The sequence below is a fragment of the Delphinus delphis genome, chromosome 17, assembly GCF_949987515.2.
Source record: "Delphinus delphis chromosome 17, mDelDel1.2, whole genome shotgun sequence".
In the NCBI taxonomy this organism is placed as follows: domain Eukaryota; kingdom Metazoa; phylum Chordata; class Mammalia; order Artiodactyla; family Delphinidae; genus Delphinus; species Delphinus delphis.
This window is the reverse complement of record NC_082699.1, coordinates 35713785-36002142: the sequence shown is the minus strand read 5'-3', so window position 1 is coordinate 36002142 and position 288358 is coordinate 35713785. Positions and strand designations below refer to the sequence as shown.

General features: G+C 36.5%; 1 protein-coding gene and 1 pseudogene across 1 annotated transcript; both read right to left on the bottom strand.

Moving 5' to 3' along the window:
• Positions 1 to 88115: 88115 nt before the first annotated feature.
• Positions 88116 to 267916, bottom strand: SLC26A7 (solute carrier family 26 member 7). Its single transcript, XM_060035211.1, has 18 exons — positions 267724 to 267916; positions 227715 to 227825; positions 221781 to 221953; positions 183782 to 183946; positions 158233 to 158385; positions 154944 to 155026; positions 152185 to 152332; positions 150052 to 150165; positions 142039 to 142116; positions 140760 to 140855; positions 132867 to 132973; positions 131819 to 131885; positions 126281 to 126418; positions 121249 to 121297; positions 94877 to 94977; positions 89464 to 89518; positions 89278 to 89381; positions 88116 to 88203 (listed from the first exon to the last, which is right to left on the bottom strand). The coding sequence occupies exons 1-18, from the start codon at positions 267914 to 267916 to the stop codon at positions 88168 to 88170; spliced, it is 1971 nt and encodes a 656-aa protein (XP_059891194.1). The 3' UTR covers positions 88116 to 88167.
• Positions 127538 to 131654, bottom strand: LOC132413379 (serine/threonine-protein phosphatase PP1-gamma catalytic subunit B-like; annotated as a pseudogene).
• Positions 267917 to 288358: the final 20442 nt, after the last annotated feature.

The following is a 288358-nucleotide window of genomic DNA, read 5'->3' as shown; positions in this document are numbered from 1 at the left end:
GGTGTGGCCATACCAGAAAATATTTTTAAAGTTGGAAAAATTAGTGTGAGATTTCTTCTGTGGACAGTAGGTGAACATTAAGATTTTTGAAAAAAAGTAGAAATATTGAATCATAAAACAAGTAAGAATTTGTGAAACTTCAGAGTTAGGAACATATAGAGATCATTTTATCAAAATTTTTTTTCTCTATATTTAAATTCTGATTCAGAACTGAAAATTGGGTAATTAGAAGATAAATCAGCATCTTTGTGGGAAAATAAAAAATGGAATCATGCAGGGTGTTATCAGAGTGGGCTTGGGCTAGGAAACTGGCCCTGTATAAGAATTATAGTAATTAAAAGCATTCCATATAGAGTTCCAAAGTAAGGAAAAGTCATATGCACTTAGATTTCAAGTGAAAAAATGGAGATATGGTACCACTGACTAAAACAGAAAAGTTAAATAAGAATGCCAGTTTTGGAGAAATACCATCAGTTCTGTTTTAAAAGTATACACCCAGAGAATGTTGAGTTTCTGAGTATAGCAAATCACACAGGAAAATTTTCCAGTAGAACTAGTTATAGGGGACTTCCCTGGTGGTCCAGTGGTTAAGACTCTGCACTTCTACTGCAGGAGGTGTGGGGCAACTAAGATCCCACACGCTGTGTGGCATGGCCAGAAAATAAAAATGAACTAGTTATAGAGCATATAGTAAGGGCTAAGAACTACGATAAGTGATTTATTTACAGATACTATCAAATTTGATTCTCACAACACTGGTTTGGGTTCTCAATGAGAAGGTTTAATGGCTTTGCCTAAAGTCCCAGAACTACCAAGGGTCAGGGCTGGTAGTGAAGTCAAGACTCAGCTGTCTTCCAGGCTCATCCTCTCAATAATGACATCTCCCATTGTCCTGTCTTCCTGAAGATACTTTGGAGGAGTAACCAACATGACTCAGTGACCAACATGACTCAGTGACATATAGGCCCTGAAGGAGGTGAAACAGTCATTACTTCCAAAGTAAGGGTGTACATATGTATTTTTAAATCATTGGTACAGAGATGATTGTGTATCCTTTGAGAAGGGCATGGGGCAGTTCTCACGCTGTGGTAATGAAGTGAGGAATATAGAACAAAGACAAGATCTTAAGTATCTATACCCACAATAAGGTCCTGCACAGAAAAAAAGAACTAATAACAGGGTAGAAAAAGGAAACTCAGAGAAATTGGAAGACTTAGAAATGGCATGTTTTAAAGTATATAGTATCTTAGAAAGCCAGGAAGAAGAGGTTTAAAGAAGATGGATTTAATTACTCAGGTCTAAGGCAACAAAAAATCAAGGTACAATTGTGAAAAAATAGATTTGGCCATTATGATACCATGGGCACCTTAGTGAGTGCAGTTACTTAGTAATGTGGAGCAAGCCTGTGGTGGTGAAATAGAAAGATAAAGGTACAGAAATAGAAACAGTGGGTCTAATTCTGCCTTCACATGGATTTTTTTTCTTCATCTGCTTCTGTATCATATAATCATAACTGCATATAATTTATATTTCTACATTTGAAACTCTAATCAGAATATTCACTTCATTTAGACTTTGATCCTTTGCTCACTGGTTCTCTCAACTATTCTCAGGTCATCTGTCAGCTCATAAGCATCTCCATGCTCCAAAAAGAAGAGACGTTGCTGTCTATGTTCTAAATCCCAGTGACTTAGAACATGCAGAAATCCCTTAATGGGGAAACAGTGGGAAAGATCTGTGTAGTGATAAAGGAAAGAGGACAGACTTGGTAGAGCTTTTTAAAGGAATTTTGTCCTTTCCCTACTGTTACCTGTCTGATCACAAATCACTCACAGCCAGATGGAACTAGATTTGCATGATCTGATTTTCTGGCAAAGGCCAGACTTCTCTCACTTCTCAAAGAAAAGTATCCAGTCCTGCTGCAGAAGCAGCCGTCCTTTTAGATTTCAACATGGAATTTTTATGCTGTTTTGCTTGCTCCTCTTTGGTATTATAAAACAGTCAAGCAAGATGAATATGGCTGGTAATTTATACTAGTAACTTGCATTGAATTGTACTTGGATGACTTATTAAATGAAGGATATGATCAATATTACATCTGTCATAAATGAAAAACTCCACTTTTGAATGGATTTAATCCATTCATTGTTTTATAAGCAGAGTGGCCTCCATAGAGAGTCACAAATCCAAATAATGTCACTGAGTGATGGATTTTATGTTCTCTTCTCAGACATGGCTAAAAAATGTGTGAGATCCTTATGCAGAATGAGGGTTCCCCTTTGGCAAATCATTGAAGCACTGAAAGAATCTTTCATAGAAAAGTTTCATGAGACTATCAGGAAATGTCTTTGTTCAGCTGCAAAGATTATAAAAAGCAAGGAAATAAATGGCAGATGGGTAAATATGGCCTCAGATAAAGAGAACCTCTTGTTTCCTTACTAGTCCCTATGAAATCATTTAATGAAAGAGGCTAGATTTGGAAGTCTAAGGTTCTTTCACTTGGTTGATGTTGTTTAGCTCAATCACTGTGTTTTGCAACAATGACAAGGAAATTAAAAACCACAAAAGTTTCCTCATTTCCTTAACAATATTTCCTATTATACATAATATTTTGCATTAATTTGTAATTTGTAATGCTTAATCTCTTTTTGATGAACTATAATATCTTCCATATAAGACACAATCCATTTTGTGTAAACTCAACTCTAAGATAAAAATGGATGACAACCATTGTAGAGTTCTCTAGAACAATAGTAGTCATCCATTTTAAATTAATTTTAAATAAAATTAAAATTATTTAATTCTATAAGACATCGATGAGATAGGTTATATTATTGTCCCATTTTTAGACAAGAAAACTGAGAAATAAATATTATATTTTTTGTTTTGTTTACATATTGTCTGTGGCTGCTTTTTTAAAACTGAAGTATAGTTGATTTACAATATTGTGTTAGTTTCAGGTGTACTACAAAATGATTTGGTTTTATATACATATATATATATTATATATATATATATATATATATATAAAATTCTTTTCCATCATAGTCTATTTACAAGAGAGTGAATGTAGTTCCCTGTGCTATACAGTAAATCCTTGTTGTTTATCTATTTTATATATGGTAGAATGCATCTGTTAATCCTATACTCCCAATTTATCCCTTACTCTCTTCCTCTTTGGTAACCATCAGTTTGTTTTCTATGTCTGTGAATCTGTTTCAGTTCTGTAAATAAGTTCATTTGTACTATTTTTTAGATTCCACATATAAGTGATATAATATTTGTCTTTTTCTGTCAGACTTACTTAATTTAGTATGATAATGTCTAAGTCCATTCATATTGTTACAAATGGCATTATTCCATTTTTTTATGGCTGGATAGAAAATATTTTTAAATTGCTTAATATCAAATAGCATGCATCAGAACTCCAGAACTCTCACTCTTAACCATTAAATATAATTCCTCATAAACCTCATAAATCACTTGTAGAAGAAAATTTCCCAGGGTGAATATACATTATTCTACTGATTAAAAGAGTTCATCAAGTGCCCAGTACAACAGATGAAAAAAATATCTCACCAAAGCTCATCTTTTTGAAATCTCACAATAGGAGTGAGGAATAGTAACTAGAGATTTTAGAAAGAATAAATATCACCTACAAAGGGATGAAGAATTATCTGACATAAGGTATTTTAACAGGAAGCTTCAATGCTAAAAAATTTATACCCAGCCAAACTTTTAACCAATAGACAGTAGAATGAAGACATTTACAGACAACTATGGCCTCTGAAACTTTATCTGATATGTCACCTTTCTTAGGGAGTTCCTTGAGAGTGTACTACAGCAAAAACAAATGAGTAAGTAGAGAGGAAGAAACAGGTTTCAGGAAACCACAAATGAAACCCAAGAGAGCAGTAATAGGCCATCCCAGGAAGATGTCTGTGCCCCAGGCTCTGAGAACCTTGAGGCAGAACAACTGCATAAAATTCACTAAGGAAAAAGCTTACTCATTAAAATGTAAGAAATGATGACATGTTTGTAAAGAAAAAAAAGAAAGAAAGAGGATTACTTTAAGTCATTTTCTTGGGGAATGGGAGAGAATGGATACTTCAGAAAGGGAAATTAATGGTTTGCTTAGAGTATATTGGGGAGGAGATTGGTTCAAGATGGTGGAGTAGAAGGACATGCACTCACTCCCTCTTGCAAGAGCACTGTAATCACAACTAACTGCTGAACAATCAACAACAGGAAGACACTGGAACTCCCCAAAAAAGATACCCCACATCCAAAGACAAAGGACAAGCCACAATGAGATAGTAGGAGGGGCACAATCACAAAAAATCAAATCCTATAACTGCTGGGCAAGGGTGGTGACTCAAAAACTGGAGAACACATACCACAAGAGTCCACCCACTGGAGTAAAGGTACTAAGCCCCACGTAAGGCTTCCCAACATGGGGGTCTGGCAATGGGAGGAAGAATTCTTAGAGAATCAGACTTAGAAGTCTAGCAGGATTTGACTGCAGGACTTCAACAGGATTGGGGAAAACAGAGACTCCACTCTTAGAGGGCACACACAAAGTAGTGTGCACATCAGGACCCAGGGAAAGGAGCAGTGACCAGACCTACCTGCTAGTGTTGGGGGGTCTCCTGCAGGTAGGGGGTGGCTGTGGCTCACCATGGGCACAAGGACACTGGCAGCAGAAGTTCTGGAAAGTGCTCCTTGGCATGAGCCCTCCCAGAGTCCATCATTAGCCCAACCAAAGAGCCAGGTAAGCTCCAGTGCTGGGTCACCTCAGGCCAAAAAAACAATAGGGAGGGAACTCAGCCCCACCCATCAGCAGAGAAGCAGATTAAAGTTTTACTGAGCTCTGCCCACCAGAGCAGCACCCAGCTCTACCCACCAGCAGTCCCTCTTATTAGGAAGCTTTCAAAAGCCTCTTAGACAGCCTCATCCACAAGAGGGCAGGCAGCAGAAGCAAGAAGACTTTTTATTCTGCAGTGTGTGGAATGAAAACCACATTCACAGAAAGATAGACAAAATGAAAAGGCAGAGGGCTATGTACCAGATGAAAGAACAAAATAAAGCCCCAGAAAAACAACTAAATGAAGTAGAGATAAGAAAAGTTCCAGAAAAAGAATTCAGAATAATGATGGTGAAGATGATCCAGACCTCAGAAAAAGAATGGAGACAAAGATTGAGAAGGTGCAAGAAATGTTTAACAAAGACCTAGAAGAATTAAAGAACAACAAAAAAAGAGATGAACAATACAATAACTGAAATAAAAAATACACTAGGAGGAATCAATAGCAGAATAACTGAGGCAGAAGAACAGATAAGTGACCTGGAAGACAGAATTATGTAAATCACTGCCATGGAACAGAATAAAAAAAAAAAAGAATGAAAAGAAAAGAAGACAGCCTAGGACACCTCTGGGACAGCATTAAATGCAACAACATTTGCATTATAGGGTTCCCAGAAGAAGAAGAGAGAGAAAAGGGGTCCAAGAAAATATTTAAAGAGATTATAGTCGAAAAATTCCTTAACATGGGAAGGGAAATAGCCACTGAAGTCCAGGAAGGACAGAGAGTTCTAGGCAGGATAAACCCAAGGAGAAACATGCCAAGATACATAGTATTAAATTGACAAGATTAAAGACAAAGAAAAATTATTAAAAGCAAGAAGGGAAAAATGACAAATAACATACGAGTAAACTCCCATAAGATTAACAGCTGATTTCTCAACAAAAACTCTACAAGCTAGAAAGGAGGGGCATGATATATTTAAAGTGATGACAGGGAAGAGCCTACAACCAAGATTACTCTACCTGGCAAGGATGTCATTCAGATTTGATGGAGAAATCAAAACCTTTACAGAAAAGCATAAGCTAAAAGAATTCAGCACCACCAAACCAGCTTTACAGCAAATGCTAAAGGAACTTCTCTAAGTGGGAAACACAAGACAGGAAAAGGAACTACAAAAACAAACCCATAACAACTAAGAAAATGGTAATAGGAGCATACATATTGATAATTACCCTAAATGTGAATGGATTAAATGCTCCAACCAAAAGAAAAAGACTCACTGAATGGATACAAAAAAGAGACCCATAGGGCTTCCCTGGTGGTGCAGTGGTTGAGAGTCCGCCTGCCAATACAGGGGACACGGGTTCATGCCCCGGTCTGAGAAGACACCACATGCCGTGGAGAGGCTGGGCCTGTGAGCCATGGCTGCTGAGCCTGCATGTCCAGAGTCTGTGCTCTGCAACAGGAGAGGCCACAACAGTGAGAGGCCCACGTACCGCAAAAAAAAAAAAAAAAAAAAAGAGACCCATATATATGCTGTCTACAAGAGACCCACTTCAGACTTAGGGACACATACAGACTGAAAGTGAGGGGATGGAAAAAGATATTCCATGCAAATGGAAATCAAAAGAAAGCTGGAGTAGCAATACTCATATGGGACAAAATGGACTTTAAAATAAAGAATGTTATAAGACACAAGGAAGGACTCTACACAATGATCAAGGGATTAACCCAAAAAGAAGATATAACAATTATAAATACATATGTACCCAACCTAGGAGCACCCTAATACATAAGGCAACTGCTAACCACTATAAAAGAGGAAATCGACAGTAACACAATAATCATGGGGGACTTTAACACCTCACTTACACCAATCGACAGATCATCCAGACAGAAAATTAATATGGAAATGTAAGCTTTAAATGACACAATAGGCCAGATAGATTTAATTGATATTTATAAGACATTCCATCCAAAAACAGCTGATTACACTTTCTTCTCAACTGCACATGGAACATTCTCCAGGATAGATCACATCTTGGGTCACAAATCAAGCCTCAGTAAATTTAAGAAAATTGAAATCATATCAAGCATCTTTTCCAACCACAACACTATGAGAGTAGAAATCAATTACAGGGGTAAAAATGTAAAAAACACAAACACATGGAAGCTAAACACTACGTTACTAAATAACCAAGAGACCACTGAAGAAATCAAAGAGGAAATCAAAAAATACCTAGAGAAAAATGACAAAACATGATGATCCTAAACCTATGGGATGCAGCAAAAGCAGTTCTAAGAGGGAAGTTTATAGCGATACAATCCTACCTCAAGAAACAAGAAAAATATCAAACAATCTACATTTATACTTAAAGGAACTGAAGAAAGAAATAAAAACAAAACCCAAAGTTAGTAGAAGGAAAGAAATCATAAAGATCAGAGAAGAAATAAAAACAAAGGAAACAATAGCAAAGATCAATAAAACTAAAAGCTGGTGTTTTGAGAAGATAAACAAAATTGATAAGCCTTTAGCCAGACTCATCAAGAGAAAAAGGGAGAGGAATCAAATCAATAAAATTAGAAATGAAAAAGGAGAAGTTACAATTGACACCACAGAAGTACAAAGCATCATAAGAGACTACTACAAGCAACTCTATGCCAGGAAAATAGAAGAAGTGGACAAATTCTTAGAAAGGTATAACTTTCCAAGACTGAACCAGGAAGAAATGGAAAATATGAACAGACCAATCACAAGTAATGAAATTGAAACTGTGATTAACAATCTTCCAACAAACAGAAATCCAAAACCAGATGGCTTCACAGGTGAATTTCATCAAACATTTAGAGAAGAGCTAACACCCATTTTTCTCAAACTCTTCTAAAAAACTGCAGAGGAAGGAACACTCCCAAACTCATTCCACGAGGCCACCATCACTTTGATAACAAAACCAGACAGAGATACTACAAAAAAAAGAAAATTACAGACAAATATCACTGATGAATATAGATGCAAAAAATCCTCAAAAAATACTAGAAAACAACACATTAAAAGGATCATAAACCATGATCAATTGAGAGTTATCCCAGGGATGCATGTTTCTTCACTATATGAAAATCAATCAACGTGAAAAACCATATTCACAAACTGAAGAATAAAAACCATATAAATATCTCATTAGATGTAGAAAATGCCTTTGACAAAATTCAACACTGATTTATGATAAAATCACTCCAGAAGGTGGGCATAGAGGGAAACTACCTCAGCATAGTAAAGGCCATATACAACAAACCCACAGCAAACATTATTCTCAATGGAGAAAAACTGTAATCATTTCCTCTAAGATCAGGAAAAGGACAAAGATGTCCACTCTCACCACTATTATTCAACATATTTTTGGAAGTCTAGCCATGGCAATCAGAGAAGAAAAAGAAATAAATGGAATACAAATTGGAAAAGAAGAAGTAAAAGTGTCACTGTCTGCAGGTGACATAATACTACACGTAGATAATCCTAAAGATGCCACCAGAAAACTACTAGAGCTAATCAATGAAATGGCTAAATTTGCAGGATACAAATATAATGCACAGAAATCTCTTGCAATCCTATACACTAACAACGAAAGATCAGAAAGAGAATTTAGGGAAACAATTCCATTCACCATTGCAACAAAAAGAATAAAATACCTAGGAATAAACCTACCTAAGGAGGTTAAATACCTGTACTCAGAAAACTATAAGACTTTGATGAAAGAAATCAAAGATGACACAAACAGATCAAGAGATATACCATGTTCTAGGATTAGAAGAATCAATATTGTGCAAATGATTATACTACACAAAGCAATCTAGAGATCCTATGCAATACCTATCAAATTACCAGTGACATTTTCCACAGAACCTGAACAAAAAATCTTAAAATTTGTATGGAGACACAAAAGACCCTGAATTGCCAAAGCAGTCTTGAGGGAAAAAAACAGAGCTGGAGGAATCAGACTCCCTGACTTCAGACTATAGTACAAAGCTACAGTAATAAAGACAATATAATACTGGCACAAAAACAGAAATATAAATCAATGAAACAGGATAGAAAGTCCAAATATAAACCCACACACCTATGGTCAACTAATTTATGACAAAAGAGGTAAGGATATACAATGGAAGCAGACAGTCTCTTCAATAAGTGGTGCTGGGAAAACTAGACAACTACATGTAAAAGAATGAAATTAGAACACTCTCTAGCACCATACACAAAAATAAACTCAAAATGGATTAAAGACCTAAATGTAAGACCAGACACTATAAAACTGCTAGAGGAAAACTTAGGAATAACACTCTTTGACATAAATTACAGCAAGATCTTTTTTGATCCACCTCCTAGAGTAATGGAAATAAAAACACAAATAAACAAATGGGACCTCATGAAACTTAAAAGATTTTGCACAGCAAAGGAAACTATAAACAAAACGAAAAGACAAACCTCAGAATGGGAGAAAATATTTGCAAACTAATCAACGAACAAAGGATTAATCCCCAAAATATATAAACAGCTCATGCAACTCAATATTAAGAAAAACAAACAACCCAATCAAAAAATGGGCAGAAGATCTAAACAAACATCTTTCCAAAGAAGATGTACAGATGGCCAAGAGGCACATGAAAAGCTAACGTCACTAATAGAGAAATGCAAATCAAAACTACAATGAGGTATCACCTCGCACCAGTTAGAATGGTCATCATCAGAAAATCTATAAATGACAAATGCTGGAGAGGGTGTGGAGAAAAGGGAACCCTCTTGCACTGTTGGTGAGAATGTAAATTGGTACAGCCACTATGGAGAACAGTATGGAGGTTCCTTAAAAAATTAAAAATAGAATTACCATGTGACCCAACAATCCCACTACTGGGCATATACCCAGAGAAAACCATAATTCAAAAAGACACATGCTCCCCAATGTTCATGCAACACTATTTACAATAGCCAGGTCATGGAAACAACCTAAATGTCCATTGACAGATGAATGGATAAAGAAGATGTGGTACATATGTACAATGGAATATTACTCAGCCATAAAAAGGAATGAAATTTGGTCATTTGTAGAGACGTGAATGGACAGACTGTCATACAGAGTGAGGTTAAGTCAGAAAGAGAAAAACAAATATCGTATATTAATGCATATATGTGGAATCTAGAAAAATGGTACAGATGAACCGATTTGCAAGGCAGAAATAGAGACACAGATGTACAGAACAAATGTATGGACACCAAGGGGGGATTTGGGGGGCATGAATTGGGAAATTGGGATTGACCTATATACACTAATATGTATAAAATAGGTAATAAGAACTAATAAGAACCTGCTGTATAAAAAATAAATAAAATAAAATTTAAGGTTAAAAAAAAGAAAGAATCAAGAATGGGCAGAAGTAAGAAAAAGTTATTTTGTTTTTTTTTGTTTTTTTTTTTTTTATTAACATCTTTATTGGGGTATAATTACTTTACAATGGTGTGTTAGTTTCTGCTTTATAACAAAGTGAATCAGTTATACATATACATATGTTCCCATATCTCTTCCCTCTTGCGTCTCCCTCCCTCCCACCCTCCCTATCCCACCCCTCCAGGCTGTCACAGAGCACCGAGCCAATATCCCCGTGCCATGCGGCTGCTTCCCTCTAGCTATCTACCTTACTACGTTTGTTAGTGTGTATATGTCCATGACTCTCTCTCGCCCCGTCACAGCTCACCCTTCCCCCTCCCCATAACCTCAAGTCCGTTCTCTAGGAGGTCTGCGTCTTTATTCCTGCCTTACCCCTAGGTTCTTCATGACATTTTTTTTTTCTTAAATTCCATATATATGTGTTAGCATACTGTATTTGTCTTTTTCGTTCTGACTTACTTCACTGTGTATGACAGACTCTAGGTCTATCCACCTCATTACAAATAGCTCAATTTCGTTTCTTTTTATGGCTGAGTAATATTCCATTGTATATATGTGCCACATCTTCTTTATCCATTCATCCGATGATGGGCACTTAGGTTGTTTCCATCTCCGGGCTATTGTAAATAGAGCTGCGATGAACATTTTGGTACATGACTCTTTTTGAATTTCGGTTTTCTCAGGGTATATGCCCAGTAGTGGGATTGCTGGGTCATATGGTAGTTCTATTTGTAGTTTTTTAAGGAACCTCCATACTGTTCTCCATAGTGGCTGAACCAATTCACATTCCCACCAGCAGTGCAAGAGGGTTCCCTTTTCTCCACACCCTCTCCAGCATTTATTGTTTCTAGATTTATTGATGATGGCCATTCTGACTGGTGTGAGATGATATCTCATTGTAGTTTTGATTTGCATTTCTCTAATGATTAATGATGTTGAGCATTCTTTCATGTGTTTGTTGGCAGTCTGTATATCTTCTTTGGAGAAATGTCTATTTAGGTCTTCTGCCCATTTTTGGATTGGGTTGTTTGGTTTTTCGTTGTTGTTGAGCTGCATGAGCTGCTTGTAAATTTTGGAGATTAATCCTTTGTCAGTTGCTTCATTTGCAAATATTTTCTCCCATTCTGAGGGTTGTCTTTTGGTCTTGTTTATGGTTTCCTTTGCTGTGCAAAAGCTTTGAAGTTTCATTAGGTCCCATTTGTTTATTTTTGTTTTTATTTCCATTACTCTAGGGGGTGGGTCAGAAAGAATCTTGCTGTGATTTATGTCATAGAGTGTTCTGCCTATGTTTTCCTCTAATAGTTTGATAGTTTCTGGCCTTATATTTAGGTCTTTAATCCATTTTGAGCTTATTTTTGTGTATGGTGTTAGGGAGTGTTCTAATTTCATTCTTTTACATGTACCTGTCCAGTTTTCCCAGCACCATTTATTGAAGAGGCTGTCCTTTTTCCACTGTACATTCCTGCCACCTTTATCAAAGATAAGGTGTCCATATGTGCATGGGTTTATCTCTGGGCTTTCTATCCTGTTCCATTGATCTATCTTTCTGTTTTTGTGCCAGTACCATACTGTCTTGATAACTGTAGCTTTGTAGTATAGTCTGAAGTCAGGGAGCCTGATTCCTCCAGTTCCTTTTTTTGTTCTCAAGATTGCTTTGGCTATTCGGGGTCTTTTGTGTTTCCATACAAATTGCGAAATTTTTTGTTCTAGTTCTGTGAAAAATGCCAGTGGTAGTTTGATAGGGATTGCATTGAATCTATAGATTGCTTTGGGTAGTAGAGTCATTTTCACAATGTTGATTCTTCCAATCCAAGAACATGGTATATGTCTCCATCTATTTGTATCATCTTTAATTTCTTTCATCAGTGTCTTATAGTTTTCTGCATACAGGTCTTTTGTCTCCTTAGGTAGGTTTATTCCTAGATATTTTATTCTTTTTGTTGCAATGGTAAATGGGAGTGTTTTCTTGATTTCACTTTCAGATTTTTCATCATTAGTATATAGGAATGCCAGAGATTTCTGTGCATTAATTTTGTATCCTGCTACTTTACCAAATTCATTGATTAGCTCTAGTAGTTTTCTGGTAGCATCTTTAGGCTTCTCTATGTATAGGATCATGTCATCTGCAAACAGTGACAGCTTTACTTCTTCTTTTCCGATTTGGATTCCTTTTATTTCCTTCTCTTCTCTGATTGCTGTGGCTAAAACTTCCAAAACTATGTTGAATAAGAGTGGTGAGAGTGGGCACCCTTGTCTTGTTCCTGATCTTAGTGGAAATGCTTTCAGTTTTTCACCATTGAGGATGATGTTTGCTGTGGGCTTGTCGTATATGGCCTTTATTATGTTGAGGAAAGTTCCCTCTATGCCTACTTTCTGCAGGGTTTTTATCATAAATGGGTGTTGAATTTTGTCAAAAGCTTTCTCTGCATCTATTGAGATGATCATATGGTTTTTCTCCTTCAGTTTGTTAATATGGTTTATCACATTGATAGATTTGCGTATATTGAAGAATCCTTGCATTCCTGGAACAAACCCCACCTGATCATGGTGTATGATCCTTTTAATGTGCTGTTGGATTCTGTTTGCTAGTATTTTGTTGAGGATTTTTGCATCTATGTTCATCAGTGATATTGGTCTGTAGTTTTCTTTCTTTGTGACATCCTTGCCTGGTTTTGGTATCAAGGTGATGGTGGCCTCGTAGAATGAGTTTGGGAGTGTTCCTCCCTCTGCTATATTTTGGAAGAGTTTGAGAAGGATAGGTGTTAGCTCTTCTCTAAATGTTTGATAGAATTCACCTGTGAAGCCATCTGGTCCTGGGCTTTTCTTTGTTGGAAGATTTTTAATCACAGTTTCAATTTCAGTGCTTGTGATTGGTCTGTTCATATTTTCTATTTCTTCCTGATTCAGTCTTGGCAGGTTGTGCATTTCTAAGAATTTGTCCATTTCTTCCAGATTGTCCATTTTATTGGCATAGAGTTGCTTGTAGTAATCTCTCATGATCTCTTTTATTTCTGCAGTGTCAGTTGTTACCTCTCCTTTTTCATTTCTAATTCTATTGATTTGAGTCTTCTCCCTTTTTTTCTTGATAAGTCTGGCTAGTGGTTTATCTATTTTGTTTATCTTCTCAAAGAACCAGCTTTTAGTTTCATTGATCTTTGCTATTGTTTCCTTCATTTCTTTTTCATTTATTTCTGATCTGATTTTTATGATTTCTTTCCTTCTGCTAGCTTTGGGGTTTTTTTGTTCTTCTTTCTCTAATTGCTTGAGGTGCAAGGTTAGGTTGTTTATTCTAGATGTCTCCTGCTTCTTAAGGTGGGCTTGTATTGCTATAAACTTCCCCCTTAGAACTGCTTTTGCTGCATCCCACAGGTTTTGGGTCGTTGTGTCTCCATTGTCATTTGTTTCTAGGTATTTTTTGATTTCCTCTTTGATTTCTTCAGTGATCACTTCATTATTAAGTAGTGTATTGTTTAGCTTCCATGTGTTTGTATTTTTTACAGATCTTTTCCTGTAATTGATATCTAGTCTCATGGCGTTGTGGTCAGAAAAGATACTTGATACAATTTCAATTTTCTTAAATTTGCCAAGGCTTGATTTGTGACCCAAGATATGATCTATCCTGGAGAATGTTCCGTGAGCACTTGAGAAAAATGTGTATTCTGTTGTTTTTGGATGGAGTGTCCTATAAATATCAATTAAGTCCATCTTGTTTAATGTATCATTTAAAGCTTGTGTTTCCTTATTTATTTTCATTTTGGATGATCTGTCCATGGGTGAAAGTGGGGTGTTTAAGTCCCCTACTATGAATGTGTTACTGTCAATTTCCCCTTTTATGGCTGTTAGTATTTGCCTTATGTATTGAGGTGCTCCTATGTTGGGTGCATAAATATTTACAATTGTTATATCTTCTTCTTGGATCGATCCCTTGATCATTATGTAGTGTCCTTCTTTGTCTCTTTTAATAGTCCTTATTTTAAAGTCTATTTTGTCTGATATGAGAATTGCTACTCCAGCTTTCTTTTGGTTTCCATTTGCATGGAATATCTTTTTCCATCCCCTTACTTTTAGTCTGTATGTGTCTCTAGGTCTGAAGTGGGTCTCTTGTAGACAGCATATGTAAGGGTCTTGTTTTTGTATCCATTCAGCTAATCTGTGTCTTTTGGTGGGAGCATTTAGTCCATTTACATTTAAGGTAATGATCGATATGTATGTTCCTATTCCCATTTTCTATATTGTTTTGGGTTCGTTATTATAGGTCTTTTCCTTCTCTTGTGTTTCTTGCCTAGAGAAGATCCTTTAGCATTTGTTGTAAAGCTGGTTTGGTGGTGCTGAACTCTCTCAGCTTTTGCTTGTCTGTAAAGGTTTTTATTTCTCCATCAAATCTGAATGAGATCCTTGCTGGGTAGAGTAGTCTTGGTTGCAGGTTTTTCTCCTTCATCACTTTCAGTATGTCCTGCCACTCCCTTCTGGCTTGTAGGGTTTCTGCTGAAAGATCAGCTGTTAACCTTATGGGGATTCCCTTATGTGTTATTTGTTGTTTTTCCCTTGCTGCTTTTAATATGCTTTCTTTGTATTTAATTTTTGACAGTTTGATTAATATGTGTCTTGGCGTATTTCTCCTTGTATTTATCCTGTATGGGACTCTCTGTGCTTCCTGGACTTGATTAACTATTTCCTTTCCCATATTAGGGAAGTTTTCAACTATAATCTCTTCAAATATTTTCTCAGTCCCTTTCTTTTTCTCTTCTTCTTCTGGAACCCCTATAATTCGAATGTTGGTGCGTTTAATGTTGTCCCAGAGGTCTCTGAGACTGTCCTCAGTTCTTTTCATTCTTTTTTCTTTATTCTGCTCTGCAGTAGTTATTTCCACTATTTTATCTTCCAGGTCACTTATCCGTTCTTCTGCCTCAGTTATTCTGCTATTGATCCCATCTAGAGTATTTTTAATTTCATTTATTGTGTTGTTCATCATTGCTTGTTTCATCTTTAGTTCTTCTAGGTCCTTGTTAACTGATTCTTGCATTTTGTCCATTCTATTGTCCATTCTATCTCCAAGATTTCGGATCAACCTTACTATCATTATTCTGAATTCTTTTTCAGGTAGACTGCCTATTTCCTCTTCATTTGTTAGGTCTGGTGCATTTTTATCTTGCTCCTTTATCTGCTGTGTGTTTTTCTGTTTTCTCATTTTGCTTATCTTACTGTGTTTGGGGTCTCCTTTTTGCAGGCTGCAGGTTCGTAGTTCCTCCTGTTTTTGATGTCTGTCTCCAGTGGCTAAGGTTGGTTCAGTGGGTTGTGTAGGCTTCCTGGTGGAGGGGACTAGTGCCTGTGTTGTGGTGGAAGAGGCTGGATCTTGTCTCTCTAGTGGGCAGGTTCACGTCTGGTGGTGTGTTTTGGGGTGTCTGTGGCCTTATTATGATTTTAGGCAGCCTCTCTGCTAATGGGTGGTGTTGTGTTCCTGTTTTGCTAGTTGTTTGGCACAGGTTGTCCAGCACTGTGGCTTGCTGGTCGTTGAGTGAAGCTGGGTGCTGGTGTTAAGATGGAGGTCTCTGGGAGATTTTCGCCGTTTGATATTATCTGGAGCTGGGAGGTCTCTTGTGAACCAGTGTCTTGAAGTTGGCTCTCCTACCTCAGAGGGAGAGCCCTGCCTCCTGGCTGGAGCACCAAGAGCCTTTCATCCACACGGCTCAGAATAAAAGGGAGAAAAAGTAGAGGGAATTAGTAGACGTATGAGGAAAGAAAGAAGGAAAGGAGGGAAGGAAGGAGGGAAGGAAGGAAGGAAGGAAGGAAGGAAGGAAGAAAGAAAGAAGCAAAGAAGGAAAGAAGGCAAGAAGGAATGAAAGGAGGGAGGGAGGGAGGGAGGAAGGAAGGAGGGAAAGAAGTAAAAACAAAAAGAAAGAAGATACAGTAAAAATAAAATAAAGTATAATAAAGTTATTGAATTAAAAAATTCTTAATTAGAACAAAAAAAAAAAAGGACGGATAGAACCTTAGGACAAATGTTGGAAGCAAAGCTGTACAGACAAAGTCTTACACAGAAGCGTACACATACACCCTCACAAAAAGAGGTAAAGGGGGAAAAATCATAAATCTTGCTGTCAGAGACCACCTCCTCAATTTGGGATAATTCGTTGTCTAAAGGAGGGAAGGAAGGAGGGAAGGAAGGAAGGAAGGAAGGAAGAAAGAAAGAAGCAAGGAAGGAAAGAAGGCAAGAAGGAACGAAAGGAGGGAGGGAGGAAGGAAGGAAGGAGGGAAAGAAGGGAAAACAGAAAGAAGATACAGTAAAAATAAAATAGAGTATAATAAAGTTATTGAATTAAAAAATTCTTAATTAGAGAAAAAAAAAAAAAAAAAAAGGACGGATAGAACCTTAGGACAAATGTTGGAAGCAAAGCTGTACAGACAAAGTCTTACACAGAAGCGTACACATACACCCTCACAAAAAGAGGTAAAGGGGGAAAAATCATAAATCTTGCTGTCAGAGACCACCTCCTCAATTTGGGATAATTCGTTGTCTAAAGGAGGGAAGGAAGGAGGGAAGGAAGGAAGGAAGGAAGGAAGAAAGAAAGAAGCAAGGAAGGAAAGAAGGCAAGAAGGAACGAAAGGAGGGAGGGAGGAAGGAAGGAAGGAGGGAAAGAAGGGAAAACAGAAAGAAGATACAGTAAAAATAAAATAGAGTATAATAAAGTTATTGAATTAAAAAATTCTTAATTAGAAAAAAAAAAAAAGGGACGGATAGAACCTTAGGACAAATGTTGGAAGCAAAGCTATACAGACAAAGTCTTACACAGAAGCGTACACATACACCCTCACAAAAAGAGGTAAAGGGGGAAAAATCATAAATCTTGCTGTCAGAGACCACCTCCTCAATTTGGGATGATTCGTTGTCTAAAGGAGGGAAGGAAGGAAGGAAAGAAAGAAAGAAAGGACGAAGGTAAAGTATAATAACGTTCTTAAAATTAAAATTGATTATTAAGAAAAAAAATTTTAAGAAAAAACCATGGACGGATAGAACCTAGGACAAATGGTGGAAGCAAGACTATACAGACAAGATCTCACACAGAAGCATACACATACACATTCACAAAAAGAGGAATAGGGAGAAAAATCATAGATCTTGCTCCCAAAGTCCACCTCCTTAATTTGGGATGATTGGCTGTCTATTCATGTATTCCACAGATGCAGGGTACATCAAGTTGATTGTGGAGCTTTAATCCGCTGCTTCTGAGGCTGCTGGGAGAGATTTCCCTTTCTCTTCTTTGTTCTCACAGCTCCCAGGGGCTCAGCTTTGGATTTGGCCCTGCCTCTGCGTGTAGGTCGCTGGAGGGCGTCTGTTTTTTGCTCAGACAGGACGGGGTTAAAGGAGCCGCTGATTCGGGGTTTCTGGCGTACGGAGGCCGGCGGCGGGGAGGGAGGGGCACGGAATGCGGGGCGGGCCTGCGGCGGCAAAGTCCGGCGTGACTCTGCACCAGCCCGAGGCCCGCCGTGCGCTCTCCCGGGGAAGTCGTCTCCGGATCCCGGGAACCCGGCAGTGGCGGGCTGCACAGGCTCCGCGGAGGAGGGGAGTGGAGAGCGACCTGCGCTCGCGCACAGGCCCCTTGGTGGCGGCAGCAGCAGCCCCAACGTCTCCCGCCCGCCTTGGGGTCCGCGCCTCCAGCCGCGGCTTGCGCCCGTCTCTGGAGTCAGCGCCCTCAGCCGCGGCTCGCGCCCGTCTCTGGGGTCCGCGCCCTCAGCCGCGGCTCGCGCCCGTCTCTGGGGTCCGCGCCCTCAGCCGCGGCTCGCGCCCGTCTCTGGGGTCCGCGCCCTCAGCCGCGGCTCGCGCCCGTCTCTGGGGTCCGTGCTTTCAGCCGCGGCTCGCGCCCGTCTCTGGGGTCCGCGCTTTCAGCCGCGGCTCGCGCCCGTCTCTGGGGTCCGCGCTTTCAGCCGCGGCTCGCGCCCGTCACTGGGGTTCGCGCTTTTAGCCGCGGCTCGCGCCCGTCTCTGGAGTTCCTTTAAGCAGCGTTCTTAAACCCCTCTCCTCACGCACCAGGAAACAAAGAGGGAAGAAAAAGTCTCTTGCCTCTTCGGCAGGTGCCGGCTTTTCCCCGGACTCCCTCCCGGCTAGCTGTGGTGCACTAACCCCTTCAGGCTATGTTCAAGCCGCCAACCCCAGTCCTCTCCCTGCGCTCCGTCCGAAACCGAAACCCTAGCCTCAGAGCCTCAGCTCGCAGCCCCGCCCGTCCCGGCGGGTGAGCAGACAAGCCTCTCGGGCTGGTGAGTGCCGGTCGGCACCGATCCTCTGTGCGGGAATCTCCCCGCTTTGCCCTCCGCACCCGTTGCTGTGCACTCCTCCGCGGCTTCGAAGCTCCCCCCTCCGCCTCCCGCAGTCTCCGCCCGCGAAGGGGCTTCCTAGTGTGTGGAAACTTTTCCTCCTTCACAGCTCCCTCCCACTGGTGCAGGTGCCGTCCCTATTCTTTTGTCTCTGTTTATTCTTTTTTCCTTTTGCCCTACCCAGGTACGTGGGGAGTTTCTTGCCTTTTGGGAGGTCTGAGGTCTTCTGCCAGCCTTCAGTAGGTGTTCTGCAGGAGTTGTTCCACGTGTAGATGTATTTCTGGTGTATCTGTGGAGAGGAAGATGATCTCCGCGTCTTACTCTTCCGCCATCTTCCCGGGCAAAGAAAAAGTTATTTTGAAACAGAAGTTATTACCAGTTGAGAGAATTTTATCTTGTGCTTCTAAGATGACCGTGGTAGAAATTTATTTTATATTTCCGATTAGGCCACTCCCAAGGTACTTTTTTTCTAATCACTTTTGCTGGTTGGAAAGGAACTTTCTTGTGGGTGATTCAGAATGAAGGAGGAGGGATGCTAAAGAGCTTTCCTTCTCTACCCCTGCCATCTTTACCCTTCACCCTTCCCCCTGGCCCTATCGCCTAGAGGAGAAAGAGACTAGATTCTGAAACAGAATCGGCCAAAATGGCCTGGATCTAGAGTAACATTTTCTGCAAATTTCCAAGTCTATGCTCGCATTGTGGGAGGGAATTCATCAAGGAGGGATGAGGAGAGACACTTTTAATAAAGGAATCAACATTTCAATTTGGAGTAGGAGTTAGTCAAGTCAAAGTGAGCAGTAGGGAAAATTTTCCAGGCTGAGGGAATAGCTTTGTCAAGAAGTGAGGAGACCATTTCATGTTCTGATAAAGTGTTCTGTGTGACTACATTGTGAAAGATCTCAATTCACGTGAGAAAAATACACCAAAAAGAAAGAGAGCAGTTCAGAAAATCCTTGCTGAAGGAATGGACTCCTCAAACCTGAGCTATTCAACATGAAACAGCTCTGAATCCATGTCCAAACATAGGGAATTTGGATGTTCCAATATTTTTTTAAAAAAATGAGAAAAGAGAACAAAAAAATGTGAATGGAGAAATAAAAGTTTACATAAAAAATCCACAAAGCAAGAAAAATGTTGGAAAGCAAATGGGATCACACTGAGTAAAGATAGTTCCTATAGTGTTCAAACATGTTGAAGAATTAGCTATAGATTTGCAAGACCGAAGTCACATTAAGAGCATTATGAACTATTTTCTCACTATGAAAGTCATGGATGTTGGATGTTCACATTTAACAAGGTAGGATTAGTGACCCACAGGGTGCATGTGCTGTGGCTTCAGGTGATACTTAATGGGAAGAATGTGTCCTAGGACCAAGTAAGGAAATATATGGCCTTTTCACAATCACAGTACATATCAAGGTAGCCAGGCCAATAGAGAGAGACCTGAAGTGAGGCTCGCTAAAATAGAGTAGATCGCTTAAATTCTGGTCAAAATAACACTCATTTGAAGACAATAACTGCCTTTGAAATCTGAACAATGAGAGTTAAGAAACAAAACAGGATTGATTCAGGACATTTTCTGATCCATACCAGGATTGCATCAAAAGAACTGTGTTTCTTACTCTAGTGGTGTACAAGCTGTGTGTTTTCACATAGAGGTTTTATTGCTGCTTATGCTTTTCTTATTAATCATATTCCATATATTTTGGCGGCCTGTGTACTGTGCTTTTGTTTTATATCCATGAGATGAGAGAAAATTATTCAGGAAGCAAGTCAGCCATCATTTTTGACAAAATATTCTCCGCCCTCCAGAAGGAAACACAATTGACTTTAATATCAAAGTCACAGTTGTAGGGAGTACAGCTTTTACTAAGATGAAAAGATTGAGGCCTAAAGTAAAGAAGGTCAGGAGGAAGCAAGTTAGGGTTTAAGGAGAACTGGAAGCCTTTGAGAAGCACATATGCGCAATGGATTTTACTGGGCTAGAAGTTTGGGGACAAACATTAGTATGAAAAAAAATGGGCATTTATCTATAATTTAATTTAATTTTATGCAGAGGCATATATTCCCTGAAAATCCAAGTGGTTGAGGATTCTGTGACTTGAGGCTTCAGTCATTCCTCTTTCCCTCAAGGACATAATTAACATTATTATTACTGAAATATAACTAACAAATATTTTTAAAGTATTCACTAGTTATCTATATATAATGGCTCTAGGATAGAATGTTTCTCTTTGAAATAACAGAATTTTTAAAAAGCAGAATAAAGAGCAGTTATTTCTTTTTTTTTTTTTTTTTTTTTTTTTTTTTTTGCTGTACGCGGGCCTCTCACTGTTGCGGCCTCTCCCGTTGCGGAGCACAGGCTCCGGACGCGCAGGCTCAGTGGCCATGGCTCACGGGCCCAGCCACTCCACGGCATGTGGGATCTTCCCAGACCGGGGCACGAACCCGTGTCCCCTGCATCGGCAGGAGGACTCTCAACCACTGTGCCACCAGGGAAGCCCAAGAGCAGTTATTTCTTAAAAATAAAAAAGGGAAGATACACAAACTCTATTACATTTTTTTATTACAAATAGATTATAAATTCCTCTTACAAAATTAAGGAAGTACAGGTTAGAAAAACTGTACAGTTTAAAAAAAAACTTTGAATCACATCATACCTAGCTTTTTAATCTGCTTTTTCATTTATACTTATATATCATCAAGAGTAAAGAGTCAGATACTTGGCTTCCTTTTACTCCCCCCTTTCATTTATTTCTTTCATAGTCAATAGAGCTGGTTTCAGATATTTTCTCTCAATTTTTAAATTTATCAAAGCTTCAAAGGTTAGCAAGGGAAAACACTAATCTGTATACATAGACAATGCAAAACTAAAATAAAGACTGTCCTCATTTTGGCAAAGAATTAAAACACTTAATACTGCTATGGGAAGAAAAATAGTCATTTCTTTTGATTGAAATACTAAACAATCTATGCAATTATCTAGTAAGAATAAAAATCCAGTAAGATGACCAATAATGCTCTCTCTACTTTATATTAATACCCATTAGGCATTACAGAGGAAAAGAAGACTCAACATCCTCTTTTTTTTCCACATTCAGGTTTATGTTATTAAAATAAACAGATTACTTACAGTGGAGAATTTGTCTTGTGTTTCCAAATTCAATCTGATTGGGTAGTATTAAGCCTAGGAGCTTATTAGGAAACCTTTAAAAATAAGCTTATTCTCATTTCTGCTTGAATAAAACATTATTGTGAAATAAATCTCTTAGATGTGCAATTATATTATGTACATGTCTTAAACTTTATTTTACCTATTTATTTATTTACTTACTTCAAGTGTATCCTGAACAGGTGTTACCTTCGTGGTCTAAATGTTAGTGAATTGTCATAAGTAAAAGTCAGTGGGCAACCAGGACTTCTGGAATATGAACTCAATCCCTCTCACTTTAATATGTCAGCCTACAGTGCTAACATATGTGAGTATATCTGCCATTGCCCTAAGAGCATATCACACCCCCTATGCCTATCCTTCTTCCTCATTAGATTGGAAGCTCCCTGAGGATTGGGATCTTATCTTTCATGCCTTCATGTCATCTTCACTTCCTATCAAAACAATGGAAGTGTAGCAAAGTTGAACAAATATTTGCTAAATGAATTAATATATGTCATTCATTCACACCAGGTCATCAAACTACTTTTTTTGTTGACTTAGTGAGTATATGTCTTCAAACATGTCTGTTAGAAAGAATACCAACCCCTGAAAAAATGTAACACTATTTGAAATGTTCTATTTTATCACCACTCTGTTTATCTGTTCTCAAGGACTCATGGCTAAGGCGTTTTAGACAGGAAAATAGAACATACCATGAAAATGAAGATAGTTTGAGATAAAACTGACCCTCACACTTATCCCATGCAAAATCAAATTAAGCCCTCCACACATATATACACTAACAAACGTAAGGTAGATAGCTAGTGGGAAGCAGCCGCATGGCACAGCGATATCAGCTCGGTGCTTTGTGACCGCCTGGAGGGGTGGGATAGGGAGGGTGGGAGGGAGGGAGACTCAAGAGGGAAGAGCTATGGGAACATATGTATATGTATAACTGATTCACTTTGTTATAAAGCAGAAACTAACACACCATTGTAAAGCAATTATACCCCAATAAAGATGTTAAAAAAACAAACAAACAAACAAATTAAGCCCTCCATATCTGATCCGGTTATTGAAATGGATGGCAGATAATCCCACAGAAGGATGATACTAATAAATAAATTTTGGGCTCCCAACGACAAGGTAGGGAGAATTTGTATATTTCTCTCAATCTTTTTTCTGGTATTTTTAGAACTTAATCTTCTACATTTGGGTCAACAAAGTTGGGAAGGGTCAACAACTCCCAAGAATAAAGGAGAAAGTAATAAGGTGGTTGTGGGGCTTTGTGGACTATAATTGAAATCCTTACTTTTTAACAGGAAAATTACTTTTACCCACATTTTTCTTTAGAGCTAAACAGACCCTTGAACTATACTTGAATCCCTCTCTTTAATATGTAGCAATACCATGCTTTTTTTGCTAAGAAAGCTGCACTGTGTTAGTGCAGCTAACACAGTTAGTGCAAAGTTGAGATGCAAGACTGGGTTGAATATCAAAATGTGTTTCTTTGTAGACATGTTGTGCCGGTTGAATCACCTATACACAAGGGAATTATTTACTTCATTTTAATTTATTTAAAATATCTTAGAAACCATTTGATGGCAAACCATTTTCACTGAAAAGGAAATAGTGACATCTGGTGGAATATTTTTATCTAAAAGCCTAGCCATTAACATTTCTACTCCCTCAAAATAAATGTTTAAAATATACATTCTTTCCCTGGAGAACAAATGTGCCTTTGTAATGGAACTGGCATTTGCTATATATCATGATGTTACATTATGGTTCCAATACCAGTAACTAATTCCCTTCTTAAAGTAAAAAACATGGAGATTCTTCAGTTAATGTCCATAGCAATAAATCTTAAAAAAAAAAAACCAAAAACTGATTACAAGGATTTGAGTCTTCTATCATTCTAGCCATTTGAGCAATACAATCTGAAAGTCACAAGCAATATGGTATGTACAGAGATATGTAAACATACTTGTATATGTATATGTGCATATATGTGTATGTATATATTAATTATATATTATATGCTTATGTATATATTAATTATATGTTATATTATTATATTATATTAATTATATAGTATATGTGTATCTAATATGTGCATACACATATATAACTATATATAATTATATGTACATACACATATATTAATTATATATTAATATTAATTATGTATTTACACTTTATATATTTAATATAATCATATATATATACAATATAAAAACATAATTTGTGAGGTCAGGTAACCTGGAGAAAAGTGAAACATGCTTTTATAATGCTCAAGAGGGCTTAACCCAGACCATAATGAAATTGCAAATATTCAAATGCCTGTGTAGCATATAATTTTAAAATTAATTTATAATTGAGTATGAATAGTGAACCATGAAGTAGTCATAAATTACAGTACTGAATGATGGTCTAGCCTGGTGCCCACATAGCAGCCACAAAGGGTAAATGTTTCCATGATTACTAATTGTACTACATGTCCTGGAATGTGAGTCATTTGTAGCTACTGTGTATTGCAAATTCTAAGTCAAATAAAGCCAAAGATCTCGTCTAGGTTACATGGTTCTTAAGAGGTAGTTTAGATCTTAGACTTGGATTCCCACAGACCTGGATTAGAATCCTGGTTTCAAATTGGTTAAGTCATTTAATTTCTCTGTATCCCCATTAGTAAAATGGGGACAAAGGTGCAACTGAGTTGTTGTAAGTATGAATAGAAAAATATATGTAAAACACTTTAGCAGAGTGACTGGAAAATAATGCTTATTTTGCAACAGTTATGATTACTCTTATTACTCCCTTTCTGTGTCACACGTTGTATAATACATTGTGTAACACAGTATGTTGTATCACATATTTATTTTTGTGTAAAAATTTCTGACCTTAAGTACAAAGGTCAAAGCTACACAGCACTTGAGAGCTTGGAGTCTAGAGCAAAATCAGAATGTGGTTCAAATCTTGGCTCTGTCATTTACTGTGTGGTCTTGGGAAAGTTACTTAATTTTTCAGTGACCCAGTTTCATCAGTTATAAAATGAGGATAAAACTTTATCTTACCTCATACAGTTTTATTATGAGAACTTATTGTGAGGTTTTATTGTGAGGATTAAATGGTTTATGCATGTGAAGCTTTAGAGCACTGCCTGGCAGAAGGTAAGAGCTTTATAAATATTACCTCTTAGTATTGCATTATCTAAAATGTAATAACACAGAAAACAAAGAGAACACTTGGTCTACTATTCCAAATAATTTCAGTGGATGTGAGTGGAGAAGTTGATCTAAATTTGACTCCTAAAGTACAAATAGCCCAGAAGAGAATTCCGTGGCTTCTGTCACTGATCACTTCAGCTTGCTTATCCATTGATGAGTATATGTACTCAACTGAAATGTGTAATTGATTTTTCCTTCTTATGTATATATGATCTCACCTTGGGCCTAAATTATGCTCACTGTTGGGATTCAGACATCACTGGATATCTCTGGTTGACAGGAAGAAATTGCGTTGGGGTAGTATTGTGAGTTGGACCTAGATGGTAAATAGAAGCCAAATCAAAAAGGGCCTTGAGTATTAAGCTTATCTATCAAATGGGAAAGTTGTAATGCATAGACTCTTGTTCTGTGTCTTTCATGTAGCGTTTGCTGTAATGGACATAAAGCCCTTTCTCCTATATCACGTGGAAAAGTAGAAGCTCAGGATTGGGTGAAACGAACTCCTAATTCCAATCTGAGGCAGGAATCCTGTCAAAGTTCCTCTTGAGTGATTGTCTGTTCTCTGCTTGAACACCTCCTGTGACTGAGAACCATCACCTCTTGAGATATCACATTACGCCTTTTAGAAAGTAATTACTGTAACTAAAGTCAAACATGAAATATTGAGCAACCCATTTATCTCCCCTCTTCATCTTCAAAATCCAAGTAAAACAAGTAAAGAATTGCTTTTTTTAAAATTCCACAAGAGCAAAGAGCCAGGGATGTTAATTAAACTTTGGAAGCTGATTTGACAGAATAGAGAAATGAGAAACTCAAGTCTGCAAGGCAGAAGACAAACCATGGAAAGGCTCATGTACATCTGAAGTGTGATGTGGGGCTGAAAATGAGAACTTATTGAAAGGCTGTTTAAAAAGAGTCAGACACCCAGATTCTCTCCCTCACCTCATAAAGCCAGAGAACTGTCCTCCCTCTCACCCAGGCATATTGAATTCCTTTCTGAAGATGTTGAACAATAAAGATTGTCAACACTTGGACACCAGGCAGAGGGGATGGTGGAGGTGAAGCACCTTCTGAAAACAAGGGGATTAAGTGTGGTTCTGTATATTGAACACTGAGCCTCTCAAAAGACCTTCCAGCACAGTAGTCACCACCCAACTCCTTCCCCAATTTCATCTGTGGAAATTTACCAGCCCAAGAGAAATATCTCTGATACTGATACTTAAGGATCTCCCTAAGTGATCACTCTCCCAAAATAATCACCTTGTGGTGAGGTCTACCATTTGCCTAACCTCACGCACATCACAGAATTTAATTGCCTTGCTGTTGTGGATTCTGTAGTGTATTATCTAGATTCTCTCTTTAGGACTGAGGTGATGCTCCTAGTTGCTGGATGTATCAGTGGCTTATGGATCATAGCTGATTTCCTCTTAGGAAATCACCCCAAATGAAGAGAGTTGCCGTGCCCAGAGGACTAGCCCAAATCCATTGATTTGTAGATGATTACAGTCTTTCCTGGAGCACATCCCAAATTCAACAATTTGTAGATGTGAAGCAAAGAGGTCTGGCCCTCTTGCCTCAATTTAGTCCATCTCTCATGTGTTATCCTAATACCAGAGCTTTCCTTGTGTTTGCCTGATAACTGATTGAAACCATATTCTCACCCAATTTCTCTCTCTCCCCTTCAGGTGTTGATCCCAAGAAAATCCTGAGTAAACCTGCTGCACAATCTATTTTCCAGGGAACCTAATCTAACAGACTCACTCTAGAATATGAGAGGATGTTCCAGCCTTTAGTTTTTAGGAAAGACTCTAACATGAAACGCTGAGTACAAATCAATGCACAGTGAGGAGGAAAAAAAGGAACTTGAAGGAGAAAGGCAATACAGAGAATATTAATACTAAATTATTCTCAAAGATAATACTTCATTCATAAAATGAAAAACAGGTTGCTCTAAGAACAGAACTTTCAGAGAACAAAGACAAGCTCTTGAGAATTAAAAATACAGTAACAGAAATAAAAATTTTGATAGCCTGAAAGATAGAATTGTGGAACTCTTCAGAATATAGAACAAAATACAGAGAGATGGAGAATAAGAAAGATAGCATGAGAAACTTCGATCTGGGAGGCACAACATTTTACTAGAAAAGTAATTTTAAAAATAGAAAAGTTCTTTAAAAAACTAATAGAGAACATGAGAAAATTTCTCTGAACTGAAGGCCAAGAGTTTCTAAAGTATCCACACAATCAATAAAAAATTCCACATTAATGCAAATCGCTGAGAAATTTCAGACTAGAAAGTATAAAGAGAATTTACTGAAAACTTTCCAGAAGGAGAATAAGCAAATAAATGCAACATATATGCAAAGGATAGTCTCAGGCTTCTTACCAACAATCCTGAAAGTTAGAAAACAATGATGAAAGCCATGCCTTTAAAATTTGAGGGAGTGTAATTTCCAATCCAGAATTCTAAGCCCAGGAATACTCTGAATCAACTTTAGGAAAGAATAGGGACATTTTCAGCTGGTCAAGTTTCAAAAATTTTATTTATTATACGTGAGGAAGCTTACTGGAAAAAATGTTCCATTAAAATAGGGAAATAGAACAAGAAAGAGGAAACTGTAAAATTCAGGAAATAGGTAAAGGGTATTGAAAGGACCACAGGTGCATCAAGATAGGAGCCAGTGAGCTGAAGACCCCAAAGAGAATTTTGCTAAGAGAAAAGGGCACTGAAAGATTGACCAACATGTTTTACTGCATTGATTGAAGCCTTGCATCTCTGATGGAGAGTTTGAGGATGAATTAATAAAAGCACCCAGGGGAAATAGCAAAAATAGGATAATCATTAATTCTAAGGAAAACAAGACATTGTATAAGACAGAAAATATCATCTTAATACTTTATGTGACTCAATCATGAGCTATTTATATAAAGTACATTCTGAATATTGATTTAACCAGAAACAGTTATTTAACTATGCTGAGAGAAGGGGAGAAGAGGGACAAGGTGATAGAGAAATAAATTCCCATTTTCTATAGTAGAAGTCATTAGATTTAATGTTTTTAAAGCAGAATATGCATGATATTTAGAAAACAGAAGGAAATACTGGAAACATAAGTGAAAATAGTCCCTAGAGGTTGCTCTGGGGAGCAAGGATTATGGTGGGCAGAGAGAAGATAACTGTTGTTTTAAATTACATGCTTTGCAGTGTTATTTGTCTCTGTAAACTCTGTGTGTGTGAATTACTTTGATAAACATTTTTTAAAAAATAAACATTTACAATAAAATTTCTTTCTTGTTCTGACCTAATATCTGTCTCTCTACCTTCTGGTCCTAATTACACTCTCTGTGACTCAACATATAAAAAAATTAAGACTTTCTCTTCACCATGACTATCCTTCAAGTACTTTAAACCAGAGCTCTTATTCTTCCTTCAGTTTGCATTTATAAGGGCTAAAATCTCCTGTTTCATTCAACCGCACTTTACGTGAAACCATTTGCTTCCCTGACTTGATTGCTTTTCTCTGTACTCAATGGAGAGGTATCTGGAGCTGAGGAAGATACTCTGGAGATAAGTCTGGCTAATTTACAGCAACATTATCACTTCTTTCATTCTGTACATTATAATCCATTAAAGGCAACAAAGATCACATTAACTATCTTAGAATCCAAAACACATTAATGCTTCATAGTGAAATCTTAAAGTCTCTTCTGCGCATATTATTTTTAAGTCACCTATCCTACGGGTAGAATTTGCTGTGTAGATCTTTTTTTTTTTTTTTTTTGTCTTGGTAGAGAGCCTTATATTTACCTCTGTTAATGTGTAACTTATTAAAGTCACCTTATCATCAAACTGAAAAGAAAATATATTTGGCTCTTGATCTATTCATAGACGGTATTAGCTATCTCTTCCAAATTTGTGTCACATAAAAGTGATAGCTGTACTTTCAATTCAGGTCTTGAGTAAAAATGGCAAACACCACCAAACCTAGCAAGACAGAGCCCTTCAGCCACTGGAACACGTGTTTCAGGTTACCAACCATCTGTTAGTCAGCTTTAAGTTACAACTTGTTCAACTGTTACAATATCATCGAATCTGGCCCAGAGCCAGATACACCAAGTAGGTAACAGTCCTATATTTTAGTCATTTTATTAGTCCAGTCATTAAAAAGATAAATTAATATAATTAAATGTATTACTCTTTATTCTGATACAAATTATTATGAAACAAATACAAGCAGCTACTATCATTCCTACTTCATTAGCTATTCAGACACAGAGCCGTCATTTGGCTTGTCTGTTATAGTGACAGACCTGGATACAAGGTGTTTTTTTTTGCGGTACGCGGTTCTCTCACTGTTGTGGCCTCTCCCATTGTGGAGCACAGGCTCCGGACGCGCAGGCTCAGCAGTCATGGCTCACGGACCCAGCTGCTCCGCAGCATGTGGGATCTTCCCAGACCGGGGCACAAACCCATGTCCCCTGCATCGGCAGGCGGACTCTCAACCACTGCGCCACCAGGGAAGCCCTGGATACAAGTTTTGATTTTGGCTCCTGACTTCAAGCCCTATTCTTTAGAAGTGCCTTTGAATATATTATTATTGCTGTTGTTGCTGTTGTTATCTTAATGTGAGTTTGTAAGCCAAAGATTTTTATCTTCATTTTCATACCCTGAAATCCCACGTGGATATAGCATAGCTCAGTCCTGGAGGTCACGCCATAGATATTTACATTTTAACGCGGAAACCCTGGCCTCCCCAGGCCCAGCTATTCCCATTGCTTTCTGACAACTGACTGAAGATACAGCTTTAAGCCTTTAGATGTTCCTAGGCAAAGAGTCTGTACTTTGACATTTGCATTTATCTCATTATGTTTGACTGGCATATTGAGATCCATAAGCTTGTGGTTAATACACTGTCAAGGATTCTTAATTAAGCTGGTTGTACAAAAAAGGCATCAGAGTCTCTTGAGAAATGTATAATCTTTGCCAGTCATTCACTATGAATTTGCCTTGTTGCCCTGGTGGTATAACAGTAGCACTACAGGGAAGATTGGAGGCTTGACATAACAACCAAAGGCTTGTAACCTGGTTCTGCCATTTGAGTTGGGAGGCAAGGAAAACTGTCATGATAGAGAGGAGAGACATGCAGAATACCTAAGTTCATATTCCCTATGGACAAATGAAACAGAAAAACAAAATATATCACAGGCAAAGCTGCCAGTTGTCATACTCCAGGGAATTAGTGAACATTAACATGTTTACTTTTTACTTACTTTTTCCTACTAGCCTTTTCATGAAATCAGGGAAGCTGAGGCAAAAAACATATCTCTACTGAATCAAAGTCACATATATGTGACTGTGTACTGTAAGGCAGTGGGTCTCAAAGTTTGCTGCAGGGACAAGCAGGACCAGTATCAGCTGGCAATTTAGAAATGCAAATTCTCGGGCTTCCCTGGTGGCGCAGTGGTTGAGAGTCCGCCTGCCAATGCAGGGGACACGGGTTCGTGCCCCGGTCTGGGAAGATCCCACATATCGCGGGCGGCTGGGCCTGTAAGCCATGGCCGCTGAGCCTGCACGTCCGGAGCCTGTGCTCCGCAATGGGAGAGGACATAACAGTGAGAGGCCCGCGTACCGCAAAAAAAAAAAAAAAAAAAAAGCAAATTCTCAAGTCCCACTCCAGAGCTATTAAATCAAAAACTTTAAGGGGAGGGCCCAGAAATGGGCGTTTTAACAAGTCACCCAGGTCACTCTGAAGCACTTCAGTTTGAGAACCACTGGTATAAAGGAACCACTCGATGTTTCCAAGGTGGGAACCTCTCAAAAGAGATGATAGAGTGATTCTGAGCAAGACAAGGACAGCTCGTGGAAAACTTTAGGCTGAGTTTACTCACTTTTTCCCCTGCCTGCTTGGCTGTCATTGAATTAGCACCCCTGTGTGGCAAAAGCCACAGGGACCACAGTGTCCATCAGATGTCCTTAGGGGTTTCCTTTAGGAAGCAGCATTCCTATAGAAGAGGCATGATGCTTTTCTCCCCATGATCCATTACCTGCCAAAGTAACTTCCACCTTTGCCTTCTGTCTTCTTTGCCCTACCTCATGATTATGAGTCTTGTGAGAAAATTAATTTTGTTGACTTTGGGCATTTGCATTCATGTCATTCACACCTTCCCTCCCCTTCCTGTTCAGGATTCCTCCAGGCATCCCCTTTATGGCCTGACCAGCAGGACGCTGTGGTTTAAATATAAGTCATGCAACGCATAGTGCGCCACTGGGATCTAGGCTGCTCTGCTTTCCTTATACCCTGTTTATTTCTAATGATCCCATTCTCAGTTTTGTTCCAAACCCCTAGATAATGCTTCCCTGGCACACGATGGTTGAGACGTCTCAGCTCTGCTATGCCCACTGAGAATCTGTTAAATACAGAGAATGAGTATTGGGCTTTAGTCCAAGAAGGGTTTGGTGACATTTCCCTTAATTGTCATATATACCAAATAACCCTATGGCATGCACCCTTGAACAGCAACTGTTCTACTAGGAGGCACATGAGGGTACATGCTGAAACAAATGCGTTTAAATCTTTTCGATTGTGGATTCCTAAGTTGTTTTCCTTTTGCTGTTCACTCGCTGTGCCTAACCTTTGCCAAACAACTGCAGAACTATGATCTGGCCACAGGTTTTATTTGTTGCCTTTAGTCATTTTCAATTTCTTAGCAGAAGCAAATATGAAAGTAAAAGTCAATGGAAAGCAGGTTTAGGTAAGTTCCATTCTGTCCATACATATTGCCAAGAATCCCTGCATGTACTTGAGGCAAGGAGGTAGTTTCCGCTTGGATTTGGAACACCATAAATCAAATAACTATGGTTCAACCACCCCCAAGACCACTGACATGTCTCCTTCCCAATATTTATTGCCACATGTAAGAACTTACAAATGCCAGCATAAATATGCTGCCTGCATCTGGCAAATTATTTCTGGTTTGTCAGAAAATCCAGGGGCTGCTTTTGTTTGATGTTAGCATGGTTCAGTTATTGTTCCAGTGCTGTTTGAATGACAATCATTTCACAGCAACAGAAAAGGTGGGAATCACCAGGAGAACCTCCAGACCTCATATTGTATAATCCTTTTCTCCATAAATGCTCACTGACAAGCCTCTCTTCATATGTGCCAGCATTTAAAGATTTCAAAGACAGAGGTGACCAGTGAGTTGTTTTCATAGCTAGCAGGTATAGTTAGTTGAGTTGTCATTTTACATGGGTGAGAAAATGATGTGTTTGATGAGCATTTCGTGAGCATCTAGTATGTGTCAGCCACTGTGCTGGGGACAGTGGACACTGACCCTGCCCTCAGGAAGCTGACATCCTTTGGCACCATTTAGGAGTCCAAGTGGCTTTCTCCCTGCTTGTTTACCAACACACGTGTACCCCTTGATGTCTGAGTGGTTCTTAGCTGTTCTCTGTCGCACTGAGCTCTGTGGGATGGAGTTAGTTATATTGTCATTGTAGCATAGCTAGTGACAAGGTCATAGAGGATATGACCCAAGGCTGGCCATTCCAATATGGTCACATGATTCTACTAGAGCCAGTCATAGTATTTCCTAAGGCTTTTTACTTGAACTAACAAGGAGTCTAGGAAGATGTACAGGAAGCCATTCTGACGGCCACAAGGAGAGCCCCTGCCTGAAGAATGAAATCAAGTAGAGAGACAAGCAAAACAGTAAAAGAAAACCCTAATGATAATCTCTGATTTCCAGGTTGTAGCTATATCTGAAGTTGGCTTTGTTCCTAGAATTCTAAGTTTCATGAGACAGTAATTACTATTTAGCTCAAACTAGCTGTAGATTTTTTTGATACTTTCAAACCAAAAACACTGAAAAAACAAAACCTATTCTAACATACAACTCCAAACTATCCCACAGAGCTATAGGAAATATAAAATCTAAGGCCAAGTCTGAGCCACATTGACTAGAATGAGGTTCGGAGGAAGAATTTATCAGTTTGATCAGAGCTACATATCTAAAGAATGGAACCAATTCTCAGGTTAAATAAACTGAAAGGGCATTTAGAAATGTACTCATGGGGCTTCCCTGGTGGCACAGTGGTTGAGAGCCCGCCTGCCAATGCGGGGGACATGGGTTCGTGACCCACATGCCGTGGAGCGGCTGGGCCTGTGAGCCATGGCTGCTGAGCCTGCGCGTCCGGAGCCTGTGCTCCGCAATGGGAGAGGCCACAACAGTGAGAGGCCCGCTTACAGCAAAAGAAAGAAAGAAAGAAATGTATTCATTAGTTCTTTTCTTAAAAAAGATTTATTTATTATTTATTTATTTAATTAATTAATTTTGGCTGCCTCACGTCTTAGTTGCATCACGCAGGATCTTCACTGAGGCATGCGGGATCTTTCCTTGCGGCGTACGGGCTTCTCTCTAGTTGTGGTGTACGGGTTTTCTCTTCTCTAGTTGTGGCGTGCAGGCTCCAGGGCATGTGGGCTCTGTAGTTGTGGCACACGGATTCCACAGTGTGTTGGCTCTGTAGTTTGCGGCACACAGCCTCTCTAGTTGAGGCATGAGAGCTCAGCAGTTGTGGCACGTGGGCTTATTTGCCCTGCAGCATGTGGTATCTTAATTCCCCGACCAGGGATCGAATCCGCGTCCCTGCATTGTAGGGTGGATTCTTTATCACTGGACGAAGCCCCTATTCATTAATTCTTACACACTATGTGCTTTTTTTTTTATAAATAAGAAATAAGAAAGCTCCAACTCATATCCCATGTCATGATAGTCACTGAAGAGGGAAGAATACAATAAGTAGAAAACATGGCCCTCGTTTCAGAGAGTTACTAACCTAGTTTGACAAAATTGATACATGCATATTTCCTGTTGCTTAACTAAAACCTAAAAGAAAAGTGATCAAAGTAGCTCACTTCTATAGCCTGCTCTACTAGGACTTTTTGGAATATATGTTATGTATAGGACTACATAGGATCAACACATTTTCCCCAGTTAGGCTCCAGCTGATGCTAGGATGCATTCTATGAAGGTATGTAATATGTAATATATCAGGTAATAGAAATAACACTGAACTGAGAGCCAGGAGACCTCCTGTAGATAAGTCGCTAGCCCCAAGTTGTCAGGTGACTTAGGCTTATCATTTAACTGAGTTCTAGTTTATTCATCTATTCAACAAGCAATTTAAACTTCAAAGGCTCTAGCACTAAAAGTCAGAGATTCATTATTTAAAATATAACACCTCAGAATAAGGAATTAGAGTTGTCCCTTAAGACTATTGTTTCTTCAGTTACTCAGCCCATGTCACCACTTTGGTGAATCCCCTGAGCTCTCTAGACAGAGATATAACACATCTAAATATTCAAGATGGTTGAAAATAAAGAATGGAAAGATATGTTAGTCAAACAATGACAATAAGCTTGTATAGGTACATTAAGAACATTATTAAACATATCATAATTTAACAAATTGTTATAAAGTGCACACCTTGTACCCACCACACAGATCAAGAAAGGGAGGATTACTGGCAGGACTGGCCCCCACCTGAAACCACTGTGCGTGTCTTACTAAGCACAATGCTTTCCTTCCCTCCTTGAGATACAACAGTAACTTTATGGCAAGAATGTTCTTGCTATACATTATATTTTTACCATCATTGTTTTTCAACTGTATGTGAAACAGAATCATAGTACATACATTTCTTTGTGATTTGCTTCTTTAAAGTAACACTATATTTGTTGCAGCCAGCTGCAATTTGTTCACTTTCATTATCATATAACATTCCATGTGTGCCAATTATTGATTTATTTTTTTCTCTTACCCTTCCTTGCCTTAGCTTTGTGATACTGGAGCTAGATCTTGCACATATTTCTTTTCTGCCAACTCACACAATATTGAGCTTTGTTAGTAGAGCACGCTGGAGAGGATCTATAGGAAGAAGAGGCTTTATCTTCCTGGTCCTAGTGTGTTTTCTTCTTGTTTTTGTGGTTCATAGTTGTCAGCTTCATCAGGGACACCTGGTGACACTCATGTCATGCATTTCAGTGACACCTCAGTGGATGACTGTTCAGGGAGTTTCACAGCACCCCTGCAGGCAGGTTCCTAGTGAGTTGCACTGGCATCCTAGTTCATGGTTTCCTGTATACCAACCCTGGCCTGTCGCACCTCAGCAAATTTCTCTGACATGCAGTGGGCCACAGCCTCACCCTCCCCTTGAGGTGTGAACCTCATCCTTGTAGGGACCCTTCTTCAAGCTTCTTCCTTCCTTGGGTACTTTCTCTCAGCTCTAGGCTATCCCTGTATCTGTTCTTTCTATATTGGTTAGAATTCTCTTTCCCTCTCTTAGTAGTTTATCCTCTGCTATTAATTATCTCTTTTATTAAATTTTGAAATTAGTGATACGGTTTCTGTCTCCTGCCTGGACTCTGACTGATATATTTCATACATGCAAATATTTCTTAATTGTATTAGTTTTTTTTCAAAGAACCAACTCTTGGTTTTGGTGATCTTCATCTTTGTATATTCCTGTTCTATATCACTAATTTCTGATCTTTATTTCACCCTTTCTTCTACTTTACTTTCCTTTACTAACGTCTGCGATGGATGCTCATTTTATTTGTTTTAATCTTCTTATTTTCTAGTATAGGTATTTAAAGCTATAAACTGCTAAGTACTACTATAGATTCCAACATGCATGTTTCTAAGATTTTGCTATCATTCAGTCTAAAATATGTTATTTCCATTTTAATTTACTTTTAACTCATGGAAGATTTAATTTTCAAACATTTGGGAATATTCTAGTTCTCTTTTTGGTATTAACTTTTAGATTTCATTTCCCTTTTTATCAGTTAACAGTCCCTATATGATGTCAGTTCTTTGAAATTGTTGACACTTTTATGTCTCAATACATAGGAAATTCTTATTTTCTATTTCTTGAGGTGATATTATTAGGTTCATACAAATTTTAAATTAATATATTTTTCTGATGAATTTAATCCTTTTATGAAGTGGATCTCTTTACCTCCCTTAATGTTTTGTCTAAAATCTAATTTGTCTATTATTAGTGCAGCTATAAAAGCTTTCTCAGTATTTGCCTAGTGTATCTTTTCCTATCCTCAGATTTTCAACCTTTCCATATTCTTAGGTTTGGGGTGTTTCTCTTTTAAATAGTGTAATTGTATTTTTTAAAATTCATTCAGAAAATCTTTACCTTCCTTTTATTCTACTTGCATATGTATAAATACTGGTATATTTGGGTTTAAATCTATTATCTATTTGTCCTGCTTAATAAATATTCTTTTTTCTCTTCTATATTGCTTACTTTTATATTGCTGAATATTTGTAGCATTTTCCTTTCTGGTTTCAATATTTTAATGTTTATCCTAGGAATTAAAATATGTATACTAAAAACATCAACATTAAAACATGTATAATCAACATTTACCTTCCTCTCAGGTAACACAAGGGCCTGAGAATATTTCACCTGCAATTCACTCTTACTCTTGACTGATATTTCACAGTTTTCCACGTATTTTGACTCAATAATTTTTAACTCTCTTAGAGATTATTCTAACTGTTTTGTATATCATTGTTCATTTACATTTGCCCACATATTTATACTTTTTTCCTCTTAATTTGCTTTTGCATCTCACACCTTCCATCTGGGATCACTTTAATTCTTCCTTAAACATCTTTTGAATATCCTATTGAAATAACGCTATTAATAAATTCTTTTAGCTTCATTTCTTTGAAAATATCTTTATTTTGAAAAATATTTTTGATGGTTTTGGAATTCTAAGTGGTCAATTCTTTTCCACAGCAAATAGAAAATATCATTACACTTACTTCCACCTTCCATTTTTATGGTTCAGTCAGATGTCAGTAGCTTAAACAGAATTTGGGTTAGGTTTGGTCTCTTCAAATTTTTAAAGATTTTTTTCTCTTTTTAGTTTTATGTAATTTTCTTATGGTATGACTAGGTGTGGAGTTTTTATTTTTATTGTAGTTGGAATCCTCTGGGACACTTCACCCTGTAAATGGAAGAATTTCTTATTTCTCATTATTATATCTGCTCCTCCTTCTGTGACTCATCAAATGTTTGTTGATCTCCTTAAAGTTCCCCCCACATTTCTTGCCCCTTATTTCCATCTTTTTTCCTCTTGGTGTGTATATTGAGTAAATTCCTCTGATCATTTTTTCAGTTTACACATTCCCTATTTCTTTATTCTATCTGCTGCTAAACACTTCCATTAAGTTTTCTTTGTTTAACTATTTATTCAGAAGTAGATACAGTAATACAACAAACATAATACTCACACAGCTTCAACAATTATTAGCTCGCAGCCAATCTTGCTTCATTTATATCTTTTCTCACTTCTCTCATACCCATAACATTTTTTTATACCCATAACATTTTGAAGCTATTCCCAGGTAGCATTTCACTTCATCTGTAAATGTTTCAATGTGTTTTCCAACAGAAATAATTGTTTTCAAAATAATCACAGTAATATTATCACAAATTAAATTTGAAAAGTCTTTACTGTCACCAAGTATCCAGAGTTAAATTTCCTACTGTTTTATAATATCTTTTACTCTGGTGCTTTTTTTGTTTTTTCCATTAAATCATTGAGCATATTTATAAGAGGTCTTTTAAAATCTTTATTAGCTACTTTAATCATTTCTGTAATTTCTGGGCCTGTTTTCATTGACCGCTTTTTCTACCAGTTATGGGTCTTTTTTTTTTCCTGCTTCTTCACATTTCTAGTAACTTATATTAGATACCAGACACCATAAATCTTATTTTTGAATATTGGATTTTGTTTTATCTCTTTAGATATATGAGCTTTGTTCTGGCAGGGACTTAGGGCACTTGTGAATCAGCTTGATCTTTTCTAGGGCTCTTTTTAAGCTTTTGTAGGGCCAGGTCAGAGAAGCTTTGCTCTGGCCTTTCTTTAGTCCCACTGCTAATATGTGCCCCTTTTATATCTCTACTTAGAGGCTGTATATTCAACAAGGTCTCTCCACTCTGGCTAGTGCAAACACAAATGATTCCAAATCTTTGTGTTCAGTTTACTGTTCCTTGATAATTATTATTTTTAAGCTTTTTTTTTTGCATATTCTTTGGAGTTTCACCTTACGTATACACAGATGGGTATTAAAACAAAGACTCAGGGAAATCCCTATGCAGATTTCTGTAGCTCTTTCTCTGCATAGCTCCTTCCTCTAGGATACTCTACCTGTAAATTCTGTCTCCTCAACTCCATAAAATTGCTGCACTCTGTTTGGGTTCCCTACCTCTGTATCAATTCAGAAATTGCCACCGGACCTACAGTTGTTGTAACTGTAGGGCTCATTATTTTTGTTTCCCTTCTCTCAGATCACACAGTTCTGAACTCACCATTGTTCAGTGTCTGAAAACAGTTGTTTCATATATTTTTTCCAGTTTTATAGTGATATATAATGATAAGGTTTAAGTCCTGTAGAAATTAATCTCTCATAATCGAAAGAAGTCTGATAATTATTTTCTTTTAACATAGAAACTATAGATGTTTTATAATCTTTGGATAATTCTAATATCTGAAATCTGTTTCTCCTCTCTATTTTCTTCTTTGGTTCTCACTTTTACTACCTTGTAGCCTTGATGTCTATTTATCTTTGGCAGAATGATCGTCACTGCATTTTTTTTTTTAATTACATGGAGATTCCCTAAGGCCTAGGATGTATGTGTCTTCTACCAGAGGCACTTTGATGGGAATCTCCTCAAACCTGGGACAAAAAGAAAATAAACGGAAATATTAATCTACTGTCATAAATTTTTAGATATTTTTTTCCCCATTTCTCCTAGTTCATTGCTTAAGTCATATTTTTCAAAGTTTGGAGAGAAAGACAAAGATAGTTTTAATTATGGGTTGCCCTTATTTCCTCAGTGAGACCAGTCCTAGCTTAATGTGGGAGAGGATCTCTTATAAACTGTGGATAGGATCTTTTATGAAAAACAAAAACTTGAGTTTAAGCTTCTGTTTTCCTTGCCCCAAGAGGGCCAATAGTGTCACCTTCACATATCCTCAGCATAAAACAAACAACAAATGACAAATAAATGGCTTTAGTGTTCTGATATTCTGTTTACTTTGCCTGATTTTCTAGATTTAGACTTTTTCAAATATTTAATCTTTGATATGCAGTTTCCTACTAGTATATATTAAAACTACATAAATAATATATAACTAACTTGTAAAAAATAAATCATAATATAACATATTATTCCATATATATTAATATAATTATATATTAATATATAGTATATACTAATATATATATTATATATTAATATAATATATAATATAATATATATTAAATATGTACTATAATATATGTGATATAGATGATATATATTTGGAAAGAGCATATAATTCCACTATATCTTACTGTTTTCAGCAAGAGAAAGTAATCTAAATAATCTAATTCAACATTCCCAGAAATAGAATTCTTTCGAACCAATTACTTAAAAGCTGAAATCGTGAAGAGTGAAGAAATTGTTCTCTTCTTCCTTCTCAGCCTCAGTGCAAGGTGAAGTAGTTTTTTTGGGTAAGTGTGACTGCTCTGAAGACCCCTCTTCCCATGTGGGCTGTTCTAAAGTGCAGGCTTAGAGGGATAGATAGTATTATCAGCTCCATTTGATTGTAGGTCTATAACCATATTCTTTTTTCATCTTATAACTGGAAGTCTATATCTTTTGACCACCTCTAGCCATATTCTTCAATCAGGTTTATCTATATAATAAGGCTTATATTTGATCTCCAGTTCTCTGTTTCCTATGTCTTATTTCTCAATTGCTTCCCAAACTTGGAAAAGAAGAATAGTTACCCATTCTATCCAAACCCTTCCCCCCAAAAAGAAAAACACAACAGCATATATTAAAAGATATTTTTCCTTTTAATTCCTAGCTAAATTTGTATGTGGAATTATGAAAAGGTAGATGAAAAAGAATGGTGCAAGAAAAGAGAAACAAATCCTTTGTGCTAGTCATGGTCACTGAGATGGGAAAGAGGACTAGTTATTTCCTGTTTCTCCTCTGCTACCCAGAGAATAGCTTGATGATCCCTACTACTAAGTCAAATGGTGCCCCAAAGATACCTAGCTTCAGTATGTGGTTTTACAGTTTGAGGATCCTCAAGATAAGTATGTTACATTGTTTTATTTCTCAGGACAACTAAAGTAATTACACACAGCAGTGTTACCTTCTAGCACTTTTACTCAATGACTGCTCTAAACCTCACCTGTTAAATATTCATTTGGGGGACCTCTGCGTTCCTTTAACTTCTTTGGCCAGAAAATAAGAAAACATGTATGAAATAATTAAAGACATCTCAATGAGGTTAAGGTAAGAATTAAAGAAAATTGCTTAGTTCTTAAATACACCTAAAATAATGAGCCACAAAATCTCTGCTTTCTATGCACTCTCCAAATCATTCTGGTTTCTGGTGCCTGGGACAGGCTAAGAAGATCAGCCTACACTGTAACTCAATTACCAGTCCACTAGTATCAGTTATGCACAATGAGACAACAATAATATTGGATGACAAGAGAGTCTGTTGGAGTGTAAAAAAGTTAAAAGGTCAGAAAGGTAAACAGAATCAGGTCCATTGAGAACTTTATAGGTCATTAAAAGAATTTTGAAAGCCATATGCTCTCTAGGAGGCAGCCAAGATAGAGATTGTAAGATGGGAGAAATATGATCTGTAGATCAAGTCCTAGTAACAACGCTGGCAGCAGCAGCATTCAAAACCATCTGCAGCCAGTTTAGCAAACAATCTGGAGTGCCACCAGGAACAAATTAAAATAGTCAGTCCTGAAAGAAATGAAAGCCTAGCATGGATGAGTGAAATGTTGCTTGCTGGAGAATGCAGAGCCTGTAGTCTTACAATATTCTAGAAACCATAAAAAGAATTTTTCACCACCAATGTAATATGGAGATTGAAAGTTAAATTGAGGGCCATAAAAAGAAACATGCGTGGAAAAACTGCCTTTTGAGGCAGTTTGAACATGAATCCCAATCCCATTGGTTCTGCTAGCATAACGTGCAGCTCAGTTGGGAAGGAACAAGGTTAACTCTGCCACAGTCTGTAAGGGACACTGCTCACCTGGCCAGCCTTAGAAGGACAATAAGGTTGAGTTTTGGAGCCAGCAATTTGAATAATGCCCCTTGATAATACCTAAAGTGGACTTTTAGATCAGAACTATATTAAGACTGCAACTCGATTTGTTAACACTTGTTGAGAATGAACTCACGTCATTCAGTAAACATATTGATTCTTAAATAACAAGCAAAAGCATAAGCAAACATACATGATCACTAACATTTACTAAATGCTTACTCTATAAGCCAACACAGTTCTATGTGCTTTATATAAAGTCTAAGGTCATTCTGACATCATGAAATACTGTTATGATTTACCTGTTTCCTTTAGGCTAAGTGCCTGGTTGTCTTATAACTCCTCTTCCTAACCCTTCAATGACATTGCTCAGAGAGAAAAATCCATGCCCTGTCCTTTGCAATCATTGGAGCAGAGGATTCTTTAGAATAAGTATGGGTTTCTAGCATTGCAAATTTACATGTAGAAACTGATGAGACTAAATGTGCCTGATGTTGTAACATTACCAGTGAAGTGATCATCCCCATTTTACAGATAAGAAAGCCAAGGAACCATGAAATTTAGTAGCTTGCACTTTAGTGCAGTGGTCCCCTTAGTATTCAGGACCTGTCTTCCCCAACCCCACGGATACCAAAATCTGTGAATGTAAGTCCCTTACATAAAACTGCCTAGTATTTGCACATAACCTATGCAAATCCTTCCATATACTTTAAATCATCTGTAGATTATTTATAATCACTAATGCCATGTAAACTCTGTGTAAATAGTTGTAAATACAATGTAAATGCTATGTAAATAGGTGTCAGCACAGGGCAAACTCAAGGTTTTTTTTGGAACTTTCTAGAAATTTTTTTTTTTCCAAATATTTTTGATCCATGGTTGGTTGAATAAGGGCCATCTATGTGTTGCTGGGCCAGAATTTGAACTCTGCTGCTTTAAAATCTTATACAAATCTAACCTCATAGTGGTTCTGCATTGTCCGTTGAGTTCCTCTTGAGCCAGCCTCTCAACCTCTCTCCCTCTTTCTCTGTTTTCCCATGTGAATGAAAAATATTGCTTACCATATCAATAAACAAATCATGTTGCAGCCATCAAGCCATAACATTACAGCTGCCCGAGGAAGTTAGCCCTAAGGAGACTCAGGAAGAAAAAGAACAGGATACTGGCCCCAGATAGCTGAGGTGCATATCAAAGAAATGATTTCAGTGAGTCCAGACTCTTGCATCTTCCCACACATAGAAAAAGAAATAAATTCCTTAACCTGAGATATCTGGTTTTCTTTAATTAACAGGGACTCTTTTGATGTTCTGGCTACCTGGTCTTTGTTGCAAAAACTCTTATATATCCTGGCTTCTCCCTTGCCTCTACAGAGCAGTCTCTAAGAGCTATCTGAGATGCTGTGTCCAGGGCTTAACTCCTCAGTTTTGTCCACCGAATAAAACATAATTCTCAACTTTTAGGTTGTGCATTTTTTTTTCAGTCAACACCCATTACTCATTGTATAAATTTAGAAACTAATGATATGCTTCAGTATCTGTCTGAAACTGTTCACAATTCAGAACTTTTTTTTTTTTTTTTTTTTTTGCGGTACGCGGGCCTCTCACTTTTGTGGCCTCTCCCGTTGCGGAGCACAGGCTCCGGACGCGCAGGCTCAGCGGCCATGGCTCACAGGCCCAGGCGCTCCGCGACATGTGGGGTCTTCCCGGACCGGAGCACGAACCTGCGTCCCCTGCATCAGCAAGCGGACTCTCAACCACGGCGCCACCAGGGAAGCCCGCACAATTCAGAACTTTTAAAGACAAAGCGCCCCGCAGGGAGATTTAAACACCTCCAGCTCTCCGTCTCATTTCTGCAATGTTAGAACTCCTATGCTCATTCTAAGAAGTTGTCAGCTCTAGTTGCTTGCAAAGAGCCTTGTATAGCCTTTTTTCTCTCTTGGTAATGTCACTGAGGAGTTAGGGAGAGAAGTAACAGGATAAATTTGGCAATACAAGCATACCTCATTTTATTGCACTTCGCTTCATTGTATTTCACAGATACTGCATTTTTTTACAAATTAAAGGTTTGTGCCAACCTTGCTTCAGCAAGTCTATTGGCACCATTTTTTCCAGCAGCATTTGTTCACTTATGTCTTTGGGTCTCATTTTGATAATTCTCACAATATTTCACATTTATTATTTATTTCATACTTTATTATTTCACACTTTATTATTATTATATTTGTTATGGTGATGTGTAATCAGTGATCTTTGACGTTATTACTACTACTCACTGAAGGCTCAGATGATGGTTAGCATTCTTTAGCAATAAAGTATTTTTTAATTAAGGTATGCACATTGTTTTGTTTAGGCATAATGCTATTGTGCATACAGTAGACTACAGTATAGTGTAAACATAACTTTTATATGCACTAGGAAGTCCCAAAATTCATCTGACTCACTTTATTGCAGTAGTCTGGAACAGAACCTGCAATATTTCTGAAGTATGCCTATAATAACTTTCTATTTGAGCTCTGTCTAAAAAAGTTTTATCCCATTGTATTGACTTCTTAAAAGTGTTAAGGATAATTTCTGTGTTATACTCATAAAGTCTATCCTCCTTTACTTCAGGAGTTACAAGTGTTGACCAGCAGCACCATCCTGGTATTTAACATTTCAAACTCACTGTGTTGGCTTCACTTGCAGGCTCCAAAAGATCAACTATGAATCACGGGAGATTTGCAAGTGGGCTTAAACTTCCTCAGAAATAACCCTCACCCAAGCACGAATGGACAAGGATACATTAACTACAAAATGGTAATATTTGGTTAAACCACAGCACAACCAGTGAAAAATTAGATGAATATTTGAAGGTTTCTGTTTGTTTTACCATGATTCTCAGAAGAGGAACAGTAACAGGAAAAATCCATCTGCGAGGAAGCCAGATTTTATATGTAAATTCTGAGAAAGATTCAAAAGTCGGTTAAGATTTGCATATGACTTTGATATTTTAAGTAGGATGGGTGCCTTGTAAATTTGCTCTAAAATATGGTTAAGAGATTATTCTAACTTTGAAGATTACTGTTAAAACTGCATCTTGAGCCTAATTTATGATTGAGGAAGGACATTCTGATATTCTAAAAAAATGTAAAGTATCAAATTTACATACAGAGATGTATTACTGACATTGATAGCAATTGATCCTGTGAATAAAGTTTACAATAGTCATGAAGCTATTTTTGTCTTTATCACTTCTTTACACATCAGACATAATATGGACTAGAATTCAGTGTTTTAATAGCTAATTCAATAGAATACCACTGATGATTATTCCATTAAACTAAATACTAACTGCGGGTTCCCTAGTTTATACAAAATTTCACAGCCAAGGAAGAAACTAAGAAGTGGGATGGAAATAAACTGAAAGAAAAAGAGTAGAAGTCATGTATTCAAAGCTTAAATTTGCTAGGCACATCCTAAATATTTTTACATTCAGTATTCATTTGATTGACACTGCATATTAATGGCCCTTTAGAGAAGAGGACTCCAACTATAGTAGCCAATGGGCAACAGGAAATTACAACTTAAAAGCATAAAAGTAGACTAGTACTATAAATGTTCAAGTCAGTGCTTTAGGATTCAGGATTTTGACATATTCTGTAGATGGCATTATTGTGTCCTGAAGGAATATCTAAATGTTTATTTCAGTAATTTTTTTCAAGAAATATTTTCACATTCTCGTAAATGTCAGAGATTTCATGTATAAATACACAATCATATATATGTAAATATACATATACATCTACTCTGAAAATAACTGATATTTATATTAACCATCCAAAAAGTTGGGCAAATTTGAAAACTTGTGCATATATGTTCATAGCAGCATTATTCATGTAGCAAAAATGGAAACAACTCAAATGTTTATCAACTGATAATGGATAAATGAAATATAGTATGCTCATACAATAGAATATTATTCAGCAATAAAATATAATGAAGTATTGATACATGCTACATGAACCTTAGAAACGTTAAGATAAGTGAAAGAATCATAGTCATATAAAAGCATGATGTATATTTCCATTTATATGAAATGTCTAGAATAAACAAATCTATGGAGACAGAAAGTAGCTTAGTGATTCCATGTAGTAAGGAACAGGAAGTGACTACTAATGGGTATGGGGTGATAAAATATTATAAAAATAGATAGTGGTAATGGTTGCATAAGTCTGTGAATATACTAAAAAAATACCTCTGAATTAAATACTGTAAGAAGGCAAGTTTTATAAGTGAATTATATCTCAATTAATTTATAAAAATATAACTATGATCACATTTAGAATAATAAAAATTTGTCAATTCATGAAAGCAACATACATCAAGAGAAAATCATTGACTAGAGTCATGTGACATATAAAATTAGGACAATTTTGATGCAGTTCCAGTCTAGATGTTATTAATTTTAAGGGTAGATAACTGATTATCAAAAAAGAGAATATGTGGGGCTTCCCTGGTGGTGCAGTGGTTGAGAATCCACCTGTCAATGCAGGGGACGCGGGTTCGAGCCCTGGTCCGGGAGGATCCCACATGCCGCGGAGCAACTGGGCTGGTGCGCCACGGCTGCTGAGCCTGCGCTCTAGAGCCCCCGAGCCACACCTACCAAAGCCCGCGCACCTGGGGCCCCTGCTCCGCAACGGGAGAGGTCACTGCAATGAGAAGCCTGTGCACCGCAGTGGGAAGTGGTCCCTGCTCACTGCAACTAGAGAAAGCCCGCTTGTAGCAGCGAAGGCCCAATGCAGCCAAAAATTAAATAAATGAATAAATAAATTTATTTAAAAAAAAAGAAAATATGTGACCAAGTCAGCTTTCATAGGAAAATAATTGCCAATCTAGCTTAAAATTTGAGAGTCACTTTAGTAAGCAATTTAAAAACTATTTATTATCTTTAGTAAACAAGACCATTCTTTCATGGTAAATGAAGAGAAATCCACTCAATCCAAAAGTTAAGCTAATATAAATATATTCTGTCTTTTATAAGACGATGTTGTTATTTTTACTCTCACAGGTAAATCTATTTTAAAAATACCCAAATAATACTATCTGTGACTCTTTAGAACAGGACATGGTGCACAAGAAGAGGACTGATATTCAGCTGGTACAACTGGTATGACCATACTAGTGGTTAAAATAGTGAAATAGTCTGTACTTTCTTGTAAATAGCATCTACCTCTACTAACCTCTTAGTGCCTCCCTCCCTTCCAGTTGACCTGAACCATACCCTAGATTCCAGCCTCAGATCTCTGTATAAAGCAAGTATAGGATTGAAAATCTGGTGTCCATACAATGCAGTTGTAAATAGTCAGAATATAACACCTGATTAGAAATAATAATCTGGCAAAAGCAACAGCTAATCAAAGCATAGCATTTATAGCTTATAAATTGCTTCCACACATTTTTTTTTAAATTAAAGCATAGTCGATTTACAATATTATATTAGTTTCAGGTGTACAACATAGTGATTCATGTAATGCAAAGTTGTTTCAACAAATGAAAATCAATGTCATACATCACATTAACACAATTAAAAACAAGATGATCTCAATTCAACACTTGACAAAATTCAACACTGTTTCAGTCATGACATTCAGCACACTAGGAAGAAAATTACCTCATAATACGTAATAAAGGCCATCTATGAAAAACCCACAGTTAACGTCAAATTCTATGAGGCAACTAAATCATTTATTTTAAAAACAGGAACAAGATAAGGATGCCCATGTTTGCTACCTCTATTCAACACAGTACTGAAAGCCCTAATCAGAGCAATTAGGTAAGAAAAATAAATAAATAAAAGTAATCCAAATTGGAGAAATAAATAAAAGTAATCCAAATTGGAAAGGAAAATATTTATAAAATTATCTCTGTTTGTAGATGGAATGATCTCATATGCACCAATACTAACGATTCCACATTTTTATAAAAAGCTGTTAGAACTAATTTAAAAATTCATCATTCTCTTATGAACATACAAAAATCAACATCAACACAATTTCATATTTTTACATGTAGTTGTCCAGTTTTCCCAGCACCATTTATTGAAGAGACTGTCTTTCCTCCATTTAACACCACACACAAAAATAAATTCAAAATGGATTAAAGACCTAAATGCAAGACCAGACATTATAAAACTCTTAGAGGAAAACATAGGCAGAACACTCTCTGACATAAATTACAGCAATATCTTTTTCAATCCATCTCCCAGAGTAATGGAAATAAAAACAAAAATTAAAAAATGGGACCTAATTAAACTCAAAAGCTTTGGCACAACAAGGGAAACCATAAATGAAACAAAAATACAACCCACGGAATGGGAGAAAATATTTGCAAATTAAGCAACTGATAAGGGATTAATCTCCAAAATATACAAACAGCTTATGCAGCTCAATGTCAAAAAAACAAGGAACCCAATCAAAAACTGGGCAGAAATCTAAATAGATATTTCTCCAAAGAAGACATACAGATTGCCAAGATGCACATCAAACTGTGCTCAGCATCACTAATTATTAGAGAAAATCAAAACTACAATGAGGTGCCACCTCACACCAATTAGAATGGCTATCATCAAAAAATCTACAAACAATAAATGCTGGAGAAGGTGTGGAGAAAAGGTAACCCTCCTACACTGTTGGTAGGAATGTAAATTGGGACAGTCACTATGGAGAACAGTATGGAGATTCCTTATAAAAGTAAAAGTAGAGCTACCATATGATCCAGCAATCCTACTCCTGGGCATATATCCAGAGAAAATGATAATTTGAAAGGATACATGTGCCCCAATGTTCATTGCAGCACTATTTACAATAGCCAGGACATGGAAGCAACCTAAATGTCCATCAACAGAAGAATGGATAAATAAGATATGTTACATATACACAATGGAATATTACCCAGCCATAAAAGAATGAAATAATGCCACTTGCAGCAACATGGGTGGACCTAGAGATTGTCATACTGAGTGAAGTAAGTCAGACACAGAAAGAAAAATATCATATGATACCACTTACATGTGGAATCTAAAAAAAACGGGTACAAATGAACTTATTTACAAAACAGAGTTAGAGTCATGGCTATAGAAAACAAACTTATGGTTACCAGGGAATAAGGGGTGGAGGGATAAATTGGGAGATTGGGATTGACATATACCCACTACTAAATATAAAATAGATAACTAATAAGAACCTACGGTATAGCACAGGTAACTCCATTCAATACTCTGTAATGGCCTATATGGGAATAGAATCTAAAAAAAAGAGTGGATATATTTATATGTATAACTGACTCACTTTGCTGTACAGCAGAAACATTGTAAATTAACTATACTCCAATAAAAATATTAGATAATAAAAAAATCAACACAAAAAATCAGTTGTGCTTCTGTACACTAACAATGAATAATCTGAAAAGGAAATTAAGAAAACAATGATATTGAAAATAATAAGATACTTAAGAATTAACCACAATGATGAAGACTTGTACATTGAAAACTATAAAGCATTACTGAAGGAAATTAAAGAAGATAAATAAAAAGAAAAGCATCCTGGGTTTATGGATTGGAAGACAATATTGTTAAGAAACCAATGCTACACAAAATGATCTATAGATCCACCGAAACCCTTATCAAAACCCAATGACTTTTTTTTTGCAGAATTGAAAAATCCATCCTAAAATTCATATGGAATATTAAGGGATCTTCAATTGCCAAACCAACTAGAAATAGAGCAAAGCTGGATTTCAAAACTTACTACAAAGCTACAGTAATCAAAAGAGTGTGTTACAGGCATAAAGACAGACATATAGACCAATGGAATAGAATGGAGAGCTCAGAAATAAACCCTCATATTTATCTGCTTATGTCAAAACTTCTTAGAAGCTTCTTAGAAAATATCCCTGGGTTAAAATTGTCCATAACATTTATTTATACTTTTGGTTTACAAGATTAATACATAAAAATACATTCATGTTTTATTGGTCCAATAACTGTGTTGTGGCTATATTGCCAATAATAACCTTTTTTGTCTCAGTAGCCTAGCTGGTAATGGTATACAGGGTCAGGTAGATGGGTCAGGGTTCAAATCTTGCAGAAGAGTGGGATTTATATTAACTATGTGTACCAAGGAAGAGTTCTATAGTTAGAGAAGAACACAGAGGACAAGTTGAGAAGGGGATCTCATGATGCATGTTGTGTTAATACAGGCATACCGTGGAGATATTGTAGGTTTGGTTCCAGACCACTGCAATAAAGTGAATATTGCAATAAAGTAAGTCAGGTTTTTTCAGTTTCCTAGTGCATATGAAAGTAATATTTTATATTATGGTGTAGTTTATTAAGAGTGCAATAACATTATTTCTAGAAAACAATGTGATACCTTAATTTAAAAACATTTTATCACTAAAAAAAATGCTAACCGGGACTTCCCTGGTGGCACAGTGGTTAAGGATCTGCCTGCCAATGCAGGGGACACAGATTCAAGGCCTGGTCCGGGAAGATCCCACAGGCCGCAGAGCAACTAAGCCTGTGCACCACAACTACTGAGCCTGTGCTATAGAGACACAACTACTGAAGCCTGTGAGCCACAACTACTGAAGCCTGCACACCTAGAGCCCGTGCTCCGCAACAAAAGAAGCCACCACAATGAAAGCCTGCGCACTGTAACGAAGAGTAGCCCATGCTCGCTGCAACTAGAGAAAGCCCACTCACAGCAATGAAGACCAAACGTAGCCAAAAATAAATAAATGTATATTTTAAAATGCTAACCATCATCTGAGTCATTAGCAAGTCACAGTGGTTTTGCTGGTGGAGGTCTTGCCTCCATGCTGATGGCTATGACTCATCAGGGTTGTGGTTGCTGAAGGTTGAGGTAGCTGTAGCAATTCCTTAAAATGAGACTACAAGGAAGTTTGTCACATCAATTGATTCTTCCTTTCACAAACAAGAACTCTGTAGCATGCAATGACACTTGATAGCATTTTACCCACAGTAAAGTTTCTTTCAAAATTGGAGTCAATCATCTCAAACCCTGCTGCTGCTTTATCAACTAAGTTCAAGTAATATTTTAAATCTTTTGTTGTCATTCCAACAATCTTCACAGCATCTTCACCAGGAGAAAATAACATCTCAAGAAACCACTTTTGAGCTTACCTGGTGGCGCAGTGGTTGAGAGTCCACCTGCCGATGCAGGGGACACGGGTTTGTGTCCCGGTCTGGGAAGATCCCACATGCCGTGGAGCGGCTGGGCCCGTGAGCCATGGCTGCTGAGCCTGCGCGTCCGGAGCCTGTGCTCTGCAACGGGAGAGGACACAGCAATGAGAGGCCTGCGTACCGCAAAAAAAAAAAAAAAAAGAAACCACTTTCTTTGCTCATCCATAAGATGCAACTCTTCGTCCATTAAAGTTTTACCATGAGATTGCAACAGTTCAGTCACATCTTCAGGCTCCATTTCTAATACTAGTTCTCTTGCCATCTCCACCACATCTGCAGTTACTTCATCCACTGAAGTGTTGAACCCCTCAAAGTTATCCATGAGAGTTGGAATCAACCTCTTTCAAACTCCTGTTAATGTTGATATTTTGATCCCTTCCTATGAATTGTAAATGTTCTTAATGGCATCTAGAATGGTGAATCCTTTCCAGATGTTTTCAACTTACTTTGTACATATCCATCAGAGGAATCACTATCTATGGGAGCTATAACTTTACAAAATATTTACCTTAAGTAATAAGACTTTAAAGTCAAAATGACTCCTTAATCCATGGGCTTCAGAATGGATATTGTATTATCATGTATGAAAACAACATGAATCACATTGTCCATCTCCACAAGAGCTCTTGGGTGACCCGGTGTACTGTCAATAAGCAGTAATATTTTGAAAGGAATCTTTGTTTCTGAGCAGTAGCTCTCAACAGTAGGCTTAAAATATTCAGTAAACCATGTTGTAAACAAATGTGCTTTGTTTGTTCTAGTTTTAGAGCAGAGTGGATTCAGCAGAATTCTTAAGGGCTCTAGGATTTTCAGAATGGTAAATGAGCCTTGGCTTCAACTTAAAAGTCACCAGCTGCATTATGCACTACCAAGAGAGTCAACCTATCTTTGATCCTCTGAAGCCAAGAATTGACTTCTCTCCCCTACCTATGAAAGTCCTAGATGGTATCTTCTTCCAGTATAGAGCTGTTTTGTCTACATTGAAAATCTATTAATTAGTGTAGCCACATTCATTAATTATCTTAACTAGGTCTTCTGTATAACTTGGTAGAGATTCTACATCAGCATTTGCTGCTTCTCCTTGCACTTTTTTTTTTTTTTTTCTGTATGCGGGCCTCTCACTGTTGTGGCCTCTCCCGTTGTGGAGCACAGGCTCTGGACACGCAGGCCCAGCGGCCATGGCTCACGGGCCCAGTCGCTCCGCGGCATGTGGGATCTTCCCGGACCGGGGCACGAACCTGTGTCCCCTGCATCGGCAGGCGGACTCTCAACCACTGTGCCACTAGGGAAGCCACCCTTGCACTTTTATGTTATGGAGATGGCCTCTTTCCTTAAATTACGTGAACCAACTTCTGCTAGCTTCAAACTTTTCTGCTACAGGTTCCTCACCTCTCTCAGCCTTCGAAAAATTGAAGAGTTAGGGCCTTTCTCTGGATTAGGTTTTGGCCTAAGAGAATGTTGTGGTTGGTTTGATTCTCCTATCTAGACTATTAAACTCTCTCCAAATCAACAACAAGACTGTTTCGCTTTCATATCATTCATGTGTTCACTGGAGTAGCACTTTTAATTTACTTCAAGAACTTTTCCTTGGCTATTTGGTGCAAGAGGCTTAGCTTTCAGCCTATCTCAGCTTTCAATATGACTTCCTAAGGCATGATTTCTAGCTTTTGATTTAAAGTTAGTGATGTGTGCCTTTTCCTTTCACTTGAACACTTAGAGGCCATTGTAGGCTTATTAACTGACCTAATTTCAATGTTGTTGTGTCTCAGAAAGTAGGGAGGCCCAAGGAGAGGGAAAGAGATGGGGAAGGGCTGGTCAGTGGAGCAGTCAGAACAAACGCATCTATTAAGTGTGTCATTTTATGTGGCACAGTTCAAGGCACCCCAGAACAATTACAAAATAACATCAAAGATCACTGATCACAGATTACCATAACAAATATAATGAAAAAGTTTGAAATACTGTGAGAATTACCAAAATAAGACACAGGGACACGAAGTGAGCAAATGCTTTTGGAAAAATGGTGCCAATAGACTTTGCTCAAAGCAGGTTTGCCACAAAATTTCAATTTGTAAAAAACACAATTATCTGGGAAGTGCAGTAAAACAAGTTATGCCTATATGTCACTGGGCATTTGGTTGGATGTGGCTGGGTTGTTCCATGAGGGAGGAGTTTGAAAAGAGAAGCTTGGTGAAACACTATAAAAAACAGGTGGCGAACATGTTAATGTAGGCTCTTTACAAAGCGTCTTGCTTGTTTGGAAGCAATGAGATCAAGTGTTGTAACCAAGCAGGACACATCATCCCCACCCTGCCATGTCCTCCACATTGTCTGTAGAAAAACGTTAGCCTCCTAGGCCTTACCCAAGTTCCAACGAGTAAATTTATTCAGAGAAGTGAGAAAATGCATAAGGAAAGGAAAACAGTCAAGCAAGACAAAATAATAATTGTTTTGCCAATAAACAAAGTCAAGGACCTGTAGTTCCTCCTCAAGGACTATAGATAATATTCTGAGCCATATCCTTTGAGCTGTTTTACAGATAGTGAAACCCCCACCATGTGGAAGAAGTTAACTGTATGCTGCCCACAAGCATATAGACCCCAGACCAGTTGGAACCAGAAAGTTGATGGTGTTGATTCACAATTATCTCACCACCAACCAGACAGAAGATTGTACACAATCTGATCTTGCACCCCACAACCCCTCCTCCCTCACCCTCTCTTTAAAAACCTTTCTCTGAAAGTCTTTGGGGAGTTCAGGCCTTTTAAGCACTAGCTGCCTAGACTCCTTTCTTGGTACCTTGCAATAAACCCTGCACTTTCCTTCACCACACCCAGTGTCAGTAGATTGGCTTTACTGTGCGTGGGCAAGTGGACTCAAGTTTGGTTCGGTAACAGTGTGGCTCTCTGCCACTTAGAGGTTGGGTGTAGTAGCACCATAATGGGGATACTGAGTATCTAATTAACCCCCCTACAGCTATCCCATCTCCCAGAGTTAATAGGTGATGCTTCCCTTGAATTTTGTTACATAGAGGTATGAGAGCTGTAGACCACAAGAAGTATGGGCTGCTATTTGGAGAGGTTTTTGTAGGTATGACTCCCACACTTACCTGTCCTTGGCTGGTGCTTACCTAGTGGCTGATCCAGCCCAGCTGAATGAGGTGTCAATTTCATAAGATATAAGTAATGTTTTTCCTACCTTTAAATCAGTGACCATTGGTCAGACAGCTACAAAAGAAAAAAAATGACCCTTCTCCTGTTGCTTGGCAATATGACATCTTTATTTGAAAATTCTCAGCAGAATGTGACAGAAATAGTATACTCACAAAAAGAAAAGCCAGTGCTATGTTATAGTGGGTTTTGTTACTATTTCCATTCCTTTAACAAAGATAGAAGTGAAAGGTACTGGTGCTGTAAAAAGATGAGAATCTGCAATGTCCAATGTACAACTAGTCAAGATTTGGATAATGTTATAGCCATTCAAAATGGGACAGGAAAATATGAGCACAACACTGAGGTTAAAGAAGAAGTAAGGAAAACCATGAAAAGCTTAAGACAACATTTGGAAGAACCAAATGCAACACCATCACAGGTACTTTGAAGAACTCTTTGTGATATTGAGATGCTACAGGAAAGAAACTGATTAAAGAAGCAACTAAATAGAACTCAAAATAAACATCAACCTCAAAACCCAACTTAATTGTATTGAACTGAAATTCCAGAGGAGTATAATTCCAGACACAGAGAACAATTTCTTATGCATTGTTCCAGTGCTTGAGATGACAAAATAATTCTTATTTACACAACTCATGACAATATACAACATTAAATGCCAGTACCTCATTATTCAGTGATGGCAACTTCGAGATGGCATCAACAGAGTTCACTCACTTATTTACTACACATGCTGTAGTGTTGGGTTATACTATGCCATTGATTTATGCATTAACAATGGAAACGCGAGATGACACTTACAGATATATATATATTTCATATATATATTTCATATATGTATACATATATATTTCATATATATGTATATATATATGAAAGTTCTTGAATTTGCATGGGAAAGAAATCTTGATATTATCTCCTCACTGTGTGTGATAAATTCAAGATTGCAAATATGAATGCAATCTCAAATGCAATTTGACTATTCCTACCAAATGCACAACTAAAAATGCTTGTTTCACTTTTCACAATCATTTTGACAAAAAATATCTTCTTTGAGTCTAACACATGAGTGTATGACAATGGAAAGTAACACTGTACATGTGCATACACGTTGTTTAGACTTCCACTTATGTCTTTGGAAGATGTAAATGAAACTTTTGAGTATATTGTGGAGAATGCAGAAGAAAATTTAGATGAACTGATGGATTATGTTGAGAGAGTGTATGTCCATGGAAGGTATGGCAGAGAGAGAAGACAAGAAGCTCCAAGATTCCCACCAGAAACTTGGAATGTTTATACATCAGTACTGAACAGTGATCACAAGATGAATAATGCAGTGGAAGACTAGCATAGCAAATTTCAAAAGCTGATGGTAGTGCATCATCTCTTAATGTGTCCTCACATAGTTTTCCTTTGTATATGCACACTCTTGGTCTCTCTTCTTTTAAGACCACAGTCCTGTTGGATTAGGGCCCCATCCATATGACCTTAATTATCCTTAATTACCTCATTAACGGCCCTATCTCCAAGTACAGTCACATCCGGTGTTACGATTTCCACACATGAATTTTGAGAGGACACCATTCAGTTCATAACAGACTCTTACTTACCTTCACAAACCTCCCCATGGCACCATCTTCCCAAATTGTTGACCAAATTCTATCGGACAATTCTTATGCTATCAACCTTACAAAATTACTTCTTATTTGGTAATAAAGTAACCATGATTATGTTGCTAACTAACAAGAAATTTTCAAGATAGTAAATTAGTTGAAAATACAGTGTATAGTTGTTCTCTGAGGAAAAAATGCAAATTCAATCATTCAATAAGAAAGCACAGATTGTTACACCTTTGCACAGTAACACATCCATCAGACCAGATAACTGCATATTCATGCATCGTTTGGTCTGTCAAAATAAAATTGCTATAACAAGACATCAATGTAGCCTGCTTTGAAACTAAATACTTCATTTCAATAAATGTCTTGGCTTCTGCTATGATTCCATCTTACAATGCAATAACATTTTATTTGATCCACATCCTACCCCTCTAATATTCTCTGTTAATTAAAGTTTAAGAACAATTGATTAGGTAGACAAAACAGATGCTTCTTCAGATCCGTAGATTGTATACTTCAAGCTTATTTTCAGTCTTTGCCAGTTGTTTATGTCTAGCTTTCAAAAAATGGTAGGTTGCTATCCTGTTGGTAGTGAATCATTGTTATATATTGTGCTTCATCTGAGTCACATTGACCTGAGGTTCATAGACACTGACTCACTCTTGTCACTTAGGACCTATTTAGTATTTTTTGCCCACCCCAAATCTTTAAAAATACTAAAGATATTATTCATCATATCCATTATGAAACTCTGGATTTGACAGTTGAAGTTAACCAGTTATTTATATTAATATAGTTAAATTTTTAAAATTTACTTATTGAAAGGAATAAATACAGAAAATGATATTTTCACAATTGACTTCTCACTATTGCAGCAAACTAAAAATATTTCTTTCTGGATGATTAAGTTTTTTGGGGAAAAATTTTAATTTTTTTAATGTGTTTATCTTATATAAGATAACTTTTACTTTGTAACAAAACCAACATTACCACTAATCAAACATTTTTCTTTTATTAAATTTTAGAGTATTGATAACAGATGCTTGCTGATCAAATAGTTTATTCACTTGATTCCTAAGAAATTATTTGATACTTCTGGAATGTCCTATTACCACAGAGAAATACCTAACAATGCATGCATATTACAATGGTGGGCCAATTGAAGAAATTTGATAGGTAGTAATAATTATAATAAAAATAATGATTAAGATTCAAGGAAAACATGATTTTCCATATAAAAGTGGATACAATTCCTGTATTTAATCAGAAATCACTCAACATACAATTATTGAGTGCCTACTATGTGCAACTATCAGCAATAATCTCTGAGAATAGTGCATCAAACAAAAAATATAGAAATAGTTAACACAAAAAGAAGGCTCTTTTCTTCTGTTTACAGATTCTTTGGAACCCTATTTGCCCACATACAACATAAATTCAATTTGCATGATTTATAGCATAATACTTTGAGTGGGATTTTTTTTTCCTTCAGTACTCCATGACCACCCCTAATGCAAAATTACTACTAATATCTATTTCTTTCTCATATGGTTCCATCATTGCTGAAAAATGTTAAAGACAAAGAGATCTGTTCCTGAATTCTTCTTGAGAATTCTGAAATTTGGCTCACTATTCTTCATTTACTCCTCCAGCACTTCCTAGAAGAGAAAAATTGAAGTTGTTGGCCAAAGGCAAGAATATAAAGTTAGGAAGAAGTTGTGTTCTTTCAACTCTTTTTAGCTCACTGGTATTTCACATACATTAAAAAAAGAGAGAGACAAAGAAAAGAAAAATGATAAGAGAAAGAAAGGAAAAGAAAAACCACTGTGGTAGCCCAGTTCAAAAAGTTTGAGAACAGTCAGCTCTGTCACAGTTTTTCGTTGAGAAATTGAGAAAAGGAAGGTCAAAAAGGAAAAAGTCTCCATTCAATGTTATGTTTTGTAAATGTATTTCCCAAAGATTTTTCAGCTTTCCTATAGGAAAGAATCAGAGTTCATTGATTCAAATGGTCATCTCTACCTATGGGATTAAAATCAGATGAACCTAGATCTTTTTCTTGGCTAAAAACCTCAAAAGAAAGGAGAAGGGATACAATGGTGGTTGACTACAGATGAGAAAAAGAATTGGTTTGATTCACAGCTTTTCTGTAGTTCAATGAAGAAAATTTTCTATTATTATTCCCTGAACTCAGCGCTGTATTGTATTACCAGGCTAAAATTATCTTTAGACATGCTAATATATATATATATATATATATATATATATATATATATATATACATGAATGTTTCTATTAGAATTAAAATGCTCTTTGCAATTATTTGATATCAATCTAGTTGGCTAGAATTATATACATCTATTTATCAATTTGGAGATTAATCTCAAGTAAAATAAAATAACATTAAATTACTAAAATTATTGCTTTGTGTTGGTTGAAGTGAACAATACAAGATAATTTGAAAATGAAGTGCAGAGGCTGTCTGGTGCAATTTCATGCAAACTGACTTAGAGTTTTGTTTTGAATATTAAGAAACTGACCTAAATTGGGAAGCTACAGAGCTTTCTATGAACAATTGTGTATAGGTATATCAATTTATTATTGTTGATCTTTGAAAAATGAATATAAAGCTTAACTCAGGTGATTATCATACCAAATTTGAAGTTGATAATCATAAGGGTATTTACTATGAAAACTTTGCCTCAAGACTTGGATGAGTCTCCACTGGATTGCTTCTTGTTAATATCAATCTCATTTCACAATGCCTAGAAACCCATGTCCTAAAGGAGATCTCCTTTTGGTTTTATTCCCATTTATTTTGTTAACTTACATTTTTGACAAATACTATAAATTGACTTACTATACCTTCTATAAAATGGAAACAATAGCATTTGTTCTTTTCTTTGTTCCCATAGCATATATATAAAGTGATAATACGGAGAGTTTCTATAAGTACTTCCAAAAAATTGATAAGACTTCTCCCTGGGCACAAAAATAATCCTCCTTCAAAATAGTAAGCATAAATTGTAAAATCACCCATGATTTAACAAATATTAATTGTGCACTTTCTCTATCTCAGACACTGTGATTAATGACATAAAAATGAAGAAGGCAGTGTCCCTTTTCTCAAAAATTTTACCACCTAATAAGGGAAATAAATAAATATAAAGTGGTAAATTCTGTATGTATGGTGAGACCCTCAAATCATAATTGTCAGTCTAATCTGAAGGTATCAAGAAGTAACTTGGTAAGATTTGATGTTTAAATAGAGTCTTGAAGGATGATTCTTCAAGCTCATCCACAAAAAATGAGGAGGAATTATGTGTGCAAAGACACAGTGACATGAGATGGGAGTGTGTGAATGTGGTGCAGTATGGCTACACATTAAATGTATGTGTGAGGATTATATGAATCAGTACTCTTTCGATTGCAAGAGAAAGAAATACAGCTCAAATGAACTTAAACATATAAGGAAAATTTGTTGATTTAAATAACTAAACTACAAAAAGACAAAGATAGTCTTTAAGGCAATGGGATCCAGAGACACGACTTCTATTAGGACTCAGTTTCTCCATCTTTGTCTCTTATCTCTTCTTTGTTTGTTATCTTATGTTTTGTTCCTTTTCACTATGCAGGTCTTTCTCTACAGTGCAAAGAACACAAGCACTGGGAGCTCGAGATTCACATTCTAACCTAACATCAAGAGAGAAGAAAGCTTTTTTCTTTCTTCCAGCTACAGAATGAGAATTTCCAGGGAAGGAGTAATAATATAAAATAGGTCAGTGTGAGTCGTATAAAAGGGAGCAAATATAATAGCTACAACCTTATTACAGATAAGATAGGTCATAGACCATTGAGAATTCTTTATGCTATGCAGAGTTTGGTTTTCATCCTTTATCTTAAAGGGCAGCAGTGAAGGGTTTTAAATAGTGGAGTAATAGATCAGGTCTCTATACTTAAATCACAGAGTATGATAGGGTAAAAAGAGAGGACAGGGGCTTCCCTGGTGGCGCAGTGGTTGAGAGTCCGCCTGCCAATGCAGGGGACGCGGGTTCGTGCCCCGGTCCGGGAAGATCCCACATGCCGCGGGGTGGCTGGGTCTGTGAGCCATGGCTGTTGAGCCTGCGCGTCCGGAGCCTGTGCTCCGCAATGGGAGAGGCCACAACAGTGAGAGGTCCGCGTACCGCAAAAAAAAAAAAAAAAAAAAAGAAAGAGAACAGGATGACAGGAGGTGGTTGCCTTGATCTATACGTGAGATGATAATGGCTTGATTTAGAATAATAGCAGTAGTAGTCTAGGAGAAATGGAGTAAATAGGAACTAGTATTCACTAGTTATAGGTGTTTGAGCAGGAAATTTGTATGGAATGACAAGAAGATTTCTGGTTTGCGTGCTAGGTAAATAATGGCACTGTTAGCTAGAATGAGAACTATGGAAAGAGGAAAGAGGTTCATTTTGAATAAGTTGAGGATTATGTGAGATATCGAGGTGATGTCCAGCAGCATCTTGATTATCTATGTCTAGAGCTAAGGAGACAAGTCAGCTAAGCTGGGAATATAAAGTTGGGGGATATTCACATAGAATTGGTAGTTGAAGTCATAGAGGAGGCTGAGGTAGGCAAGAGAATATGTAAGGTGAGAAAAGAACAAAATACAATTGTCCCTTTATATTCACTGGGGACTCATTCTAGGACCCCATGCAGATACCAAAATCTGAAGATGCTCAAGCTCTTTATACAAAATGGTGTAGTATTTGCATATAACCTACACATATCCTCCCATATATTTTAAATTATCTCTAGATTATTTATAATACCTAATACAATGTAGATGCTATGTAAATAGTTGTAAACCCAAGGTAAATTTTGAGTAAATGGTTTCTGGTGCAGGGCAAATTCAAGTTTTACTTTCTGAAACTTTCTAGAAATGTTTTTTTTTTTTTTTTTTGATTTGTGTTTGGTTGAATCTGTAGATGTGGCAACTGAGAATACAAAGGGCACACTGCACAGAACACTATTGAATTAATGGATGACTGTGATGACTTTGTAAAGTGTCCACTTCGCTGAACTATATTTCTTAGAATTCTCTTTTTTTGGTACATTTCCAGTTGAAGTGGACTGGTGATTCTCTTGCTAGAGATAAGGGAGCAGAATGGAGGTGACAGCTATTTTGTTCTGTCGCCAAATATGTGGAGAATATTCAATATGTTCTTGAGAAGAATATCTATTCTGCTCTTATTGGGTGGAATCTTCTATATATGTCTATTAGGTTCAATTGTCTATAGTGTTGTTCAAGTCCTCTGCTTATTGATCTTCTGTCTGATTGACCTATCCATTATTAAAAGTAGAGTATTGAAATCTACTATTATTTTTACTATTTCCCTTTTCAATTATGTCAATGTTTGCTTCATATCGTTGGATGCTTTGCTATTTTGTACATAAGTGTTTATAAGCATTATGTCTTCCTGGTGAATTGATTATATTATGATTATATAATGTCCTTCTTTGTATCTTGTAATGGTTTTTGACTTAAAGTTTATTTTGTCTGCTATAAGTATATCCACTCTTACTCTTATTTGGTTACCATTTGCTTAGTATATCTTTTCCCATTCTTTTACTTTCAGACTATGTATGCCCTTATATCTAGAGTGAATCTCTTTTAAACAGCATATATCAATAGACCTTGTTTTTTCACCCATTCATACACTCTATGTCTTTTTATTGGAGAGTTTAAACCCTTTATGTTTGAAGTAACTGGTGATAGGAAAGAAAACCTTATATTGTCATTTTGTTTATTGTTTTCTGTATGTTGTAGAGCTATTTTGTCCCTCTTTTCCTCTATTGCTGCCTTTCTTGTGTTTAACTGATTTTTTGTAAAGACAGACTTTGATTCCTTTCTTGTTTTCTTTTGGGCATCTTCTGTAGGTATTTTCTTTGTTGTTACCATATGGATTATATAAAGCATATTATAGCTAAAACAATCTATTTTAAACTGATAACAGCTTAACTACAGTGACATAACAACTCTACTCCTTTAAATTTTCCCCACCACTTTACATTATCAATGTCACAAATTACATCTTATTTATATTTTTTATCCATTAACATATTTTTATGAGTATATTTTTATGTTTTTATAATTTAAATTCTATACGTGAACTGAAAATAATTTATGTACCACCACTACAATATTACAGGATTCTGTATTTGTCTATATATTTACCTTTACCAGGGAGGTTTATATTCTCACATCCTTTTATGTTCCAGCCTAGGGTCTTTTATTTTAACTTGAAGAACTTCCTTTAGCAACTCTTGTACTGCATGCCTAGTGGTGATGAACTTCCTCAGCCTTTATCTTGGAAGTTCTTTATTTTTCCTTCATTTTTGAAGGTCAGTTTTGCCCCATATAGTATTCTTGGTCAGCAGGTTTTTTCTTTCAATACTTCGACAATATCATCCCACTCCCTTCTGGCTTGTAGTGTTTCTGCTGAGAAATCCTCTAATAATTTATGAGAGGACACTTATATGTAACAAGTCACTTTTATTTTGATGCTTTCAAGATTCTTTGTCTTTAATTGTGTGTCTCGTGCATTTATTCTCCTGAGTCAAATTACCGATGGGTACACTGAAAAATGAAATTCCTGGACTTACAAATCCAAGAGCAAGACCATACTTTCCTAATCATTTTATTTCCCTAGGAGGCCCTCTCTTAACAGCAAGCTGTGAGCTCCTTGAGAGTATCTTTCTTCCTTTTAGCTGACCTAGTTACTGCTCAGTCAATATTTGTTAAATAAGTGAATGAGTAAATGGCAAGCCAGAATCTTTAAATGATTGTTCTATAGTCCAACTCAACAATATGGATCATATCTGGAGGATTTTGTGTTTTTTTGAAAGAAGAATCATTTGAAACCAAGGGAGTGTAATGAAACACAGCATAAATAATATTAATCTCTTTATTGTCTTAGAAACATTTTTCTAACATCTTGCTTTCTTTATGAAGACAATTCTCACAAAAATTGTTCAGCATTTGATTATACGGTTGCCCTGATACATTATTCTCAGAAAGAGGCGCTGAACCAGAATATGGCTTTAGCTGTTGTAGGGTGTGATGTCACCCTCTCAAAGTTCTGTGAGCTCTGATCTCCTGTGGGTTGTTCTGTAGAGTCATGGAATTAGAAGTTAGGTCCACCTTGGTGTAGATGTTCCCCTAAGTTTTCATGTGGGTGTTGAATGGCTTCTATTTTTAAAAAAGTTCATTTTTTCCCCATTTTTGTCCTACACAAATAATATTGGTTGTCAATTAGTTGTCCAAAATATGTCCTCATCCTGGCTCTTCAATACATTTCAAAGTAATATCAGTAATATCTTTGAGTAGATAATACAACCCACTCACTAAGTGAGTTTCTTTAGGTATCATGACCACAGACAAGAGAATTTCTTATTTAACTTCTAAAAATAGTAATAGAAAACAGTGGTTTCTTGGTGATATAATCAACTTAATATCCATAATCTTTGATACAAAACCAGTATTAACTAGAATTATGAATGGATTTTCCAACTTTAGAAAAAAAAAAAACAAGTGTACATTTCAGAAATCTTGGTCAATTTGGATTAAATGAAATTTATAGATCAGGCTATCTAAATTTCTCTGGTTTAGTTAGTGTATGCAAAGTAAGTTTATGCAGCTGAATTAATCACAAGCTCAAGCTAATATTTTTTGCATCCTTACTAATCAGGCTAGGATTTCTGTTCTATGAATGTAAACATAGAAAGTTCAACAGTTTTGCTAGGGGCATGTTCTAAGTCATGGGAATTAAGTGAAAAGTCATCTTTCACTCCCTTGCTGGACGAAAAACAGAATCAATCCTTAATACCGAGTTTTAGATAATGTGGAATGTGTTGTATTCACAGAGCATATACTTTCTGAGCAACAAGGAAGATCATTATAGGATTGTCAGCCGAGTCCACAATGGTTCCTTGAATAGTGAAAAGTGGTTTTGCATATTATGCCTTGGGATATTTCTTTACTTTTTTTTCCCCCTCCAAGAAGATTTTGTGGATCGCAATAATGCTCCACATGCTGATTTTTAGTATGAGATTTGCTACTTGATGTGCCAAAGGTAATGGGCAATAAAGTAGATAGCTTAAATTAATTTAGAAAGTTTGTGTTTTTCTCTAAGAGAGAAAATATTGTATTACTTTAGAAGCCCTTATAAAAGATAGCAGTTGGGAAATTACATCAAGCAAAGTTCTTCACTCTTAAAGTTTTAGAATGTAACAATTTTGAAAAAAATCACAAAACATTGGTTGAGGTTTTGCATTTTAAATTTCTATTACCCCAACCCCTGTATACCACAAACGCATCTTGCTCTCTTAAATACATCAAAACGCCAGTGATTTCTTCTTCACTGTGGTGACTATAAGGCTTCATAGCATCAGCTGAAAGAATTTCATGTGAAAATACTCCTCAGCTCCAAATCTGTACCATAGCTTTAAAAAACCTATTTCACTCAAATAATTGTGTGACAACTAAGAAATACTGGAATGTGATTCTCTTCTAATTTCTATAACTTTACATTTTTGTCCAGTTTTCTGATATTCTGGGTATTTGGCAGTTCATTGAATGTGGTAACTCTGCCTAAGGTCACCCAGGGCATTTGAAAACCACAGTACTCATTTGTTCATTATTTTATTTGTTCAACCATTGAACAAATATTTATTGGACCCATCTTCAAGTTAATCACTGTACTAGTGAACCTATCTTTTCCCAAAGGCCCCAGGTGCTATTCCTGGGAGGTCTTGTCTTCCTCTGACACAAGTGATTCCCTCAGTTTTGTCCAAATTATGCTTCTCTGGCATTCTCAACACCAGTAAGCCCAAGGATACATGGATAGTTGCTGCTCTCCAGTGGCAATGGATTCTATTATCACTATTAATATATTGCTCACCCAGTTGCCCTTCCAGATCCCAGAATAGCACCCACAACTGAACCAAAAGACATTCCCCTTATCTAAAGAAATCTGTGAAGTCTTATGTATTCACTGTGCCCAATTATCCCATGAAGCCAACAATGTGTCCAACAAAAGTTAGACCCTCTCCCTTCCCCAGCTTCAAAAAGACACTTGGCTAACACTCCAGCTTACACCAGAAGCAATACCAGCAAACAGCTATTGCCCTCCTAGGATGGAACTGCCACTGTTGAGATACAAACACAGAAAGTCAAACGTCTGCCCTTGTGGGGCTCATAGCTTAGCTCAGTCACTGTTGTGTTACTTACCATTGCCCTTGCTTTATACCCTCTCACATATCTAGGTCTAGAGCTTCCTGATGCTCTGATTGGTACTCCCACTTGAGTCTTTTTAGCTCAGCTGATCACTGGACTTTGAACACTTTATCCCAAAGTTCTCTTTGGGTAGCAGATATGATCTCAGACACTTTGGCACCCAGATTGGCAATACAGAATAGATGGACCCATGTGCAATCGGCCAAGAGAGATCCCTGCATGCCTGCCCCTAAGATACCTGGGTAACTGGCACACTTGTCATGGGCTCTAGGAGTGGCACATAACCCCTAAGCCTTACTAGGCTGAGGACGGGTCACCTGTATCACTCTTCTTTTCCACTTATTCAGTACCTATCAGGACTCAGGCTTAGTCCCAGGAATTTAGCATTCATTAGTACTAATCTCCACTAATAAATTCTTCTACAACATAGGTACAAAGAAGCTTTTGTCACCCAAGGACACAAAGCCAAAATTCCAACCTCTTCAGCTTTCTGGTTGTGGTACTAATTCCCTGATGGGATTGATGTGCTACCTTGAAACTAGCCCATTCGGCTGGTACTTGTGTAATCTGCCTGGTTCTTACCAATTCCTTTCTCTTCAGAGAAGAGAAAGAAGAGACAGAAGAAGAGACAGAAACCTCTTCCCTAATACCCCAAGACATTCTCAAAGACACTTATATTTTGTAGCTTTTATTTGGACAGACTCTATGGGTCCTGATGCTACAGTTTACCTGGCTGAAAATATCTCCATCATCTGACTGCTGCTGACTTTACCCACCAGGTCTAACTCCTTGAATGATGACGACCATATGAGTGACATGGGAAACCACTAGTTTTCAAAGTATCAGACTCTATACTAGGACCTTTGCATTTAGTAGGTAATTTATTGATCACAAAAATTCTATGATATGGACATTGTCATCTCTGATTTATGAATGAGGCCCAGAAAGGTTAAGCCATTTGCCCAAGTTCTGTGACTAGAAACTGGATTCAAACTCACTGTAATACTCCAAAATCCATATTCTGATGCTTAGGAAATATTATGATATAGGGCTCCATTTAGAGGATCAATCTCTCTGATTTAGGATGACCCATCAGCCTGATTCTCCTGGGACTCTCCTGGTTTTAACTGAGAAGTGCTTCTTTTCTCCAAGGAAACCCCTCAGTCTTGGAAAAGCCAGTACTATTGGCCCCTAGCCTGTGTTAGAAGCCTTAACTTTGGTTCTTCCTCTTTTTGTGGTACTACATGGTCAGGCCTGCAGTAGACCCAATGTAGTAGTAGATACATGAAGGCCAAAGTAACTCCTTCCTGGTGTAACTTAGGAAAGATTAGAGGCTTCTAGCACTCTGACCTCGAGAGTTAACCAATTCTGAGACTGTTTTGAGTTGTGTTGGTAAGGAACTAGGGGAGCATTGGGAAGCAATGTCCTTAACTCACATATTTTTTACTTTGTACTGTTGGTTTGTTTCTCAGTAGTAAATAGAAGAGACAACAATCTTCAGCTGACCCGAAGTTGTCACTCTTGGCAGTCTTAAAATCTGAACCTGTCTTTGGTGAAATGGCCTTACTTACCTTCCCTAGACCCATTCTCTGTCCCATACAAGGCTAGGTTTCTGGAATGTTTTTACCATGGGAGCCATCTACAGCTTCAGAGCCCCCATGCTCTTGGGATGGCTCATGGTTGGATTCCTCCTCAGGTGGGCAGCAGAGGCTCATTGACCATGAAGTTATTGAAGCTTAAGCTTCAAGGTCCTGCACCTGCATGAGTATTTTCAGAGTCCCTGAGAAAGACTTGAGTAACATATTCACATGATGGAATTTTTTTTAAATAATATTTTTCAAAAGTAAGACATTTTAACCTCAATTTATTAAGACAGGTGTCTCTTTCCATACCTATGACTCTTGCATATATTGTACCTTTGATGGGTGACTTTTGCATAGTTGTGACTATGGGTAAGCTGGGAATATGTTGTATTAAATGAACTTTAGAAGAATGTTTTAGAAAGTTTCAGTAAAACAAATGGAAATTACAGATAATTGATTTGACCTTATATTTTGTCTGTTTTAAAATTTACCTATTAAATATGCTTTTTAAAACTCAGATTAAAAATTAAGGGAGTAGGAAACAGAATCAAAAGTATGTACAAGGAAATTAAGACAATGATTCTACAATGAGAAATGAATTGCAGCACAACAAAACTCACATAATACCAAAATCAGTAATTCTTTGTATGAGGGGGTCATTTCCAAATAGAAATAATGAATAGGCATTGGTTTATTTGAGAATCCAATTAATGAAGAGAAGTAAATCATATTAACACATTTGAAGAAAATATTTAAATTGCCTGCTGATTTAACCAATATGAACAATGAGAAAGATAATAAAATACTCAGAATACTACAGTATAACAAGAACACCAGTGACAAACTGGTTAATGCCAATTGTCAATTCAATGGCCACTTGAAAGTGGTCATTGCACAAGAAAACTTGAAATGCCCTGAAATGAGACAGCTAATACATAAAAGAAATTTTGATAGAGATTTTTACAACTTTGAAAACTATCCTAAATGTCCACATAACATTATTAATACCAAATCACAATTCTAAAATATTTTCAAATTTACCAACACAAAAATACAATTATTACTCAACCATGCTAAAAGAAATAATACATTTTCTATATTTAAAAATTTACACTCACAGTCATCTAGAAGTTCTTGATAAAGAACAACGTTATAATTTAAAAATGCTGGAGAGAAAAGAGATGCCTAATGGAGCAAGGTCCTTTTGGTAATGTGACAGGAGGCACCAAAAGGAAGAAGAGTTGAACAGAAAGCAATGTTGCTTCTGCTGGGATTAGAGACAGGGAGGAAGGCTGGACCAGAGACAGTAAACCTGGAGGTGTGAGCAGGGCCAGTTTCAGGGCCTTGCGACTGTGAGGTGGCAGGCGCTCACCCTCACAAGGAGCCTATGTTAGCCCACTTTCAAATTCTTAATAATGTTCTCTTTGAACTTGCATCTCATATGTGGAGTCCAATGGGACCACGAAGCACGCACATGAACAGAAAAGGTACGCCTGGCGGCTGTGCACACACACTCAAGTTCAAGTCCACAGACACAACAGTCAATAGGCAGCCCACTGATATGCATTAAAGCATATCAGGGAGTTATTAGAATATTTCAAAGAGTTCAGAATTTCTGGGTTTGAAAACTGCAACACTGCCAAGCAAATGTCCATTAAATTGCCATGGTATAAATTTACATTTAAAATTAAATTCAGACTTAACACAGAACTGATAGTATGAAAAGTTAAATCTTTTTAGAAAAATTGTTCCACAAGAATCATCAGCTCTAGATGTACTAAAATTTATATTTCAAAATAATTTTTCAGAAATTTATCTCAATGCTGTCATAGCCTATAAAATACTCTTAAGAGATCTCAAATTATCAAAAACTATTTGCAATCTTGCATTGGAAAAGAGCAACTGATGTTGCTTTCAATTATATTGTTCGAAAATGAAGTTGCTGAAAGTAAAAATTGTGCCAAGGTAATTAATGGACTTGCAGAAAAGTGAGCCAGAATAATCTTGTGATTAGAATGTCACATTAATAAAATATTGTCAAGTATTTTATTATATACAATTATGATACCAAAGGTATTATTTTTTGTAATTTGTAAGCTTATGTTTTATTCATCTGTCACTATTACTCCTAATATATACTGCAGTTAATAAAATATTTTTAAAGGAAAAAAATTTACATAATTGCTGTCATTTGAAGTGGTGATTAAAGAGTATGCAGGGAAAAAATGTTTTAAAAACATTATAGAAGTGGGATTTCCCTGGTGGTCCATTGCTTAATACTCTGTGCTTCCAATGCAGGGAGCACAGGTTCGATCCCTTTCAGGGGACTAAGATCCTGTGTGCCTCGGGGTGCGGCCAAAAAAAAAAAAAAAACCCATTATGGAAGTGAATCCAGAAGTTAATTAACTAAAAATAATATTATTTTTCTAGGTTTGGTGGTGTTTGTGATATTTGTCAGTTTTGTTACATTTAAAAATGTTATTTAACTTTTTTTCTCAGTATAAATAAATACTTATTTTTATACCTAATTTCATAATCTTTTTCTGGATTTGAGAGGTCACTTCCCATAGTTTAAGCTCCAGATCCCACAGAGCCTAGACCTGCTTTCTTCTTACTTGCAATGCCTGAGGGCTGTAGATTCAATCAACCAGGCCGGCCTGGGCTATTTCTGTATGCAGAGTCAGACTCCATCTTACGTAACTAGAACTTCTACTTCTTTCTTCAGGCACTAGCCTGAGAATTGAAACTACTCAAAACTTTCCCATTTTAAGCACAGAAGTTAGTGATTCTCCAAAGCGACGTTTTGGAAGTATACTTATTAGGATACACAAGTGTCCACCACTGCTGTTTCCCCCAGTATATTTTAGAGTCTGTTTCTGAAGTTTTGGCTTAAATACTACAGAGCCCCAATAGATGTTCAATCATGTATTAATTATTTGCATGCAGTTAGAAGATTTGACAGTAAGTAAAGTTTTATAAATTTAATCAGTCTGATAGTAGAATCAGCTGGTTTTGCTTTATTTATTGTCATTATGTTACTGTAGTAGCTTTACAACTGGAAAAATCTTAAACATGAGATATCAAATATACCCAAATATACTCCACCCTATCCACCTCCAACCATCTGGTCCTTCACTTAACCTAGATTCTACTCATTTATCTATAGCATCAAGGAGTCTGGCAAAACTAGATCCTATTGTATAAAAAATTGAGGTGAATTAAATGCACCATAAATCAGTTTACTTAAAATAATTTCAACCTTTTGGGGACTATCTAGTTATTTACTAATATGAACAATCAAGTTTATTTGAAACATCTACCTTATTTATTAGAAACAGCCTAGGTCCCATGACAGTGAAGTTTTTTCAAATTATGACTTATTCCAAATGTATAACTTATGTATAACTTATGATTTCAGAACAACAGAGCAATAGAATAAAAAGGATACAAGAGCCACACCTGGAGGTGACAGACTGAATCCCTGAGAATAAATGTTTTAGCACATGAAATTTATATCAGGAAATAAAACTAATATAAACTATTTAAAGCAGTCTTTGGTCTTAAGGCAGCTGAATTTAGACTTTGTGAACGCTGGATTAGGAGTCAGTCAGAACTGGGTTTAAAAGCTATCTGACATGGCCAAGTTATTGAGTTAGCTACACCTAACTTCCCTGGTATGTAATAATAATAATAATGACCTTATAAGGATATTGAGAAAAATGTACATAATAGACACCAATAAAGGGAGATATCTTTAACCCTGTTCTAATAGAAGTTATACAATGATTTTTAAAAATAAGAGTGGTATCTATATTATCTATGTAAAATAACTTCCATTGTGTTTATTATACTTCGTTTACCAATGTACAATTTTTAAATAATTAGGAGAAAAATTTGGATGGCAGGGAGGATCTTTCAAAATATATTTGTCAGGGAGGAATCTCAACCTTATAGTAAGGGAGGGAACAAACTTGCTACTATTCCATAGACGCCGAATGTAGATGAGACAGTTTATCACTCACAGCAGAGCACACAGCAGGGACATCAGTAGAGTGGTGCCGGATCCCGGGTCCCCAAGTCCTACGGGCAACACCATGGGCCCAGATGGATGCTTAGAGCCAAGGGACAAGCAATCCTTGCGCAAGCAGCAAACGAGTCAGTCCCACTCCATGAGGGAATGAGACCATTTTCTGGTCATCCGAACCTGCTTAGTGGCCCATGTGGCTAACTATGAAGACTGCTCAGGATCAGGAGATGGATAAACCTTGCAGTTTATGCACATGGCAAGAATATTCATGGACACTCAGGGCTCGTGGCCAATCGCTTTCCCTGACAATGTTATTTTCAAGAAATAACAATCTTCCTTTGAAGTTAAACACTAACTAGAGATGCTATTGTTTACATAATCTAATTCTGATTTGACCTTTTTACAAATTAAAGGTTATGAAATGATGAAGAACTTTCTTCTCCTCTTCCTACCTGTCTAGAAGTTTAGACTTTAGAATTTAACTGGTATAGTATAATATAAACTGCTCTTGTAATACAGACTGACCATTTCATTTTGGCTATTGTGTTACTCTTTCTCATCTACACATGTTTTTTTCCAGGTCGGTTTCTGCTTCCATCTTCTACTCAGCCACAGGAGGATGTGGTAAATGATGATACAAAAATACAAAAGTCCAATAACAATCCACAAAGCATTAGCAGTTAAAAAACAAGTAGGTTGATTTTAGATTCTCTCATTGCCCCTTCACCTTAGTAAATTGTTGGCAAAGTTACTGTAAGTCTCAGAATAATTTTTAACTTCTACAAAGCAAAAGATGAAAAAAGTATGTAAGATTATGCTAAATATCATTTAACACCATAGATTTTCAAAAGATCAACTGCCTTATATGATGTTAAATATAGTTGAATGTGGTCCCACATCTCTGCACCACTTGCCAAGTTTCCGTCGGATGCGATTTGCAACAACATATTAAACCTCCATAAATAGTCATTATAATGTAAACACTGAACACGCCTTATTGCAGCAGTGAAAGCAGCCTCTCCAAAATACAGAAAACAGAAAACAAATCCTTGAATTTCATCTCAGGGCAGAAGGTGGATTTGAATTTGGAAACATGCCAAATGGTAATTTTGGGCACAAATATTTCAGACAAAGCTGATCCATTATGAGTAATAACAGCATATGTTAGTTTCTAAGTCAGTTTGTGCATGCCACAGAAAGCACACCCAAATAGTATGTGAGGCCATTTACACTTCAGCAAAGTTCTGAAGAGTAAATCATAACAATGTAGGTATAATCAAATTATACCTTCTATTTTAAACATGCATAAAAATCAGACACAAAAACAACAATACGGAGAAAAAGAGAATCTTAAATGAATTAAATCAGCAAATTAACTTCTTTTCTTTCTCCTTCTTCTTCTTCTTCTTCTTATTATTATTTTATTTTCACATAGCCAGTTGCTATGGCTCTTGACAGTTTCCTTTTAGCTAGCTAAGCCTCAGAGGATTAAAGAAGACATTTGGCCTTTATGGTTTTCTGTGTCTGAATGTGTATGTCCTGAGGAGAAAAGGAGATGTGCAAGAAGCTATTAAGCCTCAGTGAGTGAGCACGGATGTGGAAGATCTGAGTTATGTTCATCAAAACAGATGGCATGTCCCAGAATTCCCAGAGCTGCCTCAGGCTTTTGCTGGTGTCAACCCTGTGGTAAATGGGTTTTCATAATGAATTTACTGTTAATTTTCACACACACACACACACACACACACACACACACACACACACACACACACCATTAGAATCACATTAAAGGGCTGACTAAATGCCACCAAGACTCCAAGCATGACTGTCTTTTGTTCATTTGGAAGAAGCTCTGAAGAATCCAGAATCTCAAATCACTCATTCATGATAGCTTGCGGAGAATAGCAGGCCTCCCTGTGGCTGGAGAGGGGCAAATACTTTTGTGGGTTCCCAAATCCCACTCACTAGAGCAAGGCTTCTAATTTTTTTCCAGATAATCACAGTAATGGTCACTGCTCTCAATACCAAATATAGGGTATCTTATCAAACTAACTTGATTTTTAAATTTTTGTTTAGTCATTTCTCTCTAAAATATGTTTTAGCAAATAAAGCAAAAAACCTTTGGCTGGAATAAATAATGTAAATGTATTAGAGAAACACATATTCCACAGAGACTACCAACTATGTGTGGAATATCTGGAGGATACAATAGCTTAATATAAATGCTCTGAAGATAAGTATAAAAACAACAGGGAGAGTCACAGAGACTGACAGAAAGACAGACAGATAAGAGCATTATCAAAAGGGGACACTCAAAGTGAGATCTGTTTTTCTGAAAATAGCAAATCTACTAGTACTGCTAAAAATAATAAAAACAGCAATCAATTCTGTTGATTGAGCACCCAATATGTTTCAAGCACTATACTGGACGGTTTTCATTGTTTCTTTCTCATAAAAAGTGTCAAGAATAAAAGCTAAAAGCATTTGTAAATGCTTCCTTCATGCCAGGCTCTGTTGTCAACACCCACACCATCACCCCCAAGCCATACTGTTGTCCTTTCAACGTTTTAACACTTGAGATTTTTCTTGCAGCTGAGTTTTCCTCTTTGGAGTCCTCTTGTGTCAGCTTCACCTACCCTAAACTTGCTTTTTTGGGGGTATCTCCCTCTTCTCCATGACTTCTCACTTAAAAATCATCTCCTCTAATAAGTGTTAGGTTCCCAACTGTCTCACTCAATCCCTCCTCACCCCTCCTCCTTCCCAATCCCTCCTCTCCCCTCTTCCTTCCATCTGTGTTATTCTCTATCATGGTGGTGACTTGCTTAGTTCCTCAGGACACTTTCTCAATTTGTAAGTATTTATTTGCCTTATTTTTGTCTTACTGCAGTAAAGAATCTTAAGGTCAGGTACCAGCTCCTTTTCAGTCACCAGTCAATACACAGCACATAACAAGGAATGTGGTGCATGGTTGGTACTCAATAAACATTCATTAGATGAAAGAATGTGCTAAATGCCTTGCATTAATTATCTCATTTAATGAATGATCTTCCTGTGAGCTTACTGAGGACAATGTGCCCTTGCCCACACAACTAATAATTGCCTATGGTAAAATCCAAAGCCAATTCTGTAGGACTTCAGACCATGACCTTATCCATTATATGCCCATTTGACAATCTCACAGATTCATAACATCAATTTGGTATAGATATTTAAGATTGTTTTGTGTTTTTTTAAAAAACAATCTTTCACAATTTTGGCCAATACACAAATCATTTTCAGTGTTGCTTTAACACTACTGCTCTCAAGTGTTCATCAGCTACATTCAGCTTAGTAGCTCATCAGCAACTTGGAGTAAAGTAGACCAAGAAAAGGCAAGACATATAGCTTCCGCAATATATATAGCTCTCGCTGTATACAAGCCCAAGGAATAAAAATCTCACCCTGTTTTAATACCACAGTATGGGTTAAAGCCACATGAAAGATAAGGGGGCTTTGTTACATGGGACTTTGGTTAGAACCTGAAAGGAATCATCATTCTATTTTACTGAGGCTTCTAACTTTAAGCTACTATGATATATGTTTGTTTATTTTTAAAGAGAAAACAATGAAGTTTCTATGGACTGAATTGTTTCCCCCACCCCCCATTCATATGTTGAAGCTTTAACTTCCGATGTGATATTTGAAGGTGGGGCCTTTAGGAGGTTTAGATGAGGTCTAGATGAGTTTAGATGAGGTCTTTAGAGTGGAGCCCTCATGATGGGATTTGTGCCTTTATAAAAAGAGACATTACAGAGCTTGCTTCTTCTTTCTCTCTCTTTGGCAGGCACCAAAGAAAGGCCGTGTGAGGACACAGTGAGAAAGCAGACATCAAAAACCCAGAAACTAACACAGTATTGTGAAGCAATTATACTCCAATGAAGATCTATTAAAAAAAAAAAAAAAAAAAAACCAAGGAGAGAGCTCTCACCAGATACCGACCCTTCTGTCACCTTGACCTGGAACTTTCAGGCTCCAGAACTCTGAGAAACAAATTCCTACTGTTTAAGCCACCAGACTGTGCTATTTTGTTATGGCAGTCCAAGCTGACTGGGACAGTTTCCTCTGCCAAAAGCAAAACCCCACATAGTATGACTACTTGATATTGTTTCCCATACATCATTTATTTGTGACTTTAGGTCATGTCCTTATGCTACTATCTTTCTCATAGTCATTGACCTTCGGGATATTGGGGAAATTTAAAGAAATAGAGACGACTTGCATACTGCCTTCTAAATATTTGTTTGGTGACATAGCATTTCCCATATTTTTGGAACTGAGCATATTTCTATGCTAGGAAAAAAATTACATAAAAAGTTTTCACAAAACCATTAATACACCACAGCATTGTAATATTATCTCATATTTTTTCCCAATCCCATCTTTATTTTATATATATAGGAAAAGTGAGCAGAAGAGATTCTTAAATATATCTTTTCTCCTAGATAGTCTAAGACTTTTATCTCTGAATTTGTCATTATGCTTTGAAAACTAATGATTTCAAGCTCTATAGCTCCATAACTTTCAGAAAGTAACTCCAGGTATAAACCAATTATACAGAAGGGGAAAAAGCATAAACTAAAGCAAAATTGTGTATAAATCCAGCTAATTTTGCCCTTAGAATAAATAGATACACATGAAGATTAAAACAGAGAAGAAAATATGGGTATTCATGGAATTTTCAAAGAAAAATATTCAGATTCTTGGTCATCTTAACCAGAGTTTAAAAAGATGAACTTTGGGGAAAACTTTCTACATCGTAGAGTTGCTTTAAGTATTAAATTATTATAATACTTTAAAGTATTTAAAACAGTGCTGACACAGGAGGTAATCAATAAATGATCATTTATATTTACCCTTTAACATCTTAGACACTCTCCTGTGGGCTCAACCACACTGACTCCAATTTGTCAGCTCCATCTTAGGTCCCAGTCCTAGCTCCACCCCCTTCCACATGACTGAGCTTTAGCCTACTCATAAGGAATGTACCCAAGCCAGATAAGCTCCCTATCAACATTTACTCTGCCTTTATCTTATATGAAAACCGAAGAATGCCTTTTGCTGATGCAGATAGTGGCCATGAGACCCCTGGTGGTGGGGTGCAGATGTGCCTCTCCCTAATAGTCAGATTCTACTTTTAGCTTTGACCCCTTTAGATCCACCTGTACCCTTTTCAGCACAGAGTGCAGCTGCAAATGCCTCTGGAGCATCGTCAGTCCAATCCTCCCTATATGTAAGTTACCCACAATAATCTTCATAATTGCATTTTATGGAGTTGCCTGCCTCAGTTTTTGGTATCAAATTTTCTTCTCATTTGGGAGGGTATTATTCAATATCTTCACCTTCCAACACTCTTATAAAATGAATCAATCAGGTGTACCTTATAACCTAGAAATATAACCAGCTCTTTATATCCTCAATTACTTTGTCATTTTCAATATTGATTTTGCTTCCTCTTGGCATTGGTCAAGGTAAAGAAGAGAATAATCTCTGGACATGTTATATTGTTTTATCAACAGTGGCTTGAATTAGTTTTTTTTTTTTTTTTTTAATTTGTTTCTCCTTGATGTGCCTTTCCACTCCTAATCATGGAAAGAAATAGGATGCAATGTGGATATCCTGACCAAAGAATTTTGCTATGAAATTCATGAGATGGGGCATGTATGGCTGTTAGCATAACTGATGCCATCTTGGGCCCTTACAGTTTCTCTGTCATTTCACTGACTCTGCTCAGGACTGTATTGTGAGTAAATCACTCTCTGTCATCAAGGGCATTGTAGTTAATATATATTGTTTGTTAATCATTAGGATCAAGTAGCCTCTACGGTCTATTAGTCCCCAAACAATGATAAAAAACTTCACTGACATATTCCCAGTGCCCACAAGACTAGTTATCAATTCATAAACTTTGACTTAGGAATGCACATTCTGTTTCCAAGCACCCACCTCCATACCCTAGGTTAACTATGAAATTATCCCAATGGCCCCTCGGTAGTGCGGAGTGCAGCTGTGAATGCTTCTGGATCGTTGTCTGCCTGATCTTGATCTCACTCTGTAAGTTATCCAACTGACCCATTGATTATATGGCTATGATGCTCAGTTCAGTGGGCACTTTTTGTTCCCTCTGTCCTCCAACAGGGTGATGCAACTAGTTGTTTAGGTCACAGATTGGGAAGTGGGAGTTGTCAGGTCGGGGAGAGGAGAAAATAGAGGCTGGAAGGAGACTTATTAGTGGGGGCTGGAAGAGCAGTGAGGAAGTGCTGTTGGAGACTAGTAAGAATGCAACTGAGTTACATAGTGGCAGAACAACAGAGAATATTGCCTGCAGGAATTTGAATATAGAAAATGAATTTATGGATCTGGCTAAGAAGAGTGTCAAGTAGCATTGAAAGTGCCATTTGGTTTTGGTTTTTGTTTGTAGGTGTTTCTTGTAAGGTGAGGGAAAGGAGAGATGAGTTAAGAGAGAAATTTTCAGTTTGAAAGCAGAATGTAAAGGAAATATAGAAAAGCTAAGAATTGCTTGGTTAAAATATAAAACAAATTCGCATTTCCATCCTGTAGAAGATTCTCATGTAAGAGATGATCTATAAATATATATAAATATAAAGTAAATATCTATTTAAATATGAAGTTATAAAACCCCTTGCTAAGATCTCAGAAAGACTAAGGGTGGTGGCTAGTTGACCCCTAATCAGTCAAAGGTTTTCTAAAAATCAAGTGTGTTGTCCCACAGCAGTTTAATATGCTCAAAGTAGATAGAGATCTGTTCCAAAAAGAATTATGTATATCACTTTTGGGGCATGACATCAACACCAATAAGATTCATGACAATTTGAAGAGAATGATATTGATGCAAACCCTGCCTCCTTGGACCAAAAGGAACAGAAACAGGAAAAGAAAGGCCTCTGGAACTTTAACTTTCTATGAAAAATAGAGCAGGCTAAGACAGCTAATCAACTGCAAAAGCAGCTATTTCTATCAAAAAGAGAAGACTTCTTAGACAGCAGAACCAAAAAGTCTGAAGCTGAAGTCAAGATCCAAGAACAATGGATTTGAGAATCACTCCCAGGCTGCAGAACTTGACCCTAATTAAGGAACCTGCCTTGCTCCCAGAGGAGGGAAAGCTGGTGACATGTACCAAATTGTTTTTCAAAATTACAAGAAAATCATGACTGCTATGTGCTTCCCACTCTTAGTCTCTTTTTCTTTCTTAAAGTTTTAAAAAATTTTAGATTACTTTTATATTTACTGAAAAACTGCAACGATAATAGAGAATTCCCACATACTCCTCATCTACTTTCCCAAACTATTAACGTTATACACTACCATGAAGCATTTGTCACAACTAAGGAACGAATATTGTAATTACAATATAGTAATATAATAATTACACTACTAATAATGAAACTCCACAGCGTTTCATTATTAAATAGTGAAAATTTTCACTATTTCCCCCACTGTCCTAATGTTCTATTTCAGAATATTCTGCAAGATACCACAGTTCATTCAGTCATCACGACTCTTCAGTTTCCTCTGTGATAGTATCTTAGTCTTTGCATTTGATGACCTTGACAGTTTTCAGGTGTACTGGTCAGGTATTTTGAAGATGAACTGGGGGTCTTTGACCCTCTAATTAAGTTTTTCAGTTTTTTTTTAATGGACTAGAACCAGCCATCTCTCCAAGGAGCTCTGGTTCCTTCTATTGCTTAATAGAATTAGAAAGCAAGATGTGGGTGTTGAATATTCCCATTGTTCCATTCTTACTTTTTTTGAACAGGAGTGTCTATTATGGCTATTCTGCCCCTCTCTTACCATTGTATACTGCGGTGTGTGACTGGAAGATCATTTGTGTTTCTAGTTCCCAGCTCTTAGAATCAAAAGAAGCTGCACCTGAGGAACTGGACCTGAGGAGCTTCACCCACACTGAACCAGACACTGGTTATGAGACACTGGACTCAAAACCTGATGCTATAATTGGGGTGAGAATTTGGAGTCCTTGGATGTGAGTGAGCATATTTTGCATGTTGAAGGAATGTGAATAATTTGTGTGACCAGAGGTACACTCTGATATATTGTTTGATGGCTAAAACATTATGCACATCTCTTTGCAAAGTGGCTCTGCCACTCCTCCCATGCAGAGATAGAGTATTTCTCCATTCCCTTAAAATTGAACTGGACTTGTGGCGGAAGAAATGTGGTGGAAGTGACATTTTTTGAGTTCCTGAGCATAGGCCTTAAGAGCCTTGCAACTGCTGCCTTCATTCTCTTGGAATCCTATGACTTCTCTAGGTTTGTGAAGAAGCCCAGCCATCCATGGGATCCCAGGTGAGCCCCACCCTCAGCTAACTCACCAGCTGAATGCAGCAACATGAGTGAACCCAGGGGAGCTCAGCAGAATCCAGCCGACAAATAGAATCATGAGAAATGATAATTCACTATGTTTTGGAGTAGTTTGTTAAGAAGAAATGGATAATTAACACAGTACAACTGACTACTAAAAAAAGATCATATTTTTATTGATCCAATATGTAAGTTCTATTTACCCAAGTCAGGGTTTTTGGTAGGCAATAAAATATAGTCAATTGTAATAGCAAGTTAATATCTTAATTTTCTCTTTTCATTTTATAGTATTTTTACTGATGACGTATGGAATTATGTTTTACTGGAAAAGAGTTTTATCAGTAAGCAATTTGAGAATTGTAACAAATTGGCAAGGTATTTGGAGAATTGAAACTTCTGATTCCACCTCAGATGTCATCATAGAGATACCTACTTACTCCACCTGAAACTAGAGATTAGTTCTCTGGGAGTCAAGGTTAGGACACTGCAGTGTAATTGTGACTGGAAACTGGCAGGCTTATATTGTTCAGTAGAGACAGCAACATTTTCATGAAGAAAGTTCTATTTATCTCTCCAGATTTACTTCAAGTTACTGACCTTGTTTATTCTGTCCTAAACACACTGGCCTTCTGAGTCCGTTGAAGATAGATGCCAGCCTCTTTTCCTTAGGTGATTCCTAGGTTTTTAATATCTTTACATAGTGTTAATTTGGATTGACAACATTTTGTTCATCTCTTCAACAAACACATATTAAACATAACATTTAATGAACCAGGAATACAACAATGATTACTACATAGCTGATGCCTTTAAAAGGATACAAATGAAAATTTATCATGAAATACTGTCAGTGTAACCTTAGAGGAGGGAATGGGTAGGCATCTAATGTAAATTGGGTGAATTGTAATAAAGACTCTAACTCCGTTATTTGACTACTGCTGACAGCTTTTAAACCAAACACCTTTCTTTTCCCCTCTGCCCCACATCTGGGCAAACTTATAGGAAGGCTTGAGTGCTTCCTTCTTTGTTATGGGAGGTTCAAGAACACTTTCCCTCACCACACCTTCTAACCACCATAAAAATCTCAAGCTAGTCTCCTTCCCTTGGTCTCTCAAATCATTTTTTATGAGGGTAGGAGGCCCACCCACTATCCCCAGAAAGCTGATTATCTAAGCAACAAACATTTTCAAACTGTCTTTGTGCCTGTGTGGCACCATAATTCTCAAGCCAAATTTTGAGAAAGGGTAGCCATCTTGTCTCTAAAGAGTGACCACAAAAGAGGTGATCAAGAAAGGTAGCCTGGATGATATTTGAACAGCATCTTAAACTGTGTATACTTAGCATGTAGGATTATAATTCTCTTTTTACCTATTTATGTCTTGCCCAGAAGTAACTAATATCCTTAAAGGAAAGAAATTACTCATTCTTGTATCCATATCAACCAGCATGGTACATGGAATGTAATAGATGTACAAATACTTTTTGAACACATGAATGATTTTCAGATGCCAAGAGAGAGCACGATTTTAAGGAAGAGAGGGTAGTTGAGAATATGAAAGCAAAGAGGATAAGTAAGAAGTGTATTAAAAAGTAGCTACTTAGTTTGGGAATTTAGAAGTAAATGATCATGATTTTTTCAGAATCCTTTAAAGTTATGAGGGCAAAAGTCAGACTGTGAAGGCCAGAGATGGGCAAGTTGAGACAGTAAATGTTGACTACTGTTTTAGCAAATTGGAATGAAGATTATTCAGGCAAGACTGAAGATAAGCAGAAAGAACAGCCAGAAAAGAAAGCATGGCCAGGTGAGGAATTTTTTTTTTTTTTTTGAGGAGGGGAGTAAGATAACAAAGTTTTGTTTTTTTTTTAATAAACTATGGTTACATCCAGTCAAGCAAAAGAGATTAAGATAAGACACTAGAAAGAAGAGTTAATTGATAGATCTTGCCGGGAAAGGCAAGATGGAAGTTTTGGATTGTAAAAAATGAAGCTAAACTAACAAAGAAAGATAGGGAGGAGAAAATTGCATGTGGCAGATTTGATCTTGATTAGAAGAAAGTACACCTCAACCAAATATACTCAAACAATGTAAGTACTTATGGATATGGATGTGTGTATCTTTTAGGTGGCTAGGATCAGTAGGACATTGAGGGAGAAAATGCATAATGGCTTCCTAAAGTGGTAGAAGCAAGGTTATCTGTGGAAGACCCTGAGGAATGGGATTTAGAAGAGGAATTAAGGATGTGATGATGGTTTAGAACACTGGAAAGTAGGAATGGCAGAATCACTAAGCACAGAGAAGTGAAAGCATTGACAGACAGCACACAAGGCCCACCTCGTGGTAGAGACTAGGACTTTTCAGGGACACTAATCTGCAGAAATGTGACATTTTCCCAGTCTGTATATACCACAAGAATTGGGATACAGGATCTCAAGACCATACATATTAGATTCCTCTCCATTCTCACTCAGACTGCAACTAATTTTTCTAACATTTATTATGTCCTGTTTTGCTTTATCCTCTCTCTCCCTTACATTGCTGTTAACCTAGATGGTTTGTCCTGGGCGAGTGAGGCATGGGAAGATGTGCAGAGAGGTCCCCCTCACAGCTCCTCTTGGACTTAGGTTGCAGAACATTGCTATATAACATTCACTTTAGAACAATTTCTGATTTCTTTAAAAATAAAGAAATTTTAAAAAGATTGAGATGGAGTCCAAATACATATTTTTATTAATTTTTAGATCTTCTGAACATTTAATGTAATTAAATCAATTACCCATAGAAAGAGAATCACTTTAAAAAGTGGATAAGGAATATACTGAAGTAAGAATATTCCAGAAAAATGAAACCTGAAGACATACATTCACACATCTGGCAGTGATTCATAATTGAATATTATTTTCTCTGTAGTTATGATGGTTTACATCAACCCCATTCCCAAACTAAAAGTAGCTGAGTAATATTACTGACACCATCTCTTTATCCTAGCTCCATACGTGCAGAATAAAAGATTTTAATTACAATTCACTCTGGTAACATTACACAGGAAATTTCAATGAAAATGCTGAAAGAAAATAATCACCCATGGAGCCTTAGGCTGGAAGGGAAATCTCTCTCTCTCTTTATGAAGTGTTTCTAATAGATATGTGTGAGGAGCAACTTGGAGGATGAGACCATTTTCTTATATGACTATATTAGTATCTTTCAGAAACAGTATAAATTTGTGAAACAAGGAGACTGAAATTTTCCATGATGAAAGATATTAAATACAAACTTCCTGTCTTAGGAACTTCACCCAAGAGTATATGAATAGGGATAGTATGTTTCAGATACTTTCTGACTCTGACAAACTCATATTGATCAAAAGGTATGGTGAATTTGACACAGTCCTTTGCCATGTTAGGCCCAGTTCTGGTAACTGAAGCATAGCACTGTAGATCCACTATATATCCACAATACACTGTGACTGATGCACAAGCCCAAATAAAACAAGTGGTGAACACATATGTGCCTAAGACTTAGAGTACAGGGCTTCTTTCTAATACCAGACTAAAGAAAGCCTTTGTGACAGTGATTCCAAACTTTAGTGTATAAAATGAAAGTGGATGATTTTTTTAAAACTCTTATCCACAAAGTCACTCCAAAGAAATTCTGATCCACTAGGTTTTGGGTAGGATGCTTAAATCTACATATGTAGAAAACACCCATGGTGATTCTTGTGCAGATATTATAAGGATGACATTTTAACCAAGATTTAGGAGAGAGCTGGCACCATCATTTTCTTGGTTTTAATTGATTAAGCCACTATTCTGTTAAGTGAGACCCTCACTACTTCAATCTTTTCATCGGCAGAGTGAAGAGGAGCAATTGAAAAAAAAAAGGTTTACACAAGGCAAGAATTGTATGTCAATTCCATTTTTGGCAGTTACACTGCTATTCTCAAATTTTAATTCCAGAGCCAAAGCCAAAGGCATGGGTCAAAATTCCAGGAAAAGCTGATATGTGGGAAGAACTGTGTTTGGCTTCATAAACACCAGTTCCACCATGTCTGTGTCTTTGGAGTAAGGTGAAGGGGTGAGGGCCTGGCCATCCAGTTATGCCTGAGGCACACTGTTCAGCCTGTCTCCCAAACCCATACTGCCATTCTCATCCCTGCCCTCAGCAGCACCCTGAACTCCAAGAGATTTTTAACCAGGCTTTCCTCATCAAAATTCATTCTGTGCTTTGTTTTTCTCAGCCCTTGATGACAGTGTCATAAGCTTATCAGATGAACCAATTCTTCCTAATGCTAACACAATGCATGGCAGGACTAACATGTGTTCTTCCTTTCTTATAATATTTACTCCATCCTAAATAAGTGGTTAATGCTGAGAATCTCAGGCCCCTTGGAAGACTGATGAAGTATATATTTGGACTCAGGAGACAGCTATATATTCCTAAAATCATAGGGTTTGCCATGCCAACCAACCTCCTCCTCATCTACTCACTACCTGCCTTTATCCTCAGCCTTTCCTCCTCCCCCAAGACCATCTAGTGCCTAGGCATTGCATTCACTGCCCTCCCTTCCCCATACTCTCTCAGGCTTCATTAGCCAAAGGAAAGGCACCTTTATTTAAACAATAGATCCCTTGTTACAAATTAAGAAAATAGGGAGCATGGAAGCTTGAGAACTCTGTAGCATATAAATCAAGGTGTAAAGAAGTGTAGAAATAGGGCTGTTAAATACGGAAGTTGATTTGGAAAACATATTGCAGTCTAATAGAGTCTGTCTTTCTTTACTTTTCTACCCTCACAAGGCCAGAAATTGCTTTAAAACAAAGAAGGGACAAAAGGCAGGTCTAGAAGCAAAGGAAATAAAGATACAATTCTATTTTTTTAATTGAAGCATTTTTTTTTAATGTAACAATTATTCTTGTTAAGTATAAATTCTTACTGGACTTATTCATTAGCTGATTTCTAAATGTGGCCATAAAAACAAGAGGCTCCAAATAGGCAAAAATACTAAATACTTTCTATACTTAGTAGAGAGACTGGTCTTTATTATTTAGGACAGAAAGGAAATATGTTTGACCAAGATAACCTTGTGTTCCTGGATCAATAGAAAATGAGTGAGGATTTTTACATAATGAGCACTCTGAAAGCCATAATTTCAGAGCACTTAGCTAATTTGTAGTAACCTAGTATTCTTTCCTTCTTAATAAAAAAAAACAAACAAAAACCACAAAGAAACAAACAAAAAAGTGGAAATCTCTCACTGCAGTTAGCATCAGCACTCTGTTCTGCACCTGTCCCTGTGACAACTGGTAGAATTAAGCATTTCTCTTGTTATTTTCTTTAACAATATGATAGTTAAGGGAAAGCTAACTAATTCAATTCTATCTTCAAATCAGGATGGCTAATCATTAGAAACCATCACCAGAATACAATGTCTCAGCTTCTGAACAACCATTGGTATACTGCAAACCCATTCTGACCACTTCACATGTTTCATGGCCAGAATCTCATCTCAGTAGCCAGGTATGGCCAGTAATATCTATGCTAACCTACACTTTCTAGCATTGAAATGCTTTAACCAGACAGTTCACAATTATTTCTCATGTTTTTGATGCAAAAACATCACATTATATTAAATATAAATAAAATTCTAGTAAGCCTAATTTTCAGACATAAAAAGGAATTTTTTTAATATATAAGAAATTTATAACTCCCTGCTATGGACTTGTGTCTCCCTAAAATTCATATATTGAAGCCCTAACCCCCAATGTGACTGTATGTGGAGATTGAGCATATAGGTAAGTAATGAAGGTTAAATAAGGCCATAAGGGTGAAGTCCTAAGCTTATAGGTTTATAGGATCCTTTAGAAGAGACCAGAGAGTACTCTTTTTCCACCATGTGAAGGACACACCAAGAAAGTAGCTGTCTACTACTAGCTACAAGCCAGAAAAGAAGCTCTCACCAGAAAATTGAATCAGTTGCCACCTTGATCTTTGACTTCCCAACTTACCAAACTTTGAGAAATAAATGTCTATTGTTTAAGCTCACCAGTCTGTGGTATTTTACCATAGTATTCTGCTAAGACATTCCTGTTATCACCATTCCTGCCACCCTATCTCAGGACACAACACCCACTTTTCTGCCATACTTTCTATCTTCTTTCCTTAATTTATTCTTATTCTTAGCACATATTATCATTTAACTTATAATAAAGGTATTTAAAGTTTATCCCATTTATTTTGTCTTCCCTTGTTAGAATGTAAGTTCCATGAGGGAAGGGATGTTTTTTCTGCTTTATTCACTGCCATACCTCCAACACCTAGAAGACTGACTTATCTTCTTGTTCTTTGAGCAGTAACCTTTAAAATTCTGGAGAATATTGAACTCAGCCTAGAAACTCAGGAAAGATAAACAACAGTATATAAATGAAGAACCCAAACAAGTTAAAAAATTAAATTATATATTGATTAAAATTAGAACACAAAGGATTTAAACCTGGTGTAAAAAGATTGTGTAAATGTAGTGTTGCAGCAAAAAGTAACTTTATTAGCCTTCCATAAATTGACATACCATACCCTACAATTCTAGGTTTAAATTTTGTAAGAACAAATTACAAAGAATATTTAATCCAGGAATTGTCAACACATTAGACTGTGGTCAGTCTAAGACAGCAAAATGTATTATTTGCTTTACAGGAGGGTGAATAATTTGAAATAATGGACACAAATCCATTTAAGCATAATAGTTACCATATTTCAGTTTATTTCCATGTAAATTGGTTGTTATATGCTGAGTCGGTGCAAAGGATTATTTAAAAGATAATTAAATGCATTGAAAAATATAAAAATATGTGTGACATATTAGATGATACGATTTTTAACTAAAAATCTTAAGATTGTGCAAGCCTCACTTAACTCCCTATTGAAAATCTGGCAACAAAATCACTGCCAAAAAGTATATTTTACATTGAATTAGACGATCATCCCACAGTATGCAGAACATGCATTTCTAAGCATATGTATGTTCAAAAACATACTAATATATTTTGGTAATCACTAAATGTAAAACATTATCCATACAGGGTATTAACACATTAATGTTTTCATTAAAAAAGAGAGATTTCTTTCCTCATTACATTACACATTTATACAGTAGAGATCTGTCACATAAATTACTGCAAAGTAATTCAAGTTAGACTTTATAACACGTGAATCATATAATCAGGGAAAAATAACCTTTAAAATGAAAGATAAATGGTAAAATTTAAGGGCATTTAATTTGCATAAATATAATGTTAACAGTCTTTTTCCTGGTTACACACTTTATGGTTAATTTATATATGTCACTCTATTAGGTCCTTAACTGGTCTTATAGGTCAGTTTTAATTTTTCCCAATTTTATTTTACCATAATAAGTAATATGAAAGTAATTTATCATATACAAAAATAAGGTAATCTCATAAAACTAATTAATCATGACTAGAAACAGTCTAGCATCAGTGCCCTATTATAGTTCTACTGTTATTAATGTCTGCTTTGAAATAAACATTTATGTTTTAGAATCTTGTGTGTCTGAAACTCATATTCAGTTATTGAGCTTTCAAAACTCAATTTCAGGGATTCCTACAGGTCTAGTCACTGGGATCTTAGTATGCAGGATAAGCCTTAGAACACAGGGTTATTTATGGTACATGTTTTGGTCTTCCTTTACTTTGAATATAATAACATTTGACACCAAAGTTATTAGCTTTAAGTTTTGTCTATTAGATGTCTACTATAAACACTGAAATGCATTCAAATACATCTTCTCATACAACTAGGTGTCAGCTTTGTTAATAAAACAGAAGAAACCATCCATTGATTACCTGTAATGATTTTAACGCCATCTACAGTCCATAATCTCTAACAAATTAGAAAATGCCTACAGTGCATGCATTTAATAATAGACTAAATTTGCATAGAAATACATCAATTTATACATAGCAAAATATATTTCTTTCTTAACTTCCCTTGACTCATGTTTATGTGCCAATGACCAATGGATTAGCGATGGTGAATGTTGCCACCATCCACCATTGGAATAATTTAATCAGAAAAGGAGAGTGAAATTCCTTTCTTTAAGGAAATTTTACTTCTAATTATTACTTCCACATTTTCTTGGAACAGTATTTGATGGGAAGAAAAGTCGGCTTCACTCATTTCAATCCAAATTAGTGATGAAAGGATTGAAGCTTCCTGTGGGACAAAAACTACCGTTTGTAGTTCATGTCAATCAGAATTGACATGAATAAATAAGTTACGAGAATTTGAAATGTTTATTATTCCCCTTTCATTTTATTACATTGTCTGCCTAGGACTCAATGGTAAAAATAAGGGCCATGTGAATGTTTACTACACATTTGCTAGGAACCATTACATCACACGGCAGATATTAGAATTTACTCTTACAGATGTTCTCAAAAACACCTAAATTACCAGTCTTTAAATTTGTTTTCAAACTACTTCTCAAACTCACTTTAAAGTACTTGGCTTTTTGTTAACTGGTAATTTCTAGAACAGTTAAAATGTCTTAAGACTAAAGAGTGCATCTACATCTATCTTTGAAAGTGAGATTTCTTCATAGGTAAATCAAATTGTTAGATAAAAATATGAAACTATATAATTGTATGTGACTGAAAATATATGTAGAAACATGAAAATAATAACTTATACAAGTCAGCCTGGCCTGTGGTATTTATTTGTCAATACCCTGGTGGTTTAGTGGGTTAAAAGATAATCACTTACCTAAGCTCCCTTCTAACAAAAGAAAAGAAAAAGCATTCTAAGGAGATCTATCTATCTATAGGGATATAGATAGATAAATGTATTATATTATATTGACTATCTCTCTGAAATAGGAAAGTCCCAAACTACTACAGTTAATCCTATATTGGAAAAGTACAAAGCTATTCTACTGGTGATATTTTCTCTTCTAAAAATCATATTTGTGAAAAAATCATAAGGGGTTCAACTTCCTCATTCTCTGGTTCCAAAAAAACTAAAGCTGAAAATGGAAACTTTTATGGGGTGGGAATGTGGAAATTAGGGCTATAAGTTCTGAAGATCCTAAGCAGTTGCAATATTTACAGCAAAACAGACTAATGTCAAGGACATGGTTTCACTGGGATACTACTTATGTTGAAAACATTCCTGAAGACATCCATGCATGGAAAGGTATGGAGAAGAATGGTTTCTAGTTTGCCATTTGTTTCTGTTTGACTTACTTTCTGTGAATTTCATAATCATATTGCATGAAGTAACATTTAAGCTTATTGATATTTAATGGCTTCTTTGGTTAGGGAAAATGGCACACTTGCTAAGTTGTTTTTCTGTATTAGTTACAGGTGATCCTGCATTTTTACAAATGGCTTGCAAATGTTCTAAATCTCTTATCATATGACAAAGTATTTCTCACTTTTACAAATGAACTACAACAAACTGAATTAACACAAAATACTTTGGTATGAAAAAAGGAAATAAATTCATGTTTACCTTTCAGTACACTAAAACTAAATGCATACTGATTTTTATAAAATAACTATACAATAACCTACAAAGTGAATTTGCTTACTAACAAAGATTAGATAAAATTGTTGGCAAACCTTGAGCAGCGGTTATGTGGTTAGTAAGTCACATCACACTTATTTTAGTAGAGGTCATTTGTAGGATCTACACAACAAAAAATGTGAAAATACTTGAGTATGGCCTCTTCGGGGCAGTTGCTAAAGAAAAGAGCTGTACTGCAGCATGAGAGTCTCAGATTTCACTGTGGTCACTGAGTTTGCTCAAATTCTGAAATAGAAGGGGAAGAAATTAGCAATTGCTACTTACTTAACCCTTAAGTTGATATCATAGTCAAAGAACAGTAGTAACTGAAGCAAGCTGTCCAGCCAAGCTAAGAAAATGGATATTCTCTGAGGCATCAGAGCATAGAAGTTTAAAGCTCCAGGTCCTAGGTCAGACTGCTGACTTTGAAACTGGCTCTACCACTTACAAATGGTATAACTTCCCTGGACCTCAGTTTCCTTATTTCTAAAAATAGGTTCAATAATAATATCTACTTCATGAGGTTGTGACAAATTTAGTGAAGTAACATAGGTAAAGCTCTTAGCACATTCCTGGAACATAATGAGCACACAGTGAATGTTAGGTATATAACAGTAGTAGCAGCAGCAGCAGCAGCAGTAATAGTAGTAGTAGAAATGATAATAATAACAATAATATTATTATTATTCTGTAAATACATACTCTTCTAATTGCACATAATAGGGATGACTCAGAGAGATAACAGATGCTGTTCTAGGGTTAAGGAAAGGCCAAACAATTCAAAATCAAAGAAAAATTATGGGAAATCAAAGTTCTAGGAACAGTTCTTAAACTAACCATACAGCCCAGTATTGGAAGATAACTTTGACACTTCAAACCATGTGAGTGCTGGGCTCTGCAAATAGTATTTCCAAAGGTGGCAGTATGAGCTTAGAGTAAAGGGTATGAGAGCAGCAAAAAGCTATAAGGCTATATTTAGAGTTTTTGCATTTGACAGAGGTGGATTCCAATTCCCAGGATAGTGGATCCTGGAAGATGCATTTATTTTTATAAGCAAGCAGTTTGCACTTAATAGGTGATCACCAAATCCTCTAAGCAGTGATATTGTTGGAAGATCCAAATTATTAAACAATTCATAACTTGTCCAAAAAAGGAATGAAAAAATTCCTTTACTTGTAGCAGAGGACTCTGAGGAGGGGTCACATTTTAATAGGTTTTTAGATGTCAGTGGGATAATAGGCTAATATAAAAAATGCAAAGCCCATGTATTCTACATTTCAATTTTCTTATAATTCTGGCATGCAAACTTGCTCAACTCACCTTATTTAAGTGGATGTTAGTTATTGCAGCAGATACTGATTCAAAAAAAATTGGTTTCTCTGAATCTAGGTTTCCCCAGTATTTCATTGCTTTTATCAAAGAAGCTATAAGAAAACACAAGTGATATAAGGTTACGTGGAGCAGCAGAAGGATCATGTCCAATGTTAGCCAAGGATACTCCCTTACCTGTGCAGTGGACTAATGATACATCCACACTCTTGTTCTTGCAGTCCGTGTAAACCTGGAAGAATTAAAATAGTACACCCACAATTAATTCAGGATAGCTGGCAGGAAGGAATAAGATGAGCTTCAGAAGGCAGAATTTCTAGTAAAAAAAAAAGTCAATGTTTATGACACCACACCACCAGGGGGTGGCATTGTAACACATTCAGGCATACTCTGACCCACTTCTAAAAGAGATGGTCTTAGCAAAGGAAGATGAACGCCAGCAAGGCATTTACCTTTTTTCTTTCTTTCTTTCTTTCTTTTTTTTTTAAATAGATCTTTATTGGAGTATAATTGCTTCAGAATACTGTGTTAGTTTCTGTTGTATAACAAAGTGAATCAGCTATATGTATACATATATCCCCATATCCCCTCCTTCTTGCATGTCCCTCCGACACTCTCTATCTCACCCTTGTAGGTTCACAAAGCACCGAACTGATCTTCTTGTGCTATGCTGCTGCTTCCCACTAGCTATCTATTTTACATTTGGTAGTATATATATGTCGATGCTACTCTCTCACTTTGCCCCAGTTTCCCCCTCCCCCTCTGTGTCCTCAAGTCAATTCTCTATGTTTATGGCTTTATTCCTGCCCTGCCACTACGTTCATCAGTGCCATTTTTCTTTTTTTTTTAGATTCCATATATATGCGTTAGCATACAGTATTTGTTTTTCTATTTCTGACTTACTTCACTTTGTATGCCAGACTCTAGGTCCATCCACCTCACTACAAATAACTCAATTTCATTTCTTTTTATGGCTGAGTAATATTCCATTGTGTATATGTGTCACATCTTCTTTATCCGTTCATCTGTTGATGGACATTTAGGTTGCTTCCATGTTCTGGTATTTACCTTTTATGTAACTAAATTTTGCTGCTTACATTTTCCATTTTAATTAATAAAAATAAAAACACCACTTTTCCTTCCCTATAAGAATGATATAAAATTGTTTTCAACCGTCTTTTATTGGAAGTCAAGGACCCATCTGTGAATATGATGAAACTGCTTACCTACTGCTTACTTTAATATTTTACAACAATTTGCACATATTCATGGATTCTCTAAACCCCATCCATGGACAGTAAATTGAGAACCTCACTATAATCAAAGCCAAGTTTCATTGCCCAACTTTCATTTTTATGGTCCACCAAGATGAGAGATCCTGACTAACTTTCTTGGCATACTGCAGGGTCTTGCCTTCTTTAAGTCCTAGAAAATCTCAAGTAGTAACAACCTTACTGAAGGCCCTGATCTTAAATTCACCCAGACCAAGGTCAGCCGACAAAACTCAGTAAATCCAGAAGTTTTAGTAAAGTAGGTTGGATTTGGTTACGTAATAGTAAAGTGTCATACATATAAAATGTAGAATGCTGCGTTTACAAAACTTTTTAAGGGTATGCATGATACACCCAAAATTTTCCCTTATATTCTTCCAGCAATAAACAGTTATCTCTATGGTAGAAGAATTGTGGAATAATAGGAGACATCACTCTGGGCATAAATAAACAGGCAAATAAACAAATAAATAATACATGGTCTGAGGCTTGCCATTGAATAAATGGCTCCTGTTTTTGTAAGTTAAAATGACAATTCAAAGTGATCTGTCAGTGTTTTACTTTTTCTTAAGCTCAGTGAAGCACAAACACATTGCTATGGGTGGTTTATTGATGCTGATAAACATATTCTCTAGTTCACTAAGTAGAAGTGTCCTAAGTAGACGAACAAATAGCATTCACTCCATTTTCTTCAACCTATACCTCTTAGGAGAATCTTCCTTATACCAAAGTGAGAAAATAATCCAGGGAGTGTTTTTGGGAAGCAGGAAGACATGCATGGCTGAAGAGATTCTGTGGCTCTTTAGTCTGGACCCTATTTCAGGGTGGCAGGAACTAAGAAATAGTATTAGTTATAGTGATTATTTTAAGAAATGACTTTTGCAAAATGAGAACAAATAGAAGCTAGCATTACTGAGTACTTAACTAACTTCTAGAAACCTTTTTATACGCTTTATATACAATATGTCATTTCTAAGCTTCACAACAACTCAAAGTATTTCTACTTCCAGTTTACAGAAGAGCAAACAAATACTTAAACCCAGATCCTAGAACTAGTTATGTAGCTAATACTTGGACCTAGAATTTGTCTATATTTAAAGTTTATGGTTGTAACATACATCATAATTTACTGTAACCATGATGAAATAAACTAAATACTAATAAGGAAACTAAAAATAGCAAATTGAAGGGCTTCCCTGGTGACACAGTGGTTGAGAGCCCGCCTGCCAATGCTAGGGGACACGGGTTCGTGCCCCGGTCCGGAAAGATCCCACATGCCGTGGAGTGGCTGGGCCCATGAGCCATGGCCGCTGAGCCTGCGCATCCGGAGCCTGTGCTCCGCAACGGGAGAGGCCACAGCAGTGAGAGGCCCGCATAACACACACACACACACACACACAAAAGCAAATTGATTCAAAACTGCTGGTTTTGTATATACAGAAGGGCAAATGTCTTTCTGCCCATTTAAAAATAAAATACATCAGTTGACTTATTCCTTCATTATGTTGTGCAATATTTTAAAACCATTAAGATGAATTCTTAAAAGTTTCTTTCTCACCATGCCCAAAACATAGATTATTTGAATTCCTCTGAATTTTCAACCTTAGATCTTAAACTCACTGACAATAAGTAACCATTTCCTCCTCTTTACTAACTCTAAGTCCTGATTTGCAATATCTAGAGAGGACAGCTAATAAATACTGGAGTATATTCAAAACAAATTTTAAATACAATTAAACAAAAAATATACATACTGACTTTTCCCAGTGAAAGGACAATCTTAGTCTAGTGTTGCTCAAAACATAATCCTTGGACAAACTACATTGTTTAAAATGAATATTCCTGGGCCAGAACCAGGACTCAGAAAACTGCATTTTTTTCCTTCCAGTTTTATTGAGTTATAATTGACATACATCACTGTATAAGTTTAAGGTATACAGCATAACGATTTGACATACATACATCATGGAATGATGACCACAATAAGTTTGGTGAACATCCATCATCTAATATAGATACAAAATTAAAGAAATAGAAAAAAGATATTCTTCCTCTGATGAGAACTCTCAGGATTTACTCTCTCAACAACTTTCATATATAACATACAGCAGTGCTCATTCTATTTATCATGTTGTACCTACATCCCTAGTACTTTTTATCTTATAACCAGAAGTTTGTACCTTTTAACTGCCTTCATCCAATTCCCCTTCCCCTCACCCCTTGCCTCTGGTAACCACAAATCTGATCTCTTTTTCTATGAGTTTGTTTGTTTGTTTGCTTTTGGAGTATAATTGACCAACAACACTGTGTTAGCTCCTGTTACATAATATAATGTTTCAAAATTTCTGTACATTTCAAAATGATCACTCCATCAAAAGACTGCATCTTAAATAAGCTCCCCAGGTGATCCTTATACACATAGGTTTAACAGTGCTCTTCTAGACCTTGGCAACACAGTAAATAAAAGTGCTGAACACAAGAAGCCCTCCAATGATGAGAGACTCTCTGTTTACAGTCAGGATTTAGATGCAAGAAAAGTATTGAGGTTGAACCCTATGCCAAATTGTGCAAAGTTTTCATGGTGAGCAACAAGAAATTAAAAGCATATTACACGTGGAAAATTTACCAAAAACAGCCACTAGATTTAAGGCCTAGGATATTTAAAATTCAATTCTTTTGCATAATTTATTTCTTTTTTTAATATGTACTAAATCTGAAACAAAATCACTCCCCCATTTTTACAAAATGAATAAACTGAGATCCAGACAGTTTAGACAATTTTCCTAACCCCTCCCAGCGGGTGTGATAGATCTGAGACTACGCTCTGTCACATAGTAAGCTGCTTCTCTTCACATAGTCCCACCCCATCTTCACAGGAAAGCCAGACTGAAGCTGAGCTTTGTACTATCTTGATTTTGAAAGGTTGGACATTTCAAATTTAAAATATGAATGAATAGAGACAGTTATGCAACACCATGAGAAAGCAATCAAAATCTACAATGTGAGACCTTCTAGGACTACTGGTTTTAACTCTTTAAAAGTCAAGGTCCAATTTTGACTTCTGGCCATGAAGAGTAATTAATATAAAGACTATCCTATCCTTCGTAAATAAGTAGACAAATGGAGAAAATATATAAATTGTTTTTCGACAATGGGAACAGGCAGAAAAGGACTGAGTTTTCTGAAAGAAAAAAAAACAAACGAGGTGAGCTCTCAGATCATCTCAGCTTTCTGCTTCAAAGCAGTTTGTGGACCGTGACATGATGTCGGGGGGACCCAAGCAAAATGCAGCCACTTTACTGAGCTGAGAAGACAGAACTGGTATTTAGGAAGGCTTGAGTGGGTGAAATTTATGGGAGAGAGTAATGGAAAGAACGGAAATATGCAGGGAAAGAGCTCCAGAAATTGCCATAGGTTATGATTAAGTTTTTGGCTGAATACAAAGCCTCACACAGCAGGAGACTGTATGAAGCCAGGGTAAGAGAACCGCTGGGGAACAAACAGCCAAAGGCGAGATGAACCAAGTTCCACACAGCAGAAGCTAATGGAGGACTGAGGACAGCTGAGAAACAGACATTGCTTGGTCCTCAAAATCCTCCCTCATATTTAGGGTATTGAGGAGAGAATAAATGGAAATTAGAAAGGGAGTACATTCCTTGTTGACTTAGTACTCAAAAAAAAAAGGAGGAAACAATTCCAGAAGTGTCTGAGTTTTCCTTGAATTGGCAAAATTAGGTGTTCCATCTAACTAAATGGAGGCTTCAGTTTTAAAGAAATAAAACTTTTATTTTTTGCAACCGGGATCATGGAGACCCCATGGATATCATGGGGTAGAGGACACGATTGTCTGAGAGAATGGAGAAAAACCCCTGCACTGAGTATTATTTCAGAGACCAGGAATGGTTTCAAGTCAGACTGTACCCATCCATGATGTGAGAGACAACATCCTGCCATCATCAGGCCCCTTGCTCATGGAGGGGACTTATCTCCTTCTTTCTAGAAACCTAGGAGTTGACTGCCCAGCATCTGCTATACCCATTACATCCCAAGTCTATGTTCTGTTCTAACACCCCACATGAATACCCACCTCTACTCCTCCCGCGCTCTCCAGATTCACACACAGTTAGAAACTTCACGGCATCTCCTGAAAAGAAATCTATAGTAGTGGGAGTAATAAAGTCTGTGCCCTTTGGAGAGAATGGGTGAGATGAGTATTGAAACAAGCAGGATCAAAACCCCAGAGCTGAGAGAGAGGCTGGTGAAACCCTGTTACTAAAGGGAAGGGAAAGAATCAGTCCAAACACAAGCTGTGCAAATACCTCAACAAGCATGGAGACTCCAGAATAGTCATAAAAGGTCAATCCACTGCAATCTAGGATTAAAGAACACTTCTGATTCAGGCAGGGCTGTGTTGCTTCTTCTGTAGGAGGAACAGAGTTGAGTTAGGGAGAATTCTTAGAGATTTTTACTGTTGACATTGTTGAACATTGGGAAGATTAATGGTGGCCTCGTGTTTAACAAGGTTAATTCCAAACACTTTTAATTTTTACATTTTTCAGTTAATTACTAATTATTTTTGAACTCTTTGATTTTTGAATATTCAAATGTTGTCTCAGGTAATTATTACATAACTCAGATAGGAAGATGGGCTAACTTAATTACCAGTATCATTTCACAGATAAACAAACTGAAGCTCAGCAAGTTTAGACGATTCTGAAAGGAGACCTGGCAAGTTAATGCCAAACACAGCCCAGAATCGAGGCCGCTAGACATCCTCAAAGTTCTCTTTGCACAATATCCCACATTTTCTTTCATGCGTATGCCCAGAGGTAGAGCCCTATTTTGTGGTGTCTGAAGTTTATACAATTTTCGTGTCACACTAAGGAAAAGATTCTATCTTGGAGTGTGTCCCTCAGACTTAGAAGCGTTCTGTGTGAGGGGCCTGAAAATTAAGCTTCATTTGGTTCATAGTAAATCTGACTCTGAATGCACCTGGTGGGAATTTTGTTTTTAATTAGGAGTTCATGACCTCTTTCTCACTAATGTCCTCAGGGCCACAGTTTTCTCATGTGAAATGACATATTTCTAAACAGTGACAGGCCACCACATCTGAGGTCCCTCTAAAGAGTGATAAGGTTCTGAGAGCAAATCATGTAGGCCAAGATTCCCCCACCATTAGAAGGGGGAATTCAAATAAACTCCAATTCATTCATTATTATGAAATTCTCTGAAAATATACATTTTTAATTGGAATAGTTTTGCTATTTAAAATGTCCATGGTTTTCCTCTATAGTGGCTACAGAAAAATTGGAATATGGTTGTTTCTCAATTAGCATTGAAGGGAAGTATGAGGGAAAATCGGTATTTTTAAAAACTAAGAAATGTTACAAAGTAATTTTTAATGTATTTTAAGAGTAGTATTCAGGTATAGGATTTGTTTCCAAGTTTCATCTTTAGATGTATATTCATATTTATTAATTGAAATAATAACAATAGAGCATGAGTTTGTTCACAAAATTTTTTGAAATGAAGTGAACCATACAAATGTGCAAGATCCTATCCCTTTCTTCTAGGAGTTTATCCTTGAGTGCCAAGGATAATGTTGGTAAATAACACATGATTAAAAATGAAAGAGAATGGAAAATTAAAAGAGGAAGAAGTCTCTTTGGAGCAATCAGGGAAGGCTTCACACAAAAGTAAGCTTGAAGGGTATGTTTAATTCCAAAAAGTAGAAACAGGATGGAGTTGTAAGCATTCTAATCATGTGGGCAGTTTTAATTAAACACTAATGATAGTCTGAGATCTCAAACTTTTCCTGCTCCCAGTCAATCAATATTTATTGGGGGCCTACCTCATGCCAGGCACTCTAGTAGTGCCTTCTGTTTCCCTTTTTCTCCCATGAGAAGGAGGGCTGAGGGTAAGCATAGATCCAGGCTATGATACTGGCTCCAAATGGTAAATTAGAAACTCAAACAAAACGAAAAGTGAACACAACTTAGCTCTTCCACTGACCACTCGGTAGTAACCATTATAATTCAATATTTGCCTAACTAAAATAGGACCTAGCCCTACTATACCAGGGCTCTTATTTATAAATTCAGATATAATGTGTCCCTGCTCATTATCAGAGATTGGAGAGAGGGTTTAAGAATACAAGAAAAATAAAAATATGTATCCTAAGCAAAGATAAACAGTGGAATGTTGATTGGTATTTATTCCTTTTATCTCCTAGTCTCACAAACACACACACACATGCACACACATATGCACACATATAGGTTGGCACTACATTAATTAGTTTAGAGATACATTTATTCCACCTTATTTAGAATTACAGAGGCAGAATTACTAGATCAATATTAAAAGATTTGCTAAGACATTTGGCCAATTATTTGTTGTGATATGTATTTCCTTGCAAATTTTTTATGATTCATAAATATATTTTTATCCAATTTGGAAATATTTTATTGAATTTTAAGAGTATAAGAATCTATAACAAATATCAGATAAGCTTTCCTGCAAAAGTTCAACAATTAACAAGATAAACATATATAAAATATATATAATGGAGTAGATATTTCCTTACAAAGTTAGATATAAAAATCTTTAGTAAGACTAATCGTTTGCAATGTACCATGGAGTTCAAAATTTGAAGGGCTTGTATGCAATTCTCCTGAATATATCTGTTTTAAAAAATAAACTGTATGTGATTTTTTAAAAGACATCTCAGACCAGCTCTGTTTACATCTTTTCAGAATGTCAATAGTGTACATATCTTTTCAAGCTCTATGTTTAATGAAAACATATTTATACCATGGAAATCGGCAAGTGCAACAAATCAGTGCTTTTCCAACATCCCATGCCATAACCTCCACTCCAAGAGTTGTTTGTCAAAGACTTACCAGCACATCATTACGTAAATCTGGGTACTCTTGTTAAACAAAGAAAATAATCAGTAATGTTTAAAAATTCAATGGCTTGGATTAAATAAATAACTGAAACCTCTGACATATTTAGCAATAGATCTTAAAATGACAGTGATACTCTACACACAGCCTGCTGTCTCCACCTCCATCTTGAGTTGGGATGCTGTGCAACCACTTTGAGCTAGAAACTCTGGTCTGAAGGTGCTGGGTTTGAGGTCTCTGCACACTGCACCCTATGAGCCAGTGAAACTAGACTAAATGCAAAACAAAAGAAAAAAAAGTGGCCTGGAACTGTACCAGCAATATTTTCAATGTCCTCCTGTATACAATTTGGTGAGTTTGGACATATGCAAACACTCATGAAAACATCACCATGATCAAGCTGAAGGTGTCATTACTGTGATCTGTGGGATGATTCTGCACACGAGCTGGTATTTCTCTTTCCTCTCATCAGACTTGGAGCCGTGTGGCTGGCAGGGTCTTGGTGCTCCAGCTGGTGTCAGCTCTGTGCCTCTGAGGTGGGAGAGCTGAGTTCAGGACATTGGTCCACTGAGACCTCCCAGCTCCATGTAATATCAACCAGTGAAAGCTCTCACAGAAATCTCCATCTCAACCCTAAAACCCAGCTCCACTCAGCAAGCAGTAAGCTACAGTGCTGGACAACCTATGCCAAACCACTTGCAAGACAGAAACACACCTCCACCCATTAGCAGAGAGGATGCCTAAAATCATAATGAGGTCACAGACACTCCCCAAAAAGCCAAACAGATGCAGTCCTGCTCACCAGAAAGACAAGATCCAGCCGTATCCACCAGAACATAGGCACTAGTACCCTCCACCAGGAAGCCTACACAACCCACGAACAAACCATAGCCACTGGAGGTAAAGACCAAAAACAATGGGAACTATGAATGTGCAGCCTGCGGAAAGAGACACCAAATACAGTAAGTTAATCAAAATGAGAAGACAGAGAAACACACAGCAGATGAAGGAGCAACATAAAAACACACCAGAAAAAAAAAAAAGAGGAAATAGGCAGTATTCCTGAAAAAGAATTCAGAGTAATGATAGTAAAGATGATCCAAAATCTTGTAAATAGAATGGAGAAAACACAAGAAACATTTAACAAGGACTTATAAAACTAAGAGGAAACAAAAAATGATGAACAACACAATAAATAAAATTAAAAATTCTCTAGAAGTAATCAACAGCAGAATAACTGAGGTAGAAGAACAGATAAGTGACCTGGAAGATAAAAAAATGGAAATAACTATTGCAGAGCAGAATAAAGAGAAAAGAATGATAAGAATTGAGGACAGTCTTAGAGACTACTGGGACAACATTAAATGCACTGACATTTGAATTATAGGGTTTCCAGAAGAAAAAGAGAACAAGAAAGAGTCTGAGAAAATATTTGAAGAGACTATAGTTGAAAATTTCCCTAACATGGGAAAGGAGATAGTCAATCAAGTCCAGGAGGCACAGAGAGTCCCATACAGGATAAATGCAAGGGGAAACACACCAAGACACATACTAACCAAACTACCAAAAGTTAAATACAAAGAAAAAATATTAAAAGCAACAAGGGAAAAAAACAAATAACATACAGGGGAATCCCCATAAGGTTAACAGCAGACCTTACAGCAGAAACTCTGCAAGCCAGAGGGAGAGCCAGGACATATTTAAAGTGATGAAAGGGAAAAATATACAACCAAGATTACTCTACGCGTCAAGGATCTCATTCAGGTTTGATGGAGAAATTAAAAGCTTTACAGACAAGCAAAAGCTAAGAGGCTTCAGCACCACCAAAACAGCTTTAAAGCAATTGCTAAAAGAACTTCTCTAGGCAGGAAACAAAAGAGAGGGAAAAGACCTACAATAACAAACCCAAAACAATTAAGAAAATGGTAATAGGAATATACATATTGATAATTACCTTAAATGTAAATGGATAAAATGCTCTCACCAAAATACAGAGGCTGGCTGAATGGATACAAAAACAAGACCCATATATATGCTGTCTACAAGAGGCCCACTTCAGACTAGGGACACATACATCCTGAAAGTGAGGGGATGGAAAAATATATTCCATGCAAATGGAAAATCAAAAGAAAGCTGGAGTAGCAATACTCATATCAGACAAAATAGACTTTAAAATAAAGACAATTATGAGAGACAAAGCAGGACACTACATAATGATCAAGGGATCAATTCAGGAAGAAGATATAACAATTGTCAATATTTATGCACCCAACATAGGAGCACCTCAATACATAAGGCAAATGCCATAAAAGGGGAAATCATAAGACATAAAAGGGGAAATCAACAGTAACACAATCATAGGAGGGGACTTTAACACCCCACTTTCACCAATGAACAGATCATCCAAAATGCAAATAAATACAGAAACACAAGCTTTAAATGATACATTAAACAAGGTGGACTTAATTGATATTTATAGGACATTCCATGCAAAAACAACAGAATACACTTTCTTCTCAAGTGCTCATGGAACATTCTCCAGGATAGATCATAGCTTGGGTCACAAATCAATCCTTGGTAAATTTAAGAAAATTGAAATTCTATCAAGAATCTTTTCTGACTGCAATGCTATAAGACTAGATACCAATTACAGGAAAATATCTGTAAATAATGCAAACACATGGAGGCTAAACAATACACTACTTAATAACCAAGAGGTCACTGAAGAAAACAAAGAGGAAATCAAAAAATACCTAGAAACAAATGACAATGAAAACACACAGACCCAAAACCTATGGGATACAGCAAAAGCAGTTCTAAGAGGGAAATTTATAGCATTACAATCCTACCTCAAGAAACAAGAAATATCTCAAATAAAAAAACTAACATTACACCTAGAACAATTAGAGGAAGAAGAAAAAAAAAAAAACCCAAAGTTAGCAGAAGGAAGGATATCATAAAGAACAGATCAGATATAAATGAAAAAGAAATGAAGAAAGCCATAACAAAGATCAATAAAACTAAAAGCTGGTTCATTGAGAAGATAAATAAAATTGATAAACCATTAGCCAGACTCATCAAGAAAAAAAAAACAGGAGAAGACTCAAACCAATAGAATTTTAAATGAAAATGAAGAAGTAACAACTGACACTGAAGAAATACCAATGATCATGAGAGATTACTACAAGCAACTATATACCAATAAAATGGACAACCTGGAAGAAATGGACAATTACTTAGAAAAGCACAACTTCTGAGAGTATACTAGGAAGAAATAGAAAATATGAACAAACCAATCACAAGCACTGAAAATTAAACTGTGTTTAAAAATTTTCCAACAAAAGGAAGCCTAGGACCAGATGGCTTCACACGTGACTTCTCTCAAACATTTAGAGAAGTGCTAACACTTATCCTTCTCAAAGTCTTTCAAAATATAGCAGAGGGAGGAACACCCCCAAACTCATTCTACAATGCCACCATCACCATGATACCAAAACTGGACAAAGATGTCACAAAGAAATAAAACTACAGGGCAATATCACTGATAAACATAGATGCAAAAATCCTCAAGAAAATACTAGCAAACAGAATCTAACAGCACATTAAAAGGACGATAAACCATGATCAACTGGGGTTTATCCCAGAAATGCAAGGATTCTTCACTATACGCAAATTGATCAATGTGATACACCATATTAACAAACTGAAGGAGAGAACCCATATGATTGTCTCAATAGATGGAGAAAAAACTTTCAACAAAATTCAACACCCGTTTATAATAAAAACCTCTGGAAAGTAGGCAAAGATGGAACTTACCTCAACATAATAAAGGCCATATACGCCAAACCCACAGCCAACCTTGTTCTCAATGGTTAAAAATTGAAACCACCTCCTCCAAGATCAGGAATAAGACAAGTTTGTCCATTCTTACCATTATTATTCAACATAGTTTTGGAAGTTTTAGCCACAGCCATCAGAGAAATAAAGGAAATTCAAAGCAGAAAAGAAGTAAAGTTGTCACTGTTTGCAGATGACATGATACTATACATAGACAATCCTAAAGATGGTACTAGAAAACTTCTAGACCTAATCAATGAATTTGGTAAAGTAGCAGGATACAATGTTAATGTACAGAAATATTTTGCATTCCTATACATTAATGATGAAAAATCTGAAAGATAAATTAAAGAAACGCTCCCATTTACCATTGCAACAAACAGAATAAAATACCTAGTAATAAACCTACATATGGAGACAAAAGACCTGTATGCAGAAAACTATAAGACACTGATGAAAGAAGTTAAGGATGATACAAGCAGATGGAGAGATATACTATGTCTTGGATTGGAAGAATCAACATTGCAAAAATGACTATACTACCCAAAGAAATCTACAGATTCAGTGCAATCCCTATCAAAGTATCAATGGCATTTTTCACAGAACTAGAACAAAAAATTTCACAATTTGTATGGAAACACAAAAGACCCTGAATAGCCAAAGCAATCTTGAGGAAAAAAAAAAAAAAAAAAAAAAAAAACGGAGCTGGAGAAATCAGGCTCCCAGAGTTCACACTATACTACAAGACTACAGTAATCAAGACAGTATGGTACTGGCACAAAAACAGAAATATAGATCAATGGAACAGGATATAAAGTCCAGAGATAAACCTACGCACATATGGTCACCTTATTTTTGATAAAGGAAGCAAGAATATACAGTGGAGAAAGGACAGCCTCTTCACTAAGTGGTGCAGGGGAAACTGGACAGCTACATGTAAAAGAATGCAATTAAAACACTCCCTAACACCATACACAAAAATAAACTCAAAATGGATTAAAGACCTAAATGAAAGGTCAGACACTATAAAACTCTTAGAGGAAAACATAGGCAGAACACTGTATGACATAAATCACAGCAAAATCCTTTTTGACCCACCTCCTAGAGAAATGAAAATAAAAACAAAAATAAACAAATGGGACCTAATGAAACTTAAAAGCTTTTGCACAGCAAAGGAATCCAAAAACAAGATGAAAAGACAACCCTCAGAATGGGAGAACATTTCTGCAAATGAAGCAACTGACAAAAGATTAATCTTCAAGGTTTACAAGCAGCTCATGCAGCTCAATATCAAAAAAACATATAACCAATCCAAAAATTGGTAGAAGACCTAAATAGACATTTCTCCAAAGAAGGTATACAGATTTCCAACAAACACATGAAAGGATGCTCAACATCACTAATCATCAGAGAAATGCAAATCAAAACTACAGTGAGGTATCACCTCACAGCAGTCAGAATAGCCATCATCAAACTATCTACAAACAATAAATGCTGTAGAGGGTGTGGAGAAAAGGGAACCCTCTTGCACTGCTGGTGGGCAGGTAAATTGATACAGCCACTATGGAAAACAGTATGGAAGTTCCTTAAAAAACTAAAAATAGAACTACCATAAGACCCAGCAATCCTACTACTGGGCATATACCCTGAGAAAACCGTAATTCTAAAAGAGTCATGTACCACACTGTTCATTGCAGCTCTATTTACAATACCAGGACATGGAAGCAACCTCAGTGTCCATCGACTGATGAATGGATAAAGAAGATGTGGCACATATATACAATGGAATATTACTCAGCCATAAAAAGAAATGAAATTGAGTTATTTGTATTGAGGTGGATGGACCTAGAGACTGTCATACCAAGTGAAGTAAGTCAGAAAGAGAAAAATAAAAACCGTGTGCTAACACACACATGTATGGAATCTAACAACAAAAAAATGATTCTGAAGAACCTAGGATCAGAATAGGAATAAAGATGCAGACATAGAGAATGAACTTGAGGAAACGGTGAGAGGGGATTGCAAGCTGGGATGAAGTAAGAGAGTGGCTTGGACTTATATATACTACCAAATATAAAGTAGATAACTAGTAGGAAACAGCCGCATAGCACAGGGAGATCAGCTCAGTTCTTTGTGGCCACCTAGAGGGGTGGGATAGGGAGGGTGGGAGGGAGATGCAAGAGGGACAAGATATGTGGATATATGTATATGTATAGCTGATTCACTTTATTATAAAGCAGAAACTAACACACCCTTGTAAAGCAATTATACTCCAATAAAGATGTTAAAAAAAAGACAGTGATGATACAATTTGAGAACAAAATTAATGAAGTCTTTTTTTACATTTTCTTACACAGCATTGTTCTTAACAAATGGCATATGTTTTTTATAATATATTACATATTTCAAAATAAGCTTAATCTAAACTCCTTAGTCCAAAAATTTATGTAGAAAAAGTTATCATTAATATCTAATCCCCCAAATTATATAAATTATGAATTTTTGAGATTTTTAAGGCTTATTATTTATTTACTAGAAAGCATAATTGTTATTGGCAATATTTAATAGAATTAAATATATATATTCAATATAATCTGAAAAATATTAACAACTATTTCATTTGGAAAATGTCAATGCATTGTTTTTCCTGAAGGAGGTACATAAATTATTACCCATAACTAACTTTATGGTATGCATTCTATCATCCCCATTCCTTAGCAAGCCAAACATGGCTAATCAATCATGGTAATTTTTCCACTTATGTCAAAGAAGACCTCAGAATTTTTATCAATTCAGTGCTGCAGGAAGTCACTACTAGTTCATAAGAAATTTACTTGTTGATCTGAAAATAACATTCCAGTGAAAAAACTCTGTATATATTATTTGGAGAGATTGATCACTAGATCTAAATGATTCAGAAATGGTGGTTAAAAGGTACAGAAAATTATTTAAGAACTAAGTTTCTTTCTCTTTTCTATCCTAGCACATTTATTTCACTTGTAAATTATACTTGCCATTCTCTGTATTTTCTTGCAATTATTTCATTATTTAAGTGATGATAGATTGTTAACTATGAAAATGTTTGGGTTTAATCAATAGAGAAACAAAAATTTTCCTTCCATTCTTACAGTGTGCTTGCTCTGTCTTTCATTTTTACATTCAAGTTTCCTCTTTTCTGCTCCTTTATTCAAAATGCATGCACATTTTCACATCATCCAAAAAAAAAAATAAATAAAAGAATTGTGCCATGTATTTGTGGATAATCATTTAAGTAAGCTATATTAAGAGAAGCAATTCATGATGTTTTTTGCAAATAAAAAGACATTCTTAATGGCAAAGTTACCATTTCACTCAAATGGAAATTTAAATACAACGGACATTTCTGAAATCTTTCCAAAAATAAGTGAAATTTTCTTTTACACTCTCAGTTTTGCCACTGTAATGATTTTATGGCTATATCCTCATGTTCTAAGCTTCTAAGTAAATCAACCAGTGCAATAAAAATCACATTGTTATAGAAAAGAGTAAAGTGAATGCACAGCTAATATCCTGCCTTATGCAAAATGAGGTAAGCTTGGAGCATGTACAAAGGAGACAACTAATCTGTACCCATGTGGGATGTGGTAAATGATGGGCTTTATCTACACTAAACAACATTTCAGAAAGAAATTAACAACCAGGTGTGGGTGAGCAATTAACTCCAGACTGTGCAAGCCAGCTCTTTCCTGTGGAATATTCATTAACTCCTTTTATTAAAAAGTATTCATAGTTGCATAATTTAGGAGTGCTTCTTTTATACTTCAAAATGTTCTTGACAGTCTGTGAGTCATTCATAATTTTTTAAAAGAAGGCATTTTCTGTTGATATCAAGTAACTATTGAGAAACAGATTTACATCTCAAACTTCTCAAGAAAACAAGGATCTCAGAAATATTTAGGACAAACCAAAACACTATCTTTGGAAAACATGTGCACATATTATTGAGCATCTCTCTAATTCATTCATTCATTCAAGCAGTCAATCAATATAGAAGTATTGGGTGCTTAGTCTAAGCATTGTCCTAAAAATACAAGCAGAATGATGGACAAGAGAGATGACGGTCCTTACCCTCAATAGACTCACAACCAAGCTAGGAAACCAGTCAGTTGAACTAGTAATCTGAAGTGTTACAAAGGCTGGGAAAGTTATGCAGAAAGTGCTAAGGAGGTACAGGATACACCTCATATTATAGACAGAATAATGACCCCCAATTATGTCCATATCTTAATCCCTAGAACCTGTGGAATATGTTGCCTTACATGGCAAAAGGAATTTTGCAGACTTGATTAAATTAAGGATCTTGAGATGAGCAGATTACCCTGGATTATTGTGGTGAGGGAGGTCCAATGTAATTATAAGAGTTCTTATGAGAGGGAGGCAGGAGGGTCAGAGTCAGAGAGGGAGATGTGGTGATGGAAGAAGAGGTCAGAGAGATATGAAAATGCCAACACTGCTGGTTTGAAGATGGAGAAAGGGGCCATGAGCCAAGGAAAGTGAATGGCCTCAAGAAATTGAAAAGGACAAGGAAGTAGAAGTGCTCTCCCCTAGAGTCTCCAGATGAAATACAGCTGGTTTGGGGAACTAGAAGTGGGGGGGCGGTTGAGAGAGGGGAGCTAATTTAGGTTTCAGCATCCATGATGACAGAAATCATGCCTGCTTTCTTCATCCTTGAATATACAGCGTCTGTCATTGTGCCTAGGACTCAGAAGATGTCCATTAAATACAAAAATATTTGCTGAGTGAACAAGGACATGATAATACAGGAATGAAAGGAAGAATGGGACATGTAACCTGAGATTTGGAGGATAGTTTGAAGTTAAGCAGGTAAGAAGGTGGTGGAGGGAGACCTTCAAGAAGGCAGAAGAGTAAGATGTGGAGATCACCTTCCTCCCCACAAATACATCAGAAATACATCTACATATGGAACAACTCCTTCAGAACACCAACTGAGTGCTGGCAGAAGACCTCAGACCTCCAAAAAAGCAAGAAACTCCCCTCGTACCTGGGTAAGGCAAAAGAAAAAACAAAAAACAGAGACAATAGAATAGGGATGGGACCTGCACCAGCGGGGAGGGAGCTGTGAAGGAGGAAAGGTTTCCACACAGTAGGAAACCCTTTGCGGGCAGAGACTGCGGGGCGGAGTGGGGAAGCTTCAGAGCCATGGAGCAGAGCACAGCAACAGGGGTGCAGAGGGCAAAGCAGAGAGATTCCCACACAGAGGATCGGTGCTGACCAGCACTCACCAGCCCGAGAGGCTTGACTGGTCACCCGCCGGGACGTGTGGGGGCTGGGACCTGATGCTCAGGCTTCAGAGGTCAGATCCCAGGGAGAGGACTGGAGTTGGCTGCGTGAACACAGACTGCAGAGGGCTAGTGAGCCGTGGCTAGCCAGGAGGGAGTCCAGGAAAAGGTCTGGAGCTGTCGAGGAGGCAAGAGACTTTTTATTGCCTCTTTGTTTCCTGGTGCACGAGGAGAGGGGATTAAGAGTGCTACTTAAAGGAGCTCCAGAGATGGGTGCCAGCGGCGGCTATCAGCGTAGACCCCAGAGACAGGTATGAGATGCTAAGATTGCTGCTGCAGCCACCAAGAAGTCTGTGTGCAAGCACAGGTCATTATCCATACCTCCCCTCCTGGGAGACTGTGTAGCCCGCCACTGCCAGGGTCCCATGATCCAGGGACAACTTCCTTGGGAGAACACACAGCACGCCTCAGGCTATTGCAATGTCATGTTGGTCTCTGCTGCCGCAGGCTCGCCCTGCACTCCGTACCCCTCCCTCACCCCAGCCTAAGTGAACCAGATTCCTTAATCAGCTGCTCCTTTAACCCCATCCTGTCTGAGCGAAGAACAGAAGCCCTCAGGCGACCTACATGCAGAGGCAGGGCCAAATCCAAAGCTGAATCCCAGGAGCTGTGCGAACAAAGAAGAGAAAGGGAAATCTCTCCCAGGAGCCTAAGGAGCAATGGATTAAATCCCCACAGTCAACCTGATGTACCCTGCATCTGTGGAATACCTGAATAGACAACGAATCATCCCAAATTGAGGAGGTGGACTTTGGAAGCAAGGATATATATTTTTTTTCCCTTTTTCTCTTTTTGTAAGTGTGTATGCGTATGCTTCTGTGTGTGATTTTGTCTGTATAGTTTTGCTTTTACCATTTGACTTAGGGTTCCCTCTCTCTGTTTTCTTTTCTTTTTTTTTTTTTTTAGTATAGTTTTCACAACTTGCTATCATTGGTGGATTTGTTTTTTAGTTTGGTTGTTCTTTCTTTCGTTCTTTTTTTAAATTAATTAAAACAATTTTTAAATAATTATTTTTGAGTTTTTCTTTTAATAACTTTTTAATTTTATTTTATCTTTTTCTTTCTTTCTTTCTTTCTTTCTCCCTTTTATTTTGAGCCGTGTGGATGACAGATTCTTGGTGCTCCAGCCAGGCATCAGGGATATGCCTCTGAGGTGGGAGAGCCAAGTTCAGGACATTAGTCCACCAGAGATCTCTCAGCTCCACATAATATCAAATGGTGAAAATCTCCCAGAGATCTCCATCTCAATGCCAAGACCCAGCTCCACTTAACGACCAGAAAGCTACAGTGCTAGACACCCTATGCCAAACAAATAGCAAGACAGGGACACAACCCCACCCATTAGCAGAGAGGCTGCCTAAAACCATAATAAGGTCATAGACACCCCAAATACACACCACCAAATGTGGACCTGCCCAATAGAAAGACAAGATACAGGCTCATCCACGAAAACACAGGCAACAGTCCCCTCCACCAGGAAGCCTACGTGACCGCTGAACCAACCTTAGCCACTGGGGGCAGACACCAGAAACAACAGGAACTGCAAACCTTCAGGCTGTGAAAAGGAGACCCCAAACACAGTAAGTTAAGCAAAATGAGAAGACTAAGGAACACACAGCAGATGAAGGAGCAAGGTAAAAAACCACCAGGCCTAAATAATGAAGAAGAAATAGGCAGTCTACCTGAAAAAGAATTCAGAATAATGATAGTAAAGGTGATCCAAAATATTGGAAATAGAATGGAGAAAATGCAAGAAACGTTTAACAAGGACCTAGAAGAACTAAAGTGCAAACAAACAATCATGAACAGCACAATAAATGAAATTAAAAATTCTCTACAAGGGATCAATAGAAGAATAACTGAGGGAGAAGAACGGATAAGTGACCTGGAAGATAAATAGTGGAAAACACTACTGCAGAGCAGAATAAAGAAAAAAGAATGAAGAGAATTGAGGACAGTCTCAGAGACTTCTGGGACAATATTAAACACACCAACATTCGAATTATAGGGGTCCCAGAAGAAGAGAAAAAGAAAGAGAAGGAGAAAATACTTGAAGAGATTATGGTTGAAAACTTCCCTAATATGGTAAAGCAAATAGTTAATCAAGTCCAGGAAGCACAGAGAGTCCCATACAGGATAAATCCAAGGAGAAATGCACAAAGACACATATTAATCAAACTGTCAAAAATTAAATACACAGAAAATCTGTTAAAAGCAACAAGGGAAAAACAACAAATAACATACAAGGGAATCCCCATAAGGTTAACAGCTCATCTTTCATCAGAAGCTATACAAGCCAGAAGGGAGTGGCAGGACATATTTAAAGTGATGGCAGGACATATTTAAAGTGATGGAAGGGAAAAACCTACAATCAAGATTACTCTATGCAGCAAGGATCTCATTCACATTCGATGGAGATTAAAACCTTTAAAGAAAAGCAAAAGCTAAAAGAAGTCAGCACCACCAAACCAGCTTTACAACAAATGTTAAAGGAACTTCTCTGGGCAGGAGACATAACAGAAGGAAAAGACCTACAATAACAACCTCCAAAAAGTAAGAAAATAGTAATAGGAACATACATATTGGTGACTACTTTAAGTGTAAATGGATTAAATGCTCCAACCAAAAGACATAGACTGGCTGAATGTATACAAAAAGAAGACCTGTATATATGCTGTCTACAAGATACCCACTTCAGACCTAGGGACACATGCATCCTGAAAGTGAGGGGATGGAAAAAGATATTCCATGAAAATGGAAATCAAAATAATTCTGGAGTAGCAATTCTCATATCAGACAAAATGGACTTTAAAACACAGACTATTACAAGAGAAAAGAAGGACACTACATAATGGATTGATCAAGGGATCAATCCAAGCAGAAGATATAACAATTGTAAATATTTATGAATCCAACATAGGAGCACCTCAATACATAAGGCAAATACTAACAGCCATAAAAGGAGAAATCGACAGTAACACAATCACACTAGGGGAATATAACACCCCAATTTCACCAATGGACTGATCATCCAAAATGAAAATAAATAAGAAAACACTACCTATAAATGATACATTAAACAAGATGAACTTAATTGATATTTATAGGACATTCCATCCAAAAACAACACAACACACTTCTTTCTCAAGTGCTCATGAAACATTCTCCAGGATACATCATATCTTGGGTCACAAATCAAGCCTGGGTACGTTTAAGAAAATTGAAATCATATGAGGTAGCTTTTCTGACCACAACACTATGAGACTAGATATCAATTACAGGAAAACATATGTAAAAAATACAAACACATGGAGGATAAAAAATACACTACTTAATAACCAAGAGATCACTGAAGAAATCAAAAAGGAAATCACAAAATATCTAGAAACAAAGGAAAATGAAAACAAGATGAGCCAAAACTTAAGGGATGCAGCAAAAGCTGTATTAAGAGGGAAGAGTATAGCAATACTATCCAACCTTAAGAAACAAGAAACACTTCAAATAAACCAACTAACCTTACACCTGAAGGAATTAGAGAAAGAAGAACAAAAAACCTGCAAAGTTACCAGAAGGAAAGAAACCATAAAGATAAGACCAGAAATAAATAAAAAATAAATGAAGGAAACGAGAGCAAAGATCAATAAAAGTAAAAGCTGTTTTCTGAGGGCTTCCCTGGTGGCGCAGTGGTTGAGAGTCCACCTGCTGATGCAGGGGACATGGGCTTGTGCCCAGGTCCAGGAAGAGTCCACATGCTGCAGAGAGGCTGGACCCGTGAGCCATGGCCACTGAGCCTGTGCGTCCGGAGCCTGTGCTCTGCAATGGGAGAAGCCACAACAGTGAGAGACCTGTGTACCGCAAAAAATAAATAAATAAAAAGCTGTTTCTCTGAGAAAATAAACAAAATTGAGAAACCGTTAGCCAGACTCAGAAAGAAAAAGTGGGGTAAGACTCAAATCAATAGAATTAGCAATGAAAAAGGAGAAATAACAACTGACACTGCAGAAATACCAAGGATCATGAGAGATTACTACAAGCAACTATATGCCAATAAAAAGGACAACCTGGAAGAAATGGACAAATTCTTAGAAATGCACAACTTCCTAGACTGAACCAGGAAGAAATAGAAAATATGAACAGACCAATCACAAGCACTGAAATTGAAACTGTGATTAAAAATCTTCCAACAAACAAAGGCCCAGGACCAAATGGCTTCACAGGCTAATTCTATCAAACATTTAGAGAAGAGGTAACACGTATCCTTCTAAAACTCTTCCAAAATATGGCAGATGAAGGAACACTCCCAAACATATTCTACAAGGCCACCATCACCATGACACCAGAAGCAGACAAAGATGTCACAAAACAGAAAACTACCGACCAATATCACTGATGAACATATATGCAAAAATCCTCAGCAAAATGCTAGCAAACAGAATCCAACAACACATTAAAAAGATCAAACTCCATGACCAAGTGGGGTTTATCCCAGGAATGCAAGGATTCTACATTATATGCAAATCAATCAATGTGATACACCATATTAACAAATTGAAGGAGAAAAACCATATGATTATTTCAATAGATGCAGAGAAAACATTCGACAGAATTCAACACCCATTTATAATAAAAACCATTCAGAAAGTAGGCATAGTGGGAACTTATCTCAACATAATAAAGGTCATATATGACAAACCCATAGCCAACATCGTCCTCAATGGTGAAAAACTGAAACCATTTCCACTAAGATCAGGAGCAAGATAAGGTTGCCCACTCTCACCAGTATTATTCAACATAGTTTTGGAAGTTTTAGCCACAGCAATTAGAGAAGAAAAAGAAATAAAAGGAATCCAAAGTGGAACAGAAGAAGTAAAGTTGTCACTGTTTGCAGATGACATGATACTATACATAGAGAATCCTAAAGATGCTACCAGAAAACTACTAGAGCTAATCAATGAATTTGGTAAAGTAGCAGGATACAAAATTAATGCACAGAAATCTCTTTCATTCCTATACACTAATGATGAAAAATATGAAGCTGAAATTAAGAATACGTTCCCACTTACCACTGCAACAAAAAGTATAAAATACCTAGGAATAAACCTACCTAAGGAGACAAAGGACCTATATGCAGAAAACTATAAGACACTGAAAAAAGAAATTAAAGGTGATACAAATAGATGGAGAAATATACCATGTTCTTGGATTGGAAGCATGAACATTGTGAAAATGACTATATTACCCAAAGTAACACACAGATTCAATGCAATCCCCATCAAACTACCACTAGCATTTTTTACAGAACTGGGAGGAAAAATTTCACAATTTGTATGGAACCACAAAACAACCCGAAGAGCCAAAGCAATCTTGAGAAAGAAAAATGCAGCTGAAGGAATCAGCACCCTGACTTCAGACTACACTACAAAGCTATGGTAATCAAGACAGTATGGTACTGGCATAAAAACAGAAATATAGATCAATGGAACAGGATAGAAAGCCCAGAGATAAACCCATGCACATGTGGTCACCTTATCTTTGATAAAGGAGGCAAGAATATCCAACGGAGAAAAGACAGCCTCTTCAATAAGTGGTGCTGGGAACACTGGACAGCTACGTGTAAAAGAATGAAATTAGAACACTCCCTAAAACCATACACAAAAATAAACTCAAAACGCATTAAGAACATAACTGTAAGGCCAGACACTATCAAACTCTTAGAGGAAAACATAGGTGGAACACTCTATGACATAAATGACAGCAAGATCCCTTTTGACCCACCTCCTAGAGGAATGGAAATAAAAATAAACAAATGGGACCTAATGAAACTTAAAAGCTTTTGCACAGCAATGGAAAACATGAACAAGATGAGAATACAACCCTCCGAATGGGAGAAAATATTTGCAAATGAAGCAACTGACAAAGGATTAATCTCCAAAATTTACAAGCAGCTCATGTAGCTCAATATCAAAAAAACAAACAACCCAATATAAAAATGGGCAGAAGACCTAAATAGACATTTCTCCAAACAAGATACACAGATTGCCAACAAGCATATGAAAGAATCCTCAACATCATTAATCATTAGAGAAATGCAAATCAAAACTATGTTGCGATATCCTCTCACACTGGGCAGAATGGCCATAATCAAAAAACCTACAAACAATAAATGCTGGAAAGGGGATGGAGAAAAGGGAACCCTCATACACTGTTGGTGGGAATGTAAATAGATAGAGCCACTATGGAGAACAGTATGGAGGTTCCTTAAAAAACTAAAAATAGAACTCCCATATGATCCAGCAATTCCACTACTGGGCATTTACCCTGAAAAACCATAATTCAAAGAGAGTCATGTACCACAATGTTCATTGCAGCTCTACTTACAATAGCGAGGACATGGAAGCACCCTAAGTGTCCATCGACAGATGAATGGATAAAGAAGATGTGGCACATATATACAATAGAATATTACTCAGCCATAAAAAGAAATAAAATTGAGTTATTTGTAGTGAGGTGGGTGGACCTAGAGTCTGTCATACAGAGTGAAGTAAGTCAGAAAGAGAAAAACAAATACTGTATGATAACACATATATATGGAATCTAAAAGTAAAAGAAAAAATGGTCTTGGAGAACCTAGGGACCAGATGGGAATAAAGATGCAGACCTACTAGAGAATGGACTTGAGGACACGGGGAGTGGGAAGGGTAAGCTGGGACAAACTGAGAGACTGGTAGTGTATATATAGACATATATACACTACCAAATGTAAAATAGATAGCTAGTGGGAAGCAGTCACCCAGCACAGGGAGATCAGCTCAGTGCTTTGTGACCAGATAGATGGTGGGATAGGGAAGGTGGGAGGGAGGAAGATGCAAGAGAAAAGAGATATGAGGATATACGTATAGCTGATTCACTTTGTTATAAAACAGAAACTAAAACACCATTGTAAACCAATTATACTCCAATAACTATGTTAAAAAAGAAAAAAAAGGGAGAAGACTCAAAACAATAGAATTAGAAATTAAAAAGGAGAAGTAACAACTGACACTGAAGAAATACAAAGCACCATTAGAGATTACTACAAGCAACTCTATGCCAATAAAATGGACAACCTGGAAGAAATGGACAAATTCTTAGAAAAGCACAACTTTCTGAGACTTAACCAGGAAAAAATTAAAAAATATATACAGACGAAACACAAGCACTGAAATTGGGACTGTGATTTATAATCTTCCAACAATCATAAGCCAAGGACCAGAAGGCTTCACAGGTGAATTCTATCAAACATTTAGGGAAGAGTTATCACCTGTCCTTCTCAAACTCTTCCAAAGTAGAGCAGAGGGAGGAACACTCACAAACTTATCCTATGAGGCCACCCTCTTAACAAAATCAGAAAAAGATGTCACAATAAGAGTACTATAGGCCAAAATCAGTGGTGAATATAGATGCAAAAATCCTCAAAAAAATAGTAGCAAACAGAATCCAACAGCTCATTAATAAGATCATACACCATGATCACGTGGGGTTTATCCCAGGAATGTAAGGATTCTTCAATAAACGCAAATCAATCAATGTGATACACCATATTAACAAATTGAAGGAGAAAAACATATGATCATCTCAATAGATGCAGAAAAAGCTTTTGACAAAATTCAACACCCGTTTATGATAAAAAAAAAACAAACAAACAAACAAACAAACAGCCAGAATGTAGGTATAGCGGGAACTTACCTCAACATAATAAAGGCCATATGTGACAAACCCACACCCAACATTGTTCTTAATGGTCAAAAAATAAAACCATTTCCACTAAGATCAGTAAGAAAACAAGTTTGCCCACTCTCAGTGTTATTCAACATAGTTTTGGAAGTTTTAGCCAGAGCAATCAGAGAAGTAAAAGAAATAAAAGGAATCCAAATCGGAAAAGAAGAAGTAAAGTTGTCACTGTTTGCAGATGACATGATACTATACATAGAGAATCCTAAAGATGCTACCAGAAAACTACTAGAGCTAATCAATGAATTTGGTAAAGTAGCAGCATACAAAATTAATGCACAGAAATCTCTTGCATTTCTATACACTAACAATGAAAGATCAGAAAAGGAGATTAAGGAAACACTTCCATTTACCATTGCAAGAAAAAGAATAAAATACCTAGGAATAAACCTACTTAAGGAGACAAAAGATCTGCATGCAGAAAACTATAAGACACTGATGAAAAATTAAATATGATACAAACAGATGGAGAGATATACCATGCTTTTGGGTTGGAAGAATCAACATTGTGAAAATGACTACACTACACAAAGCAATCTACAGATTCAATTCCATCCCTATCAAACTACCAATGGCATTTTTCACAGAACTAGAACAAAAACTTTCCAAATTTGTATGCAAACACAAGAGACCCCAAATAGCCAAAGCAATCTTAAGAAAGAAAAACAGAGCTGGAGGAATCAGGCTCACAGACTGCAGACTATACTGCAAAGCTACAGTAATCAAGACAGTATGGTACTGGCACAAAAACAGAAATATAGATCAATGGAACAGGATAGAAAACCTAGAGATGAACCCACACACATATGGCCCCCTTATCTTTGATAAATTTGGCAAGAATATCCAATGGAGAAAAGACAGCCTCTTCAATAAGTGGTGCTGGGAAAACTGGACAGCTATATGTAAATGAATGATATTAGAAGACTCCCTAACACCATAAACAAAAATAAACTAAAAATGTATTAAAGACTCAAATGTAAGTCCACACACTATCAAACTATTAGAGGAAAACTTAGGCAGAACACTCTATGACATAAATCACAGCAAGATCCTCCTTGACCCACCTCCTAGAGAAATGGAAATAAGAACAAAAATAAACAAATGGGGTCTAATGAAACTTAAACACTTTTGCACAGCAAAGGAAACCATAAACAAGATGAAAAGACAACCCTCAGAATGGGAGAAAATATCTGCAAATGAAGCAAATAACAAAGGATTAATCTCCAAAATTTACAAGCATCTGATGCAGCTCAATATCAAAAAAACAAACATCCCAATCCAAAATTGGGCAGAAGACCTAAATAGACATTTCTCCAAAGAAGATATACAGATTGCCAACAAACACATGAAAGGATGCTCGACATCACTAATCATTAGAGATATGCAAATCAAAATGACAATGAGGTATCACCTCACACCAGTCAGAATGGCCATCAACAAAATATCTGCAAACAGTGAATGCTGGAGAGGGTGTGGGGAAAAGGGAACCCTCTTGCACTGCTGGTGGGCATGTAAATTGATACAGCCACTATGGAAAACAGTATGGAGGTTCCTTAAAAAAACTAAAAATAGAACTGCCATGCGACCCAGCATTCCCAGTACTGTGCATATACCCTGAGAAAACCGTAATTCAAAAAGAGTCATGTACCACAATATTCATTGCAGCACTATTTACAATAACCAGGACATGGAAGCAACCTAAGAGTCCATCGACTGATGAATGCATAAACATGTGGCACATATATACAATGGAATATTACTCAGCCATAAAAAGAAACTACATTGAGTTATTTGTAGTGAGGTCGATGGACATAGAGACTGTCATATAGAGCGAAGTAAGTTAGAAAGATAAAAATAAATACAGCATGCTAACACATATATATGGAATCTAAAAAAAAAAATGTTCTGATAACCTAGGGGCAAGACAGAAATAAAGACGTAGACATAGAGAATGGACTTGAGGACATGGGGAGGGGGAAAGGTAAGCTGGGATAAAGTGAGAGAGTGGCATGGACTTATATATACTACCTAATATAAAATAGATAGCTAATGGGAAGCATCCTCATAGCACAGGGAGATTAGCTGGGTGCTTTGTGACCACCTAGAGGGGTGGCATATGGAAGGTCGGAGGTAGATGTAAGAGGGATTACATATTGGGATATACGTATATGTATAGGTGATTCAATTTCCTGTAAAGCAGAAACTAACACACTATTGTAAAGCAATTATACACCAATAAAGATGTTAAAAAAAAAAGAAGATGGTGGAGATGAACCTGAAAAATCACAATGCTAAGAGGGACGTTGACAGAGTGCCTCTTGGTAATGGCACAATGTGACTAAAGTGTTTTGGAACACAACATACTAAACATGTTAATGGAAGATTTGTTCACATTTGTGCAATTTTTGTTTTCATTCAGAGAAATATGATGATTTCCATCTTATTATTTATGTAGTTTATATGTATTTACATATTTTGATTTTTCAATCCAATCTTCCTCTTCTGTAAAGATTGTTTGGAGGGGGTATTTTTTATTCTCTTTCCTCTTTCCTATTCCCTTTCCCAGCTGATATCTCCCTTTGCTTTAGTTACTTCCAGATCTCTTCAGTGGTCCCCAAAACTCATGGATGTCTCCTGATGATCTCCCAGTATCTTAAATTCACCATCTCCTAAAATAAACTTCCCTTTCCTTTTAGCTACCCTCCTGGATTTCCTGTTATTTATCCCAGTTTGAGTGGTTCAAAGCTTCAAATCATCATTTGTGTTGCCCTCTCTCTTCCCCCAACACCTAAACCATGCTGGTTATGTTAATTACATACTGAAATCTCTTTTAAGTCCATCCTCTATGTCCATTTTCACAAGCTTTCAACCAAAGAAGAGGAAGATGGTGCTGTCTGTTACCTCCTTTTCCCTGTATTAGCACCAACACACCCTTCTTGGTTGTGTTCCTGCAGACTGCATCTGGCTCAGAACTCCCAAATCCCAGCTTTAAGCACCCTTTCCTGTACACATGTCTGTGTTTGACAGGGACTTGAGTTCCTCCTCTGTCCCTAACCAACTGCACAATCCTGAGCAAGTTAGTTATCTATGTCCTCAACATTTTCATCAGTAAAATGAATAGTATCCTATTACCTATTTGAAAATGGAAGGATAGTTGCCAATTATCTATTTCAGTTATTCAGAAGAATGTCCTTTGAAAACTTGGAAGTGCTATACAAATATTAGCACTGTAATTTTCATTCACTGACCTAGTGTTCATTGGACAATGAAGGATAATGCAATGGAAATTTAAAATACATTTCTTCCCTTAAAAATCTAGTTAGGAGGAAAATATGGATGAATGAAACAACTTTATAACCATGTAAGGCGATATGTGACTGAGTGAGGCATGTGGTAGTCTCTCCATGTTACTATGATTTCCATCTTACAGCTGAAGACACTGAATTCCAGGCTGCACTTGACTGTATATTCCCCTCTATGGATCTGGCTGACTTCTTTGTCTACCTGAGATTGCCAAAGAGTGTGTCCCTTCAATTTACTTTACTTCTCTATTAAACCTTGAAGAAAATATAGTATTTGGATTGGCAAAAAGTAGATTGTTCTAGAAGGGAGAAGATAAATAAAGGATCAGATCCAGGGACAATAAAATTAGATGTAGGGGCCATGAACTGATTCATCTGATTGGGATAGAGAACTTGTGTAATGTGTAGTGAAAGGGAAATCAGTTTGAGAAAATAAGGAAGGGTTTTAGATGAGGAGTGGGCACTTGATCCTCAGAAGGGAATCTTTATAATCTCTAATGCATAAGAAGGCTTTTTTAAAAAGGTGATTTAAGATTAATGTATCATTACATCACAGAATATAATAAAGCTGGGATGGCAACTACATCTCAGCTTGTGTGTCAACACCAACCATTTGTAGCAGCTTCTTAAAACTGCCTGTTTAGAAGATTCTCAGGTTACTTTGGCTCATAGGAGGAAGTGCCTTGATTAATTAATTCTGTCTGATGTAAGCATGGGAAACTGGGTATTTTCTATCCATGGAGTAAGACAAAGACTGTCTCATAACAGAAAAAAAATATATGAAAGTCATACTAATTCATTTTGAATATGGTTAAAGACAGAATTAGAGTCACAGAAGTGAAAATGTAAAGGCAATAAAACCAAGAGTTATAGGTTTTACTAGTTAAATTGAGAGAGGAAACCAAGAACATGAGCAGTAAATGAAACCTGAGGATTTAAAGCACAGGGAAGTGAGAACAGGAGGTTGCCCCTGAACAAGAGTGAGAGATGGGAGAACCTAGATACTTTGGAGTGTCAGAAGAGGGGAGAGAAGGAAAATACCAGAAAAATATTCTGGTCAACCAGTCCTAGCTACTATAAAAGGGCCACTGGGTGCCAAAATTTCACAAGGACAGAGCAAAGGTGACCATGACCATCAGCTACTGCTCTGTGCAAAGTGAGCCTGATCTAATGATGCAGAGGTGAGAATGCCCTTAAAAAGTTTCCAGATTAGCAGAAAAGTGAGATCTTTAAGAAATGATCATTAAATAAGTACAATACCAGTATTATACAAGCGTCCTTTGAAAGCACAATGTAGGAGAAAGTAAATTCGCTACAAGAAGTCAGAAGAGACCAGAGAAGCTAACATCTGAGCTGCATCCATGTTGATGTGGGTCATGCAATTAATTCATATATTTATATGATATTTATTTTATTCTATTCTATATGTTATACATTTATTTAGAATACATAAAGTAATATAATAGATATTATAATATGTATTTATTATAATATGTATTTATATAAACATTCCATATGTTCTTTATCCACTGTACTGTTAATAAATATTTTAGTTGTTTCTGCATTTGGGAGAATTATAAACAAAGCTACTATGAACAATCTTGTATGTGTTTCCAGGTACAGATATTAAGAGATTCCTTTTTTATTGTCTTTAGAAGAACAAAAATCAGTATGTCAGCTTTTCCTGTTGTTTTTTTTAAGTTTATATAATGGAATTTGAATTTAATGTTTTCTTTCATCTTTTTATTTTTGCCCAATTAAGTTTATAAGACTCATCTAGTTTTCATTATTGTATATATATATAGTATAATAAATATATCAAATAAAAATTCAAATGTACAAATATTCCATAGTTATATATACCTGATAATTTTTTTTTTGAAATACGAGCTGTTTCCAGGTTTGTGTAGTTACAACCAATACTGTGTGAACATTCTTGTTTATGTAAATTGCTAGAATGTATAACTGGGAGTGGAATTGCTGGTCATAAGGTATGGTATCTTCAACTTTATATGATATTGTGAAACTGTTTTTCCAAGGTGGTTGTAACAGTTTACACTCCCACTAGCACTGCAAGAAACTTTTTGTTGCTGTACATCCTCACCAATACTTGGTATTGTCAGACTTTTAAAAATATCAATTATATATATATATATGTGTATATATGTATGTATATATATATATACATATATACACATATATATACATATATATGTAGTGTTATTTATTATGAATTTAATATACATTTCCTCAATAATTATTATAAATAACAATAGTGAATTTAAGCATATTCTCATATGTTTATTGGTATATTTGAAAATGTCTCATTTTGTGAAATGTCTGTTCATGTCTCTTGCCCATTTTCCTAACAGGCCATCTGCCATTTTTACTCCTTGATATCCTGGGGAGTGCAATTCTTTCTCCATTTTATTTGTTACACCTATCTCTTTTTACTCTGGCTTATCTCTTTATGCTTTATATGATGCCTTTTGGTAAACAAAAGCTCTTGATAATAATCTAGTGAATTTTAATGATAATGTTTAACATTTCTTATATATATTCTCCTATGTTCTCTTCTAAATTTATAATTTGTCTACCACTCCTAGGACTTTGATCCAGCTGGTACTGATTTGGGGTATGGTATGAGATAAAGGTCTAATTTCATTCATTATGGATACATGATTGTCTCATCATTGTATATTAACAAGACTGTCTTTTACTCACTGCTTTTGTCACAAATGCCACATTTGTCACAAATAAAACACCAATATATGTGAGATTTTTTCCTTACTTCTGTGCTCTCTACTCTGTCCTATTGATCTGTTCACTTATCTTTGAACCAGTACCACACTCCACTGATTATTAGGGCTTTATAATACATCTATACATACATAAGAAAACATGTTCTCCCACTTGTTCATATATTTCAACAGTTGTGCCTATTCTTAGCCATTTGTTTTTGTACAAAATTGAGAATGAGCTTGTCAATTGCCATTAAAATGTCCTATTGGAATTTTAATTGTGATTCAATTTATATCTATAAATAAATTCAAGAACTGACATCTTTTCAATATTGTACATTCTGATCAGTGGACATTGTATTTCCTTCCATTTTTACAAAAAAAGTACCTTTAATTTGTGTTTCAGGTATTCGTAACGTCTCATAATAAAGTTTTACACCTTCATCCTTTGTAGGTTTATACATCTTAAATTCACTTCTAAAAGATTAGGAGGATGAGAGGGAAGAAGAAGAAAAGAAGGAGGAAGGGGGAGGACAGAATAGGAGAGAGATAAGAGAAAGAAGGAGGAAGAGAGAAAAAAGAGAGGAGGATGGAGTAGGCAAAGAGGAGGGAGATGGAGGAGGAGAGAATAGGAGGAGGGAGGAAGAGAAGGTGGAGAGAGGACGGAGGATGTAGACCAGGAGGAGAGAGGGAAGAAAGAAGTAGGAGGCAGAGAGGGAGAAGAAGGGGAAGAAGATTTCATTCTCTGGTCTATATTCAAGTCAGAACACTTAGTTGTTTTTTAAGCTAACTCACCATTGCAAATGCCATTGGATAGAGAATTGAGCAATGTGTTTTGTTCACACTGAAATGAAAACAAATATAAAGAAGAATAACATTATAAAAATTCATTTCTGTCCCTGAAAGAGAACATCATTCTTTTCTCCATAAATAACAAAGGAAACTAGTATCCAATAATTATTTTTCCTAGCTTTTTTCAGAATGATAAATACAACAAACTAAAATAATAAAATAATTAGTTCTAAGCTTATGTTAGCTCAGTAGATAATTTAAACTATCAAGTCAAACCATCTTCTTTAGAACGTTTTCTGCAAGATTAAGTTTGTTTTAATATTTGATCAGGAATTGAACATTTGTACGTGTTTTTCATTGTAGCGTATACAGTCAGAAATTAACTTCATTAACACAGCACTCTCAAAGAGAGACCGCCAACCATATATTTCATATTATACAAAAGTTAGCTGTTCGCTTAATATGATAAACTCTAGGTCCATCCATGTTGCTGCAAATGGCATTATTTTATTCTTTTTTATGGCTGAGTAATGTGAAGTAAGCCAGACAGAGATAAATATCATATGATATCGCGTATATGTGGAATCTAAAAAATAATGATACAAATGAACTTATTTACAAAACAAAAACAGACTCATAGACATAGAAAACAAAGGTATGGTTACCAATGGGGAAAGTGTGGGGGAAGGATAAATTAGGATTTGGGGATTAACATATACACACTACTATATATGACGTATATAACCAACAAGGACCTACTGTGTAGCACAGGGAACTGTACTCAATATTTTGTAATAACCTGTAAGTGAAAAGAATCTGAAAAAAAAAGATACATATGTTTGTATAACTGAATCATTTTGTTGTAACCTGAAACTAACACAAACTAATAACAATTGTTATTTCTTGAGTACTTATTATATACCAAGAACTTGACATTAATCATTTAATCCTCAGAATAATCCTATGAATTTACTACTGATCTCATTTTTCATCCGAAAGTTGGAAAATTTCTGAATTTGGAAGACTTCTAAAGATTGAAATGGTTAAATAATCTGACCAAAGTCACAAAGCTAGTAAGAACTGAGTTAGAACCTGAGCTCATGTCTTTCCACTCTGCACCTCATGCTTCAAACTTCTACATTATATTGCTTTTCTCATGAAATCACATTTCATCTTAGAGGGTGACCACAAAACATCTATTTTCCCTTCTTAATCCCAGTGGTTCAGCTTATATGTTTTAAGTCTGATTCTGACAGTTATCAAATAATTTTCACCAGGTTATTTTACATTTCTAAGTCTCAACCTTCCTTTTTTGTAACATTCAGGTAAAGTCAGTTACATCATGGGGCTGATAACAATTAAGTTAGATAGCCCACTTAAAGGGACTTGCCCTTGAGAGACAGTCAACAAATGTGATTCCTTTCCCTCCTCTTAAAATACCTTGTCTGAAATCTTTCCTGCAGAAGAAGTTTAAATCAGATACTCCACCCTCGAGAAGGTGGAGAATGACTCCACACTCCTTAAGTACAGGCTGCACAGAGTGACTTGCTTTCAAGGACTACAGCATGGAAAGGGGAAAAAAGAGTAACTTTACAGTGAAGAAACCTGACAAATACTATCTCATCCAAGTGATCAAGGTCAACATCAACAGTGATAAATCATGTTTATATTTGTACCCTTGAAACAATGTGATGAAAATGGCACTTCACCTCTATAGTTTTCCTCCTGAAAACCCATATATCCAGTCCTACCATGAGAAAAATAAGAGATAATTCCACCAGAGGGGCATTCTACAAAATACCTGACCAGTACTACTCAAAACTGTCAAGGCCATCAAAAAAGGGGAAGTCTAAGAAACTATCACAGCCAAGAGAATCTAAGGAGACAGGACAACTAACTGTAATGTAATATCCTGGCTGGAATTCTGGAGCAGTAAAAGGACATTAGGTAAAACTAAGTAAATCTGAATAAAGCATGGACTATAATTAATGATAATGTACCCATATTGGTTGATCGATTATAATAAATATGTCACACTAATACAAGAAGTTAATAATAGAGGAAACTGTGTGGTGTGGGGTATATAGGAACTCTCTATACTAACTTCTCAATTTTTCTCTGTAAATCTAAAACTGTTCCAAAAACTAAAATCTACTTTAAAAAAAAAAACCTTGTCTGAGCAAAAGAAAATTTTAGGTAAACAGCAGATTGAAACTTCTCTTGCAAAGTGAGACCACAAAATGGTGATAATATTATAGTGAATATCTGTAGCCTATATAATAATGAGCATGAATCCATCAAACACTAGCAGTCTGAGATCCTTCTAAGCTTCTGCATTCAGGGAGATATTTAATAGTGATATACAGGAAGTAGAGCAGTATAATGATATAGAAGTATATTGTTACATAACCTAACAGGGGATCCTTTTTCAGCTTATGTTTTGAATAGGATGTAAATCTTCCTGCTCTGGAATGTTTAAAATGCCCTTCCATCACTACTATCTGTTGAAAATTCAGCTGTCAGAGAAGAGAAGATCAAGTCCCTGGCAGAGCACTCCAGTTCAAGGAACAACTATAGACTGCTATGTTCAGCCTGATAAAGGGAGGCAAAGCTGCAGCAGAGATTAATTGATGCAGACTTGTTACTCCAAAACTGAACTTACAATAAGTGCATAATCCTTAAAATAAATAGATATCCTAGGCAGACAGTGTGTGACAAGGACAATATGAGTTGCCCAAAAGATCATCCATGCTCAAGACTATCCTTTTAAGCATTCTGAATAAAGGTTTACCCCAGGTTCCTCTGAGAGGAGGAATTCCAGAGTGCCATCTGAGTCCTTGTTGTGTCCTTTAAAATTCATAACATACAAATATACATACAATATTTGCTTTATTATCATTAGAGTAGAGCTCAGTTTCAACAAATTCTTTCTCACCATCATAAAGTTCTGAGTTAAAGAATCCTTTTGGGTGCCATTACGTACCAAAAACCTAGATTCAATAAACTCTATTTGATTTTTAGACTCAATTTTCTGAAGTCCCAAGTAGGTAAAATCATATATGTAGAACCTTCTCACAGAAGACTGTGTTAATGAGATTTGTTTCTAAGGTACACTACAAGGTAAACACACACCAATTTGCAATTTCTGAAAACAAGTTGGAGCAACCTTAATCTTGCAGGAAAATATTCTAAGGAAAACACTATCGACTATCGGTAAATAATTTGTTATAAGAATCCTCATGTCAGGTACTCTACTAGAAATGATAAAGCCCACAATCTAGTATATTATTTCAATAAGTAAATTTAGATTTTGGTAAAATAAGACCACAACTTCTTGTGGGTTAATTAGGTTATTTGACACTCTAGACAGATTTTCCCACAATATTGTTATGCATGGTGTTATGAGCTTAACGTCAGCCGCAAGAGCCTACCTCTCTCATAATACAGTTTAACACTCTGTAAGGTATAGAATGGCTTTGTGATTAAAAATAGGCCTAATATACAACTTGAACAATTAGGAATATATCTCCCCCTTTGGCATAAGAGCAAGTTCTTCTCACCCCAAAATCAAAGGTGCTAGTTCCTAATATTCCAGTGAAAGTGACATCCTAAAAATCACAGTGAGGGGTAAAGAAGGTCTGGAGATACATAGACAGGGCCAGCTTCATGGGCTTGAGCCCTGTGCAGTCACACAGGACCCCATGCTTAGAAGGGTCTCTCATTTGGCTTAATGCTCTGTTGTCACCATTTTGAAATTCATAACAACTGTTGAAAAAGGAACTTCACATTTTCATTTTGAACTGTGCCCAGCAAATTTCATATTTGATCTTGTATTTAGGACCTCTGTTATGTGGATCACTATGAGGCCCAGAGGCAGAAGCATGAAGCTGCAGAGACAGGAGTGTGGAATTAGCTCCTGAGATACCAGAAGTGGAAGGGCCAAGGTCTCCTATGTATCTGACTGACTGGGAGGTAGTATATGCTCAAGGATACAAGAGAAAAAAGAGATCTTTGTTATCTAAAAGTCAAGAAATGCTTCATTGAGAGGGCATTATTTGCACTGAATCAAACTAATAATTCTAGCTAAGATTTTTTTTTTTTTTTTTTTTTTTTTTGCGGTACGCAGGCCTCTCGCTGTTGTGGCCTCTCCTGTTGCGGAGCACAGGCTCCGGACGCGCAGGCTCAGTGGCCATGGCTCACGGGCCTAGCCGCTCCATGGCATGTGGGATCTTCCCGGACCTGGGCACGAACCCGTGTCCCCTGCATCGACAGGCGGACTCCCAACCACTGCGCCACCAGGGAAGCCCTCTAGCTAAGACTTTATAGTATTGAGTAGGCCAGACACTATTCTAATTTCTTTGTGTATATTAGCTCATTTAATCATCTCTAGTACTGATTAGGAAACTGCAACAGAAAAGATTAAATATCTTGGTTAGGATCCCACCATTCCTAAGTGGCTCACCCAGGCAGCTTAGCTCCAAAGTCCCTGCTCTTAACATTGCAGAGAGCTTAAGGATTCAAATGATTACAGATAGCTCATTCACATGAACTCATCCTGATGCACATTTGATTTACTATCTGTGTTAATTGAGATAATTTATGGAGATAAAGAATGATGGCATTTTAAAATAACGTTATAATGATGGCAACAGTTTATCCTTCTCTGAGTTATTTACCATATTCTCTTTTAGAGGTAGATCTAACTCTTCTTTCTCTTGGTAAAAAGATCCTTTGATTTAAGTGATTTGTCTTATTTATTCTCCTCAGGGTTATAGCACTTAGTACACATGTCCATTAGATATATGCTGAATTAATGAGTAAGTGAACAACTGAACAAATGAATGAACAAAAGCGATTACCTAAAAGCTAACTACAAGAGCCAAATAAAAAGTATAATACAATATAAGGTTTTGTTCAGGAAGAGATCTCTGAACACTTTTATAACATATTATATTTACATGATAACGTTTTTGGGGTATCATGATATAAGGTTATCTGTAGCATGATATTGTAATCATGAAAGAGTTGACCCTACCTTGCTGATTTCATCAAGTGGCTGGTTGTTGGCATTTTCTTTTTGGATTATGTTCATTAGATCAGTATGAAACTTCTTTACAGTCAGAAAAACAAGTGGGTTGTTTATTGAGATAATTTTCACCTGCTGCAGCGTTTCCTTTTACAAGGAAAAAAAAAGGAATAGATTCAGAGTTCTGAAAGAAATAAATCCTACAATGAATCAAAATCCTACAAGTCCAAATGCCACTCAGTTATGGAAGCAATCTCCTGGCTGATGTTTTCATTAAAATTTCTTTGGAGAATTTAGTATACTATCATACTTCTCAGGGAAAATATGTACTTCCTCTTTATTAAGAAACATTAGTAACCATGAGATAAGTCTGCAGCTTTTCCGAAAAATGGTCCTTATTCCTACTAATTGGGTTTTGGGGAGGCAACAGCCTAGACTATCCAGAGTATCATGAAGACTTATCCTCCTAAAAGTACCTCTTCCACTCAGTCTAGAAATTTAAAATTCCTTTACCTAGCCATCAGTATTTTTAAAAATGAAAATATGTCCTAAAGGGTCATTGTCAAGTCATTTACCTCATAATGATATAGTCTTCCTTAGGCAGGAATATAACCTTACAAGTGACTGATAGTTCCGATTGAGAGAAAGAAACCAAGAGGTATTATCAGGAAGGTAATTTCACTTTGGGCAGGCCTAGATTACATTGGATTTAGGATGTAGGCAAGACATGAGGAAATGAGGAAGGAAAAATTTCAATACAAAAGGTGTCTGCTTTGGCCATTTGCCCAGGTCTTCCTGGCAATACCATCTTCTCCATGACCTTTGGGGCAGGGGTCTGTCTTAGAAACTGAGAGGATGGTAAGTTCTGTGAAATGATAACTCCTTACCAACTAAATAAAGCAATATCCCTTCAGACTTTAGTACTCACATTGAGGAGGAGACACAGACAGGCAGAGATAGAAAGATAAAAGAAAATATCAGATATATGAATTTGGACAATTAGTTTAACCTCTCTTAGATTCCTTGCTTTTTAAAGTAGGTAATTTTTTTTTAAACAATTCCATCATTTAATAAGTCTGAATTCATTTTTACCACATGGTCAGCTGTTGAAACAGATTTCTTTTAAACAGATCTTAGTTTTAAAACAGTCATAGATACTGTGAGTTCTGTATAAACTGGTGGATAGTAAGTTAGTTCCTTTGTTTTGACTTATAAGCCTCAATTTCACCACAGAATAAAGAATGTAGGGAAAGAAAGCATAATTGGTCACTCATATAGAACAGTATTATTTCTATAATTTGAAGCTTTCTGAATGGACGGGTTCAAGCCTGATATAACTGTAAAAGGATTACTTAGTGAAAAGACTATATGGAAATCATACAAAATGTTATTAACTTTAATCAATAGCTTAAACAGCACTATGTTACTAATTGGTATTCAAACTCAAAAACCTGTTTTTGAATCCCCATGAAGGCAGAAGGGGTACACAACCATGCCACCTTGTACTTAGGGGAGTGTCAATACATATTTCAACAGAAACTTTGGCTTTAGGAAAGAGTCATAATGGCTTTATAATGTCAAATAATGGCTTTAATTGTCATTTTAAGTATACCACAGGGGAAAGTGTGATTTAATTAAATATATATACCAGTGATGCTGGTAAGGTTGAAAGTTACTCCTAATTTTGATAGCTATAAAAACTAGTTCGTGGGCTTTCCTGGTGGCGCAGTGGTTGAGAGTCCGCCTGCCGATGCAGGGGACACGGGTTCGTGCCCCGATCTGGGAAGATCCCACATGCTGTGGAGCGGCTGGGCCCGTGAGCCATGGCCATTGAGCCTGCGCATCCGGAGCCTGTGCTCCGCAACGGGAGAGGCCACAACACAACAGTGAGAGGCCCATGTACCGCAAAAAAAAAAAAAAAAAAAAAAAACTAGTTTGTACATGACAAGACAATGAGAGAAAAACAAGCAATTCCTTTGAAACAAACAAACAAACAAACAAACAAAAAAGTTCACAGTGTTTTGTATCCAACAGTATGCATTTTATGACAATAATGTACAGATTGAGCACACTAGGTCTCTATATCCTAAAGAAAATGAGCATTTACATTATTCATGGGCTGTACTGAATTTTTAAAAAAAGATCAACTATACACTCACCCCTTACACAGGATAAACTGTCCTGGGCTGTATAGCTTTAGCACCATCACTAAAGTTGTTTGTAAAAGCTGACCAATATACATTTCAGTTTTAAAAATGAAGGATATAGAGTATATGTTACAAGTCTCAAGTAGGCAGTGTCAAAATGACATCTATTTCTTTGCCTGCTTTGTGATCATACCCCTTGGAGGTGTTATGGGTCTCATGGTATTTGGTTTCTTTTTCTCTGCAGGATTTAAAATCTGAAAAGAACACATTAGTGTTTCATTCACACTCATCATGGCACCTGCATTGTCAAACCCTCCACAACAACTGCGTGCAGAAAACAGAGTGACCAATTGTCTCTTTGCAAAAAATTTATATCCGTCTTCAACCACCTGATAGGCTCTACATATAAGATCCAAATCATACTTATGGAGAAATTTTGCAACCACTTCTGCACCAAATGTGAAGGACACGCCTCTGTCATTTTCAACCCAGCCTAAGACATCTTTATCAGGGTCAGACCACAAAAGAAGACCTTGATCTGGTACATCAATTGGTTGAATAATTCACTGAATCTGCTCCATAGACTGAAGATCCTGGTGATAAACCTCCATGACAGCAGAATATTTTCTCATCCATGATGGCTGCTATCGGTAAACAGTTAAAGCAGTCTGTGAAAGTTTTCCATAGTTTAATGTTGTATCTTCTTTTACATTCATCATAAAATCCATAAATTCTATTGATGCTGGCATATTCGTGATTTCCTCTGAGAAGAAAAAAATTCTCGGGATATTTGGTTTTGTAAGGCAATAAGAGGCAGATAGTCTCCAATGACTGCTATCCCCTGTCCACATAGTCCCCAAAAAACAGGTAATTGTTTTCTGGCGGGAAAACACCATACTCAAAAAGTCAAAGCAAATAATACTACTGCCCATGGATATCACCACATATTTTGAGTGGTGCTTCAAGTTCCAGTAGGATAGGCTGACTTTGGAAGATCTCTCCGAACTTTAAGCAAAGTCCTCTGATTTCGTTCTCCTGTAGCTGGACATTCTTACCAGGCTTGGACACTCTCACTTCCAGCAGCCATTGGATGATGCTGTCGATGTTTAGTTTATATCTTCCATTACGTTCCCACCGCCGACCCTCCCGCAGCGGCAACAACTACGGTAGCACCTTGGGATTCACGCCTCTTTTCCCACACCACCAGCACAGACATGGTGGTGGCAGCGGTGGCAGGGGCTCCCTGTTTCCTCCTTCTCTCCCCACTGGAACCACGAGAGCTAACATAGGTAAATTTTTAAGCTAGATAATGTCAAAAAGTTTCTATAGCTACACAACTGTTTAAACTCTAGAAAGTTAGAAGATTTGCTGAAAATAAACAATTCAAGAAAACAAAAACGCTTAAGTTACCAAATTAACTTTTTTTTTTTTTTGCTGTACACGGGCCTCTCACTGTTGTGGCCTCTTCCGTTGCGGAGCACAGGCTGCGGACGCGCAGGCTCAGCGGCCATGGTTCATGGGCCTAGCCACTCAGCGGCATGTGGGATTTTCCCGGACCGGGGCACGAACCCGTGTCCCCAGCATAGGCAGGTGGACTCTCAACCACTGCGCCACCAGGGAAGCCCTACCAAATTAACTTTTAATCAAGAGGAAATCTCTTATAAGCCAAAAATAAAACAATTATTTGGCCTGTCAGGTTTAGTTATGACAAAGACCCACATCTTAAATGGACTCACTAATCACACCAATTGTTTGTGCCAATATGCTTTAAGATAATATACTTTTTAAAGCTAGGTATTTATTAAGGAACAGAGACTCAAATGGGGCAAGAAAAGAAATTCTCAATAGAGTTGAATTCACTGAGTGGGGAGGGGTCTTCCAAATTGAGAGTGAGTGTTTCATGTGAAGAAGGGGTGGGAGCGTGCATAAACAGAAGGGAGGAGTGACAGATCACCACTACTCTTGAAGTTAGCTAAAAGTTCCACCTAAGAGTTCATATTCAAATCTTTCTCTATCTTACTGTTTTCCCTCTTAGTTTTGGTACAAAACATTAAATAACTAGTGAGGTGTAATATTCTAATAAAATTAAGATTTCCATGTGACACAGTTATTATTCAGGTAGGTGGCTAGACTAGAACAAATCAAGTTTTAAAGACATGGAGAAATTTCAGCACTTTCATCTTCCTGCAAATCCCCTCATTCACTTCCTCACATATTTAGCTTGAGAAGAAGGTATGAATTAGGTAGAATTTATTAACCAGTGATCTTTAAACTGAGAATTCTGTTTCAAAGCTAAGAATGTCAAGGCTACGGTATATGGCTGTACGTGTGGGGTGGATACACTGAGGACTTTAGAGGCCTGAGTCAGTCTGGGACTTTGCATAAGCATTAAATTCCCATGGAAAATTTAAAGGAAGAAAAGAAAGGGATAGGAAAGGAAGGTAGCATTGGTGGAAAATTTGAGCCTGGGACACCTTCAAATTCTTTGAACTCCAATAGCTTTCTATGAAGCAAATCTTTCCATACTTGTTAAAAAACACAAGCCATTTCCCTAGGTGTCACAGAAGGACTCCTGCTGCTACTTTCTACTTCCAGTCTACTCAGAAATACCCTGACACTGATCCTTCTGATAGGAGGCTAGTTCTCTCTGTTCTAAGGGCAATCATGGGGTACTAAAACAAGTAAAATTGAAAAATAAAGAAAAAAAAAAGGTTAGTGAAACATTACAAAGCAGTTTCAAAGTAAGGCCAATTTTTTTAATTGACAAAAATTCAAGTTGACATTTTCTTTCTTCACTTTAAACTTGTTTGGGTCATCCTTCAGAACAAGAAGCTAGAACTCAAACATAATTGGCCTGCCTAAACATGGATTGAATGAGACAATTTATATGTTGTTTCCTTAAAAAGGTGTCCACTGTGCAAGAAACAAATCCTGGTGGCATCAATTACCCTCTGCTAATAAAACAGAGGGTCACTGATTGTGTTAACAAATACCATGACCCCACTTTGCTTTATTCCCTTCCCTATTCCCTATCTTCCTCCATCATTTTATTTGGAATAGACTATTAGTTTAGTTTGACTGTTTTATGTCAACTTAATAATGGAAAAGAGGTTTCCAAATAACTGAACTAGTCTGGGCCATGATTATTCTGTGAACTTTACATCTATGAACCATGCTATCCTCTTATCTGCATGCTGATACAAGCTTTCTGTTGTTGTTCTATTGATTTGTTGCATGTTGATTGCTATATATATGGTGGTTACACATGCCACTGAAAGTTCAAACTAATCAACAATAGAATTATCATTTTTAAAGTAGTAATTTATCTGCTTATGATACCTTGAAACTATCTGACCTACAAAAATTATTAATTGCACGAAGGAAAAGAAACTAAACTTACATCATCCATTTCTGTCTTCACTTTAAATTCCATTTCTTTCATATTTTTTATACTCAGAGTCTTTGCTCTAGAATGAAGGCAGATATAAAATACAATGTCATTTCCAAATTACTACATCAACCATGAAGAAATAAAAAGGATAAGCCATTTTATTTTAACAATTAGAACATATTTAGAATGGTTTAGATGCTATATCCCATTTGTTCATAAGACACTGGTAAATGTGTGTCTCTCTGGGATCCTCAGAAACAGAGACATCTAAATAGAGATTTTAGAATGTAATTTATCTCACCTGGGCTCCCAGCTACCATATCTTCAAGCTAAAGAGGTGGATTGATAAAGAAGAGCAATAAGGGAGAAGGCTAGAAAGTGTACGGTATTTAAGAAAATCTTGTTTTAGGGTAAAGGAAGTAAAGAGGGAATCAATGGCAAGATTGGACCACATAACAATGAATCTATATATAGAAACTTCATAAAGATAGAATCTATAGAGGTAAAACTTAAATTTTTAAGAATATATTATTTCACAAAGAATTTCAAGGGAAGGATGAGAAGTGAGTAGAAGCATTATCGGATGATGAACATTGGGAAACAAAAAGAATTGATCAAAATATGGAATGGTTTACAGATGTGCCGTAAAAAACAAAAAGAATGTGTTCATTAATAAATTATCTAGAAAAAAGTAGCTAGATTAATAAAGCTTCTGAAAAATTAAATTTTTTGAGGTTATTTAACTTTTCAAATGATTACATTGTTATATGGTTTGTGTCTCATTAAATACTATATCCATTCACTTAAAAAAATAGCTCTGTGATGCACTCTATAGCTGTGGGGTTAATTTGTTTACTTTAATAGATTTTATATATTCTATTTTATAGTTCTGACTGGTCCTCATTAAGACCAGTGCTGTTATATATCACATGTAGATAAAAACTTCTATATAAATAAAACATGAGAGTAATACTATCTATTCCACAGAAATAAAAGTAACTGGCAACAGTATATTTGCTGCTGTGTCAGAATAAACAGCATTTAAATAAGATCTTACCTTGGGAAACGACCAATCACAATAACTATGGTACACACAACACCAAACAGCAGCCCCACATTGGCAGCAAAGCATATTGTAAATATATATGTACTGACCCATATGCCCTGAAAAACAAACAGGAAACAAGATATGGGTCCTTTGTATTCTCATCTTTCTCGTTATTGCTAAATTCCTCACAATCTTGTTCTCTACCATTCCTGTGATGAAATCTCTCAGCAAGAATATATTACTCAAGGAGTGGTAAACAGAAGCCCAGGAACACAGAAACAAACCCAGGCCCCAGCGGACTCCCAGTGACAGAGGTTAAGGGAAAGGCAAAGGGAAAAGGCACATTCTTTTTACATAGATGCTGCCAACCCTTATTTCAATCCCCAAAAAACTTTCTATTTAAGATCTGTAAATAGTTGGCTGATGTGCTTGCTTCAAAAGCATTCCATAATTACCTACTGTTTTCTCATTTGGTGTAATAATATTACAAACAAGTGTTTGTAGATTTTTGGTCATTCTCAGTAATATTCTGTTTTCTGGGATTGCTATAAAGAGAACTAAGATAGCTTATTACTATTGATACGTAGGACTCTCAAAGCCTATTGTTAAAATGATTGACTCTAACAGCACAACCAAAGCCACTTTTAGACCAACCACTATAAAAATAGTTATACTTTTATTTGCAAGGGGTCACTTCTTGTGAAATTGTGAAAGCTAAAAACTCAAGGCCAACTTAGTTCTTGGGAATATTTCAAAAGATTGCAAGAAAATTCTATTTCTCCTTCAATTGGGATTCCAACAATATTGCAGTTTTGTCTACCACCTGAAATTACAATTTGCAACAGGATACTGTATTATATTGGCAATTCGAAGTTTATTTCTGACAAAAATAGCTTTAAAAGGAAAATAATTTGTGAAATCCAGAAAGTTATATTTTCTAAACACAAAATTCTGCATTTGGCAAATAGTAGACCAACAAAATTTTCAAACTCTCTCTTTTCTCCCAAATTACCTTCATTACTTTATGCAAGTAATTCTAAGTTGATTTCTTTCTGTCCCAATAGCTGTATTACCATTTTAAACAACATAATTCAATTCCATATGCTAATGAAAGATAAATTTCTCTATAATCTGAAAACAGCACAGATTCTTGGAGGGGTATAGGTTTCTTTTTTCCAGACAAGTTTGAAACAAATGTTTCTAAAAGGTATTTTTTAACTTGAAATTTTTTACTTCTCCTTTATCTGTATTATTTATCTACACTGAGCTTGAGTGGTTCTTAATGTTGAGCTATTTTCAAAAGCTAAGCTCTTGGAAGCAAATGGACAGATTTTTATCTGTAAAATTCCTTTTTGATATAGAAGAAACAAACATTTGGGAATAAACGAGAAACTATATTTTAAGTGTTCTCATGTTAAGATCCATCACCTACAAACGTAATGCTGTTAACACTTATTATTACACCATCCTGTCATCTAATAGGTTAGACACTGAGATATTTTTCCTCTATTCAGGTGAATGGAGAGTCATTTGAATCTTCTATTTGTACACAGTGTGTCTTTTCCTTCCCAACTTATTGCACCAAACTTGATTGTGTACAAAATAAGGCTGCAAATTTTTGATCATTACTTCAACTTGCCATGATTGCTCTGTTTCTCACTCATCCCCTAATGCTTACTGAACCTGCCTGGGTGTGGCAGAATAAGACCTCACCAAAAGCTTTATAAGTCCTGTTCCTCCTGGCCAACCTCCATGATTCAATATAGCATGGGGAACTGAGGATCCTGGTCCCTGCCGTTTAAAAAAACACAGAGCCTGGATGCCATGATTCATCAGAGCGACCAAAAATGTTGGTACCATCTGGTTCTATTTTTAAAGTGAATTTACTCTCCCACAATATCACCTATTGTAAGCTGGGCTTATAATGCTTAGTTATTTTCCAGGGCTACATTTATAACTTTGAAAAAAATATCAAATAGAAATTAGTAACATAGACAAGTAAATAGTTCCACTGGTTAGAATAAGTCCCAACACTATTCTGTAACAATTCCTATTAAAATCCAAATCCTAGATGTCATAGCTATAAGGAATTGGGTTCTTGAAACCCTTTTTTTTTTTTGAAACCCTATTTTTTTGCATTATGCATTCTTACTTGATCTCCTCCCTATTTGGCACTCACAGCCCCTAAATATAAGATAACCCCAAAGTTGGCCTCAAGTAGGGAACACATAAACTCTTCCTTTTATAGAAAATGTATCGGTGTAAAACACAGTTCAGCAGATACTCAATCACTTCACTTCTCTGCTCCATCTGTTACGCTGTTTTGGTGATTGATCCATATTATTAAATTTCTGTAGGTCTTAATTCTATCTCTACTGTTCAGTTACTCAAACTCAGTTCTAAGTCCATCAGTAAGGCTTCCATTTTGGATCCCTATTTCCTCATTATCTCAAAGAGGGTTTTGATCTACAACTCAAAGTAGAATTATTATTAAACTGTAAAAAGTTTAAAGAAATAAAAATTTCTAATTTTTCTTTTATTTTAGCATCTTTATTGGAGTATAATTGCTTTACAATGTTGTGTTAGTTTCTGCTTTATAATAAAGTGAATCAGCTATACATATACATATATCCCCATATCTCCTCCCTCTTGCCTCTCCCTCCCACCCTCCCTATCCCACCCCTCTAGGTGGTCACAAAGCACCAAGCTGATCTCCCTGTGCTATGCGGCTGATTCCCACTAGCTACCTATTCTACATTTGGTAGTGTATATATGTCCATGGCATTCTCTCACTTCGTCCCAGCTTACCCTTCCCCCCACCCTGTGTCCTAAAGCCCATTCTCTACATCTGCGTCTTTATTCCTATCCTGCTCCTGGTTCTTCAGAACCTTTTTTTTTTTTTGATTCCATATATATGCATTAGCATGCGGTATTTGTTTTTCTCTTTCTGACTTACTTCACTCTGTATGACAAACTCTAGGTCCATCCACCTCATTATAAAAAACTCAATTTTGTTTCTTTTTATGGCTGAGTAATAGTCCATTGTATATATGTGCCACATTTTCTTTCTCCATTCATCTGTGATGACTACTTACATGTTTTCTTAAACTTTCAACCTTCAAATTGCTTTACACATACATACATTTTTGGTAACTTTGCTTCATATTTAGGTATATTCTAACTATTGAGTTATCTGGACATATTCTGTCTACTGGGTGATCTAGCATATATCCACAAAAGTCTGTGCAATATTATCACTACAAATGCTTTGCCCAGATCATATTCCAATAACCCATGGCCTCTCACTGTTGAATTCCTTAACAACTAGAGATACCTGTCCACTTCAACCACAGGAGGCCATTGTCAAGCTAAACCCAACATCGCATTTAATTATCATGTACCTGCTATATCTGTGTCACCTTTCTCAACATTATTTTCTTCCCAAACCATACTCCCTACTTACTCCAGGTTTGCACCTATTACCTCTATGTAGGAGATTACAAATTATGAGCCATTAAAGCAGTTTCAAACAGTCTACAAAATACCTTCAAACTCAGTGTGTCCAAATGCAAACTCATTAACTTCATCCCCCAAGCCTTCTTCTACTGTCCTCTTTCAGTTATAATACTAATATTCTTCAAGACACTACAATCAGAAACCTTGGAATAATATTTTACTATTTCTCCTTTTTCATCTACTTGTCCAATCATTTCCAAGTCCTATCAATTATTAATAAAAAATATCTCAAATTATACCCTCTTCTCAATCCACTGATAATGTCCTAGTTCATACTTTGCTATTGTTCCCTTAAACTGTTCTAACAACCTCCTACTTAACTATCTGCTTTTGTTATCAGCATTGTAATCCATTTGCCATACTGCTGCCAGAATAACCTTTCTAAGTATAGATTTGGACATCAGATTTAGATAGTGTATTAAAATCATTTTTACTTTACTCCCCTCTATTAAACTCCACCCAAAGCAATATAAAAATGAATATATATGGAGGAAAATCCAGCTTTGATGAAACAAGAACATAGTCACAACTCCTAACTATAAAATACAATGTAGAGTTGCAAAATTTATAAGATATCAAGGACATTGGAAGCCAACAAATTTATCCTCAAAGTTTAATCAATTATAGATTTCTCCATGAATGTCACAATTTTAAAAATTCTATACAATAATCTTCTGATAAGAGCTTTAAGTTCTAGGGACAATAGTGGACCACCAGAGAAGAAGGAAAGGTACCCGTATGGTATCTATTTGATACTATATAAAGAAGAGCAGTAAGATAAAATGCCATTTGTATCACTTACAACCTAGCTTCCTAACCAAAGGAGACTGACAGAGATGAAACAAGGTGAAGAAGGTAGAGGAGACAGCTAGTAAAAGATCATCAGAGAGCCTGTGATTTGTGAGGCTTTATTTCAACTAGGGACAAATCTTCAGATGACATAGTTAAATCAGAGTCATGAGATGCTCCACTTCACTTCCTACCTTCTGCCCTCCCCACATTATTTTTCAGCAAATAGCTATGTCCACTAAAGATGCATCATAATCATAAAGGAATAATCAAGGAAGCTATTTATAAAAATGGGAAAAAGAAATAAAGTAACAAAATAGAGACAGAGGATAAGTTTAGGCAATAAAATCTCAGGAAAACTCCCTCAAAAATAGATATGAAGAGTCAAAGAAGAAAAACTGGGAAAGAAGTTGGATGGAAACAAAAATATTACAGAGATAAAAGCCATATTTAAAATTTACTAAATAGGATAATCACAATAAGAAATACATAATCAGAGATACAGTGAATAGTCCAGAGAAACCATATGCACACACACACACACACACACACACACCCACACACACACACACACACGCACACCCCAAAATAACCACGGGAAAATGTACAGATTTTAAGAAACAAAGTAAATTAAAAATACATAACTCATTAAGAGAACAGGACATATATATTTGAAAAAATATTCAAAGACATATTAGAAGAAAAATTTTGTATGTAATTCTTGATTCCGAGATCACAAGGATATGTCACTCTCTTAGAAATTTGATACTAACTGTTCAACCACAAGAAATATTCTGACAATATTACCAAACTTTATGAGCAAGAAAGAAACTCACTGAGCATCCATTTAGAAAAATAAGCTCACATTAAATAGTAAAATATTATGTTGACCTGTGATTTCTCTGCCTTATCCCTCAATGTCTGAAGATAATTCAAGCTTAAAAAGCCTGGGGGAAAGCATTTTAGACTCAGCCAAAAACTTCCTTCTAGTATAAAAAGAAAACATGGTTTCACCATGAAGTAGTTCTGGAAATATAAAACACATGAGCCCTTCTTGGAAAACTGCTTTGTGATAACATACAAAATACAACTAGAGGAACTGAAAGAAATAACTCAGGAATGTGAAACTGTATTTTTTTAAAGGCTAAAGGTAACCACCAAATGCATTTAAATAAGCTTCCATGTTCTATAATTCAATGAATGACATCATTTTCCTCCAGTGATGTTCCTAACTGAAAACTTAGGAGCCACTTCAGACTGATGCACTTCATGTGATGAATTGGTGATGAGGGATAACTAATGAAACCGCTTTAGTATTTTTCAACTCTATTCCTTCCTCTTGAATCTCAAGTGTTAGTTGTGGTCCAGGTCTTCCTGATTTATTTGCCTGAATTATTAAAGAAGTGCTTCCAATTGTTGTATACTTCATCAGATCGATCCATCTTCCTCAAATTACTCATATGACCTTTCTAATACATAAATCTTATTCCTATTTCTCCTTTCAGTGATGCCGCACTGCCTTCATGATGAAGTCTAATCTTTGCAGGATGTAAGCAGCTCTCTCAGTCCAACCCTTTCTTAACTTTTCCAACCCCATCTGTTACTACTCTCACCTTCATGCTATATGTTCTATCCATCATTTCTTGGAAAAAGCCTTCCCTGACACCTCTCCCCTTCCATTATGGTAATGTGCTCCCCCTTACGTGATTAATGAGTTCCTTAGAAATATCTTTATCATGGGGTTTTCAGGAGCTTGTTAAATAAGTTTATATCTTCTCATTTTTCTGTTTCCATGTGCCACCTCACATATATCACCTTAAAAAAGTCATTATCCTCCAACAGCCTAGTTAATTTTGGTCTCTTGGACTGCCTACAAAATACTGTTCCTTCAAGTCTCAGTTCATATTTCAGCTCTGCTCTAAGTCTTCTGTATTAACCTAGTACAAATTAAATGTTCCAGCCTCTATTTTTCTCCAGTACTAAGTTTTTTCTTTTGCTTCCAGGTCATATTGTATCTTGCGTCATATAATAGTTACTATTTCTGTGCCTGCATCCTGCACAAATATTAGTGTCTAAAGAAGGTAAGTATTTCTTTATTCATCTCTGAATTCCACATGGCTCCCACTATTGTACCTTGGTAGAAGCTCAGTAATATTGAGACTTAAGAGGAATATTATCTTTTTTTAACATCTTTATTGGAGTATAATTGCTTTACAATGTTGTGTTAGTTTCTGCTGTATAACAAAGTGAATCAGCTATATGTATACATATATCTCCCCATATCCCCTCCCTCTTGCGCCTCCCTCCCACCCTCCCTATCCCACCCCTCTAGGTGGTCACAAAGCACAGAGATGATCTCTCTGTGTTATGCAGCTGCTTCCCACTAACTATCTATTTTACATTTGGTAGTGTATATATGTCAATGTTACTCTCTCACTTCATTCCAGCTTATGCTTCCCCCTCCCCGTGTCCTCAAGTCCATTCTCTATGTCTGCATCTTTATTCCTGTCCTGTCCCTAGGTTCATCAAAACCTTTTCTTCTTTTTTTTTTTTTTAGATTCCATATATATGTGTTATCATACAGTATTTGTTTTTCTCTTTCCGACTTACTTCACTCTGTATGACAGACTCTAGGTCCATCCACCTCACTACAAATAACTCAATTTCATTTCTTTTTATGGATGAGTAATATTCCATTGTATATATGTGTCACATCTTCTTTATCCATTCATCTGTTAATGGACATTTAGGTTGCTTCCATGTCCTGGCTATTGTAAATAGTGCTGCAATGAACATTGTGGTACATGACTCTTTTTAAGAGGAGTATTATTAAAGTACTTGCCAGCATAAGTAATCCCCCAAAGTGTCTCAGATCAAAGGCCCTGAAGGAGGGAGAATACATAAATAATTGCATTTCAATATGGTGAAAGCCATAATAAAGCTAAACAGAGGCTACTCATGAAATAATTCACCCATATAGGAGAGGGAGAGAATTTTGGATGTTCTTGCATAGATACATTTCTCTAGAACAAGTATATTAAACATTTATGTTAGTAAAATTCATATTTTATCATTGTTCAATATAATTTAATCTGTTCCTAGCAATATCTTATTAACATAATGCTCCTCTCAATGTAACACATTTAAAAAACAATTCATGAGACTCTTTGTATTTAGAATGAATATGGTCACTATTAATATGTTTACCCTATATTAATGCAGCATACATTTCTTAGCAATTAATGCTGGCTTTTCATGTATGTTATAAATAGTCATATTTCTACTGGCTATTCTTTGATGAACTTCACTTCCAGAATCAATTCATAATGGAAACTGGGAATCCCCAAACCACTCAAGTTAGCTAGCATTTCTTTAAAAGTTCTTAAACACATCAATCAAAATTTGACAGAATTCCATTTCTGTTTCTTATAAAGATATTTTACATTTTAATACTTTTATTGAGTTTGAAAAAAGATAGCTTGTAAAATGTAAGTCTCAAATGGCTAAAACTATTTTTTGCAAATGGAACTATTAAAGCTTATTTTGTAACATGTGTTTAAGCCAAAGATAGTAATTTTGGATCAAATTTCTACTTACCCAATCAATTTTATCCACATTCCAATATTTTTTTAAATCCCGAAACTGTATTAGCATTCCCTTCAGTCCCACGACAATAATACTTGCAAGAACACACTACAAATAAGAAATAAGTTGATGAAGATGCAAGATAAAGATTTTAATCTAAATTTAAAAGAATCATTGTATTTTCATGTCTTTGTCTTTGAAGTACTTACTAAAGGAAAGAAATAACCATTTAGAAGACTGAAGTAATATTCATTTTGTTTAGAACTAACCTATTATTGTACTTTAGGAATATAATAGCAATTCTAGAAAATCACAGGGTACATGTTATGGCATTCTAAAAAAAAAGAAGAAAGGAAAAGAAAAGTAGTGAATTATAAGGGTGAATGTTATAAGGCTGAATGTCCTCTTAACTTTATAATAATTATTCACTGCCATTTGTTTGAAATCTGTTTGTTGCAAAAATTAAATATTTATATAATGTATTTCTTTATAATTGTCTTGAGTATCAGTTTTCTGATTTCACCTGAATATATTTATAACTCTCTTGAAAAGTGAACTTGGTTATTGGGAGATCCTCTCGTGAAAGTGATTTATTCTTATTACATGAAAGAAGAATTAGAACAAGAAAGGACTGACACCGTCTCTGGATCTCTGAAGACCAGGATCTTACTCACATCACTTTAGTGCCCCAGGCTTCTGAAAAGCAAGGTAAATACGTGTACTAATACTCTGAGTCACTTTGTATAACCATGCATCAAGGGTGGCAAGATGCATTTTGTTGCCTACTCTCTTGCCCAGTATGTATTTTCTAAGAGTACAAATTTTATAAAATTCTTCCAAAATCTACTTCTTATAACAGACTTCCCTGGTGGTCCAGTGGTTAAGACTCTGTGCTTCCACTGCAGGGGGTGCAGGTTCAATCTCTGGTCAGTAAACTAAGGTCCAGCATGCCACATGGCACAGCCAAAAAAAAAAAGAATAAAAGAATGTCATGTACATCTTATAACAGAGATTGCCTAGTTCCACCTTCCAAATGAATACAGAATAAATCTAATTCCACGATGTCATTTTTATACAAAAGCCTAAGAATTAGAAAACAGCCATAGTACCCTCCCATACCTTCCCCATCAAATGTGGACTCTTTCTACCTTTCCTCCATTCAGCCATTACTTATGTCACATAAGGTTTCAGATTTAGGATCATTGAGGTTGTTCTTCAAAGAAATTTTTAAAATACAATGATTCTCATTAAAAGTAAAGTTAAAAAGTAAATAATAAAAAGCACTACTTACCATGGGCAGCCAGTAAAGCAAGGGTCCTATTGCATAGATGACTATCAGGATGAAAATGCAAGATATTAGACAAGCCACCTGTAAAATACAAGACAGACAAAAAAGAAAGCTTGAACTTTCTTATTATTCCAAAGTTATAGAGGGAAAAAGATAATTCTTTGTTCTTCTTGATAAGAAGAAACAAAATGTTGGCACATGATTGTTAAATTAAATAGACTGTCATCTATATTTTGTAGCTGAAGGAACCCAAATGTGACAGCTGACAAACTGGTACAATCAAATTAAGTCAGCAATGACAAAAAAAGCAATTCTAAACAAAGAAATAGGACACCATCAACTTTTATCACACATCACAGCATGGCTTTTTTGTTTGTTTGTCTGTTTAATAGTGAAAATGACATTTCAGCTAAAAGTCCTTTAGCCTATAGTTGTTCAGCCTGGCCCCCCTTCTCCTAGTTGTTCCCTAGTTGTTTGGGTAATAACTGAATATGCAGCTTAGGGTTTTTCTGTGCTGATGACAAATTTCCACAGAAGCCTTTACTCTCTTCGTTGGAGTCCTTTGTTAATATGAAACAGTTATATGGGATTAAGGAAGCAGTCTCTGCAGTGAAACAGACTTAATTTTATTAATCCTGAAAAGTCATTAGTATTGTGTTCTAACCAACTCAACTTGCTGACAAAAGGTAATTCAAAACAGCTCACTCCTAGCTATGCTCCACTTAATGGAGAACAAATTTCACATAAGCAAATGCTCATGTCTTAATAGAAGCATTTAGCCAAACTATCAGCCTAACAAGAGGAAAGAGGGCTTTCACAGGACCAAAACGATACCTAAAATATCTTTATGGAAAAATCAAAGGAAATAAAGCCTATTAGAGTGGCTAAAAATAAATATATAAACAAATAATCAATAGCAAGGGCTGGCAAGGACTCAGAGCAACTAGAGTTCTCAGACACTACTAGTGGTAATTCAATATGGTACAGCCACTTCAAAACCAGTTTGGCAGCTTCTTATGGAGTTATGTATGACCCAGAAATACCTAAGAGAAAGGAAAACATACACCTATGAAAATACTTACATGTAAATATTTATAGCAGTTTTATTCATAAATACCAAAAACTGTAAATAACTGAATTGTCCACCAATTGGTGAATAGATAAGTTTTGGGACATCCATACAATAGAATACTACTCAACAATAAAAAAGAACAGACTATTGATACATGCAACAGCATGGATGAAACTCAAAACCATTAAACTAAATGAAAGAAGCTTGATACAAGCTCCTTCCATATTTAGTGGAGCTCATCTACATCACTCCCCAGCATATAAAGAGGGAAAAGTCCTTCTGTGGGAAATAAGTCATTAGAGAACTAAAGATTGTCCATAAAAGAAGTTATAGTACACAAAACTGTCACTAGACTGATTATTTAGGAGTAACTGGTGATTTTACATGACAATAATTTTTAAATAACAAAATATTATGCCTGTAACTCCACTAGACTGGAGAGAGCTAGTTGTCAGAAGGCAGATTAAAGGATTCATTCAGATACCCGTGTGACTCAGTATATCCATGTTTATGTGGAAAGAAAAAGACACCAACCGCTAAGGTGCACTTCATATCAAAAGACAATGGCATGAGGAGGACTTTCAAAGATGGTGGAGGATTAAGATGTGGAGATCACCTTCCTCCCCACAAATACATCAAAAATACATCTACATGTGGAACAACTCCTATAGAACACCTACTGAACGCTGCCAGAAGTCCTCAAACTTCCAAAAAGGAGAGAATATCCTCACTTACCTGGGTATGGCAAAAGAAAAAAAAAAAAAGAGAGACAAAGGAACCAGGATGGGACCTGCACCTCTGGGAGGAAGCTGTGAAGCAGGAAAAGTTTCCACACACTAGGAAGCCCCTTCACTGGCCGGGGAGGGGGAGCTTCAGGGTGTCAGAGGAGAGCACAACAGGGTGTGGAGGGCAAAGTGGAGAGATTCCCACACAGAGGATCGGTGCCAACCAGTGGGAGGGGGCTGGAGCTGAGGCTTGGGCTTTGCAGGCCAGACCCCAGGGAGAGGATTGGTGTTGGCTGCGTGAAGACAGCCTGAAAGGGGCTAGTACACCACAGCTAGCCAGGAGCGAGTCTGGGAAAAAGTCTGGACCTGCTGGAGAGGCAAGAGACCATTGTTTTGGGGTGCGCAAGGAGAGGGTCTTCCTGCTCTGTGTGCCCACAGACGTCAGAGCACCACCTAAGTGAGCTCGAGAGATGGGCGCAAGCCGCGGCTATCATCTCAGACCCAAAGGCAGGCACGGACTGCTACTGTTGCCGCCGCTGCCACCAAGAGTCCTGTGTGCAAGTGCAGGTCACTACCCACACCTTCCTGGGAGCCTGTCAGCACACCACTGCCGGGGCACCATGATCCAGGGCCAACTTCCCTGGGAGAACACATAGCACACCTCAGGCTGTTGCTACTTTACACCGGCCTCTGCCACCGCAGGCATTCCCCACATCACAATTGTGACTAGCGTACCCCTCCCTCTCCTCCGCCTGAGTGAGCAAGAGAGCCCTAATCAGCCTCTGTTTTAACCTTGTCTTGTCTGGGTGGGGAAGAGACACCTGAGGGCAGCCTACATGCAGAGGCAGGGCCAAAACCAAAGCTGAACTGCAGGAGCTGCGCGACAAAAGAAGAGAAAGGGAAATCTCTCTGTGCAGCCTCAGGAGTAGCAGATTACATCCCCACAATTGGCTTGGTAAACCCTGCATCTGTGGCATTCCTGAATAGACAACAACTGTTCCCAAAATTGAGACTGTGGACGTTGGGGACAACTGTGGACTTGGGGTTTAATTTCTGTGTTTGACTTATTTTTGGTTTTACGTTTATCTTAATTTAGTTTTTAGTGTTTTTTTTCATTTCTGAGTTTGTTTATTGGTTTGGTTGCTCTCTTCCTTTTTTGATTTTTTCTCTTTTGTGAGTGTGTGTATGTTTCTTTGTGTGATTTGTCTGTTTAGTTTTGCTCTTTAAAAAAAAAGTAAGCACTTATATAAATACTCAGGAATATAAAACTGGCCAGAAGGAATTTTGGGCTCATGTGATCTAGAAAATATTCAACATTAAACTGATATCTGGTATTGAAGGTGGCTTAAGCTTGTTGATCTAATTAATATAGACATGTTTTTAGAGTCATTAATATTAGGCATAATACTTTATTGTACCTAGGAATGAAATAAGACCTTATTACATCTGTTGCAAGGAAAATAACTTGATAGGATGAAACTTTAAATGTAAATGAGATAAGAGCTTTCAGGTAAATGCTATAGGAATAATTATGTTCTGAAAATTATCTAAAATAGTGTCTCCAGATTTTGGTAACTATTACTTGCCACTTGGTTTTCACTAAAAATTAAGGTTTTTAAGAGTTGGGGACTCTAATTTAAATATGTAATTAAAGCTACTAAAAATAAAATCTTTCACTATATAATAGGAAAGTGGGACATATGTTTTGAGTAAAAAGGAGTTTTATGCATGGTCAGACTGAGATTATATTAAACTTAATTGGGTAAATGGATTTTGTTATTAAAAGTAGACTGGTGCAGGACAAGACTTGGCTCCTCTCTGCTAAGAGAACAAGTTTACTTAGAATGCTGCTTTTGATAACATATTGTGCGAACTATCTTGCCCTTAATTGAGCTGTTTTTGTTCTTAAATATTCTATCTGACCAAATGCTTTTTAAGAAAAAACTTTTTGATATTTTGGATGAATTTCCTATCAAATTCTAATTAAAGTTCTTTTGACTTCAGCTAGCTTTGGGATGCTTCAGAGGGCCCCAGAGAGTCTTCCTTATTGCATAGGTTTCACCTGTGGTGGAACGTTGATTGGGATTTTCCCTTTTGAACTAGCCTTGGTCATTCATTCAGCTTTATCTTCGATGGGGCATTGGTTGGGGGTTCTTCCCTTTCGGACTGATGGGGTATTGGTTCGGAATCTTCCTTTTTTGTGGCTGAGGAACAGTGACCCCGAGAGACTGATTTGATAACAGGACTTGTATGTGACAACACCAGGGTATACTTCCCTACTGCATTGATTTTGCCTGCAGCAAAGCGTTCATTGGGATTTTCTTCCTTTTTGGGGGGCTAGGGAACTGTGACCCTAAGGCACCTCAGAGGAAAATAAATATTTTATATATATATATATATATATATATATATTTATATATATTAAACTGACTAGAATTGGTTGGTATGCTAAATTACATGGAAAGCATTGTCAAATGAGCAATAAGCCTCCTCAGATTATATGGTATGAATAAATGTTATTAAAATAGATTTTCTAAAATTTACACAAAGTTTCTGAAATTTGCATATGTTCTGGTATAATACTATACTTTTAGTTGTTATCTTAAAATGCTGTATGTCACAACAACTTGGATAAGCTTCTTTGCCAAGAATTCTAATCACATCTTTATCCTTGCCATTTTAAGACTTTTGTCATTCATAGGAAGCTTAGGCGATGATTTGCAAAACTGCTACATCTTCAAGAAGGCTCATAAAAAGGAACTTTTTTTAACAAATATGTTTCTGATAGCCTTTAGATAATACCACTAGACTGCGTAACAAATGACAAATCTGGATGAACTGATTACTTCATCCAGATCAACAGGAATTAATTACATGGGACCGAATGAACTGATGAATATGATTTATAACTATATGACTTTGGGAAATATACTAGCCTTAACCTTTGTTTTCCAGAAAAACCTTTTCTCTTATGTTATGACCTACAACAAGTTGATGAAGTATACCCTTGTAAACAAAGATGAAACATTTATCTTTTTCTCTCTACCTGATCCTGCCTGAATTTGGCTTCTCCAGCTGGCTCTCTTGTGGACTTGATGGTTTATTGTAACTGGATTACAACCAGTTATATTAAGCATTGCTTTTGCTTATTCTTTGTTTCCAAATTGTTTATGCTTTGTGTCTTCCTGCTGCACTATGACTTTGTCAATGTTACTACCTGCATTACTTATATCCTGTCTATTTTATAAGATTGCTGTCTCTTACAGTGTGTAATCAAGCCTCCAACAAAATTGATGATGGCTAAACATCCTGAGGAAATAGATCACATTTATGACTCTTATATAATAATTGTAATAGTATGATTCTAAGTATGGGAAGAAGCAATAAGGGAAAACATTTCTTGGATCACAATAGACTAGAAAGACAGAGGATTCAGAGAATCTTTAATTATCAACAGGGCCTAATCCAGAAATTAGCACCTGGAGTGGCATATCAACAAGAATTTTTGCCTGATCTGGGATGAGCCTCCCAGTGCTGTGGGACAAAATTTGGTCATGAAATGTCTCCCAAATACTGGTCAAATTCCAGACCAAGAGGAAGATCTGAGAAATTGAATATTTCCATTAGTCTGCCATCTTCTCAGACGCCAATCTTTCTGAATAAAGTCGCTATTCCTTGCCTCAACACCTCGTCTCCCAATTTATTGGCCTGTCGTGCGGTGAGCAGAGCAAGCTTGGACTTGGTAAAAGTATCAGCAAAATTGACTAGTTTTATAATTATCAGATACTTTCATTTTTCATTAATGCTTTTTTTTTTTTTTTTTGTGCGGTACGCGGGCCTCTCACTGCTGTGGCCTCTCCCGTTGTGGAACATAGGCTCCGGACGCGCAGGCTCAACGGCCATGGCTCACGGGCCCAGCCGCTCCGTGGCATGTGGGATCTTCCCAGACCGGGTCACGAACCTGTGTCCCCTGCATCGGCAGGGGGACTCTCAACCACTGTGCCACCAGGGAAGCCACCCTTGCACTTTTATGTTATGGAGATGGCCTCTTTCCTTAAACTACGTGAACCAACTTCTGCTAGCTTCAAAAGCACTCAGTTTTGGTAACATAAAGGTCTGAATTCTAAGACCTACGTAAAACCTTTTATGGGCTCTAGGAGGAAGTAACAAGATCATATTTGTATTTTAAAAGATATCTTTCTACAGAAATACTAATAGTGTTTCTGAACAAGAAAGAGTCAGTTGGTGAAATAATTGACAAATGCAAGGTGGTTCCCACTGCTATTTTGATTGGCTATTATTAGCCTAAAAGTGGAAGCGTTTTAATTCTTCTAGATTAACTTACTGGGTATAAGTCTAGTACCTGGGAGAGACAGAGCTATTTAAGGGATTGCTTTGTGAAGTATTGTCACATAGAAAACTGGTTTCACAGCCTATTTAGAACAAAACTTTTAAGACTTGGCTCACCCAGTGCCTTCTTCAAATCATGTCAGTTATCTCCACGTAAACTTAATAGTTTTAATGCCAAAATGACTACCATGGGAAAGCATCCTCGATTTGGGTATGCACAGTAAATCAGATTCCTTCTCTGTGCAATTTAATGGGAATTGTTGAGCAGATTAGCGACAATCTCAACAAGCAGATCAGCATGAAAATACTGTGCTGCCAAGCTTTGTTTCCCTGAACTAGTGTTTTGTTAGGTACCTTTTGTTTCTTCTGAAGTCTGATGAATAGAATACCATGCAGAAATGATGAGAGGAAATCTAACACACTCATCCTTGTAAGAAACTAGGTGGAAACCACTATAGAATCCTAGAATTTTATAGATAGAAGAGTCTCCAGAGTAAGGAATGATACTTGAGTACACTATGTATTAAGCATTCAAATTTAGGTTATAAGTATGTGAGAGTTTGCAAAAATGTTTATGCCAATACACATGATGAACTTATGCTTTAAATCACGAACTTTGTAAAAATCAAATTGTCATGTAAAACAATGTTGAATGAGAATTACACATCTTTGATGATGAGTTGTGGCAATAATATGTCAAATTATCATAGATTCAGAATTTGTTGCTTCTTCCCCTCTGCTCCATGGTACGTTCATCAAATTTTATTCGTTAATTTTACGCAATATTTTAATGTGCATTTACCCGTCTTTCTCTGGCCACCTTTCCCCAATGTCAAGAACCATATCCTTTTCAAATTTACTCTTCTACAACCCCTGAAAAGGACTTAATATAAGGTAAACTCCTAATAAATGTTTAAATTATCACATAAAATGTTTTATAAATTCTCATTCAACTCCAATTTAAAATAAGTGTGAATTGTTTTATAATGGTTAGCTGTTAATGTTAATTTATTAAATTAACATATACATGAATTTTCTTGTATAGAACAGTAGTTAAGAATGCAAGATTTGGAGTAGATCTATCTGGGTTCAAATCCCAGCTCTACCACTTACAAGCTCTGTGACTTGGACAAGTTAGTTTAACCCTCTTTTCCTCAACTTTCTCATGTGGAATCCTAGCATAATAATTACATCTCCTTCATAGAGGTACCTAAAAGATTAAATGAGTTCATTTATATAAAATGTATGACATGCATATAACTTGATATATGCTTCCACCAACACCACCACCATCATCATCATCACAGAAACATCTTTATTACTACCATCGACATCTTATCAGTACCAAGCATAATAACTAGTATATAAAAGGTTCTCAAATGTCAAATTGATTTGAGTTCCTAAAAATACATAATTGTTTCTTTAAACCGAAATGTGCACAGACATCGTATTATTCATTTACATACATGTACATCTCTATAGACAGGAATGTCATTGTCAAGGACTGATTTTTCATACAGTTGTTTTCATTTTATTTAAAGGAAGTGAACAAAAATTTTAAAATTTCAAATTGACTGGTTAGATTAGCAAAAAGTACCATCAGAGACACCACTAGAGGGAGCATTTGTTCAAAGATTGACAACAATAAAGCTGCCATTAATACAGGATTTTTTTGTCTGCTCGTTGAATCATTCAGCTTCTTAAGGATCTTTCCTAAGAAAGAGAAGAGATAGAATTCCTTGATACTAGTTTTAAGAAATTGAAGACGTAAAAATATTCTCAGGATTTTAGAGAGAAGCTCATTCTTCCCACTCTCCAAGGAGAGTAAAGGCCCATCAGTTCTTTTGTCCCTGCTGAAAATAAAGTTACCTGTGTCTTTGCTCCCGTGCTATATAGGACAGCGGTCCTTCCCATGGCAGCAGCACTTGGTATGCAGAAGAAAAATGAAGGAATCACATTGCTGAAACCATGGGCCAAAAGTTCCTACAGGAATGATAATAGGAGAATATATCATTTCCTAATCACAATCAACTTTTAGAGACCACAGGTAAAACTTGTCATGGAATGAAACTTATTCTGTATTCTATTTATTCTCTCCACTGGTCGTAATTTAACCATTATTTTAAGAAGAGCTAATATTTACTGAGTGCTTACAATGAGCCAGAAACTGTTCTAAGCACTTCATTGTTTAATCCTTATAACAATAACAACCTTATAGGGAAGTATACGGTATTTATTGTATCGGTTGCCAATTTCTCCTCTTTCAGGACATTAGAATCAAGGTTTTGTTCCCACCACTCCACCAATGACTTCCACAGTGCTAAATCCAATGGTTAATTCCTACCCTACCTGGCCTAAAATTAGCATTTGACACAGTCGCTCACTTCCTCCTCCTTAAAGGCTCCTTCTAGGACCTCTCACCCTCCTGGTTTTCTCCTACCTCCCTGGCCACCACTTCTCAGTCTCCTTTGTGGTTCCTTCTCATCTAACCAATCACAGGTATTGGACCACTTCCCTCTCTAATCTTAGCTACCCAAATACACGTTGACAGCCCCCAAATTTATATCTCTAGCCTAGACCACTCTTCTGAATTTCAGACTGACATAGCCACTCAGCATTTTCATTTGGATGGTTAACAGGTATCTCAAACTTACCTAATCAGTCTATGCTCTATATATTCCCACCCTGGTTCTCCCACATCCTTCCCTGTCTCAAGCTCCAGTTGCTTGGGCCAAAAGCTTTAGAGATAGTCTTGACTACCCCTTTTCCCAGATGGTGTCCACATCCAATGCAGAATTTGTCCCTTTCTCATCTCCTTCACTGCTACATCCTGGTCCAAGTCATCAAGTGTCATTTGGATTATTGCAAAAGCCTCCTAATGTTTTCCTGCTTCTGCTGTTGCCAGTAAATAATACAGACAAAAATCCCTGCCCTCACAGACTGGAGTTCTAATGAGGAAATGCTGACAATAAACAAGATGAATATGGAAAGTAAAGCAGAGAAGGGAGTGGAAAATTTTGGAATTTAGGATTTTAGCTTACCAAGGAAGGACTCCCTGAGAAGGGAACATTTGAATAAAGGAGGCATGCAGCTACCTGAGGGTACAAAATTCCTGGAAACGGGGACAGCAAGTACAAATGTCCTGAGCTAGAAACATGACTAGTGAACTCAAGGAAAAACAAGGCAGTAAGTGTGGCTAGAACTATAAAAGAAATATGAGATCATAGAGGAAAGGGGATGGTGACAAGGTCAAGTATGGCCTTGTAAGCCTTGGTAATAGGCTTTTAATCTGAGTACTATGGGAAGCCACTGGGAGGTTTTGAGATGAGGAAAGACATGGTCTGCATTATGTACCATTGTATCCCTTGTTCCTAGGCCAGTACCTGGTAAATAGTAGGGTTCAATACACATCTGTTGAATGAATAAATCTGCTTTTTTACAGATGACAAAACTGGGGCACAGAAACAACTTCAGAGTGAGATTTAGATATAGGTACTTTGGCATTCTAACCACTATTCCATAGTTATCTCTGCAGGCCTGTGCAGAAATGTAGGGCCACAGGGCTTGAGACAAGACACTAGCAGAGGTAGATTCAGAAACATGCTCAATAAAATCTTCATCCTTTGGTATTCTAAGAATAGACCCTTGCAACCTTTAGTTTTTTACTAAGAAGAGTAATATTAGTGTTCTTTGTATTTTGAAATCCAAAATTTTTAAGTCAGCATGCAATGATAAATATATTTAGATTCTCTCCTAAAACCAAATCATCAAGATGCCCCTCTCTAAAAAACAGAGTGTACCATAACCAATCCACGAAAGTCAGATTTTCACCTTTCTATGAATGACTTAGATATTTTCTTTTGTTTTCTTCTACCCATTTGTGTTATACACTTAGGAAAGTTGTATTTTTCATAAGTTCAACATTTTCAGGATCTGGGAGTACACCGTACAGTGATACAATAGCTATGGAGAGGTGTGGAGAGGGGTTGGGGTGTACCCCACCTGGTTGTCATCAACTGAATATTTGAATTTTTTGGCAGATCCTTGAGCAAGAGCCAGTGAGGCCACATAGCCTACAAGTGCCACTCCAAAAGCTTCAGTGATTACTGCAGAGAGGATGTTCATTGGGGGAGCTCTAGGTGGAGGAATTCTGTTGAAAGAAAGACCATATTGAACTCATCAACTTTCATGTTATTTCTGTAACAACTTGCAGTGAATTCAACTATGGTAATGACTCTGAAGTTTACATAGAATATATGAAATATCACTGAGAAAACCAAGCAATCTTACCCTTAGAAGCCTTTTGTTTTCAACATTATTTAGCAGAAAAGCAAAATCACAAAGAACACCACAAGGACAGCTCCATGCGTCTAACTGTCATTCACTCCCAGAGAATTCAGGTTATAGCACAGAAAATTTGACTCAACAAAAATTTCCTGTATCAGAACAAAAACAAATCTGGAGCATTCTTTCATTGAATCTTCCTAAACTTTTATTTGGCTGGCATTAGAAACTGTATTTCCTGCCTTGAATACTGCAGTGCTGTATGCAAACATTAGTTTACTGTGAGCTACGATTCTTGAGCTAATCCTTAAATTTTCCATTGAGTTTATAATCTTAATTATGTTTTTTAACATGATTCTTTCACAGTACACTTAACTATTGTTAAAAAAGAGACAACAGGCCCACAATGGAGTAACTTGTGCTAAGCCCCATTTAAGCAAACTAAGAATTTAAGCAAACTACCTAATTTAACTGCAGTTTCAGCCTTTCCCAGGAATGTAACCTTAGCCAGTCAATTTAGAATTACCTGGTCAGCACTAGCGAGGTAATTTGCCCTTCTGTCCCACATAGGAAAGTGACCTTGCCTGAAACAATCCACTCTTTGTTAGAAACTTCCTTTTTCTGCTCTTCCCCTTCTGACTATAAAAGCCTTTCATTTTGTACAGCTCTTCAGGGCTCCTTTCGATTTGCTAGATGGGTTGCTGCTCAATTAAGGAATTGTTGAACGAAGTCAATAAGACCTCTAAATGTACTCAGTTGAATTTTGTTTTTTGACTCTATGTATCACATGTTAAGAAAAATATCTATAAAGTGTCCAGTTACACTCTGTTGCAAAATACAGGACCACAGTTAGCTGTTTCTCAGTTTTAAATAACTGTTTAAAATATTTCTTCCAACTAATACACAGTCATTGTCTTTTGGAAAACCACTTGAGCCCAGTGTTATTGTTTATTTATCCCTGATGATGCTTTGTGACACTTACTTCCCCTCTTTAAAAAAAACCCTCTGGGGCAAAAGTAGAAGAAAAAGGTAAATTAATTCATGCTGATTTAATACTGAGCATGTAAATTGAATGCTCAGCACTTTCATGTTAGCAGTTTTATTTAATTCTCCCCACAATCTCCAGACCAAGTACCACTAATGCAATGTATAGAGGAGAAAACATTTTGAGAAATGTATCTAAATCACAAAATGAATTCAACCTCAGCTCCATTTCTTATTAATGCCATGTTTTTCCTATGATTCTTTAAGAAGATGGGTCTGGAAAGGTTACTCAAAATAAAGAAGAATTAGACTGGATGGAGGAGAGGCATATTTTTTTTTACCCACTCCCTCAAGTTTATCCCCAAGTCAAATTGATTTGTACCATTACAAGCCCTAAGATATATGATACATAAAAGTGCTACCATTTCAAACTATAAGAACTTTTGTTTCATAAAAAATTGAGCTTGCCTAATTATTAATAATGATAAACTAAGCTAGAGAAAAAAACAATAAACTAAATTTGAAGGTGAAAAGTAGAGAACCCTTTAGAAAACACAAATTGATTCCAATAATCACTATTAACCTATATCTTTAGCATAAAGGCTAAAGACAGGATTTTTTTAAATTATCTTTTTAATCTATGAGAATTTTTCTACTGTCCCTCCATTTTAATGCAGTTAGAAGCCAAACTTTGGGACTGGAAAATAAAAATATAGAGGACTCAGCAACTCTAACTTTGTCCCAAATTTATAAATATTTGTGTATAGTACAGCCCATTAAAAGAGACATCCCCTTTCTCCCCTAAGATGACTTTATTTTCTTTCAGGCTGTATTTGGAACAACATTTTGTCTTTTTAGGGTGAACACTTCTTCTTCTTGTTAATCTTCCTCTTAGTGTCCTGAGGAAGGCTTTAAGACAGGTGGGAAACATGCCCTCGTCTCCACTTCCACCCTCTCTTTCATGATTGTACACCACTCATTCCTATAGGTTTGCTATTTCAGATGATGCTTGTGTATTTTTACTATGTTTTAAGTGAAATAAAAATAGTCATAGGAATATGTGAGTGGAATAGGGAAGACTATATCCTAGAGCATGACTCTAATTTGGAAATTCAAAGTCTTGCTTTCTTTTTCAAATAATATTCATATAATTTCCAAATCTTTTACCTGAAGTGATGCTGTATAAAATAGTTATCAACTTCCTAAGTAATTGATAACCAGTCTAAGAAGTTATTTTTTTCTTTATTGTGAACTGTTTGTTTCTATCATTGTAAAATAGAAATTAATTGGAATTTTGTCCCATAGAGAGCCTTTGAAAGAAATGAAATTCATACCCACCTACCTCCAGTTGCTTCCTCCATCAAAAAACGAAAGAAAGAAAAAAAAAGAAGAAAGAAAGAAGGAAAGAAAGAAAGAAAGAAAGAAAGAAAGAAAAAAGAAAGAAAGAAGGAAAGAAAGAAAAAGAAAGAAAGAAAAAAAAAAGATTACATTACCCTTTTGGAATATGACCAACTACTTCTAATCCATATGTGTTTTCCATATTGGTACAATAACAAGTAAATGATGCAGCAATAATCTGTGTGGTTCCATTTGAAAAAAGAAAAAGAAAATTATTCCTGGCTTCTCAAACATCTTAAAACTATTTTTAAAAGTAAACATTGTTCATGTGCCCCATGATTTTCTCGAGTAATATAGCAGTGGCACAGATTTTTAAACACTAAGAATTTTAAAAATCAAAAAATCCCTCTGAGATTTGACAGCACTTAATTTGCAGTCTCAAAAATTAAATGGCATTATAATAATACAACTTTTCTTATATCCTTCCCAATTGTGTCTGATTCTGAAGAGGAGCAGAACACAGACTATAGGAGTGTGTGTGTGCATGCGTGCATGCTTGTGTATGTACAGATACCACAATCCAACCTAAATACTTGTCTCTTATAATATGAAGGGATGCTTTATAACACAGAACGTTTTCCCTCCATTGCAGCAACCACCTAAGAGTTTAAGATGTTGCATCAATATTCCTAATGTAGGTTAGTAATCAATTATGATTTACAGTCTCCTTGAATAATTTTGAATTTTGAGTTTTGCTATTTCTTGAAGTAAAATATCCTAGTTAATAATGTGTCAAACTTGATACTTTTGAAATTACCTCCCTGGAGTCTCAGGTGCCTGACCCTCTGTTATATGATATAATGATATATAATAAGTGAAACCAAGTGTTTGCAAATATCCATGATCACTTTTAAAATGTATATTCAGGATTCTGTTCAGCATTTGTTTTTACCAGCCATGCCACTTAATGTTTTCCATCCATTTTCACATTCTTTTATCATTCTTCTGATAATTTAATAGGTGCTGTAAATTTCACATGGTTATCATATCAGTTTGGTATAACTATTTATATACTACACTTTTTTGTTTAAAAGAGACACACTAATTACCCATTTAAAGTACGAATTTACCATATACATGGTCAGAAAAAAGATATAACAAAATCACACTAGCAAAATAAGGAATATCTAACAATGCCTAATAATATTATTTTGTAGGGATTTTTCCTGTGTATTTCTGTTCTCTGTGATGATACTTAACTGAATTTATAGAAGTTTTTAAAACATCGAATAGACTTAAAAAGCAAAAGAGGCTTGAGGATATTTTTTAAAGGCAGCAAAACTCTATAGGTTATACTTTAAACTTTATAAATATTGTGCTATAATTGTATTTTCTACAGAATATAGTAGTAGTTAAAAGTTCAGCTATTAGGTTGGAATCAGAAGTATTAATGTATTCAAAAATTTCTAAGCCAATTAATAAATTTTAATTGCTAATAATTTTCATGAAATATTTATATCAAGTCAGAAAATATTGTGAGCTGTAAAAGAAAATACACCATAGCCACAAGATGCTGGATCCTTATTGAAAATGGAAGAATACATGGTGTTTAATACACAAAAATTAAGTAATCTAAGTCACTAACTTGGTCTTTCAGACAGTGCTTTAGAGGGTTCTAATCTGGTCATCCTCCTACTGTAGCTCTCCCCATAAAATGGGAGTTTTGTAGGGGCAAAGGGAGGTACCCAACTCAAACCTGGACTCCTCTTTCTAGACCACACCCTGAATCATCAGGAATCTATAATTTCCTGCCTAAATGGCTCCAAGTCTACTTCCAGAATACCTTCCCCAGGTCTATCCTTCCAGTGTAGCCCAAGGAAAGGCCAAGGGACAGTTGTGGGGCAAGGGTATCCACATTTATACTTATGAATCCCACTGTATATGGGATAGAGCTGAAGTAGGAAGAGAAGAGGCAGGCCAAGGGACTGGCTCTCCCCTTGCTGCCACATTCTAGCAGAACCCAAAGGATTAGGAGAATTCTCTATTTTAACCTGACATTCAAGGTAATCACTAAGGTATTTTAGTCAAGATAGGAAAATAGAACCTATTTCATTTAACATTTTGATCTATAACTCAAGTATTTGGGCCTGCATTATTATTTTTGCCTTAGGTCTTACACATATTAGGGGCAACACTGTATAAGGAGTACCTTTTATTTTTTGTAAGGATAATTCTTACAATTTTTGTATTGAATGAACAACTGTCTTATTCAGTGTTTTATTCAGTATTGAATAAAAAGAGTTAAGACTCTTCTTCCCCAAGGTTATTTTCAATTTCTGGTTTCATGAAACATATAATCAAGCTTCCCAGGATATAATAAGCATTCCTTAATACCTATAGGACTTTGGAATAAAATATGTTTCACAGTTGTCTCCATGAAAACTACTAATAACCATAGTACCCTCCACTTGTCTGGCTTATTTGAAATACACACACATATACAAGCACACACACATTATATAGATTACATATGTTATATGTATCTCTACAAATTATACAAGGCCTAATTATGGAGAGAAGCCATCCATCTTAGTTATGCAGAAAAAAAGTCATATCCCTCAGAGACAGTTGCCAATGTGCTAGCCTTATACTATACCATTTCAACAGTATGAAGGGATATTTCAATAGGTGAAATTATTTAGGCACCACTTGTCAAATACATGTATATAACCCAAAGACCATTAAAAAGCTAAAACCAATTAATAATAAGTAAGTTAGTAGACTGTGGTTGGCTTAACATTTCAATGTAATGCTTTGTTTAGTTAAGAGTTCCCATTAGAGGCACTTAAAATTTCAAAATGTAGTTTTTAATGCCATAAGTCTTAGGAGCAAAGTACGATTTGTTGCTTTGCCAAGTACAACAACAACAAAAAAATCTTAGAGAATCAGCCCTGGCTAGTGAAAATCATGAGTATCCTTTAATAAAGCAAAATTGGGTCAATAAAAAGTGTCAATAAATTTATCAATCATTAACGGACATTTGTCAGTTGATAATATTTCTATGCATCATATCATACAAATAACATATCAATAGGATGTGGTATCACTTCTTGTTGCTTTAGGAAAATCATGCCAGAGATATTTTGGGTCTCATCCTTAGAAATGTCTCCTTATTTAAAATCTTAAGCTACATGTTTTCTTATTTACCTAAAAAAATTACAGGCATCTGTGAAAATTGAAAACGCGTGTGCCTCCTTTTTAAAATTATTGACTCAACATATTTCCTGTCTTTACATTAATGTATAGCCACACAAATTAGCCCTGCTTTAATGAGAGACAGGATTAGCTGTGGCTTACTTTAGACAATAATGTGAGCCTCTGCAGGTTACCCACAGCAACTGCAAACATTGCAGGGCAGAATGCTAAATGTTGATTCATACTTACCAAGACTAAGTCAATAGGAAGAACAATTTTAATTTTCCTTTTAAATTGTTCATTCAGCTCTTTAACCAGAACAAGCACCACGATGCTCAGCAAGGATAAGAGCAGTGCTTCCAGTCGCACAGACTTGATGTTTTCAAAGACATATGCATAGATCTACAGTAATGAGGAAAAATACAAACAAAATTCAGGATCACCCACAATATATCAAAACTAAAATCTGGCCCCCAAATGAACTCAGTGATGTTTTGCAAAAGTAGCTGAAGGGGTGGGAAGTGAAAGGTGGGGCATAGAAGGGTAGTCAGTGCTGATATAGAGCAAGCTATAATTCATTTGCATGTAGAAAATTGCTTTGCCCTTGATTCTTCCACCAAACTCAGTGTTTGTTCCTTCCTACATAAGGACACTACTACACTTCCAGCTCCTCCCCAGACACTTATAGGCAGAGATGCTAAAACTCATTAGCTACATGCAGATTCATGATTAAGAGCAAGTGAGGGGACTATAGGCTCCCTTGAACCCCACCACTCTTCTTCAAACCTCAGAATCAAAATACACACATACTTTAAATATCAATGGATATATCTGGAAGCTAATAGCTCTGTGTAAGGAGATATTTGTGTTAATCTGTATCTTCCAAATTTTCTCTTACAAAGATGTATGACTTGTATAATTTTAAGGTTTCACATAGGCCTTAAATGCTTACCTTCAAAATGTCTCAACTCCTCCTTTTCTTCGAATATGTTAAATCTGATTTTTATAAACTCATTTCTATTCATCCACAGCTGATTTATTAAGTCTAGTTTCAAGTGATAAAAACTAGTTTTTACTTTAGCATACAGACAATTCTTATAGTAGCCCAACTTGTTGGTGTTCTTTGCCCTCTCTTTTTAGTATCTCAAAGATAATTTGACCACAACTAAAAATATTGGATTAAAATACTATGTAGACAACATATCAAAAGAATTTATATAGACTATGTTCCTCAGCATCTCCTAAAATTCTGCTCAGTAGGTTTCCTCATTGAACCCATCTGATCCAGGGATCAGGAACACACCTGGTGTAAATGAGGTACATCAGGCTATCTAACATGGATTCTATATATTGAATATTATCATTAACACTGTAACTGTTTCAAACAAACAAAGAAAATATACTCAGTTAACATGGAGCCTTGTTGGGTGAACGGGATCGGGGTAATGTAGAATCCAGAATCTCCTTTGTCCACACAGTTAGAAAAAGTTGGTTGTGTAATCAAATACATTAAGGAATAATTGGGGGTCAGATAGCTTTACTTGTTACCCTTTTCACAGCATTCTAGTATTCCACACTACTTGGAAAGAAAATCAGGTACTACAATATCATGGTTATCTGAGATGCAGACAATATTTTTCCTCTCTGCCTAAGCTGTGGATAATAACTGTTCCCAGAACTCCTACAGCAAGTGAAGAAGCAGGTTCCATTTCTCATAGTTACCCCTTACTCAAAGCCCAGGACAAAAATCCAAAATGCTACTCAAAGAAATATATTCTATAGCGGATGGAGTCAGAGGGATGTCAAGAAAATTTGGTCTAAATACACAGCTTTCTGATGATTTATTATGATCCAAAGATAAAATTGAGACTATCATTCAGATGATTTGTCAAGAATAAAACAAGCATCCAAACGTTTCAAAACATTTAGAGGCTTATTCCTTCTGTTTTATCCATGGTATTAAAAGTATTCCATGACAGTGCCTGTATAAGAAATCAGAGAAATGTGAAAAACTCGCAAGCCATACCAAATTTGCTGTAATGTGTATTTCGAGAACATGTGTTTGCAGTAATAAAAATGGCCACCCCAGAATGAAAGGAATGAGAAACTCTCCCCCAGGGTTTTTATTGTCTGTCTGAATTAAACTACAATTTGTAGAGCAAATTACGTCTCACAAGATGCTCCAGAAGAAGATCGGGATGGGCAGAGGCTTGTTACAACCAGCACGAAGAACAATAGAAAAATAGGCTGATGAGGAGTTATACTAATGACTATCATGTGGACCCACACGGAGAAATCACAGCTAAAGATGGCTTCTAGGGGATGGGTGGCATTTGGAGATAGAAATAGGGACAGGGACAGGCATGTGCAAACACACACACATGCACACATTTACACATGCTCATTTAATATAGGTCTAGGCCTCCTAAACACACATTGACATTTCTCATTTCTAGTATAAATCAAGTCATTTGGGTATGTTATCACACGCTACACTTCAGTAGATAAAAATTCCTATTGAAGATCAGCATTCATTTCCCAGACCTCAGAGAAGCAATCATAGTTTATATGTGTGTAGATAAATAAGTAAACTATTTCATTAGAACTGATCAATCTGTTTTATAAAATAGGAGTTTAGCTCAGTTTGAGACTATAATATTAGTAATTCTTTAAACTGGCCATTTAATATAACTTGACATAAAATGAAAAATATCAGTATATATAAACAAATGCATTTTGAGATATTTCAAAGAATGAAAATGCCTATCCAACATATATATATATTATTTTTTATAATTTTCTTTACAGAGGAGACTTTTCTGAAGCACTTCATGTACATTTACACACACAAACACATTCATATATACACACCACTACTTATATAATGTGTTTTTATCTGATTTGGACATTCTTAATACATTTTTTTTTTCACTGATGGATTCTCAACTCCTAGAATAGTGTCTGGCAGACAGCAGGCACTCAATAAACACTGTTGAACGAATAAAAGATTTGGTCTAACATAGTAATAGTAACAATAAATCTGTAAATAGGAGCAGATGTTACCCTGAATAAGCAGAATGATGGAAGAACTCACACTCCTCTTTTCTCACTATCAATACTTAGCTATATCATATTAAGGGGATTTGTAGTTATCATTTATTCATTCACTCAACATATTTTTTTCATGTTCATTCTGTTTATATTTTTTAAATTTTTATTTTATATTAGAGTATAGTTGATTAACAATGTTGTTAGTTTCAGATGTACAGCAAACTGATCCAGTTATACATATGCATGTATCTATTCTTTTTAAAATTCATTTCCCATTTAGGTTATTACAGAATATTAAGCAGCATTCCCTATGCTATACAGTAGGTCCTGTTGGTTATCAATTTTAAATATAGCAGTGTGTATAAGTCAATCCCAAACTCCCAATCTATGCCTCCCCCTCTACCTTCCCCACTGATAACCATAAATTCATTCTCTAATCTGTATGTTTCTGTTTTGTAAATAAGTTCATTTGTATCATTTTTTTAAGATTCCACATATAAGTTGTATCATATGATACTTGTCTTTCTCTGTGAGACTTACTACACTTAGTATGATAATCTCCAGGTATATCCATGTTGAGGCAAATGGCACTATTTCATTTTTTTTAATGGCTGAGTGATATTCCATTGTACATGTGTACCACATCTTCTTTATCTTTTCCTCTATATATGGACTTTTAGGTGGCTTGCATGTCTTGGCTATTGTAAACACTGCAATGAATATTGGGGCACATGTATCTTTGTGAACTATGGTTTTCTCTGCATATATGCCCAGGAGTGGGATTGCTGACTTATATGGTAACTCTATTTTTAGTATTTTGTGTGTTTTTTTAACATCTTTATTGGAGTATAATTGCTTTACGATGGTATGTTAGTTTCTGCATTATAACAAAGTGAATCAGTTATACATATACATATGTTCCCATATCTCTTCCCTCTTCCGTCTCCCTCCCTCCCACCCTCCCTATCCCACCCCTCTAGGTGGCCACAAAGCACCAAGTTGATCTCCCTCTGCCATGCGGCTGCTTCCCACTAGCTATCTATTTTATGTTTGGTAGTGTATATATGTCCATGCCACTCTCTCACGTTGTCACAGCTTACCCCTCCCCCTTCTCATATCCTCAAGTCCATTCTGTAGTAGGTCTGTGTCTTTATTCCTGTCTTACCCCTAGGTTCCTCATGACCTTTTTTTTTTTTCCCTTAGATTCCATATATATGTGTTAGCATACGGTATTTGTTTTTCTCTTTCTGACTTACTTCACTCTGTATAGTAGACTCTAGGTCCATCCACCTCACTATAAATAGCTCAATTTTGTTTCTTTTTATGGCTGAGTAATATTCCATTGTATATATGTGCAACATCTTCTTTATCCATTCATCTGATGATGGACACTTAGGTTGCTTCCATCTCCTAGCTATTGTAAATAGAGCTGAAATGAACATTTTGGTACATGACTCTTTTTGAATTTTGGTTTTCTCAGGGTATATGCCCGGTAGTGGGATTGCTGGGTCATATGGTAGTTCTACTTGTAGTTTTTTAAGGAACCTCCATACTGTTCTCCATAGTGGCTGTATCAATTTACATTCCCACCAACAGTGTAGGAGGGTACTCTTTTTCCCACACCCTCTCCAGCATGTTTTGTTTGTAGATTTTTTTATGGTGACCATTCTGACTGGTGAGAGGTAATACCACATTGTAGTTTTGATTTGCATTTCTCTAATAATTAGTGATGTTGAGCAACTTTTCATGTGCTTTTTAGCCATCTGTATATGTTCTTTGGAGAAACATCTGCTCAGATCTGCTCATTTTTTGATTGGGCTCTTTGCTTTTTTGATATTGAGCTGCATGAGCTCTTTGTATATTTTGGAGATTAATCCCTTGTCAGTCTCATTCTTTGCAAATATTTTCTCCCATTCTGTAGGTTTTTTCATTTTTTTATGGTTTCCTTTGCTGTGCAAAAGTTTTTGAGTTTAATTAGATCCCATTTGTTTATTTTTGTTTTCATTTCCATTACTCTAGGAGACGGATCCAAAATATATTGCAGCAATTTATATAAAAGAGTGTTATGCCTATGTTTTCCTCTAAGAGTTTTGTAATATACGGTCTTACATTTAGGTCTTTAATCCATTTGGGATATTTTTATGTATGCTGTTAAAGAATATTCTAATTGCATTTTTTTTACATGCAGCTGTCCAGTTTTCCAAACACCACTTATTGAAGAGACTGTCTTTCCTCCATTGTAGGATCTTGCCTCATTTGTTGTAGATTAATTGACCATAGGTGCATGGGTATATCTCTGGGATTTCTATCCTGTTCCATTGATCTATATTTCTGTTTTTGTGCCACTACCATACTATTTTGATGATGTAACTTTGTAGTAGAGTCTGAAGTCAGGGAGTTTGACTCCAACAGCTCCAGTTTTCTTTCTCAAGATTGCTTTGGCTATTCATGGTCTTTATGTTTCCATACAAATAGTAAAGTTTTTTGTTCTAGTACTGTGAAAAATGCCCTTGGTAATTTTATAGGAATTGCATTGAATCTGTAGATAGCCTTGAGTATTATAGTCATTTTGACAATATTGATTCTTCTAATCAAAGAACATAGTATATCTCTCCATCTGTTTGTGTCATCTTCGATTTCCTTCACCAGCATCTCAAAGTTTTGGAGTACAGGTCTTTTGCCTCCTTAGGTAGATTTATTTCTAGGTATCTTATTCTTTTTAATATGATGGTAAATCGGATCATTTCTTTAATTTCTCTTTCTGATCTTTCATTGCCAGTGTATAGAAATGCAACAAATTTATGTGTATTAATTTTGTATCCTGCAAATTTACTTTACTCATTGATGAGCTCTAGGAGATTTCTGGTAGCATTTTTAGGATTTTCTATGTATAGTATCATGTCATCTGCAAACAGTGACAGTTTTACTTCTTCTTTTCCAAATTAGATTCCTTTTATTTCTTTTTCTTTGCTGATTGCCATGGCTAGGACTTCCAAAACTATGTTGAATAAAAGTGGCAAGAGTGAACATCCTTGTCTTGTTCCTGATCTTAGAGGAAATGCTTTTAGCTTTTCACCATTGAGTATGATGTTAGCTGTGGGTTGGTCATATATGGTCTTTATTATTTTGAGGTATGTTTCCTCTATGCGCACTTTCTGGAAAGCTTTTATCATAAATCGCTGTTGAATTTTGTCAAAAGTTTTTTCTGCATCTACTGAGATGATCATATAGTTTTTATTCTTCACTGTGTTGATGTGGTGTATCACATTGATTGATTTGTGTATATTGAAGAATACTTGTATCCCTGGGATAAATCACACTCGATCTTGGTGTATGATCCTTTTAATGTATTGTTGGATTCAGATTGCTAGTTTTTTGTTGAGGATTTTTCTATCTATGTTCATCAGTGCTATTGACGTGAAAATTTCTTTTCTTATGGTATCTTTGCCTGATTTTGGTGTCAGGGTTATGTTGGTATCATAGAATGAGTTTGGAAGTGTTCCAAGCACTACAATTTTTTGGAATAGTTTCAGAATGATAGGTGTTAACTCTTCTCTAAATGTTTGATAGAATTTTCCTGTGAAGCCATCTGGTCCTGGACTTTTGTTTTTTTGGAGTTTTTTAATCACAGTTTCAATATGAGTACTTGTGATTGGTCTGTTCATATTTTCTATTTCTTCCTGGTTCAGTCTTGGAAGTTTGTATCTTTTTAAGAATTTGTCTATTTCTTCTATGTTTTCCACTTTATTGGAATATAGTTGCTTGTAGTAGTCTGTAATGATCCTTTGTATTTCTGTGGTGTCCATTACAACTTCTTTTTCATTTATAACTTTATTGATTTGAGCCCTCTCCCTTTTTACTTGAGGAGTGTGGTTAAGGTTTATCATTTTTATCTTTTCAAATAACCTGCTTATAGTTTCATTGATCTTTTCTATTGTTTTGTTCATCTCTATTTCATTAATTTCTGCTCTGATCTTTATGATTTCTTTCCTTCTACTAACTCTGGGTTTTGTTTGTTCCTCTTTCTCTGGTTGCTTTAGGTGTAAGGTTAGGTTGTTTATTTCAGATTTTTCTTGTTTCTTGAGGTAAGATTGTATTGCTGTAAACTTCCCTCTTAGAGCTGCTTTTGTGAAGATGATGGTGGGGCAGAACACAGAGTTCATGTCTCCCCACAACCAGGGCACCCACCAGACAATTTTGGGGGACCTCGGTGCCCAAAGAGATGGGAGGAACCCCCGAGTGACCAAATAGGATGTGAGGGGAGTGAGGGGGAAGAAGTGGGCCCCTTCCTAAGCCCCGGCCCCACACAGTGAAAACCTTTTCTGGCTTTTTTTTGTTTTTTCTCCTCTTTTTCACTATTGTGTTCTGTTTTACCTTCCAATTGTTGTTTCATCTGTATTTTTATTTTTTATCTTTCTAACATATCTGTTATTTTTCTAATCTTATTTTATTTTTTACTCTTTGCTATTTTCTGCTCCTTTTTTTCATTTTTTCTCAACCCTGCATGGCTTGAGGGATCTTGGGATGTGAGCTGAGGGTTGGGCCAGAGCTCCTGCAGTGAGAGCTCTGAGTCTGAACCATTGGACTAACAGAGAACCTCAGACCACAGGGAATATTCATCACAGTGAGGTCTCCTGGAGATCCTCATCTTAGCACTGAGATCCAGCTCTACCCAACAGTCTACAAACTCCAGTGCTGGATGCCTCAGGCCAAACAACCAGTAAGACAGGAACACAATCCAACCAATCAATAAAAAAATGAGATGACAAAAAATATGTCACAGATGAAGGAGCAAGGTAAAAACGTACAAGACCAAATAAATGAAGAGGAAATGGGCAACCTTCCTGAAAAAGAATTCAGAGTAATGATAGTAAACATGATCCAGAACCTCAGAAATAGAATGGAGGTATGGATTAAGAAAATAAAAGAAATGTTTAACAAAGATTTAGAAGAACAAAAGAACAAACAAACAGAGGCAAACAACACAATAAATGAAATGAAAACTACACTAGAAGGAATCAATAACAGAATAACTGAGGGAGAAGATCAAAGAAGTGAGCTGGAAGACAGAATGGTGTAAATAACTGCTGAGGAACAGAATAAAGAAAAAAGAATAAAAAGAATTGAAGACAATCTCAGAGACTTCTGGGGCAACAGTAAGCTAACCAAAATTCGAATTATAGGGGTCCCAGAAGAAGAAGAGAAAAAGAAATGGTATGAGAAAATTTTTGAAGGGATTATAGTGGAAAACTTCCCTAACATGGGAAAGGAAATAAGACCAGGTACTGCAGTGAGTCCCCTTCAGGAAAAACCCTAGGAGAAACACACCAAAACACACATTAATCAAACTAACAAAAATTAAATTCAAAGAAAAATATTAAAAGCAGCAAGGGAAAAGCAAAAAATAATGTATAAAGGAATCCCCATAAGGTTATAAGCTGATTTTTCAGCAGAAACTCTGCAGGCCAGAAGGGAGTGGCAGGGTATACTTAAAGTGATGAAAGAGAAAAAACTACAGCCAAGATTACTCTGTCCAGCAAGGATCTCATTGTGATTTGATGGAGAAATCAAAAGCTTTACAGACAAGCAAAAAGTAAGAGAATTCAGCATCACCAAACCAGCTTTACAACAAATGCTAAAGGAACTTCACTAGGCAGGAAACACTAGAGAAGAAAAAAACACCAAAAAAGAGACCCAAAACAATTAAGAAAATGGTAATAGGAACATGTATATTGATAATAACCTTGAATGTAAATGGATTAAATGCTCCAACAAAAAGACACAGACTGGCTGAATAGATACAAAAACAAGATCCATATTGATGCTGCTTATAAGAGACCAATTTCAGACATAGGAACACATACAGACTCAAAGTGAGGGGATGGAAAAAGATATTCCATGCAAATGGAAATCAAAAGAAAGCTGGAGTAGCAATATTCATATCAGACAAAATAGACACTAACATATTGTTACAAGAGACAAGGAAGGACACTACATAATGAGCAAGGGGTCAATCCAAGAAGAAGTTATAACAAATATAAATATTTATGCACCGAACATAGGAGCACCTCAGTACATAAGGCAAATTCTAACAACCATAAGAAGGGAAATTGACAATAACACAATAATAGTAGGGGACTTTAACTCCCCACTTACACCAATGGACAGATCATCCACACAGAAACAAATGAGGAAACACAAGCTTTAAATGACACAATAGAACAGATAGATTTAACTAATATCTGTAGAACATTCCACCCGAAGGTGGCAGAATACACTTTCTTCTCAAGACCACATGGAACATTCTCCAGGGTAGATCACACCTTGGGTCACAAATCAAGCCTCAGAAAATTTAAGAAAATTGAAATTGTATCAAGCATCTTTTCTGACCACATGCTGTGAGACTGGCAATCAATTACTAGAAAAAAACAAATGTAGAAAACACAAATACATGGAGGCTGAAGAGTGCACTACTAAATAACCAAGATATCACTGAAGAAATCAAAGAAGAATTTAAAAAAAAATACATGGAAACAAATGACAACAAAAACAAGACAACCCAAAACCTATGCAATGCAACAAAAGCAGTTCTAAGAAGTTTATATCAATTCAATCTCACCTCAAGAAACAAGAAAAATCTCAAACAGTCTAACCTTACACCTAAAGCAACTAGAGTACAAAGAAGAAAACCCAAAATCAGTAGAAGGAAAGAAATCATAAAGATCAGAACAGAAATAAATGAAATAGAAATGAAGAAAACAATATCATAGATAAATAAAATTAAAAGTGGGTTTTATGAGAAGATAAACAAAACTGATAAACCTTTAGCCACATTCATCAAGAAAAACAAACAGACAGGACTCAAATCAATAAAATTAGAAATGGAAAAGGAGAAATTACAACAGACACCACAGAAATAGAAAGGATCATAAGAAACTACTACAAACAACTATATACAAATAAAATGGACAACCTGGAAGAAATGGACAAATTCTTGGAAAGGTACAATTTTCCAAGACTGAAACAGGAATAATTAGAAAATATAAACAGACCTATCACAAGTATTGAAATTGAAACTATTGAAATTAAATAGTTGAAATTATTGAAATTAAAAGTCTTCCAACAAACAAAAGTCCAGGACCACGTGACTTCACAGGTGAATTCTATCAAACATTTAGAGAAGAGGTAACACCTATCCTCCTCAAACTCTTCCAAAAAAATTGCAGAGGGAGGAACACTTAAAAGTTCTTTCTATAAAGCTACCACCACACTGATACCAAAACCAGACAAAGATATCACAAAAAAAGAAAATTAGAGACTAGTAACACTGATGAATATAGATGCAAAAATCCTGAACAAAGTATGAACAAACAAAATCCAACAACACAGTAAAAGGATCATAGACCATGATGGAGTGGGGTTTATCCCAGGAATGCAAGGATTCTTCAATATACACAAATTAATCAATGTGATACATCATATTAACAAAATGAAGAATAAAAACCATATGATCATCTCAATAGATGCAGAAAAAGCTTTTGACAAAATTAAACACCCATTTATGATGAAAACTCTCCAGAAAATGGACATAGAGGGAACCTATCTCAACATAATAAAGGCCCTACATGACAAACCCACAGCAAATATCATTCTCAATGGTGAAAAACTGAAAGTATTTCCTCTAAGATCAGGAACAAGTCAAGGGTATCCACTCTCATCACTATTACTCAATATAGTTTTGGAAGTCCTAGCCATGGCAATTGGAGAAGAAAAAGAAATAAAGGAATACAATTTGGAAAAGAAGAAGTAAAACTGTCACTGTTTGCAGATGACAGGATACTATACATAGATAATCTTAAAGATGCCACAAGAAAACTAATAGAGCTAATCAACGAATTTGGTAAGGTTGCAGGATACAAAATTAATGCACAGAAATCTCTCACATTCCTATACTAATAATGAAAAATCAGAAAGATAAATTAAGGAACAATCATATTTACCTTCACAACAAAAAGAATAAAATACTTAGGAATAAACCTACATAAGGAGACAAAAGACCTGTATGCAGAAAACTATAAAACACTGATGAAAGAAACCAAAATGACACAAACAGGTGGAGAAATATACCATGTTCTTAGTTTGGAAGAATCAATATTGTGAAAACGACTATACTACCCAAAGCAATCTACAGATTCAGTGCAATCCCTATCAAACAACCAATGTCATTCTTCACAGAATTAGAGCAAAAAATTTCACAATTTATATGGAAACACAAAAGACCCCAAATAGCCAAAGCAATCTTGAGAAAAAAAAAAAAAAAAACAGAGCTAGAGGAATCAGGCTCCCCAAACTTCAAACTATACTACAAATCTATAGTAATCAAGACAGTATAGTACTGGCACAAAAACAGAAATATAGATCAATGGAACAGGATAGAAAGCCCAGAGATAAACCCACACACTAATGGTCACCTGATTTATGACAAAGGAGGCAAGAATATACAATGGAGAAAAGACAGTCTCTTCAATAAAAGTGGTCCTGGGAAAACTGGACAGCTACATGTAAAATACTACATGTAGAATACTCCCTAACACCATACACAAAAATAAACTCCAAATGGATTAAAGACCTAAATGTAAGACTGGATACTTAAAAATCTTAGAGGAAAACATAGGAAAAACACTTTGACATAAACCACAGCAAGATCTTTTTTGACCCACGTCCTATAGTAATGAAAATGAAAATAAACAAATGGGACCTAATGAACGTTAAAAGCTTTTGCACAGGTGTTCCCTGGTGGTACAGTGGTTAAGAGTCTGCCTGCCGATGCAGGGGACACGGGTTCGTGCCCCGGTCCGGGAATATCTCACATGCCACGGAGCAGCTGGACCCGTGAGCCATGGCCGCTAAGCCTGCGCGTCCGGAGCCTGTGCTCTGCAGTGGGAGAGGCCACAACAGTGAGAGGCCCATGTACCGGAAAAAAAAAAAAAAAAAAGCTTTTGCACAGCAAAGGAAACCATAAACAAGCTGAAAAGACAACCCTCAGAATGGGAGAAAATATTTGCAAATGAAGCAACAAACAAAGGATTAATCTCAAAAATATAGAAACAGCTCATGGAGCTCAATACCAAAAAAACAAACAACCCAATCAAAAAATGGGCAGAAGACCTAAATAGACATTTCACCAAAGAAGACATACATATGGCCAAGAGGCAAATGAAAAGATGCTCAACATCACAATTACTAGACATGCAAATCTCTAATAATTAGTGATGAATGATACAATGAAATATCACCTAACACTGCTCAGAACGTCCATCATCAAAAAATCTACAAACAATAAAAACTGGAGAGGGTATGGAGAAAAGGGAACCATTTTGCACTGTTGGTGGGAATGTAAATTGATGCAGCCACTATGAAGAACATTGTGGATGTTCCTTAAAAATCTAAAAATAGAACTACCATATGACACAGCAATCCCACTACTGGGCATATGCCCTGAGAAAACCATAATCCAAAAAGATACATGTATCACAATGTTCATTGCAGCACTATTTACAATTGCCAGGACATGGAAACAACCTAAATGTCCAACAATAGATGAATGGATGAAGATGATGTGGCACATATATGCAATGGAATATTACTCAGCCATAAAAAGGAATGAAAGTGGATCATTTGTAGAGATATGGATGTACCTAGAGTCTGTCATACAGAGTGAAGTAAGCCAGAAAGAGAAAAACAAATATTATATATTAATGCATATATGTGGAATCTAGAAAAATGGTACAGATAAACTTATTTGTAGGGCAGGAATAGAGATGTAGACATAGAGAATGTACATGTGGACATGGGGGTTAAGGGGAGGGTGGGATGAACTGGGATATTAGGTTTAACATAAATACACTACTGTGTGTACAATAGATAGCTAGTGGGAACCTGCTATATAGCACAGGGAGCTCATTTCAGTGCTCTGTGATGACCTAGGTGGGTGGGATGGGGAGGTGGGAGGGAAGTCCAAGAGAGAGGGGATATATGTATACATATAGCTGTTTCACTTCATTGTATAGCAGAAACTAACACAGCACTGTTAAGCAATTTTACTCCAATAAAAAATTAAAATTAATAAATTAATTTTAAAAAGAATTGCTTTTGCTGCATCCCTTAGGTTTGGGATCATTGTGTTTTCATTGTTATTTGTCTCTAGGTTTTTTTTTTTTTCTTTTTTGATTTCTTCAGTGATCCATTGGTTGTTCAGTAGCATATTGTTTATCCTCCACATGTTTGTGTTGTTTTACAGTTGTTGCCTTGTTTCTAACTCATAGCATTGTGGTTAGAAAAGATGCTTGATATGATTTCAATTTTCTTAAATTTACCATGGCTCACTTTCTGGCTCAGCATGTGATCAATCCTGAAGAATGTTCCATGTGCACTTGAGAAGAATGTGTATTCTGCTGCTTTTGGGTAGAATGTTTTATACATATCAATAAAGTCCATCTGGTCTAATGTGGCATTTAAGGCTTGTGTTTCTTTATTGATTTTCTGTCTGGATGATCTGTCCATTGATGAGAGTGGGGTGTTAAAGTCCCCCACTATTATTGTGTTTCTGTTGATTTCTCCTTTTATGCCTGTTTTATTTGCCTTATATATTAAGGTTCTCCTATGTTGGGTGCACACATATTTACAATTGTTATATCTTCTTCTTGGATTGATCCCTTGGTCACTATGTAGTGCCCTTCTCTGTCTCTTGTAACAGCCTTTATTTTAAAGTCTATTTTGTCTGATAAGAATATTGCCACTCCAGCTTTCTTTTGATTTCCGTTATCATGGAATAACCTTTTCCATCCCCTCACTTTCAGTCTCTATGTATCCCCAGATCTGAAGTGGGTCTCTTGTACACAGCATATATATGGCTCTTGTTTTTGTATCCATTCAGCCAGTCTATGTCTTGGTTGGAGCATTTAATCCATTTACATTTAAGGGAATTACCGATTTTGTATTTTTTTTTTTTTTTTTTTTTTTTGCGGTACACGGGCCTCTCACTGTTGTGGCCTCTTCCGTTGTGGAGCACAGGCTCCGGACGCGCAGGCTCAGTGGCCATGGCTCACGGGTCCAGCCGCTCTGCAGCATGTGGGATCTTCCCGGACCGGGGCACCAACCTGTGTCCCCTGCATTGGCAGGCAGACTCTCAACCACTGTGCCACCAAGGAAGCCCCGATTTTGTATATTCTTGTTGCTATTTTCTTAATCGTTTTGGATTTGTTCTTGTAGGTCTTTTTCTTCCCTTCCTCTTTTGTTCTCTTGTGATTTGTTAACAATTTTAGTGCTGTGTTTGGATTCCTTTTTCTTTTTTGTGTGTGTATCTCTTGTAGATTTTTGGTTTGCAGTTATCATGAGGTTTTGATACAGTAGTCTATAAATAAAGAAGATTGTTTTAAGTTGCTTGTCTTTTATTTTCAAATGTACTTCCAGTATCCTGCATTTGTGCTCTCCTTGTTGCACAATTGCTGGTTTTGATATATTTGTGTGTGGATGATTTCCTACCTTTACTGTATGTTTGCCTTTACTGGTGTGTTTTTCCATTCATATTTTTCTTTTAATAGTTGTGGCCTTTTCTTTTCCACATAGAGAAGTTCCTTTAGCATTTGTTGCAAAGCTGGTCTGGTGGTGATGAATTCTCTTAGCTTTTTCTTTTCTGTAATACTTTCGATTCTCCATCGAATCTGAATGAGAGCCTTGCTGGGTAAAGTATTCTTGGTTGTAGGTTCGTCCCTTTCATCATTTTAAATATATCATGCCACTTCCTTCTGGATTGCAGAGTTTCTGCTGAGAAATTAGCTGATGACCTTATTGGAACTCCCTTGTTTGTTATGTTGCTTTTCCCCTTGATGCTTCTAACATTTTTCCTTTGTTTCTATGTTTTGTCAGTTTGATTACTCTGTGTCTTGACATGTTCCTCCATGGGTTTTTCCTGTCTGGGACTTTCTGTGCTTCTTGGACTTGGGTGACTGTTTCCTTTCCCATGTTTGGGAAGTTTTCATCTATTACCTCTTCAATTATCTTCTCAGGTCTTTTCTCTCTCTCTTCTCCTTCTGGGACCCCTGCCATGCAAATGTCAGTGACTTTACTGTTTTCCCAGAGGCCTCTTAGACTGTCCTTGTTTCTTTTCATTCTTTGTTCTTTATTCTGTTCCACGACAGTGATTTCCACCATTCCAGATCACTTACCCATTCCAGATCACTTACCCATTCTTCTGCCTTAGTTATTCTGCTATTGATTCCTTCTAGTGTATTTTTCATTTCAGTTATTGTATTGTTCATCTCTGTTTGTTGGCTCTTTATTTCTTCTAGCTCTTGGTTAAACATTTCCTATATCTTTTCAATCTGTGCCTCCATTCTTCTTCCGAGATCTTGGATATCTTTACTATCATTCCTCTGAATTCTTTTTTGGGTAGATTGCCTATCTCCACTTCACTTAGTTGTTCTTCTGGGGTTTTATCTTGTTCCTTCAGCTGGAACATATTCCTCTGCTAGCTTATTTTGTCTAACTTTCTGTGATTGTGGTTTCCATTTCACAGGCTGCAGGACTATAGCTCTTCTTGCTTCTGCTGTCTTCCCCTTGGTGGGTGAGGCTGTCTAACAGACTTGTGCAGACTTCCTGATGGAAGGGACATGTTTCTGCCCACTGGTTTGTAGAACTGGGTCTTGTCCCTCTGGTGAGCAGGGCTGTGTCAAGGGATGTGTTTAGCAGGAAGCTGTGGGCTCAGGAAGACTTTAAGCACCCTGTCTGCTGATGAGTGGGGCTGTGTTGCTGCCCTGTTGGTTGGTTAGCCTGAGGTGTCCCAGCACTGGAGCCTACAGGCTGTTGGGTGGGGCCCGCTCTTGGTGGAAAAATGGCAGTCACCAAGAGTGCTCATGCCAGTGAGTACCCCCCAAAACTACCACTGCCAATGTATTTGTCCCTTCAGTGAGTCACAACCACTCCCTGCCTCCACAGGAGACCCTCCAATTCTACCAGCTAGGTCTGAACCTGGCTCTTATGAGGTCACTGCTTTTTTCACCATGTCCTGGTGCACATGAGACCTTGTATGTACCTTCCAAGAGTGGAGTTTCTGTTTCCCCCAGTCCTACAGAATTCCTCCAATCAAATCCCACTGGACTTCAAAGCCACATTCTCTGGGGGCTCCTCCTCCCATTGCTAGACCCCCAGGTTGGGGAGCCTAATATGGGGCTCAGAACTTTCACTCCTGTGGGAGAACTTTTGTGGTATAATTATTTTCCAGCTTGTGGGTCACCCACCCAATAGGTATGGGATTTGATTTTATCACAGTTATGCCCCTCCAACTGTTTCATTGTGATTTCTCCTTTTTCTTTGGATGTAGGATATTCTTTGTGTGAGGTTCCAGCATTTTTTTTTTTTTTGATGGTTGTTCAGCAGTTAGTTGTGATTTTGATGTTTCTGTAAGGAGAGGTGAGCTCACATCCTAATACTGCACCATCTTTCTGAGGTAGCCCCTGGAAACCTGAAGATCCCATCATGACATGGCTACTGCTATTATTTGGAGAAGCAATCTCACTCAACATGTTTATTAGGGTTCTACTTGTACAAGACATTGATCTAAATTTTAAACCTATTATTACAGTAAATCTCAAGTAATCCATCTTTGATATATGCTATTTGATCTAAATAATCAGATGTTAAATCATTCTGTTTTTATAAGAATGAAGCAAAATCCAAAGCTAAAAATCCTCATATTCAGGATTTAATTAAGAAAAAAGGAGGTCATACCCTTTTAATAGTTTCCATGGTCATACCCATTCAATAGTTTCTCATTGTACAACTGTTACTGAAGTTCTAAAGACGGCCCTGTATAGAAACACCTGTGCCCAGAGAAAAATAGGTTTGTGTTTCACTAGAGAAACAACAAAGTGATAGTATAACAAACAAACTTTAATAAATCTGACAGTACATTACTTTATGGTAGGTATTAAGTACTGATCTGAAATCTATGAATCTTAACTCCCAATATATGACTTTGTGTCAGTCATCGACCACAAATCCAGGAGTATCTCCAGAAAAATGGTAACATTCATGCATGCTTGTTACCATGTGTTCAGACTTTGGTCTGAAAACACATTTGGCATAATCTATGCATAGACATTTGTCTAAAATCCAGTAACCTGTACCCTTATAGGAGACAGAAGAGGAGCAGACACACACACAGAGGGGAAGGCCATGTGGTGACAGAGGTACAGTTTGGTGTGATGCAGCCATAAGCCAAGTAATGCCTGGAGCTACCAGAAGCTAGAAGACAAGGAATGATTCTCCCCTAGAACCTCCAGAGCATGTGTGGCCCTGGTGACACCTTGATTTTGGACTTCTGGCCTCTGTAAATGAGAGAATAAATTTTTGTGTGTTGTTACCATGTTTATGGCAATTTATTACAGTAGCCATAGGCTACAAACACAGTTACCAAGTAAAATGCTTCTCACTGCTGAGACAATTCAAAGAGGGTGTTATGGACTCAATTGTGTTTCCCTAAAATTCATATGTTGAAGCCCAAATCCTCAATACCTCATAATGTGACTCATAATATTTGGAGACAGGGCCTTTAAAGAGGTAATTAAGTTAAAATGATGCTTTTCGGGTGGACCCTAATCCAATATGACTGGTGTCTTTATAAAAAGAAGAGCTTAAGACAGACAGAGAGATACCAGGAATGCACATGCACAGAGGTGCTACCATGTGAAGAGGCAGGAGGATGGTCATATACAAGCAAAGGAGAGAAGCCTCAGAGCAAACCAGCCGTACTGGCATCTTGATTTTTGACTTCCAGCATTCAGAACTGTGAGAAAATACATTTCTATTTTTTAAGCCACCCAGTCTATACAGTTTGTCATGGCAGCCCTAGCAATACAGAGGACAAAGGGACTCACAGCTTTTGCCTTTGGAGTTCCCTATATACCCTAGTAAATTCCTTCCTCTTCAAGTTAACAAAGATAAAAGTAACCAAGATAAAACACAAACTGAAACTAAACAGAAAGCTTTTAGTAACAGTGACTAAACAATTAGTACCATTAAGAGAGACAGCCAACTGATTAAGCACCTGTCACAGATAAATAGGCATGGTGGATAGCTGTGGTAAGGATTTCAACTACAGTGCCTAACAAAGGCAGTATTTAGAATACAGTTGTCAGAGCTAGAAAGACCTTAGAAATCAACCAGTTGAATGTACTCATTCTACAGATGTAGAAACCAAGGCTCCAAAGATTTGTAACTTACCTTATCCTAGGAGACTTGGCTTGTGAGTGACAGAGTCAAGACTGTGACTCAGGTTCTCTGAACCCTAGAGCAACACATTCACCAATGCCTCACACACTATTCTCTTCTTTCAGTCCAATAACAATTTTTCCAAACTTCCTCAGGGCTTCCTTTTTCCCATGGGATATATGGAGGGGAGATGCCACCCTTTGAAAGAGACTATTATCGAGCATGGAGTCTGATTTTGTTTGTTAGTGGTGGGATTCAATGGCACCTATTTGCTTTTCAGACAAACAAGCTCTACCCACCTGCTGCCTTGTGCCTTTAACACCAGCAGCAGAATCAAGTCAATCCAAGGGAAGCAATAATGCCTTCCAACTTTATTCTAAAAACTGTGAGAACATGAACCATGACTGTTTTTTTCTTAGCATATACACATTTGGTGAAAGTATACTTGTATCCACACAGTACATTCACCTTAGTTCCTTCTCTCCACCTCGAATAGAAAGAAATTTTTATATTATCCTTACCACAAACATATGGTGGGAGGGCAGACTGGGATGGAAAGAATAGGAGAGATTGTTTAAAATTCATCACTTTCTAGAAGAGTGGGGGAACTAACATTTCTAGGCACTAGGCTAGCCAACCTATATGCAGTGACTCATTTAATTACTCAATTAATATAAGGTGAGCATATTCACTCTATCACATTATCTGCTTCAATTACACTGCCTGGTTTCCTTCTTTAACACTATCTGAGATTATCTTGTTCACCAATTTTTCTCCTCCCTTCCTAATTCACATCGCCCCTGCCTCAGCATTTCAATAAAACTCCATGAGAACAGGGATGTTATTTCTCAACTGTATCCTCATCACCTATGAGGTGGTCAATTAACATCTGTTGAGTAAATCCATTATAGTGGTTCTTAAACTCTTGAATCAAGGATACACAACTAATCTTTTCCCATCCACGTGTAGATTATTCTGTTGAATATTTCTGGTTTTGAAGCCTCACATTTAGTTCAACTCTCTCACTTTTCAGATGAGACTGAAGTCTGCTGCGGGCCCTGGCTTTTGTTTTTTAAGGTAGTTTTCACATCCTTGGAGCCTTTAAACATGAGCCACAATTGCCCAGGCACACCCTCTCCCTGCCCCAATTTGCTTTCAACTTGATTATATTTGTCTATTTTTTTTAATGTTTTTTTTTTGGCCGTGCCATGCAGCATTCGGGATCTTATTTCCCTGAGCAGGGATCAAACCCATGCTCTCTACAGTGGAAGCATGGAGTCTCAACAACTGCCCAGCCAGGAAGTCCCCAACTTGATTATATTTGAATTCTACCTAAGCAGATCTAGATTCCTGCTCAGGGACCATTAAAGCCATTTATGATCATTCCAAAATTGATGTTGGCACAAGTTCTCTCTGGTATTCAGAATTTGATGTCTCCTATAAACTTTGCCTACATATCTTTAAACAATTTAGAATGGTTATTGTTAAGATCATTCTCCCCTAATCCCTCTACTTCCCAAAGTAGCACACACTAATAGAAAAACAAGACTAATATTAAGTTTAAAGCTCAAACACAATCTGTGTTTTCATGAATACAAACACAACCCCAAAAAGAAGAGAAAAATTACAACATTCTATTATTCTTTACATCATTTTATATGCATATTTCTGATCAATAACTGCTCCTTACACTGGAAATTTATCCCAATAAACTACTGCTTTAAGGCATACTTTAAGTGTCCAACCAAAATGTGATCTAGGGGAAGTACGGTATGTTAAACAGCTAGAGACAGCATGGGTGCACAAAACTCACTTGCACCAAACTCACAATCAAGTATGCCAAGGCCCAAGTGGCATCCAGCCATCCCTTGTTTAGAAAACCAAGTTTAATTTGAATTACTTAAGCAACTGGATTTTGTGCTGATGCATTTTTCAGTGAATTGCGGGGGATGGAGAGCTTAGCCCAAGATAATTGAATTGCTAAAATATTTGCCTTCTGATTTAGAATTTTAAAGTAACCTTTGTTACAAATTCCCATATAATTGTTTCATATCCAAATTAAACCTGCCACATTTTCTCTCCCCTATATCCCTGATTGATTCAAGCTGCAGATTAACATTCCTTTTCTCTCCCCTTCAATTTATTCTGTCCATTTTTCAGGGTGTATTGAACGTCCTTACAATTCACAATAGAAATATCACAATAACTGCAGAGAAAATGTGGGCTGTCATAAAATACCAAAGCATGTTCTTGATTCAGAAATCCCAGAGGGCCTGTGTCTTCAAAGTAGATTTGTTCGCCTCATTTTTACATTTTTAATTGTGATCTCATTCTCTATGGAAGAAAATGTTTCATTGGCTTTGATTTCCTTCTGATGTTTCTAGCCCAGTTTGTTAATATTCTTGGTTCCTGCTTTGTAGCCTTCAGAGCTACGCAAACTAGAAAAGTGCTTTGCTGTACTTCAGGGATGGGAGTGGGAATGAAATTGCTTTCTGGTTCTGAAACTCCTCAATTTTAAAAAAGCAAATAAAAACTTCCCAAAAAGGGTAGATGAATATGTTGCCAAGCTTGCCTTGTGCTCTTGGCTTTAATGTACAGAATTATTTAGAAGAGTTCTCATATAAAGCCATGCCAGTGAAAATAACTTTGCCAAATTTATCATAGGCTGCTACAGGCTGAGACACTGGCGCCACCTCAAAGAAATTCACATTTGCTAATATGAACTAGTAATTTTTGTTTTATTGTGCCTTTTGGGGGGAAACATCCTTTCTAATAAAAAGATACATCATCATTTCTCAGTATAAAAACTCAATTTTTGTATTGACAAGAATAATTAACCTTTTCCCTGTTATCTGTGTGGGACCAACTATCAGTCAAAAATTTAAATTTGATAAAAAATTTTATTTGGTCTTGACCTGCTATCTTCCTGCTCTCTGATTGCCTTCTCCAGAAGCTTTTAGGCTTCAAAAATTCACATAGTGAGACTTTTTCTCTAGATTTTGGTTTTATCAATTAGAGAATTTCCCTTCTAATGAGTATTAAAATAAACTTAAAAAATATTTTTCATTTTATAAAAATCTCTCAAAAGGGAACCCTAGTGCACTGTTAGTGGGAATGTAGATTGGCGCAGCCACTATGGAAAACATTATGGTGGTTTCTCAAAAAAACTAAAAATAGAACTACCATATGATCCAGCAAGTCCACTTCTGGGTATTAATCCTCCAAAATGAAAATGCTAATTCAAAGAGATACATGTACCCCAATGTTCACAGCAATATTGTTTACAATAGTCAAGATATGGAAGCAACCTAAGTGTTCATCAATAGATGAATGAATAAAGAAGATGTGGTGTGTATATATATATATATACCATATATATACAATGGAATATTACTCAGCCACACACGCAAAAAAATGAAATTTTGCCATTTGCAACAACATGGATGGATCTGGAGGGTATTATGCTAAGTGAAATAAATCAGACAGAGAAAGACAAATACTTTATGATACCACTTATATGTGGGGTCTAAAAACTAAAGCTAAAAAATATAACAAAATAGAAAAACAATTTTAATTTGAGAACACAGGAATAAAATGATTTAACTGGTGAGTCAGGGTCCAAAGATAGAAGTGACTCATAATATTATTGCTTCTGCTTGTTTTACAATATATTGCAGAACTGTTTATAATTTATTAAATGGGTTTATAACTGGTTGGGGGAGGATGAGCTGAATAGATGGAATTATTTTAAATTAAAAATAAAATAAAAAACATAGCATTTCTTTACTTCTGATGACTAACCCTCATTAATAGCAGATATTTTTTATGTTTTATAAATTTTGGAATCATCTTTATTTGATGATTAGTAAGTTGAAAAAAAGATATAATTTTGTTTTATTATTTAGATTTGCTTATCTGATCAACAGTCCTCTAGAGAGGAAAAGGATTAGTATCTATTACTTATATAGCACTTTTTAAAGTGCACTGACATAGAAAACAAACTTATGGTTTCCAAAGGGGAAAGAGAATGGGGGGGAGGGATAAATTAGGAATCTGGGATTAACAGATAAACACTACTATATATAAAACAGGTAAACAACAAGGACGTGACTGTATAACAGAGGGAACTATATTCAATACCTTGTAATAACCTTAATGGAAAAGAATCTGAAAAAGAATTACACCTGAAACAATGTAAATCAACTATAAGTCAAAAAAAAGGATCTATTGGAAGTCTGTTCTATAATCTGAGAGGGAAGAACTGAGCATGTAACACTAACCTTATCTGATTCAAATTAATCGTTTAAAATGTTCCATGGAAGCAAGAACATCTGCCAGCCCTAAGTAACCAAAGAGATAGAGATTTTAGCTAATCAAACTAGAGAATTAGATTCTCTTAGTAGAACAGAATCAGGCATCCACCAGGAAGAAGACACTGTAGAAACCACTGCAGTGGCAGATGGAAGATACCTCAATATGAAGTGACCTAAGAACAGGATAAAGACAAAAGGCTATGTTTTCTCTCAAAGTTGACCGTAAGCGCTGCTATTACTGGAATTAATTAATGCACATTTTGATTGGCCAATTCTGAATTGTTTTAGGAAATTTGAGTGTTCCAGCTGAGACTATTTGGAGTGGTGACTGGCACATTGTATGAGTCTCAAATAGTCTAGATATTAATTTATGTTCCAAGGAATATCAGTAACATATTCTTTATCCTTCATCAACTTGAGTAGCTTTCATAAAGGATATAACAGTTTTGAGAACTTAGGAGCAGAAAAAATCCAAAAATATGTTAAATCACTCTCCTCTAGGTTCTTTGACCTGATGATCAAGGCCTCTATTTTGTCCTCTGTTCTATACCTCTGTACTGAGTTCAGCTCTCCTCCTTCACATCCCACCTAAATGATCCATGGGCAAGTTCAGATTTACATTATTATCATCAGATTCTTTTTTAGCCTAACTACACCAAAGCACACCTTCTAAATGTCCCAGTGTGACCTATGCATGATGCAAAATCTATTTCTTAATCTAATGCTCAGATCACAATTTTTGACTTTGCAATATCAGCATTAATTTTGAAACCTTGGCAAGAACCAAAGCATCATTCTTACCTAGGTGCCTAACAGTGCAGGGCTCTGAGACTTTGAAAAGCAAGAGCAACTTTTCTTTGTTTTCCATCTACACAAAGCATACCAACTTCCACCAACTGAGTAATGCAAATTTAGTCAGCCATCTAACAATATTTTTAAATCTGATTACATTTCAGTATGAGAACTTACAAAAGACCCCCAAAAGTCACATTACAGTGTCTGATCTACAAGGCAAAGAAAAACTAGCTTGCAGCTTAACCTTCCAAGAAAACAAAATTTAAAAAATCATACACAAAACACTTCAATGTAGCATTTTATACACATTGCCACCAGAGAAACGAGCTGAAAGACCAAATGTTCTCATATCCGGCTATCCAGCTTCTTTTAGCACAACTAGTGAAAAGAGGAATGATTATTTGTGTAATGTGAATATGACTGAAGTGGCCAACTTGTAACCTGCACTCATTTCTTTACACTGCTCATGCACAGACAAGCATGCCGTTCCCAGTCAGGAGATCAGGACAGAATCTAGTACTGATTTGGTTCTGTTGGTGCACACCTGGCATCACCAAAAGTTTTAATTCAGCCAGTCACCTGATAACTTACAGCTATTTTGGTCTACTTTTGTTTGATTTAGAGCTTGGAATTATATTGTTTCCACTTCCAGTTTTAGTGTTCTTGTTTTAGTTTTATGTTTTCTTATAATGAATGAATCACTGAGCAAAATATTACCTAAATAACAAAAATTCAGAACAAGCTTCCAGCTTTGTGTTGCCAATTACTATCTATATTAACTACTTTACCAACTAATCAGAGAAACACACAAACAGAAAAGTGATACTATTTTTCACATAACAAAATGGCAAATTTTAAAAATAGTAATAATCAGAGTTGGCTGATGAGAGTAAATATTAATTGGTACAGCTTTTCAGATTGGTATTTGGCAAAAATGTTTTAATCCAGTGATTCCATAACTAGGAATTGATCTCAATGAAATCATCAGGGATGCAAACTAGAACATAGGAATAAAACAAATCTTCAATGAGCTGTGTATAATGGTGAAATACCACAAACCACCTCAATAACAGGAATTAGATAATTTATTAAACTTCTATATATGGAGCTACTATTCAGCCATTCCTTGATTAAGAGCAAGAATATTAGGAATGGTAATACTCTCATTATAAAACATTAATGTAATTCAGTATAGAACATTACATTGTAGGAGACCAGAATATGCCACTCCCAAATATGCCTCTTTGGTATAAGAATTATTTTTAGCTTATTATTTTGAGAAACAGCAGACACAGGGAACCTCTGAGAACAGTGTAAGTTACCCTTTCATAGAGAAATTTACATTTATATAGAAAATCTCTGTCTGCAAAGGTGTCTTCCTCTTAGTACCAGGAAGAAAAAGATGATTCTAAATCAAAAGAAAGTCTTACCAATGGAGAAGGCACTGATTTAAATCTGCATAATAAATCTTACCCATGTTCACTGTATTTTTCATGGTCACCTTCTCATAACTTGCTTCCCTCAACTCTTATTCCTTTGTTTTAACTGAAGATGGTATTTAAACCCAAATCCTAGCCACTTCTTTTGAGTTACTAATCCTGGAGTTTCTCCCATGTGTATATGAAATATACATGCTAATAAACTTGTTTGTTTTTCTCTTGTTAATCTTTTGTTACAGGAGCCCCAGCTCCTCAAGGATAGAAGGAAAATATACTTTTCCTCCTCTACAATATAAAATTAAATAAAATGAAGTCTGATTGCTCTCAACTTCATTAGTAAGACATTGATTTTCTTATAAAACTCCAATAGGATGTGACTTCCTGAGCAGTCATAGATTTTAGGTCAGCTTCAAAAAGAGACCAAGAAGAATGGGGAATTATTAGGATAATATGTTGAAACTGGACACATGTTTCTATCTCAGGTTCAAGTGACTTTTAATAACTGATTGTCTGCTATTGGGACTCCAGAACCCAATTTTGACCAAGCCTCTGATTTGATCTATACCAGGGTTCACAATATGGAAAGAATGTGGTAAGGTGTACTGTTGTTACACTGGGCCACAAGCCTGGTAGATGGCTTCCATTAGAAGTTAGCAACATATCTGGTCACAGAAAAATTCAAGCTATTTTTTCCAACCATGTTCCCAAATTATACCATATTTAATTGTTTATTACACAGAATTTCTCCCCAAATTAGTAGGTTTTACTAATTAGTTTCATACCCTTAATCACATTAAAAATATCCTGAAAGATTTTATTTAAGCCCAAGTTGCTTTAAAATAGAAAAATCTCAACATTGTAATTAACCAAATTTTACTATGTGAAACACACACCCAAAATATATGAACAAAGACATACGGAAAAACTCACATAAAAGAATCCAAGTGGTCCAGATATATACGGCATTTTCATTCCCAAGAGATATTTGACTTGTGAAGTCACGACATGGGTGGCAGCCCCAGTTGTCATCGCACTGATCACAGGTTCTGTAAGCAGGAATGTGGCACTACCCAGTTGTAGCACAAACATGGCCACCTAAGAGGACAAAGGAAGATGAAACTTCCCAAGCTTCCTAGAAGGATTAATATCTGACACATTTTCATTTTCAATACACAGACATAGGGAACTGATGTGAAATGTGCTCCTTAAATTTTATATATTCAATAGCTTGAGTTTTCTTGAGAACATTACTAGTTTCCAAGATTCCCCAGATGTTTTTGTGTACAATTACAAGTGCTTCAGTTAAAGTTAACACAGTTTTTTTCTGAATATTGACTTTTTTTCCCTTTTCCTAATAATATATGTTACAAAAAAGGAAATATGTTCAAATCAGTTAATATATGGGGTTCTGTGGGGAAAAATAAAATTTACATTATCATATCTATAATTTTTTAAAAATCCAAAGGACATGATTCACTACTTTATACCCAGTAGGCTTAAAACTTCAAAAGCATTGAGGAGAAAAAGCCATTTCTTGAGTTTCTGCCACGTTCTGAGAAATGGAAACCTACTGTTTTGACTAGATACTCCATCAAGTAGCTGTAAAGGGCAAATATTAATAGGAAAACATCAGGACTTATGTGTATATGGAGAAGAACAGAAGACAGAAATAGGTTAAAGGAATATGTCTTAAGAAACCCAGGAATCAGTAGGAAAGTCATTCTTCTTAAACTTTTCCTTTCTGCTCCTAGTATCATGCTCCATCGCAAAACTATTTCATGGCCAGACAAAATAATCTCATCTGAGTAGAAGCTGTGCATTGAGCTCTGCTGGACAAAAGATGGCAGCAAAAATCAATTCTCTTTTCTCTACTAACTACTAACATTGCAATGATTAGTGCAGAGAAAGAACTTTTAGGAGATGGCCCACTCTTTGACTGAATGCATCCATGTAAACTCAGTCATAGAGATTTGTTGTTTTGAAAGTAACATTAAATTACATTAATGAGTATCCACACTGGAAAATGAACACAAATTGGGTCACGCTGATATATCCTCTTAATGTGTTAATTATAATATTTAGGTCAGGTCTTAAAATTCTTGTTGGAAAATAAGATTAACTATTAAAGAAATCAAAGGAAAGAATAGCAATGAGATCTCCTTCTGTCAAAAGGTCACAGTGATAAATATGAGAAGTATAAAGTGCTATCTAAGTACCACCAGAGCATACATTGCAAAATATATCATTTCCATCATATCACAATGTCCCTTGGCCAAAAGCAGTAATATTCTAAACTTGTATTAGGGTGGAGTTTTCTGGGCTCAAGTCTGAAAACTTAAGTTCTGATTCTGGCTCTACCACATCCTAGTTTTTGTGACTATAGAAAATCTGTTAAAAATTTCCAAGCCTCATGATCTATAAATAATTAGAATGATGTCTGCCCTATTGATATTGCAGAATTGTTGTAAAGTGAATGTGAAATAACATATGAAAGAGCTTTGAAACCTGTAAAATGTGCAACATACGCGATGTACCTTGTATGTCATAAGGTGCCATATATATTTACCCAGCATGGAAAACTAGCCATGAGATTTCAAAATGTAGAAAAGGTCACACCATATTTTCCACTTCTGGAGAACATGAACAAATTTATCAGTGCAGAAAGAAATGTATTTGAACTGTTTGCATCTATGTGTCAGTTTGTCAAATAGAAATGTCCCAAGGGAAATACCCAATCAATCAATAGTATAGGTACAGTTGGAACACACTGATTCATAGTCTGTTGATCTTCATCCTGAAAACACAATTAGTTAAGAAAAATACTGAACCAATTTTTCCCAAGTATCTTTCTACTAGTTAGTTACAAATTATGACACTAACTCTTAAAGGCCATAAGGATGAAATTAGCATATTATTGGGGTAAGATGAACTCCAAAGAGTTGGATTTTCATTTCAGCTAAATGCAGTATACAAGAAATCCAAATCGTTGAAATTGTGAAACCTGTTTGCATATATGGAATTTTATGCATACATGGAATGTTAGAAAGTTCTTATCTGTATGACAAGAAATCTTATTTTCATTTATTTTGAGAAGGAAACTCCTTTGGGAGGCCTCGTATAGATCATCACCATTTTATTTTCTGGTTTTTATTTGTTTCCTACCCAGCGTCTACTTAAAAGGGTTAATGATTTCTCATGCCTGAGAAACAAACATCACCTAACCTGAAGTGATACACCAACAACTTCCAGCTAACCACCATCTTCTAGTAGCAACTTCTTTATGTCATTTCCACAACCTGAAAGTTACAAATGGAAGGGTATGGGAAAAGTTCAAGATATAAAAAGAGTTCAGCCCTTTCAAATGTTCAAAATATATGGACCTACCTTACAATATAAATCAAAAAGATTTAAAACTTATCCAAAGACTCAAAGTATTTTTGTAATATTCTACCCGTAGTTTTATACTTTAAAAAAAAGTCTTCCCAGCAACGAATAAATTCCTAAAATGGAGAATTCTTGACTTTGAAAGTTCAACAAGCCCCTTAAGACCTCATTTCTGATACAAAATATTGTGTATGTAAAGGATGATTGCAAACATGTGAGATTTAGCTAAAGAGAAATTACTTTCTTCTGGATGACAACATTCTCCATAACCCAAAACAATGGCAGAAATTTTAAGAAGGAAAAAGAGGAAAAGGAGGAGGGGGAGGGATAGGACAAGGAGGAGAAAGAGAAGAAGGAGAAATTTAAGAACTCCTCTTTCCCCAGCACCCAAATCTCAACAGTTTATTCACATCAAAATTAGGGATCTAGCATACAGAGGCTGAGGTACACAGGTTGAAGGCAGCAAGTACCTGTGCAACACAGGCTTTGTAAGAGGTGCCCACAGATGGAACTGTTGTTTCCAAGATTTTTCTGGAATTTAAGTATGTAAAATGAGGATCTTTCTAGAATATTTCACTTGGAGGCCTAGTGTTTAAATTTTATGCCAATGTTAAACAATTTTTAAGCAAATGACTTAATAAAGAGCTACATCAATGCCTTTTACTAATAATAGGAATGATGATAATTCTAATCTGGCTAGCTAATTCCCAAAAACTTGCCCATGCAACATTTTATGAGAAAATAAATTTCTTACAATATATTTCAGCTGTTTGTAGTAATGTTGATGTTCTGGGCTAATGCTGAAAACCTCTGACACACATTATCAAGGTTCACTAGCATGATACTATTTGGTAATGCTTTTATAAACACCATATGTTCTATATAAATTGAATGTATGTCAGATTTCAGGCCATTTTTTGCAAGTGGCCTTCAAGTAGTGAAAAAAGAAAAGAGTGCATAGAAAATAGCTATACTACCCAAGTGGATGGAATATTGCATGCATTTCAGGTTTTGTCAGTTTGTCTGCAATCTGGCTCTCACATTATACCAAATCACTTATTTGTTTGTTCAGTGAATATTTATTGAATACCTACTAGGGGCAAGGCACAACACTGTTGCAGAATACAGAGATAAAGATATAGCTCACACTTTGAAAGAACTTATAAAGTGAGATGAAATGTTGATGTTGGGAGCAGGGAATGTTAACCAGGAGCATAAAGAACTGTAATGTAGGTGTTAATAGGGAGGTAAGGTCTAAGAAGCTGTTTGAGTGGGAGCTAAAACCCTAAAAGCCCTTTGTTCTCTACTGAGTATAGTATTCAGGTTTGGGGGAGAGAGCTAAATTGTTCATGATAATAGGAGAACAACTGAGTACTGTGTAGGGATATGGCAGAAAAAACTTCTGTGTGACAAGAGAACATGAGAAAAAAATGTCAGGTGGATACCTATGAGGTTATGTGCTGTGGAATTCAGAATAAAAAGTCCTTCTCCATACTATTCAGTAATAAAAAGGAATGGCCTATCAAGCCATGCAAAGACATGGATGAATCTTAAATGAATATTGTAAGCAAATGAAGACAGTCTGGAAAGGCCACATACTGCGTGATTCCATTTATATGACATTCTAGAAAAGGCAAAACTATAGAGACAGTAAGCAGATCAGTAGTTGCCAGGGGCTTAGGTGTTGGAAAGTATGTAAAAGGTGAAACATAGGGAACTTTTTAGGATGGTGAAATTATTCTGTATGATGCTATAATAGTGTATATATGACATTAAGCATTTGTCAAAACCCATGAACCTTAATGTGTGCAAATATTTAGAAAATCATTTGGAGGTCAGGAGACCCCAGGATGGAATGCAGAATGTGACAAAGAATCTAACCGATGACCAATGCTTCATTTACTCTCTATATATGTTTTGCCTTTTCTAGAGTGTCATTTAAATGGACTCATACAATGTACAGATTTTTAAGACTTGCTAAATGTATGAACAAACCTCACTGAAAGGAATGCAGAAAATGTGCTCATGTGAATAACTCTGGAAATTGGTAAAGACTGTAAAACCAAAGGCAAAAAAGAAACACTGTACTTGAGTTGATAAAGTTATTTCCCATAGGAGTAGAGGTTAACAATTCTGAAACCACTATAAATATACACTGGAATTGAAAAATCAAGTAAATGGATGATAGACAGTGAGAGCCAGGTTTCTCACTATTGCATAAGTTATAGACAAGCAAGGGGAGAAGGCTAGAATGATCAGTATGGGAGGGATAAGAGTTGCAGACATCAGTAGGAAACCATGTTTAGTTTAACACAGATATAGATGGATACATTTAGAAATATATAGGTATGTTTACATACTTTTGTTGATATACACACATATATGTCCTTGCTGTGTCAGCTGAAATGGCTTAGAAGCCAACAACACCCCTGTGGCACACCTCACACCCAGATCTTAATCCCTAATACCATTATCCAATGAAAGAAACCAGATCTCCTTAGAAAAAGGGCTGATTCTAGGACTAGGGTAGGAAATATACACTATGAGCCTGGATCATCTTGTAGTGCCAGAAAGTGAAAAAGAACTCCAAAATTAAATAACAAACAAACAAATAAGTGGGAGTAGATTAAGGAGGGACATAGAAGCCAACTGAAAAAAACCTCCCAATGTTCAAAGCTGGAACAATCTGAAGAACAACATAAAGTAGTACTGAATTATAACCCAAAGGATAAAATAAATATGCTTGAATCCATACTGATATAAATGATTGATTAAATTTTAAAATGAGAGAGCTGGAAAACTACTGTTCAGAAGAATTCCAGTAATTTATGTAGATAATCCCCACTTTTTATCTTAACTCTCCTTTAACGTAACTCTCACATGTTAAGAGTAGGCTGTGCATATTGACTTTTTTCCAAAAAATGCAGTATGGAAAAGTGGAAAATAGAGTAACTTAGAGAAACCTAACAAACTAGCACTAGTTCAACAAGGTGATCCAAGTTAACATTAAGAGTGATAAGTTATGTTGATAGTCTACACTGTTAATAAGATGTGATGAGAATATCACTCTGTCTCTCTCATTTTCCTCCCCCAAACCCACAAGCCCAGTTAAATCATAAGAAAAACATCAGACAAATCCCAATTGAGGGACATTCTAGAGAATACTGACCAGTAGTCCTCACAACTGTCAAGATCATCAAACACAAGAAAAGCCTCAGACATTTTCACAGTTAAGAGGAGCCTACCAGGAGACAAGACAACCAAATGTAATGTGGTATACCAGATGGGATCCTAGAACAAAAAATAACATTAGGTAAAATTTAAGGAAATCTGATTACCGTATATGGACTTTACTTAACAGCAATGTATCAATCTGATTCATTAGTTGTGACTAATACACTATGCTAATGTAGATATTAATAATAGGGGAAACTGTGGGTGGGTGGGGTACGTGGCAACTGTGTGTACTATCCTTGCAACTTTACTGAAAATCAAAAATTACTCTAAATCAAGGTTTGTTTTTTTAAAAAAAGAAAGAAAAGAAAAGAAGACATCCTCTACCTCTCTCACAGAAACTTCAGGTAAGTCTACATTTCTCCAACATGCATGTGTTGTTTAAATATGAATTCCTGAGTTCTGCATACATGGGGACAGGGGAAAAGAGGGACTCCAGAAGCTCCAGGCAGCTGGGTTTAGAGGCATGATATGTGTAAATAACCACACCAAGACAAGTCTGCACACGTATAAAAGAGAGGAATAGAAAATGTGCCACTAGTTTTCAGAAGGAGAATGAAATACTGCTGGATAGGGATAAAAGTGTATCTTGACACTTAAGGAATCCAAGAAGAAAGAAGTTATTAGAAAGCATTTCAGAAAGAGGAAAGAATACGAGTATAAAGCAGGACAGCATGGGATATGCTCAGAAGACACGGCGTTGTTAGTTTAGAAGAACAACTAGCCAAAAGGGAGTAATAAAAAATAAAGCAAGACATTTTGAAGTCCAAGTATGGAGCATCTTAAAAGTAGTGAAAAGAGAGTTTTCCAGGTGTGAGGGACATCACTCTTCCATACATTTATTAAACACTTAATTTTGCAAACAAGTGTGGCTCAAAACACTGGCTCAAAAATCAGAGCTGTGCTTTGGTAGGATCAATCTGATGATAAAATGTGAAACAACTAGCTGGTTTCAAATGTTAGTATGAGAAGAGTAGCAAGAGGAAAAAGGACAAAAGCAGCTAAACTGGACATAGCAGGAATGGAGAACAGATATGAGACAAATATTGGATTATCCAGTAGGCAGACTTATCATATGCTTAGGAAACAAACACAAATTATGTTTTATTTGATTTTTTATTGTGGAATATATCAGAAAGTCACAGGGCTTAAGAATTATTTTATTTGGAATTGCATGTTTGAAGGCAGCCTCATAATCTTTTCAGTTCTCAGACTTTTCTAGAAAATAAAAAGCCTCTAAAGCAAGAGGCAGTGAGAATCAGAACTGCTAGGGATGGACAACAATTTGACTCTTCTGCCTTCCATTCTGCCCTAGCTAAAGAAAATGATAAAGATTTAAAATGGGGTGATTGGAGCATGATATTATTAGCCTTGGTGTGTGCATGTGTCTTCTTGTGGGGGATGGAGGGAGAAAATGATAAATTAGAAAAGGTAAAAATAAAATCTCAATTTAATTTTGGTTATTTGACATAGTGATACTACTAGCATTAAATTGATCTTATTCTTATACAACTTATTCAACTCATGTTTATTCTGTACCAGCTGTTAGACTTATAGAGCTCAACAGTCTCTGTTATATAGAAACTAACTTGAATGTCTCCAGAGAGACATTCAAGAAGGCAGAAAAGTAAGACGTGGAAATAACCTTTCTTCACACAAATACATCAGAAATACATGTACATGTGGAACACTCCTACAGAACACATATTGATGCTGGCAGAAGACCTCAGACTTCCCAAAAGGCAAGAAACTCCCCACATACCTGGGTAGGGCAAAAGAAAAAAGAAAAAAACAGAGACAAAAGAATAGGGATGGGACCTGTGCCACTGGTAAAGAGCTGTGAAGGAGGAAAAGTTTCCACACACTATGAAGCCCATACACTGGCAGAGACAGGGGATGGCAGGGGAGAAGCTTCGGAGCCACATAGGAGAGCACAGCAACAGGGGTGCAGAGAGCAAAGCGGAGAGATTCCTGCACAGAGGATCAGTGCCAACCAGCACTCACCAGCCTGAGAACATTGTCTGCTCACCTGCCAGCCAGGACAGGTGGGGGCTGGGAGCTGAGGCTCAGGATTTGGAGGTCAGATCCCAGGGAGAGGACTGGGATTGGCTGCGTGAACACAGCCAGAAGGGGATTAGTGCACCACAGCTAGCCAGGACGTAGTCCAGGAAAAAGTCTGGACGTACCTAAGAGGCAAGAGACCATTGTTTTGGGGTGCACGAAGAGAGGGGATTCAGAGCATCGCCTAAAGAAGCTCCAGAGAGAGGCGCAAGTGGCGGTTATCAGCACAGACACCAGAGACGGGCACAAAACGCTAAGGTTGCTTCTGCAGCAACCAAGAAGCCTGTGTGAAAGCACAGGTCACTATCCACACCTCCTCTCCCAGGAGGCTGTGGAGCCCGCCACTGCCAGCGTCCCGTGATCCAGGGACAACTTCCCTGGGAGAATACACAGCACACCTCAGGCTGTTGCAACATCATGCCTGTCTCTGCCACCACAGGCTTGCCCCACATTCTGTACCCCTCCCTCCCCACCGCCTAAGTGAGACAGAGTCCCCTAATCAGCAGCTCCTTTAACCCCGTCCTGTTTGAGTGAAGAACAGATGCCCTCAGGTGACCTACATGCAGAAGCAGGGCCAAATCCAAAGTTGAACCCCAGGAGCTGTGTGAACAAAAGAAGAGAAAGGGAAATCTCTCCCAGCAGCCTCAGGAGCAGCAGATTAAATCTCAACAATCAACTTGATGTCCCTGCATCTGTGGAATAACTGAATAGACAACGAATCATGCCAAAATTGAGGTGGTGGACTTTGGGGGCAAAGATATATGTATTTTTTTCATTTTTCTCTTTTTGTGAATGTGTATGTATATGCTTCTTTGTGTGATTTTGTCTGTATAACTTTGCTTTTACCATTTGTCCTAGGGTTCTGTCTGTCCTTTTTGTTTTAGTATAGTTTTTAGCACTTGTTATCATTGCTGGACTTGCTTTTTGGTTTGGTTTCTCTCTTCTTTCTTTCTTTTTCTTTTTTATTATGTTATGATTTTTTTAATTTTTAATAATTAATTTTTATTTAAATAACTTTATTTTTTCTTTCTTTCTTTCTTTCTTTTTTTCTCCCTTTTCTTCTGAGCTGTGTGGCTGAGAAGGTCTCAGTGCTCCAGCCAGGTATCAGGCCTGTGCCTCTGAGGTGGGAGAGCTGAGTTCAGGTCACTGGTCCACCAGAGACCTCCTGGCTCCCCGTAATATCAAATGGTGAAAGCTCTCTGAGAGATCTCCATCTCAAGGCTAAGACCCAGCTCCACTGAACAACTAGCAAGCTACAGTGCTGGACACCCTATGCCAGACAACTAGCAAGACAGGAACACAACGCCACCCATTAGCAGAGAAGCTGCTTAAAATCATAACAAGGTCAGAGACAGCCCAAAACATACCACCAGACACAGTCCTGCCCACCAGAAAGAAAAGATCCAGCCTCATCCACCAGAACACAGGCACCAGTCCCCTCCACCAGGAAGCCTACACAACCCACTGAACCAGCATTAGCTACTGGGGCAGACATCAAAAACAACGGGAACTATGAACCTGGAAAAGGAAACCCCAAACACAGTAAGTTAAGCAAAACGAGAAGACAGAGAAACACACAGCAGATGAAGGAGCAAGGTAAAAACACAACAGACCAAACAAATGAAGAGGAAGTAGGCAGTCTACCGGAAAAGGAATTCAGAGTAATGATAGTAAAGATGATCCAAAATCTTGGAAATAGAATGGAGAAAATACAAGAAACATTTAACAAGGACCTAGAAGAACTAAAGAGCAAACAAACAATGATGAACAACACAATAAATGAAATTAAAAATTCTCTAGAAGGAATCAATAGCAGAATAAGTGAGGCAGAAGAACGGATAAGTGACCTGGAAGATAAAATAGTGGAAATAATTACTTCAGAGCAGAATAAAGAAAAAAGAATGATAAGAATTGAGGACACTCTCAGAGACCTCTGGGACAACATTCAATGCACCAACATTCAAATTATAGGGGTCCCAGAAGAAGAAGAGAAAAAGAAAGGCACTGAGAAAATACTTAAAGACATTATAGTTGAAAACTTCCCTAATATGGGAAAGGAAATAGTCAATCAAGTGCAGGAGGTGCAGAGAGCCCCATACAGGATAGAGAAACATTCTAAACACATATTAATCAAACTATCAAAAATTAAATATAGAGAAAAAATATTAAAAGCAGCAAAGGAAAAACAAGAAATAACATACAAGGGAATCCCCATAAGTTTAACAGCTGATCTTTCAGCAGAAACTCTGCAAGCCAGAAGGGAGTGGCAGGACATATTTAAAGTGATGAAAGGGAAAAAAACTACAACCAACATTATTCTAAACAGCAAGGATCTCATTCAGATTTGACAGAGAAATTAAAACATTTACAGATGAGCAAAAGCTAAGAGAATTCAGCACCACAAAACCAGCTTTATAATAAATGCTAAAGAAACTTCTCTAGGCAGGAAACACAAGAGAAGGAAAAGGCCTACAATAGCAATCACAAAAAAATTAATAAAATGGTAATAAGAACATACATATCGATAAGTACCTTAAATGTAAATGGATGAAATGCTCCAACCAAAAGTCATAGACTGACTGAATGAATACAAATACAAGACCCACATATATGCTGTCTACAAGAGACCCACTTCAGACCTAGGGACACATACATGAAAGTGAGGGGATGAAAAAAGATATTCTATGCAGACAGTAAACAAAAGAAAACTAGAGTAGTAATTCTCATAACAGACAAAATAGACTTTAAAATAAAGGCTATTACAAGAGACAAAGAAGGACACTACATAATGATCAAGGGATCAATCCATGAAGAAGGTATAACAATTGTAAATATTTATGCACCCAAAATAGGAGCACCTCAATATATAAGGCAAATGGTAAGAGACATAAAAGGGGAAATCAACAGTAACAAAATCATAGTATAAGGGATTTTAACACCCCACTTTCACCAATGGACAGATCATCTGAAATGAAAATAAATAAGGAAACACAGCTTTAAATGATACATTAAACAAGATGGACTCAATTGATAATTATAGGACATTCTATCCAAAAACAACAGAATACACTTTCTTCTCAAGTGCTCATGGAAGATTCTCCAGGATAGATCACATCCTGGGTCACAAATCAAGCCTTGGTAAATTTAAGATAATCAAAATCGTATCAATTACCTTTTCTGATGACAACGCTATGAGACTACATATGAATTACAGGAAAAAAATCTGTAAATAATACAAATGCATGGAGGCTAAACAATACACTACTTAATAACCAAGAGATCACTGAAGAAATCAAAAAATATTTAGAAACAAATGACAGTAAAAACACAACGACCCAAAACCTATGGGATGTAGCAAAAGCAGTTCTAAGAGGGAAGTTTATAGCAATACAATCCTACCTCAAGAAACAAGAAACATCTTAAACAAAAAACCTAACCTTACACGTAAAGTAATTAGAGAAAGAAGAACAAGAAACTTCCAAAGTTAGCAGAAGGAAAGAAATCATAAAGATCCGATCAGAAATAAATGAAAAAGAAGTGAAGGAAACAATAGCAAAGATCAATAAAACTAAAAGCTGGTTCTTTGAGAAGATAAACAAAATTGATAAACCATTAGCCAGAATCATCAAAAAAGAAAAAAAAGGAGAAGGCTCAGATCAATAGAATTAGAAATGAAAAAGGAGAAGTAACAACTGACACTGCAGAAATACAAAGGATCATGAGAGATTACTACAAGGAACTATATGCCAATAAAATGGATAACCTGGAAGAAATGGACAAATTCTTAGAAAAGCACAACCTTCTGACATTGAACCAGGAAGAAATACAAAGTATAAACATACCAATCACAAGCATTTAAACTGAGACTGTGATTAAAAAAATTCCAACAAAAGCCCAGGACCAGACAGCTTCTCAGGCGAATTCATAAAATGTTTAGAGAAGAGTTAACACCTATCCTTCTGAAAATCTTCCAAAATATAGCAGAGTGTGGGAAACTCCTAGATACATACTATGAGGCCAACATCACCCTGATACCAAAACCAGACAAAGATGTCACAAAGAAAGAGAACTACAGGCTGATATCACTGATGAACATAGATGTAAAACTCCTCAACAAAAATACCAGCAAACAGCACATTAACAGGATCATACATCACAATCAAGTGGGGTTTATCCCAGAAATGCAAGGATTCTTCAATATATACAAATCAACCAATGTGATATACCACTTTAAAAAATTGAAGGATAAAACTATATGATCATCTCAATAGATGCAGAAAAAGCTTTCAACAAAATTCAACACTCATTTATGATAAATACCCTTCAGAAAGTAGGCATAGAGGGAACCTACCTCAACATAATAAAGACCATATATGACAAGCCCACAACCAACATCTTTCTCAATGGTGAAAAACTGAAACCATTCCCTCTAAGATAAGGAACAAGACAAGGGTTCCCCTCTCACCACTATTATTCAACTTAGTTTTGGAAGTTTTAGCCACAGAAATCACAGAAGAAAAAGGAATAAAAGGAATCCAAATTGGAAAAGAAGAAGTAAAGCTGTCACTGTTTGCAGGTAAAATTATACTCTACATACAGAATCGTAAAGGCTCTACCAGAAAACTACTAGAGCTAATCAATGAATTTGGTAAAGTAGCAGGATACAAAATTAATGCACAGGAATCTCTTGCTTTCCTATACACTAATGATGAAAAATCTGAAAGAGAAATTAAGGAAACACTACCATTTACCACTGAAAGAAAAGAATAAAATACCTAGGAATAAACCTATCTAAGGAGACAAAAGACCTGTATGCAGACAACTCTAAGACACTGATGAAAAAATCTAAAGATGATACAAACAGATGGAGAGATATATCATGTTTTTGGATTGGAAGGATCAACATTGTGAAAATGACTATACCACCCAAAGCCATCGACAGATTCAATTCCATCCCTATCAAACTACCACTGGCATTTTTCACAGAACTAGAACAAAAACTTTCCAAATATGTATGCAAACACAAGAGAACCCAAATAGCCAAAGCAATCAAGAAAAAGAAAAATGGAGCTGGAGGAATCAGGCTCCTGGACTTCAGACTATACTACAAAGCTACAGTAATCAAGACAGTATGGTATTGGCAGAGAAACAGAAATATAGATCAATGGAAGAGAATAGAAAGGCCAGAGATAAGCCCACAAACATATGGTCACCTTATTTTTGACAAAGGTGGCAAGAATATACAATGGAGAAAAGACAGCCTCTTCAATAAGTAATGCTGGGAAAACTGGACAGCTACATGTAAAAGAATGAAATTAGTACACTCTCTAATGCCATACACAAAAATAAACTCAAAATGGATTAAAGGCCTTAATGTAAGGCCAGACACTATAAAACTCTTAAAGGGAAACCTAGGCAGAACTCTCTATGACATAAATCACAGCAAGATCCTTTTTGACCCACCTCCTAGAGAAATGGAAATAAAAACACAAATAAACAAATGGGACCTAATGAAAACTTAAAAGCTTTTGCATCACAAAGGAAACCATAAACAGGATGAAAAGGCAACCCTCAGAATGGGAGAAAATATTTGCAAATGAAGCAACTAACAAAGGATTAATCTCCAAAATTTACAAGCAGTTCATGCAGCTCAATATCAAAAATCAAATAATCCAAGCCAAAAATGGGCAGAAACCCTAAATAAACATTTTTCCACAGAAGATTTACAGATTGCCAATAAACACATGAAATAATGCTCAACATCACTAATCATTAGAGAAATGCAAATCAAAACTACAATGAGGTATCACCTCACACCAGTCAGAATGGCCATCATCAAAAAATCTACAAACAATAAATGCTGGAGAGGGTGTGGAGAAAAGGGAACCAGCTTCCACTGTTGGTGGGAATGTAAATTGATACAGCCACTATGGAGAACAGTATGGAAGTGTCTTAAAGAAACTAAAAAATAGAACTACCATACGACTCAGCATTCCCTCTACTTGGCATATACCCTGAGAAAGCCATAATCAAAAAGTGTCATGTACCACAATGTTCATTGTAGCTCTATTTACAATAGCCAGGACATGGAAGCAACCTAAGTGTCCATCAACAGATGAATGGAAAAAGAAGATGTGGCACATTTTTACAAAGAAATATTACTCAGCTGTAAAAAGAAATGAAATTGAGTTATTTGTAGTGAGGTGGATGGACGTAGAGTCCGTCATACAGAATGAAGTAAGTCAAAAAGAGAAAAACAAACACCATACGCTAACACTTATATATAGAATAATAAAAAAAAAGGTTATGAAGAACCTATGGGCGGTACAGGAATAAAGATGCTGATGTAGAGAATGGACTTGAGGACGTGGGGAGGGAGAAGGGTAACCTGGGACGAAGTCAGAGAGTGGCATGGACTTATATATACTACCAATTGTAAAATAGATAGGTGGCAGGATGCAGCTGCTTAGCACAGGGAGATCAGCACAGTGCTATTCAACCACCAAGAGGGGAGGGTGGGAGGGAGATGCAAGAGGGAGGACATATGGTGATATATGTATATGTATAGCTGATTCACTTTGTCATAAAGCAGAAACTAACACACAATTGTAAAGCAATTATTCTCCAATAAAGATGTTTAAAAAAAAAAGAATTGGTATTTTTAGCTATTGATTCTAAAAAAAAAAAAAAGAAACTAACAGTCCATAAAGGAAGGTAAATACATGTGAAACATTTTCTGGTAGATTGAGAAATCCTATAATGTAAGTTATGAGCAATGTCTCATAGAGGAAGTAAGGATAATCAGTTAAAACCATATTCAGAGATATCAGTGAAGGTTTGTCTGAGATGATTATATTTAAGCTGAGCCCTGAACGACATACAAGTGTTGTCATGTAAATGGTGTTAGAAAGGACCTTGAAGGTCTCAAGAATGGCAGGTACACAGTTGTACAGCCAAGTCCATTGCCCTACCAGACAAGTCATGCCTAGCACACAGGCTGCTGCTACTCTTAAGGAGATAAAATGTTGGAGAGAACTAGCACAATGCCTGGCTGGAGCAGGTGCTGGATTGAATTTCCTTGCTTCCTTTCTCAGTATTAGTTTAAAAAGCTGTGTAGCATAGCACTTAAGAGACTGTATACTTGAGTCCAACTCCTACCCACCAATTCCTAACTATGAGATTCTAAATAAGTTGCTTAACTTTCAATATGTTCATCAGTATATTGGGAAGTATAATATTATTTATTTCATAAAATGCTGATGGAGATCAAATATATGAATACATGCAGTAAGCTTAGAACAGAGTTTGGCACATAGTAGGATAATAAATATTATTACTGTTTTTAATATGTGGAATTTTCAATCTATAATTTTAAGGATGTTATAATCCTAAATTTATTAAGTGAATTGCTTCTTAGATTTGCCAGGTACAAACATAGCTGGAAAGATTTAGAGTAAACAGAATAATGGCTTCCTGTCTGTAATGGTTGTGAAATAGTAAAACGTCATCAAAAGGGACTTTAGGTTGTCTTCCCCAGGATTACAAAATAATAAATTCAACTTTTCTGGAAGGAGTAAGAATGATGTGTTGAATAAGCAGGTTAAATGAGTTAACATCTTAAATCCTTTCTATACTCATGATCTTATTATTTAGAAAATGCAAAAAAATATTTAGTACAAAATCAAAAGTAAATGGAAAATCTCTTGGTCTGCAGCTGTTTTTTATCATTTGTGAAGACGTAAAACTATGTGTTTCCAGAATGTACCAGTATGATAATAAAAGGCTTTGTCAGTAAACACCCCCACCTATGCCACCCCATGCTTGTGCAACTGTTGAACATAGGAGCCGTATATCCCCACATCCTCCAGGGCAGAAATCTTGTCCTGTGGTTGCTTCAGAAAAGTAAAGCTTGGGGAAATTTCCAAAGGTAAATGGATGGGGGACAATCCCAGACTCCTCTAAGTTCTTGGAAAAAGGAATGGGCAAAGTGCCCATTATGGAGAATAATAAGAGCTACAGGGAAAAGAGAACAATGGTTTTTAAAGTGCCATAATTTTTTTTTTTTTTTCTGTTCGTGGGCCTCTCACTGTTGTGGCCTCTCCCGTTGCAGAGCACAGGCTCCGGACGCACAGGCTCAGCAGCCATGGCTCGCAGGTCTAGCCGCTCCACGGCATGTGGGATCTTCTTGGACCGGGGCACGAACCCCTGTTCTCTGCATCGGCAGGCAGACTCTCAACCACTACGCCACCAGGGAAGCCCAAAGTGCCATAATTTTTAATGAGGGTTTGTTTCCCCAACAAAAATGCTTATTGATACTGTCATTTTAAATGGTTCTACCTTGCCTCGAAATTAACACCTCATTGCTATAAGCAAGTAATCAATTCCTCTCTTGGCTGCTACCGTTTTTTGGCTAGAAAATGTTTCCTTGTGTTGAAAAGTAAGAATAATAGTACAAACTTACATCAGTAACATTAGCGTTTCTTTGTAAAATGAGACATTTAAAGTATCTTATAAATAGATGACATAAATGGAAATAAAAATATTCCCAGAGCAGTCAGTTCAGTCACAATCAGATAGTGCATAAGTTCTACTCACAGAGGTCCCTACTGTGTTACAAAACCATTACAATAAAACTAGAAAATCAACAACAATAAAGTTATGCAGAGGGAAAGAAACCAAACAAAAATAATACAATGGATACATTTTTATAAATCTCTAGAAAATATAAATTAATTGATAGTGCTTAGTGGTTGATGAGAAGGGGGTTTCCTAAAGGAATGAGAAGAAGGTCAAGTGTCAGGGGAATAATTTAAGGGAATGACAGATATTTTCATTGTATTGATTGTTGTGATGGTTTCATGGGTATGTCCATACGTCAAAATTTACTCCAAATATGTGGAATTTATACTTAGATAAAGATGTTTTTAAAGAGCCCATAATGTAATCTACAACATAGAAACATATCACATTATATCACTGTGGTGTAAAAGTACACTTTATACTAGCAACATAAAAGAAATAGTAAGGGAGAAGAGAAATAGGAATGATTTATTTGACATGAATGACAATGAATGAGAGGCATTTGAATGCATTATGACTCACATATGTACAGTTTACCTAAAAGGTGATCAAACCACTACAAGGCAACGTCTGTTTATTTTGATAAAGGCAACCTACAGTAATGAATGCACCATTTTTTAATGCAAGAAAGATCAAGTAGACAAAAATAATAATAATATTAAAGATGTAACAACATAATCAGTAAGGTAGAACTTATAGCTAGACATTAAGAGGCACATTTTCCCCCAAGTGCTCATGAAACATTCACAAAAATTTATTATATATTAAGTTATAAGGAAAAAGTTAGTAAATTAGAAAATGTAGAGCTATTACAAATAATAATCTCTGACCACAATGCAACAACAGTAGAAATTATAGACAAAATTGAAAAAAAAAGCCTCATTCTTTTGGAAATTTAAAACTATTTTCCTAAATAATTGTTGGGTGAAAGGAGAAATATGAACTGAAATCACAAAATTTCTAAAAAATATCAATATTGAAACACAATCATAATGTATAGAAAATATTTCAATAGATGAGCATAGGAAAATTCATAGTCCTAAATATTTTTTATAAATAAAAAATTTTTAAGTTATAATAAATAAATTGAATTCCTAGCTCAAAAACTAGAAAAATAATAAACTAAAAAGTAGCAAAAGGAAGGAAATAATAAAGATAAAAGCAGAGATACCAATAGAAATAAAAAGATCTACTATTTCAAAATCCTGTTATTTAAAAAATATAAAGAATTAACCAAATAGACAAACCACCAGCTAATTTGTTCATGAAAAAAGGATAAAAGCACAAATATAAAAATAAGAAATGACAAAGGGGAAAAATGATTAAAATAAGAGATTATTTAAAAATCATAAGAAATTAAAGACCTACATACAAATGAATTTGAAAAGCTGCACGAAAAGGATAATTTTCTACAGAAAATTTCTAGCAAAATTTCAATTGCCAAATTTGACAAATTAGAGATAGAATGCTTAAACTGATCAATTTTTGTAGAAGAAATAGAGTTCATTATCAAAGTCACCCCAAAGAGCACCAGGGATCAAATGATTTCAATGGGAGATTCTTTAAAGGAGGATTCTACAAAACTTTCAAAGACTAGATGTTCCAAAAGTGTGATACATTGCTTAAGAGCATTGGAAAAGAATGTTAAGAAGAAAGAAAAACATTGATAACTAGATCTGATAGAGACAGTACAAAAACGAAAACTATACACCAATACCACTGAAGAAGAATTATACAAAAGTACTAAATAATTTAATAAACAGAATCCAAACCACAATAAAAATAAAATAGAGGTGTGGCCAAGATAGTGGAGTAGGAAAACCCTGAACTCACCTCCTCTTATGGGCACACTAATATTACAACTATTTACAGAGCAACTATCTATGAGAACAACCTGAAGAGTAGCAGAAATGATGTTCCACAAACAGAGATATAAAAAGGAAACCACAATGAGATGGGTAGAAGGGGCAGAGATGCAGTACAGTCAGGAACCACACCCTAGGCAGGCAACTCACAAATGGGAGGACAATCACAACTGCATGGGTTCTCCCCAAGAAGTGATGGGTCCTAGTCACACATCAGGCTCTCAAGCCTGGGGGTTCTACACCAAGAAAATGAGCTCCCATAATGTCTGGCTTTAAAGACCAGGAGGACTTGCATACAGGAGATCCCAGAGAGTTGTAGGAGCAGAAACTCTCTTCTTGAAGAGTGTTTGTGAAGTCTCAGTTGTTCCAAGTCCCAGCATGAAGGCAGTGATTTAAAATGAACCTGGGTCAGATCCAACTGCTGATCTTTGAAAGTCTCCTAGAGAGGCAGGAGGTAACTGGGGACATAGATGCTGGGGTCAGCTATTTTTTGGAGGTTGTTCTACCACAAGGACACTGGTGCTAGCAAGTGACATTTTGAAATCCTCCCTCTAGTCTACTAGTCCTGAGGGCATACTTATCCACCAGTGGCCGGCACCATCCTGGGCCCATGATAGCTAGCCACCTGGGGATGCAACCTTGCCCAACCGTGACACTGAACCACCCCAGGATCTCCCAAACTTCATGGCCAGCTATCCCACAACCACTACATGAAGCATGTTCTTAAAACAACCAGGCCAGTGTCTAGGCCCACATATGCCCTAAAAGGGCCCACACAGCCCATATAGGAGGAAACCTTCAATCATATAGCTCTGGTGACCAGAGAGGAGTGTGCTGCTGAGCTCCACATGAAGTCTCCTACATAGTCACTTCTCTAAGATACAGAAACATAAATGACCTATTAGATAGAAAGAAACACAGAGATTTGGGCAAAATGAGGAGACAGAAGAATATGTTCCAAACAAAGGAGTAAGAAAAAAGCCCAGAAAAAGAAATAAACAAAGTGGAGATAAGCAATCACTTGATAAAGAGTTCAAGGTAATGATCATAAACATGCTCAATGACCTTAGGAGAAGAATGGATGAACACAGTCAGAATTTTAACAAAGAGTTGGAAAATATAAAGATAACCAAAAAGAGATGAATAATAAAATTAATTAAAAATACACACACAAAAAAATAAACAGAATATTAGATGGTACCAAAGAAATGAATCAGTGAACTGGAAGACAGGTTACGGGAAATCACTCAAGCCAGACGGAGAAAAGAAAAAAAGGAATTTTAAAATAAGGATAGTTGAAGAGACTGCTGAGACAACATTGGGACAACATCAAGCAAAGTAACATTAGCATTATAGGGGTTCCAGAAGAATAGAGAGAGAAAGGGACAGAGAACTTATTTGAAGAAATAAATAAATTAGAAAATTTCCTAATCTGGGAAAAGAAACAGAAATCCAGGCCCACGAAGCACAGAGAGCTCCAAACAAGATGAACACTAGGAGGTTCACATTAAAACACATTATAATTAAAATGTCAAAACTTAAAGAAAGAATTTTAAAAGCAGCAAGAGAATAGCAACTAGTTATATACAAGGGAACTACCATAGAGCTATCAGCTGACTTTTCAGCAGAAGTTTTACAGTCCAGAAGGTAGTGGCATGACATATTCAAAATAATGAAAGGAAGAAAAAACCTATGACCAAGAATACTTTATCCACCAAGGATATTTTTCAGATTTGAAGGAGAGGTGAAGGGTTTTGCAGACAAGCAAAAGCTAAAAGAGTTCAGTACCATTAAACTGGCTTTAAAAGAAATGATAAAGAGACTTCTCTAAGTGGAAAAGAGAAGGCCACAACTAGAACTAAGAAAAATCACAAAAGTAAAGTCTTATTGGTAAAGATAAACATATAGTAAAGATAGCAGATCAACCACTTATGAAGCTATCAGAAAGGTTAAAAGACAAAAGTAGTAAAATCCTCTATATCCACAATAAGTAGTTAAGAGATACACAAAACAAAAATATGCAAAATAAGATTTCATAGAAATTAAGTGGGGGGGATGAGTAAAAATGCAAGGTTCTTCAAATTCATTTGAACTTAAGAGATCATTAACTTGTTATATATGAACCTCATGGTAACTACAAAACAAAAACTTATAATATATACACACAATAAAGGAGAAAGGAATCCAAGAATAACACTAAATATAGTCATCAAATAACAAGGGAAGAGAACAAAAGAAGAATAAAGAAAAAAAACAGCTACAAAAATAATCAGAAAACAATTAACAAAATGGCAATAAGTAGATAACTATCAATAATTATTTTAAAAGTTAATAGACCTAATGTTGCAGTCAAAAACCCACTTCACAGAGTGGCTGAATGGGTTAGAAAAAAACAAGACTCATATATATGCTGCCTACAAAAGACTTTTCAGAAATAAAGACACTCACAAACTGAAAGTGAGGAAATGAAATGAGGAAATGAAAGTAAGCAAATGAAAACGAAAAGAAAGGTGAGGTAGCAATATTTATATGAGACAAAATAGACTTTAAAACAAAGACTGTAATAAGACACAAAGAAGGAAATTACATAATGATAAAGGGATCAATCCAATGAGAAGATATAACAACTTTAAATATATATGCACCTAACATAGAAGCACCTAAATACATAAAGCAAATATTAACAGAAATAAAGAGAGAAATTAACAGTAACTCAATAATAGTGACAGACCTTAACAACCCACTTACATCAATAGACAGATCATTCAAACAGAAAATCAATAAGGAAAACTGGCCTTAGATGACACATTAGACCAGATAAACTTAATAGATACATAGAGAACATTCCATCCGAAAGCAGCAGAATACACCTTCTTTTCAAGTGCACATGGAACATTCTCCAGAATAGATCACATGCTAGACCACAAAACATGTCTCACTAAACTTAAAAAGATTCAAATCATATCAAACATCTTTTCCGGCCACAATGTCATGAGATCAGAAATCAACAAGAAAAAAATGCAAAACCACAAACACGTGGAGGCTAAACAATATGCTACTAAAAAACAAATTGATCACTGAGAAAATAAAAGCGGCAACCAAAAAATATCTGGATATAAAAAGGAAAAACAATGATCCAAAATCCATGGAATACCACAAAAGTAACTTTAAGAGGGAAGTTTATAGTGATACAATCCTACCTCAGGAAACAAGGAAAATCTCAAAAACAATCTAATCTACACATAAAGGAAGTAGAAAACGAAGAACAAGCATAACTCAAAGTTAGTAGAAAGGAAAAAATTCATAAAGATCAGAGCAGAAATAAATGAAACAAGATAAACAAAATTGGGACAAACCTTTAGCCAGATTCACCAAGAAAAAAAAGAGAGAGGGCCTAATTAAACAAAATAAATAGAAATAAAAGAGAATATACAACCAACACCACAGAAATACAAGAGGTCATAGGAAATTAGTATGAACAATTATATGCCCATAAAATGGACAACCTAGAAGAAATCAATAAATTCTCAAAAAGTTCAATCTACCAACTCTGAATCAGGAAGAAATATAAAATATGAACTGACCAATTACCAATAATGAAATTGAATCAGTAATTAAAACAAAAAAAAATAAAAGTCGAGGATCAGACAGTTTCATAGGTGAAGTTTACAAAACATTTAAAGAAGAGTTAACACCTATCCTTCCCAAACTATTCCAAAAAACTGTAGAGGAAGGAATACTTCCAAACTCATTCTATGAGGTCAGTCTTACCCTGATACAAAAACTAGGCAAAGACACCACACACACAAAAAAGGAAACTACAAGACAGTATCACTGATTAAAAATAATGTAAAAATTCTCAACAAAATAATAGCAAACCAAAATCAACAATACAGTAAAAGGATCATATACCATGATCAAGTGGGATTTAATCCATGGATATAAGGATGGCTCAATATCCACAAATCAATCAATGTTATACACCACATTAACAAAATGAAGAATAAAAATCATACGATCATCTCAATAGATGCAGAAAAAGCTTTTCACAAAATTCAACATCCATTTGTAAAAATCTCAACAAACTGGGTATAAAGGGAACATATCTCAACATAAAAAGACCATATACACCCCACAACTGACATCATATTCAATGGTGAAAAGCTAAAAGCATTTACTATAAGATCAGAAATAATACCTGGATACCCACTGTTGCCACTATTATTCAACATAGTATTGGAAGTTCTAGCAAGAGCAATTAGACAAGAAAAAGAAGTAAATGTAATCCAAATTATAAAGGAAGAAGTTGCAAATGATATGATACTGTGTATAGAAAATCCTAAAGACACCACCAAAAACTATTAGAACTAATATAGGAATTCAGTAAAGTTACAGGATAGAAAATTAATATACAGAAACCTGCTGTTTGTATACATTAACAATAAACAATCAGAAAGAGAAATTAAGAAAACAATCCCATTTACAATTACATCAAAAAAGAATAAAATACCTAAGAGTATATCTAACCAAGGTGGTAAAAGAACTGTCCCCTGAAAACCATAAGACTGATGAATGAAATTGAAGATGACACACACAAAAAAAATTGTAAAGATAATACTGTGCTCATAGGTTGGAAGAATTAATATTGTTAAAATGATCAGACTACCAAAGACAATCTACAAATTCAGTCTTTATCAAAGAATCAATGGCATATTTCATAGAATTAGAACAAGTAATTCTAAAATTTGTATGGAAACACAAAAGACCCAGAATAGCCAAAAAATCTTGAGAAAGAAGAAGAAAGCTGAGGGTATCATGCTGCCTGATTTCAAACTATATTACAAAGCTGTAATAATCAAAACAGTCTTGTACTGGCACAAAAATGACACATATAGATCAATGAAACAGAATAGAGAACCCAAGACCTCACACTTACATGATCAAGTAATCTACAATGAAGGAAGGAAGACTATATAATGGGGAAAAGATAGACTCTTCAATAAATGAAAATTGAACAGCTAAATACAAAAGAATCAATCTAGATTACTTTCTCACATCATATACAAAAATAAACTCAAAATGATTTAAAGATTCAAATGTAAGTCCTGAAACTATAAAACTCCTAGAAGAGAACATAAGCAGTACATTCTTTGACATCAGCCTTAGCAATATTTTTTTGGATGTCTCCTCAGGCAACAGAAATAAAAGCAAAAATAAACAAATGGAACTACCCCAAATTAAAAAAAAAACTTTTGTATAGTGAAGGAAACTATCAAAGCAAAAGGAAGCTTACTGATGGGAGAAGATATTTGCAAATATATGTCTGATAAGGGGTTTATATCCAAAACATATAAAGGACTCATACAACTCAATATCGATAAACAAACAACCCAACTAAAAAATAGGCAGGGGACCCAAAAAGACATTTTCCAAAGAAGACAAACAGATGTCCAACAGACACATGAAAAGATGCTCAACATCACTTATAATCAGGAAAATGCAAATCAAAACTACAATGAGATACCACCTCACACCTGTCAGAATGGCTATCATCAAAAAGATAACAAATAACAAGTGTTGGCCAGGTTGTGAAGAAAAGGGAATCCACATGAAATGTTGTTGGGAATATAAATTGGTGCAGTTACTATAGAAAACATTATGGAGGGTCCCCCCAAAATTAAAAATATAATTACCATTTGATCCAGTAATTTCACTTCTGGGTATTCACTTGGAGAAAACAAAAACACTAATTCAAAAAGATATATTCACACTAATGTTCATTGCCACATTATTTGCAATAACTAAGATATGGAAGCAACCTAAGTGTCCATCAATAGATGAATGGATAAAGAAGATCTGGTATGTATATACAATGGAATATTACTCAGCCACAAAAGAGAATGAAATCTTGCCACTTGTCACAACATGAATGGATCTAGAGGGTTTATGCTAAGTGAAATAAATCAGACAGAGAAAGACAAATACCTCATGATCTCACTTATAGGTGGAGTCTAAAAAGCAAAACAAAGAAAACAAAATAAAAACAGACTTATAGATACAGAGAGCATATGGGTAGTTGCCAGAGGAAGGCAGGGCGGGAGGTAGGGAGCAAAAGAGTTTCAGGTGATTAAGAGGTATAAACCTCCAGTTATATAATAAATAAGTCACAGGGATGTGATATACAGCATAAGTAATATGGTCAATAATACTGTAATAACTTTCCAAGGGACAAATGGACTAGACTAATCATGGTGATCATTTCATAATGTATACATATGTCAAATCATTATACAGTACAACTGAAACTAATTTAATATTGTACGTGAACTATATTTTAATTTAAAAAAAAGAATAAAATACACCATGATCAAGTGGTATTTATTTGAGCAATATAATGTTGGTTCAATATTAGGGAATCCATTCATATAATATACCACATAATAGATTTAAGAAGAAAAAAATCATATACTTGTCTCTATATATGCTGAAAAAGCCTATAACAATATTCAACACTTTTTCAGATTTCTATTCAAAACACAAAATTATAAAACAATACATAATTTCTTAACATAATAACATATATAGACTTTATTTTTAAGGCCAGCATCTTAATTGAGATGCTAATGGCATTTTGAGTAAGCTTAAGAAAAAGACAAGAATGCCCACTGTTTCCACTATTATTTAACATTATAATAGAGTATAACCTAATGCAATTGGACAAGAGAAATCACAAATTATATGAATTTGTAAAGAAGTAAAAATATCTCTAGAAAATACCAGAGAATCAATGAACAATAAAATGAATTTAAATAATGAACTCAATAAGGTATCAAGATATATATAAAAATCAATAGCTTTCATAGACACAAACAATAACTAACTAGATGGCATAATGATAAAGAAAGCCTCATTTGTAGTAGCAACAAAGATGATTAAATACATAGGAATAAACTTGACAAAAATGTGCAAAACCTACGAGAGGAAACACTCCTGAAAGACACAGAACTATGGTTGAACAAAAGGTAAGACATCCCTGTTGTTGGATAGGACAACTCAACATCATAAATATGTCAGTTTAACACAATCTCAATAAAAATATCAACCAACTATTTTATGGAGCTAGACAAGGTGATGCGAAAGTGTATAAGGAAAAACAAACATATAGGAATAGCAGGAGCATACTAAGAAATAAAAACTACAAAGGTGGATTCCTGCTGTAAGATATTAAACCATACTATAAGTCTCCATCTCTAAAACAGGGTGGTACTGCCACGAAGATTTTATGTATAGACTAATAGAATAGAATAGAAAGTCCTGAGCTAGATCTAAATAAAGATGGATATAATGAGGGTTGCATCTTAAAACATGGAAACAAAGATGAGCTTCTTAATAAATGTTGCTGGCATAACTGGCAAGCCATGTAGAAAAAAGATAAAGTTAGATCCATATCTCATGCCACACACAAGAATAAACTCCACACTGATCATGAAACTAAATGTAAAAGAAAATTATATATAAACAAATATATAATAGAAAATAATTTAATAAATTAATGTGGAAAAATATGGTGAATTCCTCTGTAAACTCAGTGTAGGAAAAAGATTTCTAATGCTGACTCAAAATCTGGGGGCAAGAAAAGAAAGAATTCATCAATTTGACTATATAAATTTTTTTAATGGCATGGTAAAATAAAGTTAAAGAAAAACTGTCAAATTAGAAGAAAACATTTGCAGCATATATCACAGATAAAAGACTAATATCCATAATACGTAAAGAACCCATAAAATTTGAGAGGTAAAGGACCAAAACTGTGATAGAAAAATGGGAAAGATATATGAACAGACAATTCACAAAACGGATATAAATGGTCTTAAACATATGAAAAAGTGTCAAATCTCTCATAATTTAAGAAACACAAATTACCCTTGTAATATAATTTCTCACCTACCTGATTGGCTAAAATTGAAAAGTCTCACAACACATTCTGTTGGTGAGGCTGAGGGAACTCTCACACATTTCCATGGGAATGCAAACTGCTACAACTCCTTTGGAAGGGAATTTGACAATATCTAAAAAATGTACATATGCACTGACTTTTTGGATCCAGGAATTCCATTCTAAGACTTCACCTTGAACAGATACCAATAACATTATGAAAGTTCATGTGCACATACATAGCAGCATTGTTTACAATTGCAAAATTTTGGAATCAACCAAAATGCTCAAATATAGATATGTTGAATCACTATGATATATCCATATAATTAAGTACTATGCAGCAATGAAAAAGCATGAAGGACTTTTCTATGAGCTGACATGGAATGATTTCTAGGATATGTTGTAAAATAAAGTAAAATACAAAAGAATACTACCTTTCATATGACAAAATGTGGGAAATAAGAAAACACACATGTATCTTCTCATTGTGCAATAAGAAAAACTAGAAGTATAAACCTGGAATGAATGAGATGGGTTACCCCCAGAAGGTGAGTGAGACTAGGATAGAAATGATGAGGATATGGGGGGTGAAATGTGAGGAGACTGAAATTCTATGAGTGTGCCTTCTTTTAAAATGCCCTCTTGATATAACCATAATTAAAATCAACAAATGTCAGATTCAATTATTTATTTTAATCACAAAATTATTACCTAGCATAATGTTTGTTATTTCTTAGGTTTCAGATTCCTGAACTAATATAGGCATATTTCATTTTATTGTACTTTGCAAATACTGTGTTTCTTTTAAAAATTGAAGATAATGTGGCAACCCTACATCAAGCAAGTCTGTGCCATTTTTACAACAGCATTTGCTCAATTCGTGTTCGTGTTGCTCAATTACCAAAATCACATTTTGGTAATTCTCTCAATATTTCAAAAATTGTCATTATTATTAAATTTGTTATGGTGATCTGTAATCAGTGATCTTTGATGTTACTGTCACAAGCCTCTGAAGGTTCAGGTGATGGTTAGTGTTTTTTAAGCAATAAAGTATTTAATTAAGGTATGTACATTGCTTTTCTAGACATAATACTATTTAATACTTAATAGACTATAATATGCTGTAAACATAACCTTTATTTGTACTTGGAAGCCAAAAACTTTGTGACTTGTTTAATTGCAATATTCACTTGAGGACCTGGATCCAAAAGATCCAACAGACCATACAGTTTTGGTTGACAACAGACAGATGGCTTTGGAGGTCAAATAAAGTCCATCCATTTGTTTAAAAATTGGCTAAAATATAGGTCACGTGTCCAGGATCAGAGCTAATGACAAAGGAAAGCAGATGCTTGACGAAGTTACAAGACAAAATATGTTAACTCTGGATCAGATCTTACATGTAATGAAAGGCCATGAAAACCAAACTATTTTTACTATCTTTGATAATATCCTGTTTTAATCTTGTGATTCTATGGAGTTTCATTCTGGGAAATGAGACATTTATTTTTATGTTGCTAGAATTGTGGCATTTACATTTATATTTTATTATCATTTAAATTCTTAATCCAGGAAACAACCTAAATGCCTATTTATAGACGAATAGATAAAGAAGATGTGGTACATATATACAATGGAATATAACTCAGCCATAAAAGGGAATGAAATTTGGTCATTTGTAGAGATGTGGATGGACCTAGAGACTGTCATACGGAGTGAAGTAAGCCAGAAAGAGAAAAACAAATATCGTATATTAATGCATATATGTGCAATATACAAAAATGGTTCAGATGAACCAGTTTGCAAGGTAGAAATAGAGACACAGATGTAGAGAACAAATGTAAGGAAACCAAGGGGGGAAAGTGGCAGCAGGGGGGTGGTAGTGTGATGAATTGGGAGATTGGGATTGACATATATACACTAATATGTATAAAGTGGATAACTAATAAGAACCTGCTGTATAAAAAAATAAATTAAATAAAATTCAAAAAATAAATAAATAAATTCTTAATCCAAATTGTCTATATAATAACAAAATACCTGGTAATTGTTTTAAACTCACAGAAAATAGTTAAAATGAGAATAAGCAGAGGTTGCTGGATCTTATTGCTAATTATATATGCTCTTAGACTTTTAAAAAATACTAATATATATCTAAAACTACTTTCTCCATGCTGAATGGGATAAGAGAAGGTCCAAACCTAGGAAAAATCATAAATTCAAAAAAAAATATGAATGGAAAACAATGGGACCAGAAGAAGTAGTGATAATATCTTTGCTGTGTTAACACAGAGATTTTTATTTTAAGTGAACATAAATTAAGGAAAATCTATACCAAATCTATGGCAACATATCCAAATCTGAATCACCAGTTCACATGGCTGATTATTTCTGAGATGGACACAGATAATAGATTCATGAGGGGGACTCACATAGGCCAAGCTAGGAGGAAAAGGCCACTAACCTTGCTTTTGTGAGTCTCAGACATAGGTTGACATCATTCATGTCATGTTAAAAATGAATAGCAAATGTTATAAGGTACCCAGGCAACAGGTTTGTATTTCATGAAAGCACAGACTCAGCCACAGAATATATCTATTGGCCCTCTAGTCTGATAATCTCCTAGGTAAAGCTACCACTCAGATGATCTGTTTTCTGAGGAATTGTGAATGCTGGAGTTCTTTGTCTTACATCCTTAATTCTTCCATCTTTTTTACATAGCTAAAAGGCAATGTAACTCTAAGAATTTTAATGTTTCTTTCCCTCTAGGTTATATTTTTCTTCCTACAATCCAATTACAGGCAATCATCAACTATTTTTCTCTCTTCTTGTAATTTACACCATCTTTGACCTTGTAAATAATGTAATACTGTAAAATAGAACCTCTAGCAACCCAGAAAACAGCCACCAAGGAAGTTAATGTATACCTAAGCCAGTTTAAAATGAGAGAGTAAGCCAAAATGGCTATCAAGTAGGCAACCCATGTCTAATAGTCAGTACTTGTCTACATTTATTTTATTTTCACTTCTGAGTTATCTAATTTTGACAACTGATTAGAAACAGTAAATTACATGGTCTGATATTTTTTATCTTCTAAATTTATTTATTTTTTGGCTGTGTTGGGTCTTTGTTGCTGTGTGAGGGCTTTCTCTAGTTGCAGCGAGTGGGGGCTACTCTTCATTGCAGTGCCTGAGCTTCTCATTGCGGCGGTTTCTCTTGTTGCAGAGCATGGGCTGTAGGCATGTGGGCTACAGTAGTTGTGGCATGTGGGCTCAGTAGTTGTGGCTTGTGGGCTCTAGAGTGCAGGCTCAGTAGTTGAGTCACATGGGCTTAGTTGCTCTGTGGCATGTGGAATCTTCCCAGGCAAGGGCTCGAACCTGTGACCCCTGCATTGGCAGGTGGATTCTTAACCACTACATGACCAGGGAAGCCCCCATAGTCTGATATTTTGAAGAAACAGATAGACTAGAGCAGATCTGGCAACAACAAACATGCTTGATGCTGAAAGGGGCAAAGATTGGTACAGATCTGAATACCAAACCCTCACACCAGCAAGTCTATGGCACAAACTAAATACCATTTTTTAACTGATGTATACAGTAAAATCATAAGATCTGAAAATTGGGAAGGATCTTAGCAATCTAGTCATGTCTCCTTCCCATTGTAGGAATCTCTCCTACATTATCCTACGGTGATGATCTGATCACTGTGTGAATACAAGGACTACATCATTGCCTTACAAGGATGCCCATTCCCTTTTAAAAAATCATTTTTTAGAAAGCTCATTCTTGAAAAGTCAAGAACTCCTTCCCTGTAACTTCTATTTATTGATTTTAATTCATTTATTCAACCAGCACTTATAAAGTAATTACTCTATTTAATAGACACTATTTTCATAAATATAAAACACATCTGCCCTTTATCCATGTAGAGAGACAAACACATGAACAAGAATAAAAATAAAGCAACAGAGTAAGTGGCCAAGACGGGGGAGTAGGGAGACCCTGAGCTCACCTCCTCCCACAGGCACATCCAAAATTACAACTATATACAGAGAAACTATTGATGAGAAAGACTGGAAGACTAGCAGAAAAGATCTTCTACAACTAAAAATATAATGAAGGAACCACAATGAGATGAGTAGATGGGTGGAAACACAGTATAGTTGAGACTCACACCCCTAGTAGGTGACCCACAAACAGAAGGATAATTACAATTGCAGAGGTTCTCCATAAGGAGTGAGGGGTCTCAGTCCCACATCATGTTCCCTAGCCTAGAGGTCCTGCAGTGGAAAGAAGAGCACCCAGAATGTTTGGCTTTGAAGGCCATGGGGGCTTATTTTGGGGAGAGCCAGAGGACTGTGGAAATATAAACTCCACTCTTAAAGAGCACACACAAAATCTCACACACTCTGGAACATAGGGCAGAAGCAGTTATTTGAAAGGAGCCTGGGTTAGACACATTTGTTACCCTGGAGAGCCTCCTGTAGAGGCAGGAGGTAACTGGGACTCATCCTGGAGACATAGACACTGGTTGCAGTCACTTTAGGGGGCTCATTCTGCCATGAGGACACCGGTGCTGGCAAAGGACATTTGGAATCCTCCCTCTAGCTTATTAGCACTGGGACCCAGGCCCACCCACCAGCCTGTAGGCACCAGTACTAAGATGCCTCAGGCCAAGCAACTAATCAGGCAGGGACACAGCCCCAACCACCAGCAGCACTGCTGCATTAAGACTATCTGAGCCCATAGCCACCGTGGGACAGGTCCTACCCACCAGACGGCTGACACACCAGTGCAACCATACTAGCCTGAGGCCACACCCCCCATGCCTCACAGCCAGAAATAGGGACCCAGCACCACCCACCAGTAGACCAAGATCAACTCTGAAAAACTCAGGGTCCTGAAGCCAGAGACCCTGGGACCCAGCTCTGCCCACCAGTGGGCAGGCACCAGCCCTAGGACTCACTGAGCCCTGGCACCACCCATTAGTGGGCCAGTACACCAATGCCAGATACCCAGGGCCCTGCAGCCAGGGACTCTGGGACCAAGCTCCACCCACCAGTGGGCCCACACTAGCCTCAAGAACTGGCTTCAACCACCAGTGGGTGGACACCAGCCCAAGGACAACTGTGACCCTGAAGCTTGTGATGTTATGATGCAGCTCACCCACCAGCAGACCAATGTCAGCACTGAGACACCTTGGGCACTTCAGCCAGCCACCCCAGGAACCTGCCCCACCCACCAGAAGGTTGACGCCAGTTTTGGACCCCCCAGAACCCCAGCCAACTGTGTCATGAACAGGTCCTGTCCAGCAGTGAGAAAACTCCAGCTCTGGGACCCTTAGGGCCCTGTAGCCAGAGACCCCAGGACCTGGCTTCACTCACCAGTGAATTAGCACTAGCAACTGGACCCCCAGGGACCAGGCCCCACCTACCAGCAGGCTGACACCAGCTTTGGGAAACCCCAGACACTGCATCCAGCCACGTCAGGAACTAACTCCAACCACTAGCAGGAAAACACTATATCCAAGATTATTGGGCCCACAACCACCCACCCCGGAACCCAGCTCCACATACCAGTAGGCCAGCACTAGCCCTGGAACCACCTAAGGCTTTGCAAACAGCCACATCATTACCAGGCCCTGCCCACCTGCAGAAGGCAGTTTTCCCAAAAGACAGGGCCTAGCAACCAAACTGGACAGACCACCTACAGTAGTCAGCCTGCAAAAACAGAAGGATGCATACAGCTCAATAAGGGGCACTCCTAACAATATATAGAACTGGTGATCAGAGAGTAGTGTGCTGCTGGGACAGATAGGACATCTCCTACAAAAAGCAACTTCTCCAAGGTCAGAAAACATAGCCAACCTACCAAATACATAGAAATAAAAATAACAAATTAGGCAAATAGAGGTAACAGAGGAATATATTCCAAATGAAAGAACAATAGAAAAAACAACAAAGTGAAGTGGAGATATGCAACCTCCCCAATAAAGCTTAAAGGTAATGATCATAAAGATTCTCAGACAATTCAGGAGAAGATTGGATGAACAGAGTAAGAAGGTAGAAGATTTTTAGCAAAGAGTTAGAAAATATAAAGAACAGAGATGAAGAATACCGTAACTGAAATAAAAAAACACACTAGAAGGAATCAACAGTAATTAGAAGAATGGATTCGGTAGCTGGACGACAGAGTAGTGAAATTCACTGAAACTGAGCAGAAAAAATAATAAAAAGAAATGAGGACAGTTAAAGAGACCTCTGGGACAACATCAAGCATACTAACATTCACATTTTAAGGGTCCCAGAAGAAGAGAGAAAGGGACAGAGAACTTATTTGAAGAAATAAGGGCTGAAAATATCCCTAACCTGGAAAAGGAAACAGACATCCAGGTCCAGGAAACACAGAGAGTTCCAAACAAGATGAACCAAAATAGGTTCACACAAAGGCACATTAAAATAACAATGTCAAAAATTAAACATAAAGAGAAAATATTAAAATAAGCAAGGGAAAGGAAACTAGTTACGTAAAAGAGACTTCCCATAAGGCTATCAGCTGACTTTTTGGCAGAAACTATACAAGCTACAGGGAGTGGCATGATAAATTAAAGTGATGAAGGAGAAAATCCTACAACCAAGAATACTCTACCCGGCAAGACTGTCATTCAGATTTGATGAAGAGATGAAAAGTTTTAAAGACAGGCAAAAACTAAAAGAGTTAAACACCACCAAAACAGCTTTACAAGAAATGTTAAAGGGACTTCCCCAAGTTAAAAAGACCACTAGATATATAAAAATTGAGAAAGAAAAAAATCTCATTGGTAAAGGAAAATACATAATGAAGGTAGTAAACCAACAATAACATATAAAGCTAGTTAGGAGGTTTAAAGACCAAAGTAGTAAAATCATCTAAACCACCATAAGTAGTTAAGGGATATTTTTTAAAAGTTGTAAAATATGAAACATTAAATGTGGGGTGGGAGATGCAGGACTGTTAGAATGCATTTGAACTTAAGAAATGAACAACCCCAAATAATCACATATACATATAGAGATTTCTATACATAAACCTCATAGTAACCACAAACCAAAAACCTATAATAGATACACACTCAATAAAAGAGAAAGGAATGCAAAGATAACACTAATGATAGTTATCAGATCACAAAGGAAGAGAACAAAAGAAGAATAAAGGAGCAAAAAACAACCACAAAACGATCAGAAAACAATTAACAAAATGGCACTAAGTAGATAAATATTAATAATTACTTTGAAAGTTAATGGACTGAATGCTCCAGTCAAAAATCCACTCCACATAGAGTCACTGAATGGATAAAAAAACAAGACCCATATATATGCTGTCTACAAAAGACTCACTTCAGAAATAAAGACACCTGCAAACTGAAAGTGAGGTGTTGGGAAAAGTTATTCCCTGCAAATGAAAATGAAAAGAAAGATGAGGTATCAATATTTATATGAGACAAAATAGACTTTAAAACAAAGACTGTAATAAGAGACAAAAAGGACATTACATAATGATAAAAGGATCAATCCACAAAGATATAACAATTGTAAGTATATATGTACTCAACATAGGAACAACTAAACACATAGAGACAATATTAACAGACATAAAGAAAGAAATTGACAGTAACACAATAATAGTAGGAGACTTTATCATCCCATTTAAATCAATGAATAGATCATCCAGACAGAAGATCAAAGAGTGGCCTTAAATGATGCATTATACCAAATGGACTTACTAGTCATATATAGAACATTCTATCCAAAAGCTGATGAATATACATTCTTTTCAAGTGTACATTGAACTATATTCAGGATAGATCCCATGCTAGACCACAAAGCAAGTTTCTGTAAATTTAAGAAAACTGAAATCATTTTAAGCATCATTTCCGACCACAACACTTTGAGACTAGAAATTAATTACAAGGAAAAAAACTGCAAAAACACAAACTCATGGAAGCTAAACAGTATGCTACTGAACAAAATTAAAAATCAAAGAGGAAAAAATCAAAATTGAAATAAAAAAATATCAGAAGATTAATGGAAATGAAAAGACAAGGATGCAAAATTTTATGGGAAGCAGAAAAGGCAGTGCTAAGAGGGGACTTTAGAATGATACAAGCTTACCTCTGGAAACAAGAAAAATCTCAAATAAACAATCTAACCTGATACCTAAAGGAACCAGAAAAAGAACAAACAAAACACAAAGTCATCAGAAGGAAAAAAATTATAAAGATCAGAGAGGATATAAATTAAATGGAGACTAAAAATAAATAAATAAATAAAAAGGTCAATGAAACAAAAAGCTTGTTCTTTGAAAAGATAAAGGATCATAAAAGATTACTAAGAAAAACTATATGTCAATAAAATGGACAACCAAGAAGAAATGGACAAATTTGTAGAAATGTACACTTTCCCGAGATTGTACCAAGAAGAAATAGAAAATAAAAATAGATCAATATGAGTAATGAAATTGAATCCATTAAAACAAACAAACAAACTACCAACAAACAAAAGTCCTGGACCAAACAGCTTCACAGATGAATTCTAGCAAACATTTAGAGAAGAGTTAACATTTATCCTTCTCAAACTATTCCAAAAAATTGCAGAGGAAATAATGCTTTCAAACTCATTCTACAAGACCAGCATCATCCTGAAACCAAAACCAAAGGTATCACACTAAAAAGAAAATTACAGGCCAATAGAACTGATTAACATAGATACAAAAATATCAACATAATATTTACAAACCCAGTTCAACAATACAGTAAAAGGATGATACAGCATGATCAAATGGGATTTATCCCAAGGATGTAAGGATGGTTCAATATTCGCAAATCCATCGATGTGATACACCACATAAACAAAGTGAAGAATAAAAATTGTGATCATATCAATAGATGCAGAGAAAGCTTTTCATAAAATTCAACACCATTTTTGATCAAAACTCTCAACAAACTGGGAATAGAGGGAAAATACATCAACATGATAAAGACCCTATATACCCCACAGCTAACATCACATTCAATGGTGAAAAGCTGAAAGCATTTACTCTAAGATCTGAAATAAGACAAGGATGCCTACTCTCACCACTTTTATTTAACATAGGATTAGAAGTCATAGTCACAACAATCAGACAAGAAAAAAGTTAGTAATTCAAATTGGAAAGAAATAAATAGAACTGTCACTGTTTGTCCATGACATGATAAAATACATAGAAAATCCTAATGACACCAGCAAAAAAACTACAAAGAATTCTGTAAAGTTCCAAGATACAAAATTAACATACAAAAATCTGTTATATTTCTATACACTAACAGTGAATGATTATAAAGAGAAATTAAGAAAACAATCCCATTTACAATTGCATCAAAAAGAATAAAATACCAAGGAATAAATCTAACTAATGATGTAAAAAACCTGTACTCAGAAAACTATAAGACATTGATGAAAAAGTTGAAGATGACACAAACAGGGACTTCCCTGGTGGCACAGTGGGTAAGATGCCACACTCCCAATGCAGGGGGCCCAGGTTCGATCCCTGGTCAGGTAACTAGATCCCACATGCATGCCACAACTAAGAGTTCTCATGCCACAACCAAGGAGCCCATGAACTGCAACTAAGTATCCCACCTACCACAACTAAGACCCAGTGCAACCAAATAAATAATAAATTAAAAAAATATTTTTTAAAAAGATGACACAAACAGATAAAAAGATATATCATGTTCATAGATTGGAATAATTAATATTGTTAAAATGACATACTATCCAAGGCAACCTACAGATAGATTCATTGCAATCTGTATCAAAATCCCAATGGCATGCATTTTTCACAGAACTAGAGCAAATGATCCTAAAATTTATATGGAACCACAAAAGACCTCTAATAGCCAAAGCAATCTTGAGAAAAAAGAACAAAGCTGGAGGTATCACACTCCCAATTTCAAACTATACTATGAAGCTACAGTAATCAAAACAGTATGTTACTGGCACAAAAACAGACACATAGCTTAATGGAACAGAATAAAGAACCCAGAAATGAACCCACACTTATATGGCCAATTAACCTACAATGAAGGAAGCAAGAATATACAATGGGGAAAAGACAGCCTCTTCAATAAATGTGGTTGGGAAAACTGGACAGCTACAAGCAAAAGAATCAAACTGGACTACTCTCTCACACTATGCACAAAAATTAACTCAAAATAGATTAAAGACTTAAATGTAAGATCTGAAACCATAAAACTCTAGAAACAGGCATTATGTTCTTTGGTTCTGTTTTTTTTTTAATTAAAAAAAAATTCAGGTAGTATGCTCTTTGACATTGGCCTTAGTAATACTTTTATTGGATATGTTTCCTCAGACAAGGGAAACAAAAGCAAAAACAAACAAATGGGATTCATCAAACTAAAAAGTTTTGTACAGCGAAGGAATCTATGAACAAAACAAAAAGGTCACCTACTGAATGGGAGAAGATATTGCAAACAGTATATCTGATAATGGTTTAATATCCAAAAAAATATTAAAAACTCCTAGAACTCAACATCAAAAAACATACAACCCAACTAAAAAATAGGAGAGGATCTGAACAGACATTTTTCCAAAGAAGACATACATTTGGTCAAAAGGCACATGAAAAGATGCTCAACATCATTAATCATAAGGGAAATGCAAATCAAAACCACAATGAAATATCACCTCACACCTGTCAGAATGGTTATTATCAAAAAGACAACAAATAACCAGTGCTGGTGAGGATGTAGAGAAAAGGGATCCCTGGTGCACTATTTGTGGGAATGTAAATAAGTGCAGCCACTATGGAATACATTAGGGAGGGTCCTCAAAAAATTACAAATAGAAATACAATATTATCCAGCACTTCTACTCCTGGGTATTTATTCAAAGAAAATGAAAACACTAATTAGGAAAGATATATTCACCCCTATGTTTATTGCAGCATTATTTATAATAGCCAAGATATGGAAGCAACCTAAATGCCCATCAGTAGAAGAATGAATAAAAAAGATGTGGTCTATGTATACAATGGAATATTACTCAACCATATAAATAATGAAATCTTGCCATTTGCGACAACATGGATGGACCTAGAGGGTATTATGCTTAGTAAAATAAGTCAGACAAGGAAAGACAAATACTGTATGATTTCAATTATATATGGAATCTAAAAAACAAAACAATAAATAAACATAACAAAACAGAAGTAGGAATATAGAGAGAACAAATAGATGGTTGCCAGAGGGAGGTGGGTGGGGAAAGGAAAGAAATAGTTGAAAGAAAATAGAAGTACAAACTTCCAGTTGCAAAACAAATGAGTCACAGGTATGAAATACACAGTGTGGGGAATATAGTCAATAATTATGTAATATCTTTGTATGGTGACAGATCTTAACTAGACTTATTATGGTGATTATTTTGAAATATATAGCAATATTGAATCACTATATTATGTAACTATAAGATAAATAAGTACAATGTGATAAATGTAATTAATACTGCTGTATGTTATACATGGAAGTTGTTAAGAGGGTAAATCCTAAGTGTTCTCAGTACAAGAAAAAATGTTTTTTTTTTCTATTTCTTTAATTTTGTATCTATATGAGATGATGAATGTTCATTAAACTTAAATTCCATGATGTATGTATGTCAAATCATTATGCTGTACACCTTAAGCTTAGATAGTGCTGTATGTCAATTATCTCAATAAAACTGGAAGAAAAATTCAATTGACAGGAAAAGATGACTTTAATAAATAAAACACCAATCGCCTTTTCTTTGCTACTGTCTCCCTTTCTTTATTCCCAAGTTTCAGCATACTTACCTGAATCACACCTCCCAAGAAGGAAACAGCTGCAGCAACACCAATCCTTTGCATCTCAAAGTCAGATAAGCCCAGCACACTTGTGTTACTCTGTGTGGTAAGGTTCTGACTGTTCAGAGGGACAAGCCGTTCCACTGCATTAGCTGATATTAAGGATGTCAAGGCAAAGGTGCCTAAAGCGGGTGGGGGGGGATCTTCTGTTAGTAACAGACTCAATAAACATTATTGGATTCCACCATTAAAGTTGAATCCATGTTGTAAAACCAAAACAGATCTATTAGAAGCACTTTCCTCTGCACCCCAACTATTCCACCCTTCACTCCATGGAATAAACAGAAACTCACCTTTTTATACACAAATTTCTTCCACATACAGCCATGCCATCTACTTGCTATTCCCTCCTAGGCCATACATTTTCCTACCTCTCTGCAGACCTACATAGAGAATGTCCTCAAAACAGGGATTAAGATCATGGTGTGGATTTGAATCCAGCTCCTCCATTTATCACTATCACGATTTAGAGCACATTACTTTGAGTCTAAATCGCCTCATCCATAAAATGCAGGTAATAATGCCTATGTTTTAGAGTTTGAGGAGAATATAAATGAGATGATAAATATGAAGACCTCAATAGGCTCAGTGGAAAATATGACTCTTTGCTGAATCTGGGGCTCATTGACTGAAATTCTTGCTCCTCCAACCTACTTATAAAAACATCCTTGTCTTTCCTGGTCTGGCTCAAATTCCATATTCAACATAGATCCATCCCAGATTCCCCAGTCCAGGTTAAATATTTCTATTCCTTGTGCTCTCATAACAGAGTACACCTTTATTATAGTATAACAACAACATGCTGTGGCCCATAAAATGATGAAACATACCGTTTCTGTCTACTGTAACTAGATAAGTTTCAAAGGTATATCCCAGGAATTGTCCTGGCCTCACACAAATGCAGGACCATTTTCAGTGTGTTCCCCTCTTCCTGCCAAGAGTTCTGATGCTCCTATCTTGGCACAGCATGTCTGAGAATGTAGCCACACCAGCAGGGAAATTTCCCAAAGAGAGGGTTCAGCAATTTTGGATTAAAGAAACAAATTGCAGCATGGTAAAAACATTCCCCCAACCCTTTACCTAAAGACCTTACTTTGCCCCAGGTCATAAATGACACTGTGAAAAAGGGCCTGTCACAAGATATAGACATCTCAACAAATGGTATGCAGCCTCATAGGGCAAGAGAGCTAAGTCAGGCAGAAACAAAGTCTCAGTGGAAAGCTGACGCAGAAAATCCTTTGGTTTTAGAGGATAAGTGAGGCAGTATGTGCTGTGATTCAGAATAGTATGGTGATTGTAGCCTCCAATAAACCTCACCTTAAATCTCAGTACCACCATCTCAATATCTTTATCTAAAGACAGAAAGCATTCCTCACCCAATGGGGTTGTGATGAGACTTAAATGAAATAATGTACTATACCACATATCCCAATATATTGCATGTAGCTGACACCTAAAAAAGGTAATTCTTAATAAGATTAAAACCGGAATGCTCTGTTATAGTCTGTTATTCAATGTTCACTGTTCCGTTGAATTGATGGTATATAAATACATAGAGCAAATTGCATAAAGTTCTCTTAGGGAGCTAAGTCATTCTCAATAAATCATCAATAAATATCAACTGTCATGATCACTGTTCTCATCATAAAGTACTAAATTAAGAACACATCAAGGACCAAATATATATAATGATTAGAGACAAGATTCTGACATCAAGGATTGGCAATGCCAAATAAGGAATATTTGCCATAGGATCTGCCCTTGCCTTATTTTTTCAAGGTATGCTACAACAGAATTTCTCAAAGTCTTATATTCCTGAAAGTGAAGAAGTGTGTATTTTGGCCTTTAAATCTAGAACATAGAGCAAAATGATTTGTACAAAAGCCACTGAACAAATGACTAGAGAACTGAGAACAAAAATGATCTAGAGTTAATTTTTGAGTAGGCCTAGCTTTCCTAAGATTTGAAAGAAGATAAGAAGGAATTGAATGGTAAGAGAGAACAGCCAACAAAAATGTTTTGTTGAGAAAAGAAAAGTGAGTCTCACCTGTGTGTGAGTCACATCCCAAGAACTTCTCTAGAGAGAGACATTGCCAGAAATGGCTATGGGGTTACTTACTGTGTCAACATGGTTATGGGAGTATTGCCTCTTTTCAAAGGATGACACTTTGCTGTTTCTGAGATAGTTGAGAACAATCAAGGATGTTGAGGCTGCTGGTGACTATATGATGATGTTGTGAATGACATTTTACCTTCTCTATCTTATTGGTCTTGCTTGTCTTTATCTCCTCTCTACTACTCTTCTGCTCTTTCCTTCAATTTCTCAATGTTTCATTCTGGTTAGGCTTTAAACCTACTAGTGGTACCCTTAAATACCACTAAACCCATCTAGTAGCTTAAGAGTGGGTGACAAGACCTAATAGGAAGTGAATTGGGGCCTCAGAATTGGACAGGGCTAAGTTCAAATTCCTGGTCAAGGTACCTAACCTCTCTCAGCTTGCTTATTTGTAAGATGATGATAAAATATCTAGCTACAAAATCTGGGTAGAGATTAAGTGATATTTCATATATAAAAACATCTGTCACAATTCCTACCACATTTGGTAAATAATTGTTTGCTTATTTTCTTTTCTTCTACAGAGAATTCTATTGTCTCCCTAATCTTTTCTCTAAATTAATGAACATATTTTTCTCTTTAAAATTTTTTTCTCTAATTTAGAAGATAATTATATCCTACAAATTGTCACATATGGGTTATCTTCAACAATTTTGTTTCCACTGGACTGATACCCAAGTTTCTGTTCTTTTCCTTTTTAGTCTAAGATATGTTCTTTGCAAGTCACAAGAAGCAATCAATGATTTATTCCTTTTTAAAATATATATGTATTTTAAATTAAAATAAGAAAATTGTGCTGTTAAAAATATAGCACATTTGGTGTCTTTATATTCTAGCTTTTGAATTATTTGCTTTTAAAGATACCTCAAGCATTATTTATTATTGCATTTAGTAATTCATTATTGCATTCTGATTACCTGAGTTGGAGGGAAAATCCCAGATAATGTGATTTTTCTTTATGAAAGCAACATCAATCTCTTAATAGTAAAATAGAAGTAGGCATTCCCACACACATATATACACCAAAATAAAGTACAATAATATTATTTAAAAGAAAAATATGTTTCTATACTAAATGTTTGCAGAAAATTTAGGTTGATTCCTATAATTAAGATCATAGGAAGTTCAAAAATAATTAGTTTGTATATTTCTCCTGATATATATATATTATATTTAATATTATTAAATTTGCTAAATACAGAACCTTATACAAGTGGTAATGTGTATATATATAAATATAATGCCATGAGGAAAAAGGATCATTTCTTCTTTACTGATTCTAAAGAATTCTAAATCTGTTGGGATAAAAAGAGAAATGAGGAGATCCAGCTGGCTCTGTCTTTTGGAGAAGTGCTTATGCAGAAATAAAATGCCTTAAGCATTTATTGTGCTATACAGTATCTATAGTAAAGCCTGTAAATTATATGTATTTTGAAATGTATATTATTTACCTAGTAGACTACGAGATTCCTATAGCTGTTAATAATATTTGTTAAATCCAAAGTTTTACACAAACGGCAATTTCAAAACCATGTCACCAGTAAAATGTTTATGATTCCTTAGGAAATAAAGTGGTTTATGTAAATACATACTTAGGTATATCAAGTTAAGTATTTTTGACTTCTTAAAGTAATTATGGTCTATTGGGAATTTTTTTTTTTTACCTTTTCTTTTATCCTTTGTTTAACAGAGGAGATGTTTTGAGTTCAGCTCTAAAAATAATCTGCTTTTTCTTTCTAATGACATATTTAAATGTTTTGAAGAATGAAAATAAATTTCCTAGGAAATTAGGGAGCAGGAAATTTTGAATATAATAGGCTTCAAGAACTTCTGATTCATTATTGTGCTTTTCTCCCTTTACATCAACACAAAAGGAAACTGCATTCTTGAGCAGCTGATTGTAAAGAGGAAAATTTTGGGCTTCAGGTTTGACCACACTTGGCTTGTAATCCATGCATCTACAACTTAATCTGTGCTCTCACAGAAAACTTTATGAAATTAAGAGGTATTTTTAACCTAAATATGCAAATAATGATGTCTATTTAAAATAATTGTATTAAGATAAAATAGCACATGTAAAGCTCTTAATAAATCATCTAATAAATAGTACACCTAAGGTTCTCAAATTTAAGTACATATCTACACATACATGTGTAGATAGATGCATTATTTTAAAAAACTGGAGATTGTGTGAAAATGCTGATTCTGATTGAATAGATCTGAAGTGGGATTTTGCATTTCTAGCAAGATTCCACATAAAACTGATCCTGCTGGTTCGTGGACCATACGTTAGGTAGCAGTGTTGTAAATGTCTGATAATTGTTGATCCTAACCTCCATGACAAAGTTGATTATATAAGAAGCCAAATTTACATAAATAAGACATTATTTTATAGGTTAATTTCTGCATGAGAAAATGCATGTATCAATGTGGTAGGCAGAATTATGGCCTTCCAAATGCATCCACATCCTGTAAATATCTTATGTTACATGTCAAAGGGTAATTAATGCTGCAGATGGAATTAAGGTTGCTAATAAACTGACCTTCAGATAAGGATATCCTGGATTGTCTAGGTGTACCCAGTGTAATCACAAGGGTCCTTTAAACATGGAGGATGGAAGCAAAAGATCATAATCAGAAAGAGATTTCCCTGCTGACTCTGAAAATGAAGCATTTGAGCCAAGAATTCAGGAAGCTTTTAGAAGGTGGAAAAGTTAAGAAAACCAAATTGTTCTCTAGAACCTCCAGAAAGAAATGCAGCTCTACTGACATCTCAGTTTTAGCCCTGTGGGCCTCATTTCAAACTTCTGATCTCTAAAACTATGGGATAATAAATTTTTCTTGTAGGAAATAAAGTTTTCTTCAATAACACAAACTGACCACTGAAGAAATAGACACAAAATGGTATTACTTGCTTACAGACTGATATCTTGCACAAACAAAATGGATAAAAATGCGTCTATGGATATTTCTTCTTGAGTACTTTTATTATTATTACCATAATATTTAAGATTAAGGTATCATTTTTGTAATGATAGCAGCTTTTATTAATTTTTATGTAGCAAGTAATAAATTAGACACTTGTACATCAATTATGTTATCAATATAATCATGATTTTTTTTTGACATTTTACTATCAAGAAAGCAGCAAATAGACCTTTAAAACTTTGCCCAAGCTCATGCGATAGCAAACACTAAATGTGACACACACCCAGGTCTATCTAACTTCCAAGCCTTTGTTTTTAACCAGGCTGCTCTATTATCAGATTACCTGTTCACATTTTATTTGGTAATGAAATGCTAGGCAATGTAAGAGATATACTAATTAGAGGGCATTGTAGAACCTAGCTTGGAAGAAACTTAAAAGATTGTTTAATCTAAATATTAATTACATGGAAAATAATTTTCAATATTTGAGTAACTAAATTTTATAGTCTTTTCCTCAGAGTGCTTATTTTCATTTCATTGTAAATTCAGAACATTTATCCTTCTCTTACAGTCTTTTTACAACTTAAAAATGAACAGAATCTTTAACAATAACCTTGGTTACATAGTAATATAGCAATAAATCACAGTATGTGTTGAGGCACAGAAAGTTAAATGTCTTGCCCTAATATTTGCTGATATTATTTGCTGATAATATTTGCCCTAATATTTTCAGTAGTAAAGTAAGAATTACATTGGAAATGTAATCAGTAACAAATGATCACTTCTGAGTCCCCTTCATTAGTAATATGAGAAGCATAAGCATAGACAGAAATTATTACCTGTGGCAACGTGACGTCCCATTCCAAATATGGCATAAATGATGGCAGGAAACAGAGACCCATACAAACCAAACACGGGGTGCACAGATGAGAGAACAGCAAAGGCCAACCCTATGAAGAAGAACCAGAGTAAATAGAACCATCTTATAACCCCAAGATACAGTCCATTACAAAGTAGAATGGATATTGGTTTATTTAATATGAAAGGAATTATGATTTAATTATTCTACTTGCTCAGTGAAAGACTAGCATCATTGTCCTAAATAACAGAAAATTCACTTATTAGCTCATATTTACATTTCAATTCTAAAACCATTCTTTTTGGCCTACTACTTTTTACTTGATTACAGAGATGGCTACAAGAAGACATTAGCTCGGAGTGTCTTCCTGGTAAAAGTGAGAATCATTTTCACATGTTCATTCTATTCACACAATAGCATCTGTGAGATAGGCAGAACCAGTAGCAATACCACTGACAAATAAGAAGCCTGACATGAAATGTAATTAAGGCTGGGGCAAAAAGGATTCACACATTCAAAGGTGCCTGGTTGGCTGGCTAGCTGGCTGGCCCAAGATTGTGTATCCCAGTATTGGGCCAGTGTGTGAATTCATGAATGTCTCATAACTGGACCCCAGCCTGTATTCAGGTACAATTTCTTAGAGTGAAAACAACTCAACTTTGCTTATTCAAAGAATAAATAAGGTGTACCTTAAAACTGTTAATTTTTGTTCTCCTTAGATACTACTGCCTGCACAGTTTGTTTGTCACAGGCACATAGAAAATTTTCCTAGACATGTCTAAATTACCACTAGCCATTTAAACGTGACCAAAGTGTGCATGAGTATAAATTGATTAAAGTGATCTTGTTTGCCGCTGATCCTTGGCATTAAACAGGTAGTTCTGAGGCAGGAGATAGATGGACTCCAGGATAGAGATTTACAACTTGCCTGCCTGTTTACATTCCCTGGGGAGAGGAAAAGATGGGCTTCAGGCTGGACACTTACAACTAGCCTCCTGTTTATATTTCCTGAGACAGGACATAAGTGGGCTCCAGGTTAGATATTTACAACCAGCCTCCTGTTCGCACTTTGAAATAGAAATAACAACAGAACTGGTTAAATAGCTAGGCTTTGTCTCCTGAGGACACTCTAAGATAACAGTCATGGCAGGAACAGAGAGGGGTTAAACCCTGTCCGAGTAAAGATCAAGAGGTCATGCATTTCCCATCCTTGGGGCAAGGGAGACACTGCACATGCGCAGAAAGGCTCAAAAAGGAGGGGGCACCACCCCATAATATGTGACTCTAAGGCCACTCTTGGGCTGAAATCCATTTTGGAAAAAAGTTGGGCATGCATATTGGGAAGCATCCTATGGCAGGTCAGGTGTGGAAGAAGAAACCAGATAATTGACCAAAGGTAAACAAAGACCCTGAAGAACTGCCCTATATAAGTGACTTAACCACCTCTTTACCGCTTTCCTCATTAGGGAGGATGCCCACACCCTTTCTCTCTGGATGTACGTCTCTGCCTTGCTTCTATCTTAACTAAACAATTTCTTTGTGTTCTATCTCACTTGTTGTGCTATGTCTCTAATAATAAACTTTGTACCTGTTTTTACAGTTTTTGCCTCCATGAGAAATACATTTTTAACTGGGGGCGAGAACCAAGGAAAAATAACTTCTAGCCTCTAGCCCTTGGTGGTCTGGTGGCTAAAGTTCCTGGTTTTCATCCAGGCTACCCAGGTTCAATTCCTGGGCAGGGAATTAAGCCACCGCTCACTGCTGCCTCTCCAAGATCAGTTCAGCTAGGTTCTGATAATCCACTCAAGTTTACATGGTTTAATGATAGCCATTTGATTGAGCATAATGGACTTGACAAGCTACAAAAAGATTTGAGGAAGGAGCTGGCATTAGAACCTAGATTACCTGAACATTAGGCCAGTTAATTATTCACACTATGGAGCCTGGCAATCTGGTTCCCATATCAGTACTTTTTACTGTTTAACTTTTACTATTTTAAAGTTAAGTTTAATCTCTTTAAAATAAATAAACTCTAGTTTTACATCAAATATTTTGTTTCAAGAAGTACAAGATATTTCAGTTACAGTTAAAATGCATGAAAGATCTACCAATAACCAGTTCCTTCTTCAGTGTTAAAAACCTGCTTGGGTTGCTTGTTTGCTGACAATGTATTCCTAAAAGTCTGGTGAAGACAAATAAAAAGTTGTTATAGAAGAGTTACTGGCAGAGGCTGCTCTAGAATTTCACACAGGCAGGATGTGAGGCAGCAATCTTGCTGCTGAGAAAGGTCGTGTGAAAGTGCAGGTCTCCAAGCCAGGTTAGCATTGTAAAGCTAAACTTTCCCCCACCCCAATAACAAACAACTCCTGGCATTTATTATAGTGTAAGCAACTGTGTAAGAATATTGTGTGCATTAAATCAGTCATATGGAAAGCTAAAAAGCAACTTTTTCTCATCCATTTTCAGAATGAGTTACTTGATAAAAATTACCTATCAAGAGACAGAAATACAGAGTGCTTCCAAGTAAGAAAAAATGTTGCCCACATTTCAGATCACCCAGATCTACTAAATCAGTGATGGGGGGAAAGGGAAATATGTATGTGGCATATTTAACAAAAGCACCTTGGCTGAATTGCACGGACACTAAATTCTGAAAGATGTGGTAAATACCAACAGAATCAAGTTTGCCAGAAGTACCCTATTTGGCTACATTTCTACTCCACCTGCAACAGCAAACGTAAATACAAAACTAGAAGCAGTCAGAATGGCCATCATCAAAAAATCTAGAAACAGTAAATGCTGGAGAGGGTCTGGAGAAAAGGGAACACTCTTGCACTGCTGGTGGGAATGTGAATTTGTACAGCCACTATGGAGAGCAGTATGGAGGTTCCTTAAAAAACTACAAGTAGAACTACCATATGACCCAGCAATCCCACTATTGGGCATACACCCTAAGAAAACCATAATTCAAAAAGAGTCATGTACCAAAATGTTCATTGCAGCTCTATTTACAATAGCCTGGAGATGGAAACAACCTAAGTGTCCATCATCGGATGAATGGATAAAGAAGATGTGACACATATATACAATGGAATATTACTCAGCCATAAAAATAAACGAAATTGAGCTATTTGTAATGAGGTGGATGGACCTAGAGTCTGTCATACAGAGTGAAGTAAGTCAGAAAGAGAAAGACAAATACCGTATGCTAACACATATATATAGACACAGACCTACTAGAGAATGGACATGAGGATATGGGGAAGGGGAAGGGGAAGCTGTGACAAAGCGAGAGAGTGGCATGGACATATATACACTACCAAACGTAAAATAGATAGCTAGTGGGAAGCAGCCACATAGCACAGGGAAATCAGCTTGGTGGTTTGTGACAACCTAGAGGGGTGGGATAGGGAGGGTGGGAGGGAGGAAGACTCAAGAGGGAAGAGATATGGGAACATATGTATATGCATTCACTTTGTTATAAAGCAGAAACTAACACACCATTGTAAAGCAATTATACTCCAATAAAGATGTAAAAAAAAAAAAAAACTAGAAGCAGCTGGATTCTCTCCTCTTGCCTTGTGAATAGGTACTTTTTGTCTGCTTTATTACAAAACTCATCTCTCTCTCTCTGTTCATCCCAAGTGAAATCTATAAAAAATTAGTTCAAAAACAGAATTTCTTTGGATCTCATATTCCTATCAAATTAAAATAGGAATAATCATGGAAAACATTTCTAACTGCAATCTTTAAAAGATCTCTAGACCTATAAACGCAAAATATCACCTCAGTAGATTTTACAAGAATGATCTCAAAGACCAGAAATCATGTAGACACTTCCTTAATCTCAAATGACACTGATACTGAGCTTTCACATTAAGCAAATGTTGTACACTCTCATTGAGAATCTACTTCTCTGCTAATATGACAATGAACAATGGCCAAAATGAAGGAATGAACTAATTCAGAAATACAATGCTTTAAATTTCAAGTACCCCTTCCATAGATAAAAACTAAAAAACCCAAACCACCCTCCCATACCCACCTCCAAAAAGGAGAGGAAACAGCATAAAGTTTTCTTTCTCTGATTCATTTATTATTCTGGTTCATACTGTAACCAACATACATATTTTCATACAAACTAAAATATGTTAAATCCTCCAAAAATAATGAAAATACTAACTAGTTAGAGTCACTTACAAATTAGTAGAATTATCTACACTTTTCTCCATGTTTAATAAAACAGGGTGTTCAATTCAATCAGAGCAGAATTAGAACTCTCTATTACTTTGGGGGAAAATTGCTGCAAATACTGATAGATATTTGTATTATTTAATCTCACTTAGATAAGAGCAAAAGCAGCACAACAAACAAAAGTATAGAAGAATAAAAACAAAATGGGGGGCTTCCCTGGTGGTGCAGTAGTTGGGAATCTGCCTGCCGATGCAGGGGACACAGGTTCGAGCCCTGGTCTGGGAAGATCCCATATGCCGCGGAGCAATTAAGCCCGTGAGCCACGGCTACTGAGCCTGCGTGTCTGGAGCCTGTGCTCTGCAACGGGAGAGGCCGCAACGGTGAGGGGTCCGCGCACAGTGATGAAGAGTGGCCCCCACTTGCCACAACTGGAGAGGGCCCTCACACAGAAACGAAGACCCAACACAGCCAAAAATAAATAAATAAATTTATTAAAAATAAAAAAAAATTGGGTATTAGGGCAAAGGGTGTCAAAAGGGGACAGAGGAGGAATGAGAGGAGAAACGGAGAGAGACAGAGATTGATTGATTGATTGGAGGAGAAAACCCATAATGAGATCTTTAGATAGCTGATTTTTTAAAAAAATCAAAAATCATGTATTGGTAATGCAAGTCTGATATATCCATTAAAGAATGATCACTAGAAGACTTTGAAAGATGCAATTTTTAAGAAAACATGTTTTATAGGTGTGATAACGGTTATTAAAGTAGAAGAAACTCCATATTCCCATGTCAATATTATCAGCAGTTTCAGGGCTTATGAACACTCCCCACCTTTTGAGGGACCCTGAGTGTGAAGTTGGACATTTACCACTGGCAACACTTGCTCCTTCAACCCAGGCTACTGTGAAAATGGTTTCCCTAGACAGAGTGCCTGACCCCTGCTAAGGAAGAACACAAAAGCAGGTAGTTAGCTCACTCTGCCTCTGCACTAACCACAATCTCTTGGCTGAGATTGCTAGAAAGTGACCAATCACTGCTAGTGAGAATGAGAACTGTTTATCACAGAGATGATATGTTATATTTTAAGCTACATATTTTTATTTCAGCTTCAGACCAGTTTTATTTGGATTTGTATGATAGCAATTATTTAGAAAATTAAAGAAACCTGGAACTGCAAAAGATCATGTCTAGAAATTGAATAGTGTATCTGAAGTTGTTAATTGGTGCTGGAACTACATACAGAGAGCTGCTCTACTGGGGACTTTATATTTTCTTGGCTTAGTGACCTCACTTCTTTATTGAGAGCCCAGGCAGCTAAGACTCAGAGGCACTGGTTTATTCCCCTCAAGCATGAACACAAGAACAGCAGTATTTCATAGACTGTAGCATTTAGTTATGGAGCTTCAAATACTACCCAGAAAACTACAGTTACCACAACTCAATGAAACAACTATTCCAGTAGAATTCACTGCTCCCAGAATGTCAATCCTTTTCATGAAACACCTTTGGGCTTTCTTAGGGGTTGAACTGTTCCCCACTCTGATTCATATGTTGAAATCCTAATTCCTAGCACCTCAGAATATGGCTTTATTTGGAAATAGGGTCATTGCAGATGTAATTGTGTAGGAATTCACAAGGTTGTAGGATGCAGTCATCCCAGAATACAGTGGGTTTATAATCCAATATGACTGATAAAAGAATGCCATATGAAGAAACATAAGCACACAGGAAGAATGCCATACAAAGATGAAGGCAGAAATCAGGATAATTATTCTGCATGCCAAGAACACCAAAAGTTGCCAGCAAACCACCAGAAGCTAGGGGAGTGGCACATTAACAAATTATCCCTCACAGCTCTCAGAAGATATCAACACTGCTCATACCTCGACTTTAGAATTCTAGCCTCCAGAACTGTGGGGCAATAAATTTCTGTTGTTTAAGTCACCCAGCTTATGGTATTTTGTTACAGGACCCCTAGCAAACATACAAGTATTAGTTTTTGGAAGGAGCAGAAAGTAAGAGGTCATTTGATGCTGTGGTGTTCAATCTCACATTCTGAACAGGACTGAAACACTTATCCTTAAAAAATATTAAATAATATTTCCAACTTTGAACTTCCAATTCATAATCCCTAAATCTATATAATATCATTAAAAATTTGTATTTTGAATCATCTCAAATAGCATCTAAGCAATTTAGTTCCTAAATAATGAGTGTCTAGAAATTAAGTTGCTAAATGTTAAAGATAGTCTTCTGAAGACTGCTTACTCAAAACTCAGAAGTGAAAGGTAAAGTCCCATTCAATCTCTATTATACATGGTACCATCACTAGAAGTTGTGTTGGCAGGAGTCTCAAGGGCACTATTCTTAGTACTCAGCTTCTATAACTTTAAGGAAATGGAGCTTACTGAGTGTCTAAAGGCAAATGTGAGTAAATTTGGGCCAACCACATTTGGAACAGTGGTCAGTCTTTCAAGGCTTTGTAGAACTGAGTTTCTACAAGAAGTAAATTCTTCCACAAGAAGTAATACAAGTTAATTGTCTCATTACTTTCTCCAATTTCTGGTACACAAGAAAGAAAATAGTTGTAAAAATACTAAGAAAGCTGAACCCATGCTGACCTGCTCAAGCAAAGCTCTTACAGGTTCTTGGCCTCTGCAGCCAGCCCACATCTAACTTCACCTGCTGCTAGATCATTCAGTAACCTTGTGTAAATTAGAAAAAGGGACCCCCTGCTAGATGATCTAACCAACTTTATTTGTGAACAATAACTGAGGAAATGCCACTCTCCAAAACCACTGATAGCTTTCCCCTATCTTCTACAAAAATGGGAAGCTTTGGTCAATTCTGAAAATGTTCATTTCTCAAAATCATGTTAAAACACTGGATTCATGTTTTGGAAGTTGCCAAAGAGAAACCAAACAATGATTTTCAATTCTAAATGTTGATCTCACAGGTGAATTACTGCATTTGGCTATAGTAGAAGAGGAGATATTTATTTTAAAACCAAAGATAAGATTTTTATCCTAATAAGTCAGACTACATGATAAATCATAGCATTATCCCACCAGAGTGCATCCCTGTGCACAATCACAAGGGAGCTAAGCTGGATCCAGGGAAGAGTCCACCATCATTGAAGAGCTTCCTATGCATTCCTGTTCACATTTGGGAGGGGACAGCTCAGTGGTGTGGCACCAACCTCTCTGGCCCTGACCCAGCCTCTAACCAAGGTGCACACACTGGGGAAAAAGTAAAATCAGCATGGAAGTTCAACCCCAAGCCCTCAGGCCATAGCTACCTCCCACCTTCACCTCAAACCAAGGTGGAGACTGCCATCACACTCGAGAAACCCAACTTTGCTACTGCTCCAGCCCCTCAGGCCCCAAACCCAATTGGACTGTGATGACCACTGAGCATAGTAGAAGCCTGACTTGCACCTGGCTCTGGCTCAGGCCCCTCCAACTCCAGACCACCCACTAAGGTGGTGGCTGCCAGCACAGAGGAAGAGGAGCTCACGATAACCTCAGATACAGTTCTCCCACCAAAGACACGGGCACATGCAGACTACATAGGGATGCTCATACACAAGGACACTGGGAACATGCAGACTGCATAGGGATGCCTTCAAGATCAGGATAGGTAAGTGTTTCGCAACATTTCATAGAGTGAGAGAAAGTTAAACAAATTAAGAAGACAGAAGAATATGTTTCACATGAAAAAATAAGAAAAAATCCCTGAAAAAAACCTAATGAAACAGAGATAATTTACCTAATAAAGAGTTCAAAGCAATACTAATAAGAATGCTAACTGAACTAGGGAAAAGGACAGATTAACATAACGAGAATTTTAACAAAGAACTGGAAAATATTATAAAGAATCAGTCAGAGCTAAAGAAACAATAACTGAAATTAAAAATACACAGGAGGGAATTAATAGCAGATTAGGTGATACAGAAAAATGCATAAGTAATCTGCAATACATAATAATGGAATTCACACAGTCAGGAAAGCAAAACAAAAAACAAATTAAAAATAATGAGGACAGTTTAAGAGACCTCTGGTACAACATCAAGCATACTAACATTCACATTATAGGGGTTCCAGAAGGAGAAGAGAGAGAGAAAAGAGTTCAAAAAATATTTGATGAAATTATGACTAAAAACTGAAGAATTAAACAGATGTCCAGGTACAGGAAGAACAGAGAGTCTCAAATAAGATGAAGTTAAAGAGACCCACACAAAGATATATCATAACTAAAATGGCAAAAGGTAAAGATTTAAAGACAGCAAAAGGAAAAAAAGAGTCACATACAAGGGAAACCCCAGAAGACTATAAGCAGATTTTTCAGCAGCAACTGCAGGCCAGAAGGGAGTGGTGTAATATAATTAAAGTCCGGAAAGAAAAAAAATGTACAACCTAGGATACCGTCTCCAGCAAGGTTATCAATCAAAACTGAAGAAGCTATAACTTCTTAGAGAAGCAAAAAATTAAAGTGTTCATCAATACTAAATTGACCTGACAAGAAATGTTAAAGGGTCTTCTTTAAGTGAAAAAGAAAAGGCCACAACAATAAACAAGAAATTACAGGAGGGGGAAAATTCCACTGGTAAAGGAAAATTTAAAGACTGTGGTTCAATGATTGAAATAAGCTAGTACCAAGGTTAAAGACAAAATTTGAAAAATCAGCTATGATTACAATAAACAGTTAAGGGACCGACATGAAGATGTAAAATATGACATCAAAAATACAAAGTACTGTTGTGGGGAAGGAGAAAAATATGGAACTTTTAGAATGTGTTTAAGTTAAATAAGTATCAGTTTAAAATAAGTAGATATAGTTATAGTTCAATATATATTAACTCTATGGTAACCAGTAATCAAAAACTCACAATAGATATACAAAAACTAGAGAGAAAGGAACATAAACATAATACTAAAGAAAATCATCAAACCACAAGTGAAGATACTAAAAGAAGAAGAAAAGAACAGAGAAGAACTACAGGAAAACAAATAACAAAATGGCAATAAGTATATAACAAACAATCAATTTAAATGTAAATGCACTAAATGTACCAATCAAAAGACATAGGGTGGCTGATTTTATAAAACAAAACCAAAAACACCATTATATATGCTTCCTACAAGAGATTCACTTCAGAGCTAAGAAACACACAGACTGAAACTGAGGGGATAGAAAATGATATTCCATGCAACAGGAAATGAAAAGAAAGCTCAGGTAGCACTATTCATATCAAAGTGAACTTTAAAACAAAGTTTATAATAAAAGATAATGAAGGATATTATATAATAGCAAATCAATCAGTACAAAAAGATGAAACAATATTCACAAACATATATGCACCTAATGTAAGAGCACCTAAATATATAAAGCAAATATTAACAGACACAAGGAGAAATTGACAGTAACACAATAATAGCAGGGGACTTTAACACCCCACATACATCAATGGACAGATCATCCAGACAGAAAAATCAATAAGGAAAGAGTGGCCTTAAATAACACAGTAGACCAGTGGGACTTAATAGATATCTACAGTACATTCAATCCCAAAACAGCAGAATACACATTCTTTTCAAGTGCACATGGAATTTCTTCAGGGTAGATCATATGGTAGGCCAGAAAACATGTCTCAACAACCTTAAGAGGATAGAAATTATATCAAGCATCTTTTCCAACTACAATGGTGTGAAACTAGAAATCAATTATAGAAATAAAAATGGAAAAACACAAACATGGGGAGACTAAACAACATGCTACTAAAAAACCAATGTATCAATGAAGAAATCAAAGTGGGAACCAGAAAATACCTTGAGATGAATGAAAATGAAAACACAAATTTCCAAAGTCTATGAGACACAGCAAAAGCAGTTCTAAGAGAAGATTATAGTGATTAATCCCTACCTCAAGAAACAAGAAAAATCTCAAATAAACAACCTAATCTACCATCTAAACGAATTAGAAAAAGAAAAACAAGCAAAGCCCCAAAGTAAGCAGCAGGAAGGGAATAGGAAAGATCAGAGAGGAAATAAATAGAAACGAAAAAGCAACAGAAAAAGAATCAATGAAACCAAAAACTGGTTTTTTGAAAGGATAAACAAAATTAATAAACCTTCAGCCAGGCTCACTAAGATGAAAAGAGAGGAATTAGAAAAAGAACAAACAAGCTCAAAGTCAGCAGAAGAAAGGAAATAATAAAGACCAGAGAATAAATAAATAAAATAGAGATCAAAAAGGCAATAGAATAGATCAAAGAAAATAAGAACTGGTTTTTGAAAGGATAAACAAAATTAATAAATCTTTAGCCAGGCTCACTAAGAAGAAAAGAGAGGACCCTAATAAACAAAATAAGAAATGAAAGAGGAGAAATAACAACCAATACCACAGAGACACAAAAAACTGTAAGAGAATAATATGAACAGTTATATACCAACAAATTAGACAACCTAGAAGAAATGGTCAAATTTCTAGAAACATACAACCTACAAAGACTGAATCAAGAAGAAACAGACAATCTGAACAGACTGATTACTAGAACTGAAGTTGAATTTGTAATAAAAAATTCCCAGCAACAAAAAAGTGCAAGACTGGACTGCTTCACAGGGAAATTCTACCAAAATATAAAGAAGAGAAAACACATATCCTTCTCAAAGTATTCAAAAAACTGAAGAGGATAGAACACTCCCAAATTCATTCTATAAGGCCCAATTACCATGATACCAAAACCAGACACTAAAAAAGAGAAAAGGAAATTACAGGTCAATATCTTTGATGAATATAGATGCAAAAGTCTTCAACAAAATGTTAGCAAACCGAATCCAACAATATAGAAAAAGATCATAAACGATGATTGACTTGGATTTATTCCAGGGATGCAAGGATGGTTCAACATCTACAAATCAATCAATGTGATACATCATATTAACAAAAGGAAGGATAAATATCACGTGATCATCTCAAGAGACACAGAAAGAGCATTTGACAAAAATTCAACATTGATTCATGATAAAAACTCTCATCAAAGTTGGTATAGAGAGAACATATCTCAACAAATAAGGTTATTTATGACAAACACACAGCTAACATCATACTCAATGGTGAAAAACTAAAAGTTTTTCCTCTATTTTCAGGATAAGACAAGGATGCCCACTCTCTCACTTCTATTTAACATAGTATTGGAAGTCCTAGCCACAGAAATCAGACAAGAAAAATAAGTAAAAGTTATCCAATTTGGAAGGGAAGAAGTAAAACCATCACTATTTGCAGAATGGCATGATCCTTTATATAATAAAACCCTAAAGTCTCCACCAAAAACTATTAAAACTAATATATAAATTCAGAGAAGTTGCAGGATACAAGATTAACATACAGAAATCTGTTGCTTTTCTATACACTAATAATGAACTCACAGAAAGAGAAATTAAGAAAAGAATCCCATTTAAAATCACATCAAAAATAATAAAATACCTAAGAATACACTTAACCAATGAGGTGAAAGACCTGTACACTGAAAACTATAAAACATGAAGGAAATTGAAGATGATAGAAAGAAATGAAAAGATATCCTGTGCTCTTGGATTGGAAGAATTAATATTGTTAAAATGGCCATACTACCTAAAGCAATTTACAGATTCAATGTAATCCATATCAAAACAACTATGACATTTTTCAAAGCTAAAACAAATAATCCTAAAATTTGTATGGAACCACCAAAGACCCCAAATAGTCAAAGCAATCTTGAGGAAAAAGAACAAAGTTGGAAGTATCGTGCTCCCTGACTTCAGAATATACTACAAAGCCACAGTAATCAAAACAGTATGTTGCTGGCACATAAACAGACACATAGATCAATGGAATGGAATAGAGAGACCAGAAATAAACCCATGCACACATGGTCAATTAATCTATGATCAAAATATACAATGGGGAAAAGACAGTCTCTTCAAAAATTGGTGATGGAAAAAGTGGACAGCTACATGTAAAAAATGAAGTTAGAACATTTTCTCACACCATGTACAAAAATAAATTCAAAATGGATTAAAGACCTAAATGTAAGACCAGAAACCATAAAATTCCTAGAAGAACATAGGCAGTATGCTCTTTGACATAAGTCTTAGCAATATATTTTTGGATCTGTCACTTCAGACAAGGAAAACAAAAGTAAAAATAAACAAATGGGACCTAATTAAACTTAAAAGCTTTTGCACAGCAAAGAAAACCATCGACAAAATGAAAAGACAACCTACTAAATGGGAGAAGATATTTACAAATATGTCTGATAAGCGGTTAATATCCAAAATATAGAAATAGGTCATACAACTCAACAATAACAAAAAAAAATAAACACCCAATTTAAAAATGGGCAGAAGACCTGAATAGGCATTCTTCCATAGAAGACATACAGGTGACCAACAAGCACATGAAAAGATATTCAACATCACTAAGCATTAGGAAAATGTAAATCAAAACAACAATGAGCTATCACCTCACACCTGTCAGAATGGCTATAGTCAAAAAACAACAAATAATAAATTTTGGCGAGGATATGGAGAAAAGGAACCTTAGTTCACTGTTGGTAGGAATGTAAATTGGTACAGCCACTATGGAAACCAATATGGGGGTTCCTTAAAAAATGAAAAATAGAACTACCATATGATCCAGCAACTTCATTCCTTGGTATATATCCAAAGAAAATGAAAACACTAATCAGAAAACATATATACACCCAATGTTCATAGCAACATTATTTTTATAATAGCCAAGATATGGAAGCAAACTAAGTGCCCGTCAACAGAAGAATATAAAAAGAAGTGGTATATATACAGAATGGAATATTACCCATTAAAAAGAATGAAATCTGGACCTAGAGGGTATTATGCTTAGTGAAGTCAGTCAGATAGAGAAAGACAAATACTACATGATCTCACTTATATGTGGAATCTAAAAAATAAAATGAATGAATACAATAAAATAGAAACAGACTCATAGATACAGAGAACAAAGTAGTGGTCACCAGTGGGGAGAGGGGTGGTAAGAGGGACAAGACAGGGGAAGTGGATTAAGAGATGCAAAGTACTAGATACTGTGGACAAAGAATGTTGCCTGCCATATCAGTAAATAAAAGATATTGCAGCCATCAGGCCATCAGCCACTGCAGCTGCCATCCCCGAAGGTGCATCATGGAGAAAAAAACATGTAGACACTGTCTCTAAACAGTTAAGGTGCATATCAAAGGAATAATTTCATTAAGGCCAGACTCTTGCATCTTTCCATACATAGAAAAGTGCTAAATTCAATAGCTTGAGATGTCCTTTTTTTTTTCTCAAAAACTCCTATATATCCTGCTCCTCCCATCCCCTTTGAAACCGTCCCTCAGAGCTATCCGAGAGGCTGTCTCCTGGGCTTTAGTCCTCAGTAAGTCTGCCAAGTAAATCATAATTCTCAACTTTTAGGTTGTGCATTTTTTTCAGTCAACAATATAAAATAAATAAGATACAAGGATATAATGTACAACACGGGAAATATAACCAATATTTTATAATAACTTTAAATGGAATATAACCTATAAAAATATCAAATCATTATGTTGTACACCTGAAACTAATATAACATTGTAAATCAACTATACTTCAATAAACAAATAAATATTTTTTAAAAAATCATAGCATTATCCAAAAAACACCCCCTCATTAAACGTATTGCATATGAATAAAAGTTAGCCATTGACAAAAAATTATTTCTTAGAAAGACTGGGTGTTAGTAGTGGAAATGACAGAGTGATATCTTGAATACTGAGCATCAGAGGTATTTTTGTATGCTTCTCAGAACTTATTCTGAGCCTAGAATTGCTAAAAATTTATGCACTTAAAAGTTCTCAGGGACTTCCCTGATGGTCCAGTGGTTAAGACTTTGCTTCCCAATGCAGGAAGGACAGGTTTAATCCCTAGTTGGGGGAACTAAGATCCCACGTGCTTCATGGCCAAAAAACCAAAACATAAAACAGAAGCAATATTGCAAAAAATTCAATAAAAACTTTTAAAAAAATGGTCCACATCAAAAAAAAATTTTTTTTAAAGTTCTCATTGCAAGGAATAAGGACTAAGTACCAATAATTCCATAAATAAAAGAAAGAGTTTAGAATTGGAGAAAATACTAGCAATGAGCCCCAACAAAAGGAAATGAAAGATTAAATCCTGTGCTGCATTCCTTAATCACCGACTTAAGGTTCATATGGAAGGCAAGGTGAACTTGAGACACTTTTCTAGGTTAACAATTAGAAAGAAGGATGGTTACTCAAGGAAATATGAAGGTATTGTGCAATTCTCTTCTCCCTCCCTCCAACTCTCTCTCCCTCTCTCCCTCCTTTTTCCTCCTAACCTTCTTCTCTTTCTCTGAGAGAAAGTTTTATATTAATATCAGTTAATTTTAATTAATATCAGTTTTATATTTTCTCTGATTCAAAGGAGGTGGTGGAAATATTTAGAATCTCTTAACATTGGGACAGTGGGAAGATAAGAATCTTGAGTCACTACAAATGGCCTATCAGCTACACATTTCATTTCTTCTTCAAATGAAGTTATTTGTCCCAGGAATAGAGGCAAACATGCATTTATAAATCTGATAATGAAAGCTCATTTTGGATATGTGCCCACACACGCAAATACAAAGTCAGGAGCTGCACACCGTGTGGAATGCTTCTGGGCAGGTTACTGACAGACTGAACTAAGGGCATTCCGTGTGCTACACAGGCCACTGACTTTTAGCTCCTCCAGAGAAGTGGGCCTAGACATACCCTTACTCGATACATGGATTCTGTTTGGAAAAACCTCTGAGGCCTTAGAAATCAAAGTTAATTAGTTACTGCTGACTCCTACATGTTGCTGAGAATATTCACTTCTCAATTCTAGATAGGGTATATAACCTTTATAGGGTAAACAAAATGGACATGTGCTCCAAGTTGATCAAGTCGCCCACCATAGCTTTAGGCTAACTGAAATTTTCTTGAGTCAGATTTTACTAATAAAGTGATACATGTATAGAACTTCAAAGCCTCCGTGTTTCTGTATTTCCTATGCTCCCATAGGATGAAATCCTTGTCTACAACATGGGAACAATGTCACTCACCTGCCTCAGTGTTTGAACAAGCCATTAGCTCCTGTTACTGTAAGATGTTTGCTATGTTTTAGCCACCCAATTCCATTGTTCCTTCTTTCATTAGCAGCACACTAATTTCCTTCAAGAAGTCACTCTTTCCACCTGAAGTACATGGGCTGAGAATAAGGGAATTGACCTCTACCCCAAATCTAGGCATGGCCACATGACTCATCCCAGCCAATAGGAGGTTTGCACTCCCCTCACCATAATATCTGGTTTAGAGAAGGGCACAGGATGCATGTATGTTCAGTGAAATCTCATTATACTTTTATTGGAATTGTTAGATGAATACATAGTTACATAAGAATTACATTGGAATGTATACCTAATGCTGTGTATTACAATACTTTATGTGCTGATTAAACATGGAAATGACCTGAATGCCCATCAGTATGAAGATGGTTAATAAATTCTGGTACAATGATGTTATGGAATATCATGCAGCTGTTGAAAAGATTGAATTAGAACCATAGCCATTAATCCACTATATATTGTTAGACATGACAGGTTTCAGGCTTATATTTTTTTGTATATACTTTACATAAAAATCCAAGAACAAGGCTACTGGTGTTTCTTATACATCTTTGAAAGATACTTTTTCACCTTGTACAATGAGTTCATAAACCTATACAACTTAATTTTTGATATAGACTTTTTAAAGCAATATGAACATTATCATGAATGTTATAGAAGCCTTTAGAAGATTTTTTTCTAATGGAAACAAGATAATGAAGTTTCCTTTTTAAGTGATCAAAGTAACAGTTATATGGAAGACACACTAGATTGGTGGAAAAAAAGAACAGTTAGGAAGTTACTGCTGATATCCAGATAGTCGCAATAGCGAAAAAGACACCATTTCTCAAGGAAATATAGTTCCATCATATATAAATAGATGTTACTCAGACACATTTAAAAAAACAAATCAGTTCCACTGCCCTTGGCTTTAGCAAAGAACCCTTTCTTCCTAGAACATGTCAGAGGTCTAAAGTTGATTGATTAAATATGAGCAGGAAATGACAGGAACCTCCTAAAAGACAACTAAAGTCCTGGATTAAGTCACTCAAAGAGAGTGGTCAGATTAGAGTAAGATGAGCAGAAGGCTGGAGGCCTTGGTCAACATCAGAATTCAAGGAGTGAAGGAATTGTCAGATGCATAGAAAAAGAACTAGAAGAAAAGAGTATAAAAAAGCCAGGGCCAGTCATCTGCAGCAACTCCACAGAAATGGTATTCATGAAAAAGAGCAGAAGTGTCTGTTGAATTGATAATACAGGGTTCTGGTGACCTTAAGAAGAGCACTTCTTGGGGAATCGAGGGTGTAGGAACCAAGTGGGAGCGATTTAAGAAATAGGTATGAGTGGAGGGAGAGGAGTCAGGAAACATGAACCAGTCTTTGAAAAACCTTGTTTGTGAAGAGAAGAGAGGGAAAGGCTTGGTGCCAAATGAGGACATGGGATAAGAAAACTTGTTTGTTTGTTTTTTTATTAGTTTTCAGATAGGATAAACTTGAGCACAGGATTGATCCAGGTTTTGTGAGCCCTAAATCCTATATATCATAGGGGCTTCCTAGAAAAAAGATAAAATTACAATATAAAATTAATTACAAAGGCAATGTATTTAAAATGAGAAATCACAACAAATTATAAATTTTAAAATGCTGGCAAATTCCATGGTCAAATATCCAGAAAAAAATATAATATTTTTATTAACTATTTGCCCGATATACCTGTATAATAGCTTTTCCCCTTACAATTTTAGGTTGTATATTCAATGATTTTTGCAATATTTTCTATAGAGAGAATAGAAAGATAATTTTGGCCTTCCTCTTGCATATCAGACATTTCTAATACATCATTTCAGTGCTGTTGGTGTTGCCTGTTTCTTGTAGCTCTGCAAAGGCTGTCTGACTTCACATGGTGCAATCTGACAGCTCCTCTTTTTCTCATACCCTAGGATTTCCCTGTTAACACTTGTTCTGGGGTTCAACTGTTAATGCCCAGACTCACCTATACAAACTCAGAGGAGCACTGAGAAGTGAGCCTTTGACCAATGAGAGAGTGAGCAGTCCATGTTTCCTCTTTTCTCCCCACTGAAAGATGGTTTGGAGGTGCAGTTGATACCTACTTGGGGGTATGCTCCAGTGATAGAGCCATCTGCCTCCCTTAGAAGCAGCCAGCCCTGTAATAGGCATTCTCTGCCCCCTGTCCCTCACTTCTGCTCTCTGGGCTTACCCTCCCTAATAATAAAGTAGTACATAGCCCTCTGTCTCAGGCTTTAATTTCTGGGGAATCAGAGTAAAGTATATTTAAGTTCATTTTTCATATTAATAGGTTAGAAATTTTTATTTTAGCTTTGTAAGTAGTTAAAAATATCATTGTGAAATTCAAACTGTCAAACTGAAAACCTCTATTAGAACTCTTGGTAACTATAAAATTTCAAGGCATTTCAAGTTTTCTTATGCAAAAACTTAAATACTATTTGAAAATTACAGACATTAATTAACAAGGTCATGACAATGTCCTTTATACAATGCCATACAATGAGCTTTATTTGATCTTCATCAAGTCAGGTTTTTGCGGCAACTTACACTTAATCAGACCCCAAAAATATCTGCAGCCACTCCAAAGCCACCAGACGTAAGAAGCATGGGGGCTTCCCTGGTGGCGCAGTGGTTGAGAGTCCACCTGCCGATGCAGGGAACACAGGTTCGTGCCCTGGTCCGGGAAGATCCCACATGCCGCGGCTAGGGCATAGGCTAGGCCTATCAGCCATGGCCTAGGCTAGGCCCATGAGCCATGGCCGCTGAGCCTGCGCGTCCGGAGCCTGTGCTCCACAACGGGAGAGGCCACAACAGTGAGAGGCCCACGTACCGCAAAAAAAAAAAAAAAAACATGATTCAAGGGAAGTTGAGTTAGGAAAAGTGAGTACTTTTAATTTCTGTTAAAATATCTTTGGAAATTCTACAAAAATATATGACCATGTGAAGACAATTGGCCTTGGAAGTGACACATGCAAATGGAGATGAAGTATTGAACAAGATATATATTGAGCATGTAAATATAAGTGTGATATGTTTTATACATGATTTATCAAGGGCAATGGAAGAACGATTAGCTTCCACTTGAGAGGGGTATTTGGGAGATAATGCCCTTAAATGAGAAAATCAGCTTTTAAGAAAGGCAAACAGGATGTCTTGTGAAGATTCTGAAAGTTCAGTTATTCCCTAAGTAAGAGTGGTTCCTCCTGCTACACTGTTGGTGGGAATATAAGTTGGCACAACCACTATGGAAAACAGTATGGAGGTTCCTCAGAAAACTAAAAATAGAATTACCATATGATCCAGCAATCCCACTCCTGGGTATATACCCAGACTAAACTATAATTTAAAAAGATACATGCACCCCTACATTCATAGCAGCATGATTCACGATAGCCAAGACATGGAAACAACCTAAATATCCATTGACAAATGAATGGATAAAGAAAATGTGATATATATATACAATGGGATACTATACTCAGTCATGAAAGAATGAAATAATGCCATTTGCAGCAACATGGATGCAACTAGAGATTATCCTACTAAGTGAAGTAAGTCAGAAAGAGAAAGACAAACACCACACGATATCACTTATATGTGGAATCTAAAATATGACACAAATGAACCTACCTAAGAAACAGAAACAGGATCACGGACATAGAGACCAGACTGGTGGTTGCCAAGGGGGAGAGGATTGGGGGAGGGACGGAGTGGGAGGTTGGGGTTAGCAGAGGTAAACTATTATACATAGAATGGATAAACCACAAGGTCCTACTGTATAGCACAGAGAACTATATTCAATATCCTATGATAAACCATAATGGAAAAGTATATAAAAAAGGAATGTATATATATATATATATAACTGAATCACTTTGTTGTAGAGCAGTAATTAACACAACGTTGTAAATCAACTATACTTTGATTTTAAAAAAAAGTGGTTCCTGAGGGTGCATTGGTAAAGGCTTGCTGTGAAGCTATCAGTGGAAGTACAAGCCAGGGAGGAGGACACACATGGCAGTGTCAGAGGAAGAGAAGGGAAAGATGATTAAGAAAGGGCCTGATTTCATGTGGTGACCAATGATGACATGAAACAGAGACAAATGTGCAAGTATATACTTAATTATACATGACATATGCCATTTTTCTGTCTCTTCTTACCATATTTATATTGGACTCTTAAGACCTCCTGATTAGAAAGAGACTACCATAATGGTCCCTGGTTTTCCTGGTCTTGAAGTAGGTCAATCTGAAGGCCTTTTTCCTTGTCACTCTCATCTTTTAATATTTTTAATGAAAGAGATGTTACTTATATATAGTCAAACTTCTAATTTTCAAAGAAAAAAAAAGAAGTAATCTCTTAACTTTAGTGATACAATTATATAAGTAAACATCAGACCATGAATGTAAGCAGACTGGGCAGACCAGTGCAGAGAGCTGCAGTCAGGCTGGCACTCCCTTGCCACAAGATGCAGCCTTAAAGAAGGAGGCAGCTTGGCCACACAAGATGGTACCAGGGCAATAATGATGATTCTTCTCTCTGTGCAGTGCCATCCTCTGGCAATACCTCAGTTTAATGAAATTGGTCATGGACCTATAGGATACAAATAACTATTAAAATGTTCTTTTACTCAATCATGGATATAAACGTTGGTTCATGTGCCTAGAGACCCAAACAGAATGATGCAATGAACTTAAAATGCTAATTAGGCTACTTGGCATCTCTTCCCACTCCCTTTAGGATTTGTTTGTTTTCATTTGTTTCTATTTTACCCGGGTAGGTGGGGCACGAAGGAAAGGGCAATGAGACAGAGATGTGTATATTCATGCAAAGACTACCTGCAAATGTTAAATGATGTCTGTCTAACAATTGACATTGGTAGTAGCTAAGATTTGGAGAGAAAGGTTCAAAGTATCTGTCCTTGGCAAATTTGGGAGGGTGCCCTAGACATTTTTTAAGAGGCCTAGAATTTCTCTAATTTACTTGTTTTGAAAGATTTTTTGCAACTTCCCTGGTGATGCAGTGGTTAAGAATCCGCCTGCCAATGCAGGAGACACGGGTTCGATCCCTGGTCCAGGAAGATCCCACATGCCGTGGAGCAATTAAGCCTGTGCATCACAACTACTGAGCCTGCACTCTAGAGCCCGCACGCCACAACTACTGAGCCCACACACCACAACTACTGAAGCCCACGTGCTCTAGGGCCCACTTCCCACAAATGCTGAGCTCGTGTGCTACAACTACTGAAGCCCACATGCCTAGATCAAGTGTCCCACAACAAGAGTAGCCACCGCAATGAGAAGCCCGCGCACTGCAACAAAGAGTAGGCTCTGCTCACCACAACTAGAGAAAGCCAGTGTGCAGCAGCAGAGACCCAATGCAGCCAAAAATTTTAAAAAAAGAAAGATTTCTTGCAAACTGATATTCTCCACCTTCTTACCTTCCTCTTATCTTCAAGTAGCAGAGTTAAAACTCAGAGGTAAAAAATATCTGCCTAGAATTAAACACCTGCTATGTGCCAGGCACTTGAGATAAATCAATTAACAGCCCATGTAAAAATCCCCACCTCCATGGAGTTTACATTTCGTGAGAAATAGAAGATGGTAACAATAATAACATTAAAATAAGTCTTTATGGAACACTTCTTTTGTACTAGATTCTGCCCTGAGTGCTTTATTTTCTCTCTTTTACTCTTCAAAGCAATTCTGTGTACTAAGTATTATTATCCCCATTGTACATATAGGAAGACTTAATCTTAGAGCAGCTAAAGCACTTGTCCAAGTGATGTATCTGGAATTCAAAACTGAGGTCTTTGACTGTTAGCCTACAAGTACTCATAAAGCTCTTACTATGTATCCAAATCCACTTATTAAATTCCATGAGAGATTTAAAGGAACATGAAATATGAACTATATGAACTATATGAACTGAAACAAACATTATCCAACATTAAACAATTATATGTGCAGTTTATAGAACAATCAGTGTAGTCAAAGTTTAGAGAAGATAGAGAAATTATGAGAGACATAATCACAGAAACTTTTATTGGAAGATTATAATTTAAGTGTGGGTTGAAGGATAGACAGAACTTTTACAAGTTTTTTCCACAAATTGCCCACATTCCTGAAGAGTTGTGAAGCACTTTGTTCTGGTACAACTGATTTTGTCATTAAGAATATTTTCCAGGGCTTTTTGTTGAATTTTACATTTTTGGTTCTAAGCATTATTGCTTTCGTCCTGGAAACTCTATGTTTCATACATACATTTTACACTGTCAACCATATCTTTCTTAAAGCTCTTATCCATTGGCTCCCAGAGCACCATGATGTTCACGGACCATGTCTTCTCATTCCTCTTTGTCAGCCCCTCAGCCATTTAAATATCAGTGTCTCCCGGGGCTTCTTCCATTCTGATTCCTCTTTTTATTGTACACATTAACCATGATTATCCCATCCATTCCCATGACATTAGTCATAAAATCTTAATCAATATATCTTAATAATATCTCTCCTAAACTCCAGATCCAGACATACATCAACTAGAGATCCCACAGGTGGGGGAGGAGTCAAGATGGCAGAACAGGAGGACACAGAATTTGTTGCTCCTCACAAGTTCATCAAAAACACATTCATGAATGGAACAATTCCCACAGAGCTCCTGATGAACAGTAGAGGTAGACTTCAGACACCTAAAAGAATGAAAGAAAGATGAAAAAAGAAAAGAGGAATCAAAAAAGAGACAAGCAACCCTGGCGGGAAGCTGAGGGTGAACAAAGATCCCCACATTAAAAAAGATTCTCTCACGGAGGGGAAATCAGCTGGGACAGAAGAGGAACTTCGGGAGATCAAAGGAGAATGCAGCAGGTGGTCTGTGGAAGGCAAGACAAGGTAAGAACTGCACACATGATCTACACTGCAGCTCTGTGCATTCCAGCCTGAATCGTGAGTTGCCTGTTGCAAAGGGGAGCCGGGTGCTGGAAAGAGGGGTTTGGAGTGCAAACCCAGGGGGAGGACAATACTTGGCTGTGAAAAGACAGCCCAAAGGGACAGGAGCAAGGGTCACCACAACCAGGAAAGTCTGTGGAAAAAGTATGACACGCCATAGCAAGGCATCATTGTCAAATGATGTGCAAGGGGCGGAGCCGCCGTTATAACCCTCTTCCCCACCAGCCGGCTTCTTTGGCCTCTGCGGGCATTGGGAGGGGCTTCCACCTGAGTGGGCCTGCCCACCCCTCTGGCCAGGGTTGCTTCCGCCTGCATAGGCTCTGGGGCCCTGAGTGCTGCTCACCCCAAAATCTCCTTGGGAATCAGCCCTGGCCACCCCTGCCTGGAATGAGAGTCCACCAAAGCTGGCAGGGTCAGAGGGCTTTAGCATGGGGTTGGAAGAATGAACCCAGGAAGAGAAATGCAGTTGGCTACACGGATACATAGAAGGGACAGGAGTAGGGGATGTGCAGCCGGGAATGCCCCTAGAGGAAGCAGGGTCTGCCTGGAAGGTGAAGTGCCATTGTTGAGAGGCGTGCAAGGGGTGGGGCTGATAACATTCTCATACACCAGCTCCTGCCACTGCAACCACTGGGAGTACCCAAGTGTGCTCCAAGCAGCCACTGCTTTTGCTCCCACTCACCTGGGCAAGGATCAGATGCCTTAGGGTGGCACACACACAGAGGTGGGATTAAAACCAAAACTGAGACTAAGGGGGGTGCAACCAAGGAAGAGAAACACAAATCTTTCTAGGCAGAAGCACAAGCTGTGGATTAAATCCCCAAGATCGGCTGGGTAAATCCTGCATTTGTGAAATACCTGAATAGACAAAAGTGTTTCAAAATCTGAGACAAGTCTAGCCTTTGCAGCACTGGAATTTGGGTCAGATCAGTCTGAGCTGGCCCCACAGTGTCCACAGAAGGTCCAGACCTACATAGAGGTATTAGAAGTCCTCCTGGGGAGGTGGCTCCAGGAAAGTATTCTTAGTACTAATATTTCTTTGTTGGTTTGTTTCATTTTGTTCACTTGTTGGTGCTGCTGCTTTCATTATTTTTTACCTTTTATTTTTTATTTTCTACTTTTTTAAAAAAAATTTATCTTATGTTATTTTCTTAATATATATAAAGTTTTTATTTTTCCTTTAATTTTTTTTGTTGCTCTGTGGCTTTTGTCTTGTTTTTGTTCTTCATTTTATATATATTTTTCCCCTTTTCTTTTTTCAATTGTTTTTAAGTGTATATTCTACATTTTATTTGTTTTGTTGTTGTTGATGTTGTTTGCTTGCCCCCGTTTCTGTTTTATTTTTCATTCTTTGTTTTCATTAGTATAATCCTTATTGACTGTTCTTATATCAGAATTCTCTTGTTTTGTTGTCTGTTCCCTTGGTTTTTTTTCTTTTCTCTGTGTGTGTGTGTGTGTGTGTGTGTTGTCTGTTGCTCTTGCTACTGTTTGTTTGCTGCTGTTCTTGTTATTTGCCCTGAGCTTTGTTTGTCTGTTTTTGTTTTGTTTTGTTGTTATTGCTTGGGCTTTTTGTTTTTCTTTTTTCCTTTTCTCTATTTTTTGTCAGGCCACGCTGTGCAGCTTGCAGGCTCTTGGTTCCCCAACCAGGGGTCGGGCCTGGGCCTCCTGGGTGGGAACATAGAGTCCAGGATGTTGGAACACCAGAGAATTCCTGGGTCCAGGGAATATTAATTGGTGTGCGCATTCCTGAAGGTATCCATATCAACACGAAGACCTGACCCCACACAACTGCCTGCAGGGTCCAGTGCTAAACACCTCACACCAAACAACCAGCAAGACAGGAACACAGCCCCACCCATCAGTAGACAAGTGGCCTAAAGTTGCACTAAGCTCTCAGACACCTGAAAACACACCACCTGACATAATCCTGCCCATCAGAGGGAAAATACTCAACTCCATCCAACAGAGCGCAGGCACCAGGCCCTCCCACCAGGAAGCCTACACAAGCCCCTGGACCAACCTCACTCAACAGGGGTCAGTCCACAGAAACAAGAGGAACTATGACCCTGCAGCCTGCAGAAAGAAGACAATAAACACAATTGGTTAGACAAAATGAAATGACAGAGAAATACACTGCAGACAAAGGAGCAAGGTAAAATCCCACAAGAACAAATAAATGAAGAGGAAATAGGCAAGGTATCTGAAAAAGAATTCAGCTAATGATAATAAAGATGTTCCAAGATCTAGGAAATAGAATGGAGAAAATACAAGAAACTTTTAACAAGGACCTAGAAGAACTAAAAAACTATCAGTGATGAACAACACAGTAATTGAAATGAAAAATACCCAAGAATGGGGCTTCCCTGGTGGCGCAGTGGTTGGGAGCCCGCCTGCCGATGCAGGGGATGCAGGTTCGTGTCCCGGCCCGGGAAGATCCCACGTGCCGCAGAGTGGCTGGGCTCGTGAGCCATGGCCACTGGGCCTGCATGTCCAGAGCCTGTGCTCCGCAATGGGAGAGGCCACAACAGTGAGAGGCCTGCGTACCGCAAAAAAAAAAAAAAAAATACCCAAGAATGAATCAACAGCAGAATAAGTGAGGCAGAAGAATGAATAAGTGAGCTGAAAGATAGAATGATGAAGTTAAACAGAATAAAGAAAAAAGAATGAAAAGAATTGAGGACAGTCTCAGAGAATCTGGGACAACATCAAACGCACCAACATTTGAATTATAGGGGTCCCAGAAGAAGAAGAGAGAAAGAAAGGGACTGAGAAAATATTTCAAGAGATTAGAATTGAAAACTTCCCTAATATGGGAAAGGAAATAGTCAATCAAGTGCAGGAAGTGCAGAGTTCCACACAGCATAAAGCCAAGGAGAAACATGCCAAGACACATATTAATCAAGCTAACAAAAATTAAATACAAAGAAAAATAAAAGCAGCAAGGGAAAAGCAACAAATAACCTACAAGGGAATCTCCATAAAATTATCAGGTGATCTTTCAGCAGAAACTTGGCAGGCCAGAAGGGAATGGCAGGCCAGAAGGGAATGGCAGGACAAAGGGATAAACCTACTCCCAAGATTACTCTCCCCAGCAAGGATCTCATTCAGAATTGACAGAGAAATCAAAAGCTTTACAGACAAGCAAAAGTTAAGGGAATTCAGCACCACCAAACCAGCATTACAACAAATGCTAAAGGAACTTCTCTAGGCAGGAAACACTAGAGAAGAAAAAGACCTACAAGAATAAACCCAAAACAATTATGAAAATGGTAATAGGAATATACATATCAATAATTACCTTAAATGTACATGGATTAAATGCTCCAACCAAAAAACACAGACTGGCTGAATGGATACAAAAACAAGACCCATATATATGCTGTCTACAAGAGACCTATTTCAGACCTAGGGACACATACAGACTGAAAGTGAGGGGATGGAAAAAGATATTCCATGAAAATGGGAATCAGAAGAAAGTTGGAGTAGCAATACTCAGACAAGATAGACTTTAAAATAAAGACTATTACAAGAGACAAGGAAGGACACTACATAATGATCAAAGGATCAATCCAAGAAGATATAGCAATTGTAAATACCTATGCTCCCAGCATAGGAGCACCTCAATACATAAGGCAAATGCTAACAGCCATAAAAGAAGAAATTGACAGTAACAATAATAGTGAGGGACTTTAACACCCTACTTACACCAATGGACAGATCATCCAAACAGAAAACAAATAAGGAAACACAAGGTTTCCTTGTGCACTTTTTTCTCAAGTGCACATGGAACATTCTCCAGGATAGATCATATCTTGGGTCACAAATCAAGCCTTGGTAAATTTTAGAAAATTGAAATCATATCAAGCATCTTTCCTGACCAAAACACTATGAGATTAGAAATCAATTACAGGAGATCCCACAGGCACTCACATAGCAAATCCAAAATGAAAATTATTTATTAATTATTTTGATCCCTCCCACACCAAATTCTGCTATAACAACAAAACAATGTGCATTAAAAACAAAGCAAACAGACAAAAATGCTGGTAGTTCCTTGTTTACTTATGCCCTATCTCAGAAAATGGCATTGTCACGCAAATAGTCACCCAATTCAGAAACCTAGAAGTTATAAAAAATATTGTCTCCTTCTCTTTTTCACCCTCACATTGCAGAGCACATTGATCACCTTATCTATTCCATTTAATACTAGTGGATTCTGTCTCTCCTACTGCTCCCAATGCTGCCTTTCTCTGTTCAGACCACCGTTTTTTCTTTCCTGAACAGGATTTCTCCTAATTAGTCTTTCCTAAGTAGTTTCTTGCCTCTGTCAAGTATGTAATTAAGCTGCTGCCAGAGTGATTATTCTATAACACAAACTTTTGTCACTCCCTGGCATCCTTCAAGATCCATCAATGTGCTCCATTACCCTGGAAAATAAGCCCAAACACTTTTTCCATGTTACTCAAGAAGACTTTTATGATCTGGACTCTGCTAACCCCTCCAGCTACAACTCCCACCAAGTTAGATTATTGACAAGTATTTAAACAAGCTATGTTCTTTTATTCTTCTTAACACTGCATATTTTTCTTCTTTCTATAGTGCTCTATATCCATGGGTTAACTGGGAAACTTGTATTAGCCTTCAAGATGCAGTTAAAGTATAATTTCCTCTTGAAACTTTCCCTGACTACCAATCTCATCCCCACTCTAGGAAAAGTTTATGTTATCAGTGCTATTGCTGTACTTTATACATTCTTCATTTGTACAACCTACCAAAATTATTATAATTACCTGCTTTTGTATCCAGGTCTCCAATTATATTGTGAGATCTATTGTTAAGGAAGCTAATAAGAATTAATTCCATTTGTAAGTAAACTAGTGTACATCAAGCTGAGTACTGGTATCTCTTTCATGGGGCTCCAATAAAAAAAGAAAGAGGCCTAGGAATAAAATGATACATTTACCCAAAGCTATGAAGAGTATGAGAAGGAAAACAAAGGATCAAAGCAAAGAAATGTCCTGATTATCAGGTGGATGAAGGCATAAGCGAGGTTAAGTGGTCAAGAAGATTATAAAGAGGTCAGGAAATGAGGTTAATAAGCAGTTCATTGCAGAACCCAGTACCAACTCAAGGGTGCTGAATGCTAGATTTTTTAGGAGGTGCTGACCACATAGAGCATGACTGGGAGCTTCAAGGCTTCTCACAGGTCCTGACCATCTTTCTCCTTGAATACTCTGAGTAAAGTTGAACAGGAACTTTACCATGGCATATTTTATTGGTTTTTGTTGCTTTTGTTTTTGATTTTTGTTTTTGTTTTTTGAGGACCAAGTTTATATAGCACTCCTCTAAACCACACACTAGGCCCAGGACCAGCAGAGGATAAGAACTTTCCTCCCCACTTTACATTAACTGCTGGCTAATGTCTTCTTCCTTATTTCTCTTTGCCAGCTTGGTGCATCTGCTCACTACCTCCTATGGGCTCAGGCCCACCTACCAAAATTTGAGGCCTGCTCATGTCCTGGATAGAAAATTAGAAAAGACTATGAGATCTATTCATGCTGCTGGGTCCCTAGACTGTAATTGAAAACTTTTTACCCAGGACCTTGGACTCAGATACTAATCCTGAGTTGCTCTTACACTTTGCCTGAGCTTCTGACACTTTATTTTCCAGTTTTACCTTTTGTGTTCTGGTCCCACTAGTTGACACCCAGGTGCTAAACTTTACACTCACAAGCTGAGTTTGTATGCCTTAGCTAACCTCCCTGGACCTGACCTCAATTCTACCTTCTCAAATATCTTGATTCCATCCACCTCTCTCTAGTTACAGTGCCACAACCTCAGCTCAAGTGGTAGAGCAGAAGTCCTCAGACTCCTCTCCACCACCTTCCACTTCCCCCACCCAAGAGGAGGACTGCTAATAGGAGGGGTCAAAATAGAACACCAAGGAAGACAGATTTCTTGATGGGAAAGGCTATGTCCACATGCGTATGTTTTTGCTCTTGTACTATTTCTTCATCCATGCTACTGATATGATAAAAAGACCAGGGCCTGCCTCAAGGTCAGCTCTGATACGTCTCTTTTCTTTCTACAAGCACATCCAAATCTTAGCTTTACAAAAAAAAAGGAAATAACTCTTCAACCTCAGGCCTAAATTGTTTTGCTCCACTCCAGGTTTGCTAGATCTATAGTTTAAAACACTAATTCAGCTAATAAAGTAGGATACATTCCCTAAATGTTACCTGTGTATATAGCTCCCTTGAGATCCTCTCCAGAGAAAGAGTGCTTGGCAGGACTTGATTTCTTAAAATTCCATTTCATACAATACCATGTGCCCTTAGGTAATCAAATCTTGCCAATTTTTTAAGACTGTCATTTTCTTCTCTATGTTGATCCAGTTTTTACAACCAAACATTCATTTCATGTCATGTTATATAGATAGGATTGTACTGCTCTTCACTTTTCTTAATAAAAACACAGAAATCTTTGGCAGCTCCCTAGGTTATACAATCTACTCAGAAAGTGGCTGAAACCAATACTCTACAAACTTTCATTAAGAAAATGTTCCCACCCTTATGTACCCACACCGGAATATCTTCAAGGTTGAAATAACAAGATCATATTCTCATATACTTTTGTACAAATTTCTGAGGAAGGAAAAAATAATAAGGCCTTTGTGGGCTGGATTGTTGTCTTTTTCTTCTCTCTTTCCAAGAACATAGCAAAGGACTACTTTTTCAAGTATTTTTTAAAATAGAAATGAATAAAGAACCCTAGGAAGACAGATTAGTATTCTTGAAAACAAAATAATTAGGTGGTAGTAGGCACTTCCAAGAATTATATATAAGAAATCAAACACAAACTGTGTGGGTAATGATAAAAGTTATTTCCCTCTGGCAACTGGTTTATGGTGGTCTTAGCACTGTTATTAACAAACCACAATATAATCAGCTGTCTGGTTCACAGCATCAGTGGGCTCAGGGTTAAGTGATATTACAAGTGGATCTCTCAGGGTAAATTGACATATATCCAAGAAACACAACTGTGTGAAACAAAATTCCTATAGAAAGACATTCTCTTGGTTCACAGACAAGTATTGTTAAAGATCATTGGTTCTAATCACTTGAGGGGTTAAGGCAAAATACATCATGTTTCCATACTGTAGCTTATTGTACAGGTGAGATCTTACAAGAGTGAAAATAATTACCATGATCAAAAAGCTTCATGATCAACAGACCTACAAGCTTAAATATTAGAAACAGTAAGAGATTAAAAGTTTCCATGGGGAGAGTAGCCACAGGAAAGCTCTATCCCATCATCTCAATTATGATTTTTTACTATCAAGAAACATTTGAGCACCTACTATGTGCCAAAGGCATTGATAAGAGCTAGAAGGGTTTCCTAGGACTCAGGACATTCATTGCTAAAACCAGGATGACTGGTCATCCTGAACGGTAAAGAGTCCCTGCCACCAAGGAACTTATAGCTTAGAAGAAAAATCAAATATAAATCAAAAACAAATGTGACAGAGTTAATTAAGTGGATAAGAGAGGGTACTCTGGGAAAACAAAATAGAGGTATCTATCAAGCATCTTCTGAAAGCCCATAGTTCTCAACCCTAGCTGCTCATTTTTCTTTATTTGTTATCATTAGTTGAGGAAGCTGAGGTGCAGAACATTAAATGATTTGCCCTAAATTCCTCAGAGATTTTGATTTAATTGGCATAGGGCTTGCTTGGGCATGGGTATTTTTTTTTAAGTGCTGAAAGAGATTATAATATACAGCCAAGGTTCAGAACTACAGAGCTAAACACAGCCTGAAATGTGCTAAGATATAATCAGGTGAAGGGGGCCAGGGGAGAAAGATTATCCATTTAAGAGGAAGCAGTATGTGCAAATGTCCTGAGGCAAAACAAGCATGATCCTTTAGAACACTAAGAGCAGTTCAGTGTAACTAGAATATAGGATGAAGGTAAAGAGAGATGTATGTGAGATCCAGATATTGAAGGGCCTTGAAAAAACATTTTCAGAAGTTCATGCCTGTGTAAAGAGAGAAAAGTTGGATATTTATAGTTTGCTTTTTATATAAAACAACTTGTTTTTCTGAATGCTTTGATACGTTTGGGCAATCAGAGTGTCTTTGAGTTGAGTTTGAGAACATCCTACTCTAGATCTGAAGAGGATGAATAACAGAAGTGAAGCGGTATTAATGTAAAAGGATAGAGAGTGTTGGGGAATATGACAAATTGCAAAGTCCATGCCTACATAAAGGGTGCAGGCACCGGTCAACTTCAGCCTCTTGTTTCCATTCAGGAATATTAGCCCTTTGCTGTTAGATGATTAGATTTAAATGAGGGAAAAAAACTCTCAATTTTAAAATGAAGTCTTCTAATATTTATACATTGGCTCCCAACATTATACAAGCCAATAAAAATGCACCTGCAGTTTCAGTTCCAGGGAAGTATTTGGAGTTCCAGGGAGCCAAGACGGAAGGGATGAGAAGGTATGAGAAGGGAAAGTGAGAGAGGCCAGTGAGATGGTGTGAAACAAGGATGCTATGAAGAGTAAAATAGCAAATTAAAAAGCCATTTGCAATGGCACAGCTGAAGGAATTTAAAACAAAGATACCCACTGTATAACTTAATTATTTTGTGCAGTTTGATAATAGATAATAGAGGGACAAAATTATAAATGAGAAGACATTCTAACTGGCAAGAACTGAATAATGGTGACTTTTTATTAAGATAGGAGCACGGACTCAAGATTTAGAAAGACACACATTTAAACACTTCCTATGATTTATAGAAACTGTATTACCTTGCAATACAAGCAAACTAATCAGCCTTCCTTCATCTGTAAAATATAAGTAATATCAAACTCTTGGGTTATTATGAAGATTCAATGATATAGCACGCAGTGAATGTTTAGCACATTTTGTGGCACATTTTAAGCATTTAGCAAATGTAATATCTACTATTACCAGGGAGGTTGCCACAAGGACAATGGGCATTCAGATACATTAGAGAGACATTAAAAGGAAAGAATTTATAAAACTTGAATAACTGAATATGGCTGAAGGGGGAAAAGGCAGTAAAGATCCCCACTAGACTTCTGGCATAGACAACTGAATAGATGGGGGTGACTTTCAGTATAATAAAGAATAGAGGATAAGGACTATTTTCCCCTTTTATTTCTCCCTAACTTTTAGTAAACTCTCATACAGACATTTTATCCTGTGTCACCTCTGCCACATGGTAAAAGCTATTGTCCGTTGATGCTCAGGCCAGTATTAAAGCAGATCTATCCTTCCTCCCACACCCTAAGGTAGTGTAGCAGGGGGTATGAGAGGCTCTCAAGGGAAAGAACAGGAGCTCTGGTATAGGTACTTCTTCCCACTGGCACAGCCCTCTTCCCCTCTCAACCAGAATCTCTGGGTTTTATTTTATCAAGGAAGGTGACATGTCATCATGTGATGGGGCAGCCTGAGGGGCTGTTGTGCAGTGTGCTGCTCAGTTCATTCCCAGTCCCACTCAGGTTATGTCTGTTATACACAAAGCAAACTGGAGAACAGAGAGCAGTGAGGGATGAAAGATGGAGCCCAGCAGATTTACATTTCAATCCCTCTTAGCAGTACTAGAATTGAGGGCAAGTCACCCAGTGTTCTCAACTTCAGACTCCTCTTCTCATGAAAAGAACTGTAAAGTATGAAATATCTATCTTGCTGGGTTTTATAAAATTAGAGACAATTTGTGTAACACATTTAAATTGCAATAACCCTCAAATGTGTAGTTAAGGTGATTAGAAGTAATCCAACTTAAACCTAATTAACAACAACCAAAAAAGTGTTTGCACATGCAAGTGAAAAGTCAGAAGTGTACTAGCTATCATCAGTACTCAGTTTCTCTCTGCTACGCCCTTTTCTGGGTTGCCTTCATTTTCAGGCTTTGGAGGCCCAGGGAAGTTGTAGAGGCACATCATCCTGACTGTTAGTAGTCTCAGCACAAAGGAAGATGTCTTTTCCTTTCTTTCTGAAAGGTTCCACACATGTCCTAGGATCCAAAGTGAGTGGACCTTTCAGGTCATTTGTATTGCCATCACCATTTTAAAATAGGAAATGACTGTTTTGTTGTGTTGTAAACCCCCTCGTGCCTAGGGGGGAAATTGTCACCATTGAACCAGTCCCTGGCCAGGTGTATGGAATTGTGCTAATTATCAAGACGAGCCACAAGTCTTCACCTGGATCAACAACTGTCTGGTTGCAGCTCTCAACACTGATGCACATTAGAATCTGGGACAATTTATAAAAGAAGAAACACAATGCCTCCATGTCTGGGAACTACTCCCAGGAAAGCTGATTTAATTGTTTGTCACGTGGCCTAGGTACCAATGTTCTTTTAGGCACCAAGGTGGTTCCAGTGGGCCCCAAAGTTGAGAATCCTGGTTGAGGGAGACTTATTTTTCTGATCATCCTAGAGCCAAAATTAGAATCTCACCTGAACCATGTATACCAAAAATGGAAGAGGGATTGTTCCTCAAAACAAATCCAAGGCATAATTACTAAAAGAAGCAAGGATGGATCCTAGCTGGCAAAAACAGAAGTCTATTACTATATAGGTCACACACCTTATCTTCACAGCCACTACACATCTGTTTGTTGCAAACCTTCCCAAGTTTTCACCACTCTAAAATGGAAGGTCATGGTTCTTCCATGTGAACAGGTCTAAATATTATAGGGAGTATTATTCTAAGTGCAGAAATATATAAATAGCCTTTGAATATATAAATCACCATTAATTTACATTTATGAGAAAAAGGAAATCAGAAGTGCTGAATGAAGCCTAGAGCTATGGGTAAGAGCATGTGTCATGGGATGAGGGGAAATGGAGAAGTGAAAAGCCAGCAGAGTGTTCCTAGCTCCTGTGTCCATTTTTATGGAGGTCAGGGAAAGTATAATTTAGATTTATTTAGCAATATTTGGCTGCATTGTTCCTGGAGAAAAGTTACTAGATATAATAAATCATTATAATCTCTCTACATTATAATCTACATGTTTATAGTGATTAAGGGTGTTAGGTTAGAGATATGTAGCTAATGCTAGGATTCTTAACCCTCAGGGCTGAGACCATGCAGGGAAAAGTTCTCAGATAAGCCTTTAATTTTCAAAGTGCAGTATGCTTCAGGAATTTCCACTTATCGTTCCACGTGTCACTAAGCTGCCCTCAGGAGTGCAATGAAGATCCGCTTCCACACATTTTGGTGCCAGTAATGCCACAAGTTCTACATAATTATAAGGAACATACACCCTTTGTCTGTGGCTCAGAACACTGTGGTTTGAACATCAGGCAACCCTATGGCAGCATAAAATTTTCATGGTTTGGCAACAAAAATTCTAGGTGATCCGTTGGAATGCAAGTCAAAACATTCTCATATTCCTCCTCAGTGTATTAGATACTTATATGGCAAGTCATGCATTTTAGGTCTCCACCCTGTCTCAATGCTTGAGTTTTTCAGATTGGAAAAAAAAAGAAAATATTTCCTGCAAGTGGTCATTCAGGGTAGAATGTGAACTCTACCTACTCTAGAGTCATACTGCTTAACTTGCCAACCATGTTAGTGACATGTTTAAGTCAATGACATTCTCTAGAATGTTTGTTCACCTTCAAACTACATTCTGTAGTGAGGTCCTACAAGATGTCAGTTAAAGAACACTGTGGTAGATGCCAGTTATAATGGTTTTCACCTGATGTTAGTACTGAGTGCTCCCAAATGTTTTTAATATTTTAAAAAACACAAAGCATTTCTAAGAAATATTTGAACATGGTGAAAGAATGTCCTAAAATTCCTTTTCGTTTTTTCTTTGAAATGAGCACACATACACATATTTATTTACTTCGGGGAGTAAATATCTACTTTGAGGACTCCTTTAGCAGTCTGGTATAGCCTATGAACCCCTTCCTAGAATACTTTCTTAACATAAGTAACAGAAAATACATAGAATTATAAAGAAATGAAGTATTCATGCTCTCCCTGGCCAGGCTTAAGCCACGCCACACTAGGGACAGACGTTCCTGCCCCTTGCCTCCCCCACCCCAGCCCCGTCGAGGGGTGTGTGGAAGGGAGGGGTGCGGCCTCCAGCCCTGACCCTCAGTCTCCCGCCCCCTGCCTCAAGGCCTCGGGGGAGCCGTGGTCCTCTGACGCAGCAGACACTCTCGCTTTGCCTCCTTGGCGTGTGCCTCGCCATTGGTTCTCCCTGAGGTGGGGGGTGGGGGGGGGGTTCCCGCCCGGGGGCGGGGGGTCCCGCCCCGCGCTGCGCGCCCCTGTCGGTGCCTGAGCGTGCCTCTCCGGGCCCTCTGTGGTGACCCTGGAGCGCTCCAGGTCGTCTCTCAGGTGCCTGAGGCCGAGCGGTGGTGTCATTTCCCTTTCCCAGCGCGCTCCTCTGGTCCCTGCCACGGTGGTGTGTCCCGTGAGCAGCTCTCTTGGGGGGTTCGAGACGGTAAGAGAGGCGTGCCTGTCCCCCACCCCTCGGTGGAGCTAGGTGCCACCTCGTCGTGGTCGTCCTCTTGCGGTGTGCCCTGGGGAGACTGACTGGCCGGGCGAACGCCACGTGTGCCCCTTTGTGGGGGTCGCAGGCGGGCCGTGGGGGTGATCGTGGTGGGCCAGGGCCTGCGAGAGGGGAGGCTGTCACGCTTCTCGGGCGTGCTCCCCCCTTCAAGAGCCCGCTGGACGAGACTGAGAGCAGCACAGGTCATGCCCCGGCCCTGACCGTGAACGCTCCTGTGGGCCGTGTGCCTACCCATACTGCAGCAGGCCCCACTCCTCCGCCCAGTCAAGGACTGGCGTCTCATGGAGCGCCTCCGTGGGCTCGAAGGGAAGACGATGGGTGGGGGACGACGCGCCGTCGGTGAGAAAGCCTTCTCTAGCTATCTGAGAGGGAGCCTTGGGATACCGGAACCCCCAGCTGCTGCCCCTCCCAAGCCCAGTGGCCACTGTGGCGAGTGCCAGAGCACGTGGGAAGAACCCCTCGCCTTCCCCGGATGGGTGCGCCTGCCTGCGGTGGGTCCCAGCGCCTGCTCTTTGAAAAAGAAAAAAAGAAAAAACATAGAAAGAAAAAAAATTAAAAACAAAAGAAAAACAAAAAAAAGAAATGAAGTATATTAGAATATATTCATGCAAGTCCACAGACCTAAAAGTTGTGTGGATTTAAGTTAAGAGCCTAGTCTTACGTATTCTCTTTTAAAGGTTTTATTCAAGAATGAGTTCAAGGCATTTCAACAAAACATGTTAGAAAGTGTCTTGTCAGGGGATACAAATTCAGACACTCATAGGGATAGGCAGATAATAGGGATACTAGGAGGAAGAGTGGCAGCAGATGTGTGAATGGTGGAAACTGTAGCAAAATACAAAGCACATGCCCTGTCCACAGGGGGAGCGAGCAGGTTTTTACCACATGGGAACATGGGCCTCTTATGGCCATGTATTTCCCTTTTTCAAGAGAAGCCAGGCACCTAGATTTTCATATGAACTATACAGATGGGTTAATGTTGGAGAAAAACACTGGGATGAAGGAAACACAGACCAATCTTTTACCAGATTTGTCTGGTGGGCTATAAGTTTATAAATTCAGGGAAGTAAGGGAAATTGGAAGAAATTAATTACTCACATTTTTATGTGAATTTTACTATCGATATCTTTATTACATTTATTTTGAAGACATAAGAATTAATTTAAATTTAATTCCTTTCCTAGAGTGGCAGCATATTACCATAGAACAATCAGAGGCTTCAGGAGCTAAATTGTTTATTTAATGATATGGAGAAACATTTACTGAAAACCTATGTTACTGAAAACCTATGTCGATGCACCAGGTACAAGTCGGCAAAAATATAAAGATTAAGACATTCTTTCCAAAGCTTACCCACCAGTGCATAAAGAGTTGTACCAAAAGATTACAATGCAATCTGATAAGGCCTATCATAGAGATATGTAAAAAGTACAAAGGGAGTCGGAGGTAAGAAAACATACATCTTTCCCAGGAGATTGGGAGGGATTCTCAGAGGAAAGATCTCTTTGAGTAGAACTTTGCATTAAGAGGCCCAGATTATTAATGATCTAATAGATTATTCTGAAGAATCGGGCTTTTATCCTAGAGGAAACAGAGGGTCACTGAAGAATTATGAACAGGGAATTGATGTTTAGATTTTTATGATCATTCCAGCTACAGTATGGAATGGCCTGCAGGAGGAGATAGAGTAGAGAATGAAGACCCACAAGATGATGATTTCAGTAGGTCAGTGAACTAGGGCAGTAGCCGGGAACATGAAGTAAGACTACTAGTTTGGAAAGATATTTAGGGAATAGAAACAACAGAACCTGGTGGTTGATTGTACACTAGATGGTAGAATAGCAAAAGAGAGGGAAGAGTTGAGAATAACTTGAGACTCTGTGAGAGGTAGTCTGGTACAAAGGTGAGAACATAGTCCCTGGAGCCAGACCACTTGGGTTAAAATTCTATCTCTTCTAACTCATTTACTGTGTGACTTTAAGCAAGTTATTTATTCTCTATAAGCCTCAGTTTTGTATATATGTCGTGTTCTTTTGTGTCTAAAAATTACTGTTATTATTATTTATTATTATAATTCTGGTTAGGATGGTGGCATCATTCAGTTTGTTTCTTTTAGAAGACTAGCGTTGCCTTTGAAGTGCTTTTAGGAGATTCTAGGTTTGTATAGTTGAAGACGTGGATCTCGGGTTGAGAAGAAAGTTTCAATAGTACAGTTAAGGTGTTTACAGCCTCTGATGTAGATGAAATAGCCTAAGGCATTCATTTTCAGAGAAGAAGGCCCAGTGTTTGAGTCTCCAGGACACTAGTGTTTAATGGGTCGGTAGAGTAGGAAGCAAAATCTGCAAAGGCTCATAATAAGAGAAGGCCAGAGAGGTAGCAGAATATAAACAGAAGAGCAGTGTCTAAAACCCAAGAGAAGAAATGGTTTTAAAAAGGCTACAGTCAACACAGAAAATACTACAGAGGAATCAATTGTGATGATGACTGACAAGTGTCTATATTTAACAACTAGGAAATCTTTAATAAAGTAAGTTAAAATGGCTCCTTGGTATTTGACATATAGAAAAGACTCAAATGTTAGTTTCCTTTAACCTTAATTTTAAATGCATTTCTAGAGAAAGAAGAATTAAAAACAACTACTGGATTGAATTATATAATTTTTTGTATTTGTAGGTTAAAAATCATTGAATTCAACAATTTCATGTAATTCAACTATGTTGAATAACTGAAAAGCTGCTTCAAAGACTGGTAGAGTAAAATCAGATCTTTGTTTCTATTGTTTGCATTATGATGCAAGAGCAAAACTTACCCCTTCTTTCTTCTAATTTTTCCTAAAGAAATTGAGTTGATAATGATTGCCAATACTGTATTCACATGAATAGCAGGTAATGATATCTAAGTGCCTTCCTTACTCCATGTTCTACTGTAGTTATTTCCCTTGTCACTCTGCCTTTGAGTCTGAAATCTACAGGGGTGAAACCTAAATGCAAAGACAATTTAAAGGAAAGGATGTTTGCACCTTTCCAAAGAAATGCCTTCTATTACTAATAACATTGGTATTATGAAAAAGTCTAGTTATTTTGGCAGTGTAGAGTATAAAGCATAAAATGTTGAGTGTTAGCTTTGGAATCAAGTCCTAACTCTATCACTTATCAGGCATGAATTCCAGGGAAAATTATTTACTTGTCTAAGCTTCCACTTTCTCATGTGGAAAATGGAGGACTGCTATCATTTGGGATTTTGTTGTGATAGGGTAAGATAATGTATATAAGGGATTTACAACAATGCCCCTTACAACAAATGGTAACTTATGATATTTACCCATAGTGAGTAAGCATGAGAAAGTTTGAGAGAATTGTTTTTAAAGTACTTTTAGAAGGATTAGTCTGTCCATACACCAACAAAGACCTTTAAGTTCTTTCTAGCAGTGTAGCTTCCTTGCCCAATCACTGGGAGCCTTCCAAGAGAACCAAGAGCCAGATCCATAACTTCCAAGACACAAGGGCTGAGTAAGCTTTGTGCTTCTCATCAGTCGGGGGCTGGTAACATATTTCTTCATAACCGGTGAAATGCATGACTCATAAAACAAAACCCCTCAATATTTATATCCAAGGAAAAGCCATACAATTAACTACCAAAGACACATAAATGATAATGCTAATGATGTATCACAGGTATCTTTATCATATCCCCAAATTTTCTTATTAACCTGATATTTAACAAAGATGAAAAATATTTAGTTTTAGAAATATATTCTTCTTTCACTTTACAATAAATTAAAGCAAAATAAATTTATAAAATATACTGAAACTATCTGGTGAAAAAGTCCTTGTAAGCTCATCACCTTAGTTTCAAAGTCCATGGTAGTGTTTCATTTCGAATTAAAAATTCAATAAATACAATCCTAAAAAATGCCTTAACCTGCTATTTACTTTGCATTTTTATGAAAGACTACTATGCTTTGCTTTTGGCAAAATGGTCATTTAAAAATATCATAGAAGACTATTCAGGGAAATGGAATCCCAGAAAGTATGATAGTATTATGGATCTTAAAGTAAAGCCACCAGTGCAGATGTTCCTGATCATACTAAAAACAGAAACACATAAACCAGTTTGTTCCAGCTACAGAATAATTCAGTTAGAAAAGTGCTTATAATTTAATGGTATGAATAATAGTTCAAGCCAGGGAGGTAGTAAAACTGCAAAAAAACATAAATCTACAGAATCTGTGCCAAGGAATATTTTACAAATTCTCAAGGTTGAAAACATCAGTTCCTTTTCTTGCTACAGGTAGAAAATTATTACCTGAATTAATTTTAAAAAATACAATGAATATACCTTTCAGGAAAATACACACACAAAAAACACATACATGATCATACACTGTATGCACACTAGTTACCTAAGAGCTTTCACCAAGAGAAACATCTATCTAAATCCAGAATATCATTTATAATCTGCTTTGGGAAAGTTAAAATCAGACTTCTCAACAGTTTAAATTTCGTATTGAGAAACAAACAGTATGTAATGTGATACAGAATTAAATCGGCATGTGAAAACGTAAGCTCTAAGGACACACAGGATTTTCTTTGCCAATAATGATCTTGGCAAAGAGCCTCCTTTATGTACGGAAAGGTCTGCTCCTTGCTTATAGCAACTCTCAAGACTACAAAGGTAATTGTATGCTGCTAATTAGGTTTACAAATGACTTGTTCAAGCCAGGAGATATTTTATAGCTTGATTCAGCTTAAGTAGAAAGCTGTATCAGCAAGGTCAAACTATAAAAACTCATTCTCCCACAATTACTGAAATTATTGATCTCTACTCATATAGTATGAATTTTAACATTGCAAATATATAATGCCATTAAAAATTTGGTTTGATGCTTATTAGGTATCAAAAAATAGCAAAAAAAAAAGACAACTAGGAAAACATTTGTATACAGATATTCAATGTGTTTATTCCCCCAAAGTTAATTAAAATACATTTCATTAGTAGATCTTAGGTCACAATACTCTTCCAAGAAAGCAAAGTGGTATCTATTCTGCATAAAACAGGAAAATCAAATGCAGTACATTACCTTGTGTCACCTGTTGAACTGCCAGCATTATCCCAGACACAGTGTCTGGAAGCAAGTTTTCTTTCAGATTATAATGTGTTGCCCATTCCAAAATAGGTAGCCGCCTTCTACACCACTGTTTAAAGTCTTCACAATGGGGCATATGCATCTTGCTCCAGAGCACACTTTTCTTTTTTCTCTTTGCCCCTGTCATTTTCAGATTACCTCTTGTAGAAGTAAACTTCTTTAAACAAGAAAAAAAATCGTTGCAGAACACCTCCTTTCAATGCCAGGCTCCAACTCGTCTGTGGTTTACAATGTCAAAGCAATCCAGAAAATAAATCAATAAAAGAAAGAGGGAGAGAGACAGCACTTAAATATATGCAGCCAGGCTGTATGTGTTATTATGGTACAGCTAATTATGCTAGATGAAAGATACAGACTAAAACCTTGAATTCTTATTTGAATGAGATGGAGAAATGGTCCCTATTAGTATAATATTTTTCTCATCTTGGAAAAGTAATGGATTCAGTGTTAAGTTGGTGTAGAGTTCTCTTGCCAGTAATTCCCCTTATATTCACTGTAGTCTTATGCTTTGGCTTAAATCCCAGCAGCTAATGAGGTAGTTCTGGGCATGTGTTGGAAGTGGGCAGGGTTATGCTAATGAACCTAGGACGCATTTAGCTATTCCCGTCTCTCCCTACAAGCTATGCAAAACCATAAAATTGCCAGAGAGGTTTGCCATGCAAAATGTGTTCAGAGAATCTAGATTTACTTCTTTGGGGAGTGTATATTTTCAATATATCAAACAACTACCAGTTCTAAAACATTCAGAAACGTAAGAGGCATTGCTAAATGTCTTTATTTTTTTTTTGCCTGGGAGACGAGATTTTCATTCATACAGAAACATTCAGACAGCCACTGCCCAGTCTGGGAACAGAATAGCCAGTTCTCATAAACAAACTGAAATTTCATTTCATGGGCTAAGAAAATATGCATACAATGAACAATTATTTGTGGCAACAGTTATTTCCTGTCTCTGAATTTTTCATTCAGTTTTCTCTATTTTTCCAATTATATAATTCTCACACTCGTGCTCTTGTAACTGAAATTTCTGAAGAATGACATATGGTTCATACTACTGTTTGAAATGTCCCCAATATTTTTTATGATTCTGGCCTCTTTTCACATGACTTTTGGGGGGTTTCTCTATTTTAAAAAGGATGTTACATTTTATAATGGAACAGTCAGGCTGTCAAAGACCTTTATTTTATGATTGTAAGGCCCAGCCCCCAGAATAAAAAGCCTGCATTTATGAGCTGTGCCATTCGAATTAAACCAAAAAGCCAATATATTAACTAAAATTGTGAAGTTAAGGAAAAGAATACCATGTATAGAGTTTGCTGGAGCCCTTTTAATGCCTATTTGTCCAGAGAGTAGAGATCCATTTTCTGGAAGTCTTTAGAATAACGAAGTACTTGGACACCTTGGCTACCTCCAAGATTCCCTGCTGTACTTTTTTCCCATTGTTTTTAAATTAAGGTGAATATCTACTCTTTCAGTCTTCCCAAAATGACATCACAGGCTTTCTATCTGTGCAAAAATACCTCTCTTTTTATAAATCCATTGAATCCTAAATATGTAGTGATATATGTACACTTTATTCATGTGTACAGAATAGAATTTGCTTTGTGTTTTTCCAATTGTTTACATATGTTACATTTATGAACCTTTCATTAATTTAGATTTGGAGTCCCATCAGAGACTCAGTTGTAGTATTTTAGCCCTATTCTTCTGGTGTCAGAGGTAGACTCATCAGATAAGGAAATCCACCTTTAATAGAGACGCTATGTTGCTTTTTCTTCACAAATAGAAATCTAACTTTGTTTTATATACTCTACTCATTACATAAACAAAGAAATACAGAAGCTGTATATAAACTGAGTATTATTATGTTTATAGTCAAAATAAAGAGTAAAGTTTTTTTTCTAAACATATCTAGGTGAAAAATTCAAATCCATGTTAACAAAATGAGAAGAATAATTGAAAGCTTAAATACTGAAATCACCAATCAACCGCTATGATTTGTGTAATTTCAATCATGTAAAAAAAAAATCTGTGTTCAATGTTAGTAACAAAGAATTCACATGAATAGAATTTTTAGAATTGAAAATGAATCTATATAGAAATATCTAATCATATTAGTGCCAGCAATTGCTCTAAAACATCCTAAGACCAGGAGGGAAAAGAAATTAGTTTGATAAAATAGTTCTGTAGTCTCTCAATAAAAGAGATAAAACTCCTAAAAGTTACAGTAAATCTTTCCTAAAAATATTTTGTTAAATATAAATCTGGAATTACAACTCCAGGTTTTCTTCCAACTCCATGTGCTTAGACATTATTTAAAACATGCCAAAATCTCACTCCAAAGCATGGTATCAAGAGTAGGATTGATTGATTATAACCAGCAATACCAAAAATCCTTTGTGAAAAAATTTATTCACACCCACGATACTCTTAGAGCACTTTACCTAGCCCATAAAATTCAAGAGTAAACGTATTTATTCAAAAGTTTCAATGGCTAAAATTAGCTTAAAGTTCAGTACTACATGTCATCTATATAAGATATCTCTTCTCAAATGTCCAGGTAACACCTATGCAAATAAAAAGTTGAACTTATCTTCCACCTCCCATGTAGAACAACAGAAAAATTCTTTTTCCTAAAATATTTTGATCACATCCCTGACATGTTAGAACTTCCAGTGATTTCCAATACTACACTTAAACTCATTAGCACAAGCATGTGACCCTTTCTCCACATCTCTATCCCTCCTCTAACTACATATCAACTCTATTTAAATCAGCAACTATTTATTGATGAATCACATTTTGCTAGACTGTGGGAAATGCGATAGAAGGATGGGGGAGGGGAAGATATTGTCTATTTTCTAGGGGTTATTTAATGAAGGAAATAGAAAAAGGCAGAATAGGATAAACTAACAATCAAGTCACACAATGAGTGTTATGGGCGCTCAAAGGATGGAGAGTTGTAGTCCCAGTGAGAATAAAGGCTTCCCACCTTGCCTAGACCCTGTGTTCTAGCAGGTTAGTATACTTGCTGTCTGCTGCACACTGACTCTTCAGTTTATCTCTATACTAATTTCCCTAGTTCCATGTTTTTTTCCTTGTCTAAACATTTACTCAATACTTACCTCTTCCATGAAAATTTCCCTGGCTTCCCCACAGTTCTGTTCTTGCTGAACACCCAAGATCCAGGTAACCAGGCTATTCATGGGTATACAGCTATAGTCATTTTCACTGTCTATTGATATTCTTCCTCGAAATTTATTGCATGTGATTTTAACCAGTCTGGCTCATGAAACTGTAAATTCCGTGTGAGTAGGGATTATTCACATAACTTGCTTTGCCTCTTTCCTCAGGATCTAATGGAAGGTTCTGCAGACATAGGATCTACTCAGTAAGTATTAACATATGAATGTCCCTACTCTTGAAATTACCAAAGAATCATTTAATCTATCTCAGCCTAGTTTCCAGACTGTGCTGTTAAAGAATCAGGAAAATAGATAGAGATAGAAAGAGAGTTAGAGATAGTAGTGGGAAAAATAAGGAAAGATTCTTTTTTTACTTGCTCAAACTCTCCCTATTCTTTCATAATATAAGGAAAATCCTATCTTTTTCAACATGATTCCTTTCTCTTATATTATAGAATATGAAGAATGTGGAGAGGAAAAACTAGAATAAATGCAGAAGAAAGAGATGAGACAAAAAAGAGAAAACCTCATGGACAGGAGTTTCAGAGAGAGTTTTAGAGGGTTAGTGTGTGACAGGAAAATTGCTCTGGAGAAATTATGAAAAAAGAGAGAACTGAGCCAGGCACAAATGAAGAAAAATGTTAAAGAAAAACATTTTAAGAAAAGTTGTGCACTAGAAACTGGATCACATTTAATAGTTTTTGAGAAACACTAGTAAAGACTGAAATTCTTCTCACGTTACTTTTTATTGTGACATTATGCTTCTTTGAATGTGGTCTATGTGGAGACCAGAACACCTAAAGCAGTGATTTATATTCACATTACACTTGGAAAGGTAGACTTATAAATATTGGAGGGCATTAACTCCAAACTCAAGCCTACTTATGGAAGTTGATCTACAGCATTCCTAATAAGAGGACGTTGCAAAGGTTTCCCATCTGAGTAGGTAAGTAGTAGCTGAAACTGAATCCATGTTCTACTAAGTCATGTAACTGACATGGCAATACATCAACACAGAGGGAGCAACTTTAATTAACTCATCCAGTAGATATGGTACCTTTTTCACAATTTGCTTAAAATGTCATATAGGCTGGCCTAGCCCTGAATCCAACCTATGTTTTAATTCTTCTAATGACTGTAATTGACAAGCTTAGAAAAATAGCTTTTTCCAATTTTCAGACATTCTAATTGTTAGAACATTTTTTTCTATTAATAATTAGCGAAGATCTGCTATTTAAAATACCCACTGTTGACCAGAGGACAGACAGCAGAAGCAAGAAGAACTACAGTCCCAAAGCCTGTGGAACGAAAACCACCATCACAGAAAGATAGGAAAAATGAAAAGGCAGAGGACTATGTCACAGATGAAGGAACAAGATAAAACCCCAGAAAAACAATTAAATGAAGTGGAGATAGGCAAACTTCCAGAAAAAGAATTTAGAATCATGATAGTGAAGATGATCCAGGACCTCAGAAAAAGAATGGATGCAAGCATTGAGAAGATGCAAGAAATGTTTAACAAAGACTTAGAAGAATTAAAGAACAAACAGAGATGAACAATACAATAACTGAAATGAAAACTACATTAGAAGGAATCAATAGCAGAATAACTGAGGCAAAAGAACAGATAAGTGACCTGGAAGACAGAATGGTGGAAATAACTGCTACAGAACAGAATAAAGAAAAAATAATGAAAAGAAATGAAGACAGCCTAAGAGACATCTGGGACAACATTAAATGCACCAACATTCACATTATCGGGGTCCCAGAAGGAGGAGAGAGAGAAAGGACCCGAGAAAATATTTGAAGAGAATTATAGTTGAAAACTTCCCTAACATGGGAAACGAAATAGCCACCCAAGTCCAGGAAGTGCAGAGTGTCCCAGGCAGCATAAACCCAAGGAGAAATGCACCAAGATACATAGTAATCAAATTGACAAAAACTAAAGTCAAGGGAAAAATGAAAAAATACATACAAGGGAACTCCCAAAAGGTAATCAGCTGATTTCTCAGCAGAAACTCTGCAAGCCAGAAGGGAGTGGCATGATGTATTTAAAGTGAAGAAAAGGAAGAACCTACAACCAAGATTACTCTACCCAGCAAGGATCTCATTCAGATTCTACAGAGATATCAAAAGCTTTACAGACAAGCAAAAGCTAAAAGAATTCAGCACCACCAAACCAGCTCTACAACAAATGCCAAAAGAACTTCTCTAAGTGAGAAACACAAGAGGAGAGAAGGACCTACAAAAACAAACCCAAAACAATTAAGAAAATGGTAATAGGAACATACATATCAATAATTACCTAAAGTGTGAATGCATTAAATGCTCCAAACAAAAGACACAGACTGGCCGAATGGATACAAAAACAAGACCCATATATATGCTGTCTACAAGAGACCCATTTCAGACCTACAGACACATACAGACTGAAAGTGAGGGGATGGAAAAATATATTCCATGCAAACAAATCAAAAGAAAGCTGGAGTAGCAATACTCATATCAGGTAAAATAGACTTTAAAATAAAGAATGTTACAAGAGACAAGGAAGGACACTATATAATGATTGAGGAATTAATCCAAGAACATATAACAGTTATAAATATTTCTTCATCCAACATAGGAGCACCTCAATACATAAGCCAAGTGCTAACAGCCATAAAAGGGGAACTCGACAGTAACACAATAATACCAGGGGATTTTAACGCCTCACTTATGCCAATGGACAGATCATCCAGACAGCAAATTAATAAGGAAACACAAGCTTTAAATGACACAATAGACCATATAGATGTAATCAATATTAATAGGACATTCCATCCAAAAACAGCAGATTACTCTTTCTTCTCAAGTGTACATTGAACATTCTCCAGGATAGATCACCTCTTGGGTCACAAATCAAGCCTCAGTAAATTTAAGAAAAGTGAAATCAAATCAAGCATCTTTTCTGACCACAACACTATAAGATTAGAAATAAATTACAGGAAAAAAAAATGTCAAAAAAACACATGGAGGCTAAACAATATGCTACTAAAGAGCAAAGAGATCACTGAAGAAATCAAAGAGTAAGTCAAAAAATACCTAGAGACAAATGTCAATGAAAACACAACCATCCAAAACCTATGGGATGCAGTAAAAGCAGTTTTAACAGGGAAGTTTACAGCAATACAATCCTACCTCAAGAAACAAGAAAAATCTCAAATAAACAATCTAACATTACACCTAAAGGAACTAGAGAAAGAAGAACTAACAGAACCCAAAATTAGTAGAAGGAAAGAAATCATAAAGATCAGAGCAGAAATAAATTAAATAGAAAAAAAGAAAACAATAGCAAAGATCAATAAAACTAAAACCTGGCTCTTTGAGAAGATAAACAAAATTGATACACTTTTAGCCAGACTCATCAAGAAAGAGGGAGTGGACTCAAATCAATAAAATTAGAAATGAAAAAAGAGAAGTTACAATGGACACCACAGAAATACAAAGCATCATAAGAGACAATTACAAGCAACTAATGCCAATAAAATGGACAACCTGGAAGAAATGGACAAATTCTTAGAAAGGTATAACCTTCCAGGACTGAACCAGGAAGAAATAAAATATGTGTACAGAACAATCACAAGTAATGAAATTGAAACTGTGATTAAAAATCTTCCAACAGGGCTTCCCTGATGGCGCAGTGGTTGAGAGTCCGCCTGCCGATGCAGGGGACACAGGTTCGTTCCTCGGTCCAGGAAGATCCCCCATGCCGTGGAGCAGCTGGGCCCGTGAGCCATGGCCTCTGAGCCTGCGCATCCGGAGCCTGTGCTCTGCAACGGGAGAGGCCACAACAGTGAGAGGCCCGTGTACCGCAAAAAAAAAAAAAAAAAACTTCCAACAAACAAAATTCCAGGACCAGGTGGATTCACAGATGAATTCTATCAAACATTTAGAGAAGACCTAATACCTATCCTTCTCAAACTCTTCCAAAATATAGCAGAGGGAGGAAAACTCCCAAACTCATTCTATGAGGCCACCATTATCCTGATACCAAAACCAGACAAAGATAACAAAAAAAGAAACCTACAGGCCAATATCACTGATGAACATAGATACAAAAATCCTCAACAAAATTCTAGCAAACAGAATCCAACAACACATTAAAAGGATCATACACCATGATCAAATGGGGTTTATCCCAGGAAAGCAAGGATTCTTCAATATACGCAGGTCAATCAATGTGATACATGATATTAACAAATTGAAGGATAAAAATCATATGATAATCTCATGCAGAAAAAGCTTTTGATGCAGAAAAAGCTTTTGATGCAGAAAAGGCTTTGGACAAAATTCAACACTCATTTATGATAAACATTCTCTAGAAAGTAGGCATAGAGGGAACTTACCTCAACATAATAAAGGCCATTTATGGAAAACCCACAGAAAACATCATTCTCAGTGGTGAAAAACTGAAACCATTTCCTCTAAGATCAGGAACAAGATGCAGATGACATGATACTATAGATAGAAAATCCTAAGGATGCCATCAGAAAACTACTAGAGCTAATCAATGAATTTGGTAAAGTTGCAGGATACAAAATTAATGCACAGAAATCTCTTGCATTCCTATACACTAACAACAAAAGAACAGAAAGAGAAATTAAGGAAACAATCGCATTTACCACTGCAACAAAAAGAATAAAATACCTAGGAATAAACCTACCTAAGGAGGTAAAAACCTGTACTCAGAAAATTATAAGACACTGATGAAAGAAATCAAAGATGACACAAATATGGGGAGATATACCATGTTCTTGGATTGGAAGAATCAATATTGTGAAAATGACTATAGTACCTAAAGCAATCTACAGATTCAATACAATCCCTATCAAATTACCAATGGTATTTTTTACAAAACTAGAACAAAATTCTTAAAATCTGTATGGAGACACAAAAGATCCTGAATAGCCAAAGCAATCTTGAGAAAAAAAAATTGGAGCTGGAGGAATCAGACTCCCTGACTTCACAATATACCACACAATATGGTATTGGCACAAAAACAGAAATATAGATCAATGAAACAGGATAGAAACCCAAGAGATAAACCCACGCACCTATGCTCAACTAAGCTATGACAAAAGAGGCAAGGATACACAGTGGAGAAAAGACAGTCTCTTCAATAAGTGCTGCTGGGAAAACTAGACAGCTACATGTAAAAAATGAAATTAGAACACTCCCTAACACCATACACAAAAATAAACTCAAAATGGATTAAAAACCTAAATTAAGACTGGACACTATAAAGATCTTTTTTGACCCACCTCCTAGAGTAGTAGAAATAAAAACAGAAATAAACAAATGGGAGCTAATGAAACTTTAAAGCATTTGCACAGCAGAGAAAACTATAAACAAGATGAAAAGAAAACCCTCTTAATGGGAGAAAATGTTTGCAAACGAATCAATGGACAAAGGGTTAATCTCCAAAATATATAAACAGCTCATGCAGCTCAATATAAAAAACAACAACAACCTAATGAAAAAATGGGTAGAAAACCTAAATAGTCATTTCTCTAAAGAAGATATACATATGGCCAAGACGCACATGAAAAGCTGCTTAACATCACTAATTATTAGAGAAATGCAAATCAAAACTACAATGAGGTATCACCTCACACCGATCAGAATGGCCATCATCAAATAATCTAGAAACAATAAATACTGGAGATGGTGTGGAGAAAAGGGAACCCTCTTGCACTGTTGGTGGGAATGTAAATTGATACAGCCACTATGGAGAACAGTATGTACATTCCTTAAAAAAACTAAAAATAGAACTACCGTATGACACAGCAATCCCACTACTGGGCATATACCCAGGGAAAACCATAATTCAAAAAGACACATGCACCCCAATGTTCACTGCAGCACTATTTACAATAGCCAGGTCATGGAAGCAATCTAAATGTCCATAGACAGACAAATGGATAAAAAAGATGTGGTACATATATACAATGGAATACACTCAGCCATAAAAAGAAACGAAATGTTGAGTTATTTGTAGTGAGGTGGATGAACCTAGAGACTGTCATACAGAGTGAAGTAAGTCAGAAAGAGAAAAACAAATATCGTATATTAATGCATATATATGGAATCTAAAAAAAAAAAGCTTCTGAAGAACCTAGGGGCAGGACAGAAATAAAGACGCAGTTGTAGAGAATGGACTTGAGGACACAGGGAGGGGGAAGGGTAAGCTGGGATGAAGTGAGAGAGTGGCATGGACATATATACACTACCAAATGTAAAAGATAGCTAGTGGGAAGCAGCCGCATAACACAGGGAGATCAACTCGGTGCTTTGTGACCACCTAGAGGGGTGGGATAGGGAGGGTGGGAGGGAGATGCAAGAGGGAGGAGATATGGGGATATATGTATATGTATAACTGATTCACTTTGTTAAAAAGCAGAAACTAGCACACCATTGTAAAGAAATTATACTCCAATAAAGATGTTAAAAAAAAATAACCTGCTGCATAGCACAGGGAACTCCACTTTGCTGTGTGGTAGAAACTAACACAGCATCATAAAAACAACTATACCCCAATAAAAAAATTTTAAATGAAATAAAATACCCACTCTTTAGTCTTCATACTAATCCCTGTGACACATAACAACCTCTCAGGGCTAATTCATTTAGTGCTATCCCAAAAAAGCTCTGATGCTTTTATGGTGCTGTTCATTTTAGAAAAACTGCTACATTTAAATGTGGATGCACATATATGTCAATTACAGTCCTTAACAGTGCAGTTAATATTTTACTCATGATAGGCCAACCAGTAAAGAAAATGAGCACAATCCTGTGCTCTCAGTGTTGATTGCTAACGTAACTTATTTTGCTGTCTTTGGATTAAATAACACTTTACAATCTGTTTAACATGTTTTTTCTTCTGCCATTAGTTTATGTTCTGTGGCTTATTTTGCCTCATAATAGGGGTCAAAAGGAAATAGCTCTAGTGAAGTAAAACAATGCCTAGGGAAAAGAATCACTTGTACTTTCAAATGAATGTTTTACCAGGATCCAAGGCATTTTCAAAGAGAAAGGAGGGAAGGATGAGGGGGGCTAGGGAGGGAAAACAGAAGGTGTTATGGACTGCAGGTTTGTGTCCCCCCAGTATTTTTATGTTGAAACCCTAACAACCAGTGAGATGGTATTAGAAGGTGGGGCTTTTGTGAAGTAATTAGTTTTATACAAGGTCTTGAGGGTGGAGACCATGATGGGATTAGTGCGTTTATAAGAAGAGAAAGAGACTAGAGCTTGCTCTCTCAGTCATGTGAAGATACAGCAAGGAACTGGGAATCTACAAGCCAGGAAGAGGTCATCGCCAGATATAGAATTTCCTGGTGTCTTGATCTTGGGCTTCTAAGTCTTCAGAAATGTGAGAAATAAATGTCTGTTGTTTAAGCCACCCAGTCTATGATATTTTTTGTTATAGCAGACTGAACTGAAAAAGAAAGGAAAGAAGGAAAGAAGGAAGGAGAAAGGAAGAAGAAAAAAGGAAGGAAACAATAAAGAACAGCAGTTCACTGAGGATTAGTAAAAGCTCCTTCTCATTTCTGACCAACAATTGATAAACAGTAAGTAAAATAAACTATGGCTGGGGACACAGCTTGACTTGAAAAGATCTGATGATACCAAGAAGGAATTATCCCATACAGTGCTAGAAATTCACTTCCTTAGAAGTGCATGATTGTGGACCTATGACTGCTGCTTCAGCTCTCCTATTTCTAGGAACAATAACACTCATGCTGAAGGAAATATGTGTAAATATTTATATGTCCTTGTATTTAATGTGGATTTCTTATAGGCAGTATAGAGTTGGGTCCTGTTTTGTAATCCAGTGTCACAATCTCTGCCTTATTTGGAGTATTTAGATTATTTATATGTAAAGTGGTTATTGATATGGTTGGGTTTAAATCTATCTATTTGTCATTTATTCTATATTTATCTCATCAGTTCTTCACTTTTTCCTTTTGTTACCATCTTTTGGATTATTTGTATGATTCTATTTTACTCCTTCATTGGTTTATTAACTATAACTTATTTTGATGATTGCTTTAGATTTTATAATGTACATCTTTAACTATTAAAGTCTATCTTCAAATGATAACATACCACTTCACATTTAGTATAAGGACATTACAACTGCATACTTCCATTTTCCTTTGTACTACAGTTGTCATACACTTATGTTTACATGTGTTATAACCCCAAAATAAAATATATTAGTTTTTTGCTTTAAAGTTGCATATCTTTAAAAGACATTAAAATAATTTTAAAAGTCTTTTATATTTACCTGCAGAGTTACCATTCCACTACTCTTCATTTTTCATTGGATAGTTCCAGATTTTCATTTGGTATGATTTTCCTGCCTGAAGTACTTACTTTAACATTTCTACTAGTGCAGGTTTGCTGGATAAATTATTTATATATCTGAAAAATGTTTTATCTTCCCTTTGGGTTTTTTTGTTTGTTTGTTTTTATTTAAATTTTATTGGAGTATAGTTGCTTTACAATATTGTGTTAGCTTCTACTACACAGCAAAATGAATCAGCCATACATATACATATATACCCTCCCTATGGATTTCCTTCCCATTTCCCTCCCACTACAGTGCATTAAGTAGAGTTCCCTGTGCTATAGAGTATGTTCTCATCAGTTGTCTATTTTGTTGTTGTTGTTTGTTTTTTGCGGTACGCGGGCCTCTCACTGTTGTGGCGTCTCCCGTTGCAGAGCACAGGCTCCGGACGTGCAGGCTCAGCGGCCATGGCTCACGGGCCCAGCCGCTCCGCGGCATGTGGGATCTTCCCAGACCGGGGTACAAACTCGTGTTCCCTGCATCGGCAGGCGGACTCTCAACCACTGCGCCACCAGGGAAGCTCCAGTTGTCTACTTTATACATAGTATCAAGAGTGTATATGTGTCAATCCCAATCTCCCAATTCATCCCAACCCACCCCTTCCCTCCCTTGGTATCTATACATTTGTTCTCTACGTCTGTGTCTCTATTTCTGCTGGGTAAATAAGGTCATCTATAACATTTCTCTAGATTCCACATATATGCATTAATATACAATATTTGATTTTCTCTTTCTGACTTACTTCACTCTGTATGACACTCTCTAGTTCCATCCATGTCTCTACAAATGACCCGATTTCATTAATTTTTTATGGCTGAGTAACATTACATTATATATATATATATATGTATCACATCTTCTTCATCCATTCCTCTGTTGATGGACATTTAGGTTGCTTCCATGTCCTGACTATTGTAAATAGTGCTGCTATGAACATTGGGGTGCATGTGTCTTTATGAATTATGGTTTCCTCTGGGCGTATGCCCAGTAGTGGTATTCCTGGGTCATATGGTGGTTCTATGTTTACTTTTATACGGAACCTACAAACTGTTTTCCATAGTGGTTGTATCAATTTACATTCCCACCAACAGTGCAAGAGGGTTCCCTTTACTCCACACCCTCTCCAGCATTTATTGTTTGTAGATTTTTTGATGATGGCCATTCTGACTAGTGTGAGGTGATGCCTCATTGAAGTTTTGATTTGCATTTCTCTAATAATTAGTGTACTTGAGCAACTTTTCATGTGTTTATTGGCCATCTGTATGTCTTCTTTGAAGAAATGTATATTTAGGTCTTCCGCCATTTTTTTATTGGGTTGTTTGCTTTTTGATATTGAGCTACATGAGCTGTTTATATATTTTGGAGATAAATCCTTTGTCAGTTGCTTCATTTACAAATATTTTCTCCCATTCTGAGGGATGTCTGTTCCTCTTGTTTATGGTTTCCTTTGCTGTGCAAAAGCTTTGAAGTATAATTAGGTCCCATATGTTTATTTTTGTTATATTCATTTATCTAGAAGGTGGGTCAAAAAAGATCTTGTTGCAATTTATGTCAATGATGTTCTGCCTATGTTTTCCTCTAAGAGTTTTATTGTGTCTATCCTTACATTTAGGTTTTTAATCCATTTTGAGTTTATTTTTGTGTATGGTGTTAGGGAGTGTTCCAATTTCATTACTCTAAATGTAGCTGTCTAGTTTTCCCAGCACCACTTATTGAAGAGGCTGTATTTTCTCCATTGTATGTTTTTGCCTCTGTTGTCATAGATTAGGTGACCATAGGTGTATGGATTTATCTCTGGGCTTTGTATCCTGTTCCATTGATCTATATTTCTGTGTTTGTGCCAGTACCATACTGTTTTGATTACTGTAGCTTTGTAGTATAGTCTGAAGTCAGAGAGCCTGATTCCTCAAGCTCGATTTTTCTTTCTCAAGATTACTTTGGCTATTCGGGTCTTTTGTGTTTCCATACAAATGGTCAAATATTTTGTTCTACTTCTGTAAAAAATGCCATTGGTAATTTTATAGGGATTACACAGGGGAAAGAAAAGTAAGAAATACAAACACATGGAGGCTAAACAACACGCTACTAAAGAACCAATAGATCACTGAAGAAATCAAAGAGGAAATCAAAAAATATCTTGAGACAAATGACAATGAAAACATGACAACCCAAAACCTATGGGATGCAGCAAAAGCAGTTCTAAGAGGGGAGTTTATAGCAATCCATCCTACATCAAGAAACAAGAAAAATCTCAAATAAACAATCTAATATTACACTAAAGCAACTAGAGAAAGAAGCACTAACAAAATCCAAAGTTAGTAGAAGGAAAGAAATCATAAAGATAAGAGCAGAAATAAATCAAATAGAAATGAAGAAAACAATTGCAAAGGTCAATAAAATTAAAAGCTGGATCTTTGAGAAGATAAACAAAATTGATAAACCTTTAGCCAGATGTATTAAGAAAAAAAGAGAGAGGGCTCAAATCAATAAAATTAGGAATGGAAACGGAGAACTTACAACTGACACCACAGAAATACAAAAGATTATAAGAGCAACTATATGCCAATAAAAATGGACAACCTGGAAGAAATGGAAAAATTCTTAGAAAGGTATAACTTTCCAAGACTGAACCAGGAAGAAATAGAAAATATGAACAGAACAATCAAAAGTACTGAAATTGAAACTGTGATTTAAAATCTTTCAATAAAGATTTTGGTTCTGGAACCATATGGCTTCAGAAGTGAATTCTATCAAACATTTGGAGAAGAGCTAACACTTATCCTTCTCAAACTCTTCCAAAAATTTGCAAAGAGTGGAACACTCCTAAGCTCATTCTACAAGAGTACCATCACCCTGCTACCAAAACCAGACAAAGATACTACAAAAAAAGAAAACTACAGGTTAATATCACTGATGAACATAGATGCAAAAATCCTCAACAAAATACTAGCAAACAGAATACAACAGCACATTAAAAGGATTATAACCGTGATCAACTGGGATTTATCCCAAAGATGCAAGGATTCTTCAATATACACAAATCAATCAATGTGATACACCATAGTAACAAATTGAAGAATAAAAACCATATGATCATCTCAATAGATGCAGAAAAATATTTTGACAAAATTCAACACCCATTTATGATAAAAACTCTCTAGAAAGTGGGCATAGAGCCAACCTACTTCAACATAATAAAGTCCATATATGACAAACCTACAGCAAACTTATTCTCAGTGGTGAAAAACTGAAAGCATTTCCTCTAAGATCAGGAACAAGTCAAGGGTGTCCACTCTCGCCAATATTATTCAACATAGTTTGGAAGTCCTAGCCACAGCAATCAGAGGAGAAAAATAAAATAAAATAATACAAACTGTAAAAGAAGAAGTAAAATTGTCACTGTTTGAAGATGGCATGATACTATATGTAGAAAATTCTAAAGATGCCACTAGAAAACTACTAGTTAATCAACGAATTTAGTAAAGTTGCAGGATGCAAAATTAATACACATAAATCTGTTGCATTTCTATACACTAACAACAAAAGATAAGAAATAGAAATTAAGGAGACAATCTCATTTACCATTGCAACAAAAAGAATAAAATACCTAGAATAAACCTACGTAAGGAGGTAAAAGACCTGTAAGCAGAAAACTATAAGATACAGTTAAAAGAAATCAAAGTTGACACAAATAGATGGAGAGACATACCATGTTCTTAGATTGGAAGAATCAGTGTTGTGAAAATGATTATACTACCCAAAGCAATCTACAGATTCATTGCCTTTGTTTTTTGTTTTGTTTTGTTTTGTTTCTTTTTTTTAATAAACTTATTTATTTATTTTTGGCTGTGTTGGGTCTTCGTTTCTGCGTGAAGGCTTTCTCCAGTTGTGGCGAGAGCAGGACCAGTCTTCATCGTGGTGCATGGGCCTCTCACTGTCACAGCCTCTCCCATTGCAGAGCACAGGCTCCAGACGCGCAGGCTCAGTAGTTTTGGCTCACAGGCCTAGCCGCTCCGTGGCATGTGGGATCTTCCCAGAACAGGGCTAGAACCCAGTCCCCTGCATTGACAGGCAGATTCTTAACCACTGTGCCACCAGGGAAGCCCCATTGCCTTTGTTTTTGAAAGATAAATCCATTAGGTGTAGAATTCTAGGTTGGCAGGTATTTTTTGCTGTTATTGTCATTTTCTTCTTGTTTTAGTACTTTAAAGACATTGCTCCACTGTCACCTAGCTTGCATTGTTTCCAGCAAGGAATTTTTTTTGCCATCTTTATTGTTCTTCTGTACATGTTTTCTTTATCCTCTAGAGGCTTTTCAGATGTTCTCTTTAGGTCATCTTAAAGCACCGAGTTGATCTCCCTGTGCTATGCTGCTGCTTCCCACTAGCTAATTATTTTGCATTTGGTAGTGTATGTATCTCGATGCTACTATCACTTCATTTGGGATAGGGAAGGTGGGAGGAAGGTGTAAGAGGGAGAGAATATGGGGATATATGTATGCATATGGCTGATTCACTTTGCTGTACACCAGAAACTAACACAGTATTGTGAAGCAATTATACTCCAATAAATATCTATTCTAAAAATTTATTTTTAAAAAAGGTTTTTATTTACCATTGGTTTAAAGTAATTTCATTATGCTGTACCTTGGTGTTTCTTCCTTCCATCGTATTTTGCTCTTATTTATTTCTTTATTTATTTGTGCTTGTTGTTTGTTGAGCTTCTTAGATCTGTGAGTTTACAGTTTTTAACACTTTTGGAAAATGTCTAGCAATTATCTACCGAAATATTTTCTATCCTACTTCCTTTGGAAACTCCAAATAAATATATATTAGGCTACTTGATGTTGTCACACAGTTTAACAGTGCTTTGTGTATTTTTTTAAGGCATGTTTTTCTTTCATTTTGAGTAGTTTTTCTTACTATGTTTTCAGGTTCACTAATTCTTTACTCTACCATGTCTAATCTACTGTTAATTCCATGCATCTTTTTCTTCATCTCAAAACTTAAAAGCCAAACCTGAATTATACTGATAGGTGGGACAAGAGCAACATTTATTCCCACTATTGTGGCAGAACTCGTTGCCAGTTGATGCTCTGTGGACTATGGAATTTTCACTCTGGGTAATAGAAACATGAACCTTGTGTGAGTCCCTGGGATTGCTCCTTCTAATCATTTTCCCAGTGTCTGTAAATTCCCTACACTTCTGTGCAAATCTTTACTTGGCTTAACACTATGCACATGTGCAGATTTCTGGGGCTCTCTCTCTGGCACTCTGCCATGTGAAATCCAGCTGCTTCAGCCTCTCCAGACTTCCAGGTCCTTCTCTTCAACTTAGGGAGACTGTCTCCTCCTGGGTTCTCCTCCACCTTCATACTCTGCTGCACAATGGCCTGGAAACTCTCCTAGCAGTAAATTGGGACAATCACTGGGCTCATTTCATTTGTTTCCAACCTCTCCAAGATTATTGTCTTTTGTTGCCCGATGTCCAAAATCTTGACAATATTATTTCATATTTTGTCAGGTTCTTATTTGTTTCAGGCAGGAAGATAAATGTTCCTGCAACTCCATTCTAGCTGGAAATTATCATATAATATGACTTTTAATTAATTAATTTATTTATTTATACATGAAGAAGGATTTTGTTTTTTTAATTTGGTTGTGCAGGGTCTTAGTTGCAGCAGGTAGGCTTCTTAGTTGTGGCATGCATGTGAGATCTAGTTCCCTGACCAGGGATTAAACCCGGGCCCCCTGCATTGGGAGTGCAGAGTCCTAACCACTGTGCCACCAGGCCAGGAAGGTCCCCATGTAATATGACTTTAAAATTGTCCATCATTATGATCACCCTCCTCATGATTTGCTACAACTTGCCGATTTTCCTTTTAGTATGTGATACCAAAATTTAACAGTGCTTAGCTGTGTTCTGGCTTGAAAAGTGTAAACAATACCATACAATTAAACTCTTTTTCCAAACCTACTCTGTTAAGTGATATATTCTCCATCCTTTATTATGTAGGAGACTTTTTATAAAAATCTAAGCATCAAGTTTTATATTAAACCTTACCTGATATATTGAATCTGGTCAATTAATTTGTTGTGATAAAATCTTTCTGAATCTGATCTAGTCATTATTAATACTGATAATTATGTACTTCACTTAAACGTATGAGCTATTCCTCCAAACATTGTTACCTGTATTATTAGTCAGCTCAGGCTGCCATAATAAAATACCAGATACTGGATAACTTAAACCACAGGAATTTATTTCTCACAGTTGTGGAGACTGTGAAGTATAAGATCAAGGAGTTGGCCAATTTGGTTCCTGATGAGGGCCCTCTTCCTGGCTTGCAAAGAGCCATATTCTCACTTTGTCTTCATACAGCAGAGAGAAAGCAGAAGTACCTCATGACATGACCTGAAACTAATTATCTCCTAAAGGCCTCATCTCCAAATACCATCATATTGGGGGTTAGGACTTTAACATATGAATTTTGGGAGACATAACACAGTCCACAGCATTACCCAAAAATTGATGAAGCATGTCATATAAGTCCTTATTCAAATCAATAAATAAGAAAACCGAGATACATCTACTAGACTCTGTCCTTCAGACTGAAATTTATTTAGTAGGAATTGAGAACAGTCAGTCAAATAGAATGTTTTTTTCATCTTGTCCACAAAGGTATCTTAAGAATTCATATCAAACTTATTACTGAAATCAAATATGTCTTCAGTAGTCATGTAATTTTTCAGTTTAGTACTTCTATTAAAAGAGATAATAGAGTTTGTCTAATAACTTCATTAGACTTTCCCCCTGGGTACAGAGTCTCATCTACAAGGTATCGTAATAACAGGGAAAAAAAATCGACTCTGGGATTGCTGTGTTACCCAGAAGAAAAATGTCTAAAATACTCCATACAGCCTATATTTCCACAAAGGGATCATCAAAAAAGCAAGTTTCCCCAACACTTTCAAACAGTGTTTGATTTATGCAATTACTTTTAGTGGAAATTCAATACTAGCACAGATCTTGTAGTGTTACCTCATTAGGTCTTAAGTCTTAAAGTTGAAATAGTACCTAGAGGTGACTCCTAATGAAAAGGATTCAAGCAGTGTGAAAACATTTTTATAGCATTCCTGAGAAATTGTCACTCAGCTTTTTATGCATGAAATAGGGAGCTAGTCTAAGATTCAGGACTGATAATTACTCTTAGGGTCTCACTTGCAACAAGAAGTATTTTTATCAAAAGATAATTATTGTGTATATGAAATATGAGTAAACTTACAAAACTGAAAAATAACCAAATGCATATATATATATATATATATATATATATATATATATATACCAAATATTAAAACCCAAGTTTCTACTTATTCCATTGCTTTTACTTTCCGTGGTCAGCTTCCATGGTTTTGCCTACTTTGTGCCAAGGAGCAATAAGGCAAAAAGTAGAACACCTGCACTTTGATAAGAATTCAGAAGCCATTTATTTTTTCCAATAGTTTTAATTTTTCTGATTATTACATAATCAAATTACTATTATAAAATAGAAAGTTTTGTAAAGTATAGAAATGGTGGTGTTAAACAAAAAGATATGTTCCATGATCACACTGTTGATTAAATTTTTGATATAGTTTGTTCCATTTTTTTTCTATGAAATATTTTTCTTTACATAGTTGAGACAATACGGTACACATAACTTTTTTTTATTTCACTGAATATTATAAGCCTTTGCTATATCATGAAAAACTCTTAGAGAACACCATTTTTTTCATGAGTGCACAATATTCCCTCATAAAGATGTACCAAAGTTTACATAGCCATCTTCCTAGGAATAGATACTTTGGTTCTTCCAGTTTTATGGAGTTTTTTTTTTTTTTTTCAAATAACACTAGGATACACATCTTACTAATCATGTCATTTTTTTTGGTGGATATTGTTCTCATGCTCCAATGAGGCTTTTTGGGCTAACATCTTATGCCAGTAAGATGTATAAGAAATTCATCCTTTGGGTGGTCTTATTGGGACATTCTTCAACATGTTACATGTTGATTTCCACAATACTTAAGGATGTCTAGTTTTCTGGATCAACTGACTTCCCAATGGGAATTTAGAGCACTTATGCTTAGAATTTCCTGGGACCTTGAAGCCATGAAACATATTTTTCTTTTGAGCTAGTTTTTTCTTGCTGGTTTACATTCCATACTTAATGACATAATTCAAATATGGGTTTCTACCACTAATGTCTTATTACCAAAACGTACATAATAATATTCAGAAATTCTCAGTGCTTAAGCTTATTTGTCCCCATAGGAAGTCAAATTGGGTGGCTAAGTATAACTCAGACAGTGGAATCAAATTAAGAGAAAGAAATATTTATCATTTATTGGAAGATGTAGACAAATACTCAAATAATTTTAGCTTATTGAAAATTCAAATCTTTGAGGTGCTTTTTAGGACTTCCATAAAGCATTTCTTTCACTTCAAGAAGTAGCATGTAGGGCTTCCCTGGTGGCGCAGTGGTTGAGAGTCCGCCTGCCGATGCAGGGCACATGGGTTCGTGCCCCGGTCCGGGAAGATCCCACATGCCGTGGAGCGGCTGTGCCCGTGAGCCATGGCCGCTGAGCCTGCGCGTCCGGAGCCTGGGCTCCGCAACGGGAGAGACCACAACAGTGAGAGGCCCGCGTACCGCAAAAAAAAAAAAAAAAAAAAAAAAAAAATGAAGTAGCATGTAGGGAATAGTACCAGAGTTCTCATTCTCCCAATTAACTAGTGGCATAACTGAAATTTACATGAGAAGTTGCAAGATCTATATTGCACATAGATTACAATGATATTTTGTACCATATTCACTATATATTTGGCAGTAAAAAAAAAAAAAAGAAAGAAAATATACTAGAGGAGATAAACCAAGCCCGGGGAACATTACTTTTTATTCACATCAAAAGGAGAACAAGAATAAAGAAATAGTTGAAGTGTTGTACTATGAAAC

Coding starts and splice junctions, on each gene's coding strand:
- SLC26A7 (XM_060035211.1), bottom strand. CDS start 267,916: ATGACAGGGGCAAAGAGAAAAAAGAAAAGTGTGCTCTGGAGCAAGATG. Junction 140,856..142,038: donor TGCTTTACTGGCTGCCCATG/GTAAGTAGTGCT, acceptor TCTTATTTGTAG/TGTGTTCTTGCAAGTATTAT. Junction 126,419..131,818: donor TGAAGACAGAAATGGATGAT/GTAAGTTTAGTT, acceptor TCCTTGTAAAAG/GAAACGCTGCAGCAGGTGAA.